Source organism: Centruroides vittatus, unplaced genomic scaffold, assembly GCF_030686945.1.
Source record: "Centruroides vittatus isolate TY-2023 unplaced genomic scaffold, ASM3068694v2 contig_2682, whole genome shotgun sequence".
Taxonomy (NCBI): Eukaryota; Metazoa; Arthropoda; class Arachnida; order Scorpiones; family Buthidae; genus Centruroides; species Centruroides vittatus.
Window position 1 is genome coordinate 160807 of NW_027121707.1, and position 208088 is coordinate 368894.

General features: G+C 36.5%; 7 protein-coding genes across 7 annotated transcripts; 3 read left to right on the top strand and 4 right to left on the bottom strand.

Annotated features, from left to right (window-relative positions):
• Positions 1 to 4923: 4923 nt before the first annotated feature.
• On the top strand, positions 4924 to 10635 carry LOC136971666 (E3 ubiquitin-protein ligase MARCHF8-like). Its single transcript, XM_067266136.1, has 3 exons — positions 4924 to 5104; positions 6532 to 6819; positions 9825 to 10635. The coding sequence occupies exons 1-3, from the start codon at positions 5093 to 5095 to the stop codon at positions 10608 to 10610; spliced, it is 1086 nt and encodes a 361-aa protein (XP_067122237.1). The 5' UTR covers positions 4924 to 5092; the 3' UTR covers positions 10611 to 10635.
• A 5255-nt stretch (positions 10636 to 15890) lies between these two features.
• On the bottom strand, positions 15891 to 24797 carry LOC136971667 (alpha-(1,3)-fucosyltransferase 11-like). Its single transcript, XM_067266137.1, has 2 exons — positions 23368 to 24797; positions 15891 to 16236 (listed from the first exon to the last, which is right to left on the bottom strand). Exons 1-2 carry the CDS (start codon positions 24513 to 24515, stop codon positions 16098 to 16100), a joined length of 1287 nt encoding a protein of 428 aa, XP_067122238.1. The 5' UTR covers positions 24516 to 24797; the 3' UTR covers positions 15891 to 16097.
• Positions 24798 to 29673: 4876 nt separating this feature from the next.
• On the bottom strand, positions 29674 to 32524 carry LOC136971669 (leucine-rich repeat-containing protein 20-like). Its single transcript, XM_067266139.1, has 4 exons — positions 31601 to 32524; positions 30968 to 31111; positions 30724 to 30891; positions 29674 to 30634 (listed from the first exon to the last, which is right to left on the bottom strand). The coding sequence occupies exons 1-4, from the start codon at positions 31665 to 31667 to the stop codon at positions 30405 to 30407; spliced, it is 609 nt and encodes a 202-aa protein (XP_067122240.1). The 5' UTR covers positions 31668 to 32524; the 3' UTR covers positions 29674 to 30404.
• A 1005-nt stretch (positions 32525 to 33529) lies between these two features.
• On the bottom strand, positions 33530 to 158869 carry MCU (mitochondrial calcium uniporter). Its single transcript, XM_067266138.1, has 7 exons — positions 158714 to 158869; positions 88078 to 88180; positions 72026 to 72196; positions 60747 to 60851; positions 50899 to 51059; positions 46434 to 46637; positions 33530 to 37258 (listed from the first exon to the last, which is right to left on the bottom strand). The coding sequence occupies exons 1-7, from the start codon at positions 158810 to 158812 to the stop codon at positions 37040 to 37042; spliced, it is 1062 nt and encodes a 353-aa protein (XP_067122239.1). The 5' UTR covers positions 158813 to 158869; the 3' UTR covers positions 33530 to 37039.
• A 9347-nt stretch (positions 158870 to 168216) lies between these two features.
• LOC136971708 (cytochrome P450 4V2-like) lies at positions 168217 to 175786 on the top strand. Its single transcript, XM_067266185.1, has 11 exons — positions 168217 to 168282; positions 171265 to 171380; positions 171466 to 171551; positions 171632 to 171822; positions 171891 to 171960; positions 173160 to 173286; positions 173568 to 173762; positions 174111 to 174284; positions 174357 to 174423; positions 174731 to 174910; positions 175538 to 175786. The coding sequence occupies exons 2-11, from the start codon at positions 171315 to 171317 to the stop codon at positions 175705 to 175707; spliced, it is 1326 nt and encodes a 441-aa protein (XP_067122286.1). The 5' UTR covers positions 168217 to 168282; positions 171265 to 171314; the 3' UTR covers positions 175708 to 175786.
• A 2104-nt stretch (positions 175787 to 177890) lies between these two features.
• Positions 177891 to 183874, bottom strand: LOC136971672 (cytochrome P450 4C1-like). The gene is made up of 11 exons (XM_067266142.1): positions 183657 to 183874; positions 183473 to 183585; positions 183324 to 183409; positions 181887 to 182077; positions 181231 to 181300; positions 181034 to 181160; positions 180801 to 180968; positions 180554 to 180727; positions 180343 to 180409; positions 179912 to 180091; positions 177891 to 178699 (listed from the first exon to the last, which is right to left on the bottom strand). Exons 1-11 carry the CDS (start codon positions 183871 to 183873, stop codon positions 178512 to 178514), a joined length of 1581 nt encoding a protein of 526 aa, XP_067122243.1. The 5' UTR covers position 183874; the 3' UTR covers positions 177891 to 178511.
• Positions 183875 to 191487: 7613 nt separating this feature from the next.
• LOC136971670 (polycystin-2-like) lies at positions 191488 to 205631 on the top strand. Its single transcript, XM_067266140.1, has 16 exons — positions 191488 to 191970; positions 193989 to 194102; positions 195672 to 195802; positions 197494 to 197744; positions 198114 to 198338; positions 199592 to 199754; positions 199826 to 199891; positions 200361 to 200591; positions 200718 to 200839; positions 200930 to 201050; positions 201818 to 201916; positions 201991 to 202121; positions 202302 to 202529; positions 203333 to 203480; positions 204310 to 204414; positions 204489 to 205631. Exons 1-16 carry the CDS (start codon positions 191778 to 191780, stop codon positions 204504 to 204506), a joined length of 2346 nt encoding a protein of 781 aa, XP_067122241.1. The 5' UTR covers positions 191488 to 191777; the 3' UTR covers positions 204507 to 205631.
• The last annotated feature ends 2457 nt before the right edge of the window (positions 205632 to 208088 follow it).

Below are 208088 nucleotides of genomic sequence, written 5' to 3' on the forward strand. Positions count from 1 at the left end.
AATTAAAGTTTATTCATTTAAAAGAAGTCATTCGGATTAATATTTTAATCATGAAATCCTTCAAAGAATTGAAACCAAGAAGGTTCTAACGGCTTTTTTTTTTATAATAGAAAGTTTATTATTTAATTTAGGACCATGCGACAAAATCCATTTTTAGGAAGCAAAATAAAAAAAGGAAAACGAAACGCAATCGCAGGTAATATGGCCGATCGGTGTTTTCTGCGTAGTTCCTCTGCATACTGACAGATGGCACTCCCAGCTTCCAGAACGGTCGCCAATAGAGAGCAATTGTAGTGCTGCCATTCTTATATGAACTATTTATAAACAATACATTTATGGGACTTCTCCGTACTTGACTTGCGTACACTGAAGGAATCCAAAAATGTAAAAAGCCTCGTACAAAATAATTGTGTGTGTGTGTTTGTGTGTGTGTGTGTGTATTTTTTGCATTATGCAAGAACTGGATGAACTAAAAATTTTGAAACCTGACAGGGTTTCTTAACTCTTCAAGTGTTTTCTGCTGTGTTTTCTTTTCTTTTTAATTAAAAAAAATGATTTTCCGTAATTAGGCTTCTCGTATTGTTACTTAAAGATATTTTAGGTTGACTTTTGCAGTATTTACATCTGCGAGTGGCTACAGGAAAAGATTATAAAAACAACAAAATATAATGTAAAAATATAATTAAACATTTCATTCGAATTTCTAATAGTAGTAAGAATATTTCCATGAGAAACATGAGACCCTGCAGTGTCTTTAACACTTTGCCGTGTTCTTCACACTATAACATAGTATGAAGAACACGCCTTTAGTATAGTGCAACACAAGAATTATTCATCTACGATCATACAAAATACTGCCCCATCATTTTACCCCATCTCTTCTAAAATAAGCAGAGGTAGTATTGACAAGTAGAGTTCAGCTTTATCATAGAATTATATTGAATTTTAAATAATCACATTTTTATAATACCACATTCATTTGTCCATAAGAATTTGAATTTCTTAGCAATCTTCAGAAAGAGGTACCCGTTTAGGTACAATTCTAGGACCGAATGACGCGGTTGGGACTTTAACAGAGCTGTAGAGCATACTAATAGGAACAAAACAGTCAAAGAAACTATGCCTGTACGGGCGACCCTCGCGAGATATAGTCCCCAAAATGATTCAATGTGACATATTTCTAGTACTTAAATTCACCTCTTAGAAAGACACCCAAACGACATTCGAGCGTCTCTATCTTTCACTATTATTTAGTCCTCTGTAGTTTGTTTTTGTCAAGGCAATACACAAAACAATGAAAAACTAGTGAATAACAAACACAGTATTACTGTAATTCCAGTTAAGCATGACGTAACGATCACAGTATTAATTACACTTAACTATGACGTAACGATCACTGAAGAGACGATGACTCACATTCTGACATCACAAATGACATTTCCGATTTCGGACGTCACGCGAATTGCTTTCCTCGCGTATTAATGGCTTAAAGTAGAAGAAAAACGAGCGAAAGTTTCGATACTGGTCGTCGTCCAGCCGTCGGGAAGCGTCGAGAAGACGACGCGACGACGGGCGACTTCTCCTAACGAAACACAATTTCTACTTTCTATCGATTTCTTGGCCGAACTCCCGACCGATTTCAAATTAGCGCCGTCGAAATCCAGAAGAGAAGGCGACGACGCGTCCGATTTTGAAGCGACGTCGTCAATCGTTGCGTTGACGAAGAGTCAAAGGAAGAGACGATCGGACGGGGGGGAAGGAAGACGAGGCGCCGGTCGCCAGGGAACCGAACTATAGATTTTTATCCTGGTGACGACGTGGGTCCTTCGTTTCCGTGGTACCCCGGATGGAGGTTCGTCCGTCCGCAAGAATGACGGTGCGGCAGATCCGTCCTCCTCGCGCGATACGACGAGGCGACTGCGAAAAATTCGCTCTCGTCGCGTCGCTCGTCTAATAAGCTCTCTCGTCTACCGACTTAACTCCCCCTACCGACAAAGTAAGAAAGTATCCGACTTCGCTCATCGCCGCAGAGTTTTACTCGAAGCGATAAAAAAAAAAAAAAAATTCCTTCAGATTTAAAAACAAAAGAAGAGATAAAGCGATACGACTTTTTCTACCGAGCGACGCGACGCTTCCTTCTCGTGACGTCAGCACGCAACTTACGTTCTAACATCTGGTTCTCCTTCTCGTGTCGCGCGATTTTGGCGGAGAGTCGCTAGCGCGAGGCATCGCTCGCATATATCGCGGCGTCGGAAACTGTAGAGAGGTAGCTAGAATGACGCGATTTTTTAACGCGAGTCGCGCTAGGAAAACCCGAAACGTCTCACGCATAATAATTTTTAAATTTTACTTTTAAATCGTCGACCGATAGAAAATTGACCTTTTTTTTTTTCTTTGTTTTTATCTTTTTCCGGCGACTCCAAATATCGGACTTTCCTAGAAATTTCGAAAAATAATTTTTCCTTTCCGAAGAAAAAAAGTCTAAATATAACGTCAATCCATAATCTCGCATTGGTTTTTTACGTATGAAGATTTATGCGAATAATTTCGTTTCATCTTCTGTCGCCATTTATTTCGGTGCTCTACTCGTGTCGTTTTTCTCGCGCGTGCTTATTGTTGGCGCGTGCAGGCCGTTTGCGTCATTAAAACGGATTGCGTTACGGTCGTGCCGTTTTCTTTTTTGTCAAACTGTAGGCGTTAAAAATGAAATAATTTCATAAATTGGTTAAAGAAAATAAAAATAAACGGAAGCGGAAGAATGCAAAGGAACTTCGGGATTCTGATAATACGGGTGCATCACGAACAGGGAAGGGTTAAGTTTGTAGGTGTTGTTAATGAAAAAGTATTAAAAATTTATGATAATAATTCAATTTTTGTGCGCCCTTGACACTTGGGGGCCCGGGGCTTAAGCCCTACGTAGATCCGCCCCTGAGCTCGAGGCACCAAGGCACCCGAATATGCCTCGAGCTCCCCTGTTGAATGTCACTTAAAAGTACCTAATTGAAGTCATACGTTATACGTTATTACATTTATTTTTATTTTAAAATAACAAAAATGGTTGAAATCATTCTGTCTTATAAAAATCGAAAAAACAATGGAAATTATTTTACTAATAAGCGCATTCAAAATTTAAGGACCTTTTTTTTTACCGGATAATATTGATTGGAGTAATTTAGATCAATATTGCGATGCGAATGAGTGGACTGAGATTTTTTATACAGTGTTTTTGGACTTCTTAAACACGTTTCCTCCAATTATACAAAGAAAATGGCCTAAAAAGAACACGAGAAGATAATTTTTAAAGGCGGAAGTTCGTATTTAATTAATCGAACCCTCCTATTGCTAAGCTTCCCACATCTCTTCTCGATTTTCATTTATCCAACTCCGTTTTCGAGATTAACGAAAGACAGACTGACGGACGGACGAACATCGGTGAGAATGTACCCTATAGGAAAATTGCAGCCCAATAACTAACTCACAGTTTAATTATAGGTATGCTTCTACGTAATGAATATTAAATATTGCCGTAGACCTTTTCACTAAATTATTTAAATTCTCGTAATCTGTCTGACAGTTTGAATAAGGATCGTGGTGTTGTTTCTCCATCGCTATAATGGAGAGGAAATAAAATGATGTATTGGCAATCACGAAATGGAAATAAATAACTCATTTATTTATCTTGGTTTATATATAAATAGTTCATTAACCTGCACGGATCATACAACGCATCCATGTTTACAATTAGCAATGGTTTTAAACGTTATTTATCTTTTCGCGTTATAAAAAAGTTGCTGGACTTTCCCGGCATTCTTTATTTGTTTTCATCCCTAATAATTGCTACCATTATTTTCCAAAGGGGGATATCTCCCGGGAGGATATTCTGTAGGAAAATGTCCATTATTTAGGTGTTCCAAATGAGAAGAAAACTCGGAAAACTCCACCTGGCCAGCCCTTTGGAGGTACTCGAACCCACGACAGACTACCAGCGTTCGGTGGTTTCATCCACCCGGTCACGGGTGAGCGACAAAAATAAAAATTCGATTGAAATTTAAAACCGTTTCCACATATTTATTACTTAATTCGCAGATGCGATTAGCGCCCATCAGTGGTCGAGTGGATAAAACCGCCGAACACTAGTAGTGATCGGTCGTAGGTTCGCGCCTCACCAACGAGCTGGCCACGTGGTTTTGGGTGTTCTTACGCATAAGTGTGTATTCATTTTCCAGCTAACATACAGTCAGCTGCTGATTATTATCTTAATATTATTATAAAGAGGATTACATCTAATAGACAACATCAGCAATTTTTAATACCTAAATTTAATTTGAGTGTTGGACAAGTATATTGTATAAAAATTAATAATGAAGACACGTCGTATCAATTTGTTAATGTAGAGGGTTAATTGTCATAGGAGAAAGGGAAGAAAGGTTAATTGTAAGAGGAAAGGACTGGATAAGGTTTCGGCAATGCCCTTTATTGTGATTATGGGACATTTCGTTATCGTGCGTTAAAACGATGAATTGAGGGGTAGACACTGCGCTAGTTTGAATAGTGCGCGCGCCCTGCCTTCCACTTCCACCCCCAAACGAATTTATTTTAGTGAATTTTCCGACACGTGACAAAGAAAAAAATAAATAACTGGCGAGACGACGCAACATCAAAGTCTTGTTCAATCGAAGATCTCGTTAGTTACGGCTCTAGCGAAGTTTCGGGGGTAAAAATTAACGAAGTGTCACGCGATAACGCGTAAATGACGTAACGAATATTTTACCTTGGCGCCGTTTCGGTCGAGAGACTCCGCGCGTAAACCGAGAGTTATTAAACCCGCCGGGGAAATTATTTTTTCCCTCTGGGACGGGGGAATTTCCGTCCTTCGGGGAATTTTCCCCGCACCGGAACATCGTCGGTTTCGATCGGCGACGGTGGCTCCCCTCGATCGATGACGATTCGGATCAAGATGGCGGACGACGATTCGGATCTTCCGCGGAACACCTAAAGAGGACAACCGATAAGGCGTCGTCGGGCCGCCCGAAATGACGAAGACGAGGTTGTCGGACCCACGAAAGCGATTCTAGGACATAAGTGATGCTTAATGAACGCGAAGGTGAGTTGGACGTCGGGCGCCCCTTCTTCTCCGCTTCTCCGCAACACCCCATCGGGCATTCGTCGCGATTTCGCGTCGGCATTTACGCCGTTACGACGCGCCGGTAGGTAACAAGGACCGGGTTTAAAAGATATTCCGGACGCTCTTCACGGCGCATGCTTCGCGATGGTCGGGGGCGATCCGGGAGGACATTGTCGCGTTTAGAAGAAAGAACGAGGAACCCGCGACTCGCGCGTAGAATGAAGGGAAGACATCCTTCCAGGGACGTTTCTCCCTCGCGGGTGTTAGATACGGCGGAAGGGGTGCCGCGTTGGATGCGAGAAGACGGCGGCGGAGTGCGCGGACCCCTTTTGATTGGGGGCGGAGGGTCCGAGCGTCGCGCCGTGGAAGCGCGTCGCTCTCGGAATAGGTATCGATCGATGCCCGTCGGGTTGACCGGCTCCGCTTTCTGCCCTAGTTTTCATCTCCGATCGAAGTTTCGGACGCACGGAACGACGAAGTAAAGAACCCCCCCCCCAATCTCGGATTCTCGCGACACCCGGCGGCCGTCGGCGGAAGCGCAGCGGCAAATTCCGAGCGGCGAAAATAGTCGGAAAATGGAGGATCGACCCGGACGTCGCTTCTGAGTCTCGAAGCGAACGTCGCGACAATCCCGATAATGTTCGAGCGTTATTTATTTATTTATTGATATATATTTTTTTTTCGACCGGAAGTCGAGCGACGGTTTTCCTCCGCCTCGTTCGCATCCGGAAGGTAGGAAAATAAAAATCGGAGTAATTCGGCGGAAGAGGTCGCAAAACCGCCGGAGCGTCGCATCGGCGCGACGCGGCGTCAGGAAAGATGGCCCCTTGCGTTTCTTCTCTACCGTTCGTCCCGGTGGCGATGAGGTGAAGAGTGAATCGGAGGGAAGTCAAGAGCGTTTTTTTAACAAGAAAACCGTCGGGAGTCGGTCCCGCTCCGATGACGTCGGATCCGAACCCGAGTCGAATTTCTAATGGACGGGCTAGTGCTTTGTTTCTTCACTCGCCGCGCGCTTCGTTTCGCGATTACGGATGGCAAAAAATTCTTGGCCTCGGACGAAAGATACGAATTTGATTCGTGGTTCGACTTTTTGTGAAAGAGCGTCAATACCGAGCGCGACGCGCACAACCTCTCCAAATATTCGCTTCTTTGAGAAATACCCAGACGAAGAGCGCGCGCCTCTCGTCGCGCGACCGAACGCGCAGCGGCTAGGCGCGAAATTATAGGGCCCTCGATCCAAATGTCGGATAAATTCGAATTAAACCCTGAAATTAATACGTAGACGTAGACGTAAGAAAGTGTCTCGAGGGCTTACATACTTCCGGAAGAATATGCCTTTCCGGTTACCTAACGATTATAATTACATAATACATAAGTACAGTACATAATGGTGTTTCTATTCGCAGAATCCAACGAGTCCGGATTCCGACGGGTCCAGCATGGACAGGCGGCGATCGTCACCTCCGTCATTGGTGTCCGGGTCGGCGGGCAGCAACGAGAGGGACATCTGTCGGATCTGCCACTGCGAGGGCGACGGCGACACCCCCCTCATCTCACCCTGCTGCTGCACCGGGAGTCTCCGTTACGTGCACCAGGCCTGCCTGCAGCAGTGGATCAACAGCTCCGACACCAAGTGCTGCGAACTCTGTAAATTCGAATTCATCATGCACACCAGAATCAAACCCTTCAGAAAGGTGAGACCACGGCAGTCGCTTCCTCGCGTTTACTTCCACTCGCGACTTTCTAATGGCGGGGCGAGTGACGGAGGCGATTATCGCGAAGCGATCCACTAAAGTCCTCTGTCTAGTGGCTAGTCACACCGAATATTTACTACCAATATACTAGACTTCCGGCTCAAACACGCGCACCACCAGGTGTCGTCGAATCGACGGTTGCCTCGATAAATTGTCGTTAGGTGTGAACGGCACCCGACAATTCTTCGCCGCCGACTACGCGTTATTCTATTTTTCGGCGTCCAACTTGTTCGTCGTGTACTTCCGGATTCCGGGACTTCCGGTTTCTGTTTATGGCGTCACTCGTCGCCGCAAAACCTCGATTCCATTTTTAAGTTTCCTGCGGAATCGGCGAACGTTCGGTGCAAAGATACATTTCATTTAAAGCCACGCTGATTGAGGAGTTAAAAGAACCAATTAGAAACTGTGGTACATCAGCCAATTAGATGAATTGTCACGCAATTCGAGCAAGGGATATTTTTTGGGAATAATGGGTTCGAAGTAACTTGCTGTTTTTACCCTTGATCTGATGATTCTGATGTGAATTCGGCAGCGCATAGTCCCACGAATTGCCAATGCTTTGCCACATAAGATACACATAAATACACTAAATCGGAAAAGTGAATATAAATTGACAAAAACGATGCAACAAAAAAACGCAATTGATACAGAACAGAACCCATTGTGAAAACAGATTAACGGCATTCCGAGTTGTTTTTCCCATCCGGAAACCATGCCAATTCCCGAAATCTCGTAACGCATGGTGCCATACTCTTGCCAGGAAAGTCAGCAATCCTTGTTGTTGTTACTTTTTGTCCGGGCAGCACCGGGCATATCTGTTAGTGTTATGTGTAGTTAAAATACTACAGTTATCGCCGCTACTTTACGAGTACTTTATAACCGGCCATAACGTTCGTTTAACTCCTGACTTTATGAACGTTCCCTTAGCTTTCAATTGCCCGTTCAAGGTTAAGTTTCGAGTTACGTTTATATTCAGTGTTTATGTCACACTACACAACGTAATAGTCGGAAAACTTACAAAAACTTATAAAAGGAAATTATATAAGTATAAGGGAGCGCAGTAAATGTAGACGTGCACTTAGGCAGATGGACGGCAGAACGGGCGAAGTGGGGGAATCGTATTGGTTTATTTGTTTAGGTAACGAAACACGTACCGAGGGGGATACCTTCCGGAGGACTTTCCATGGAAAACTGGCCCGTGTGTAGGTGTTACTAACGAGGAGAAAATCCGAAAAACTCCGCGTGGCAAGGCGCGAACCCGCGACCAATTACCAGTTTTCAGTGGTTTTATCCACTCGGCCATGTTGGGCACGAATCGCATGGGTGTGCACGCACTCGCTGGCATTTCAGTAGCTGATAGAGCAGAAATAAAGCAAAATAAAAGGTAAAAGTATTTAGACGAAGCGGTTTTTTTTTGTTTGAATAACGTCTATAATAAATTAGTGGTACTGGGTTGTCTGTTATTAAAAGAGGCTGCTGTAAATTATATAGTTCGTTTACACTAGAGAAATTAACGTGGAGAACGTGGAGTCTGCCATAATAAGACAAGTGTACACAAATAACAGTGTTTCCCTCAAAAAATAACGAAAAAGTGATTGTTAATGAGAAAAATGCCGGGACGTTTCCACGGCTGGTTTGTGACCTTGATGGCTCCAGGTGACAGGCAGAATGCCAGATTAATTTTGTCCCCGTGACGCTGTCCTCTGCATCTGCCTGTCCGCTTAGTGTGCCCACGTTCATAATTTATATTGCTCTGTGAATTTTTTCTCTGCCCGCCTAAGTGAGCACTTACTCGAAGAGCCTAGAAGAGCCACAGTTGAGCTATTGTGGGTTAGACCCTCGAGAGTAGGAAGCTGGCTTCATTACAGTCCATAAGAGAGCCACCACACACAGCATAACATAGTACAGCTAACACGGTTTTAAAACGTGAAATTCGTCCTCACCGGAATGAATACAGCTTGGTACTTGTTCATCATTAATCAACAAGTTGTGCACAAAAGATGCCCAACAATTTAAAAACATTTTGGAATGTCAGTAGAGGAAGTTGAATTCTTGATGCGTTCAATTAGTCTTCAAATAAAGTAACTTATCAGTAACACTTCCTCACTGTTATTGGTCTCAGCTACATACACAGCGCATTACATTTTGTCGTATTATCTTGCCTCATTTGCGTGACATTGCACGATAGGATGGCAGTTTGCTGATTTACATAAGTTCCAGATGCTCAAGTTTCGTGGTGTTTTTACTGAGGCTTTCTGTTTGTTGTTTTAACTTTTCACACCAGTGGTTGAATTCTCGACAATGCGGGTTGGCATCTGACCAACGAGCTTACCGCACGGTCTTTTTCGAGTTTCCTTCGCGCGCCTAATTAGAAGCCAGTTCACATAGAAAGTTCTCCCGAGTATCATCCAAATTATATCCTTTGGAAGATTGTTCATCTATTGTATTGTTTTATTCCAGCAATCATAGTCCCTGGTACCGTACATGGCATTGGCTTCTTTTATAACACATATTGCACGATCACGCTTTTTCGTTCGAGCCACCCTAAATTCTATTATTCTGACGTCAGATACGTACAGTCGTTTTATTGGCTATTGGAAGCTGCGAGTCTTAGCGACAAAGACAAACGTTCGAGGCGCCAAAAATTCCCTTAGCGGTGTGTCAAGCTGCTAGAGAGATACGGAGTTGTTTCCATAGTAACCCACATTTCCGCTCGATACCGTTGGAAACTTCTAAGTGGAATCGAGAAATTACGCGATCGAGAAAGAATTTCGTACGTCCCGTCGAACGGTGGATCGCTTTCGCGTTTTTCGCACCCGCACCTTACGATTCGTCTCCTTAGGAGGGTAAGTGACGTGTCCAGTGCTTCCGGGTCTACCGGCGGAAACGCTTGCGGGAATAAAGAACGGTGGAATTTCTAATGTGTGACGTTTTGTTTGGCGCAGTGGGAGAAGCTGGAGATGTCGCCGGTGGAGAGGAGGAAGATGGCGTGCTCCATCACCTTCCACGTGGTGGCCATCACCTGCGTGGTATGGTCCCTGTACGTCCTGATCGACAGAACGGCCGAGGAGTTGCGTTCCGGCATATTCGAGTGGCCTTTCTGGACCAAGCTGGTGGTGGTGGCCATCGGCTTCACCGGAGGATTGGTCTTCATGTACGTTCAGTGCAAAATGTACGTTCAGCTCTTTCGCCGGTGGAGGGCCTACAACAGGATCGTCTACGTGCAGAACGTGCCAAAAAAGCCCACGGAGGTCCCCCGCCCCTGTCCGAGCCGGACAGCGGCGACGCCGGTTTCCGAACGCCGAGTGAACCTTGCGGCGACGGGGCGGCGGAGGAACCGCGCCCCACCGCCAGCCACCGGACCGCGTTTACCAGGACCGAACCCGGCCTTTCGGCCGGCGCGCGGTAGAAACGGCGCCCCGGCGGTTCGAACCCGCGCTTTCGTTCTTTCGTTCCCGTCGTCTCCGTCGGCATCGTTTTTTCGCCGCCGGGACGGGCTCGACCGCGCAACCAGCGGCGCGTCGCGAATTATCTTTTTATCGTTAGTTTCGACTCAGGGATACGGAAAAAAATACGATTCGGCTATTTTTTGTTATGCGCCGAGCGGCCGAGTGAGGGCGCTCGTTCCACTTTCCGGTCTGGCCGCCCTTCCATCCCCCTTCGGTTTTGCGTTTCTTCCGTCGTTTGGGTTGCCGTTCTTCACGTTTTTTGTACTCTTCTTTCGGAAATAAAAGAGTTTCCGTTTCCATTTTATAAGTGGAAGGCTTCTTGCTCCTTCGCGGTTGCCCGAAGGACGGTTCTCCGCCCCTACCCCCGGGATGCCGCCGATTTTCGTCGATGGAATAAACACCGAGTTGCACCGTAATGGCGACAATATTTCACCAGACGGCCCTCGTGTCGAAGACACTGTAGGAGTCTCCTCCCCCTTCGACGTCGTCCTACCTCACTGCACGTATTCCGCGTGGGAAGTGAGGACATCGTGGGATCGGAAGGAGGAAAGCCGGGGAGGCAAACTATAAAGATTACAACTTTAAGGATGCTCCCTTTCTGTGTTCTAAAGGTGGATGCACGCATGCGGTGCCTCAACATATACGGCATGTTTGCGGCAATACTCGTGGGACACCAGAGAATGGTTCCTTCCCGTCTATCGCCACTCGGCCACTCCGTCGTGGGCCTGCCCCAAACCCCGATTGGTTCGATTGAAAGGACCTTCTTAGTGCCCAGGGGCATAAGCAATCCGGGAAAGTAACAGTGGTTCCTTTCACGCGATCTGAAGTATGAAATTAACACCACGTGCTCTACAAATGGTTCACAAACGTCTATTAATTGCTCAAATTGTTTTCTATTCTTAATGAAACAAGAAAATAATTTTAAGATACCGCATTTCGTCTTCGTCCATCTTGGCTATCTACACCAAATTCTATTCGTGCGCCATAGAAAATCAATAAGCGGCTTGCTTGAAATTTGAGCACTTCTGCAGGCCCCAGTTTTGCCAAGAGCTTATATGGGGCCCGGGAATAGAGTGGGTCCTTTTTTTGCATCATTCTGAATAAGTGAAATGCGTAGAACGTTCCTTTATCAATAAAAAAAAAGTAGTCTCGGAGATTTTATTTTCTGCGAGTAAAAATGGCGTTAATTTTGCAGGGTTTGAAATCACCACGGGCCCCTGTCGACGGCTCGAATACCGCTTGTATGCATCCGCCTTAGAACATTCGATTACGAACGGAATTTATATCATATCGAACATCATGGCGGCTCGTTGAAAAATTTTACGCGCAGAAATTCGAGTTTTTTTTTTTCGCGATTACGCGTAAGTCTGCAGAAGGCCCGTTTCTTCTCGTGTTTTAAAATAGAACGTCACGATAATGGAGAACCATCGCAAAGCGAGTCGTCCAGTTTCCGTTAAGCGACGTCGCGAATGGAGATTTCGTTCGCGTAAATGGAAGAATTCGAACGAAATTCCTAAATATTGGTAAGCACCGGTATAATTTTCTTTTACAGAAAGTATTGTGTATTTTTCCTCCAATCAACGAAGAGAAAATTGTAGTTTATGGATGTAAGTTTAGTTCACACGGAGCGAATCGCTGGCGAAAAGCGAGAATTGAAGAGCGGAGGGAATATCGTGTCAACAGAAACTTCATTCGCAGCGATCTTTCCTCTTTTGCATCCCACGTTAAATATTTTCTCAAGCAAAAAATACTGGCACCAATCAGAAGTGCGGATTTCTTGACGTAAGAGAGAGTTTCAAGATGGCAGCTACGAAATTTACACGTTCAAGTTGCAACGTAGATATCCGGATGGCCGAGGCGGTTAAGGAATCGGTTTGCCTGTCTGGGGTCCCGGATCGAATGCGGACGAGCAACACAAAGAAAAATTTACGGGTAATAAGGTCCGGATATGTTGGGTTCCGACTCTCACCACTCGGTTGCTCTGGTCCGAATCAATGGCGACTGTTTTTTTTTCTATAACTCTTTCTGTTCTGTGGACACTAAGAGGATCATTTTAGCAAGCCCATTATGAGTTTGATCAAAGTCCACATCCTTCGCTATTCGGCCATTTTGAGGAAACCTAGTGGGCAAACTCGGTGATGTGCACAAAGAAAGGATCCTTAGTGTCGATAGGGCAGGAAAAATCATAGAAAAAATTCACAATGCCTCATTATAAAACATTTTGGGGACATGACGATATGGCATTCTTTACAACCAAAAATTTTACACACACAACGTTTAATGACCACTGTAATAACTAAGATCGTTTCTTTTTAAAATACACTTGAAAGACACATCACAATCCGGATCCACTACAAGAAATTTCCATTTTATGACGTAGAAGAGTGCCCAGTGCAATGTATTCATTGTATTGTTGGGTAAATGATAACAAAAAGAAAACGAGACACCGGAGAATCATTGAAAGACAGAAGACCGTTTGTCCATGACAATAGAGAACAATTAACATTGTAAATAAAAAGCAAAACGACGACGACAAAGATCATCATCGTCGTCGTTTTGCCTTCAGGATTTCGTGCGTGTCCTGCGAAATTTATTATCCTTTGGGGTACTTCTGGATCATACTACACTACGACCATTGTAATCTTGGAGTATCATCGTAAAATGAACGAGTGTATCCACTTCTTCGCATTCTCAATAGATAAAAAGTAGAAGAGCAAAGATAAAAGTGGTAAGCAGGCACGCATATCGCGGCACGTGTACTTACCATCGTTGTAAGTACAAGTACCACGATTTGCGCGCGTGCTTACCACTAAAGACGATGCCGATACGGTGGTCGAATGGGGAGAACTTAGGGCAACGGGTTGCCGGGAGGAGCAAACCGGTAATGACCAGAAGAAAGAAATACAGTAACGGTTAAGATAAGAATTTTCAGTCAAAATTTTCCAATTTCAATACGAGACAACTCATCCGTCATCGAGAATACACATAAGTACACAAGGATAAACTGGTGTACTTACGACGGGCGCAAGTTCCGATAATTCTCGAATTCTAAACAAGTTTTACCCTCCGGAGAAATAGTTACACAAACTTGAATATAATATCAATAAAACAAAGCTTGGAGCCTAAAGTCTAATTTCTGGCGAAAGATACTAACTTGTAAGTAAAACATTAATCCGACTGTCGTCTCCCCTAGGTGAAATCTCGAACGTTCGATATGAAAACCCTACATTTTCGCGCCTCTCCGTTCGGTTTGAATATGGAAATTGTAACCCGGTACGTTAAACGTTCGATACGAATGGATGAAAATGTAAAAATCTATGCGATTAATTAATGTAAATAACAAAAGGACATTGGATCATATGTAACTCCGACGACTTTTGCACCGACCGATGATTCCCCCGATTTAAATAACGATGTATTTTGTACCCAAATTAGATTACGTATTGTAAATATTTTGTACTAATGTAACTGCAATAAATATTAATTTAAAAATATTTTTACTCTATTATAATAAAATTGTTTATTTACAAAAAATAAAATGGTCTCTCTCGGTTTTATTTTCAATGCGATCTTCAAAATGACTTTGGTATGATTCGTTAACTGTGGACTGACTGTTCTGGAAGAAATATCCTCCAGTCTTTTCTTCTAGATCTATAGGGGCACGCTCTAGAACATTTGTCTGGCTAGTATTTAAGGGACTCTCGAATCGTAGGCAGCGAGGAGTAAGGGCTCGGGTTAATGTTACCTATGGTTCCAAAATGGCGGCTCGTCTCTGATTCCTGCAAGTAGAAGAAAAGAAACAGTGAGGACGCACGTTCTAACCTAACCTATTCGCGGCCGGATGGCCGAGCGGTCAAGGTTAGCAGCCTGCCGCCCTGGGGGACCCGGGATCGAATCCGGACGAGTCGAAAAATCCCCAGGAATTTTTCGGGGGGTGGTCCGTCCGAATATGTCGGTCCCCGTCCTTCACCACCCGGCCGCCCCATTGTGGGCCTGGCCGAACCCATAATGGGCTTGCTGTAAGAGGCCCTCTTAGTGCCCACTGGGTGGAAAGAGTTACAAAAAAAAACCTAACCTATTCTAATAAATTATCATAATTATTAGAATAGGTTAGGTTAGAACATGCGTCCTCACTGTTTCCTTTCTTCTATTTGCAGGAATCAGAGACGAGCCGCCATTTTGAAACCATAGGTAACATTAACCAGGGTGTGGTTCGGTTTTATTTAATTCTTATACGGTAACGCGATATATAGGTGATCTGACTTCTAGGAGGATTTTCTATTGGAAACTGGTCTCTACTTAGGTGTTACTAACGTGAAGAAAACCCGGAAAACTAAGTATCACTCGTGGTTTCATCCACTTGGCCAATGTTGGGCACGAAGGATAAGGGATTCCTGATTTTTCTTCCTTCTGACTGTATATTTTAGATGATTGCCAAGAGCGAAATCTTAGTTACACCACTGGATCAATCTGTTAGAATTTTATTGAATTGTATAAAAAATTAATTTATAAAACAATGGGAACCTTGTGACAAACAGGTGTAAATTAATTTTAGAAAATAGAGAAAAAAGTAAGGACTTCGACGATACAATGATAACCTTTGTCCAACGTTTGGTACTACTCCTCGGAGAGTCATTAAATTAGAGGAGTGTAAAACACTTTTCAGTTTGGCTATGGACGCATTTAGTTGTTCCTAATTAAGTGTAAATATTACAAACAAAACGCTACTAAAAAAAATACTCTTGTTACCATTCAAATCTTTTGTATAAATACTGTTAAATGTTAAGTAGCGGTACATAACCTTGAAATTCCGTATTCCACAAGCTAACAAGAGCGGGGTCATTCACACGTTCAGGTATAATGCTCGATAAAATTTTGAAAGGCGTATTGTTTTCTTTCTGCATCCCCTGTGAAAATTTCTGTATCTGCTATTGGATTGCTTCTCTCGTCAAAGGGCTGGCCGTGTGATTTTTCGGGTTTTCTAACAATAGGAAAAAGTATTCCTTGGCTTAACGCCTCTCTCCGGCGCGCACGATAAAGCGATATTGCACGAGTCGCGCGACTGTGTCGTTCTCAAGGGCACTAGGAGGGCCTTTTTTAGCCAGCCCATTATGGGTTCAACCAGGCCCACAGCGGGGCGGCCGCGCGGTAAAAATCCCCAGAATATAATCCTTTTCGCCTCAATTTTTCTCTCGATGAAGGAGAGCGCCATGCTGAGGTTTTTCTGTACTCGTCTTAAACCCTAGTTCTCGTATAGAAACTTCTGACAAGACTGTAATAAGCTAAAATATAAATAGCCAATTTAATTATTCTTTTCATTGATATCAATGTAAACCAATAATTAAATGGTACCGCAGCATATGTTCGTTACCCTCCTATTAATGGAAAACATGTGGCATGTTTCCTCCCGATAGAGACAGGAAGTTCAAATGCTTTGACATAGACTATGAATGGGATAAGTGTGAAAAGCATCTGTACATAACCACACTACTGATGGTGCAAGAGAATTCTGTATTTTTTATTGTAAATTAGTTAAGTGATTTGAATACAAACTACAACAGATTATTTTTAATATATCCTATTACTTTTTTCATGTAGCTTTATTAATAAAAATACTTTGGAATATTTCAGCAGCTTCACACAATGGCAGGAATATCATTTATTACTATAAATACACTTATTTACTTGTTATAACAATAAAACCCTTTGTAAACATCTGTAAAAAATAACATTTATATTTTAACATTAGCACCATTTACATCACAATTTTTAACCGGCATACTTCATGGACATCAGGTATTTATTAATCCGAGAAGATTTCTTCTCTCTAGCTTCGATCATCTTGTGAATCGCTTTTGCCAAATCCAGTCCATACCAGTAGCTGTCGACCCATGATTCTCGAACCCATCTGGAATGGGAAAAGAAAATTAAGAACTTTCTGTGACATGGTGATGTGAAATACTGTGAGTATTAGTGCAAATACGAGTATTAAAGCAATATGCTACAGTCGATCTCGATAGTTACTCGTGTAAAGTGCAATAGATACTTGTAAATGGGTCTTTCCCATAGATATTAAACAGGAAAACCTTTGGTATGGCTCTTACCCCTCGGGCATCATATTCTGCATTATGTAAATTATACAGTAGTTTAATTACTACAAAACTTGACACGTAGCTATGTCCCCAATAGGTATGTAAATGATTACAGTTGTAGACTGATTGCATGCCAGGTAATGCCACCGGAATGCCTTAAAATCACCATCCCAATGTCCAATAAAAAGTCTTGGAAAAGTCTCACTCTGTTCACAATTTTCATTGATCCACTAATGGACTGTTCCACTCAGCCCAATGATGTGGCATGTAAAGAAATACATTAATAACAATCAGGTGCTGAAGTCTCCAGTCAGATCACCAGGAGACATAATCATCTGATTGTGGCAAAAGCTCAAATAGCCACAATGGTGTCTTTCTCTGCCATCTACTATAGTAACCTGTAGCTTTTGTACCAATGGCAAGAGACTAGCAGAGAGAAGTATGGAAGCATATGACCATTGTGTATCCACCCCATTAGCACACTAATGTTGTTAGCTTCCTTTACATTGGTGCCTTGATAAAAGTATATAGTCTGTAGTGATGAATCTTGGTTCTATTTAGGAACAGATGACTACCATGTTATTGTGTGGAGGACTGCTTTAATGCTTCCTTTACTGCCCCGTTGTTGGTGTGCTTGTCTGGGGAATAATCTTGTATGACATTAGACTACCTCTTGTGGTGGTACAAGGGATATTTATGGCACAGAAAAATGTTCAAGAAATTCCGTACCCTCACGTGTTGATATTTCTGGCTGCAAACTGCCTTTTTCAACAAGTTGATGCTTCACCACACACAATAAGTTTTTGAAGGAATGTCTCTGTCACATTGCCTCACTTTCTTGACCTGCCTGGTACCCAAATTTGTTGTCCCTCAAATAAATGAGGCCAGACTGGGCATCAGCTTTGGTCATCTATAAGTGCGATGGCTCCAGAGTAACAGTTGCAACATCCACGGGCAAATCTCTCGTAAGAATATTGAATAGCCAAACAAAACACAATTTTTTAAACTCTTTCTGCCTTACAGAAACTGAGAGACTTTTTTCCCACAACCATCATGGGTTTAAATAGTGAATATGGAGTGCAGTCAAAGTTCTAGGACTGGTGACATGGCACTACAATTGTCTACATGCTGAATTTGCATAAACTAGGATGCATAACAGACATCATTATTTAGCTTCCCACCAAATTTTGTGTAATTATTGTATGTTTTTGTTTCTTGCTTGTGAAAAACTCGAGAATTGGTTATTGCATCGCGACAATGCCCCAACTGCACAGATATCTCTATTCAACAGTTTCTTGCCAAAAATAAAATAGCCATAGTTCTCCACCCTTCTTATTCATCACACTTGGCACCCTGTGACTTTTTTCTATTTTCATGACTGGAAAAAGCTATGATAACAATATGATAACCATTGATGGTAACGAATTAGTAGTGGCTTGCCCCATACATCATCCTTTAACAATAGAGTAGTTCCTGTCATCTATCTGACACCTTTCAAAGTTTGTATATAGTTAATTGGGGCCTCCTGCTCCTATGCTTTCCATTTCTGGCTTCTGCTTTCTTCTATCTAATATTATTCTTGTGATTAAGGAAGGTCAGACACCAGAGGGATGTCAGTGGAAATTTATGTCTACAATTTTAGAGTACAGTTCCTCTAAAACTAATTGAAATTATTCTAAAACCCTGGATATAGACCACTTTCATGCATACGTTACAGCCTACAACCACAGTTTTAGAGTACAATTCCAGAATAAAAACAAATAGAAAAGGCATAACATCAGGAATATCATTATGTATGCAAATCTCACTGTGCTAGGTACTGTAGTTAATTGTCATATCTTTAAATTTACCATATTAAATTTTATGAAAAAGTTCTACTTTTTATGGAAAGTTGAAAATTTGCTTAAGTTTGAACAATGCTTCAATGTAATTTGTCGTACGCCCAAGTTGTTTCTTGCTCTCACATTATGCTCCTATATTTGCAGTGCTCTTTTGGCTTTATATTTGGTGTGTTTGGTTTTATATATTGTATGTTATTCATTGATTTTATTCATTCATTGAACCTTAATGAAAAATCTCAGTGAGCTTTCCAATTAAAAACTGTGGTGTGATAAGTCCTTAAAATTTATAGCAAATTACATGTAGCTATTCAGAAGATTTATTACAATATTGGGCAAAAAGCAAATAATTATAACAAATATAATCTACTTCTGATAAGTAGCACCGAGTTCAGCGTTAACGTAGATTCTTCTTTTTATTGCAAGTACTTTCGACGAAAAATTACGATCGTCGTCTTCAGGCGAATGTGGAAAGAACAAATTTGAAAGAGGCATATTGAAAAAAATCTTTACTTATTAACCATGGCATCTAAGAAGTGTGTAGAAATAACAAAGTGTAAAAGGAAGGTTGTAATGTTGGCAATTAAGATAAAAAAAGAACTTAGCGTGAAGCATGAAAGTGGTACGCTTGGTCGTGTTTAAGATGCCAAAGTTGACAGTGTGCAACCAGTGAATATTAATACAATTTTCGGCTAATGTTACCTATGGTTTCAAGATGGCGGCTCGTCTCTGATTCCAGCAAATAGAAGAAGGGAAACAGTGGGGGCACACGTTCTAACCTAACCTATTCTAATAAATTACTATAATTATTACCAACAAAATTATTAGAATAGGTTAGGTCAGGTTAGAACGTGCATCCCCACTGTTTCCTTGCTGGAATCAGATGAGCTGCCATCTTGGAACCATAGGTAACATTAACCCAATTTTCATTTCATTATATAGTATTTATGTGTTCTTTTGTTTTCATTTTTTAAATTTATTATTAGAGCATTTAATTTTGTTATTTTTACCTTAAATTATGTGTATTTGCTGTTTTAAGTTTATTGGAAAAAGTACTGTTTAGGATCTGAGAATGGATTAATTTATTTTATATTATTTCTAATGAGAAAAAGATGAGGCTGTTGTATAGATTACTCCCGGTGGAATTTTGGGACTTTGAGTATATATCCGAACTGAGGGGACCGAGACGAGTTCAACAGTGTCCTACTTTTGAACCGGAGATGAAAAATAACAAAGTTATCATATTTACAGTTTCTTGCCTTTCACAATGCCTTCTACGCCATTTTAGAGTTTTCCATGGTAATGTATTTAATCCAACTGCGTGTGGACTTGCAGCCTTGAATATCAATTGAGTCAAAATAAAAGGTTATCTATTAGCCTAACTAGGGACGGTCACCTCCCAGAGGGGTAGGTTAGGTTTTTTGGACAAGTCGCGAAAGCGGCACATAGTAGTAGCCGACTGCAAGTGATAGCGAGCGTGTCGGCGGCCGAGGGGCCTTAGGCCCCGAGGTTGAGGAGCACAGGGGCATGCGAAAAAAACTTACTCCAAATGCAGACGATCAGTGTACCCGTGGATCAACATCTGTCTCTGTTGAAGGTGAGTGTAGGCCTACGTTCTGTTTTCTTGGCCTTTTACATAGGCAGTTTTCTTTAGTCTTTGCCGATGTGTCTTTAGAATATATGGCCAGCTTGCTGGACTGCCTGTTAAACGTGCGATAGGCTTAGCAGAGAGAGTGATGCAACTCCAGATCACGATGTAAGTTGTTAAAGTTTAATTATCAATAAACATGATGAACTCGCCTCGGTCCCCTCAGTTCAGATATATACTCAGTCCTGAAATTCCACCAGGAGTAATCTATACAACATCCAAAGCTGATTTTGACTTCAAATGATTCAGAGTTTGAACAGCCTCCTGGAATGAACTAAATTTGAAGTACAAGGCACCACTATATTAGGTAGGTATGAGTAAGGAAAGTTTTAAAATCACAGCTGAACTGTGAAAATGGGATGAAAACAGTAAATACATATAACAGGTAGGCTAGATAATTGATTGCTATTATTTTTCAAGTTCTTTTACGTCCTACATCAATATTGACCGATTTAACACTTAACACCTCACTATAACTGGATATAGTAATAATAAATTATGTACCAAAACTCTTAGCAAATACCTGTTAGTTTGTATGAAGAACATACGTTTTCGGTGATGTAATCCACCATCATTGGGTTATGTTCTCTTTTTAAACTTCAAACAACTTTTCGGGTTAAGACATATAAATTTCAGCACCATAAAAGGACATGTTTGAACTGATAAAAAAAAAAAAAAGAAAAGAGTAGTTCTCATATTTAAACAATAGAAGAATAAATAATGTAAGTCCTAAGATCAACCATCCCTGGTTGAGGTCGAATCGACGGTTGATTTTTGACTCATCCCACGACCTGGGTTCCGATCTCATTACACTTAGTAATGAGTGATGTCCAATTAAAAAGCATGGATGAAGAAAAATAACCAATCGAGGTGATTGATCTGGGACCCGAAAAACTTAAATCTATATTCCTAGGACACAGAAGGCTTTTCTACCCGACTTTCTATCGTGCAACTTCATCCTTGGTGGAAATATTCTCTGCATTCCCGACTCCTAATCAAACTCATTGTCTCTCTTGCTACGGACTACCACCCAACAATGCCCTGGGACAGTCAACTTCCGAAAAGAACTCGGGAGATTCGTTCTCTCAGGACCCCCATCCTTCACAGAAAGGAAAAGATCCAGAAGCCTTGATTCCACTTGCTGCTTGAGAAGTATTGTAGTTGTAAGCTTATTTTTTAAGTTACAATAAATCGGACAATTGCTGTGTAATTGTGGGTTTTGTCTCTGTTCCAATCACACCCACTTATGAAACGGAACTACTCTGTCATTTTGACACTTTTTTACGCGAATCAGCGACCTCACATTACTATCAAAGAATGGCTCCACCATCAACTACAACTAAATCATACACTTCTGTGAAAAAAATACACAAACCAACTAACGTGAATGACATAACTAGAAAATAGTAACAATGATTTACTGAAGCCTTTGCAAAAGGATGGCTTCCAGTGCCACAAGACTTGGTATGATAAAATAGACAGAATCCAGCCATTATTGTCGATGAAAATGTGTAAAGGCGTATCTCAAAATTTGACCAAAATGAGTTAGATATGCCTTTAAATATAAGCCTGGGTCTTCTGTGTTGTGACGGAATGGCATATCTCTATGTAACACCGTTTGCATTCTATGGAATGATAAACATTTGGCATTTCTCAAATATCTGTTGAAAATATTGACTTATGGGCGTTTCTTGAGACATAAATACTATGCAAAAAAGAGGTTTTTAGTTTGTGTTTTCGGTGCTCCAATCATTTCCAACTTTCCCCTCCTCCTCTCCCTTCCAGGTTGTACTAATGAGTGATACCTGGTTTTCATAACATACTATTTGTATGGACTCTGCTTGGGATAGAACAACAATATCCACTTCCTAGATGTACTCTGACTTGGCAAAATGTTCCAAGGTATTCCATAAACCTACATATATGCCCATTTATACTAGCAGAATTAAATGACCCATTCATCAAAATAGCAGTGTTCTGTGCACTAGTTAAAAGGGCCTTCACACATTCTTCCAGCATGGAAAACAGGAGGAAGGAACTAAACTATGTAAGATAAATCATGATTCAACACAGATATCCTACAAAAATCATCAGAAACTTAATCCATTGACATCAATTGCAGACTAAAAGAAGAACCAAAATAAGCCTTTAAAGACAATTAAATATGTCAAATAACTGACCAGCAACCACAACAGAATAATTAAGGCCAATAAATGCAGGACAGTAGACAAAGAAATCCTTCCATGTACTCTTTACTTAAAAAAGCTAAAGACCCAGAAAACCAAAACAACCTACCAGGAGTCTACTCCATTCCATTAACAGATAATCGAGTGAGAAATAAAGTCAGAATACATTGAGACCACAACACACTCCTTAAACAAGCAATTAAAGAAACTTGAAAAGTCAATCAGGAAGGATCTTTCAACAATGGTGTTGGCAGTGTTTTCAACTGACAATCAGATGCAAGTCCACATAGATAAAGCACAACTAATACATCAAACCCGAGAAAAAGCCCATCATTAAATACTTTGCAATTAGACATGGTATTCTATGGTGACATGGCAGATCATTTAGTATACGACAGTCTTAAGGACTACATCTTTATGAATTTTCAGTCATTAATTGATTATTGTATTGTTTTCTGTTCGGTCACTGCCAACATTCTAATGAATAAAGTTATTAAAACCCTTGATAATGTGTATTTACTGTTTAATAAATTAAATAATTTACCTTATACCCACCCATCTGTTGATTGTGTCTTAATTTCCCTTACGTATTTAATACAGTAAAATATTTTGATTATTTAATGTATTTTAATGGTCTTTTACCACCAGATTTTATTGCTGTGTATGTTCTTACTTGTGTAACTCCTAATTTATCTAGTTTATATACTCCTAATTTTATGTTAAATGTTTCTTGTCACTTTTTCTTTTATCATGTGAAGTTGTACAACATATGATTAAATTATGCATATTTATAATAATAAATATGCATAATTTAATCATATGTTGTACAACTTCACATAACTTAGTCATATTAAACACAATGCACAGTTCAAGGCCAAGCACAGTCTATCTACGGAAAGAAACAACTAGAGAGCGACTCGTGTATGACATCGCTTCAGTTAAACCAATCAGCATATTCTCTAAAAATGTCAGCAGTTTTTGCATAATATGTCAGGCAATATGTGAATTTTATTTTATTTTCTGTTAATTCTTTATAGCATTCATTAACTGCAAAGAATTGTGCATTTAGCTACTACTATAACAAACTTCCTCATATTCTGATACCAAAATGTGAAGCTTCCATAACACTGTTTATAATGGGAGTGATATATTGAACAAATGGGGAAGAAACCTGAAGTAACTTCCCACAACTAAGCGATCAATGGCTGATTAATACTCAAGTCGATTCTTTCCATAGACTGACTGTAATTTCAAAATAATAAAATATATTCATACTTATCATTCATTTCTAATTTGATTTCCAAGGAAGGATGAGGCTGTGGACATCCCATATGATTCTTATTTGCTACATATGAAATCTTCTTGCAATCTCCATCGGTAGAACATTTCTGTTGATTAATTACAAAATCAACCATTTTTTGACACACAAAACATTCAAATCCTTGGAAAAGGTCTATTTTATTAATATCGTTAATACCCCATTCACGAGATTCTATTACCCGACGTAACATCTCATTTTTGACCGCTTTGGTCCTTTTGAATTCGAGGAAAGAATTATATTCCTCGTCTGACCGATCTAATTTCACCAAATAATTAGCCAGGTCCACCGGAGAATCGAAATCATCGACGACGACGACAGAGTTTTCGTCTGGCATCCAATCTCTCACGACAGAGGAGCCCTTATATACCGGAACAGAACCTACGTGGAGGGCTCTAAATAACTTTTCCGTCATGTAATCGTCACAGATTGCATTTTCAAATGCTAAGTGAAACTTGTACTTGGATATAAAATTCAGAAATTTCTCGCTCTCGTATTTATCCGTAGTGGCGAGATCCAAAGGAAGGGTGGCATTATTAAGACAACTCCCGTAAGAATCGACGGGAATGTAATTAGACAGTTCTTTCACATATCTGTCCCTGTCGGAGGCAACGGAACAATGGGACTGAACATAAAGAAGAGGCGAAAGACCCTCTCGCCTTAATCTGTTTTTCACTTCCAACGGAACAGGCATCCTCTCGGTCAAATACTCCAGAGAAGGAATAAATTGGGTGGTCAGCGGATAGTCGGATTCTCTCCTGAAAGTCGAAGTCAGGTTGAACAGCTTTATACCGGCCGCGTGGGAAAAGAGATAATTGTTCATGGGAGACTCTTCGTGTATCAGAGCCCAGACGTCGTCGGTGGATCTCGGCAAGGGCAGATCTTCCGCTTCGAGATCCGTTCCATAAAATAAGTAGGCCACGTATTTCCCGTTTCCCGAAATTTCCCTCTTCCTCGTAGAGATGCACGTTACGTTTCGACAATGAATATTTTGAGGATCGGTTAAATGAGGATAAAGGCGTTTCGTATGCCACACAATCGTCGGTTTTAAACACCACACAGTTTGTAGGAAAAGAAAAACAACGCACGCAAATTTCAGTCTCATGTCGTAAGCGAAATAGTCCTTTTCTTCTCGAAATTAAGAAATGGCAGAGCATTAGAGAGTAAAAGCCACGTAAACTGCAATTCTAAGTGCTGCTTTTTCAAACTTGAGCATAGCAGTCGCTCGTTCGATCGGCATTTTACGTCAATTTGACGTTACTTCTTCAATTTTAATATTTACATAAGTACAAACAACATTACAATTTCCGTAAAACGAAGAAATTCTACGTTCTATCACATGGCACAAATCATAAACACTACAACGTGCTTCGTGACGTACAACGCCCCCTGTAGTAATGCATTTATTTTAAATATCAAATTATTATTTTTTTAAATTTATAAGCAGAACTACCAAACGATAAAAATTTTCGATCGCGATTAATAAAAAGATAATTTTATTAATCTCACTTTTAATATTAAATTTCAATTCGTAACAAGAGTTATTAGGTCAATTTTACTGTAGTTCTTACAGTGCTCACTAGGGGCACACCCATCGGTACGAAAGCAGACGACATGTATTAAAAGTAGTGAATTTTAGACCGAAACTAAGCAAAAGACATTCAAAATATCGCAAAATATTATTTAAGTAATAAAGCACGTAAAAGAAAATAAATTAATATATACATAATCACAAGTATACAGGATGAATCAGGTGGTACCACCCGGCCCCCCATTGTGGACTGGCCGAACCCAAAATGAGATTGCCGAAAGAGGTTCTCTTATTGCCCACAGGGCGGAGTTATATATATATAAAATCAGGAGGAGAGGGAAATATCCTGCGGAACGATAAGTCATTGTATGGACACGGATATTATTCTCAGCAGTTTCGGAAATACTGTACGAAAGTTGCTCACATACAAGAACAATAACAAATGGAACGTGTGTTACATTCAAAGCAAAACCTCGAAAATCGAACCCCGAAGCTTCAATACATTTTACAATGGAAGCAATCGAACTTTACATGGCTTTGACGTACAGTACAACCTTATCGTTATTGGCATGTCTAACAGCTGCGCCTGCAAACTGTAAAAAGGGGGACACGAGATATAAAAAGAGACGGCATACATTATGCAAGACGCTTCAAACCACAAATTTCAAACAATAATTCAACGTCGGATCAGCGCTCCCGCAAGGTGGCATTGGTTGCAATGGGGTTAAGATGGCAGAATGTGGGATCCGGAATCGATCTTGACGGGTCGAAAAACCCGGGAATTTTCTAGGAGATGGTCTGTCTAGATGTGTCGGTCCGTGCCTCATCACTTCGCCGCCCCACGGTGGTCCTGGCTGAATCCATAATGGGCTTGCTAACAAGTTTCTTTTCCACTACAGACCCAACTTTAATTTCTCTAGTGCAAAACTACTATAATTTACAGCATCCTCTTCTAATAAAACGCCACTCGGTACCATTCATTCAGGTGTTATTCATACCTGAATCATACATTCCGTTTTTCGATAGGACGGCGCATTCCGGATACACACAAACAATTTTGTGACGTCACATTTGATAAAGCAAATTCTTCAATAGCTACATGGGTGGCCACGATACAGACGTACGGTACGTTGCGTGGTGTGATATTTTTGCAATATGGAAGAATTAATTGACTTTTTATCACTAATTAATTGAAAAATATTGAAAAACCTGCTTGCGCCATGCTGTTTTCTCCAGTGAACCGAGTGGCAGCGGTACCCAGGTTTTTCTAGTCACAGAACTGTGTTGAAGTATATAGATACAATACAGGTTAAAGAAACTAATCAAAAAGTAATGGCTCGCATCGGTAGATGTGTTGCGCGCAATGTTCATAATTAAGGACAATCAAGGCACTAAGAGAGCCTTTTTTAGCAAGCCCATTATGGGTTCGGCCTGGCCCACAATAGGGCGACCGGGTGGCGAGGGACACGACCACATAGCGAAAATCGTGTAGCAGTCAAACCCAAATTATTGCTGCCTAATAAATGGATTCTCTTCGCCCACAGAACAGGTTGTATTTTCCGAAAAACAGGTTCCAGCAAGTGTGAAAGTGCTTGCTATAAAGTGTTTATAAAAAAAAAAAACTGAGAGAAGCCCTGTATTCCTGATCCACTAGCCTTCTAGAGAAACTCGGGCAAGGATATGACGTTGCTCAGTAAATTAGCACCGAAAGACACCACCTTTTCCTGCTTCCAGTGCAGACGTTGAAAGAAGTTTTCCTGCTTTTAACAGAATTTTTGTGCCTCAAAGGTTTAATATGCCAGACGAAAACTTAAATGTGCAGGTTCGGTTAGATTTTAACACCAGCAGAGGTGAAAGACTGACGTAAATAACGTTGCATCAATTCATAGCGGTATGACTATTCATTGTACAATTACTCGGGGTTATATCTAACTTGAATGTGAAATGGTTATTTGACATAATTTAGTCTGCTTTCAATTGTTAATCCAATTCACCACGAACGGCAGCCATCTTGGATACTAGTATCAGGCCCGAAAGTATATAAAAATACTCTGGTCAAAGTCGTTTAGATTATAAATATGCCACCAGAACACCGGAAATTGGCGTATTTTAGGGTACTATTAATGTATAATAATTAGTATAAATATAACATGAATTGAAACAACAGACAATAGTAAATACGTATGTAAAAATGCAATAATGAAAATTTATTACATCATACTACCAAAATATGGTGTCCTGCAGCATCTCGGTCCACAGCGTTTGCAAGCGGTCCTCTAGTTCAGTCAAATGACTGTCCAACTTGCCGTTCCGGGTAATCCCGGACAAGTTCGATCGATGACAAACCGGGGTCCGGACGGGCCGGGAAAGTGTGGTATTACGGCAGAGGCAGTTCCGTGACACCCTTGAAGCGTGTGGTCGAGCATTGTGCCGTTAGAAAATGACTTTTGGGAGCCCTGCCACGAAAAGCAACACGTATGGCTGAAGGATGTGACAAACATACCGCTGGGCCGTCACGTTCCTTTGGATCACTACTAGAGGTGACCCCTGTTGTATGTGGTGCCACTCTTTAGTCTTACATACCGAAACGCTAGAGTTAGCGATGCAATGGAACCCTTTTCTCCCAATGCTTCATTCAAAAATCCATCGCTAGATTTGTAAAAGGTGTCATCCGTCTTGCACGAACTGCTCTTCTGTCATACCGCCTAATCCCGGTAAGAATTGGTCCTACAAAGTATCGGGGTAACTATATCGATTCGTTATAAAAAAAAGTCGAGGCCGATAAGTCCCAGACATTGAACACCATATTGTTAAAAGCTGATGATGTAACGACGCTACTACAAAGTAATTGGAGGGGTTTTCAGACCCCGAAATCTGTAATTTTGTTAGTCAATTCTCCATTTAAAGGTCACGTAACTTTCTAATTTAGTTATTCAGTAGAAGAAATAAATTTTTGAGACGTCTCCAAATCGATGTAATGTGTTTAAATATTTTTAAAGTTTGCGAAATTCTCCAAAACTTCTTTTCTTTCGTCGAATCGCGAATTGCCAAATAATTTATTTAGAATACCCGATAGCGCTTTGCCAATTTGAGTCGAGCACTTCGGCGCGAGGGAACCAAAACTTCCTGTGGTACACGTACCACAGGTGGTATGCAAGAAGGATCCGTTAGTGCTACCAGTGGCTCGGGTGGTTTAAAAGTTTTTGGCTTCTCCTCTCTAATTGTTTTCCACTTTTTCAAAACGGATAAAGTCGGGATCAAAGTACAGGAACGGTCGCCCTTTTTTTCACTCCCAACAGCGACACCCGCCATCTTTATAAAAACAATCCTTAGTGCCACAGGGCAGAGATTTATAAAAAACCACCATCTTTAACGCGAAATTCTCGCACGGTGCGTAATTTCGGATTGTTTGGTTTTATTTGTATGGTTAGGCGACACGTGGAGGATACCTTCCGGGAGGGCTTTTCTACGGGAAACTGACCCCCATTTAGGTGTTAGACACGTGAAGAAAACCTGGTAAACTCCACGTGACCGGGAGCGAACCTTCGACCAACTACCAGTGTTCGGCGTTTTTATCCACTCGGCCAGTTTGTAGTTTGATTTTCGACTACGATGTTGGTCCTCACAAGCTCCACACTATAATTCCTTCTATTTCGTTTGTAACCCGAAAATCTCGAGATTCTTTAGAAACCAGGACAGAGTCCCTCGTGGGTCAAAATTTAGACATAAAAGCGGCGAATAAACTGATGTCCGGTGATAATTTTTGTGCAAGAAGACCCCAGAACTGGACGATGTCAACTTGCATAAAGCCACCGAGCACTTTGCAGTGTTTTATAAGATCGCTGCCCCTGAACAGCGATCTTTGAGACCAGACTTCTGGCCTTCTAACCAGCAGCCAACGTAGGAATTTCTCTTATTTGGAATAACGCCGGTGCCTTAAGAGAACCTTAAAATTTCATTTCTTTCCTGTGTTCCGTTGTGGAGTGTTTTCTTAAATTCCGGAAGTTATTTTCTAAGCTCCAGGTAGAGAGATTCCGCTTAGGATCGGTCCTGTTAATGCTGCCAATTTGGGAGTAGAGAAAGGAGGAAGCAAACAGCTGAACGAATTCTATAGTACGAGAATAACACTTCTAATATTCTCTCGATCGAATGCTCCCTCCCGGTGAAACGTCCCCTTGAATTCCTGGGCGCTTACTTTCTACGAAGGAAGAGGACCCTTCGGAAGAGGAGAAATCAATTGGAAACACTTGGCCAAATTTACGAATTTGCCACATTTTTTAAGGGTCATTTACAAATTTGTTCGTTTTAATTACCCGCTAGTTAAATTGGTAATCGGTTCCCGCCCGTCCCGGCATGCAAACGTGTTGTAGTGTTTCTCACAAAGGTTTTACTTTGGCATAATTCCGATCGCGCAGAACTCCGAAAAAACAAATTACCGCGGAATCCCTAACTAAAGATGACGCGCAGCGTTATCTTTCCCCATCTTGGATCGTCGGCCTGTCAGTCTGATTGTTCCTACGCATACCGGGCCGGGGTCCTCTACACGCCCGTACTTCCGGTTCCACTAAACTCTAAAAATACTTCTAAGATGAGCAAATGGTTATTGCGTAACCAAGGCCGTAACACTCGAATCTCCAACCTGGTATCTTACCAAATCGTCATTACTCGCCCGAGTGTAATACTGATGATTCGTAACTTGAGTCATCACTCAAGAAAGACAAAGACAGACAGACACGAGTCATATCTTTTATTAATTCTTCTCAATCTCGTTAATACAAAAACATTTATATCGAAAACAAAGTGAACGCGCGAAGCAATCCCAACAATTCTAACGGGCGCTCGACCTCCGATCCTCTTCTTTCGCTACGAACCAGTCGTGGTGTGGCGCACACGCTACATAATATCCAACGAAAGATGGCGCTCCGATAGTGCGAGCGCCCCCTTTATATAAAATCCAAAATTTATCAAAACTAACGGCACGCCAACTGCCGAGACGGCCGAAAGACTAAGGCACGTTCGGTATATATATATATAAAACTTATGTACATGGATCGTCGGGTACGAACCCGCGCTTTTCTTCCCTATCTCCAAACTTCCTTCCTTTCTCTTTATTTTTCGGGCGGGAACGGAATGCTTTACTTTAGTAGCTAGTTTAAAAAATTTAAAAGGGGGGGAGGGTTCGTGCCTGGGGGGTGTTCGAAAATCGCTGCGTACTTTCCTGGAGTCACGCTCACGCGCGACTGATTATCGATATAACGGCGAAGAAAGCGGGAATACGGGCGACGATCCGAATGCTCGATAGGGCGTGAAGACGCGCGAGGCATATATATACAGAATGGTACGTAACCGGTAAAAAAAAAAGAAAATTTTAAATAAATAGGACCGGAAGAATACTCGGACAATCGAGCATCCGGTCCGACTTGGCTCGGGGCGAGCTCCAATAAAATACAAAAGTCGGAACTTTTAGTCGCGGTTCCGATCCGAAGGTAGAGGATCCGAAGGTAGAGGATCGTCCTCGAACTCCAAGAGATCCTTCAAGTCCTCGTCCTCCTCCGCCAGAGGACTAACGTGAACGGTCAACCGGGGCGACTTGAATTCCATTAACTGTCCCAAGTTGGATCTGTCCAAGGGATTGTTTCTCAGATCCACCTCTTGAAGCGCGGGGGCGCTCTTAAGTCTGTTCACGTCCACCTCTAGAAAAAAATTAAAAGACAAAGCAACGTCATCGACCCGCCATTTTTTTTTATACGCCGTCTGAAAGACAAAGGGTGGTGTGTCTTACCCGAGATGTAGTTCTTCTGGGCGTTCAGGTGGGTGAGTCTGGGAAGTTTGAAGACCACTTTGGGCAGCGACAGGAAGTCGTTTCTGGAGATGTCCAGTCTCTGAAGCTCCGTCACGTCCAGGAGTTCGTCGGGAAGCGTGCTGAGTCGGTTGTTGGCCAGGTTCAGCTCTGCGTATTAATTGGCCCGGTTAATCGGGAAAGGATGCCGGATAATAGAGAGACGGCGAGGTAAACAAAAACAAACCTGTTATGTAAACGAACTTAATGGCGAACTTGGAAGGCAGCTTGCGGAGGACGTTGGAGGAGAGATCGCATCCCAGCAGCACCGTGTTCCTCATCAGGTGATAAATGGCGTCCGGAAAGGACATCAGCTGGCATTCCGACAGATCTGTAAATTTCCCAATTCGATAAAACACGGGATCCAGGCCGAACGAACAAAGGAAAAAAACAACAACATAAAAAAAGGAACCCAAACTGCGCCAAAATTCCCCAGATGCGACGCAAAAGTTTTTGGCACGCGATTAATGACGTCGTAGATTTCCGCTAGGCAACAAAGAACCAAGCGGACGAAACCCCCGAAAAGAGCGATTTACACCCCGATTCACCAGCGGATATTACCTTAATTAGGGGGTGAGGGAACCTTCGTTTAAATTCGTAGTAAATTTCGTTAGGAGGAGGAGGATGAGGAGGGAATCTTCTAAAAAACCACATCACGAAGCTCGAGCTTCCGGTACAATAAGCAAAAAAGTGACCGAGTTAACAACGCAGATGCTTTCCTTTTTGCTTATTGTTAATTGCCCGGTGTGACGTAGAGAAGAGGGGATCGAACACCGCTCGATAGATAGATGAGAGAGAGAGAGAGAGAGAAGAGACTTACCTAGGTTCTGGTTAACGGTGGCATCGGTGCAACGATGTACCACTTTAATGACGGCCTTACCCGCCATTGCAACTACCACGTTGTACGTCTTGACTGTATAAGTAGGGTCCTACGAAAGAGAATAACGATTTGCCCGGTTTGTTTGCCGTTCGCAGCAGCGCCGCTTGTTTTATTCCCAGATAGATGCGCGCGCATTTAGCATCCCTTCTAAAAATAACCCGGATCAGCTGGAAGGAAGGGAGGAAAGAACGCACCCAGCTGTCTCGTGATCCGAAGGGGGAAGGAAAAACAAAAACAAACACAGGGCCAAACAACTACGTAGTCCTTTCGCAGAATTCTTAGCGACTAGATTCGGTCGCTACGTTCGGGTCGTCCACCCCCAGCCATTTTCTTTTCTTTTTTTCTTTTTAAACGGGGTCCGAACCGCATCCAGAAGTAGCCGGTAAGCCACCGAGGGGTCGAAGACGTCGGGGAAAGAGGGAGGAGGAATTTTTTCCAGGATCAAACAGCGTAACGTTCCTGGTGTCGGTAGCATTTTCCCCAATGCGAGTCGTTACTCTCTCCAGAATTACGTCCAGGGCACCATTCCAACAGTCTGATTCTACCTGTACGTTCATTGTTACCTGTTCGATGCTAATTCTAATAATAGTCGAGTTCGTTGTTTGACGTGTCGTTGCCAGACCTGACTTTTTTTTCTTTTCCATCCTCGGAGGAAAAAGTCCCATTGGGAAATTTCGACTAAGTAACAAAAAAATTATCCAAATTTAGTGCTGTGACGAACTTGAGCCGAGACCAAATTTTATTTTACATATTCCGCATCACACGCGAGAGGTAAAAAAAAACAACCCAATTCGTCACCCGATACTACGCATCCAGTTTGTTTTTACGCCGCCGAAGACCGACAGACAAACAAACAAACCGCGCAAAAAAAAAAACAACGCGATAAATCGTTAAATAGCGATTACGATAGCGATTTCTCGCCACGTACGGAAGCGATTCAGGTTTTCTATATTTAACGCGTAGTAACATCGATTGGATACTACTGTGGGGTAGTTCCGGAAGCGTAACTGACCTTCGTGTGCATTATATATATATATATATATACACACACAAACAGTTTTTTTTAAAATTTATTATTTTTTTTTAGAAGCATCGAAGCGTGCCAGAGAACATCGCTTTTGATAAATCGCTTTCTCTTTACCCGTCCGAAAATAGAAATGGCGAAACTAGTTTATCGAATTGTTTTTATTTACCGAACACCGCATTGGTCACCTCGATCGACCTTTACGCAACGTGACGTTAGAATATCAAAACAAGCCTTTTAGTATTTACGCGAGAGAGAGAGAAACTGGACGTTAGCCAGAGCGACTTATTTTCGTCGCGTTGCTTCTTTCGGGGGGGAGGAAAGGAATAAATTCGACTTCCAAGAGTTTGGCCCACCCCACTTCTCGGTACTGCGTTACGGTGATGCAGGTAAAGCCAGATCTCGGAGCGTCGTCTTCTGTTTAGCGACGTAGCGGCGTAGAATTCCCCTAAAATCTCCGCGAGATCGGGCGGAGAGGGGGGAAAGTAGAGAGTGCAAATCCTTTTCGTCCCGGTGATAAACACGACCGAGGAAAGTGACTTGTTAAGTGAAGAATGTAGCACAATCGGAGACCGCATCGCGGCTGACGTCACTGTAAATGGGACAACGATCTCGCCGGTGACGTCAGCGGGATGGATAAATCGCGATCACCTGTGTATTAAATCAGCATCTAGTTTTCCACCGGAAGCGACGCTACAACGAGGATTTTCGTTCCGTTCGATCGGTGGGACGACGGCCCCGTTTATAACGCGGTTAAGGTGACATCACCCGATAAGCGAGTAGTTATTGCGGTCGATAAAACACGCATACATAACTTATATACAGTATATCTTCAGTGGACAGAGTTTTAGTATCGATCAAAAGTTTAATATTATCAAATAGCATTATATTTTCTACATATGATAATATATTTTGAATATTCTATTTGACAAAACTCTTCGATTTATAAACAGATTTTCTTTTGGGGGGGAATTTTTTCTTTTTTGTATTTACAAACAGGAATTTTCGACGAGAGACTAAGAGAAACCGCCTCCGTTTTGCTGGAAAGCGAAAGTTGGCCAAATCCAAATCACACGTTCAGACGGGCAGACAAACGAAACAAATACCTCTAAGACCGTTCTGTAGTGTTAAAGCGGTGTGAACTTTGAATACAGAAATGTTACAAGGCACGATCTCATCTCGAACAAAATGTAGCTGCATCGACGTACCGTTAGAAAGTAAGGGGGAAAATAAAGGGGGGAAAATCACTTTCCTCTAATTTCAAACAAGAAAAATCCCTATCAAATTCTAAACACTAAAGAAAGGGGGGGAGAGGGCGAAGACTGCTGTTAAAATCATTTGGATCGTCGCCCTGCAGAATAAAGGCGAATACGAAAGCGTACGGCCGAACGGAAAGCCTTCGAGTCGTTTTGGCTAGGAAAGCCCCTTAAATGGCAGTGATGGGACTGTGGTTCGACCCTCGACCAACGTCATCACGTTCGGAAAACGTGCTGTCGTCACAAACGGCTACGTCATTTAAAGGGTTGTTCCGTAATGAATGCCTTTCCGTTATAAGGGCGAACTGTATATGTATATATATATGTATTAAAAAAAGGATACATCGAATGACTCCACCAGTCGACGAAATGGCGCAATACGTAAAGAAAAAAACTATTGTTTTTTAGGCAGTTGCTGGTTTGTGCTCTGTACTAAGCTCTAGTTTGAGCGTAAACGACGTGGCATTATTTCAATTCTTGCTGAGAGCGAGCGCGGCTCGAAGGCTTCCGAATTACAGTATATTTAATATAATCTAGTGTAAAATCCTGTATCTCTACGCATAGATTAAGTGACCACGTTACCTGAGTGACGCTCGCCTCGGTCGGATTGTCCGTTTAACCTATATATATTTTGGGGGTTCTACAGCGAAATCACAGATCGATCGATGTACAATTTCTGTTGGGCTTAATCGTCTTCGCGTGACAATAACAACAACAACAACAACCCTAAGATCGAAATTTAAGCTCTTTCTGTTGTTATTTATGTGTTGTTCGTCGTGTATCGGGTATTAAGTTTTGTATCCGTAACAAAATCTACCTCCCTTTTTTTTAATCGACCGTAGCTTCGATACAGCTAAACGTAAATCGCTAACACATACGAGATAGATAGATAGAGTATAGAAATGTATGGAGAGACAAAGATAAGAGAGAGATAGAGAGAGAGAAAAATAATCAAGCAGCATCGATCCTCTCGCAACCCCTAATCGGAGAAACATCCGCAGTAAAGACACCCTTACTGCTTGATATAATGCATTTGTTTATTTATGTATAAATGCTGTGTATTCGTGTTCGGTGAGGCTGGTTTTTTTTTTTTTGTGTGTGTGTGACGTGTCGAGTATCTGTATAATTTACTATTACGTCAGATATGATTCAACGTAGAAGATATGACGAGCGTTGTTAAGGTAAGCCAATAGGGAAAAAACTTTAGACGAATTTCCGTGCGTAGGTTTACATACATTCCACCTTTAACAGTTAAGGAATATTTGGGGGGAGGGAGGAGAATATTTAACGAAAATACAGTAGAATTCAACGCAACGAATCTCTTAGAATTAGTACCATCGTATCCCTGAGATAATGCTACATTAAAACGGAATACCTAATACATAAACTATACCCAAGTCTCTACTTAAAAAACCACAGATAAATAATGTTAAAAAATTGCCAAAAAAGTGATTAAGTAACGAATCGACACAAGCGTTCGACCAACCAATCAGAGACGGCACGTGAAACTTTCAAACCCCTAAACCGCACCGGTACCGACAACATAAAAGAAAAAAAAAACATCCGTTCTGTACATTTTTAACCGTCCGACAGATATTTTAAGGCAAAAATGTATTACTTTATCACATTTTTAACGTGCGCCTACTTCTAAAAATTAAAAAAAAAAAAAAAAAAAAAATGTCCGATTTAAACTAAGTAATGCATTTCTCAAAGAACAAAACGAAAGCCATTAAACCAATAACTACAGCATCGATATCTCGAGTAGGCATTAAATTATAACGGTGTACGTACAGTTACGTAACTGTAAACGACCGTAACACGTAATCGTGCGTACACTTAAACTCACGTGACAGTATACACACGCACGCGAATACGAAATAACAAAAGGTATATTATATATATATATATATACATATACGGGATATACAACGAAATGCATTACAAAGTAAGAAGAGTAAATTTTTCTTTAATTTGCTATCTATGATCATTTAATTACGTTCGACTGTACTAATTATTATTATTATTATTATTTTTTTTTTAACAATCTGTACAAACTCAACAATAGAAAATATAAGTATCAACAAGTCAATTTGTAATAATTTTTCAATGATATATTATTACAAGAGAGAGAGAGAGAGAGAGAGAAGGAGATTATGTGTTAATTACGGGATTTCGGAGATGCAGAAGGAATTTCGTTTGTGTTTTATTTTCGTTGTAAAATTCTCTCTTTCGAACACATCTAACTTCCTACATGAAAAATAATTTCCATCGTTCGGATACTACTATAAAATAAACTACGTTTTCACTACCGAATTCGATTCATTTTGAGATTCGTGCACGAGTCCGGGTTCGATTTCCGAATGCGAAATACGCTCGGATATGGGCGAAACCCGAGTTTTCTTTTTTAACGGCAAGTTCGTGGATAAAAAGACGAATTCTGAAGTTTATTTACGAAGGACTTTGGCAATTTGCACACTTAATTTTTCGGTTTTTTTTTTTTTAATTATTCAATTCCCCGTTCCTTGTCTTTCGTGTTTTTGAATTAGCGATTTTAGAAGAAGAAAAATTTTCCATGTAGTAAGTGAAAATGTGTTAAGAAATATTTACAACCACTATTAAAACTGCATCCGTATTTAACCTTATTATTAATTATTTTTCGTTTCTTGATACCCTAAATTTTCGAGAGAAGTTTTTTCTAAAGGGGGTGGGATTGCTTCCGAAAGAGCGTAAATTGAGAAATGTAGCTAAACAAACTAATTTTTTTTTTTTTTTAGCTTCTGGAAGTAGTGTTTGATTCTCCCGTCATCTTTGTATCAATATATAATGCATAATTATTGTAGAATGAGCAAGCGTAAAGATGTTACTATAGAAATTCTCAATATAGAAAGATATCTTAAAGTTGTTATTAAACATTTGATGTTTAAGAGGCTATATACAAATTTTGTCATCTACTGGTTGAAGGTATATCTGTCTCGTATCTCTTACTTACTGTACTGTACATAATAGGATGTTTTGACATCTTTCGTGTTATACTGTATTCGTGATATCCGATGGAAGAGAACTTGCACTGCGTGCCGCTGTCCTATTCAGCATAAGGTATTAACTAGAATTTTCGTTATCTTTGAATTTGAACTTTGTAGGCTCTTTGATTGGAAGATGAAGGTGCATTGGATCTCTCAACCTCTTCAGATCGTCTTCTATTAGTGCTATTTCGTTCTTCAATTCGTTATATTTCTGAACGTTTAATTTTGTTTTGCCCGCTGTTTTGTGGAAAAGTTTCAATGACTGGCGATCACAGACGTCAGGCAAATAGTACTCCTGTACAACGAGAAAAGAAACACAAAAAAAGTTATTGTTTTTTTTCCCTAAGTCCTTTATTAAAAACAATAGATAATGTGATAATTACAATAGAGAATTTCGTAATAACGAATTTATAACGGTGGTCAAATAGGGAAGTGTAAAGAGATTGATCGAAAAGGCAAGTCTACGGAATGAAACCATTGTGGTTCGGTTTGGTTTATTTGGTTACGGCAGCGCGATACCCGGGCGATCTGCCGAGGAAGAATGCCTTCCGGGACGACTTTTATGGGAAACTGGCCCCTATTTATGTGTTAAAAACGTGAAGAAATACTGGAAAACGCCACGTGGATTTTCCAGACGCGAATCCACGACCAGTGATTTTATTCACTCGGTCACTGGTGTCCGGGATCCCGTCTGAATGGCACGGAGTCAAAAGATACCAGGCTTTCTTTTAATATACTACTCCATTAGAAATTACACAGATCCTTAAAATTTCTATTGTCTTACTGAAAGTACGGATAAAATATTCCTAAATATTTTCTAGTAAAAAGTTATATAGTCTATTGAGGAAGACAATAGAAAAACTCAAAGAATAAAATTTTTCGAAATCGTAAATTCGAGCGGGAGTGCTCGGAAACGGTCGATGGGAAATGAAGCAGGCTAAAATTCTACAATTATTAATAATAGACGAATTGTCTTTTTACATTTCAGAGTGCCTAGTCTCGAGTAATGTGAATAGCAATCCCAACTGTCCACCAGTGACCGAGTGGATAAAACCACCAGTCGTGGGTTCGTGCCTGGCCAATGGGCTGGCCACGTGAACTTTTCGGGTGTTCTTCACGTGTCTAACACCTAAATAGGGGCCAGTTTCCCGTAGAAAGTCCTCCCGGGAGGCATCCCTTCGGCAGATCGCCCACGTGTTGCGTTGCCGTGAACAAATAAAACAAAGCAACACGAACATTCCGAGAACGTCTTGTAGTGTCAATTCAGTGAGACCATTCACCGAACGAGTTGATACCACGTAATATTCTAAACACGTTCGTGTTGCTACTCACATAATACGAGACTTGAAACGATTCTCGAATCCCATGGATTATCATCATCACAAAGAAAGAACTTGAAGACGGTGGATCACAACAAAAACAAAATGAACGATTTATACAATAAATTACATTACAATTAAATTCATTTTAATAAATTAACTTAGGATTTTCATTACTAAATTCGTCCTGATATCTCCCCATCGTGTCCAATCACAGGGAACAGCCTTCCTTTATAGATACGATTTCAGGATTTTCAGTTAAAAATATTCAGTTAAACAATATAACAATGAGTCGGTTTCCTTACGGTACAGAGTTCGACTTTATTTTCATTCTTGGAATAGAAATATTCGAATGATAAAAGAGATTCTATAAATAAATCAATGGCGTAAAGCCAACAATGATTTTTCCATAAAGTAAAAAGTTTCTTCGTTAACGAATTAAATATTCGTATACGAGTTATTTGACAATATAATTAACAAAAACAACGACCTAATATACATATAAAACACATCTAGAATTTCTAATTAATAATATAAACTTTCGATACTGTCGGCGGCGATTTCTAAAGTGCCAAGATTCTTCGACTTATATACAATGCAAGATCCATATCCCACCATACTCACACTTTACAGATCTAGTATCTTGGCAGTAATGGATATTAGGAGGCAGAAGAACAAATTTCTAAAAACTGTTCTAAAAATATCTGAATTTCCAATGGAAAGCAAGAGCATTGGAAAGGGGTTCGCGTGAAGTAAGATGATTTCACACCAAACTAGTCCATTCCAGTCACTTCAAGTCATGCTACTTTGTTGTTTGTTACCTTATCTGACCCTTTGATTTTTCCCTTCTTCCTATAAAAACACATTCCCGCAACATCCGTGCGCTGCCATGAATGCAAAGCAAGGGCTTTCACACTGTATCAGTCAGTGAAAGAGAAACACTACTGTTTACTTACAACAGATAGTTACTTAGATAAATCTATTATAAGTAAACAGTCTTTAGTTATAAACGACTTAATTTGTAGCTGGCGTTAGTATTTTTTTAAAAGAGTTTTGGAATTAATGACATAAGTAATATAATTTTACAATAATATTACGTCATATAAACGTTATAATAATCGATTATTATTTTTAAGATTATGTCCGGCAACGGCAAAAGACTGGTTTAAACTGATAAACATGTTGAGTCCATTCTATTCTCCACGCCACTGTACTTGCTCACTATGAAATGCATGGAACGTCCTCCACTACTTTTAAATAAAGCACCCGCTTGGCGAATCCACAAGCATCCAACTTGAATGGTTTAGTGTAAAATCAATCCGAGTTCTTCATTTGTGAAAATCTTATTTTGTTTCTGTTATTTTGAAGGTAAGGATAAGTTTTATAAAAAAAAAACTAAATGCTAATAACGAGTAAATCTTTGTTAAGTCCGACACCACACGACCCCCCTCTATCTCCCCATCCCCTGGCCTTTAATCACCAAAATTTAATAGCATCAATCCCCCTCATACACAAAGTTCCCTTTAGAATTTTAGAAATTTTTGACAAAAGGCACAGGAGTTATTAAGCTTTAAAGTGGGCGAACAAAATGGTGTCCCCACACACACATAAAAAAAAAAAACCCAATTTTATTTCTCCACTGTCAGAAAATGTAAAAATCTTGCCAAGAGGGACTTTCTATGGGAAACTGGCCCATTTAGATGTTACAAATGTGAAGAAAACCCAGAAAATTCCATGTGGCCAGGATCAAACCCACCAGCAGTGGTTTTTATCTGCTCGGCCACTGGTGAACCCCTAAAATGTTTTAGTATAAAATATGGTTTTTTTCCACCCACTTCGAAGCTTAATAACTCAGGTGCCTTTCGTCGAAAATTTCTGAAATTTTGTAGGGAGGTTTGTGTATTATGGGGAAATGTTTTCAGAAATTTTCAGGAAAATCGGACTGTTGGTCAGGAAGTTATGGCTCCATTCCCTTAATAACTCCCAAAGACTTACAGTGTAAAGATAATGGTAGCAATTATTAGACATGCAAACAAATAAAAAATGCCAGGAAAGTCCGGTAACAACGTTGCCAGCACCTCTCAATTAGATAACCCATTCTTAATAAATTAAATGTCCATTTTCTAGTAATAATGTGAAAATTTTTTCCTAATTGTTCAAGTGTGTAGCGCAAGGTCTGTAAATGTTATTTTGCTTCAGTTCATGCACATGTAAATCCATCAATGGCTCATTATGGGCAAGAGAAAATTAAGAATTACTCAAACACTTTCAAGCCCCTACCTTGCACTGTAACAAAAGTAGATAAATATTTGTTTAGAACACTTGAAGATGAATGTATGCTAGTGTTATTTGCTTCTCATAAATGACAGAACAGTTATTTGTTTTCTCTTTCTTTCTTTCTTTGGTATTAATATGGAGACTCTAGCCTGTTGGCTTCACCTAATTTCCAAGCACACCGCTTGGAAATTAGGTGAAGTGGTTAGTGCGGTGAACAAATCGTTCCGAGATTTTGATGTGTTGGCGAGGAGGAAGGTCGGCATGTGGCCGGTATATCGGAGTTAAGGAATGCACGATAGTGAGGTCCGAGGTTAAGAGGCGGCCTAGCTCTTGGTGGGCTCATGTGTATTGTGGGCAGACAAGCCAATAATGGACAGATGTTTCTGGCAAGCCACAGAAGGGACATTTGTTTTCTCTGGGAAAGAAGACTGTTTTGTTCCTGATGATTGGAGATTATGAAACTGAAGATGACTTAGCTTCTTCTATACTTTTAAATTGAGTTATTTGTTTTCTTACCGATGTAAAATGTTATTTCTTTAACGTATGCAAATTTTTATAGGTAGTGTTATAATTATCTCCAGCACTGTGCATCATGCTAGAGGTTTGTCTAGTGTTTACTGTCAGCGTTAGAATTTAAACTGGAAAGAGTAATCGCTTTTGATATTGGAAAGGATGCTGTAATACGTTCCTGGGTATAATGTGGACTAAAGAGTTTTATTGCATTCAGATGACGCTGGTCTAAATATTATAATTTTCTTGAAATTGTTTTATATGAAAATTCATATATGTATTAACTACGTACCAGTAGTGATTATATATATTTGTAGTTAAATTTTAATTTTAAAAAATATTGGTATTTAATGTCTTCCTTCGAGTTATTGACATTCCACCCTGGCGTGTTGCAGCGGCACCTCGGAGAAAGGATTATATTTTTTGTTAACGCAGAATTGGTGCTATTATCGAGCGTCGCCAGTGAAAAGTGATAACTTATTTGATCCTAGTGTTAAATTGTAGAGGTAAAAATTCGATTACGTATTAATCGAATATAAGAATTTTTTGTGGGTTGGCTGCACGTACCTTACGGGCTATTAGTTGAATGGCAGTCTAGAAAACTGGTTTTTGGTGTTACCTATGACATTTTATGGATAAAATGTGTATTTTTTGTAAGAGAGAAATATATTCTCTAAAATTATAAATATTTGCTAATAGTATCAAATTCTTTTTTTGTTCTTTCGGAGAATAATTGTTTAATCAGTCCAATATCACAGATATAAGAGGGAATTTTCAAACTTAATTTTTCCTTTTCTTGTGTGATTTGACAAACAATCTGTTTAATTGATCCAAATAAAAAACCCAAGGAATTAGACAAAGCAAAAAGTAATGTTAATCAGGAATGCAGAGCATTTTTGGGACCCAAAATTTCTCCGAAAATTATTGCACAGAATAAACCAACAGTTTACAAACCAACTAATAATTACTACTACATAGTTTGGAAAATTCAAATTTAATCATGCAAATAATTAAATAGTCCTGCCATATAATTTGCCAAACAACACTAAACCCATAAATTAATATAAAAGTTTTTAAATTAAAAATTCGCTTTAATTTAACCATGTGTTGTCATCGTGTGATAACATATACAACTGTACAATCAAATCTTAGCATTTTAAAATGGTTATTTTTTTTAAAAACTTTTATACTTTGAACAGCCCACTGGTAGCCGAGCGGTTTCATCGCTAAACACCGGGAGTTCAATTGCGGGTTCACTCTACGCTCGGACGGGCTGGCCACGTGGAGTTTCCCGGGTTTTCTCCACATTTGTAACATCTGAATAGGGGCCAGTTTCCCTTACAAGACTTCCCGAAAGGCATTTTCCCCTCGCGTAACATCGCGCCCCAGAGAAGGCAATGGGAAACCAATCTGGGTATAACTTTCCCTAGAAAACACCTTGGCGCATTATTAACCACTTTATTAACCTACGCCAGGCAGTGCTGTAACTAGGGTGGTGCCAGAGGTGCCCAGGCACAGGGTGCAGTTCCTGAGGGGCGTATAAATGACCTGGACCAAGTTTTATATCATAGTTTTGGGGCGTAGTTACAGAAGCTCGCACCAGGCGCATAAAAGACTAGTTACGACTCTGACGCCAGGTGTTGTTGATGTCAGGAATCTGATACGGCATGCAGAGAGAGAAATATTTTGAACATTTCAAAATTGTTGACAATTTACCAATCAAATTTATGAGTTCACCTATATGTTACTGTATTTCCTTATTTGGAATTAAACATACCATATAAACTTCACTGTAAAGTTCAAATTGCATGTTGACATTTTATGGCTGATAGTGACCAGTGAATTAGTGTATTAATTACTTTCATTCTGAAGTAGATAGAAATGGCAAACAAGAGAAAGTAAAGATTTTGTTGATGGCAGGAAAGTATTCATCGAAAAGACTGCGGAGGAAAGCAAACAGGAAAAGTCAGGAATTTGTTGATTATTCTTTCTAGATATCTGAAAAACAAGTTTTGGAAAGCTTCAATGAATAACAGAATTAGACAGAAAAGAAAATTAAGTATAAATGTGAGTATCCCGATGCTGAAAAGTGCACGATTTTTAGAATGTAAGGACAAGAGTATTACTGTTGATGGAAACCTTGTTACAGAAAAAACTGAAAAGTATGTTAAGACAACATCAATTTGAAGCAAGAACTGGGTGGCTGGATAAATTTAAGAAGAAAAATGAAATAATTTTTAATAAAATTTGTGGTAGAAGTGCGAAGAACAAATAGAGTATTATGCCAAGTAGTTGAAAAGTTCACCAGGAATTGTACAGAACATATGATGTTTTTGACAAGGCTTATTTTATAAATGCCTGCCAGACAAAACAATGATGTTCAAAGGTGATTTATGTCATGAAGTTAAAAAAAATATGTAACTCTTTGTGAGTGAACACGACACGCAATGAAAAGTTGCCATTGTTATTATTTGGAGAATCTTTAAAGCCTTCATATTTCCACAATGCCAAGATGTTACCTATACAATGTGCAGAAAATAAGAAAACGTGGATGTCATCAGAGATTTTTTCTAACTAGCTGAAAAATTACACCCCTGCATGATTGTTAAAACAAAAATTATTCTTTTTATAAACGGTTACGTATTCGATGATTCCTGCTCCGACGGTGCAATTTTTATGACTTCTAAATTGTAACTGTTAGATCAGGGAATCGTTCAAAACTAAATTATGATATAGAAAGCTAATCATATGAAAAATGTTGCATGTTATAAGATTGATCATGTAAGTATGGAGTGAACCAGGTAGATGCAATGCAAATGATTAACAAAGCTTGGAATGAAGTTCCATACAGCACCATTAAAAACTGCTTTCCAAAAGCAGGTCTCATACAACAATTTGTTGATACTTTTGTGAAATCCGCGAATTTAATGCAGTTGTCAGAAATTTAATCGCAAACAAATCCGATAGGAAAAACGCTCCTTGTGAGAATCAGATTGGAGGTCACCATTTATGATAACAATCAGATGGGAAAGTTGACACATAGGTGTCAAGAATGAATCAATATTGCCAACATTTGATGATCACATAACCCCCTTTCTCACGACAATGAGATATAAGCGAGCTACCGGAAGCTCGGGATGAGTGATTGAACTGGAAGTTATACAGTAGAGCATCGATTATCCAACTCAATTGGCAACTGAGATTGGTCGGATAACTGAAAAAATGGATAACCGAAAAGTATGAAAAAATACATTATTAGTATAGTATATTAGTATATTAATATATCCCTTGTAATAAGCATATTAGTATATCACAATTAACCTACTTCGCGTTGAATTTTCATCCATGTTAAGCCTAACAAATTTTTTTTTAAAATAATAATCATCGTTAAATTATTTCTTTGTTTTGAACAAAATAAATACAGAAATAAAGAAAAAATAGAAAATTAAGCCTGGTTTAAATACTGGCCTCCCTTTCATGGTCGAGCCAGTGTTTCCAGCTAAAACATGCAAAAATTTAACAAAAATAATATTAAAGTAACCAAGACATAGCCAAATATTGCAGTGCCACATCATTAGCAGACATTTGAATTTGCCGACTAGAACGCGGTCGGTTAACCAATCAGACAGTTGATCGGGGATCAGATAATCGATGCTCTACTGTATTTAGTAATTGTGCGCATTTCATCTCCCGGACCCGATCCAACGAAAGGAGAAGACACCGGTTGGAAAAAAATCAGCGACTACGACTCTTCCATACAGACGACATTCACCATATCGACTCTCCACTATGTCTGAGAGGTATTTAGGGACTAGGAAACTTGTAAACTCTCTCTCCGATCTAGAAAGTAGGGACGCGGCATAGATAGTAAATTAGTCACTCTCCTTTGTAAATAGTCAATAGAATAACTGCATTTAGCCATATAACCTGTATATTCCTTTAACTCTGTGTAGCCTCATGTATGTTATAGTTAGCCACTTAATAAGCCTTTATTTTTGTTATATCGTTAAACCTGTCTCCTGTCTATCCAGGGACACCTGTCGACTTGCTCACCTCCTCGCCACCCGAAATTCAGCCATCCACACGACTCCGAGGTCCGGTTTTAACAACCTGTACCGATTAAGTGGTTAATAGGGTACCCCCCTATAGCCCCCGGCTTCTCTCACACTTTGAATAAATCAGAAATTCCTTCAGAATCTGTTGACTATATCAAAGAAGATTGAGTCAATCTCATTATGGCAACAAGTGATGAAAATGTATCATTCAAAGATTTTGTTAACATTGACAACGACCTAGCTGTCTGCAGACATTTGTCAAAAAGAACATTATTGCCGAAATAAAGGACTAAGTGTAAGAAACAAGCAATGAAGATGAAAAAGAAATAAATCCTATCAAGGACAAATACAACAGAGTGCTGTACAATGTGGGGATACATTCTGTGTTGTTATAGGAAATCATGTTATCAAGGCATGCATTATCAGACAATTTTATGCAAATTTATATCTATGCCTAGAAGTTGAAAAACAAAATGTATACCTCTGGATAACAAAATTAAAATTTTGTATGAGTACTAATTACAATTTTTTTCAAAGAAATAACACCTGAACACAATTTCAAGAAAACAAGTAAAAAATTTTACTGGTCAAACATTTTCGGCCACAGTTTATTGGCCCTCGTCGGGAACAGATACGAAAAACAGTTCTACTGATCGAATGGTGCCGCATTCTAATTTAGGTGTTATTTCTTCAAGTATTACAGTTCCAGTTTATACGTGTGCAGTTTTTGTTTTTTGTTTCACAATTTTTTTGTTGCATTATATGAATTTACATTATAGAAGTGTTCACTGTATTCTGCTCTCCTCACATGTAGGGAAGCCAGAGAATCTCAAGCTTTTAAGGAGCTTTCTAGAAGCTACATCATTTATAAAACATGATGATTTCAAAGCAGTTGACCATATCAAAAACATTGTTGAGCAAGAAGCAACAAATCACTAGCATTATCTTAATAAAATAATGGTAGTGTTTGTAACTCAAAATTTAATTTTTCTCTACCCTTTCCACTCCAAGTTATCAAAAATTTTCTCTATTTATATAGAATAATGATGTGAGAAACAAACGAGTCTTTATTAAATATACACGTTAAATTTACAAGAGTTTGCTCTTTGAATTAGGGAGGATTTGCTCCGAATGTATTGTAAAATAATAAGATTTTATTATATGTTTCAATTTGGTGAGAAATTTGTGTGAATTCTATTAAATTTTTCTGATAACGGTATATAAAATTACACGACATCAAAAGTTAATCTATGCGAATGTACTTATAGCATGCAAGAATTTTTATATTGCGTAAAAGAAAAAGTCTTACCTGCCGTGTCAAAACGAAATATGCATACATTGCCATAGTAGTACCATATGTTATAAAATAAGTAACAGGTTCCATTATATCCCAAGAGTATTCCCACCAAGTTAGACGTGCAAGGATTCCAAACTGAACACCCATCAACCCAAGGCCCAACCATGAGAGTATTGTTGTACGTTTTTTAGCTTCAGACATCAAACCTTCTTTTTGCTGAAAATAAAACATAACAAATTATTATTTTCATTTTATACAACAGTATAAAAAAATAATTACTAGTTTTGTCCATATAACACATGGGTTTTCTGTGTTTTAAAGACAATTTGTAAAGAGGTGCAGGGTGTGTAGTGGGTGGTTTATACTGTGGCTAAATGCCATTTGTGTAATATATAGTTATATTTTATTTTAACTTAGAATACATTTTTCCTTCTCTTTCCTATTCATATTATCTTTACTTCCTGGAACCCTTCCCTGACTGGTGCTTAACGGCTTAACAATAGGTGACCCCATTATGGACAATAGGACTGTACACAGCCCTCAGGGGTAGAACTAAGACAAAGGGTCACTTTTGAGTCAGAGCTGAAGGAGGAAAGACGAGAAAGAGAGAGCTCCCGAATACGTCTTCGAGACCACATGGGTGAAGACAAAGAGAACTTTATGTGTAGTGAAAGTGTTGATTGTTTTTTTTCGTCATTAAGAAGAGATTCGTCATATACACCGTTATATGTACCGTTATGTGCACCTCATTGCATTAGCGCCAAAATAGTTGGGTACCCATTCCTTTTTTTTCTTCTCCTATCAGTTATTTTATTGTCCTAAATTTTTCTATCATTCTTCATTAGTTGTAATTAATTATAAGTTTAGAATTAAGGTCTATATATGTTTGTAATCGCCCTTTGTAAAATAATTATCTATGTATCGGAATAGTCGTCACGAGACCTGAAGCTTATGTCATCATATTTTTGTCGGGTTCCGTACTAATATTACCTGTGTTGGAGATAGAGATATTATAGCTGGCATCTCCACAACCCTTCCTGTATCTATATACGCGAATAAAAGATCCTGTTGTAAATATTTATTCCAGTTTCTTTGTGTACCACATTCGCGATCATCACAATACTCTAGTTTTAAATTGCAATTACAATGTTGTATCTATGGATTAATAGCTGTTCCATAGTTACAGAGAATACAGTGGAGTGAGTTGGGTTATGGAAAGGTTTAATTTCCATTCTAGTAATTTTTTGTGGATGTTGTCACAGAATAAAAGCACGTTAGCATGGAACATATTTTAAAAATACAGTTATACTCCATTAAAATAAACATAATATATGATGGCAATGGTTAACAAAAATAACAGAATTAATATATACAGAGATAATTGATGAGAATACAAAGAAAATTCAAACAAAACATAAACACAAGCCCCTTGTCACCAGTATGTTCTTGTCACATAACTGCATGATCTATGATTTTCAGCAAGTTGAAAGTGCAACCCCATAGCTCTGGAATATCAAGTGTGAGAGAGTTGCATGGGAACATTGTTGTAACAAACAAAGACCCCCAAATGAACAAGATTCTCCTATTCCCACAGTGTTTTACTAGTGAAACTTTTGACCGACGAGGATCAAAGTTATATTCCATCACTTTTTTGACTAGTTCTGTTGAACATCTCCCATTTTTAATATCTTCACGACACTCTGCTAGACAGATATGGAGCATTCAGGTAGTGGCACCTATATGTAACAAATTTGACTCAGTTAGTGGACTTTGTATAGTGTAACTTTTCAAAAAGCATAACCCCCATTTCTATCATTGCAAAGTATACTATGCAGTGTGGGCTGGGAAGCTAGCAGTAGTATATACACAAATTTTCTAAAGACTTGGCATATATGTAAAGAAGGGGCCTAGGTACCGAACAAGATGGCTGGTGACACGAAGACCGGTTCCTTCTTATGAAATAAAGTGGATCATGGAAATAATACATTTTTTACCACATTAACTAAATAATTATACTTGGTGGGCAGGGCCGGATTTACATAAGGGCATTTGGGGCCTGTGCCCAGGGCCCCCACAAAACTAAAAAAAAATTATGTTTAAACATAATTTTTTTTTCTTCTATTACCGCGACAGCCTAGTGTGGTCTAATCATGAGGGCAACAGGTAGAGAAAACCAAACCCGGGAAAAAAACCTATGAAACATCGGAAAGTTTCGAGAAAAAATTTCACATAGGTATTTTTCAGTTAAATTAAAATAATTAGTTTTACACAATAAAATATATGTATGTTTACAATAACCTTATTTTTAAATGAAATTTACAACTTCCTCGTTCAAATCTAATTGAAAGTACAGTATTTTGTGTAAATTTTCTAAATCATCAAATTTGCCTACTCTTAAAGGGGGAACCCCCACCGAAATTGTGCCCAGGGCCCCTGGATTGGTAAATCCGGCCCTGTTGGTGGGAGAATCTCCAGCCTGCACACTGCTAATTTAATGTGCACTAGCTCTTTGTCCACAAGTAGTTGGGAGGACAGGTACAAAAAAAGCCCTATGTATAAGTGCTGTAATGGCCAAATTTTTGTACCTGGAGGGCGGGAAAGCAGTAGAAGGGATAATGTAAGTCTATTCAATGAATTTGTGAAAAACGATAAAGGAAAGTCCAATGGGAGATCTGTATACAAGTAAATCCAAGAAAGAAATCTTTTTATCATTTCTTCCTCTTTAGTAAACAAGACAGTTGAAAAAACAACTGACAAGAATTATATAAATTGTAGTAACTCACCCTCCAAGCCATCCCATGTAAGCAGCACATCATCCACATACTGCAGATATAGAAGGGGGTAATGTATACAAAGTGGGGATCAAAACACTTTGAATTCTATGGCTCTCATAACTAATTCAGCTAAAATAGCTGAAAGAGATGAGTCCACAGGCACTCCCTGTTTCTGCAAATAAAAACTACCATTGAAACAAAAACAGTTATTTTCAGTAACTAATAAAAGATCCTCCCTAAAGCCCAGTGTTTGCTGGAGTACCCATTCTCAATCAACAGAGTGATTGTAAGCACGACCGCCTCAAAATCGGGAACAGACAGGTATAATGAGACCAGACATATTTTGTAAAAATGGTACAAATCTGGAAGAGTAACCCCAATAATACTAGTTAAAGAGAATTTGCCTCAAGAGCAGAAGAAACAACAAGATTGGAGCTGGGAACTAGTGCAATGATTTTGTTAGCATAGTGATAACCTTTATTTTTCTGCGGTACTCCAAAGCTCTCTCTCTCAACTTTTAAAATTCACTAATGATAATGCATACATGGTGGCCGTATGTGTGGTCTTGGAAACTGTGCTCCTTTATTTCCATTATTATTTATATTTGACTTATAACAAGGATCCCCGAATATAAAAAATATATAAAAGAACTAAGAAGGATTATTATTTTTTCAATAATATAATACATGATTTGGTATTTTGTTAATCTTTGTAGTTATGAAGTAAAGAGTAACATATTGATTTTGAGTACATTATCATCTCTAAAAGTAATGTAATTTAATTGTAAATCTAATTTGATATTTTTTAAAACCCTTTATTATAGGTTTATCATGATTTCATGAAGAAAGGAGCCTGACATATCTGGATCTGGAGGCATCAGAAATTGGAAATTTCCAAATTTCGGGTAGGACTGGTCCATTTATATTCGCAGTACCGATCCATATATTTTCCGTGCTGCTTGAACAAATCTATCCGCTCATGTCTGGGCCAGACCACCCAGATTCAAACTCGAGTTTTTGAAGTGACAGGTAGAAACCTTTGCTACATTGGGATATAACTTTGACTTAAATCTAATTCAAAACCAAAACGGTGCTTAATTCGACAAATTCGCTTAATTCGAAAAACGTCTTTCACTAACGTTTTCGAACCAACGGTTCTTCTTCAGGTGAAAAAATGGACAAAATAAAACAAAGTTCGACGGAACAATCTTTTTTTGAAAGAATTCCGAAATGGAGTTTCGGAGGAAGCCCGCGCGATCTTTGTCATCGTTTGCGCCTGCGCCATTGAGAGATAACTTTTGCCTTGTCACGTATCGTATATAAGAGTTTGCCACGCTATCGAATTAAGCACCGTTTTGGTTTTGAATTAGAAGTAAGTCGTATATTGTGCGGTAGGTTTTTGGCATGTTTGTTTAACTTTGACTTAAATTTAAAAGTATTCATTTAAGATAAAATATATTTAATTCTATTCATAATACTAGAAATGATGTATACATTTTACTTAACTCAAATGTACAGTACTGTAAAATTTAAATGTTATACAAGTAGAAAAAGTTTATCTGTTCGTATGTTTTCAAATAAACCAGTCGAAATTATTTAAGAGCATATATAAAATTATAACACTCCTTAAGAGTTTTGAAGTAATATGTTTTTACCAATAATTTCATATCCATTTGTAATTAGAAATAATAGATCAATACATACTGCTTCTAAAGGTTCTAATTCTTGTTTTAATAGTTCCAGTTCGCATAAAAGTTTTCTTTCCCTCTCCAACTGAAATTGGTCCACATGAAGTACTTCATATAATCTAGCTACTTGAGATTTAACATCCCATAATGTTTGCATTTCTTCTGAAGTTAACTTCCCTAAAAATAAGAAAAATTAAACTCATAAATTCATTCAAAAATATTAAAATTTATAAAACTTGAACAAATCCTAAAAACCTATGATGCAGTATAATATTCGGTTAATGTAACCCTTGGTGCCAAGATGGCGGCTCGTCTCTGATTCAGCAAGGAAACAGTAGGACGCACGTTCTAACCTAACCTAACCTATTCAATAGGTTAGGTTAGGTTAGAACGTGCGTCCTACTGTTTCCTTGCTGAATCAGAGACGAGCCGCCATCTTGGCACCAAGGGTTACATTAATCTAATATTCAACGTACAGGAAAATCAAAGGAAAATTACTCTTTGAAATCAAATATGATATAATGAAATACTGTATATCATATATGTACGTCACTTACAAAATCATGGCAAGAATTTTTGTGCAGGCAAATACTTGTTATACAAACATTTTAAAATACACGTATGAAAAGACACAGTGTACTCTACCAATAATGTCTATTAGATGGATTATTTGGGAAGTACTGTAGATGAGAGAGGAAAAGCAAAAAACATAAGTGAAACAAGTCATTTCGTTTATTGCATATACCTTATAATATTGACGTACGGTTGCTGGTCGATACCTGTTTGTGTCGCCAATTCCTGCAGAGACCATTGTCTGTTGTCCTCTAGGCATTGCGTGATCACAGCATGAGCAACTTTGATATAAACAGTTCTTAAGAGTCTGGAATGACGCATGTTGGCAATTGCTGTTCTTCCACGTGTGGAAGCTGTTACCGACCTTGCAACAATTCTGTATGGGAGAGCACGCTAACCGACAGCTTCTATGGACTGTGCATAACATTCCGTCGTGTTTTGCTCACAAAGTACTGCAATTTTTATGTACACATGCTGTTTCAGTCAACTCACATTCATACTGAATGACAGTTGAAAGCCAACTGACTTTGTGCTTAAAGCAAAAAGCTCAACTTTGGTTCTTACTAAAGTGTTATGGCCGTCGGCCATATTAATGTATATTTTTTTTGTATATATTTTATATTTTAGGCTTAGTATTTTCTTTGTACTTTGTCTTCACTATTCTAGGATTTTCTTTCTTAATCCTGCTTCCCTTGGGTGGGATTACTGATTCTCAGAACGGACGTTGTAAGACAAAGGAAGTAACAAGACCCAAGGGGTTCAAAAGAGTGGGAAAGCTCAGTTTGGATCGAGATCTCGAAGCGTGTGGAAGCACAGAAGGATCGTGCTCTGGATTATGTGTAGAGAGATCAGAGGTAGAGTTGTGTTATATACCTTACTGGATTATATTTCTTTCATGTATTCCTGTTTGTGGAACCACTTAAACATTGCTTTGAACATCACAGTGTCATAAGAAAGGACTCATCTCCAAGTGCATTCATTACTTTTAAGTATGACTCGTTTCCAGTAGATGTCTGAACCCTGTTGCCACAAATGGAACGAAGTCTCCTAGCAAAATTAATTAAGAGCAAAACAGAAAGCAATTGCAGAAGAAGAAGAAAGGATGTACCTGACCCACCTCTTCTTCATCAAGCTGTGTGATCCAAAAACTATACAAACAACTGGATAAAATACGATATATTGATTTATGTGTTCATGTGTAAGTGAAAGGGGCTGTATTAACCTTGTTCCAGCACTTAATAATCCTCTTGGCAGCCCGTTTATTAGAAACACTAGATTAGTTAATATGTAAAGGCTGGCCATGCATTACAATTTGCTTTTGTAATTTATTAAACATAAAGTCTGAAATTCAAAAATATTGATAACCATTAAGCACATTATTGGTAACTACATTAATTTTAACATTTAAGCATTACGATATCTGTGTGTAAATGAATTTCAATAAGTTTCGAATAAGAATTCCGCAAAACTCATATCATTTTCTTGAACTGATAATGTGATGGAATTTCTTTCAGGATCAAGTCTACTGTATAATGTTTATTCCCCTCTCCCTCGTCTCGGTTTGTCCGAGTTTCCCTCTCTTCAAACGTCCGACAAAATCGACTCCCCTTAAAACATTTATTACTTTATGAATGATAGATACCATAAGTAGAAACAAAACATACAAGAAATTTTAAAATAAATATAATAAAATGCATAAACTGTATTAAATTTAATGAAATAAACAGATGTCCAATGCAACTCATCCCCCTCCCCCTTGTCCGACTTGTCATAACCCTCTCCCTCTCTTCCAGTGTAGATGCAATTTATGGCCAGCCCTTAACTTTATAAAAAGCACTTTACATAAATTAGTTTATGTGCAATATTAGCAATAATATTGTGACGTAAAATAAATATCTTCTTAAAGGAGTAATATTTTATGCCATTAAAATGAAAATTGTTACGATATATATATATATAGAAGTTAGACAGTCATTTGAAATCTTAAATTGGATAGGTGCTATGATTTTGATAAGTTAGACTTATTAATCATTGACGAATGTGTATATAGCGCTCTGTGCATGATAATAAAGCAGTAGCAGAGTAGTAAGGGACAGGGCCCAACATATTAGGGACGGCCCAACATATTAGGGACTGACACCAGCAGCGCCGCTAGCTGTTTGAGTGCCTGTGTGCAATACCGATTATGCTGCCCCTGTTTAACTATGACTACCTAAGCTGAGCTTGCCAGCAATACCGATTTGCCGCCCGCGTGTGGTGCATGCCTTGCACACCCGCTTACAGTGGGCTTGCTGACCACCCTCCAAAAATTTCCTGGGGTTTTTCAACCTGCCAGGATTCAATCTGAATCCTGTACATTGATGCCTTAACCGCTTTAGCCATTCAGCCTGTCCTACCTAATCGAGTTTCAGAAATAACTATGTCAAAGCCTTTTGTTTGTAGTATCCTGATGAGCTGAAAATTTTGACTTGCATTACGCTGACCAGACAATTATCAGAAGTGGAGGATAAAACAGCCAGTTTAAAAACTAATTGATGTCATTGTTACAATTACCACGGAGGCAGATATTGTCCAGTTTAAACCTCAAATTGAAAATGTTGCAGTCTGCCCAGCAAGAAGTTAGCAAATCAGCAATAATCCTTAAAATTACACTTGATGACATGAAGAGGCTTGCAATGTCTTTATATTTGACCTTACTTTGAGTTGAAGTGAATTCAAGGATAAAAAGACACTTCAAAAAACTGGATCAAGATGAAATAATATAACATCTTGCAAAGTACTTCCAAATACAAGGTGTTTAATTTGGATATTATTTTCACCCAGTTAGAAGTCTGGTTTACCGAGTTAAATGAGATTGCAAAAACTTTCAGTCAAATTTTCAGGAAATACAACTGTAAAATAAAAGACATACTACATTCTGCTGCATCAAGACTTTCCAATCCTTATCGCAATGACCTGTCTTCCGAGATAGATAAACAACTGTGAGACATTCGTAGATAAACAGTAAGACTTAAAAGACATCTGTAGCCTAGTTAAGTATTTGATTGTCAAAAATCCTTTATGCGCCTGCGAATATCCTGATGTATGCACATCCTGCATACTTTTTTGACAATTCTCGTCACAGTTGCTAGTTGTAAGTGCCTTTACTCAAAGTCAAAAATTATTAAAATTTATTTGAAAAAATCTATGCCTGAATAAGCTTTTTTTCAACCTGATTCTGATTTCCATTGAGCAAATTATAACTTTGTAAGAAAAAACTAGATATGTTGGATATTATCATGGAACGTCTAAAAAGAAAGCTTGAGATACATGTAGCTAGTCAGTGGAAGAAATTGACACAGAGTAACAAGTGAACGATCCAATTACTCTACTCTCAAGTAAAATAAATAAAAGAAAACAACAACAATAATACAGTAGACCCCCCTATAACACGGGTTCATATAAGACGGATTCGTATAACACGACGGAAAAATTGCGATTGTGTTCGTATAACATGCTAAAAGAGACTCGTATAACACAGTAAAAGAACGAGACAGATTGTCTTGGCCGAATTGTGTCTCGACAGGATTGGTCGAATCTGGACCAACAGCGGACATTGCACAAACCGTCGAGTTTAAACGAGCAGCGGACCTACTAAAAAAAAATTTATTATTCAACGGCCATAAAAATTATATTTCTATTAATGACGTCTGCAAAGTTCACCAAATTTTTCGCAAAAAGAATAACTTATTGGAAAATGTGTCTGCCGTTCGACGAGCCACTCTGTGACGAAAACGAGCTTAAGCAATGGCGTCTTCGAACGGTGCACACTCGATAAGTATTCCTACAAATTTTTTGTTTATAGTATAGTTTATATGGATTATTCCCAAAAAATTATACGTGTTTTGGAAATGTTTGAGTCAAATTAGTCTAGAATCGATTAATTTTATGAAAGAAAACCTTTCAAACAGCCGTACCCCCTAAACTGCATAAATGCCGGGCCGTGAACGGCTCATGTATTTGTAAAATCTAAGTCACTCGTACAACACAAAATTCATATAACAAGGAATGTATCTACCATGTTATAAGGGGGTCTACTGTAAATGGAACTGAATAATTAAAATTAATTAATAAAAATATTTGGAAAATTGTAAAACTTATAAATAAAAACAGGCATTCTGATTTACGCCTAGTCCATGATAATTTTCCGGAAGGTACTAGTGATAGTAATGTGCAAAAATTTATCTGTGCTGAGATTTCTGATCTTGATATGGGGCCCCACGCTCTTAACTGTTCGCTTCTGGGCCCACTAACTTGAAATTATACCACTGAATGCCTGATGCTAAACAATACTATTAACATGTTCACTGCCAGTTAATGTGATTTTATGTCATGTAATCTTTGTTACAATGTGCCAATGATGCACGCTTGCATCATCCACACACTGGAAATTTTTGGTAAATGGCATATACATTGTCATAAGTGTCAAAAATGGTTTCAAACATTTACAAAGCACCTGCTGTTTATCAGATTATGTTAACAGCTACATTAACATATGAAAATTAGCAATCTAAAGTGGTGATTGGTCAGTTACTCACTAATGGATTTTTATTGCAACAGAAAAGTTGAGATGAGGTCACTGAAAGCAACAGCATTCTTTCACCAGAGAATGATTTCAAAACCATTCTGTTCATGTCATTGGCATTGTAATGCAGAGAACACCACAGTGTGACCTCTGACCTATACATTTTCGGACGGAGACAAGGAGAGTCACTTTTTCAGTCCTTTCTTTTGTGAGATAATTGTCTAGAGCAGTGGTGTGCCATGACATTTGATGATAGGGAAGCTGTGTTTCCATAAAAGTTTTAAACAAATACTGGAAATGACAATAATAAACAGTTTATTTATTTTAATTCTAAAATAGATAATTGACACGAAACAAAGATATAAGAACTTGTTTTTATTATTTTTGATAAACTAATTCTATTTGGCAATATTTTCCCACAAAGTCGTTAATAACTTTATCATAAAAGTCGCTTGTCGTTTATTCCGTCAAAGTATTTAAAAGCTCCTTTTCTATTGAAAGCGACACTGATGACGACAATCTTTCCTCCGACTGAGTGTTCCTTGCAAATGTATCAATTCGCTTCGTGGTTGAAAAACTGCACTCAACAGATGCACTCGCATATGATATCGTGAAAATGAATGATATTTATTAAATCATATAATTCTTTTAGTACATCTTTGTTCAGATAGTCATTAATTATGTTATTTTTTTATGTCTAAAAGTAACTTGCCAATATAGTCTAGACATGAATACATGAATATAAATATTGCAATTCACTACATTATTTAGATAAATCAAAAAATTCTCCATAAAATTTACTTAATTTAAAGAATTAAAACTTGCTTCGGAAAATTGCTTTTCATAATAACACCTAAAAGTGATAAAAATTCAAAAGTTTTTATGTCTGAAAATCTGTCAATATAATTATAATGAAAAGAAAATTATAAATAACAACTCACCACACCGAAATTACTTAAAAAACTTTACAGACGAAACCAGTTACAGTGTGATAACAAAACATCGAAAAAAACATCAGAAAAAACAAACGTTTTTGAACCCCTTCTGGGCTCTGCATCAGGTTCTTAACCGTTCCTAGATGGATATTCGATCAACGAATGCCGTATAAATAACAGTTCAATCGTGAGTTCGAAATGATTTACAAAAACTACGTTGTGCATGAACAACACGTCGGCCTGCCCGGATACTACGAGCAGCTATAGCATGCTGTGAATCAACTCTTGCCAGGACGACGACAAAACCATCTCCTCTTTAAAATTTATGCACGTGGTTGTGATGGAGGATTTAAAGATGTGCATAGCCTCTAACAATTTGAGGTGCTTATTGGGAGGCGCAGTGAGAAGGAGATTGGCCTGGGTAAAGTCGGCTACTATGTCTGGATCTGTTATATAAGTAGCGAGGGCCATAGAAGTTCTTCCGTGACGAATATCTGCCTGATGTTCTTGTATTCTGATGCTCATGGATCATTTAGTAGAGCCTATATATATATATCAGGTCCCTGCATCTATTATCCCTTAAAGGGACACTATAGAATCCGGGGAAACTGCTGGGGTTAGGAGGGTCCTTCCCATTACATAAAAGATTAAAAATAGTAGGGCATCTCCTGAAGGCAATTCGTACCTGGCGTTTCCTGATAACCTAGGCATATACAGATCTTAGGTACAGGTTAAAAATGATGGGGATGTGTTCTATGTCTTCAGGTTGGTTATCAATCAGCTGGTTGTTTTCTGAATGTATACATCGATAACATTGTATCAGCCTACGTATACCTTTCTGATAACCGTGTTCTGCGGATATGCGTTCTATAGATGCTACTTCTGTATCGTGAGCCTGGGTGTTAGAAGAATGTGTAAAGGCTCTTCTGATTAAAGCTTTAAAGGCTGCAGTCCTGTATGAAACCAAATCGCAAGACCCTACCAGAATGTATGACGACAAAGATCTTGGCTTATGATACACTGAAGTATGGATGCCCGAGCTTTCCACTCTAATATTTATATCTAGGAAGTGGACTTCAATAGGGTCAGATTGTTCTATTTCCAGTGTCAACCCATATGGATTATTGTTAAAAGAATTTTTAACCACGTGCATAAATTTTAAAGAGGAGATGGGTTTGTCATTGGCCTGGCAAGAGTTGATTCACAGCACGCAATAGCTGCTTGTCGTATCCGGGCATGCTGACTTGTTGCGCATGTGCGATGTAGTTTTTCTAAATCGTTTTCGAACTCATGATCAAACTATTATTTAAACAGCATTCGTTAATCGAATATCCATGTAGGAATGGTTAAGAACCTGATGCAGAGCCCAGAAGGGGGTTTGAAAACATTAGTTTTTTCCGATATTTTATTATCACACCATAACTGGTTCTGTCCGTGCAGTTTTTTAAGAAAATTATAATTAAATATAGCTTTGTAAAGAAACATAATTAAAAATAACAGTGAATATTCTTTACTTTTTAAATCTTAAAACAATGCACTTAGTCAAATAGCTCCCTACGAGAGGTTAATAGAACCATTGGAAGCATTATATGGTATTTTAGTGTGTAGCATTTACGAGCTAAACCACCAGAGGGTGGTGCTCTGTAAAACGCTGCGCAAATGCCTGTAATCTGACTGCTTTACTTGAATCAAATATTTTTTCCGCAGAAGCAATCCCATATTCAACAATACAGAGCTTCCATTGGGAATATGCATATACAAATTTATATTCAAATCTTATCATTGTTTTTCACATGTATATAAATTTGTAATAAAATGCATAATGCGATTATAATAAAATATTAATTTTAAGCAATTCAAAGTACATTACAATATGAAAATAATCGCAAATATGTATTTATATTTTAGAAAATACAAGGGAAGCGATGCTTCCACGGACGACACGCCGCTGGTCTACAGCATCATCATCTTTGTCTCATAACTCGCCAGTTCTTCTGTAGATATTACATAGTTGGTTAAAATAAAAGTCAAATTATTGTCTGGACTGTTGTCTCACTACAACCTTACCATCAGAACAAAGCCACACAGATACATGGTCAGGGTTGCCGCCGAATAGTTCAACAATGTAGGATGAATTTACATTATCCAGTTTCACGTCGACACGTACGACATTACAGGTATCTTGATGCTACAGCATAGTTTTCACCATAATTCCATGTGCATGGAAACTGTCATTTAGATTACAATCAAAATTTTATATCAAAAAGTTATTTTTTCCTCCAAAAAATTTATTTTCACTCACATAATACAGATTGTGTTTTGTCGAGAAATATTACACTAAGCAGTTTCCTATCACAAGCTGCATAAATAACATCTAATTAAAGTAAGTATTCAAATAATATGCCATGCTCTGTTTCCAAGTTTTTAAGCATAGTTATTTAAAATGTATTGCATTTAAACAGTTTATGGTAGGGTTCAACACTTTCATTGGACCCCTCAAATGCATAATCTACCATTATCGAATATCACAAAACACTATATAAACCCCTATGAATGTTAAAGCTTTTTTAATGTCCAGTATAATGTCTTCATCAATTAAAATAGTGACTAATGGTCTTTTGCTCAACTACAAAGTAATAAAAAATTCATCATTCAGTTTCTCATTCACTGTTACGTATGTAAATAATAAATGGTACGGTAAAAAAGTGATAAAATGAAGACGTAAGAAACAGAGACAGATAATCAAAAATCATTGAGTCAAGCTGAACTGATAAAAGCAGAAGAGGAGTAAAAAGAAAAAAGTTTCTTGTTCACTTGCATATTGGCTCACATCTTCATAATTTCAGCCTTAAGATTCACTACAGTAGATAATAATATGACACTTAACATTAATTTATAATTCACTAGATACTGTATTACACCAATACATCGCCAACTGCTGTAAATAATTGGGCTAACTTTTGGACATAAAGGATTGAAGATTAGAAAATAAATTTGGCACTTGAGGTAGGCGTTAGGCGCCATCTCTTATTAAAATTAATAATTATAATAATTTTAAATAATTTAGATTAAACTGGAAGAAAAGAATCAACACGAAGCGGAACTCGAACCCGCAACTCCCGCTTACCGTGCGGTTGCGTTGCCAGTTACGTTACCCGGACCTTCGGTCCGATCTCCTCTTCCAGCATATATAAGCCAAAGACTAACTGGCAACGCAACCGCACGGTAAGCGGGAGTTGCGGGTTCGAGTCCCGCTTCGGGTTGATTCTTTTCTTCCAGTTTAATCTAAATTATTTAAAATTATTATAATTATTAATTTTAATAAGAGATGGCGCCTAACCCCTACCTCGAGTGCCAAATTTATTTTCTAATCTTTAATCGTTTATATCCAAAAGTTAGCCTGATTATTTACGGCAGTTGGCGATGTATTGGCTTAATGTTATCAGGTTCAGTACGATGTTAATTTGTACTGTATTATATTTATTTAGTTTTCATGTTTATGTTAAGTTGTAAATTTTTAAATTTTACCCGTAAATGACAATTTCAACACGTTTAAATTGCCGTATGCACATAAGATCTAATATTTTCTTATTTTATACTGTCAAAAAGACAGTGTTTTATTTTATTTAATGATTCACTACATGTTAAACAGCAAGTTTTTAAATTAAAAATATTAAAAAAGATTTAGTAAAATAATATTATACACATTTTATTACTGTTTTTATTTAAAAACTGAACTAAATATAGAAATAAAAATTGTAAAAATCAAGATTTAATTAAATCATACTTTACCAGCTTCTGGTGGGCTTACATAGTATACTATGTCATTAACAATGAGATGAAAATCATTCTGCATAAGTGACTCAATACTTGTAGATGAGGCTATTCTTATTCCATCTGTCAAATATAAAATTTTATGGTTTTATAAATACATTATCATCATCAAATTTATTTCATAATTTTGCAGATTCTTAAAACATTAAAATTAATTAATTTATTACTGTAATTAAAAAACAATCATTTATGACGACAGATTAGAAGCATGATCTCTTATCAACACCCACTATTGTAAAAACCCTCACTGTAAATATTTTTAATCGTGTGACCGTGATATTTTATGCCAGAGTAAGGCAGAAAACAAAGCATAAAGCGAGTCGAGCAGTGTTTAAATTCTGACACGAATACATCCGTAAAATGGTACTGTCGACCAGTGCCGTAACTAGCCTTTTATGCGCCTGGTGCGAACATCTGTAACTACGCCACAAAACTATGACCCAAAACTTGGTCCAAATCATTTCTGCGCCCCCAGGGTCTACGCCCCGTGCTTGGGCACTGCTGGTACCGCCATCGACCGATCAGAAATCGGCAGACGTCTATGTTGTCGTGACATCGTGCATGTTTGCTCTATTCTATCTCTTGCTCTCGCCGCCTTGATGCTTGCGAAGCATTTTGATTAGTTTTAACATTAAAATGGCTATTGCAAAAAGGCATAGAATAGACGTGGAAAAATTTATTAAAAAAATCAGTGGAGCTAGACTTTCATTGCAAACAGGTTATGTGATTAAACATAATTATGGAGAGAAAGTTTTTATGCTTGTTTTTGTGCTAGTGGAGTCTTAGCCCAACCCACACTATCATATATCCTGCACCACTGAATTTGCAATGAAAATATGAAAATTAATTGTTTTTGGTAAATTAAACATGGTAATATTATTTGTTGAAGAACATCTGTTTTCTTTATCAAATAACATTACCATAATAAAACATAAAATAATAATAATCATAACAATAATTATCTCACTAGCCATACACCTTGTTAAGATGAAAAAACACAGTAATTTCATAGAGGGATAATGTTGGAAGCATAAACTTCCAATAGGATTACCCATGTTAATAAGAAAAATGAAGCTACAAGCAGTGTCTGACTCACAATAAGCAGATACCGCAGTATCTACCGTGACCATTGGCAAGTCTGTTTCAAGTTTTGTGATGGTATAGTAAATACGGCTGATGAATTCATTCATTTCTTATAATGATGATTTCATTCATTTCTTTTCATCAATTGATGTGAATTTCTATCGTTGGTAGTCATTAGATAGGTTAGGGAGTGTTATCCATTGTATGTGAATGGTAATCTAGCTATTGACCATCAAGGCTGGAAATTCATGCCAATGGATGACATTGTTATAAGAAATGAATGAATTCATCATCCATATTTAATATGATAAATTTATACATTAAAACATCTATTTCTCACTGTCATGAAACATAGGGTTATTGATCAAAAAAGAATAATTATACACAATTTTATTCAACAAACATATAAAACAACAAGTTGCAGAAGAAATAAATTAAAGATAGATCAAGTTGAAGTTTGGAACACAGTCACAATAGCGAGGTTGAGGCCGAAGTTTTAGACATGAAAACGTGTACGTCGGACATTCGGCGCCGCTTTCCCGTAAGACTAGAAGTTTGACAATGGCATTTGAAATGCCAAACATGATTCCACTGGCTTTCCAAACACTATTGTCAAACTTCTAGGCTTACGGGAAAGTGGCGCCGAACGTCCGACGTACATGTTTTCATGTTTAAAATTTTGGCCTCAACCTCGCTAATATCACACAACAGTTGATAATTAAAACCTTCTCAGAATACAAACTGCTAATGTACTGTACATATAAATACAATAATTATAGCAACGACACTATAGATCAACAAGAAATTAATACATACTCACATTTATTCTAAAAAACATTCCTTATTTATACAGATTTAGATCTCACACAAAGGCAACAAATAAACACATCAAAGCAATCAGGGAAACCTTACACTATTTACACAAGTGCATACTGTCAGAATACATTCAATTAGATTCAACATTTTCAGACATACATAAATTAGTTTGTTCTGGTGAAGTCATTGCACCAGAATAAACTAATGTATGTTTAAATACTATGGCCTTAAACTACAATCACAAGCAGACAGCATTCAAAACATAAAAATCATAAGCCTGCCTGGCAAAAAAAAGACTAGAAAAACAGATAAGTTGTACAGAAATAAATATAATTAGACAATAATTATGCAGGCTGTCAGTTATAACACACTATAAAGAACATAATACAAAACTTAATGAAAGAGATTAAAAAAAGCATTCAAGAGTATAAGAAAAAAAAAACAAATGACACTATACACATACAGAACAGTACATTGATACCCGCAAACAAAAACTTGACACAAATCACAAAGATTAAAGCAATGCAAAACCTGTATACTATGAAAACAACAAAATAAATTATTAACAAACAACCACAGCACAATGATACACCAATAGAAAAAGAACTCACAGATTACTGATCTGCTATTTGGTCCAATTCAATCACACAAAGATGAAGCTAGCTGGATTAAGGAGAAAGAACAAAACATGAATGAGATACTGATTATGCCCTGTGCTAAAATAAATGCATATTTCATCCAAAATACAATAAAGAAAACACAGTTGGAAGACACCTAGTATAGAAGACATTCACAAATTTTGATTCAAAAAATTTACACCTTAACTAGAAACTGGCTAAATATTTTACACACACAATTAACAATACACAAGACACTGAAACTTCTGCCAATCCCTGTACAATACAGATCAATTACATGCCTTCCAAAACTACAAAATATCCATGCATTACAATATGAGAAAACAATATCAGTACGTTAAACAACACATTTCCACAGAACAACAAAAGGTTGTTGAAGAAACCATATTAGATATAAAGAACAGCTATTCACAAATTCAATTATTTTACTACCAGAAAACAAACAACACAAAAGCCTATACATGGCCTATATACAGATTATAGAAAAGCATTCAACAGCACTAACATCCACATTCAAACCTATTAAATGTAAGGTGAGGTATTTTCCAGGGAGAGTCCTCAAGTCCACTGTTTAGTAGATTATATGATAGAAAATATCCAACATTAGAAAACAGCATATTATCTCATCTCATGTACTGTATGTAGATGACAAAAAACTATATGCATCCATCTGCGTACAACTAAATTCAGTGGCGTAGCGAACATAACTTGCACCCTGGGCACGACACTTTATCGGTGCCCCCTCCCCCCTCCAGTACTCACATTTATACATTGCGCACATGCAGAACTAGAACAACTCCAAAGAAAAGTATGAATAGCATTAACAAATCACAATGAACACCACCCTAAGTCAACCATAGAAAGACTGACTCTTCCTCATAAATAGGGTAGATGAAACTTACAGATATAGTAAACCTTTACTAAACAAATACAAATAGATGTCAGAGTTTTTCTACAGAAAACAAGAAGTATCACAATTATATAAAGCTGTGTCTCTTATGAACGTCTTAAAACCCAATGTTATTAATCAAAACCAAATGACTGCCGTAATGTATCGGGCTATTTTTTGCTATTATTAATAATTAGAGGTAGATATTAGAGATATTAGAAGTTTGGGTGGTGTAACTGGTAATATGTCCACACCAGTGGCGTAGCGTAGTGGGGGCGGCAGGGGTGGCGCGCCCCGGGCGGCACTTTTAGGGGGCGGCAAAATTTCACAATAAATAATAATAACATCTTTATAAAAATTTGAACTATTTTATTTTATATTTTTGTCGCACCTTCAATTCGGACCGATTGAAATGAGCACAAAATTTTTCATTACTTATACCTAAATAAGGAGGCGGCAAAATTTTCCTCCGCCCCGAGCAACTGACACCCACGCTACGCCACTGGTCCACACAGTATGCGGGAATTGCAGGTTTGAATCCCGTTCTGGAACAATTCTTTTCTTCCAGACTATTCTAAATTATTTAATAAATATTTAAATTATTATAATTATTAATTTCAATAAGACTGGTGCCTAACATCTACTTCTAATACCAAATTACTTAAAATCTAATTATTAATAGTAGTGAAAAATAACTCAATACATTATGGCAATCATTTGGCTTTGCTGTATCTCTTGCAGAAAAAAATAGTACGTCATTAAACTTACTAAAACAGTACACAACCCTGACCTAGATCTGACATACTACATAAAATGCATGGATAGGATAGTTATAGGCTCAAAAGAAACTCCATAATACATACACTAATGACCTCAGCCAAGATCATTTTCACAGAATTGTATCATACTGTTGGCTGAGTGCTGGGTGTCCCTTTGGAGAGACAGAAGGGTTCACGACTGCCATACAAGACCACGTTATAAATACAAGAATCTATCAAAAGCACATTTTAAGACACACACACTAACTAATGACACTTATAGAAAATACCAAATTTATACAATATATCACATTATGTTGCAAGTTTTTAGCATATGTAGACTATTGTATTGACATAATCAAATAGCAAACATAATACATGAAAAGCTTGCATGCAAACACCAATAATTATAGACCTAGATACCTTACTACAAATACATACCATATACAGTCTTAGAACTAAAACAACACACACAAAATATTCTCTATAAGTCATCATTGCAGACAAAACAAGCCATCAACCAGATATCGCATTCATTGACAAATAAAATGAAATCACATACATTATAGACATGGCTGTACCAAACGTCTAGAACATACAAAATACATACACTGAAAAAATTAATAAATATTTAGAACTCATCCATAAAATAAATCATCTGTGGAGAATGGATAGAATACCAGTTCCTATAATTCTCTCTTACACAGGCGTCATACTACATACACAATATAAAATACTAGAAACATTAGACCGTAACGACAACATACGTATATATCACATAACAGAAAGAAGCCTTATGAAATACATATTACATATTTTTAAATACAGATACATAGACCAACACTGTGAATAAAATACTGTACTTCTTCTTATAAATTATATTGTATTGTAACTGCATACGGTATGCATCATCCCATTTTATTACCCATTATTTTATTTATATATGTATGTCATGTGGCTAAACGCCATTATTGTAATGTATAGTTTTAATTAGTCTAACGTATTTTATTGTATATTAGAATATATTTTCCTTCCTCCTTCCTAGTACTATTATCTTCCCTTCTTGGTATTTTCTCCTGACCGGTGCGTAACGGCTCAACAGCAGGTGGCCCCTTAGGACAATGAACGGTATGCGGCCCTCAGGCTATAACGGGGACGAAGGAGGTCATTCTTTGGCCAAGACTCGAGAAGGAAAGACGCGAGAGGTAGCTCTCCACTACGTTTTTGGGACCACGTGGAGAGAACAAAGAAGTACGAAGGAACGTAGAAAAATTCGGATCGAAACAAGAGAAGTTCAAGAATATTTTTTTGTCCCCATCGGTCAAGGACTTTACGTTTTAGTGACGAAGTTACATCGTTCGTGATTAAGAAGAGGTCCACCAACCATTGTATATAACGCACCGTGATAACGTTGTAAAAATTTGGGTACCATTTTCTCTTTCAGTCTATTCTTTTACTTTATTCGTCCTCATTGTCCCAATATCCTAATTTAGTTATAATTTAGTTATAATTAGTTATAAGTTTAGTTATAAGGTGTATATATTTATGTGTCGGGAAGAGATATTTTTTTGTATTGCTGGCATCCTATAAGTTCCTGTATATTATCACGCAAATTAAAGGTTCTGTTTTTTTTCAAAATCCAAGATTCTTTGTAATCGGTATTCGCGTAGCTCACAGTCATTTATCTTAGATTTTAGACTTAGATTTCATTAATCCTAATAATCCTATATTAATCCTACAATAAGTAAATTATTGCAATAACTGGATATACAATGTAAGATTAACTCAAAGACACCTAAATTCGGTGAATCACACAAATTTATTAAATGAACTAACGTTTTTGATCTTGTTTACCATAAAAATTATGGTACATAAGACAAAAATAGATGTTAAAATAAACTTAATCAATTTTAAAAATGTCCTCCAGGCATGCAACAAAGGTGCTGGAACTTTACTATTAATTCCAGTCCATTTATTAAGTGCTTTATATATTATTTATATATATATATATTGAGAATTTTCAAATATTTTAGATGGGAAGGTGCCAATGTATGATGTATTTTATTATATGGACTTTGAAGGCAACGGACTTGTATGCAGGTGAAACGTGAGAAGCAGGCAAAATAAAGAGACAACTGTGTGAAGCTTTTCAATATACTAAGGGAGTAACATAATCGATTTGCATTCTTTGATGAATTTAGGTGTATTTTAGTGATAGAATCATAAGCCAATGGGTTGAAATACTTAATATTGAAATTAAAATATGCTCTAATACCAATTTCTTATTGCCTCAAAATGTCCCTGTAAATATAAACGTCCATACTAAACCCGACAAAATAAATAAATCACAAACAACTGCCGTATTACATTGGGCTAAATAACGGCTATAATAATTACGAATTACTAATAAATTTGAGCCAAGAGGGAGGTGTTAGGCATAATCTTGTAATAAATTTATTACGAGATGGCACCTGTGTTTAGAAACAGAACTATCGCTAGCCAGGGGCATGGTTTCAAACTATATTGTGTGAACATGATTGTACAGTGTACACTCATTGCAGTAACCATTCTAACACAAGTCATAAAATAAATATAGTGAAAACTGTTTTACATATGGGATTTATAAGCAAGTTCAATTATCTTTACAAAGTGAAAAATAACATCTTTTATGATTCACCTCTCCTCACTTCATCTCGAAAAGTCAATTTCTCTCCCTATTCTTTACCTTTCTTTGGTAATCGTTCAGGCAAAAATCTAGGCTTAAACATTTCCATACTCTCTTTACCATTGTTACATACACCTTTGCAATACAAAACTATTAATGCCTTTATGAGGTATAAAATCCTTTTAAGTTTTAGAACAAATACAATACAACTTTTTACACTATTGCAACATCTCATACATTATAAAAAAGAATTGAGGGGCTTAATGGAAAAATGGCACATCCTGTAAAATTACAGAAAATATGTAATTAACAATTGGTGTATTATTATTGATCAGTCTTTAAGAAACTTTCATGGTTGCATGTCCCACCAACATTAATAAAACATCACACATTAAAGTGCTGGTAAATTGAAACAGATATTCTCTTTTTTCTCAAAACTTCGTAATTTGAAATATGCTACTTTTCCACCAAGCCCTTCAATGAAAGAACATAAGAGGAAGACGTCTAATAACAAGACAACAACAGAATTAGTTCAGCTAGTAATAACAGAAAGTTAATAACTAAATGCTACAACGTAGGTAGATTAATTATGTACAGTACAGTACATATGTAAATACTGTGCTCACACTTTGAAGACTGGGACTACGGTGACCTTGACAGGAGGTGCGTTGGACGACTGAGCATGATGGATTACAAAACATCGGACTATCAAGGGAAAACTGTAGTAGCAATCAGTTTTGCTTTAGCAAGATATCAACAACTTAAATATTGCCTTTTGTAAACTCGTGCTTCATGTGTTTTACTTGTCAAATTCTTATATCAATAATCAGAACATGGCATTCTCATAATGTGCGAATATGAGAATAATTACTAATAACAAGTTAATGTATAAGTATCATATAAAATAGTAAAGAATTTTTCCGAAAAGAGTTTTTTATAGTGACAGTGCTGGAGTGTCTCTTTTAAATGTCTTATGGGCAATTTTTTCCATCTTTCAATTCATTATTGATTACTGACTTCCAGTTTAGAGCATTACTCTCCTATCATAACTTGGTAGAATAAACAATATATATAAAAAAAATTACTCTGTATTTATTGATTAACAAATCTGATAATCTCTCACCTACTTCAAATGGAAATTTGACACAAGAATATATTAATTTTCTGGATTTAAATTAAGTACAGTAGACCCCCTATAACATGGGTTCGTATAAGACGGATTCGTATAACATGGCAGAAAAATTGCGATCGTGTTCGTATAACACACTAAAAGAATGAGACAGATTGTCATGGCCAACAGGATTGGTCGAATCTGGACCAATAGCAGATGTTGCACAAACCTTTGAGTTTAAACGAGCAGCGGACCTACTAAAAAACATTTATTACTCAATGGCTATAAAAAATATATTTCTATTAATGATGTCGCCAAAGTTCGGTGAATTTTTCTGAGAAAGAATAACTTATTGGGAAACGCGTCTGCCGTTCGATGAACCGCTCCGCGACAAAAACAAGCTTGAGCAATGGCATCTTTGAACAATGCGCACTCGGTAAGTATTCCTACAATTTTTTGTTTATAGCATAGTTTATATGAATTATTACCAAAAAATTATACACGATTTGGAAATGTTTGAGCGAAATTAGTCTAGAATCGATTAATTTTATGGAAGAAAATCTTTCTAACGGCTGTACCCGCTAAACTGCACAAGTGCCGGACCGTGAACGGCTCGTGTATTTGTAAAATCTAAGTGACTCGTACAACACGGAATTCATATAACATGGAACGTGTTATGGGGGTCTACTGTATTGACATATTTTGATTAAACATTGTATTATAACTCTTCCTATTTTGTTAGTTTAAGGATATCATCTAGGTTAAGTAGAAACAAAATATCAACACATTCTGAATTACCAGCTTACTATTTCTCAATAATCACTTTTTTTACAGAATTTTACAATTCATAAAATCTGTGGAATGATTTTTATATTAGTCTTGTACAAGTTTTAAAAATGTTTATAAAAATTTATTGTATTGTCAAGTTTAATATATGTGTTTTATGTTCTGTATTATAGGTTTAAGTGTAGCTTTTATTATAACTGATTTACATTTGCTTTATATATTTGTGTTGTTCTTCTTGTAATGAATATTAACAACGTTTTTAACCACTCTCAACTTTTACCAGCAAAATTATCATTTAATTAATTAACATTTTTGGTTGTCTGTGCAGCCAAGCTATCTTCAGTCTACACTGGATAGAACAAAACGGAATATTAAATTTGAATTTGATAGAATACATAAATTTGAGTTAAAGTGTACTGTACCTAGGTAACCCCTATGGCGGCACTTCCGGAATCTCGATAGCATTTGCGATTAGAAATGCAAATTTTTAATTTTCGTGGGCCCGAGGACGCACGTTCTAACCTAACCTAACCTATTCTAATAAATTACCAAATTATTAGTAATTTATTAGGGAATAGAATAGGTTAGGTTGGTTAGAGTTAGAACGTGCGTCCTCGGGTCCACGAAAATTAAAAATTTGCATTTCTAATCGCAAATGTTATCGAGATTCCGGAAGTGCCGCCATAGGAGTTACCTAGGTACACTTTAACCTAAATTTGTATATATATATATATATACAGTATATATACAATCTCACAAACCTGATTTTAATTAAAGCCAAATGATCTGCCAAATTATCAGGCAATGATGTAGCTAAGTTAATAATTAGATATGAAGTAATTTGTCTATCTCTAGACAATATCTAATTATTAACTTGGTTTACCTAGAGTTATACTGACATCTCATGATAATTTTAATAATTATAATTAATTTTAATTTAGAATTTCTGAAAGAAAAGAATCAGCCCAGTTGTGAGTGACCTGTATGGTTATATCTAAATTAATAGTTGTGAAAGCAAAGATAGAATGGAGTCCATGTAACGTAACTAGCAACATGTCGGCACGTTATGCAGAAGTTGTGGGTTTGAGTCCTGCTCTGGGCTAATTCTTTTCTTACAGAAATTCTAAATAGAAATTAATTTATTATAATTATTAAAATTATCACAAGACGGCAGCTTAATCGCCTAACTCTAGACAAAGTACTTAGTCTTATTATAGATCGATAATTCGGCAAATTGTCCGGCTTTAAATTTTGTATATAGAACAAGGATATATTGGATTATTGGTGACATTCTTATAAAATATAAAATAAAACAGAATAAATAAGATAAAGTAATAATACAAAAAATACATAAATAAAAATAGAAATTTAAATTTTAAATTTCAAATTTGAAATGTGATTATTAAAGACTAACTTTTTTGTAAAAGATCTGGTCCTTCTTTCTGTCGGCATTGGTGTGATAAGCCCTCCAAATTGTTAAATCCTATTTATTAGGTCATCTAACTCTATCTAATTTACAGTCGTGGGCTAAAAGCGTCGTGTATTATTACAAACTAACATTATACATTTAAAAATAACACATTAATGTTAATATTAAAATTCATATCAAGGTTCTAAAATTTGTTTTCGTTTCGCCCGAAGATGTTCTATACGTGTCGAAAATGCTTGCGAAATATTTATTGTGCGTTTTACTCATTAAAACCTTATTAAGGCCGATAGACGGTGCTTTTAAACTTTTATGTGAAAAATAAAAAATAACATAAAATGAACGTAGCAGTTATATAAGAAAATATAAGTACAATAAATCAATAAACAGACAAAGTCGAGTCCCCTTTCGGTGCATGAATATTTACGGTATTTGCAATGTTTGTGATGGGTGCTTGACTTTTCCCGTTTATTGATTTATTGTATTCATATTTTCTTATAGAGCTGCTACGTTCATTTTACGTTATTTTTTATTTTTATTATGTACTTTTTGGATTATTGTTTTTACCTTATTTCTACTTCAATTAATTTCATTTTATTTTATAACAATTTCTCCAATATCTTGATATGTTTTCCTCTATGTACAAATTTACGTATTCTATCAAATTCAAATCGAGATAGTCCATTTTATGTTCTATTTGGCGTATCTTGACGACAGCTTCTCAGACAGCCAAAAACATTAAATAATTAAATAATAATTTTTCTGGTAAAGGTCTGAGGATAGTTAAAGAGTCCCAAACCAGTTTATGCGACACATCGACAAGTTTTTGTTTTATTGGGGAGACTACAATTTATCCATTGCAACACTACCACGAATGTATTATGATAAATAAATTAATTAAAATAAGATAATTTTGGGCACAAAAGAAGGTAAAAACATATCGCAAGAACTATTTAACAAACCATAAAAATTTCATGTATCTGCTATGAAAATATTTAAAATTATTTAAACTCTAAATTGTCTGAAAGTAATAAAAGCATTTAACAAGATATAAATTCTACTTACCTGTGGTATGAATTCCTATCCTGTCAATACCTCTGTCTTCACTTTGAATGTCTCTTAAAAAATCACCCACGGTACTGCTAATAGGTCTCAGCGTGAAACAACATTTTTCTCGTCGTGACGGCAAAGGAACTGTGATTACAGGCAAACCTCTCTGATAAATTACAGTCACTTCTATTTAGAAATAAAATTTTATTAGTAAAAAGAAAATAAATCAAAATTATCTAATATTTTTTATATATTATAGTATTACTTAATACAACAAAAGATTATGTAAATGGAGAATATTTATTAAAATATAAATCAAACAAATTACAGAAAGAATAACAGATTATCAGATATCAAAGTCCAGACAGGAAAGCATAACTTAATGAATTTAAACTGTATAAATTACAAATAGCGAGGTCGAGGCCGAAGTTTTAAACGTGAAAACACGTACGTCGGACGTTCGGCTCCGCTTTCCCGTAAGCCTAGAAGTTCGACAAATGGCATTTGGAAAGTCAGTGGAATCGTACTCGACATTCCAAACGCCATTGTCGAACTTCTAGGCTTACGGGAAAGTGGCACCGAACGTCCGACATACACGTTTTTGCGTTTAAAACTTTGGCCTCAACCTCGCTAATATATTGTGTATAAATTACAATAATAAAGCAGGAAGCATGAAATATATTCCTTCCAAAAAAAGATCTCATTCAACAGATAACTGTTTAATTATTTTAGTGATATGGTATTTAAAATTCCAAAAATATTATATAAAAAATTGGATATAAATTTTAAAATATACATCCATGTTTACTGGACTAGTAAAGTTACATAATGTATATAACTGAATCAATAATATATTGTTGGATGCTATAGTTTACACCGTGATAAGTGTCAAATATTTATGCAACATACAGTCATGATAAACTGATGAAATTGTACTGCTTCTGAAAATATTAACACAGAAATCTTTGAGTTTTCTCTACTTATTAATCATTAGTATCTGAAGAAAATGTCAATGGTTACATTGTTTGCTTGTTGTTCCAAGAAACTTAAATTTGAGTCCAGACAAGGCTGTTGAGAGCTTGTATGGGGCTTGGGGAGAGCAGGTCCTTTTGTTGAGTATTAGACACAAGATCATGTTATTAATCAAACTCGTGGTGTACAAGTGCCATATCCTGGTTGATGTTGACTGATGAGGGGCCACTCTAGCGAGTGTGCTAAAAAGCAGTTTTAAGGATTTTAGTTTTTGTCAGTAAAAATAACATTAATCTGTAGAGATAGGAACCCCATTACAGGCCTAAGAAAAATTCTCAGCTCTTCCCACAATAGTCCTGAATCCAGATTAAATCCTCAGAATTTTTCATGGATACATCAGGCTCCATTCCTCACCATTCAGCTGTTCTACTCAATTGCCTATAATGTGAATGGAACAGCTGGCTCTCTTAATCCACAAAAGTGTTTGTGGCTGTACGCCATTTTTTTTGTGTATAGTTTTAACTTCATATTCTATATCTTTTAATCCTGTTTCTCTATCCAATTTCTTTTTTTCTATTGTTTCCGAACTTGTAAGAAATCCTGACTCAACCCTTTCCCACCAGGGTATGGGGCATGAACAATAGGCTACAACAAGGCTGGAGGGCAAAAATCTCACTTCCAGTGGACATTCTTTGGCCAGACATGGAGAGAGAATTAGGTGTGCCGGCAAGGCTCGGGAGTTTTGAGATTGACAAGTGCTGGCGAGTAGGGCCTTAGAGTGGAAATCCACGAGAAAGTCAAGCAGCCAGAACCGGAGGTAAATCCCTCAGAGAATTATCATTCTGGAGAGAAAAGGGAGGAAAGAATACATGAATAGCCTGGAAGTCAGAACGAAAATTCACATCAAGATATTTGCCAATTGTAGGATAAGTTATATTGTATATTAATCATATCGGGTTGGAATTTGTGACGGAATTAATTACGTGAATTGCTGTTGTATTGTTGACACAGATGGACCTGAAAAATGTACAAAGAGCGAGAACCTGTAAATAATCTGCTCTATCGTGAAATTAAAGTTGTTTTGTTGGATATTATGCTTCAGTGTAATTCCTTTTGCGTTGAACCTCTTACATGTTTTTAGTATTAACAAAAGCAGAAAGTGTTAAAAACAAGTATCTTTGTATATTATGCTATTTTTTCAATTTTTAAAATTATATATTAGTTCCTAAAATTAATCAAAATCAACGTTCATAAGTAATGAAAATATTTATTAGATTTAATTATCTACAAAGTATTAAAATGTCTTACACCCTAATATACCAATACTGAACGAATTTGTAGCAAGGTCCAAATACGGATTGGTAGGATTACTGCAGGTCTGAATAATATACTCTCAACTGTTAAACTGATTGAGAGGGAAAAAAGAGAAGTGTTGTTGTTGTTCTGCTGTCTCTACATAGCTGTACAATGTAACACATGCTGTTCTGTTTGTTTATTGAGTACAGTGGCATAGCGAACATAACTGGCGCCCAGTGCACGACACTTTTTTGGCACCCCCCTCCAGAAACACATATAGTTTGTCTTGGAGACCATTTGGGTACCTCTCTGCGAGTGGTGCCCGGTGCATGATAGACCCCCTTGCTACGCCACTGATTGAGTAAAATTGTTCTTTACAATTAAAGAGAAAAATTGCACTTTCTTTCTCTGACTGTTGCTGTAAATTGGGTATGTATGATTTCATTGTAATTTAGAAGCATTGTACTGAATGACATTGAGTTAAGGAGCTCCTGTACTTGTTTTTGATATAATTCATAAGAAAGAAAGTACTTTCAGACAAATATTTTGAATCAAACATGGTGATATAAATTCCATTCTTCAAAGATTTGGAAACTTGTTCTCATGTCACTTTCTGGAACCACTACTAAAAAGATTCTTCACTACCGCCACACAACTTGTGAATCGCATCAAATTCCCGAAGTCTTTGCTCAAACTCATTTTTCAAATGTTGCAAGGATGCAGTAAATAAAGTGTAATCTACAGCAGCAGTGTGTACTACTGATGCCTGATGCAACGTAGGAAAAATTAAGTTGTTCTTCCAAATATCCTCTTGGAAAATTACTGACTTTATTATAAAATCATAAGCATGTTCAAGAGACTTGGATAATGTCTTATTTTGTCCTTGAAATGTTGTATTTAATTGATTTATATGTTTGAATATATCTTACAAAAATGCTAAACATGTGATTTCAGATTCAATCTACATAAATTATAAAAATTGCTGCTTCTGTGATGTTGACTAAAGTGCTTTCAGGAATTTGTTGACTTCATTCAATAATCCTTGCAAACATTTTAACACCTCACTTTTGCTTAGCCAATGAACATTGTTGCACAACAGCAGTTCAGTATATTCTGCTTCACATTCCTGTATAAAAGAATATACAAGGCAATGCTGTAATGAAGATTTTGCATGAACAAAGTTAACTAAATACTTGATTTTTTTTCTATGGCTACAGAAAATTCTTCCAAAAGTTTGGCACAAAAAACTCTTTGATGGATAATATAGTGATAAAATACAGCATGGATGTTTTTTCCCACATAATCCATGATTGTCACTGGTCATATCAGGAGCACCATCAGTAGCCGCAGATATCAAATTTTCCTATTTAAGGCCAAAAGAACTGTGTATGTTGTCAAGGCTTAAAATATTTCCTGTTCTGTTTGTGTCTTCAGGGCAACCATACTTCGCGGGTTTTCCATGTATACATTGTCAGTAAAGAACCTTACAAATATGAACAACCTTTAACCTGGGCCGTGTTCAGTAATGCAGAACACTAAACGAGAGTTCTGAACGAAGCTAAGAATATTCTGACCATTATTGAATGATTATTCTTTGCCCAGACAACTAGTAATACTAGTGGACAAATTAAAATTAAATAAAAATAAATATAATAAAAAATTAAAATAGTAATTTCATCTTTAAAAATAAAGTTATTCAATCCAGCATGAGCAGCTATTACAGTCGTAAGTAGTGTTGCCACCTGTCCAGTTTTTAATTCATTGTCCGGGATTTCGTAGCAACCTGTTGACCTTTTTTCTTTTTGCTTCTTAGCTCTTTAAAGCTAAGTTATTTCATTTCTTAATTTAAATTGCTCCTACAAAAGTCCATAACTGGTTTAGAACTGGCATGCACATTATTCTTTGCATGGTAAAATAACATTGCGCATGTGTCAGGGACTTCCGTTTCGAACAAACCTGACCTGCCATCCGGGTCAGCAATTTTGAAAAGGTAGCAACACTAGTCGTAAGCATTAAAATTCTTCAAAGCAAAAACAGAGAGAGAGAGAGATGGAGTGATGTCACTAAGCACGGTAAGTCCTCTAAAAGTAGTCTGAGTAAATGAGTAATAATTCTTACAGTGGGCGGAATCAGAATTACTAAGAATATTGTTCAGTATCAAGTCACAGCCTGACTGCGTTACCGAACATGGCTTTAATTTTGAATAAGGCCAAAAGATCTGTCAGATTATATTGGACTATAATAGAACTACTATTTAATAATTAAATATTAAGTAATTTTTCCTAGAAGTAGTCATTAGGTAATTAGAAATAAATTATTATTTAATTTTTTAATTTATAAATTTTGAAGATGTCTGATGCATACGTCTAGGCAAAATTACTTAATATTTAATTATTGAATTGCAGTCATTTTATAGCCCAATATAACTCGAGAAAACTTTACAAAAAGGCCGACTGAGGAATGTCGGTAGAATTGGTTGACGCGTCCAATGCAAGCAAATAACAATAAATGGTGCACACTGTTATTCACTTGCACTGAATGAGTAAGATTAATTAATGCAAAACATCAGTATGCTATGACTTTATGGCCATTACAATTATGTCCATTATGGGCAGGCTTGATTATTGTACAGTTGGCCAGTATGAGTGAGGATTGAAAAAGAATGCCTTAGCCATGCTATTCATTAGTAAATTATGGAATCCACTTTGGGTTCAAGCGGATATCACTTGGATATATTGACCTGGTAAATGTTCATCGATCCAGCAAATTAAAAGATTGCTGCTGCAATACATTTGTTTTATTCTTATTTGTATTTCAAATTTTAAATGTTGCCTTAAGTTCTACTCTATCACTAAAATAAACCGGCATTAAAGATTAACCAGTAATTAGTTGTTGTGTTTATGTTGTCGTACGTCTCCATCTGAGTGAGGTGTACTGGATTTATCATTATTTTTGCAGTTTATGTCTAGATTTTGTTCTAAACTTTTACGTTACTTTCTTTTTTAGCATTGCAAGATATAATAATTCTCTTCTGTGGCTGTATGCCATGTGTTTGTATATAGTTTATATTTTATTATTATTTTTAATTTCACTTCCTCATGCTTTTATCCCCTTTCTTTTCTTTACCTATTGTTTTTCCTCTTTGGAATGTCTCTCCGAAATTCCTTTCCTTATATTGTCATCGTATATCCCCTAAAACAAATAAAGGGTGCGTGACCCCTGAGGGTCGAATACGAAAACCAGAGGGCAGGAGGGTCGTGAATGAGAGAACAAAAAGGATTCGGACTCAAGAAAGTGGGGAGTGAGAGGAGCTTCTGGTGCGTTCTGGCAGCGTGCAGAAGAGAAAGAGTAGCGTTTCATAGACAGACTAAAGAATTTGATGTGATCGATTCATGAGAATTAACTGTGAATTTTGGCATCTGAACGATCGACAAGCGAATGAACTGAAAGGAAGAAGAGAACCCCCTCTACATATTTTGTGTAAGGCCCTCGCCAAAGACGTTATAAAAGAGACCGGATTCTCCGAAGACCTCAAAGACCAATGCTGGGTACTCCCTTTCCTAACTTCTTACATTTTCTTACCTGTCCTTTATTCTCCTCCTTTAGTTTAATATTAGTTTTAATTTTCATTTTTTTATTCGTGTTTGTAATAGTATAACATTAGCATAAGATTAGTTTTAATTATTTTCCCTTTGTCGCAAGCTATATATGAGTCGGGGAATTTTTGTACAATATTGTTCGCTCATATGATTATTTCCATCTGTCGGGACAGAAAATATACTGGCATCCTAAAAGAACCTGTAGCTAATAACTTTTACCTAAATTAAAATTTACCTTTTTCATTTTTATTTTGGTTTCACGTGTATTTCTTTTAACAAAGAAAATAACTCATTTTTACACTTCTATACGTGAGTGTCATTCAATTTGAATTTGATAGATTGCAGTAAGCATATACTTTTTCCATATACAGAGTGAGTAAGGATAAATACTCTTTACATTCTTCCAATGCAAACACAGTGTTACCAAGTAAACAGGCGTCTGATGCATGCTGTCTTGGTTGAATGAAAACATAATATATCAAAGAAACATCACATTCTCATACATTCAGTTTGTAGAAAAAATAAATATTTTCTTGCTTTCGTTTTATATTTTAAATGCATTCGTTGCGAGATCTAATTATAAATATTTAAGCGCATTGAAGCATAATGAAATCAACCAATGTTGTGGAATTTAAAACACAAATATTTTAAAATAAAAAAAAGGGTAATGTATGAGATGAAATAACAGTGTTATTTTACATGATATATTCCATTTAGTCTATTAATATGTTTATTTCTTTTTCAGTGATAACTATGAAGAAAAGAACATTTACAAGTTACAAATGTTTTGATTGCTCTATTGCTGTATAATAAATAAATAGCCAACATTCACAAACTCTAATATTTAAAATGAATACAGCAAGTATAAACAAATCAACCATGCAATAGCAAGTACAGTTTTCATTCACACCTGTTCACCAATATGAGTACATCTAAGTGCCAACAACCGCTAAATTAGATAAAAAAGTGTAAAAATATATTTAATAAAAATACAGTAAGCTCTCGATTCAACGTATAAAACTTTCGGTGCATGTGCCATATATAAAAATGGTTAATATTACCTATGGTTCCAAGATGGCGGCTTGTCTGATTCCAGCAAGGAAACAGTGGGGACGCACGTTCTAACCTAACCTATTCTAATAATTTTGTTGGTAATAATTATGGTAATTTATTAGAATAGGTTAGGTTAGGTTAGAGCGTGCGTCCCCACTGTTTCCCTTCTTCCATTTACTGGAATCAGAGACAAGCCGCCATCTTGTAACCATAGGTAACATTTCATATTTTTTTCAACTCTACGAGTCTTCTCACTTAATTTCACATCGTAACAGGAGTCTCTCAATACATCATCATCCAAAGACAAATAAATATGAAAGCACTAATGCATATAGAAAACTTTACTGTAAAATTAAACTTTTCATATATACTTAATTTTAATTACACGTATGTATCTACGTAATTAAAAACAGATTAACTAATCATTCAATGTTTAACACGTGTACTCGGAAAACCTACTTCATTGCATACGGACTCTTGGCTTTAACGAACACTCCCTCGCCCGAATTAGTCTATTAAATCGAGGTTTTGCCGTAACAGTATTTAATCAATATTTAAATAATTTCCTCTAAAAAATTTACATCTTAATTCTCAGAAGAGTTATATTAAACAGTTAGCTTACAGAATCAGATGAATAACAATTTACTGCCACTAATTCTCTTATTATATAATTAAACAATGATACTACTAAATAAATATTAAAATATTTCCCCAACTATTCTCATTTTAGACATAACTTTAACTTGATCATTTAATAATAAGACATTTTGTATCACTTATATTGTCTCCTAAAATTAAAAAATTGTTTAAATATGATAAGTGAATCTTTCAAGTAGCGCAAATCACTGTGGAAATTGACGTAAACTAATAATTTTAATAAAATAAAGATTTGTATTAAATAGATTGAGATGTATTTAAAAGTAGAAGATATTAGGCTATTTATCGTATTTTATTTTATTTTCATTAATAATAAGCCTGGATTAATTTAAACTAATTCTAAAGATTAATTTACATGTTATTAAAAAATTCGGAGATAATTACGACATTATTCTGTGAAAGTATTATCGAGATCCTATTTCATAAAAATCATTTACATATCTAATGAGGTTCATTTCGTTTCAATACGCTTCAAATACCGGCTTGAGAAATTTCTGCACCTTTCATTAACATTTCGCTATTATCATGCTTATCAGTTTTATTTATTCCTTACAGCCTTTTAAAAACTGTCGGATGCTATTGAGCATTACTACTACAGTTCATGTAATATCAAATTACATTTTTAACACAGTGAAGCCATATTTTCTGCAAGAATAAAGTTTATAATTTTCACGAAATGTACGGTATCTCAAAAATACTGTACATATATTTTGTTAACAAATGTTGCATTTGTGACTTATGACCAATAAAACAGATATTTTAATTTTATTTGTCTTTCTTGAACTTGATGAAATCATTAAATAATTAATTATAACATAGACATCTACGATAAATCTGTTGGATATATACGACATCATTCTGAGTTTTATAACTTAAACTTTTATTTAAATTATAATCTTTTTTTACTAATTATATTAAAAGTATGTATTAGGGACACTTTAAAGTACAGTAGACCCCCCTATAATATGGGTTCATATATGACGGATTCGTACAACATGGCAGTAAAACTGCGATCGTGTTCGTATAGCACGCTAAAAGAGGCTTGTATAACGCGGTAAAAGCTGTCGAGTTTAAATGAGCAGCGAATCTACTAAAAAACATTTATTATTCAATGGCCATAAAAATTATATTTCTATTAATGACGTCTCCAAATTTTGGCAAATTTTTCACAGTAAGAATAACTTATTGGGAAACACACGTCCACCGTTCACGATGAGCCGCTCCGCGACGAGAACAAGCTTAAGCAATGGCGTCTTCGAATGGTGTGCACTCGGTAAGTATTCCTACAATTTTTTGTTTATAGCATAGTTTATATGGATTATTCCCAAAAAATTATTTGTGTTTTGGAAATGTTCGAGTGAAATTAGTCTAGAATCGATTAATTTTATGGAAAAAAAAACCCTTCGAACAGCCGTACCCCCTAAACTGCACAAGTGCCCGGATCACGTATTTGTAAAAATCTAAGTGACTCTTACAATACAGAATTCACATAATATAGAAAAAAACAAAACACCTTGTGTTGCTGAGAAAAATTTACTAATAACTTTGCAAACGTTTTCAGCCAAACCTGTTGGCCATCATCAGGCTAAACATATTCGAATGCAAACAAAATGGAACAAAAATTTAAATACAAATAAAATAACGGATAAAATATAAATATAATAAAAAATAATAATAAATAACAAAGAAATATAAAAATATAAATACAGATGAAATAACGGATGAAAATAATAATAAATAACAAAGAAATATAAAAATATGTATAGGTTAAATAAATAAATATTAAGCCATTACATAATAATAAATTACATGAAATATATGAAATTCTAATAAATGCAAGATATGCAATGATAACAAAATCAAGGCATTAAATTAAGAGCTCTCAAATCTTTTAATTAAATACTTCCAGGCTGAGGGCAACCCTTCAGCATCCCTGGCATTAATGCAGGTATTATGCAATCTGCTCTTAAATATTTCAATTTTCTCGGCACTAAACGCTAAAGTCGGTGAATGTACAGGTTTAATAATGCCTGCTTTGCCCCATTTGACTATCGAGCCTTCAACCTGCGCCATCTGAGATAGAACTGTGGCGTTAGATCTTTTGCTGATGTTGTACTTGTGTTCCCTTAATCTAATCCCTAGGTTTCTATTAGTGACCCCAATGTAGTTTTTATACATGCCTAGTTCTTGGTTTTCATAAGGAATTTTGTAAACTCCAGCCATTCTTTCTTTATCGATGTTGTCTTTGTCGTTTCTTAATAACTTGTACAGGTTGGGAGCCCTCTTGAAAATTAATTTTGAATTTTTGCGGGCTGAGATTTCCTTCATGATAGCTTCTTTCTTTCTGTCATACGTGAACTTTGTGAATTTGCCGAAATCCCCTCTCTGAGCTTTTGTTTTGTTAATCTTGTAGTTTTTGATTAGTGCCGTTACCATATCCGCCCTGTACCCTAGAGTTCTAGCGATATGTGATATTCTGTGGATTTCTTTTTGTCTATCAACCACACTACTGCAATAGAGAAAAGCCCTGTGAATGAGGGCACGGAAAGCAGCCATTTTGTATTGATAAGGATCGTTAGAACGTGACGGAATGTACAGAGGGCTATGCGTCGGTTTTACGTACACCTTGGTGACAAAATGTCCTTCTTTGAATTCAATGTCAATGTCTAAAAAATGTATCCGCGAGGAACACGTCTGTTCAATCTTTAGCTTGAGGCCGTCATCGTTGTTGTTGATCTTATTAATAAATTCCTCGACCTTTTGGTCATTCTTCCATATTACCAGGACATCGTCCACGTACCTTTTAAAATATACAATGTCATTCATGAAGCCACAAAGAACACTTTTTTCCAACCTTCTCAATACAAGTTCACACAACAATCCTGACATAGGACTTCCCATTGGGACTCCTCTTTTTTTGTTTGTATTGACGGCCATTAAAGGCGAAAAAAGATTCATAGCAGACAAGGTTAGCTAGCTCTATCAAATCACTACTGTAATTTGCCAAATCTGGGCTCTTGCTATGCATGAAATCTAAAAGTGCTACTTTGCATGACTCAATTTTTATAGAGGGGTATAAGCTCTCGTAGTCCATTACTGTTCCAACCTCATCCTCCATTAAAATTAGATTCTGTAACTCATTAACCACATCCCTGGGATCCTGTGCCACATATATGTTATTTTCGAGTTGAGAGGTGAGAAACTTGTGTAATCTCTTTTCAAGAAAAAAAGTTGGTCCTCTGCATCTTTCAACTATGGGTCTTACTTCCTTGCCCTCTTTATAGGTTTTGGCAAACGCAAATAACCTCGTTTGCCAAAACCGAGGTTATTTGCCCAAAGTAACGCAGAGGACCATCTGGGTGCCCCTCTGCGAGTGATGCTCAGGACACGATACACCCCCTTGCCCCCTCGCTATGCCACTGGATATAAATGACCATTGAAAGAAAGTCATTTATACAGATCTCGAATCTACTTCTCATACATAGGTTTTTAAGCAGATTTATTGGCATGGGATCTTGTCCTAAAACCAATTTCATTGGTATGTTTCTTATAGTTTGATCCAAGACAGTATTACCTGTCTCATCTTTATACATATTATTTAATTTGGAGACTGAAATTTCGAGGACTTTTTAATTTTTGGAAAAGTTTGCAACACTCAAACTTGACTGTAACTTTTTCATTAATTTCTTAAAAATAATTTTTTTCAGATACTGTATTATAATTATATGTTTAGGCAGACACAAAAAAAGAGACAAATGTCGGGCCTGAGATATCACCAGATGGACGGCTGTATTCAAAAACTAGAGGTCTGTTCCACTATATCTGGCATCATTGACACTCTCAAGTGTGTTATGACACCCCAAGTGTGTATGAGAAATAGATTCGAGATCTGTATAAATGACTTTCTTTCAATGGTCATTTATATCCAGTGGTATAGCAAGGGGGCAAGGGGGTAATTAAGCTTTCAGATGTTTATATATGCAAATTTCAGTTCTTGGTGAACACAGCCATAAAAGGATCTACTTGTATATTAGCAAAAAAATTATTTCCTGTACGGTAATTTTAATTATATAAAAAAAGGATTAATGTTGCCTATGGTTCCAAAATGGCGGCCTGTCTCTGATTCCAGCAAATAGAAGAAAGGAAACAGTGGGGACGCACGTTCTAACCTAACCTAACCTAACCTATTCTAATAAATTACCATAATTATTAGAATAGGTTAGGTTAGGTTAGAATGTGCGTCCCCACTGTTTCCTTTTTAAAATTAACCAAAAAAGTTTTCAGTTTACCAATAGTATATGTCAATAATATAACTATATTAAAATAATGTAATTTAGCGGCCAACTATAAATATAATAGGTGGTATCTGGAGGTTTTTAATGATTGGGGGTCGCTGACTTATTTAAATATGGAAAGACCATTTTCTATGATACAAGCAGTGCTACATGTTTGTTGTAATACATTTAGACGAATGAGTTCTCCGTATATCGAGTATTGTGAGTTCTGTGATTCTTGTGTCAATTTGGATGCTTACCATGTGGTAGCTGAATGTAAAGTTTTAACTGCAGATAGACAAAAGTGCTTTGGAGAAGATTACTTGTCAATTCAATCATATAGGCAACTGTTGCAAGACCATAACAAATATTATTGTATTTATAGGTTTATTACTAAGATAAACGATCAACAGGACTGATTTGATTGGAATAAGCTATTTTTTACTCTTTCCTTTTTCAGAAGTTTGTCCAACAGGTGGTGTGATTACAGTATTTAAGAGGACATCTGGGTGTTGGCTAGTTGGCAGCGTTTATGGTCGGCGCTTTTGGGCGGTTATTAATTAACACTTTACTATTTTTCAGGTATTTGTTTAATTTACTTTGTTTTATTATTACTTTTAGTTTTATATGCGTCGACCAATCGCTGCCACTTTCTTGTTTTGTGTGTTTATTTGTTATTTGTCATTTTGCTTTTTGGGGGAACATTTATTGAATTTAGTAGGGATGTGACGCGAATAATTGTATACCTCTTTATGTTTATAGATTGATTGTCACGTGTCTCGGGTAGAAGATACTGTAATTGTATTCTTATACTATTATGTATGATTGTAATATTTTTTTTTGTTTGTTCACTTATTGCCCGTACATACAGGGCTTTCCTTGTACTATCAAATAAATAAAATAAAAAATATAATGTAATTTACTATAACAAAATTTTAATATGAGACACATTATTAAGGTTTGATTTACTATGGCTCACTTAACGACTGTTTACCAAGACTGAATCAGATGGTAAGAGGGAGTTAGAGAATTCCAATTTACATATAAATCTCAGATTTCTTAACTTTAATGTTGTCCATTAAACTTCTTTCAAATTCTATTTCAATCTTAATAAAAATCTCATTTTATTTCATATAACTTATTCCATATAAACCATTGAATCTATATTATAAATCTTCAAAAAATTGTTTCAATTCTCGTATTTGCAAAACTTCCGTATTAGTGTAAAACAAATAAATAAATACATAAATGTCAACATTGAAATTTGAAAATATACAATAAATATGAAAAGAAACAAATATTTTGTTTTTGTTTTTTAATTTTTAAAAGAAATGGTTTCCTCTCAATTATAAATAAGTTGGAACAAAACCGAAATCGAGAGAATGGAACAGAACAAACATTTGAACATCCAGAAGACCAAATGATCTGACAAATTTATTTTCCAAAGTATCCAATAAAGATAGGAATTAAACTAACTTAATCAGGAAAAATTCTTGAATCTAAGCAGAAATACTAATTGCTACTGTAACCAAAAAATAAAAATCAACTATCTTTGATGACACTTCATTGTATAAAACAAAGACATTTCCAATGACAGAAATGATGTTTTTTTTCATTTTGTCATATTCACTCAAATAGACATACAGCATATATATATATAACTTAATCTACTCAATAATGGAGCTTTACAGTATATTAGAATGTAATAAAAATTTTCTTCATTGCAACTCTAGTAAAGTGATCAAGAAAGCAAAACGGTAAAACAGAAAAGAACTAGAATAGACTGAAAATTCCTGCTAAGAGCATACGGATGTATGGTCAATTGTTGCATGCCAATGACATCATTGTTAATATCGCTAATGATGCTGCTTACCAATTTGTCATTTCAATAATATTCTTAATGAACCGAGGAGACCGTTAAGGATTCCTCTCGATAGTCAAAGTCGGCTAGATCGGGCAATCCAATCTCATCCACGAACAGGATTGTCGTGGCATCGAGTTATATATTCTAGGATTGAAGAAAAAGTCTAAAGGCATACATCACGTATACATCAACTTGTCATAACCGTGATGTATACAAGTATACATCACGGTTATGACAAGTTTTTTTACAGATAACTCTATAACATTAGGTTATAACAACGTCGAGTGTGGAGACAAAGGTCGGAGCACACGAGACGGACGTCCGAAACAACGCATGTCAAACCGAAAAGAGGTTAGCCTCAACCCCGATGTCACGCCGGTTGTGGATGGTGGTCGAGCACGGTGTTGTTGACTGCCGCAGAACAATTAAACTATTTTTCCTTTTTCCATAAATAAAGTAATTCAACAAAACTGTTTTGGTGTTTATGAATTTTTACTACCAGTTAATAGTAGTGCAATCTATTGTTGTAGCCATTAATCCCGTTCCTTATATTATAAAAACTGCATAAATACCATTTCTGGCAACGAAATCTTTTTGTCTATCATTTAAAATATTTTTGTTGATTGTTTCCAAAATTTTACATAAAGTTCCAGCGACAGACGTGCACTAGGCATACACGCCTAGGGCCTTGTCATCTCGAGGACCTCAAAAATTACATAGCAATATATTATGCCTCTAAAAATTTGGTGAATGTTTAAAGAACTTTAAAAAACTTTTTATTATTTAAGGATTTTATTGCCTTTTTAATATAAAAGAAGACTTTTACATAAAGGGGTTTTATGACAAAATTGTGCCTATGGCTTCAAAGGCTTAATTTTGTTAGGAAAGTAATAATAATTTATAAAAAAAAAAAGACTAGATCTGGAAATATTTAGGAACTACACTCTCTGGAATTAAATCTGGAGCATAAGCTTATTGCCCATCACTCACTCATTAATGAAATATAAAAAAGTATACAAGTAAATAAATATGTAACTCCTACTAAATTTTGAGGATAGTATTCACATAACTCAAATTATTATTAACAGTTTGAAAATTTACGACAAATTTGCCAGTTTAATATTGCAGTCGCTTTCGAATAAATCATTAATATTTTTGAAACTTGACGCATCATCATTAGATATTTAGATTCAGAAACCGAATGACCTAAAAAGGATTTCGGTCCTTTGACTCGGAATCATTATTTATTAAGGTTTAAATTAATGACATCCGACTTAATATTATATAATGAATATTAATTTATTTCGGAACATTTAATCCTAACTCTTAACTTGTAACAATAGCAGAAAAATGATGATTCCGCACTATCTCTTGCACGACTTAGATTAATTATTCTTGTAAATTGATCTACGAATTTGTGAAAACAAAATAAAATTGTTTACGTAGTAAAACAAAGTTTTAATTATATAAACATAAACTTTTAAAATGGGAGCGTCGAAACATCTACAATTGAGAACGAGAACATGATTACTGTTTTTATTGTTCAGTAAGCTAGGGTATATTCTTAACAAATCATCTTGGGTACAAGAGTCTTAAATGATTAAACTTCAACAACATTACCAATTTCTTTATTATAATCAATTTTTCCTTATTAAAAATAATAATGATTTAGATATATGATGTCATGGTTTAACAAGAAATTATTGGTTTCACACGGAAATTAAACCCAAAGAATGTCTACTGGATCAATAGATCCTATGGGTCTAGTGACATCTATTGGCGTAATACAGTCTATTTGTTAAATAGTTTCTACTGGATCTAAATTTCCATATAAAGCGACTAGAAAACTTTTTAATAGCATATAAGCTGTATGAGGTTTAATTTAAGCTATAAGTTGTAGCCTCCCACATGAGAAAAAGGATGAATGATGAATCCATTCATCCATTTTCTTATTGGTATATGGTCAATTACTTAATCATTTTAACTAATAAAATTCAAATGGTTTCTCTGTTACATAATGCAAACTTCTTAACCTATTTTAGATGATTATATATGAAGAATGTGACGTTCTTCTAGTAATAATGTCCATAATGTCTGCGAGTGTCTTATAAATGACATCACGGTAAAAACAGGATTCGAGATTACATGGGATTCAATGTATCCAGATTAGTGTATAGTGAAAATTCCCCCGGTAACAATTGACCTGGATACAAAACTGGATCCCTTGGAGTGGCAACCCATGCTTTTGCCATCTATTATCTATTTTAATACGTATAAATGAGCTTATAGTAAAATATATAGAATCTAATTAATTAAATAATGCAGATACTTTTTTCTAAATTTTCTACTTACCACCATGCACAAGATCTACATTATGAGTGTGAGTGAAACTACTGATGATGGTTATTGGAGGCGAACATTTCTGGAACAAAAGAAGAGTAGTGGATTTCCATTTCTGAAATAGACAAATGTACATTTAATTTTAACATATTTTAAAGTTATTTGATATCATATTATTAGAGGTTATTTACCGGTACATTATTACAATTAGCGAGGTTGAGACCAAAGTTTTAAACGCAAAAATGTGTACGTCGGACGTTCGGCGCCGCTTTCCCGTAAGCCTAGAAGTTTGACAATGGCGTTTGGAATGTCGAGCACGATTCCACCGACTTTCCGAACGCCACTGTCGAACTTCTAGGCTTATGAGAAAGCGGCACCGAACGTCCGACGTACACGTTTTTGCATTTAAAACTTCGGCCTCGACCTCGCTATTATTTTAATTATTATTTTACAAATGTGGTATGAAATATTAATTACATTTAGTTTAAAACAAACATATTTCATAATTAAATAAAGTTAATTAAAGTTATGAAGTAGAATGATCAAATTCAGTACAAAATTTTGTATTGTTTACAAAAAATCTCTTAAAAGTTTATAACTTTTTTGTTTCAAAGTTAAGAAACTTTACACGAATACTTTTGTTTGAAATGGGAGTGTTAATAAGGAATAAATGCCAAGAGTTTTGGGAAAGACTAAAATATAAACTGACTGGCATTGTTTAATTGTCACAAGTTATTACATAACTTAGTTTTCTACTCATAACATTTGGTAAAATATTTAAGCATTGTACATATTATTACATTATCTGTTCTCGAAAGTGTCAAGCAGATTAAAATAATGGCATACGACTTTGACTTAGGAAGATTAGATGTAGGAAAATAGTTTTCCTTTTTGCATACGAGGAAGAAAAAATATTACATGGTTAGAGTTATATAAGTTAACAAAGACAACCTCTTCTTTATTAAGGTATCCATTCATATTTTGTTAATTATTTAACGGTCACAAAACTAGAACACTCTCCTCTGTTGGAAAGTTGCAGAAAGTTTAATGAAAACATATATATAGAAATTATGAAGGAGAAAGATGCTATTGGTGAGTTTTTGCTCATCAGAAACTCTAGTCTCTAGCTTTAAAAGATATTTGCTTTTATGGAGAGGAATATTCCTATTCTTCCTTTGTAAAAAAAATTTCCCTTAAAGTTAGAGACCGAGAATAAAATATGTCAAAGTTTCTAATGAAAAAAACTCATCAACAGCATCTTTAACATCAAAAATCAACTCTATCCTGATTTGAGGACTTTAGACGAAGATAAAAATCTTGTTTCTGATGCTGTAAAATAAATTACAACACACAAATCTCAATAAATAATAAGTACAACAAAGCAATCCTAGGTTTACATCGTAAATCTATAACAGGGAATAAGTGATTTAAGATAGAAACAAGCATGCCTCTGCCTTGTCTGGAATTAAACCATCTTCGGTATCGTCGGCATCAATAAATATCCGCACTGAAAATGACGGAACAAGAATTTAATGTATTAAATATGTTAAATCATGATTAATTGTAATGATCATTCCGTACATCCCAACAGGAACATTTTTATATTTATTGAAATAATCCTTCTTCTAAATGGAGTCAGAAAATAAATGGTATGATGATTTTGTTTCCAATTTCTGTATAATGGAAATTAAATAAGGTTTTTGAACAATTTAATTTAACATGAATAGAGTAGGAATCTCTTGTGGTTTCACTCAATGAATTTAAAATTGATAATTCTTTATTCAAGTAATGAAAATTGATTACAACAAAGCTGTTATTTTATCACTTTGCTCAAGTCTCCAAGGTTTATAACTTGGATTTATCAGTTTTCCATCAAGACAGGAGTTATAATGCTGGATTTTGTAGAAATTGAGATAAAAAAAAAAAAGAAAAAACACAAATAAACATTGGAAAGCAATTGCTCTTCTTGGTGTAGTCGCTTTCTTTTTTTATGAAAGAAATAAACTTTGATGAAAAATTGAAATAAAAATTTGATTGTCAACTATAAAAAACAAAAACTTTTTATTTATGATTGACATTATTTAATAACATTTCTGTACACTACTGTTATCGGTAACCATCGCTTACAGTTCTTATTAAAAAAAATCTGTACATGTGTAGAATTTGTACATTATACAGAGGTGTACAGAAATTATTTATTTTTTATAGTATCTGTACATACAAAACCAAAATTTAGGCACATGCTCTCTTTCCTAGTCTATTGAAAATGTATTTGAACAAGTAGATATATAATCTATATTTATAATCAAGACAAGTTGATAATAATAATAATAATCAGCGCAGAGCCCAAACGGTTAGGAGTTGAAAGTTGAAATTTGGTACACAGTTAGGGTACATCACGAGAATGCACGCTAAGAAGGGATTTTTCGAAATTCCTCCCCACAGGCGAGAGAAACAGGAGAGGAACATTGTTGATGGAGAGGAACATTGTTGATGGAGGCTTAACACCTCCATCAACAATGGAAGTGTCAAGTAACAATGGAAGTGTTAAGTAACAATGAAAGTGTTATGTAACAATGGAAATGTTAAGAGAAAGTGACGTGCAAGAGGCAGATGCAGTTTTTTTCATTTTTGCGGGAAATCGAACATATTTTTAGACCCATCTAAAAATTCTGTAATTAGTCTGGAAACAGGGGGTACCCAATTCTTGCATTCTGTGAAAACGAGTAAGGTTGACTGTAATGTAATAATCTTAATTTTCGCTAAAACGGTTAGGAATTGAAAGATGAAATTTGGTACACAGTTAGGGTACCAAATTTAAGTACCAAAGTGTTAAGTAACAATGGAGAACAAGAGAAAGCGACGTGCAAGATTTATGTGCTCTGGAAAAAAAAGAAAAAAGAAAAAGAGTAATATGTTAAAACACATTCGATTTTCAAATTTAAATAGATTAGTTCGGTCTATCTCGACCTTTCTTCTTTAGAACATTCTATGAAAATCGAACGATACAATCAGAATACGTCGTGAAAATCGAACAATATTAGAACATTCGATTTTCAAATTCGACCTTTCTTTAGAAAAACTTAGTTCATTGATGAAATTACTCTTTTTTTTGTTACTATAATGTAATAATCTTAATCTTCGCTATCGTTACTTTTGCCTGAGCAACGCCGGGCCTACCCGCTAGTAGTATTATATTATAGTAGATCCGCTCTTTTATAGAGATCTGTTGTAAAGCAAGTCACATATTTCTCATAAGCTTTGTACGTAAATTTCGGTCACATTTTTGGAGTTATAACTAAATATAGTAATACTACACAAAAACACCTGTAATACACCAGTTGATACAAGCATTACGATGAAGAAAATTAAACAAAGCTGTGCAACTGTCCCTCGGAATGAAAACCAAAATGAAAAACTTCTCTTATGTTCCACCTTGATGCTAGTCTAGTTCATCGGGTGACAATATTTTACAGGGCTTGTCTGTAATACAGTCAATGGAATAAGCTTGTAATATTGAACAAAAATAAGTCTTCTGATAAATCATAATATCAGTGATAAAAGCAAGGGATTTGTTGTATATTTTGTCATAAACAGTTGAATTATTTGAATCAATTCTTTGATGTGGTTATGATAATTGTTTCTTCTTCCAAAGTTTTGTGTCTGTATCCTGTATATAAAGTTATTTTGTAGTAACACCCAGTGGAAAATCAAGAACTCAGAGGGGCCCCAAACACAATCTACTTTTCAGGAGTCCTTGTTCTAAACACAGAACCAAATAATGCTACGAAGCCAGTTTATTATTTAATAAAAAAATACCGATCAGCCAATTGTTTCCTGAGGAGTAAATCTCTTAATGTCTAGTTGAAGTTGGTATCTTTGCAGAATATATGTTTTGAAGCCGATAACTTTCGGAGGCCCAAGTGACAATCCGCCACTGGTAACCTCGTAAAGATTTGTCAATAAAATTTTAGTATCAATTCTGATTCTTATAATTTATCAGTCACAGAAAACGCGACTCGAAATGACGACATACACCACAAAAGTGTAGATTTACTAAACAATATTTATATCATTTAGTAAATCTAGTGAGTATTAAGTGATTACATATTGTATTATATGAAGAGCTAGTTAATAGTTCGTGCATAGTCAGCAGGAAACTAACTTAATCTAGTGACCGACGAGAGGAAATGTAAATCCGTCTCTCCTAACGACGTCGACGAGAGCACAAAGCATCGAACCGCCTATCCTATGGGTTAGCATTTATTAACGAGGGCGTAAGGGCGAGTAGTCACTACTATATCATTCTAATACACGAAAACGTTAACGTTGCCAGTTACGAGGAGGCGAGTCTAAGGCACATACGCCAAATTAACTCGCGAATAATCGACTCTACACCGGAATTATCTAGTAATAATCCCCCCGACCAAAGAATTTATTAATTAGGTATCGTGTCGATCGCTACTTAATTAAGTCCAAATTTATAGAGACAGTAGGAGGACGTGTTAAGTCAATACCTCTAGGATAAATCCGTTAGTTGCTTGTCCAGAATGGCATTATTTTATAAAACTTGACGCGTAAAAATATATTTAAAATCGATTTGCCTAGTTGCAGTTTGATACAAAACAAAACATTTGTATATTATATGATTTCAGCAGTGCTAATTATTTAATTTTTGGATGAAATTTTTCAAAAGTAGATTACATTCATGATCGATCACTTTTACGATTATAATTTGTGGAATATTTCGCTCGATCTCAGGGGAAGCAAGTGTCTCGTTTGCCTCTCTGCGGATCCAGTATTGTTATTGATGAGATCGATCACTTTTTTTGTACGGCCGTGTTACCCTACGACGCGATCGATCAAGATCGATCGCTTAAATTTCACGATCCGGGCTGACGGCCGTACGATTCTCGACTTTTTAAACGTCGTCCCTAATTTATAATTACCGATAAAATACTAATTAAAGAGACCTAATAAATAGCCTGGAAGCAATGTAGATGTTTAACATTGCGTCGTATAAGAAAACATCAGCAATCACAAAAGAAAATCGGTTAACCTCGTGTATTAGCTAATTAAGTTAATTGCATTGATCCAACTTTCATCGGGTAATCGCGTTAGCCATTACACCATTAACTCGTAATTTTAATACGTGAAATCACCATTGGGATGGGATTTAAATTCAATAGTTTTGTAGGAGGAAATAGAATAAAAAATAAATAAATAGACGGCTATCGCGTAAGCAGACTAAATGCGAGGCCCCAAACAAATTAGGTTAATGTTACCTTAGGTAGCCAAGATGGCGGCTCGTCTTTAATTCCAGTAAGGAAACAGTGGGGCGCACGTTCTAACCTAACCTATTCTAATAATTTGGTTGCTAATAATTAATTAATTAAGGTAATTTATTAGAATAGGTTAGGTTAGAACGTGCGCCCCACTGTTTCCTTGCTGGAATTAAAGACGAGCCGCCATCTTGGCTACCTAGGGTAACATTAACCAAATATTTATTTACCGTACGAATTTGATAGGAGAAAAAGTGAAATTAAATCGGCATTTTTAAGAAAATATATTTCTTTTAATTTCATTTCCTTCATTTTTTAAATATAATAAATTATTCATCCTCCAGAATAAAAAGAAGTTAAATCTGCAAAGATATTCCAAATCTTTAATTATTTTCGCCAAAGAATAACCGTACATTTACAATTGAATTAGAAATTTAAATAAAGAATTCTCTGAAAATGACTTGAATATAAAATTAGGAAACTTCTGGTGTTTTTCCCCCCCTGGAATATCGTATTCTTGGGTTACGAAGAGAATTAAAATATTTCATAATTTATTTTTTTGAACACTTCTAACGTTACAAATGGCGTATTATAGCTTCACCAGATCCAAGCAAATTTGAATTAGGAGGCACCCACGTAAGATGGCTTCAGACATTTTTCTCCGAGAGAATTTTTTGGGGAAAATATTCTCTTATAAAACATTAGTTGGGGCCACCCGTTGGGAAGGCCCCAGGCAATTTCTCTTTTTGCCCATAAGATAACGCGCTGGTAATAAAGACCAGCGCGTTATCTTCGATGACCTCTACTGGTAACTTAGCAGTGGCAACAGCATTTTCACTAGACGGATTCGGTACCCATCTCTCGGAGAAATCATTTTTATCTTCCGGGAAATACTCCGTCAACCGAGTTTTTAGCTCACGCAAATGCATCTTCACGCAATCCAAACGGTAGTGAATAATAGTGTCTTGTTCATTCAAATTTTTCTCAATATAATTCGAAGTGAGTGGGAACATATCCAAATTTTTGCTTTGAAGGCGAATAATCCAGATATCAAGCTTCTTAATGTCTGTCGTCGATAAAATGTTTTTATCACGTCCTTGTAAATTCACATTCGAGTCGTTTAAATGCGGAAATACGTCAGCTAAGTAGGCCAACGACAACATACACTCATTATTCTCTAAAAACAATGAGAATGGCGTTTGTTTATCTTGGAAAATTATTATTAATTCATCTGGCAATTTCAATACCCGGGCAACCCATCTGGCAATTTCAATTTCAATCGAATACTAAAAAATTCACTCGAATTCACTTGCCGAATTATCTGATCGCGAACATCGACAGCCGTGTCATCGATTCGCCACCATATTGTGTCGTTAGAAAGCGGAATTTTTTGCTTCTTTCACACCTATTAAAACACTGACCGTATTAATTGCAGCAGGCAATACGAGATTTTCGGCGATTGTATGGGGTTCGGCCATCTTAGCTACTCTTAATGCTACGAGATAAGACGCTTCAAGTGCACTTTTATCAGTATGGCTTAACTTACAAATAGAAGTTTGTTGATTTCTCAAAGTATGTAATTTTCTTTCGAAATTACAAAGAGCACGAGCATCGAGTTGGAACTTGTAAGTTGCTCTTGTATGTACACGTCATACATGTATGTTCATACCCGTCGCTATAAATCGATGTATGTCGAAATCGATTGGATCTCCTCTAGTTTTTATCGTACGAATCGATTCTTTGCACAACAATGGATCGATCAGTTAACGAATCGGAGTCAATATAATGAACAGATTTAGTAAGAATGCTATATAAATTTGACGTCATTTTTTTACTTCCTTGGCTGTTGTATAACAGAGGAAAAGTATGACAAATGATCAAAAAATGACCCCCTCCAATACATTTTTGAACTCAGATCGTCCACAAATGCAACAAAAGTTGGGGGATTTTTTCTTTATGTATGGATGTTGGCGTGTGTGTAGGGGGAGGCACGATTTTGTTCACCCACTTCGAAGCTTTTTTTTTTTTTTTTTTTTTGTTGAAAATTTCTGAAATTTTTCAGAAAAGTCGGACCGTTAATTCGGAAAATATGGCCCCAACCCATTAATAAACCCCGAATCAATCTGAAGGTTTATAAAGGTATGGATAGAAATTGCTAGGGATGAAAACAAATAGAGAATGCCAGGAAAGTCCTGCAGCAACATATCCAAGCTTTTTATTGATTAATATTTATGAGAATAATAAGAATGACGTTAAATTAATATAAAAGTGAACATAATTTCGAAAATTGAACTCTTTCTTTCCCATTGATTCAGTTCCTGGAAATAAATCTCGAACAATATAACACTACACAGAACTAACAAAAATTACGATACATAATATTGCATTTCGTATAAATCATAATGGAAAATTTATACAGGCCCCCCCAAAAAATAGGAGTTGTAAAGCAAAATATATAGTACATGTATTTAAATTACTATTACGATTATAATATACGTGGAATATTTCACTCGATCCCAGAGGAGGGCAAGTGCTCTGTTTGCTCCCCTATGTGGACGCCCAATAAGCGTATGGCATAAGTACAAAATTTAACAGGAAACATTACAGACTAATTTAAAAGTATGAAGGACATATATAACAATATCAAGATCATATCTCAACGAAGATTGGTAACTTATTTAGTAAACTAGGTCTGCTCGTGTTGGCCGGACACCTCTCCTCGCTCGACATTGTGAACTTTGACCTTGTATATCTACGGCCACGGGTTGAATTTTAAAATGCTGTCGGGGTCGTGACCTAGACCGAGATGGATTCTATTTGCATGCAAAAAATAATTTAAATCGGTTAGCCCGGCTTAGTGCATCAATCGGTTCAACAACACTTCTTAAATTCTTTTAACGGCACGATTTTCGAGACACACGATTTTGGGGTGTATCACAGTCATACTTACACAGTATGACTGTGATACGTGCGATAATAACAGTATCAACACGCTATAATAAGACTAACGGGTAGTCCACCAAGGGTATATTGACCTTCCCATAAGAGAGCCCACCGACTAATCATTGGCAGCTCAGAGCCAAAAACAATATAATGCCAGCAAACGGGACAGGGAAATCGATTCGAAAATCTCCAGAGAATCAATCAATTTCGAATTTCATATATTCGAAATTTTAAATTTCGTAATTAGCCCTCTAGTGGCATAGTCAAAAGTTAAAGGTAGTCGGCGCCAAACAGCACGCGGTAAGGGGTTGCTTTTCGAAAACGTTGCCAAGGTCAGCAGCGCGGAATTATCGATCGATTTTAAACTGCGTTTGAAGCTCGATTCTCTCGTATCTTTAAATCTAAAGAATGAGCAAAAAGAAGAAGAAACAAAAATGGCAACCGGAAAAGAAGAGAAATTTGGCTGCATTCGGACGATAAATAAACAAATAAATAAATACAAAAGTAAGAAGCAGAAACAAACTTCTTACTTAAAACTTATCCAACTGGATCCGTTGGACTGCGCGGTGCGTCACTCGCGTCCATTTAAGTGGCACTCCACCTAATGGATAGTTGGATGTTTGCAGCGGCCGTCCCCGTCCCGCCTTCCGGTGGGACACAACTACCACCTTTCTGTGGGCCATTATCGGACGACAATGGCCCGAAAGGAGGATGAAAGTGGGCGGTCCTTTCACTCCTTCTCTTCCATCCATCCACTTGGATTCTATGGTTCCGTCGCTATGACTCTCCCTCTCTTCGCTCCAGACTGAGACGGAAAATTAGTTTCCGTTCCTTTGTTTGACGATCACATCGGAATTTCGAAACGATAAAACACTTATACTAACTCCATAATCAACGTATACATCTTTTGCAATTCTCATTTTAATAACGGAAGCGCATCACGTACGGCTGCAAGTTTTTCCGTACAGATCTATTATCTGCACCGTAATAATAGTATCAATGCCCATAATATATAAATATCCACGCAAAATTTCAGAAAATTTCGACAAAAAGCTCCAGGAATTATTAAACTCCAAAGTGGGTAAACAAAATCGTGCCCCCCATACACTATATAGGAAAAACACCCCAAATTCATTTGCATTTCTCGAGATTTCAAGATCCCTGGGTCGAAAAATGTAAAAATCTTGGGGAGGTCATTTTTTGACCGATCGCCACACTTACCCTCTGTTTTTTAACAGTCGGGAAAGTAAAAATTTCACACCGCTTTACGTCAAAATTGGAAGTTTATCGTTATAATTATCGATCGATCGATCGATCGATCATCGTTATAATTATATAACGATAAATTTCTTATATTAATTATCTATGGAACGACGAGACGTTATTGCCAACAAAAGCTTGATTGCATTTTATAAACAAATTGAAGGTCGTTATTTTTCTTTTCCCCCCTCCATATTTAAAGAAAACAATTACTCGAAACAAATTTATCTTCATTTAAATGAATACAGCATATGAATCTTTGAAGTTCTGTTGTTGAAAAATCATGAACTGTTCAAGAACAGTCTGCAATATACTCTGCTAAATTTGAAGCATTTATCTTATAACCTAATAAAGGGATAATCAAATTTCACTCGAATTACAATATGAATCGTGCATTAGTTTCTAGTACCGTCTGTCGTGTAATTTTATTATCGATAAAAGATATATTCTTCCACTCTACATCTTTGATCGATAACAAAATTAATACGATGGAATGGCGGCGTACAAAATCGTGTTGAAAACCATCCGATTGCAAGTTATTTGATACGAATATAATTGAAAATAAATATCATTTTGCTGTAGCGTGCTGTAAGGCATAAGAATACGCAATACAACATAAACATATGCAAACAAACAAACACAATACAAACACATGAACAAACACGTATTACAGCTTTCAATACTAACAGATACTTACAAATAGAGGAATACAATAAAATTCGATTCTTTCCTACATCTTGTGATGTCCGATGTGCACGTTAAGTTAGAAATTATAAACACGGGTCTTTCGGTCCATAATTGCTTTGGCTCTAACGTTGTCAGAGATAATAACAATAACAGAAGGAGAAAAACATATAATGTACAGTACATCAAAGAGAAACAGTAGAAGAGTCACGCGTGAAAACATTGTAAATGAGCAAAGCACGAGCTAGCAATTAGCAAATGAAAAGTTAATCGCAGTTTCCATTAAACTTGACCTTAATTAAAACTATCGTATCGGCACGTAACTCGGAAATTCTCATCGAGTTTAATATCTTAATTCTTCAACTACATTTTTATACAGATCACGGAAGGGATCGTTACGGATGCAATGGTTATCATTAAGAAGAAATTGCTCTTATATAAAAAATTAAAACCTGCAATTTATCCAGGCACGACTGATCTCTTTCGGTAGTATACTGTACATTACATGGGTTAGTTTACCTCACGAAACCACTTTGGATATTGTCATCACGATGTCTGCATCCTTGCAAGCAATTCACTACAGGTAATGAGCGAATTTTATTCTTTATCTATACATTTATGTATTAGTTTCCATCTATAGATTGAACTTTCCGTGCATTACACTACAGAAATTCATTACGGCAATGTAAACAGACAAAAACGAACTTGCAACACATTTAAGTAGGGAGCAGTGGCGCCTTATTCTGTGGGCAAAAAGAGCAATTGCCTGGTGCTCCACTAAACCAAGCTTTTATAAGAAGATATTTTTCCCAAAAAATTTCCCGAAGAAAAGTGTCCGAAGTCAAAACTGTACGTGGAGTACCCTAAATCAAATTTGCATAGGCGCCCGTGAAGATATAACGCGACACTGCAAGGGAGGTCACGACGTAGTCATCAGTTTTCAATAATATTGTTTGTGAAATCTTGTATGAACCTTCATTGAGCAAAGGGTGAAAGCACTCTTCTCAAAGATTAAAAGAAAATCGAAGTTAAAATATTCTGAGGGATGTGCTTTGCAAGTGAAGATTCATGGCTCGGCTCGGCAGCATCCTGCCACGAATCTTCACTAATTGATAGATCGCTAACTCGAGTCTCTAGGAGTAAACTCTCTCCCCTTCAATCGATGCAATTTTTACATAAAATATTAGTAAATCAGATGCAAAACAGTGGAAAACTAAATTTTGGAATTCGCTCCATATCTAGGGATGGGGCCAAACTTTCCAGCATGGTTTGGATCTATATTTATCGCAGCAATCGGGTATATTATTTGAAGAGATTACAACCAAAAATCGAGGGATTGTTAAATGAACGACGTGGTATTGCTTGAGACCGATATAAATGGTTATTTATTGTGCTTAGTGTTCAATTATCTCTCAGTAGTTAGAACTATTCCATTGTTAACAATAACAGCATATATCTATTACTTTTCTGGTCGTTCCTAGTGTTATATTTCTCCTAGTAAAGTCTTTCAGAAATTTCTGAGAGACGTGCAAAACGAATTTGCAGAAAATCTATCAGTGGATCCACCGTATATCTTCAAATTTTTAAAGAAAATGATGGAACGTGTATAAATTTTCACTTATTAAAAAATATTTTAATATTCTTAATTCGGTTGCAGATAAATTTAACTCTGAACTCGATACCATTCAAGAATGATTTATCTATGGTTATTCGATAAGTTAAGTAATCAGTAAGGATCCAAAATTGCCAGCGAATCGTTTAAGTTAATGTAGCATTCATCGTGTAGAGTTTTACAACAATTTTACTACACTTAAAACTCCAGGGTAAAGTATATCAATCGCTATTATGTTTAATGAATGTCTGGAATTACTTTACTGCAGCAGCCATTCCGTGGGAATACTGATTTAACAGCTGAAGAAAAAGTTGTTTCGTCGCAACAATAATCGATACAAATGTAAACTAGTACGTAAAAATACTACTTAATTGTGTAATTAAGCATTAATATAATGGAAATTTAAAGAAAATAAGACAATATAACACCTTTTTTTTTCGACATTATGCCGGTTTATTCGTTTATGTCAACGAGACACGTGAGGGATTTTCTGTGAGATCTCTCGAGGACTTTCTACGGGAAAATGGTCCCTATTTAGGCGTTACTGAGGTGAAGAAACTCGGAAAACTCCGCGTGAATCCACGACCAGTGTTTACGACACTACGCACCTTTCACGATATCAAGGACTTAATTATATCGGGGCAAGTTATTTTATATACAAAGAATGAAACTCTCTCGCCTAAACTGTTAAAAAAAAAGGATTTAGGATTATAAATTCTCCTTTCTCAACCTTATGTCAAGGCGCCTCGAAGATTTAAACACTCAGTACCTATTCCCCCGGTTTACGACCGCTCGTATTATAATATGTATATTAACGCAACACACAATGCCGTACTCGCCTTCTGTTTTTGTCGATATCATAAAATGCATTTTCAGGGATGCAATATAAATTTGTGACACTGTATTTTACGGAAATAGAGAGACTCGCTTTACGACTGTTTTCTACATATCAATTAACGGGGGAATTTTTTTTGTTTGTAGAAACTCTCCATATTTAAACATAAATGATGTATTTATACATAATAATAAATTTTCTCGCAATTTATCCCCAGATTAATTTTTTGGTCGTCTTAATTAAAATATGGTAGTTTATTTTATGTTATTAATAACACTTTTTTTTGTTCTGTAGGGTGTACAGTACGTGATTACAAATCGCATCTGAAGTCGACCGTGTGAAATGCACGATCTGCAACACTTCCCCGCAACTCACATCGCATCAGTGGAAAACATTCTTCAACATTAATTTCGACAGTCTTTCTAAAATGTGTGCAGTGCAGACGAAGAAAAGTTTCGATGGAAGCCATTAGAGTAACGTTTAATGCTCGTATCAGAAGAATTGTTACGTGAAAAAATCTGTCATTTAATTAATAACTTCTAAAAATTCAGACACAAAACAACACGAGCCATTATTGTGAAGTCGTCACAATTCACAATGCTCTCGATTTTAGTAGTGTCTTGCTCTCCGTACGTCATACTTATCTTATTAACAATGGTTCCAAACAGGAAGCTCGTGTATAGTTAATCGGAGTCTCCTGACCTTAAGCTTTTCATATCTGGTCCCGATTTTCATTTATCTGACTCCGTTATGAATATTAATGAAGGACGACAGTGGAAATTTATGGGTCCGCATTCTGAAAATTTCAACCCCATATCTGCTGGTGTAATATTTATAAATGAGATTTAATTTATAATTATTTTTAATCTCTTAAGCTAGGAGGCGAAAACAAAAACCACGTGGTTCGATGAAGTAGAGACATCAGAAGTGTTCTTGTCAATTCAAAACAACTAAAAATAAGAAGAAAAGTCAAAATGGTCGTCGTGTTGAAATAAAAAAACATTCATTAGAAATACAAAACAATACAAAAATTACCGAGAGTTCTTTCACGGGAAAGTTTACCCTATTATATGTTATTAACGTGAAGAAAACTCGACTCCACGTTAGCCAGGTGCGAACCCACGACCAACTAAATGTTGGGTGGTCTTATCCACTATGCCACTGATGGGCTCTTGAATCAAATAAAAAGCTGGCAGATGCTTAGATGCATTATATTCGTCTATACAGGACAAACAAAATTAGTGAATAGTGACATCTATGGTCATGCAGAGTATATCAAAAACAGAGTATGTTCACAGAAGCTTCAATGACCTCATTTAAACAAGCTGGCCAAATAAAATAAACAAAGAAAATGAAATATCGAATGGTGACTTTTTGTAAGAAAAGTATCGAGTAATGGATTTTTTCATGGGACAACGGACATAATAAACAACGCTAACTAGCTTCCGTCATTGTTGCAACGTGTATTTTTACACTTCACTAACAAAAATAATAATCGCACGTTTTAAAATATAGGATCAATTTTGACGCCAGAGAAAAAATTACGGAGGAACTCGAGCAATCGGACGAACGTTATGAAGAGAACAGGCGCTGAAGACGTGGTGGCGAAGGTCATATATTAACGAGTAGAGCAATTTGTAAACCTAACACACTCCTTCTCATCTATCTTAATGATGATAACGGTTTGGTCGACAACCCCCCGAAGAGTCGAGTGGAGCGTTAGCAGCTGTTACACGCCATTGTTGGCACTTGGCATATATTATCGGCAACCGATCGGAGGCAGGATTTTTAAACGACAAGCTGTCGAGATGGTGGCTCAATTACTTGGCTTTTGGGATGAAATCCAGGTCACGTCGATGCAAGGACGTCTCTAGATACCACTTCGGGTATTCACCACTTAATACCGAACTGTAACAATGCTTATAACAAGTATCATACCGTAAAACGTGCGCTTAAGAGATCGTCAGTAATATTGGATCTTCTATTCTATATAGATAGTGATTGGCATATCCTACCTGCCTATTTAGGGTGAAGGATATGATGGCCATGGGTCGAGACCATCCGAAATGTACACGATCCAGATTTAGTGCGCAAACTGTACTAATCAATTAATGTAAAACAATAAAGAAAGAAACAAGAAGTGGCACTACTTTTGAACAGTTTTGAAGGCTTCCTTGGCACCATAAGAACGTATATTTTCGAAAGGTCTCGATATACAGGGTTCCTGATCAGGTTTTTGTTTTAAATTCCATGATTTTCCCAGACTTCTCCTCACCAACTTTGCACAAATTCCCTGACCTCACGTCCCTTATAGTACGACAAAATAAAACAGCATTTGACTTACTATAAACATATGCTATTGCTTCTTCAGCTTTTTACTTAGTTATTTTTTTCTAATTAAAAGTTATATACTTCTTTATAATTTCCAAATTATTAACACTAAAATTAAAATGTTTTATTAAATTAAAGTAGTTTATTCTGTTATTAATTCACAACCATAAATCTACGTGGCATTAAAAAAAACAAAAAGCAATTATTAATTTATTATTTATTAACAAATCCTGTATAATCTATATACAAAAGTATATGTATATATTAAATTTATTCCTTAAAAAATTTCCCGAATTTTATAAAATATTAATAAACTGGAAAAAATCGGAAATTGTTTTGCTACGCAATCAAAATTATTAAGTGAAAAATGATAAATAACATTTAAATTAAAATTATTTATAATTTTTTGTACTCTATAAATTTTTGGGAAAATTTTGTATATATCTGAAAGAAATTTTGGGTAATGAAAATATTCTGCACACCTTTGCATAAGTTGTATTGAACTACACTGCTTCTTGTCTCATGCAGATGCATACTTAGTCAAACGTATTGTCACTAAACAAATCAACAAGGTAGCCAATGGGGCAAAGTCCCTGACTTTTTGACAATTCTTGACAAAATCCCTAACTTTCCATCACTTTTTTCGAACACCAAGAAAAATCCCTAACTTTCCATGACATTTTTTCGAACAACAAGGAAAATCCCTAACTTTTCATGACATTTTTTCGAACACCACGGAAAATCCCTAACTTTCCATGACATTTTTTCGAACACCAAAGAAAATCCCTAACTTTCCATCACTTTTTTCGAACACCAAGGAAAATCCCTAACTTTCCATCACTTTTTTCGAACACCAAAGAAAATCCCTAACTTTCCATAACTTTTTTCGAACACCAAAGGAAATCCTTAACTTTCCATCACTTTTTTCGAACACCAAAAAAAATCCCTAACTTTCCATAACTTTTTTCGAACACCAAAGGAAATCCTTAACTTTTCATCACTTTTCTCGAACACCAAAGAAAATCCCTAACTTTCCATGACATTTTTTCGAACAACAAGGAAAATCCCTAACTTTTTATGACATTTTTTCGAACACCAAAGAAAATCCCTAACTTTCCATCACTTTTTTCAAACACCAAGAAAAATCCCTAACTATCCATGACCTTTTTCGAACACTAATGATAATCCCTAACTTTCCAGGCGCGTAGCAATTATACGTCACACAGAACTGAGTTTCTGCAGATTCGGCAAGTTACCAATAAGTAAAACAAAAACTATTTAATTTATCTTGGTTTTCACTTGGAGAGAAGCATCACTCACCGAATTAACAACAGTGACGTAAGTCAGAGAAACCACATCGACCTACGCCTCACACGAAAATAGAAGATTTCAGGAAAGCATTTTATATAATCTAAACTTCTGATTTTAGTGTGACTTATACTTAACAAAAACACCGAATGAAGTTACTTACGTGATACATACACGTATATTTTCCATTAATTAAACGAAAATTTCGACATACTTAGTGATAACTCTATTCTTTTAGACCACCGTTATTTTGAATATACATACAATGAACTTAATTAGCAATTATATTACAATTAAAAGGTGTTAAAGTAAAGTTCCTATTTGCAGTGTTTTGCGCTTTATTACCCGATGGCAAAAATTTAAATTAACTCCTAAATTCACCCCGATAATAATCGAAATGAATAATAAAGTTCATAGTTTACAAAAGAATAATGGTTTAAAATAAATAATAGAATCAATCATATCGTTTAGAAACAAAAAAAAATTCGGCGAGGAAAGAAAAGAAATTACTCAATAACTAATTATTCCTGTGCAAAAAAATTGAAAGAACATACTCCTATTCTTTGCCGTCCTTTATCTTTTAATGTTAAAGACATTGATGACACTTAAAGTGGAGCTTTCAATTTCAATTTCATTGGCTTTTGACATCGTTCGTGATCGAAAGTAGTCGTTATTTCATTTGAAAACACTCTCAAAATAACGGTAAATTTGAAAGAACTTCCCAATAATGCCGTCCTTTCGAGAGTTTACCGCATTTGGATCAATGTTAGGGATCCAATACTGAAGAGATCTTTCTCTTCTTTTGTAATTTTTAACAACCAGCCGGTACACAGTTATTTTCGTGAATATTAAACTCTCGACATGTCTATCAAATGCCGAGAATACAAAGTTTTGAACAAATGACGCCATTAAAAAACTATGCAACTTTAAGTTTTCCATTGATTTTCAACACAGATTTCTCTCCAAAGCGATAACTATCGATCATTAGTGCCATGCAACGTGTTTAATGATTTAAACTATAATTTATCTTTGATGATAAACTAAAAATACAAAAAGATTTTTAGATTTTTTTTTCTGTGAAAATATCGATACGTGTTCTATGTACAATTGGTCCACCAGTGGTCGAACGAATAAGACCACCGACAGTGGTAGTCGGTTCGAGATTGGCGACCGACAGACGGGAGTTTTTTTGGTTTTCTTCACGCGTCACACTTCAGTAAGGACTGGTTTCCTGTAGAAAATCCACCCGTGAAACACCTCTTGGCAGATCGCCTTCGTGTTTGATGCCTTATCCCAGTGTTTTTCAACCTTTACCTAAAACCTCCAAGTTGATAATATTTTTTTCCGGTGGCACCCCTATTTCTCTATCAATGTAGCTACCCCACCAGTGGCCGAGCGGATAAAACCACTGAACACTGTTCGTGTATTCGCATCTCGCCAACGGGATGGCACGTGAAGTTTTCTGAGTTTTCTTAACGTCGATAACACCTAAATATGAGTCAATTTCCCATAGAAATTCCTTCCGGAAGGCATTCCTCCTCGGTGGATCACCTAGAAGTCGCATTGCATGCAAACAACGATTATTAATATAGAGTTAGGCTACATACGTTTCGTACTTTCAGTAATACACGTAAAAAGTATTATGCGCTGCTCAACACATTCTGTTAGTAAGAATAACATTAAATTTATAGAGGTAAGAACCACTATGGTCCCCCACTTTTCTCTGGACCAGGAACAAATCCCTCTCGATAGCCCTGTTCTCGGAATCCCTGAAGTGTCATTGAGGCATCCTAGTGTAAGGCCGCACTCCGGAGAAAACCCATAGTCTTGCCCCATCAAATGAAACCAAAATAGAACGATGGCACGTTATCTTATGGGCAAAAAGGGAAATTGCCCGAGGCTCTCACCAATAAGGAGCCTCAAATCACCTTTTATAACAAAATACTTCCCAAAATATTCTCTTGAAGACAAATGTCTGAAGTCAACACTACACAAGGAGCCCCCTAATTTAAATATGCCTGGGTTCATTAAAGCTATAACACATAACTGTTATTATAACAGCGTGAAAGAATTATCGTTTATTATTAACACAGAGAATATCCCTACTTAACTATCGAACGGTGATTGAATAACTGCTATACAAACTAACCAAGATAACCCTCTTAAGGGTACTCGTCCATAAAGAAGAACGTGACCAAACAAAAGAAAGTAGAGCAATATAACTTAACCAAAGATAATGCTGTTGTATCTAATGCAATAACACAGTAAAGACCATTAGAGAACGACACGAAATCTTGTTAAGTCTTATTTTATTTTTGCAAATTTTCTAATTTATGATAAATTTAAAGCGAAAAATCTGGAAATTTTCACACTAATCTGGAAATTTTCCAAATGTAACAAGAATTGTAAATCCTAAACAAGTCTTTCTGGATTATTAGTCAATGTGAAGTTAACCGGTTACGACATTAATTTCTCGGCATTTCGCTTGTACTGAAGTTATTTTTTCGTGGTTTTAAATTACGAACTTCTAATGAGTTTTATGTTAATTTCTGTCTCAATTCATTACCATCAACGATAAATTCACAATATAAAGTATTTAATACGATTCAATAAGATGTAATGTATTTCCTCGATTTCGAGATGAACAAGTTAGAAAAATCCAGTAACTAGTTGCGTAACTTTCCCGGCAACATTTAAAATTTCGGTGGCACCATCTGTTATTTAAAAAAAACCTTATCGTTTTAATTATTATACTCGAGATAAGACACACGACCCCTTTATCTTCCCACCCCCTCGACCTTTAACCGCCAAAATTTAATGATATCCACATCCCTAATACGCAAACCTCCCTGAAAAATTTCACAAAATTTCGACAAAAAGCACAGGAGTTAATTGTATACGACGTGGGCAATCCGTCGAGGGGGACGACTTTCTATGCAAAAATGGCCCCTATTTAGTGTTACAGACTCGAAGAATACCCGGAAAATTTCCACGTGGTAAGCTCGTTGGACAGATCCGAACCCACGACTATTAGTGATCAATGGTTTTATCCACTGGTGAGGACCGCAAAATCTATGGCACCATCAATTCCAACTTGTAAATCACAGTATTTTCTATTCTAAAACACCATTCTGGTATAAATTTCCAATAATGTAACGATTACAGGAAACGCTATGTTTATGTTTCACGTGTTTCTTCGCCATCTCAGGCCCTCATTTCCGGGAACAGAACATCGATTTATTATGGCACAGTTTATGGAAATTAGAATTCGATGTACGAAGGCTCGCTCGCCGATTGTTTTTGTTAAATCGTACAAAAGCGAGTGTTTTCTATACAATTCATTATACGAGCATAAGATAAAGTGTACAAAATTTTAGAATAAGAAATTTGGTATTTTCTAGGCTACTTTCAATGAATTACCTTTCTTTGGTATCTTTTATTGCAGGTGTTGGCACGTTCCGAGCTCAGACAGACGAAAAACTTATCGATTTTTGTAAAATCTGGACGTTACTTTTACCGATTTTTCTACTTTTTATGAAAATATTTTCGCGAATTTCTAATTTTTAATTATCGGGACACGAAATTCTAAACACCAGCTTTAGAAGAGAATCAAAATCCAATTAAAAATTAAAATATTCGTATTTACAATAAAATATGAGAAATCGATTCTTTGTTCTGTCCTCGTCTATTCCATAAATATCTTGAAGTTTTCATTTTTGTTTGTCAAGGGGAGGACACTGTGTGTTGCCTGGTACGAACCTTCATTGATCAAAGGGACAAAGTATTGGTTTGTTGTTGTTTAAGTTATGGCAACTCAACACTTAGACGATCTGCCTAGGGGATGCCTTTCGGGAGGTCTTTTAATGGTAACTGGCCTCTATTCAGGCGTTACAGACGTGGAGAAAACCCGGAAAACTCCACGAACCCACGCCTAAACTCCAAGTGCTCTCTTTTAAAAATAAATTTAATCACAATTACTGAATGATACCTCTTCAAAGCTTTCGGCTGTGTAGAATGTGTGTTGACTGTAAAGTACATGTGGGCTTGGGTTCGAATATCTCCAAACAACACAGTGAGCTGTTTTCATAAAATAGTGGAGGGAGAGATTTTAAGTCACTCGTGCGACATTACCTGACGTGCGATTGATCCATAACCATTGTCATTTACATATCTGTGTGTCGAGTTTTGTAATAATGGTACAATTTTATCTGGATGCCAGCTATTGTGGTTGAGCGTATATAAAGGGCTATTATTACTTACAAAGATTTGTTTTAAATTATAAAAATGCAGAGTGAGTGGCGAAGTATTAAGAAACTGGAAGTTAGAATATCTTAAATACATAAACGTAGAACCCGGAAAACACTAGTCTGGCGAGGTACGAACCCGCGACCGATAATGTTAATCACTGTGATGTAATGGAAAAAGTGAATTAAAACTGCAAAGGGCACATTACGAGTCGAGATCTCAGAAGAAATTCTTCTGAACCTCGCATCACATACGGAAAGATGCTTGGAAATAGTTTCTGCAAGTGAAGATCAGCTGTATTTCTTCTTAACTGCATATTTGTAGGAGACACTAGGGTATATTTTTTGATATACACGTTGTTTATAAAATAGCTTCTGGGAATTACCGAAGTTATACATCTGTAAATAATAACCACATAAAACCGAGAATTTACATTTACGTTCAGATAAAGAATCCGAACGTAAATTTCCTCACGAATAACACGAGAAAGTCCCAGTACATTTTCTCAAATTGCACCCATTGCATGAAAGTACAGACTTTCATTATATCTTTTATTTTATTTTGAGAATATTAATCTAAGTAAAACCTGTCTAAAACGGAACTTTGATAAAACGGAAACCTGCTGAACGGGAAAATATTCGGTAAAGTATGAGCCCGGTTTACACAGGTTTCACTGTACTTACTTTTATCAATTTTAATCAATAAATTAATATTATATAAAGTAGGAATAAAATAATATTAATTTTAAAATACAGTAAAACCTGTGTAAGCAGGAATCGCACCGGAACCCAATATCTTTTTACGGTTTGACAATTTTCCGAAACAAAGTTCGACAAAGTTCGAACTTATTCGAGATACGACACACGACCCTCCCCCCTTTATCTCCTCGCTCCCTCGACCTTTAACCGCCAAAATTTAACAGCATCCATGCCCCTAATACACATACCATCCTACAAAATTTCAGAAATATTCGACGAAAAGAACAGGAGTTATTAAAGCTTCAAAGAGGGTTGGCAACCACACACGCACTCTATTGTTAAAGGAAAAGTATCATGTACTGTACAGCCACAACCAATTTGAAATGGAAAGCATATATTTTAAATTAAATAAATAAAAATATTGTTCGTATATTGTCAGTTTTGCTTTTTTTATTATTATTATTAAATATTAAACTTCTATGTAACGCTTTGTATGTCCTCAAATGACCACCAATGGCCGAATTGATAAGACCACGGACTTGTCGTGGGTTCGTGCCTGGCCAGCGGATTCTCCACGTGGATTTGGGTTTTCTTCACGTTTGTATCACCGAAATAAAGGCCAGTTTCCTGTAAAAGTCCTCCGGGAGGCATCCTCTCCATCCGAAACCGGATAAACATAACTAAATATACAATTTAATCATGATGTGTATGTGTAAAATGCACTGTAAAGATTTATATAGTGAGGTGTGGACATCCCTCACCCAATTTTTCTTTTTAACTTTGTAAAATATATTAAAATTATTTTATTTAAATTCTGAGAATTCAAGCCCGATGCCTTCTACAGAGCTACCTGTGGAAGATTTACTCCAAAAACTTGCCATTCAATCTATTCTCGGAGGAATCAAAGCGGAAATAAACTAATGAATAATAATCATTCCGGTTACATAAATCTGATAGAGGTAATTATTATTTGCATAAATCGAATTTCTCTTAGAAATATATACGGAATAGAAGAACGAAAATTAACATTTTCTTATCTTATACGATTATATATATACGGCAAAAACCTGTCTAAAACGGAAACCTGCCTAAACGGAAACCGGAAAAAATGTTGAGTGCCGTGCGATTCCGGCTTACGCAGGTATGTATATATACAGTAAAACTTATTACATACAGTTTATGGCGCGTTGTAAAGGCATCCCCTTGTGTACCAATCAGAACCGGTAACATAGTGCCGTGTGACTGAAACTCAACAATATGGATAAAACCACTAAACACTGGCCGTGGGTTCGTGCTTGGCCAACGTGGAGTTTTCCAGGTTTTCTTCACGTTAGTAACACCTAAATAGGGGCCAATTTCCAATAAAAGTCCTTCTGGGGAGCATCCCATCTAGCGGATCGCCCACTTATTGCATTGCGGTATACAAATAAACGGTTAATGTTACCTATGGTTCCAAGATGACGGCTCGTCTGATTTCAGCAAGGAAACGTGGGGTCGCACGTTCTAACCTAACCTAACCTAACCTAACCTATTCTAATAATTTTGTTGGTAATAATTATTGTGGGTACCTCTGTCTAATTTCGGCTAACAAGTCGGAGGGACTTGCCCACGCGTCAGAGATGGCTTATTTTTCTGTAGAGTTTCCCGCAGGGACGGGACTACCTCTTCATCCGGTCGAGTGTAGGAGGGAAAGTGGAGTCGTGGTACGGCGATAGGCGAATATTCGAGCAAACAAGACACCATTTAACAGGATAACAACGATTTAATGAAAAAAAAAAGTTACAAAAATCTGACATTAAAAGGGTGACATATAAAAAGCTATATATCCCTACCACGCGAGGAGAGAGAGAGAGCTCACATAGATGGGTTCCATACCCAGAACATCCGTATTTCAAATATATCCGTTGATCACAAGGATCGGTAATTCCTTTAAAGGGTAAGAGTCGGTCTAGAGGCACAAAGTAAAATTTTTCGTTAGGCACAAGGACAGGATGGACTAGATCGTGACTCGATCTAGGTCGATGATTGACTTCCCCGAGGGGGGGAAGGAAGCATCTTATATAGCTTTTTGCTGGGAAAGTTGGTCACGTGAATGTGATTAGGCCATAGGTGTTCCCGGGATTGGAAACAATACGGCGAATTCGGGCGCTAACTATAAACTTAAGTTGCAAGATGATCTGTACTCAGCGTAAGAACAATGGATAGTTGACAGTTATACGGCCGGAGACGCATATTTTCTCGGCCAGGACATTTTCTAGCAAAGATGTTTATAATAGGAAAAATTCGCAATTCAATATAGGGAACAATTATTATAATTTTACGTTTAGGGGAATTTCCAGATCTCACATTATGGTATATGGTAATTTATTAGAATATGCGTCCCCACTGTTTCCCTTCTTCTATTTGCTGGAATCAGAGACGAGCCGCCATCTTGGAACCATAGGTTACATTAACCAAATAAACAAACAATTGTTCCTTAGGATGTATTGACAGTGTATTAAATTTCACTTTTGTTTAGAAACAACACGTGTTACCAACAGATGAAATTATATAAATTACGTTCGAAGAGTTACAATATAAATCCAGCGATTTGTTTAGAATACATAAAGTGAAACCCTTACCAAATTAATAGGGAAAAAAAAAGCCTAATAATTGATAAAACACTGGATCAAATTGATTCCCGGAAAACTGTTGTTAAGCGACTCGTTTGTTTGTTTGTTTGTATACGACAACGCGACACGTGGGCGATCTGCCGAGGGGGATGTTTCCCGGGAACACTTTCTACCCTACTTAGGTGTTGTTACAAATGCGAAGGAAGAAAACCCGGAAAACTCCACCTGGCCAATTTTTGAATTCAAATCGCGTGATTTCCGATTCAGACCGGAAGTTCGTGTATAGTTTTTCTGACTCTCCGACCCCTAAACCATTCGTATCCGGTCTGGATTTTCGCCTATCTAACTCCGTTCTCGAGATTAACGAAGGACAGACAAACAGACCGAATAGGTTACCAATTTGAAAATCTCATCCCAACCGGGAAAAAAGTCGTATTTAAAAGGTGAAGCTCGTTAACTCGTTTTACTTTTTTGCATTTACTTAATCGGCATTTTATACTTCATCACGATTAAAGAAGATAAATGGAAAGAACTGGGGAAAAAAAGAATCGCCGATAAAGAAAATCGAACCGTTTTAACACAAATTCACGAGTCGAAGGGAGAAAAAAATAAATCGATGGTGGATAAATTTTCTTGTATACAATATTTGGCACTGTACAAATTATTAATGATAATATTGTATTAGCGGTAATCAAATTACCTGAGTCGAGTGCTTACCAGCTTATACATGGAACTTTTTAGATTTCCCACGAGAGATTCACGAAAACTAAAAATAGCACTTCTTAATAAGTTGATGATTAAAAATTTCCTTTCTGTTTTTAAATAAAAATAATTATAAATTCGTAGTTTTTCTCTTTACTCTATCGGTGTTAATTTAATGATGATTTACATTTCTGTCGTAAAGCGAGCCGTCGCAACTCGAACCCAGATTATTTTAGGTGCAGATATGAGAGTCTGAAGTTCTGTTAATCTTTTTCTGTCACGCTGTGATGATGATGATGATGATGATAAGTTTAACGTATCTAAAGTTAATGAGGTCTCATTGATACTTCAGATAAAGCTTGAATTCCATTAACCCCGAATCTCATCGAGGTTAAACCTATATACTTTATGTACTAATTTAATAAGAACTATTCAACTTTTGCAACAGCGAGAAGTCTTCGAGGTTATTGCTATTTAAAAAAAGACAGTGACTTTAATTGTCATATACAGTACGTACTATTAACTCTCACCCCGGTTACGCCCAGTATATAATCGATCCATTTCTAAACACGCGATTAAATGAAAATCCTTACTACAGCTTTGATAAAATGTCAAATTTTCTGCTTAAATGTTCGACCCTATGACGTAGAATTTATTTTCTGTTTGATCGCAGTCAAAAAGATTCTAGAATCAACGTTGTACAATAGGGTCCTACTTACAGGAGTCGTATAAAGTCCTCGTGTACTTTTAAAACTACAACACGTTCTTGTTTTAAGCGCCATCCCAAGTATTGAAAACTAGCAGAAAAACGTCATAATGTCTTTAAAACTTAGGTTTTTACTATAACCAGGGCCACCCAGAAGATAATGGGAGCCTGGAGAAAAATACATATTGTGGCCCTAAATTATTATATTAAAGTAAAGCAAGTAAACCAAGCCCCGTTTTCTTGAGGCCCAGGATAATTTTCTCCATTGTCTTTCCTCTGAGCTTCCCTGACTATATTTAATTCCGGTGTTTTTGAATATACAGAGAAAAACTGAGGATAATATACGCAAACCAGGGTATTCACAACACTAGAAGTGGGTTAATTTAATTCGCTATCCGCTAAAACACACTTACACCAATCCCACGTAAAGCAAGACCCTAGTGTATAGTAAGTTACTACAGGTTAAATCAATAAAAATAAATAAATAAAACCAAAATCTTTTGTAAAATTTAAATTTTCTACATCTAAAAGGTTACACGCGTATAAAAAACACGATTAAAAAAGCCTGTATGTCCCACAAGCTCACCTTACACTGTTTGAGTACGTGTTTACATTGACTATTTAAGCAAGGAGAAGGGATACTATGGATATTTTTAGATACTTAGATGATGAAATATCTTTTAATTTTCCGTATTTAATAAATGGAAAAATACACCCAGAAAGTAAGAAGTGAATTCTCATCGAACGGTTGCTTAAAAACCGATCGAATAAAATCAACACCATTCACTTTGCCCTTTATCCTTTCTGTCTTGTCCTTTGTTTTGCCACCTTTCCGCCGACCTTGGACGTACAAATTAAGATTTATAATGAGAAAAACTCGTTCGACACGTCATACAGTGCTTATTTTTCAAGTACAGTACACGTTACACAAAATAACAAAGCCCAGATTGAGGAGAATTGGTTACGCTTATGTTAAAAAGTTCCATAGAGAAGATTAAACCAAAACATTCATAGTTGACATTTCGCGTATGAGACCCCCCTTTTACGATGTAAACTGACTCCAGGAAAATCCGTCGTAAAGCGAGCCATTCTATATACATATTTAAGTCGAAATATATATGTTAAGGGTTCTATACCGTTCAACGTATCGGCACCAAACATGACAAGAATTAGTTTTTGTATGACAAGAATATTCTTCGACACTAGAAAAGACGAAGAGATGCCTTTCTATAGAAAAACTGGCCCCTATTCAGGTGTTAGAAACGTGAAGAAAACCCCCAAAAATATCGGGATCGATGCTATTAAAGGTCGAGGGGGTGGGGAGATAATGGGGTCGTGTTTATCTCCAATAGTGCCGGACTTATTAGCATTAACGTTTTTTTATATATAAAAACTCATCCCTACCCTCACAAAATTATATTTTTAACTATTATAAAACGGCAAAAAGTTTAAGTTTCTTTAATAAAATATGATAACAGATGGCGCCACCGAAATTTTAAACGTTGCCGGGAAAGTTAGGCAACTCGTTGTTGGTTTATTTTAATTTTAAGAATTACAATGTGATTAGAAATGAATAAAAGCATACGAGAAATGAAAGACGAGATTAATTACACATAAATAACCCTCTTTAATGATTTACAAACTGTAGGCTACTAATTTACGATTTATTACAATATAACTTACCCCGTTCTGCAATCATTAGCCTAAACCCCGCTATTACTAGTGTTAATTTTCGATTATGAGCGTATCAAATGACATGTTTTGTTATTCTTTAGTTATGGCGTATAGTGTTATACAGTCCAAACACTCGTCGAGAACGTAACCTCAATTTATCACATTCGGTTTATGGAAAATTAGTGTTCGATTTACGACGGTACGCTTTACGACGAATTAATTAAGTCGTAACAAGTAGTAACTTAATAGTAAATGTGGTGGTTTGCCTGCTATATTTCGCCAGTGTACAGTAGCATCGAATGTTTACTTGCGTTTTTCTTTTTTTTTTACTTTACCGGATGTTACGTATGTATATAATAGAGGGATAGTATGAACCTCCCTCTAAGATTTTTATATTTTTGGAGTCAGGACCTTGAATCGTCGAGAAATGCAAAGAAGTTGGAGGTGTTTTACTGTATGTTTGCAGGGAGATTTGTAGGGGGGGGTGTTTCTAGAAATTTTCAGGAAAATTGCCCCATTGGTTCGGGAGATATTAAGGGAACCACACCTCAAAAACTCCCAAATTATGAAATTTTTTTAAACCGGAAAGTAAATGCATCTGTTTCGAAAATGTTTTCAAAAGATTAATAATATAAAAGTTATTTTTTATTCAATTCTCATAACAGACGGAGAAAAACGCAAGTTTAAACTTTGCTAACGCGTTTCTTACGTGTTGTCTAGTGTATTGTCTCAAACATAAATATATTTCGCCGGGAAAGTCACACAACTCGTTGCTGAATTCTTTTTGTTTTTTAAACAATTACTATGGAAGTAAACGTCAAACACGTCACAAAAAAGTCAGTCAAACTTATTGGAACAACTTCGTATCGTCGATGCATCGTCCGTTAGCGTGTCGGAACTGAAAGAAACATTAATCAAACGTCCAACCAGCCAAACAATAATGAAAGTGCGTCGATCTGTCGCGTTTACCAAGCGTTAATCTATTTTGCCAGTCGTATTTGAATGCGTGAAGCCAATCGGGATAAATCTATTTATGCCAAATTATAAAATGTGTTATTTGGCAACCGGGAAGACCCAAAATTACTCGTTTAACCTTATTTGTATAAATCGATAAGAAGAGAATTGTTAATTATTAATTTTGTAGATGGAAAGAATGGGTTATTCGATGGCTTCCATGTTAATTTGTCTGTCTGAAAATACGTATGAATTGTGTTGCAACAGAACTAAGCTGTTATAGATCATAGTTATTAGACTAATTTGGTGTTAAATCTCAATACAGAGTTAGAAATTAATCATAATTCTCGAGATGTCGTAAGGAGATTAACTGTTATTTTTAGTACCAATTCTAAATCAATGTCAGAAGTTTCAATTTAACGATTACTGAAGTGAAAAGAAGTGGGATGTAAAAGAAAAGAACGTGTACAGAGAAAGTAAAGTTAGGAAGAGAGGAGCGAAGAGCAAAGAAGAGAGAATGCACTCGTTACGGACAAAAGACAGGAACGTTCAAAATAAATCCGGATACACAGAACAAAACTGGGTTTAAGGAAATCGATAGAGGTTCTTCCATTCATTTAACACGGGAAACTTTCGAGTTTTTGGTGTTTTTCGACCAGCTAATTACCGAAATTACAAAATATTTTAAAAATTAAGATATTTCATACAATTGTAAGAGTTACACAAGTCGTAAAAGAGTGCACATTGTCAACTTATTCAGAAAAAGTCAACATAAATAACAATTTTTTAACGCTTTCCGCCCTATGAGCATTAAGTGCGCTTCTTTTAGCGAGCCCATTATGGGTTCGGTTAGGCCCACAATGACGTGGCCGGGTGGTGAGGGACGGGGGCCTGACTTATCCGGAACGGCCATCCCCTGAAAAACTCCTGGGTTTGTAAATGTGTTCGTAAAACGAAATCACGTTCTTTAAAAAACCGGTTTGAATAATATAATACTATAAGGTGGAGGCAAAAATAAAGCATGAGACCGACATAAAATTTCCATTGAAATTTTAATGGAAAATTTATATCGTTTGCTAAGTGGGGTTGTAAAACTAGTGATTGCAAAATAAGAATTTATTATATATTTTATGTTTTTATTCCGTATCAAAATCCCATGTAGAATCTAATACAAACAAGAAAAATATGCATTAATTTCATTCGTATTCATTATTCCTATTAATAAATTACCTCGTGAAAAAATCAGTGGTCGGGTTGACCACCGAACACTGTTAGTCGTGGGTTCCGAGGAGTTTTCAGGTTTGTAACACTTAAATAGGGGCCCAGTTTCTGGCAGATAGTCCACCCCTTCGGCAGATCGCGTTGCCGTATACAAACAAATGAAATACACCGATTTAGCATCACCCACGACCGACAATAGATAAGATAGAGCACCCGTTTTCTGCGCCACAAGATTCTAAATTAAAAGCAGAGTATATAAACATTAAGGGAGAAAAACCGAAGAGGAAAATTGCATTATGGATGTAACAACAACAATTTTTTTTTTATTTTTTTGAGTAAACGATAAATCGACGCCCGACGAAAGAGTTTTTGGGCAAATTTCCAACTCGCATAATAAGGGGTGTATAAAAAATACGTCACGCACTCTTCCAATCTCACTTTTTTCCTTCCTGTGTTTATTTGAAGAATACAAAACAAAGACACCCGTCTCTTCGGTTTGTTTTTTTTTTTTTTTTTGTTAAATTATCGATTACGATAACGTCTTGCTTCGTACTGACGTTTCTAGTTTTCTAGTGGATGCTAACCAGACACAAAATGTTAAGTGGCCCATCGTTGGAATGGAATTAGATACTTTCTAAACGGTAAATCGGGCGATGTTATCCGATTCGATAACTGAATTTTCCGATCGAGTAAGCGTTCAGGATCCATTTTCCGTGCGCGAAACGGAAACCGATCGGTAACTATGGTAACGGAACCACATTCCCTCGTGTGACGTCTCGACTCAGTTTCTCTAGGAATTTCTTTTCACTTCGGTTCTGATAGAACTGTGAGAAAAACGTGACTACTACTACTACTAGTTTGGATAAAACCGTACTAACCCCAATAGGCAAGAATGGAAACAAATTTAAGCTATCATCCTACAGTGGATCCACTGTATGATGAAGGCTTAAATTTGTTTCCATTCTTGTCTAGTGGATGCTCTTCGCCGCCTTGTATTTTCCATTAAATTTAGTTTGGCTTTAGTTTGACACACAAGCGATCTGCCTCCAGATCTTTTACGAGAAACTGACCCCTATTTAGGTGTTACTAACGCAAAGAAAACTGGAACTCCAGGCGTAAAACCATGACCAACTACCAGGGTTCAGTGGTTAATTATAACCACCCGGCCATCGGTGGACTTTTGTGAGAAACTGGACCGTATTTAGGTGTTACTAATGTGAAGAAAACCCGTAAATTCCTAGTGGTGCATTTTCAACTGAACTCCTCACTTCTGTATGCAATCTTTCTCTCAATGTTCCAGGACATCTTCCAATTCTCGAAGCCCAGATTCTTATTGTTTTACCCCATCTATCATAGGAAGTTAGGAAACCATACAAGTAAAGCACAACGTAAATACAAAAAGAAATCTAAAAATCTCTTCTGAAATCAAACAGAAAACAGCAGAACCAGTTTCGGTGTTTTTTTTTCACGCGCTAGCACACTTCTGTTAATGTTTGACCATTAAAAGACGTCGATTTAACCACGTGGTATACTCCCACACGAACAATGGCGAAGTTTCTCGAAGGTTGTATACGTGTAACAATATATTCGACGAAGATTATTCGTTTAAAATAGAATATATGAATAACAATATGATTTGACGCCCGTGTGTTCTCCTAGACAAAAGTAAACTCAAGCACAAACTGAAAAATAACCGAAAGTGCATTTTCTGATTCTAATTCTCACGCTTATGTGCTCCTGGCTTCAGACACGAGACATAATTCATCAACATTTATAACGAAGATGGACTCTTATGTATGAATAATGAAGAAACTTTCATCTTTTATCCAACCAGAAGTCTTTTACTCCCCCCTGTAGCAAGACTCTGTTATAGCTTACCATAAGTGCTTGCTAGAGAGAAAGACCAATCTTCAATATCATAAGAAATAAACAAAACTGGTAGCACGATTCATCATAACAGATGGGACGTCAATAATCAACAAAGAAGACAAAAGAATTGGATAAGTTTGATCTGTTTACACTTCCTCACCTGTTAATTCTTCTTGTTATTGTTTACAGTTCGTTTTTATTGTTTTTATTAAGTTATGGCAACGCAACACAGGCGATCTGCCTAGGGGGGATGCCTTCCGGAAGGTCTTTTTAAGGATAACTGACCCCTCAGGCGTTACAGGTGTGGAGAAAACCCGAAAAAAACCCCTCTTGGCTACCCCGTTGGCCAGCACGGACCCACGACCAATGTTTAGTGGTCTTATCCACTTGGTCACTGGTGTGTTTTTTTGATAATTGCCAACAATGAAGATAGCCGCGTGGCTAGGGAACCGGTGTACCCGGACGATTAAAAATATCTTTTCCTGTAAATTAGCCACGATCTGTGATAATTATTGTAGCAGTAATTTGATCGCCGTGTATCCAGGAATAATCTTTTATCATCATCACCATTGTGTGAGATCTTTACATTTTGGCACCACGTTTCAAGTCCTGAAATCAACAACGCTTCCATAAATATAAAAATAAGACTGCTTTTTGCTTCCTTTATCTAGTGTCATTCATGATAATTTCTAATTGGGTCCGAACTGGAAGTAGAATCCCCAAAATATCAGCCTTTGCGCCTCGTCCATAAAATAAGAATTTAGTTCTTCGTCAAAACAATACAAAGCAGTGTTTGTCCTTTGAAGCAGACAGCTTAAACCATCGAATCCAATAAAATTTATGAAAATATTATTTTAAAATATTTCATCCCTCAAAAATTGTTATATATTTTAAAACATGATTTGTGTTTTTTCTACGTTTGAATTTTTTATATTCGATTTTTATGGCACAGTCGACAAACACTTAACCCCATAAATTATCAATAAACATCTGCAGTTGCTGTTATTTTTCAAGTGCATATCTAACTAGATCTTTCATAAATTTTTGGGCTGAAATTTTCAAACTGCAGACTTATACATTCCCACTTTCGTCCGTCTGTTCGTCTGTCCTTCGTTAATCTCGAAAACTGAGTTAGAGAGACGAAAATCGAGACCAGACATTAAAATTTTACTAGCCGGAGGATCCGCATAATTATACACGAAATTCCGATCTGGACCGGAAGTCACGTGGAGGTTTTTTAAAAATTGAAACGTAATTTTCTATCCCGCAGATCACGTCGAGTAAATCGATAACGTAATAATGGTAGGATACGAGTTCGGTTAATGCGAATTTCCTTAATAGAAAACGTCAAATTTTAAGCCCCTTCGACTTTTGGGTTAATGTTACCTTAGGTAGCCAAGATGGCGGCTCGTCTCTAATTCCAGCATGGAAACAGTGGGACGCACACGTTCTAACCTAACCTAACCTATTCTAATAATTTAGTTGCTAATAATTATGGTAATTTATTAGAATAGGTTAGGTTAGTTTAGAACGTGTGCGTCCCACTGTTTCCATGCTGGAATTAGAGACGAGCCGCCATCTTGGCTACCTAAGGTAACATTAACCCAAAAGTCGAAGGGGCTTTTGTATTAACTGGTGTGACTGTATATATATATATAATATTTTGTACAAATTTTCATTCTGTAAAGGGAATTAGAAATAATTTATTTAAAATTTCGGTTAAAAGAACTAAATTTTTATAAAGGATAACGGTAAGATCCTCCCACGTTTCAATATTTCCACTTTTGCTACAGTACAAATCAGTTTTTCAACGTTAGATTTCCACATCAGTCGTATAAAACTATCAAACAGTAAATATCGATTCTGTCGTGTTTACTCGTTACGTTTGCCAGGCTTTTGCAACTTTGCAACAGCTTGAAAAAGCCCCCTCTCCCCAAAGTACCCCGTACTTCAAATATTATCTTTCTGAGACAAAAGATTGATAAAACACAATAAGATACAGTGTTCCCCCGTTTTACGACCGCTTGCTTCACAACCCTCAATTTTACAGCTTTCTTTACTGTACTTAAAATGAACAAGATTTCCTATTCTGGGGAGTATTATATACACAAAGCCATTATTTTCAGAAATTTACAACACTGGGCTTGTACAAAATAGGGCTGCTCATTTTACGAGTGATTTTCTAAGGAGCAAACTCATCGTAAATACGAGATTCTGTCCATTGCGATTCGTATTCTTTATTTGTTCATGCAGCTTGTGTTTGCATTAGGAAGATGCGTGTCTTCGTATTTTCTAAATAAAACTTTCAACGGATATATTATGAATAGAAATTCCCAATGGTGTGAAATGTGATGAGGATTCTTCTTCATCTAAACACGATATTCTTTCATGTATTTATTTTTGAAAGTATTCTGTAGTACAAAACTGAGGGAAAATGTGACACCAACCGCTCAAAATATGACTCTCCTTCAAGGTTTTTACATTTTTGGACTCGAAAAATGCAAAGAAATTTGGGGATTTTATACTATATGTATGGAAGTTTGTCTGTGTGGGGGGCGCGATTTTGTACACCCACTTTGAAGCTTAATAACTCCCGTGCCTTTTATCGAAAATTTCTGAAATTTTGCACGAAGGTTTGTATATTAGGGTCCTCGATTCTATTAAATTTTGGTAATTAAAGATCGAGAGGTGGGGAGATAGAGGGGTGTAACGTGTCGTATCTTGTGTAGGATCCGAATTAATACAGATTTTACTCGTTACTACCATTTGCAAGTTTTTATAAAACTCATTCCCACCCTCAAAATTAGTCTTTTTATATTAATAATTATTATAAAATGGCAAAAGGTTTCTTAAAATAAAATATCGTAACAGATGGCTCCACACGCAATTTTAACTCTTGCTGGAAAAGTTACGCAACTCGTTGTTCAATTTGTTTTATTGATTTATAATATAAGAATCATTATGATCTATTAAGAGCACTTCTTCAGGGACCTATAATCTCCATAATTTATAGTTAATTACTTTTAACAATAGTAAATTATCAATTTTATAATGGAATCATCATACAAGACCCAGCTGGTTCCTAGAAATCCGTGCGCCGTCGTAAATCGCGCATTAATTTGCCGCAAGTTCGGTGTCATAAATCAAGAATACGTTCCTCGAAATAGCTTGAACTACGTAACACCGTATCCCCTCGAATAATAAGAAAAAGTAACCGTATTTCACGTAGTCATAGTACAGTACTCCTGAAAATTTATACCAGTCGTAAAAGCTAAAGCTGTAAAGCGTGGTTGAATCTGGCCTATTTAAGGGGGTTAGGAACCCAACCCAGAGAATTTAGGAATAAAATTTAAATTAAAGGAAATTCCTCTTAAACAACAAATCTAAAATTACATTTTCTTAATGAATAATTCGATTATCTCTTATATACGACGTGACCGTCAGTGGCTCGTTATCATGTGGGCAAAAAGGGTAATTCTTAATTTAGAGAACGGAGATAGATTGATGAAAATCAAGAACAGATATGGAAACTTTGGGGGGCCGTAGGTACCGAAAATCTATTAAAATAACGCAACTTCCGGTCCAAACCGGAAGTTCCGTTATTTCAATTTTAAAATTTTCTTCCGAACAAAGTTAGATAGGACCCCGTTGTTAACAGGAAAAGTGCGAGGTACAGGGGTAAGACACTATTAAAATCGAGAGCATTGTGAGGAAAAATTGCAGCCGGACATTGTGATGATGTCACAATAAATAACTGCACCTTTCAGCGTAAAAATAAAACATTTTACATTAAATTTTAAATTTAAAACATTAGTAATTTAATGTTTCTTTTATTTAACTTTCGCCTTTATTGAACGAAATGGTTAGCATTTAAAAATGAATGCCTCTAAACCGAATTAAACGTTAGTAAATAATTGGAAATTTCAAAACAAAAATAAAAATATTCCGATAAATAAATATATTTATAAATCTAAACAAGGTGAGAATTGCATTATTTATTATCAATCTAATTTATTTTTTAATATCATTTTAAAAAATCCACCGAGTTGCGTAACTTTCCCGGAAAAAGAATTTAAATTGCTTGCGGCGCCATCTGTTATGATATTTCTTTTTAAAACTTGTAAATGCTAATTATGAATAAATAATTCCACTCGAGATATGACACGTGACTCACTCTATCTCCCTACCCCGTCGACCTTTAAGCACCAAAATTTAACAGCACAAATCCCCGTAATACACAAACCTCCCTGCAAAATTAAGAAAATTTTCGACAAAGAACACAGGAGTTAACCTTCAAAGCAGGTGAACAAAATGGCGCCCCCCACGTACACGCACACCAACATCCATACAAACAGGGAAAAAAACCCGAATTTGTTTCCATTTCTGGACGTTTCAAGAATATAAAAATATAAAAAATCTTTCGGAGGGGGGTCATTTTTAGACCGACTGCCATATTTTCCCTCTGTTATAAACTACAGCCGGAAAATCAAAATGGCGGGTTTTACATTATCTAATGCCATTTCTGTACGCTGAATAAAATTACCAAGACGTTATACATTATTTAAAATAACAACTGATTCACATACGTGTAACTAAAGCAGAACAATAGCGCAAATACATGTTTATTCCAACCAATTGTTACGGGTTTTGTCTGTCACGCTAATTCTGGTTATTGCTGTTGTATTTTAATTTTTTTAGACAATAAACCGGGAGTATTTTTATTTATAGAAATATTCTATTTAGTTACATTAATGGTCTATTTTTACATATTTATCTTTTTAAATACAGCACACGAAAATTATAAACAGTAATCGATCAAAGTAGAAACTAATATTCACGATTTATACATCGCTATGGAAGATTTATTAAAATAAACAAATCAATATTTCGGTTTCTGTATTTATAATACATACAATCAATCATTTAAATATTACTACACACAGAACATGAAGCCATAAATACACACAAATAATAGCATTTCCTCTAAGGCGTGTCGTGACTTCGAATTTAAATTTTAAGAAGTTAATAACGAGTAAAATCTTAATCCGACACAACTCCAGATATGACACTTGACCCCCTTTTATTTCCCCACCGGTTCGATCTAGGACCATCAAAATTTGACACCATCAATGCCCGTTATATACGAGCTACCATGCCAAATTGCGTTTCGTAACCATTATCCCATCCTGAGATATTAAAGGAAACAGAAGACCAATTCCTATTTGAATCGGTGTGACCGTTGAATGGCAAAACAGAAAACGTGTCTTATTGGCGCATAAATCACCACGTGGTCTACTCGTGAGACCACGTGGCATTATGTGCCATTATATAGATCGTGGTTTTGGACCCACCACTATTTTGCAAAAGTAAAAGCCGAGTAAAAATGCTCGTTTTAGGATTGAGGACCCAAGCTTTTACGGTTGCTGCCTTATACGCACACTTGCACTGTTGTAAGTGTCTTATTATGAGTGTATGAGGGGTTATATTTAAGTAATAAATTTTTGTTGGTCATTTCGGGGTGATTTTATACAGTTCAAACTATTTCCGAGAACAGAATCTCCATTTATGACACCGAATCTACTGGAAATTTGAATTCGATTTACGACTGTTTTCTAGGAAACAACTGGGTCGTAAAAATGTTAGGTTATAGACCCGTATACCATAATCCAGTAAAACTAAAAATTAAACGTAAATACTAAAAAAAAAATCCGGGAACGAGTTGCGTAACTTTCCTGGCGAAATAAATTATTTTTGGTAAAAAAATAAATTCATAAATTGAAGCATTTTTGAGATATGGCACCTATCCCGTTAATTAATATCTCTCGAACCAATGGTCCGATTTTCCTGGAAATTTCTAGATACATTTTCCCCTAATACACAAACGCCCATGAAAAATTTCAGAAATTTTCGACAAAAGGCACAGGGGTTATTAACCTTGAATGTGGGTTATCCAAATCGTAAACCCTATACACACAGAAACATACGAGACACGTGGGAAATCTGCCAGATGATGATGCCTCACGGGAAGAATTTATATAAGTAAACTGGCACATTTAGGTGTTACTAACGTGAAGAAAACCCGAGAAACCCCACGTGGCCACCCACGACAAGTTTAGTGGTTCTATCCACATTGCAAATGGTGGGATTTGTTTCTTTATAATTTTTTTGTAGTTTCTGGTGTATGGTGCTGGTTAGCCGTTTGAAACGCAAACATGATGGTAAAATTGTAAATGGTGCGGTAACCGGTGCTGTGTATGAAGTAAAGATCCTATTTTAGGGAGGAACACAACATTCAGGAAAGCACTAAACCAATGAAAAGAAAAATAATTTCATTTCGAAAATTCAATAATAAATTTTAATAATAAATAATAATAATAATAAATTAACGTAAATTAATATTAAAAATGCATAACAACATTTATATAACTTTTAGATTGAGTAAAATTATCGATTGAAAAACTATTTAACCAGCAAATTACACGCAAATTATTCATTAGACGAAGAGACGAAAAGAAATTTATATACGAAAACCCGCAATTATTTATGCAAGTTTTAATTATATTTTAATTTTAAAATAATCTTTTCCGTATCAGGTCTCGATTTTCGTGTATATAACTCCGTTCTGATGATTAAGAAAAGACAGACAGGCAGACAGAGCGAATTTATAGTCCACAGTTTTTTCAAATTACAACCCACGCTATTTACTAGTTTTTATTAAAGTACTGTATTATTTATTGTAAAGATTTCTACAATAATTCTTTACAAATTTTCTTAGGGGATTTACTAACAAGAATTTATGAAAGAAATTTGAATTTTATAACACCTTTTTTCTTATATCTAAGAAGAAAAACAACGAAAATTCTCTGAGATCTCATACATTTTCCGCTACAATCCGAATGCCACCCACTTCCTTCCTTTCAAGAAATATTTGCTTTTAAATTCAAATTTTCAAAACAGTAAATTTATTAATTACATAAAATAGTGTTTAGCAGAAAAATAGCATCGATCAAGGCATAAAGTTTTCGGATTAAATATACCCGCTACAATGAATTACAAGTATTTTTTTTCAATTCTAGGATGCAATTATTCCGCTTCGGTTTGATCGCTTCGTTTTATTTTAATTCATTTATATTCAAGAAACAACGCTCGAAATCTACCATAAAAAAGCTGGCAACATTGTTGCTGGATTTCCCTGCATTCTTTGTTTTCGTCCCTAATAATTACCTTTCTGTCTTCAGATTAGTTCAGGAGATATTGAGTGGAACATATCTCTCGAACAAACAGACCTATTTAACTGAAAATTTCCAGAAACATTTCCCTCTAATACACGAATCGCCATGCAAAATTTCAGAAATTTTCGATAAAAGACAGAGGAGTTATTACGCATAATCTGAAATAATTTATGTTACAGTAAAACCTGTGTAAACCGGAATCGAACAGTACAGAATATTTTTTTTCCGGTCTGGAAGGTTTCGATTTTGAACAGGTTTCATTTTAACAATAAATAAATAAAGAAAATCGCTCTGTCCCGCTTAGGCAGGTTCTGTTTTATACAGATTTTTACCGTATTTAATTCATTTTATTACAATAAAAGTACATCGATCATCATCTAGAAAAACGATTATACTTTTTACTCATTCACAATGCATTGTTCCTAAACTTTTATTGTTAAAATTCAGAAAGTTCGAATTCCGTGCAATGAATTTTATTTCATTTTATATAAGTGAAAATTTGAAGGTAACAGATGTTTGCATTTCACACGGCTCACCTTTACTTACAAATTTAACAGCCAGACAAACAAAACCTAACCTAACCAAGCCGAGCGGTCAAGGTGGTAGCCTACCGCTCTAGGGGACCCGGGATCGAATCCGAACGGGTCGAAAAATCCCCAGGAATTTTTCGGGGGGTGGTCCGTTCAGATATGTCGGGCCCCGTCCCTCACCACCCGGTCAGCCCATTGTGGGCCTAGCCGAACCCATAATGGGCCTTCTAAAAGAGGCCCTCTTAGTGCCCACAGGGCGGAAAGAGTTTAAAAAAATCTAACCTAACCCAATCTAACCTAACCTAACCTACGAGCAGATAAAACAAACCACAAATTCTGAAGAATCTCTTGAGAATCTATGGACAGAAGAGGAGGAGAGACAATGTAACTTACAGCACACTACAACAACGAATTAACTGAAAGTATTAGTAAAAAAAAAATAAAATAAAATAAACTTAAAAAAGCCTTGGTGATCGTAAAAAACAGATTTAGAACAATAGCTTTCAACTGTAAACAATTTTAAGTTATAAATTGCTACTTTGGTGCAAAGACAGACGTATCCAAAAAGCAGTGTTCGACTTATTGTCTAGAGTCTAGACGTTGTATACGAAATTTGTCGAGATCAATCCATCATACATCGAGGATAAACTCTTTATGAAAGAAGTTTTTTAATACAAAAAAAAAGTAAGCAACACAAAAGCTGTCTCCAGTAATAAAAAATCAATTGCTGCAAGAGAATGTCATTCAATGTAAAAAAAAAAAAATGCAATCATCAAGCCAAAAGTTACGCAGCACAACGAAAAAGAAATGAGTGATTTAAAGGATTAAAAAAGTTAATACAGTCAAACCTGTTTTTATGCGGGGGATAGGGACCGCATTAAAAAAAAACGCATTAAAAAAAATCTCACGAAACTTCACGAAATGGCTGTAAATAATAGTTTTCGCAACACAATTAAAAAAATATTTTTTTATGCGGTCAACAGGGACCGCATAAAAAAGTCTCACATAGAAAATAACTCAAAACCGTTACGAAATAGAATTTATTGACAACAGATGTCAGCACTTGACTGCATCGTCTGGTCTATCGTCTGTTTTACATATTTTTGTCCAGGTGGTGTTTGTTGACTTAAAAAGTAAATTATTTCATTTTTTCGCATATTCATGCAATAATATTACTATAATAAGTGCATTTATGCTATAATAAGTTTATTTAGCTATAATAAGTCAACGTGAGACATGACGAATCGCACGAGACTAGTCGCCAACTATACCGCACAAATTAAAAATTTGCATTAAAAAAATCGCACAAATAAAAATCGCACATAAAAAGAGCGCATAAAAACAGGTTTGACTGTATATGTTTTAAAAAGCCACGATACTTCTATCATTAAAATTCACTGTCCATACATCCGCATGGAGGAGAAATTTACACGAACATCATTTCTTTGCTATGTTTGCGAGGATTTTTTTAAAAATACAACAAAAAACAAAGAATAATAAATTTTTAAAAAGTAGTTTTAAATTATTTTACGGTTTTCTTTTTAATTTTTCACGAATTAAGTATGTTGAAGCAAAACCACGCGCTCCGAAACGAGCAATTTCCAAGAAATCTTCATAAAGATTCAAAGAACTGATAAAAGAAATACTTTTTATAAACCGTTCAGAGTGCATTTTACAGTGAAATCACAATATTAAAATAAAAAAAGATCATCTGAAAGTTTTCCTTGACAGAAAAATATGAAAATACCAAGTAAATGGCTTTAAGGAGATAAAATACTTACAAAAGAATATCTTTCAAGAAGAATTCTTCCATTCTTTCGTGAAGAACAAATATACATATATATTCAAAAGAAACGTCGAATCATATTAATAACGATAAAATAATAATTTTATAAAAAAGTTTCCACACTAAAAACATTTTATGCAGATTTGTTCAAATTATTCTCTGTGGATCGCATCGATTAACAATGGAAACTACTTGGAGGATCGGTTATGCTTAATTTTCAGGGTAGGGACGGATTTTATAAAAACACTATAAATGCTAATAACAAGTAAAATCGTCATTAAGTACGACCCTACTCGAGATACGACATACGATCCCCTCTACCGCCCCACCCAGTTGACCTTTAACCACCAAAATTTAACAGCACGAAGGTCCCTAATACACAAACTGCCCTACAAAATTTCAGAAAATTTCGACAAAAAGAAGGGGAGTTATTAAGGTTCAAAGAGCGAGAACGGAATTGTGCTCCCCATACTAACGTCCATACATACAGAAAAAACCCCCAATTTTTTGCATTTCTCGACGTTTCAAGATGCCCGAGTCCAAAATGTAAAAATACGATGGTCATTTTTAGACCGAGCGCCATATTTTCCCTCTGTTATATATAACAGTGCCTGGAAAAGTAAAAAGTGACAGGAGACAGAAAACATTATAGATAAACGTATCTAGAAAAAAACCAGGACAAGAGAAATGTGTAATAGAGGTAAATAAATAAAACTGTCGTATAGAAATTGTAGAAACTTTACAACGGTTTCCCAATTTATAGCATCCTGAAAGAGCAAGATATCTAAAGAAGCACTTGATAAAATCCTGAGGGATTGCGATACATTTATTGAAAAACAATACAAGAGCAAGTTTTAATAGTGCCAACATATCCTCTGACCTAGATTTGTGTTAAGAAGGTCTTGAACGATACAGTAAATGCGAATGTATCTTCTTTGTCTGGAGGAAATTCTGTCATCTTCATTGCAAGAATTCCCAAGAGATTCAACGGCTTTGAAGCAGTTCTGGAGCAGTTCTTTGCCACAAACAAGAAAAGTCATTCTTATGCAGTTTAGAAAATGATTTTATAGATTTTTTTTTTGTTTTTTTAAATAAAATACCGAATTTCTTCGTAGTTTCTTCTTTGGATTGCTTCAAGTTCTGTACTGAGGAGGAATTTTCTGGTTTCTTCATACAAGAGGCGAATTTGGATTCATTTTAATGTGAATCCACATTAAACATTGCAACAGATCAGTAATTCGATGTTAAATGCTCTCAGACTAATGAGTTACTCGTTAATCGAACGTGAATGGGAAATTAATAAATGGATCTACTGTAAAATTAATTCAACGTTTTACATGTTTGATTCGAAGATATCGCGTAAAATAAGTTTTACATTACTTTCTGTGTAATGCATTTGAGTACAGATAAACACGTACTAATATACCTGCCAGGTATACCGGTACGTGTTTACCTGCCTTAAGATCGATATAAGAGGTGTGTTTATGGTCATTCCCATAAGCTATTTAGGAAAGACAAAAGCTTTACTTTCCCGTCTGTTATATATAAAAAAGGGAAATTATGGCGATCGATCAGGAAAATGACTCCAAGATTTCTACATTTTTGGTCCGGAACGTCGAGAAATGCATAAAAAATTTGGGGGGGTTTTCTCCGTATGTACGGATGTTTGTGTGGAGGGTGGTTCGATGTTGTTGAACCTGTTTGAAGCTTAATAACTCCTGTCCTTTTCGTCGAAAACATTTTCTGAAATTTCTTGCCAGGGGAATGATCCGTGTCGTATCGCCAGTGGGATCGGATTTCACGAAGATTTTACTGTAAACTCGTCTGTACCCTGCCAATGGTATAAAAAGTTTTCCAAATAAAATCTCATAACAGATGATTCCACACGCAATTTTAAGTGTTTTATCCGGAAAAGTTACGCAACTCGTTGATGGATTTTTCTGATTCTGTTCTAATAAATTAAGTCGGATCGATCATTATGGTTCTTAAACTTGACAATAACGTCGAAAGTCTTTTCTGCTTCAATCTACATTAGTGTCTCGCTTAACGACAATTGCCAGAAATCAATTACAACGTTAAATACGCGAATTTCCCGTATTTATGTCAATAAGTGATTAACCGGATCGAATGCAATTACGTTAATAAATATAACAACAAAAATGGAATTACTAAGTGCGTTATGAATCATCCTCCTGTCCCATTAGTTATTAATTACATTACATAAATAGGACACAACTAAGTACTGTACTTCAGCACAATAATTACGTCAATAGTTAAATTTTACGAATAACAGAATTTTAAGTAATCCTTTTAATTCCGTGTAGACTTTTTATTACAAGGAATAGTTTATTTCTATATTCAATCATCATAAAACGATAGAAGGTTGACCACCCATTCTTAGAAAGCCATAAAGCTGTAAATTTCTGGATTGGCAAGTGGAAGTGGGCGAGTTATCAAAAAAACAATCATTACTTTCTCGTATAAAAGAATATAGTTTTGCGTAGATAGAAGAAAACTACCTTTTCATGGTATATTTATGATAAGAAGATGTCCGTATTTAAGAAGAAGAAAAATATTTCTGGTACGTACAGAACCCATAAACTATTGTTGCTCGTATTTTCTTTGAAATTCGAGAATATCTTTTCAGAACGTCGTCGCTTACATTATTCGTGCGATTAACGAACTTTAGTGTTACTTTTTTCTTTGTTTTTTACAATTTTTGTACTCAAAATACCGAAAAATGCAAAAATTTCGAGGATTTTTCTGTATTTATACATTGTAAATGCATGCATATATGTGTGGGGGCACGGTTTTGTTCACCCACTTAACTCTTGTTCTTTTTGTCGAAAATTTCTGAAATTTTGCTGGAAGGTTTGTATATTAGGGGCCTCGATGCTATTAAATTTTGGTGGTTAAAGGTCAAAGGGGTGGAGAGATAGAGGAGGTCACGTGTCGTATCTTCAGTGGAACCTTACTTAATAAAGATTTTACCCGTTATTAGCATTTAAATTTTTGTTATAAAACTCACCCCTACCTTCAAAATTAAGCTTTTTGCCATTTTATAATGATTAATAATATAAAAAGTTTTTAAAACAAAATCTCATAACAGATGGCTCCACACGCAATTTTAACTCTTGCTGGAAAAGTTACGCAACTCGTTGCTGGATTTTTAAAAAAATATAATTTGAATGATTTAAAGTAAAAAAAAAGAGGCAATGTTATCCAATTCGGATAATTGTATTAGTAAACAAAAGGGTGGTTTGATCCTAGAGCAAATGGCATTACCACACAAAGTCGATCGAACTGAATACCGATTTAATTGCATGGTTCCTGATAATACGAATTATTTGAACGAATACTACAGGAATTTCGAAATTTAAATAATCGAATCGACACTAAAACTAACCATCATCGTCATCGAGTTTCACACGAATAAGTAGTATGACTTTGAAGATTATAATATATGTCTGGACCAGCTTTCCTCCAGAGTACGGTTAACAATTCGAGAAGAGTTACGACCCTGGAAAATTGATCCGTGGTATTCTTCTCGTAAAACTAGATACACGTCAAATTCTGGAAGACTTTCTCGGCATTTATCTCGTCTGAAAGTCATATAATACGTCACAGCAAGAGAAGATCTCCTCCGGATAAAGTAATGTAAATATATCTTGAATGGCAAACACGGGAAAAGAAAGGATCTCTCATTGTTTCCCGTCCACAGAATAAAGGCGTCGAGTTAATCCTGCAATTAGATCTCGGCCACCTAATCGATGTTATTGCCGAAACGTTTGGGTGTCGACTACAAACGTCACAGTTAAATTTCCCGTTCGGTCACTAAAGAACTTGGCAATCTTAAAAATCCAAAGAAGTTTAATTAAACAGACATATCAATAACGTTTTCGATGGTTCTTTCATTGAAATTACAAGGATTTTTTTTTTTTTCTGTTTGTCAGGAAGAAGGATGAACAGATTGTTACAATGATAATAGAATTTTTTGATTTGGTACGATAAATGCCTCTACAACAACTCGTTGCTCTTCGTTCCACAAATGAATTTTAGTAATCGATACTAATTACACGTCTCGTATATATCTCTTTTTTCTCTAACTTCGAAAATATTGTTTCTACTATGTCTCTTAATTGAAGATATTTGTATTACAATAATTAAAGAGTGCATAATGCCAAGAGCCAGGTTAACAGTCGATACCAAAGCAAAAACATTGCAATATTTAATGATTATTTTATGGTAGACTTTGCTATTTTTTTTTCTAATTTCTTATTTCTTTGTCAAATTCCTCTGGTTATTGGTCGGGCAATCTTTATAATGCGTGAAATGTACGTTTTACGCCACGGAAATTTTTATTCTTCGGACAAATTGCAGCGCACGTCTCGAATACAAATGCAAATAATTCGTTTACATTAAAAACCAAGCGGGTAAAGTATGGAGTATTAGGTCAATGAACTTTTCTAACAAACCACAAAAAATTTCTTTGAAAAAAAATCAGAAAAATCGTTAGTACCACACTTCGTGTTTTCCACTCGTTTTCTTACTTGGAAATATCACCAAAGGCTAAATTCTTAATGTATACTGTATATAAACAATATACGTGTACACATTACAATAGTTAGTTTAGTTTGATTTATTTGTATACAGCAAAACGACACGTGGGCGATCTGCCAAGGGGGGTGCCTCCCGGCAGATCGCCACTGAAAGAGATCTTCCATAAGAAACTGGCCTTATTTAGGTGGAAAAAAAACCTAGAAAACTCTAGTTGGTCGTGGGTTCAGTGGTGTTAAACATATACAATAGACTCCGATTTACGACCGTTCTATTCACCAACCCCGTTTTAACGACTGGCATCATTTTTCTGTTATAACTAAGAAAATGCCACATTTTTATTGTTCATATCGTGTGATATTATATGATTCTAAGGTTAATAATTCAAGGAACGAGAGAATATGGCAATTGTCTGGCTGCCCCACCTACAAGGGTCCCCAAAACATTCCCCGAAGAAAACTGCGTGAAGTCAGCAAGGTACACGGGGCTCCCTTATTCAAATTCGCCCGAGCCAAATGAAGCTGTAACGCGCCAATGCCAAAATTCCGTCTCTTCACTATTGAAAGTGTAGTGATCTAAGTAAATAGTAAGTAAGCATTAAATAAAATATTCAATGTAAATATTCATATTGAAGTGAAGATTTTCGTTTACAGTTAATAAAGAAGGTATTAAGGAAAATAGAATTTTTTATCGATCGAATTATACATGCTTGCATACATGCGAACAATTGCTTCTTATAATCCTTTTGGCAATCAAAAAGAGCTTGTGTAAGTGCTTCGTTCGTCTATTTGACTGTATTTAATCTATAAATAAAATGTAGCGGAAGAAAAAAAAACGAATAGTTTTCAATTACTCGACATAAATTATAACCCCAAATTACATCGAAGTCCAAGAATTCCCACGAAAAACTTTATAATTTTAATTTTTACAATTTACTTAGTTTCATTTTCATTGTTAATCAACAATCTAGATTTATCAATTTTTCTAAAAATATTACCCCCATTAGTGGCACCTTATCCTAGGGGCAAAAAAGGACAATTGTCTAAGGCCACCACCAACACGGGGCCCCAAAGCAATCTTTTATAAACTCATTACTGTTAGTAAGAGTATCGAAATTAAAATTTCGCCCACATCTAGGGACCCTAGGGTGCTGCTGTGGTGCAGGGCGCAACACAGAACCTAACCTGCTACAAGTGGAGGTAAAAACAAGCGAGAATACAGGGGATTTCCCCATAAATTCCCCTGACAAAAAAATGTTTGAATTCAACACTGTACGTGGAACCCCCTAATTTAAATTTGCCTGGCTCCCGTTGGAACTATTCCACATTGAAATTTATCTAAAGAAATTAGAGAAACCTCGATTTACGACCTTCTCTTCCAAGAATACCGTCGTAAAGCGAACCACTAAACCCTGTATTACGCACATTTAATGGGATTTCCATAGTTTACCATATAAAATTCCATTTTATGTGGCATTTTACATAATCCTGATAGAAATTTACTCCTGTCATGGAAGAACAATAGAGGTCGTAAAGCGAGGATCTATTAAATTTACGTTCAATCGAAATTAATTAAAACATTATTACATTTATTCTTTTATAAATTATAAAATTTCTCATCTCCAGATTTAGTTTCTATAAATAATTTGTAAATGCAATCGTTGAAAACTTCCAGAAAGATTTATAAATACACAAGTGACACGTAACGATATTTCATATTTTATGCGATAACGTTTGAAACTGCAGTTTGTCTGACTGTCGAAAGATTTCTCATACATAATAAACAAACAAACAAACAACGAAATGTATATTTATTCTGTTGCTTCTGTTATTTACTTCGTGCAACGTACTAAAAATGTTTGTTGCAAGTTTAAACTTGTAAACGCCAACACAGAAATTTGAGATTTTTTTTTTGTATTATGGATGTTAGTGTGGAAGGGCACCCACTTTGTTCACCCACTTTGAAGCTTAATAACTCCTGTGTTTGTTATCGAAAATTTCTGAAATTTTGTAGGGTAGTTTGCGTATTAGAGGCATTAATGCTGTTAAATTTTGGTGGTTAAAAGTCGACGGAGTGAGGAGATTGAGGGGATCACGTGTGGTATCTCCAGTGGGGTCGGACTTAATGAAGATTTTACTCGTTATTAGAATTTAAAGTATTGTTTTAAAACTCATCTCTACCCCCAAAATTAAGCTTTTTTCCCCACTTTTTACGAAACAATTAAATTACAGAACATTTCTCGTTTGTCAACGATTAAAATAATAATAATACGTGGCAACAATTATCGTAACTTTAATGCCTTCTCGTGAAGGATCTTGAATCTTTGATGCATAGTGTATGAAATTAATAAGGCTTTAACGTCTTTGCTAATTTTCAAAAACTGATATAGAGGAAAAAAGGCACTAATCTTCGGCCAATTTCGGCACTTCTCGGAGATAATGATCCCGATAAGTCAAAGCCCGATTTGCCGAGACGTTATCAAAAGAAAAATAATAATTGCTCCCTTAACAAGGGGAAAAATAACAAAGTAAATCGTTAGAAAACTTCATTTAACACAGCTTAATATAATTGGCGAGTTAATTGAAAGTATAACAAATAACCCTGGAGAATGTTAGAAATTAAATGAGCAGGGATAAATGATGCTGGCCATTTAATGATTTATCCTGGAGATAATATGAATTGTTGAATGATATTATTACTTAATAAACGTGCATCCTGCCGAAAGTACGAAGAACAATAGGAATATTTAGAAACAATTAATTTTTCAATTTACTGTTCGCGTGCCACAGTGGTCGATCGTAAGAATACATTGAAAGTAGAGTTGATAAACTCCGTAAATAACTTCGTAAATAGGAGATTTATTGTAATTATTGTATTTATTGTAAGCATTAGTGCTTACAATAATACAATAAATCTCCTATTTAGCAGTCTGTACAACAGATAAACTGCTTCGTATCTTTAATTCGAAGCCGAAAATATGTTATACCCCGCTTCCTTATAGCTTGATCAACTAATTTCCTGACGTTCCAGTGTCTCGACGCAGTAATGCATTATCCTACGGGCAAAAAGGACCATTGCCTAGGACATTTTCACGAAGAAAAACACCCGAAGTCAACACTGTACACGAGGCCTCGTAATTCAAACTTGCTTGTGCCTGACGAAGCTACTTCGATGACGATTCATCGTCAAAATATCGAGCGAAAGTACTAAGAATTTCATAAAAGAAGAGAAATGTATTTTAAACCCCAATTTGACAATAAACAATGGATTTTTATGGAATAAAAGAAACATAAAAGCAAATAAGTAAATCATAGAATTTATTACAGAATCGTCGATTCTGAAATAGAAATAAAAGTTAAACAAGATCGTTCTTTATGAAATGCTATCGCTGATGAAACTGGAAAGATCCAGACATAAAATGGAAACACGACAAGAAAGACAATGTAGGAAAAAAATGAGATGACAATATTATTTAATGGAAAACTAAAGTAAAAAAGGGTACCTAACGATCTAAAATTTCATAAATCTTCTGAAACTAATACTTTGCGGCAGCAGAATTACTGTAACTACGAAAGTAAACGGTAATAAAAAGTAAAAAACCTTATTTTGGAGGAATAAGAGTTGGAACGATGCCAAGCGGGAAAGAATACACTCGTCCTATTACACCGAAATTGAGTAATCAGAAGTAATAAATAAATTACGAAACAAACACATAATGTGCAAAATGTATGCCAGAGTTGTAAGTAAATGAGGGTATCAAGCGAGTAAACTCAAGCAGGCAGCGAGTGTAATACAACTGTGAGTAAATATGTAGGGTATCACGCAAGCAAGTACGAGCAAACAGCAAGTGTAAACAAGCAAGTTAAGGTGTAATAATGCAAGTAACCAAGAGTAAAGCGAGTAGATAAGATATGCAGTACTAAAAATAAGGTAAGTCTGTCTGTTAAGAAGAAAGTTAAAGAATATAACGCACAGAAGCTTAAACGGGTGACAGAATGATGTAAAATGCCCGTCGTCATTCGTTTTATTGATTATACGAAAGAATTTGAATACGTTCGACTCTGGAAATTATGAAATTACGGATTTCCGAGCCATTATTGAAATTAACGTCAAACTTCTATAAATGTCAGAAAGTTATAATCTCTTGATAAAACGAGTGTATTTAAGATTAATCAAGCCACAAAATGTGGATAAATTCGTGTATTTTCTTCGACTCTACACAACACGCGCCTTGAGAATAAAACATTAGGAAACGTCGAATTAAAAAAGGAGATTTTAAAAGTCTTAAAAATCTAGATAACACCGAAAACAGACGGATAGACAAACGGACGCCAGTGGTAATGTATAGGTCTTCAATTTGAAAGCTGCAGCACAACAAATTACTTTGGTTAAATTAAACAACCAACATAAAACAAAATTTCATATATTTACGAGAATCTTTATATTACTGCATTGAGATAAAACCACAGATAAGATTAATTGTTACATCAAAAAAAAGTGTGTAAGAATCCTCGGTTTACGACTCACTGGTCGTAAACCGAGGATTCTTACACGAAGAATAGTGCCCGCAGACTATACAAAAGGAGACACGAGCTATAAGAAATGGCGCCGTACGTTATGCAAGAAGCTTTATACCACGATTCAACGTTGCATGAGCACTCACTCCTCCAAGGTGGCACCGGTTGCAATTGGAACTAACTTGGCCTTTAAAACGAGGAACATCACGGGCAATGGACGAATATCGTTCGTTAGTTTCTTTCACGAATTTTCTGTTGTTTGTCGACAATGGAATTTGGGACCGTCTTGAGGATTCGTGCTCCAAGTGCCCCAATGTACGGGCGCTCCTGTTTACGACTTTTTAACTTGTCCTCTCCAAACGGATTGAAATAAAATACAACCCGCAAAGGCCCACACCCGTCTGAAGCACGATCGATATTTTCTTTTTTTATCATCGATAAACTTCGTTTAGAACGATTTATTCGCCATCCACATTAGAAATTCATTTGGAAAAATCAATTTTAAAGTTACCAAATTTTTCGTATTAACAATTTTAGGAAAAATATTTTTTCTTATATTAAAATGTCATTTTTACTTTTCGGCAAATACTTTTTTTTTTGGAGGGAGGGACGTTTATAATAGTGGAAATACGTCCGAAAAAAACCCCCCAAAACCTTCGATATAAATCAATTTCTTACAACTCTGATATTTTTCAAAAAAAAAAAAATAATAATAATAAGCTTATTTCGCCCAAAAAATCTTATTTTCTAGGCATTTTTTGATTATAAAAATGGATCGAAACGATTCATTCTGTGTATACATCCCGTATTGAAATTCTGTTTTAATGTTCCTCCAGATAACATTTTCTGAACCGTAATCATCTTTTCTTCTTACGTTTGTTCATCTAGGAATAGGGAAAAATCTCGGAAAAATATCCCTCGGAAGAGAATTTTAAACAATGGCCGTAACGTCAAATAACTTTGCTACTAACAATTCAATTTGTGGCGTGTCTTGGAAAATACGGATAACGTCGCAGTTAAAATGGCGATTTTTCGTTTTGTTTACAAGTGGATTATTCCGGGATTTTTCACCCGGACGACGTATCGATTTCCGAACCACCTCTTTGTCACACGACAAAAATATGACAGTTTGTTAAAGGGAAAATGCAGTTTTCCTATCTGCAACGGTTTTTTTTTTTTTTCTGTATTTGTGCGCGGAGGGAGCACGATTTTGGGGAATGCTTTCTTTTCAGGATAGTGTCTCAGTGGCGTAGCGAACATAACTGGCACCCGACACTTTATTCGCGCCCCTCTCCTCCTCCAGAAACATATATAGTTTGTCTTGGAGACCATTTGGGCGCCCCTCAGTGAGTGGTGCCCTATGCACGATACATTCCGTTGCACCCACCTCGTTACGCTACCGGAGTGTCTCCTTTAATAGAGCAGTTGATATTTTTTCATGATCATTCTGTGGTGGTTTTGGTTATGATTACGGTGTTGGTTTTTCCAACCTAACCTAATCCTATTTGAAACTTAATAACTCCCGTGCTTTTTGTCGAAAATTTCTGTAATTTCGCAGAGAGATTTATGTATTAGGGGGATTTATGATATTAAATTTTGGTGGTTAAAGAGCGAGGGAATGGGGAAATAGAAGGGGGGGGGTCACGTGTCGTATCTCGAGTTGGGTCAGACTTAATGACGATTTTACTCGTTATTAGCATTTAAAATTTTTTTACATAACACATCCCTATTCTCAAAATTAAGCTTTTTGCCATTTTATAATAATTAAAACAATATATATAAGATTTTAAAAAAATAAAATAAAATAGCATAATATATCTGGTCCGATGACGCTACCAAAATTTTAAATGTTGCCGGAAAAGTTAAGCAACTCGTTGCTGCATTTTTGTATTTATTTATAATACTGCCCGTTTTACGACTGGTATCAATTTCTGTTGCGATTTAAAGTGTGATGTAGTAGACAGGCCACCTTAACTGGGCTGCAATTGCACTCTACTTTTCTACTGTCGAATGTAATTTGGGTTATTTTGGGGGTTTTTTTTTTGAACATACAACATATATTGTTGTCTATTTAGATGCTGTATTATATGGTTCAGTCTTCATATCCGAGAACGTATCTTCGATTTATAACACTAGCCCTATGAGAAATTAGGATTCGATTTACGACTGATGATCGTAATAAAAGCGAATCGATTGTATTTACGTAAGAAATGCGTGCACTTTTCATTAAAACTTTTAAACTATTCAAATACCCGATTTAATTACTTATTTTTATATATATACTACACTTAATGTCGAAAGATTATACCAATTAAATTAGCGTTTGGAGATTTGATCTTCCGATTTAAGTTGCTTCGTGTATTAGAATTCTTATCTGTTTAAATAAATCGTTAAAATCTAACATCGGGAATGTTAAACCATTAATTTACAAAGAAAGGATGGACGACACGACGTACGAAATCTTTATACAATTCACGAAGCCAAAGTTCGCCCACTCCTGGCCACTGGATAAAACTGGTCGCGGGTTCGAGCCTGTCCAACGTGGCAGTTTTCTGGGTTTTCTTCACGTTTTTAACATCTAAATAGGGGTCAGTTTCCCATAAAACTCCTTCCTCCTCAGCGCAAGTATGGCGTTGTCGTAACCAAAGCCAAAGATCAATCCTATACGAGAATACAATATTTGCGAATAATTATAAAGAATGCTACGTATCTTTTTAACAAACAGTAATAGAAAAAGAAAGACATTGGCAACTTGCCATTTCTCTCCCTCCTCATCATACAAAGTCATATAAACAAAATCAAAGCAATAATGATACATGCATTTCTTATATATATGTGCTTCAAAATAAGTTTTTGTTCCCTACCTTTCTAACACCTCTTGCCTTCCACACCTCTTTGAGTCTCGAGTGGGCGATAGTGCCTACATTAGGAACCATCGAGTAAAACGATTAACAAGAGAGGGGGTACGGAAATACTTTGGCTGAGATCCCCAACAAGAGCAAGATCACCATAAAACGAATTAAAGGATTCCGTAATGTACTGTATTTAATTCAGGAAAAAAAAACAGTCGAATCATCATAAAGAGAAGTAATCATTATAGGAGAAGAGGTGGAGGACACGCTCAGACGGGCAACCCGTCAAAGCCGATAAGCGACGAATTCGTCCCGAGAGAAGAGAAGCAAATTATCACCCGTTGGCAGATGTGGTCTAACGAAGCGGCTCCGATAATTAGATCCGCTCCGTAGACGACCATCGATCCCCCGGCGATCCTAAAATGCTCCCAGTGATACCGATATGAAGGAAGTGGGCACGCTAAAAACTAAAATATGATTCAAAAGTCAACAGTGTTTCTAGAAATCCGCAAGTTACTGATATACACAGTGAAAACCACAACATCGTACCAAACACTGGGTTCCAGAGACTTCCTACAACTTGAAGAAAACCCGGAACCCACGACCGACTACCAATGTTCAGTGGTTTTATCCATTTTATCCACCCACACACAATCCCTAACACTAGGTTCACGTGATGAGATTATTTCTTTAAAGGAAAAGTATAAGTAATGAAAATAAACTGTCCATTCTTCGAACAGAGCCGAGGGACCGATATTAACTTCGTTGCAACGTAAGACTTCGGTGGAAAAAATTGACTTTAGTGTGGTACGCGCCTCCCCCTGCAAGAAATACCTTTGGCAAAAGTCTGTCTGTAAAGCTTGGAACCGAGCCCAAATTCACTTTAAATTACTCGAGGGGTGCAAAATGTAATGGGAGAAGAACTCGAAATAACTTAATATTCTTGCCGCAGATAAAGTAACGTTGTTACTTATCTACGCCAAGAAATAAAATAAATAATTCGCTCCGTTTATTTACTTATAAAGATAAGGAACGGGGGGAAAGTTCGATCCCGAGAAAATGGCACGTGTGGAGTGAAGAGAACAACAAATCTACTTTGTATATCTTTAATATAAATTATACAAATATCGAACGTGCTTTTCAATTGGATTAGCAATTTAAAAAATCTGGCAACGTACGGTTTGTAGACTTTCCCGGTATTCTTTACTCGTTTCCATCCCTAATAACTGCTAACATTACCTTCGGATTGATTCGGGATATATTAAGGGAGTGGGCCGTATCTCCCTAACCAACTGTCCGATTTTCATGAAAATTTCTGAAAACATTCCCTCGTAATACACGAAACTCCGTGCAAAATTTCAAAAGATTTCGACAAAAGGCACGCGAGTTATTAAGCTTCGAAGTCGGTGAAAAAATTCGTGCCCCCACGCACTAACATCCGTACATACAGAAAAAGAATTCCCCCCCCCAAATTTTTTGTGTGTTTTCTCTGATAATGTTTGACAAGTTTGAAAAGTTCGGTTTTACAAGTTTTCAAATGATAAATCGCTATCTTATCTTGTTTCCTCGCAAGTATATACCGAAGATACTTCAACCGAATCGAGGAGGAAAAAAAAAAAAATATATGGTAAAAACCGAAAAATCTTACTCTTCTCCATCAGTTCGGTGTTTTATTTTTGTACAGATAACAAGAGAATTCGCGAATTTGTACGTAATTTACATCGTATCGCCCTCGCTTCTTATCACTAACGTGAAGTATATTAAACGAAATTTTTCAACAACGATTTAATCGATTAATTAACTAGTCAGTCAGTCTGTCAATCCGTCTAAATGGTCGGAAACTGTACGGGAAGGGCGCTAAAAATAGAATTTCGAAATAATAAACAAGCCGACACGTCACTAAAATATCGATCGATGGAGTAAGAGCGTAAGACAGGTGATGTTTGCTGCGATCGAACGACATTAATAGAGGCCAACGATCGATGACTTCATCCGTCATTTCTAACCAGTTCATCCCCACAAGTGTCTCTAAAATAATAACGAGTCGTAGTAGATTTTTATCGAATTAATCTTTAATCCCTTCGTCTATTGCGAGTTATCAATGGAAGACGTGGGATGAATGACGAAACAAAACGTTTAGGACGTTACTACTAAGGCCATTTGTAAATTACTATTGTGATTTAATACAAAAAGTTAAGTTTAAAATGGAAAAAATTGGAGAAAACGGTAATCTGGAACAGTCGTTATCGATGTAGAACGTTCGATAAGGCGTGTGACAGCATAAAACATGGTAATAATTGCTTGGAAGGATGTCGTAAATAACGTGGAATGAGAAATGGAATGTAAAGTGTCTTCGTAGACAAATGATAGAGAAACAACTCTTTATCTGTCGAGAGTTAGTTACTGCTCTTTGTCATGCAGTGCACGCTCTCTCGATACAGGTAAAAATGCTTCGTAAAGATTTTTAATTTAATTATCTGTATCAAATTTTTAAAAAAAGCTGGCAACTTTTTCGCCGAACATACCCGCCATTCTTTGTTTTCTTCCCTAGTAATTGCCGCCATTACTTTTACGAGTCTTCAGATTGGTTCGGGAGATATCGAGAGTGTGGCCCATATCTCCCGAACCAACTATCCAATTTTCTTGAAAATTTCTAGAGATATTTCCTCCTAAAACACGAACCTCCCATCGAGATTTCAGAAATTTTCGACGAAGGGCATGGGAGTTATTAAGCTTCGAAGCGGGTAAAAATAATCCTGTCCCACACGTACAATCATTCATACAGGTGAAAAAATCTCCAACTTCTGTTGCGTTTCTACACGTTTCAAGGTTCACGAGTCCCAAAACTGTGGAATTCGCCCACTGTTACATAATAAACTTCCTCTTTGGTGTACAAATCTTAGGACTATTATTTTTTTCCAGCCGTTATAAATACCAGATGAAAAGTATGGCGATCGGTCAAAAAATGACCCCCCCCCGAAAGATTTTTACAATTTTGGACTAAGGACACCTTGAAACGTCAAGAAATACAAAAAAATTTCGGGTTTTTCTGTATGTACGACTATTAGTGTGTGTGTGGGGGGCACGATTTTGTTCACCCTCTTTGAAGCTTCATAACGCCTGTGCCTTTTATCGAAAATTTCTGAAATTTTGTAGGTAGGTTTGCATATTAGGGGTATTGATACTACTAAATTTTGGTGGTTATGGGTCGACTGGGTGATAAAGGAGATCGTGTGTACAGTACATCCCTACCTTCAAGATTAAGCATTTTACTATTTTATAATAATTAAAAATATAGAAAAAGTTTTTTAATAAAATATGATAACAGATGGCACCACCAAATGTTGCCGGGAAAGTTAAGCAACTCGTTGCTGGAATTTTTTTTTCTGTATAGCTGTATAGAGATTAAGAGAGTTTGTGAGAGCGTAAATAGAAGTCTACGTTCTTAAACCATAAAATTAGGCCGGATGGCCGAGCGGTCGAGGTGGTCAACCTACCGCTCTGGGGGACCCGGGTTCGAATCCCGACGGGTCGAAAAATCCCCAGGAATTTTTCGGGGGTGGTCCGTCCGGATATGTCGGGCCCCGTCCCTCACCACCCGGTCGCCCCATTGTGGACCTGGCCGAACCCATAATGGCTTGCAAAAAGAGGCCCTCTTAGTGCCGACAGGGCGGAAAGAGATTAAAATAAAAACATAAAATTAAAAGGTCAGCTCCTATCAAGAAAGAATTTCCATTGTAGAAAGTTATGCCATTTAATACGAATTAATCATCTGGTGGAACATCCACTAATATAAATTTAACTTGGTAAACGTCGGCATGTTTCTCGAAACGGCAGCCAAGTTCTTTCATAATTTTGTACTCCATCGTATTGAAAATGATCCTTTTTTGGCATCGAACATGGCAAAAAAGTTTATTTTCTTCCGTTTTAACCCCCCTATTTTAAATGGTTTTATTTTTAAAAAAAGAGATTTTGCAATCTCATTCCTATAATTTCGAATGTTTTCGAGGGCTAAAGCAATTGCACTAATTTATCCTTAAACGTATTATATAAAGGAGTACGTCCGACGGTAACACTAGTAATTATTTTGAGGAAACATCAAGTAAATAGCATTAATGATTGTTTTCTCAGAAATCCGTCTCAAGTACAAAGATTAAAGAATTTGTTAAACAAAACAAACCAAGGAGGAAGATATTTATCTTTCTTCTATTGTGGACTCAATAGACTTAAAATAATAAATATAAAAATCAAACTTAACCTAATTAAACAGCCAACAATTTGTATTAACAGTAACTAGAGTGAAGAAGAAACTAAAATAGAAATTGATTCGATAGATATGAATTGATTGATAGAAATTGAATAGAAAGATTGCTTCGGAGTATTAAAGGAGTGAGACCATAGCGAGGTTAAGGCCGAAGTTTTAAACGCGAAAACGTGTACGTCGGACGTTCGGCGCGGCCTTCCTGTAAGCCTAGAAGTTTGACAACGGCGTTTGGAACGTCGAGCACGATTCCACTGACTTTCCAAACGCCATTGTCAAACTTCTAGGCTTACAGGAAGGCGGCGCTGAACGTCCGACGTACACGTTTTGGCGTTCAAAACTTCGGCCTCAATCTCGCTCATATCACACGAACCAATGAATCGATTTTCGTGAAATTTTCTACAAACGTTTCGTCTTAATACACGAACCTCCCTAAAAAATTTCAGAAATTTTCGACAAAAGGTACAGGAGTTATTAAGCTTCGAATTGGAGTTTAAAAAAAGTGCCCTCCACACACTAACGTCTATACATACATGAAAAAAAACACCAAATTTGTTTGCATTTCTCCACGTTTCAGGGTCCCGAATCCAAAAATATTGGGGGGGAGAGGGTCATTCTATGACCGATGGCACTTTTATATTAATATACAAACAGCCAAGAAAGTAAAACGAATATAAAATTTCCCTTTAGAAAAGGAAACAAAGAAAGACAGAGCAAAAAAATGACCGCATGGTTTTTCTTTTCGCACGTCATATTCTGATTAGATTTACAATTCACATCAAACAGAGGGAATTATTCCCTTGTTTTCTTTAAAACGTAACCTGGGACCGGATGGTTTCAGCTATTTTGGATTCGTTCCAGCTCTAATTCCGTTCTCCAAACAGCCTGATATAAAGGAAAATTATATAGAACGAAGGTTTAAAAAAAGAAAGAAAAGGAAAAAAAACTAGCGAAGAGGACGACGTCGTTCACAATTCAACAGACGGAAAAAATATAACAACCCCCCACCAACCTGTGAGTGAAGACAAAAGTAAATTTTATTTATCGCTTAAACTACATAAAATACACTTTGTATGAACATTCGGCAACAACATAATAGAAGAAATAAAAGGCTGAGAAGTTGGGGGGGGGTACACAGACTGACAAAGAAATGGCCCGAAGACACGAGCGACTCTACACCCGGAGATGAAATTATTCTTATTATTATTAAGGATAATTTCGGGTGTGTTTTTACCAAAATTTAATCAAATTATTGAATGCCCGGCATCAAATTTTATCGTTTCCCCGGGGTTATATTATGGATCTGGGAAGTGCTTGTAAATATATATAGATACGTAAAATATTTACGATGTGGAGTAATGGCATCAGAAGGTCCCGACGCCGGAGGAAGACATAAATTCAACACGAACTGGAAGAATCGACCAATATTTCTGAACTGCTCGACTGGAAGGAAGCGAGGAGAAGCATTCTTCGTCCTGCTGTAACATATAATAAATTTGAAGTCGAAAAAAATTGGCAGAAATTCCATGTTATGGAAGGCGTAGTGTCGGAAGAATTACATCGAGTAGAAGTACGTGATCGTATGAATAAACGAGTATTTATGTCTTTTTTTCCCGTGTTAAGAATGGCGGATTGTATAGTTTGGAAAGGGAGAAGAGGAAGATGAAGAGAAGGATGAAGAGGAGGAGGAAATTATAAAGAAGAAGAAACGTGGAAGAATCTCAAGAAAGAACAGCAAAACCGGAAATTGGCAGGCGCCATTGAGATTGATGAATCCAGACTACAGAAAACGAAAAGAATTTCTTAATTGCATCCTCCATTCTGGATTTTAACAGCGTTAAAAGTTCGGTTTAACGGAATCGAGTCGTCGTTGAGAGATTTCCAACACGTAAACGGTGTCCAGTTTATGGGTGTAGAGGATCCACCCCTATCGATTTATGTTAAAATCTCCGCGATATCGACCGAATTTCGGGAAGGAAAACATAAATAAGTGGCGATTCACATCCGTGACAGACTCTTGGGAGTCTCACCTCGATGGCATCAAATTCTCCGTGAAAAAAAAAAAAAAAAAAATGCATTTCTTACATTCCGGGCCGTGTTTACACTACAGTTACTTTTACGAAACTCCCTCGACGACATCCGGATTCGAGCCGATACCCCAATTTCCTTCTCGAGCCATTTACTACTGGAGGATTGTTTGGAAGGAAGCCAAAGAGTCCGGCCAATACTCACCATATTTCTTGAACCGATTCAACTTTATCAAAAATTTAAATGCAGAAATTATTGTTGCAGACTTCTTATTGAGTCGAATTTTACTGAAGAACTCAATATGCCCTCCTCAACTTTTATGCCATAAAAAAAAACGGTGAGGAGATCGTTGCAAGAATTGGAAATGATGGGTAATGAACGGAGCATTCGTGAAGATAATTACTTAAATTCCGTTTATCGACGAATGGAATTTAAAAAGTAATTCCGATTTTTCATACCCGAAACTAATTCTTTGCTGCAATTAAAGAACGATGATCGAGGGATCGAATTTAGAAAAAGTAGAGACGTTACAACGTGGTTATTAATACGAGATTGCTCGAAACAAATCGATATTTGGCACGAGCAACCTATTGTCTGGCAAAGACAAATCAGTATCTTTTTCTTTATGGAATTTATGTGGAATTCTTTGAATTAAAATAATAGTAATAATAATGTTAAAAAAAACGTTAATGATACGAACGGAATTCATTTCTTGTCGAAAATATCGTTAAGAATCTATTGTGGTATTATGACGAATACGCCCGCTATTGTATTCTGGTGTTATTTTCTTATCACTTCCTCTTATTTGTACGACTTTCTGTAACTACTTTATCTTTTGTGTAGTGTACAAATGAATATTTCTGTGCTATTGTTACTCGAGTTTATAGAATTTTATTAATTACTAATTCGTAAATTGTGTTTATAATTAGAAATATTCATTAAAATATTCGTTTTAAATAACCTATTAATAGGGTGCTGTTGAGAATGAGCTCGATAGATGTTTATAATGGATTATTTAAGTCTTGGACGATAGACCCATTCGAAGTGTGAATCCACTTGTATGATCATTAATGAATCTAAACCCGTGGGTACCACAACCACAGAAGTCTCAAGGGGGCTAGGGGTTTTGGAAGGGGGTCAAAATTCATTTTGAAACAAACCGAGAGGTGATGCCTTCCGGGAGGAGTTTCTATCCCCCTATTTAGGTGTTACAAACGTGAAGAAACTCCACGTAGCCAGCCAGGTGCGAACTGCATTGGTGGGCCAAAATGTTCGGTAAACACCGTAGATGAAGAATTTATTCAATCTTCACGTATTGAATAATATCTTACATTCGACGTATAATCCTATTAACGAATCTACTCGATGCCAAGATGTGTAGACGAGTGGATCTATTCAGCTTATACTTTACGGGTTTATTCTAGTAAAGAATATCTGTTGGTATATCGAAGAGTATACATGGTAAGTGATGTGATTACTGTAGTGCAAAATTAATGATTAAATCTGCAAAAGTGCCGGGCAATTGGTTTTACTTAAATTGCATTAAATTCGCTTCACGAATGCGATTTATAACTCTCTCCTCCTCCTCTCCGGGCGGATATTTATAGCTTTTTCAACTTTTCTTTTTGATGTATGGTCTCTTCCATAAGTCATTTCTTTACAATTCAAATCATTTTTCTCCTTTATATATCGCTGCATGTTCACATTTCTATATTCCACGCGTTGTTTCATCCTGTGGATAACTTATGCAGGCATCTTCACACCCCTAACTTTTATCATCTGAATCATTATACAAACAAAATATTTCTTTAAAAAAACCAGTGGCTCATCAACCTTTTGAGCCAGTGGCACACACAAAGAAGACCATCTCACATCAAAACGTGATGTCAGAGGCCTGATTTTTTTGTATAAAACTACACGGACAATAGGAAAAAGTGGAGAAACAATTAGAATTTGTAAACCGTTTCTTGAAATTCCACATCACTGCCCGGAAATCGATCATTGAAAAAAGCTGTTTCTCTCTCCCCTCTCCTCAGCAATTAGCCCAATTGTCGGATGCTGTCAAGCGAAACATTTACTTGATTAAGCGAATTAAATTCAATAATAAATTACTAATCAAAAATTAATAAAAAAGAAACCAAAAATCTCCCTGAAAAACTTCGTACGATAAACCCTCGCTGTACGACCTAATTGTTTCCTGGAAAAAAACGTCGTAAATCGAACCTAATTCTGAACCGAGATTACGTGGAAGATTGAACTATAAAACACACCACCGAGTGTTCGACAAAAAAAATATGACATTTCGTGCAATTAATAATAGAAGACGTGTCGTAAAACGAGCGGTCGTAAAGCGAATCTCTGAAACTTTTAAGTAAAATTCTCGTTAAGTAATGTAAATAATGAAAATTATGCAGCGTGTAAATGAAATTATGAGAGAGAATAAACAGAGAAGTAACAGAATTCATTCGAAAATACAGAAATATTAACAAACTGGAAGATATCGATCGAAAATAAATAAAAATAAAATACGAATAATAATTATATGATTGCTACGAACATTAAGTTATTTCGGTTATAATTCCTATCGAAATAAAGAACAATTTTAATTAAATGATAATTAAGGAAACAAATATTATTTTTGCTTCCTCCTGTATAACGACAGAAGATAGAAAGGAAACAAAAGCATATAAAATAAAATGACACATCTGTCAGCAATTTTCATGTACTGTACATCATAAAATATTATTATTATTATTATTCAAATTACTCGTTGTTCCGAGATTATAAAATGCATAAACAATAAAATATTTCTTTGTGGTGTGTAAATACTATTGTTAAAATATAAAACAATATATAATAAAAATACAGTAAAACCTGTCAAAACGGAACGTTAATACAACGGAAACAACGCCTAAACGAGAGAAATTCGTAGGAATGTAACGATTTTTTTTGGTTAATGTAACCCTTGGTGCCAAGATGGCGGCTCGTCTCTAACCTAACTTATTCTAATAATTTGGTTGCTAATAATTATGGTAATTTATTAGAATACGTTAGGTTAGGTTAGAACGTGCGTCCCACTGTTTCCTTGCTGGAATCAGAGACGAGCCGCCATCTTGGCACCAAGGGTTACATTAACCGATTTTGTGTGTGTGTGTGTGTGTGTGCGTGTGCGTGTGCGTGTTAGAAAAAAAAAAACCTGTTCGAGACGGAAAAATATTCGGTACGTTACGAGTCCGGTTTTCGCAGGTTTCACTGTATATAGGACCATATCAAACGATAGAATTTCATATTTTATATATTTGTTTCTTCAGTATGGACGTCCGAAAAGGTGAGAGGTCACGAAACCCTTTACACTTGTGTTAAAGCTAATTTCGAAAGATTTTACAATAAGTATTCTTGTGTTAAAACTAGACCTCGCTTTACGACCTCTCGCTTGTACAAATCGTACATTTTTTCGGTAAGGATAAAATAGCTTACTTTTCGTTATTATACAGTTTAACTCGGCTTGTAGGAACCGAACCTCGATCTACGACACTGAAATTATGTAAAACAACGACTCGCTTTACGACGGATTATTTAATACAGGAGTTAATAAAATTTTTAAATAAATACAACTTACCAAATATTTTATTTAAAAATATCTTTATAAAAGGGAATTCTTTATAAGTAACTTCGATCTATAACTCAAATTTGCTACATATAAAAAAATATTTTATGCTTTGCAATTTGAAGTGGATAAGGAGGATAACATTGAAAGATAAAGTGCAGGATAGAGCTGGGCTAATATGTTATAACCGATATAATTGATAAACTGAGAGAAAGTATGTTGTGAAGAAACATCGTGCTGGATTTTACGACGTAAGTCACGCGCCAGTAAAGTGACGCTGACCTTTTATCTTTGTTAAACGTGAGCACCTCTCATTGAGTTCCTCGCAGCTGGCCAGACAATTAATACTGCACGTTGCTGCGATACTCTCTTGGCATTGTGTCGTGCCATAAAAAACAAGTGTCCCGGTCTTCTATCTCCACGAAAATCTCGTGTCGCGATATCCAGCATGGACACACTCAAGAAGTTTAAGAGGGTGGTGTTAGCCATCCGCCAAACGCTCCTGATTAATCATCGGGCGAATTTTCGCCCCCTCCACTCGGGGACATTGGGCATGTTTCCTTGTCAAGCAACTAAGCAAGCAAACCAACGACCTCCGTCGTTGGTTTGCTTGCTTAGCTGCTTGACAAGGAAACGAGCCCATTGTTTCACACCGGAAAGGATGCTGTTCGACATTACCTTACGTCACAACTAATCTTATATGATGCCAGAATCTCCATCCTGGTTAAAATTGGATAAATCTCTTAATAATCTTGGTATGTATCACACAAATATCTGAGCGATAAGCTTTTGATGTGACTCCTACATTTACTGTATCAAAGAGGAGAAGGGTGAGATGCTCTAACAGGACTGATCATCCTCTTTTCTCGTATTAATATTCTAAACACTCTCTAGAAGAAGAAAGTATTAGATTAAACTAATCTTTAAAAACGTGTCAATTGCGTTGTCGATGCTTCCTGAGGAACCATTGAGCGCAGTTCAATAACGTTGTAAACATAGCGGCGCGTTATCGTATGGGTTGCCTGGGGCACCCGTCAACAGGAGACCCAAAACCAATCTTTTATAAGAAAATATTGCCCCAAAAATTCCTCCGATGAAAAATCTCTGAAGTCAACAGTACTGGGATTACCCCTAATTCAAATTTGCCTGAATCCCACGAAGCTATAACGCGCCTCTGTGCAAACATCAACAGTTACGCGAAGAACATCAATAAATATGTACGGGTTGCACAATTACAGTAAAAAGCTCAGAGCAACATACAGGAATCATTATTTAATCATTCTTCCGAAATTACGACTCATAACAACGTCGTTTATTGGACGAAGGAGAGCGCCCGGACACTGAAAGGCCTGCATTAACGGATATCTCTTGGTGTCGGTAAATGGCACTTACAAGGCACCAAAGTGGCAAAATGACGACATTTAAAACAGTCGCTTCGATACGCAATTATTTTACAACCGTACAATGTCGGATATTATAAATCCGGCAGTAAATAAAGAGAAGAGTAACCGCTTAACGGGTTACGGAAACCGTCACTCCACTCGAATAATTACAAGTACCATTAACTTCGCCTAACGGAAGGGTCAACCAGAATTCCATACGTCACGTATATGAGGTCCATCGCGAAATAACGGAAAGAAGCTTCCTTACGGCATAAACAATATCTGAAGGCCCCCTATTGCCTGGAGACTACACACAATTATAACGTCTTATTCCTGGAGAGGGTAAGATCTCGCTACATCACCTTCCAAATATAATCATGGCCAAGTATTACCGTCAATAGGTTACGTACGGGAATCAAATTAAATAAAGTAAATTACAGCGAGTCAATTTGATCTTCCTACCGTGAATTAATACTTCCTAATACTGTGGATCGATCGCTGATAATCCCGTGGTATTAGCGCTTCTTAAATGCCTCCTATCAACGATTTTTATTAATTTCTACACACAAAACACCGACCAACAATGAACACGAATACACACATTTATAAGCCATCTTCTACGACTTATTTTTGAATAAATAAATAAACTAAAGAATTCAAGAAGTACCATCAAGCACCCTAATGGAGATACTTCTTCAGTTTATCCCAATGAGGAAGACTCGTAGTGATAACAGTTATGCACGATGATATGTCGGGAGATTTGCAAGCTGATGCTTACCTATCTGTACACAAATTAAAAGATAATATAGAGGTAAAATGCACGCAATTCACAAATGAAAACCCGTTTTTCTTACGTGTTATTTCCAAATTTCATCAGAAGAATCGGAGAAATGTATAACACATACCGCCTGAGAAAGTGGATATACAAGTAAGACAATGGAGTAATTTGAGGTGGAGAGCAGCCCGGAATTGTGACTGTCTCTCGTTCGTCCATCTGATTATAATGAAATATCGATTGCTTGACCTAACTGGAGTAACGGCGTGGATTTGTCACAAGTTTTTGTCATGTTTATCGGTTCCAAGTCGACCTTTGCTCTTTCGTAACTATTATACTAACGCATTCTAGTAATTCGACTTAAATTTGACCACAAAAATCTATGGAAGTGCAGCCAGAAAAGGAACAAAATAACTCGACAATTGCATCTATTTATTAAAAAACATATATATATTAATGTTTCTATTATTATAACAATAGAATCTTTCACTAAATATATTTTCCTTCTGAAAGACAATACGTACTTTCACTTTCCTGGCTGTTATATAAAGGAGGGAAAGTATGGAAATCGTTGGAAAAATGACCCCCCTCCACACAAGATTTTTCGGACTCGGGTGACTTCGAAACGTCGACAAAGTGAAAAAATTGGGTTTTTTCTGTGTGTGTGTGTGTATGCATGCTTTGAAGTTCAATAACTCCTGTACCTTTTGCCGAAAATTTCTGAAATTTTGCAGAGTGGTTTGCGTAGTAGGGGCCTTGATGCTACTAAATTTTGGTGGTTAAAGGTCGAAGGGGTGGGGAGATAGAGGGAGTCGCGTATCGTATCTGGGTTGGGTAGTACTTAATGAAGATTTTACTCGTTATTACCGTTTACAATTTTTTTATGAAACTCGTCCCTACACTAAAAATTAAGCCTTTTGCCATTTTAATAATAGAAAAAGCATTTTGTAATAAAATCTCATAACAGATGGCGCCACACACAATTTTTAACTCTTTCCGGGAAAGTTACGCAACTCGTTATCGTTACTGGAATTTTATTTTATTTATTTTTTTTATAGATTTGAGTTGTTCGGTGTGACGATACGAAACTTTCACCCCGGAAATTCCTTAAAATAATAATTTTTCGGAAATAAATAATGTCGCAAGTGTCGAGCAGTACAAAAATTAAGAGAATGGAAAGCTTACAAGTTAGTAAAATGGCTTCCCCATTTACTAAACTGCGACTTCTCTTGTGATCGTCTAGGTTTAATTCACAAGCAGGAAATTAATCCCTCTGACCTTATAAATAAACAGTCGCTGTTTGTATCAGTGACGATTCGAATGGAGTTTGGTTTGTTAAGTGCTGTAACAGACACGACTTGGATACAATCGATTCTCGAAAAATGCAAAAGCTATCTTTATAAAGAATAAACAATAAGATAAATGTTATCGAGGAAGTAAATATTAGAATGATTTTCGTTTATTCGGCGATATTTTTATTGTTTACACGAAGCTGAGAAACGCGATATCGAACAGTAACGATCAAAACTTTTTCCCTCTTTCCGGAAGTGTACTTTGGTGTTATGTAAACCACGTCAAAGTACACTTTCGGAGAAGGAAAACAGTTAACACGACGTCAAAGTACACTTCCGAAAAGAGGGAGAACTTTACACAAAGTCAAAGTACACTTCCGGAAAGAGGGAAAACAGTTAACACTACGTCAAAGTACACTTCCCGAAAGAGGGAGAACTTTACACAAAGTCAAAGTACACTTCCGGAAAGAGGGAAAACAGTTAACACTACGTCAAGTACACTTCCGGAGAGGGAAAACAGTTGACACTACGTCAAAGTACACTTCTGGAAAGAGGGAAAACAGTTAACACTACGTCAAAGTACACTTCCGGAAAGAGGGAAAACTTTACACAAAGTCAAAGTACACTTCCGGAAAGAGGGAAAACAGTTAACACTACGTCAAGTACACTTCCGGAGAGGGAAAACAGTTGACACTACGTCAAAGTACACTTCTGGAAAGAGGGAAAACAGTTAACACTACGTCAAAGTACACTTCCGGAAAGAGGGAGAACTTTACACAAAGTCAAAGTACACTTCCGGAAAGAGGGAAAACAGTTAACACTACGTCAAGTACACTTCCGGAGAGGGAAAACAGTTGACACTACGTCAAAGTACACTTCTGGAAAGAGGGAAAACAGTTGACACTACGTCAAAGTACACTTCTGGAAAGAGGGAAAACAGTTAACACTACGTCAAAGTACACTTCCGGAGAGGGAAAACAGTTGACACTACGTCAAAGTACACTTCTGGAAAGAGGGAAAACAGTTAACACTACGTCAAAGTACACTTCCGGAAAGAGGGAAAACTTTACACAAAGTCAAAGTACACTTCCGGAAAGAGGGAAAACAGTTAACACTACGTCAAAGTACACTTCCGGAAAGAGGGAAAACAGTTAACACTACGTCAAGTACACTTCCGGAGAGGGAAAACAGTTGACACTACGTCAAAGTACACTTCTGGAAAGAGGGAAAACAGTTAACACTACGTCAAAGTACACTTCCGGAAAGAGGGAAAACTTTACACAAAGTCAAAGTACACTTCCGGAAAGAGGGAAAACAGTTAACACTACGTCAAGTACACTTCCGGAGAGGGAAAACAGTTGACACTACGTCAAAGTACACTTCTGGAAAGAGGGAAAACAGTTGACACTACGTCAAAGTACACTTCTGGAAAGAGGGAAAACAGTTAACACTACGTCAAAGTACACTTCCGGAAAGAGGGAAAACTTTACACAAAGTCAAAGTACACTTCCGGAAAGAGGGAAAACAGTTACACAACGTCAAAGTACACTTCCGGAAAGAGGGAAAACAGTTAACACTACGTCAAGTACACTTCCGGAGAGGGAAAACAGTTGACACTACGTCAAAGTACACTTCCGGAAAGAGGGAAAACAGTTAACACTACGTCAAAGTACACTTCCGGAAAGAGGGAGAACTTTACACAAAGTCAAAGTACACTTCCGGAAAGAGGGAAAACAGTTAACACTACGTCAAAGTACACTTCCGGAAAGAGGGAGAACAGTTAACGCTACGTCAAAGTACACTTCTGGAAAGAGGGAGGTGTATCATGCACCGGGCGCCACTCGCAGAGGGGCGCCCAAATGGTCTCCAAGACAAACTATATGTGTTTCTGGAGGGGGGAGAGGGGCGCCAATAAAGTGTCGGGCGCCAGTTACGTTCGCTGCGCCACTGACGGAAGGAATACATTTTCAGTTAAGACCATATAAAATATATTTTCTTGGACTTCTCTGCGTACCATTCTATAATTCAGACGGATAAAAACAATATTTCCCAGGAACGGAACCTCGGTTTACGAGAGCGAATCTATCAGAAACTAGAATTCGATTTACGACGGCTCGCTAACGACGATCTTCCAAAAAAACCGATTAATTAAGTGGTTAAAACTGGGTCTGGCTCGTTAGTAGTATAAAACCCTGCGGAATGCACGAGATTTTAAACAACGAATCGAATAGAAAACATTTCCTTAAACATTTATAAATAGCAATGGCAAACCCGGGTTTAATGTACCGTTTATCTTTGTTTCTGTTGGATGTTAACGACGACGGTGTCGATTGTTTTGATGATAAGTCTTTGAGAAGGAGGGCATCTGTTGCCTTCTCTCGCGCCTCCAGTCGTTATGGTGTAATTCGAAACGAAACACAATACTAACCTAAGCACCTCCATTCTACTACACGGCTTATACTCGCTTTATTTATTGGTTGCACCAATTTCATTGAGTTAAAACCAACAGAAAATTCGTCACTTTTCTTCTTCCTGCAAGCGACACACCCAAAAAAAAAAGTTACGATGTTACGACGAACGATTTGGACTTTTTACGATATTTTCGCGAAGAAATTGGCGTAAATAATTCGCGAATTGTCGAAAAAGCTACGAGAACCATCCACGATCGTAACGAAACTTTCGCCTTTCGTAACGAGCTTCCCGATTCTGTAATTAGTTAAATCGTTCTGGTTACGTGCTTCCTACGTTTCCCAAGTGACTCAAATTTTAATCAATGTGTAGTTATTCGAAAAGTAAACCTACCCTTCTCTGTCTACCGGTTACAACTTCGTAACCTGTTAAACGTGAAACCCGATAAAAACCTATAATTTAATGAAAACCTACGAACAGCTTGTATACACGTATCTTAAAATTACACTAGAAAACAATACTGTAGATCCGATTTACTCCCTAAACTGGCTCTTAAGCATGGTACGGGTATGCTCCTGTTCGGGCATACCTGTCAAGTATAGTACAATGTACAGATATAGGAATCAGGGTGACAATTGTAGTACAGTTCTTCCGCACAGACGAAGAGACGAACCGCGGTTGGTGACGTCGAGTAAGAAAAATGACCGGAAGTCGTCTTTCGTCTCCTGACGATCAGGAACAGGATGGTAATTTCCGTTCGGCCAATCGCACTTTCCGGTTTTTTCAGACAAACAACTCGATTTTCGAGGCGAAACGACGAGAAAAAGTCATTTAACTTTCAATTATTCTCGCATAAATAAGTCGAGTTAAATGAGAGAGAAAAAGCCCGTTAATCAATTAGCAACACGTCGGGCGGTGATGACATCTGGAAGGTATTGAAAACACTACGGGGGATCGACAAACACACACAGGGAAGATAACCTTGAATGCAAACCGGAAAAAAATCGTATTTTAAGCCTGGAGGCGCCGTTCTAAACGTAGATTTTAATTATAAAACAAATAAACCGATGCATAAAAACACACGACCAACGTGTAACAGGTGCTGTAGACGTAAAAACGGCACTTCCGGTATTAAAGGCGAAGCTCGGCTCCTCCCATTTCGACGTCACCAGCAACTTCCGGATTAGTTCTCACGCTCAAGAAACCAGAGAATGGCGTCTTGACGCCGGATCCGACGTCGCGGGGAGGGGGAAGGAAAAGAATCGCGATGACGAACCTTTCAGCCTTTACCACGTAAACTCGTCTGCGAGTCTCGTAGGCGTCGCGTGGAAAGCGTCACGATCGACATCCCGGCTTGAGTCACGCCGACGGAATGTTGTCGCGCCCACGCTTCGCTTCGCTTTCGAGTGCGCGACCAAACCGAGTCGCTCGCGCGCGTACTCTACTTTAACGAGTTTCCGAGGAGAGAAATTCGAAACCCTCTCCAAAGTACACTCGCTCTCGTTAGAAACTGGGACGGCGGCGCGTGTCACCTGGGCGTTAAATTCTGCACGTGAAGTTTTTCTTTCCCCCTCGCGGGCCGGAACCGGTTGGGTCGGGCGAGAAAATCGCGCCTCTGTTTATCGTATCGATTCTCCGATCGGAAACGAGAAACGGAGGCGCGCCGGCGACGTAGGGAAATTTCCCTATCGAGTTTGAAAATCCACCCGTCGGCCGTCGACAGATAAATCTTCACGATACGTCACTTTAATGCGTATTATAATGAAGGGGAAAGGAACACCATCGGTTCGGCGCCATCTTTACGTATTCCGCCCGGCGTCGCTTCCGACGCCGCGCGCATCCAGAAGCGCCGGTTTATAATTAAGTTTGAGCTTTAATGTAAGGTCGCTCCGGGCGCGCGCGCTCTCTCTCTCCCTTAACACAGATCCTGCACACGATCGAAGCTTCCGGATCCGGAAGAGGAAACGGAAGTTCGTCTTCTCCGTTAGGAACAGAAACAATCCGACAGGACGCACGAGGCAGCCGTTCGGCGCGCCCATCCGTCACCACTATATAAAGAGGAACGTTAGCGCCGAACGGCGGCCATCCTCCGCGTAAATCTTAGGGAAAAAATCGGAAATTTCTCAACGTGTGGATCGGGAACGATTCCGGATGTTGCACGCGACGTTAACGCGAGCGGAGGAAGCGGAATCGGTGGCGCGCGACCCAGTTTTTCCGGTTTTTAGCGCGAGGATAAAGAAAATCGCATCCGGCATCACCGGAGCGGGAAGAACTGGGAAGGGATGGCCCATTTGCCTGTGTTTAGCGGAGATGCCGTATCGAACGGAAGAATGCGACGGAGATCGTCTCGTCGTCTGCTACTCCGATCCTTCGGCTCCGTTCGATGCCCCTTCTCGGCTTTCTTCTCTTTCTTCCCTTTATAAAACTCCTCCTTCTCCCCTCTGCCGCATAAAAAGACGGATTGATAAGAGGAACGGGGCTTACCTGATATCCGTCGGGCGGTCCGAGCGTCCGTCGTTGGGCCGCGCAAAAAGAACAACACTTTAATTCCCAGCCTACTCTCCACGACCTCCTCAGCGCCATGATACCGCCACTCTCGCCGCCCCGCGCCCCCTGCCGGAGCGAGTCGTAACTAACGCGCCCGCCTTGTTCGTATTCCCGAACCGCCGGCCCGTCTTTTCTTCCCTCGTAATTTGTCACTTTTTCCGCTTTTCGCGGAAGAAAAACGCCGGAAAATCGGTAAAAGTAGAAAATTTATTATTTTTCCACTTTTAATTACCAATATCGAGTTTCCAACTGCCAACGGTGATTTAGTTCGCGCGATCGACGGAAGATGGCGGTAGCCGTCTGTCGGTCGGGACGGAATCGATTTCTCTGCCATTTTTTTTTTTTTTTTTTTTAAGTTATAACCAAATAATAGTTCATTATCTTGATGAATGTCGGTTTCCGGTTCCGGGTCGGAAGGGCTAATCGCCGAAGGAGAAACTTTATCCACGGATAGAGTAACTTTTGCAGAGAGGCACGCTCGACGTACCGGAACCGGAAATGTGTCGCCTCCGGTTTGGCATATTAATTGCTTTCTTTACTCGGTTACCGTAATATACGTAAAGTTGCGAATGGGTAAAAATTACCCTTTTCTCCCGATTTTCCATTGTAGGAAAGAATAGAAAGCAAGCCAACTGCCTATTTAGGAACCGTGATGCGAATGATAATTGTTGGCATTATGTAAATTTCCATGGCCCGGAATGGGAAAGTCACGTTGGTGGATGCCAAACGTGACAGTTCCCCTGCGGGTTACGCGACACGAGGCCATTCCCCCCCCCCATATGTACGACGATGGCGAATTGTATCATTCCACCTTCTACCTCATTGTAATTCAACCCTGTTTTTAATTTGGCACCCCCAAATCGGTAATTTTTCTTCGAGGCAACACTACTACTTCATTTATGTAGAGTTATTGCACTTTGTAAACTGTTATGACGTTGCTCGGCAGTATTTCGTGACACCCCGCGTTACTTTCGGGGTGCCACGTAATCAGGGGTGCAGAGACACTTCTACGTAATCACCCGTAAACTTCGCTAATTGCACGGGAAGTTCCTAGCCCTCATCCACTCTGTCGAGTCTCTCTTGGGCACAGTTTGGTTTCTCGATTATGGTGTCGTTTTGGAAATGTAAATGTCCTTTCTGGTATTATGTAGCTAGGAAATTGTTTACGACTCTTCCATCACTTCATACAGGTGTATAGAAATAGCCTTGTTATAAGCCTTGCACGATTTGTCAGCGACGTTAACAAAAGGGGTCGAATTTCCTATTCTTCCAAATCTGTAATCTAGAAGGGAATATTACGAAAAATCGATGAATTTATGCCATATTTTATAAAGAGAATTAAATGGGAAATGGCCGAATCCTTCGACGTATATCGATCGAAAGTCTAAAAGTTCGAGCTTGACGACCGTTGAACATCAATGTTTTTGTGAGGAAACGTCCTTTAACAAAGTTATTCTTCGCGCTTTTATGAGCATCTTCGTTTCTACGTGTCTTAATACACGTCCACGTTCTAATCTTATTTAAGGGCGGGGAGGGTAGATAATAAGAGCACACTTCTTAAACAGTATTAAAAAGAACTTCACTTAACACTACTTTTCTAATATGTAAAAGTCTAAACAGTAGCCTAATTGTTTACAGACTCGATGTTCCTACAATAAAAAAAAGATGACGTTATTGCTGGCCATTCTTTACCTGTTTTTGTTCCAAATAATTGCTGGCATTATCTTCATGTCTTCAGATTGGTTCTGGAAATATGAAAGGAGTGGGGCCGTATCTCTCGAACCAACGGTCCGATTTTCCTGAAAACTTCTGAAAACATTCTCTCCTAATACTCGAAATTCCATGCAAAATTTCAGAAATTTTCGACAAAGGGCACGGGAGTTATTAAGCTTCAAAGTGGGTGAACACATCGTGTCCCCCCACAATTTTAACCATAAATTAGGACACTAATTTATGCTTAAAATATATAATGAGTGCATTAATCGATTATTTGCTATTTTTTAAAAAAAATTTCAAGTTAAATAAATTGTTATTGTAAATATAAACAATCTTTTAATGTCTTATATTTGAAATTAAAAATCTCTGACGTAATTATGCAATTCTGATGATGATTGGTTTGAAATTAGTTTATCCGAACGGTGATTGGTTAATTTAAAAAAGTAAATTCAAATTAACTTTCTTAATAATTTATAATAAATTCAGAATTAATTAATTGTATTTTGTACAGAATATTATTTTGCGTTCAGATGATAAATAAATATATTATTTTATTACAAAATTATTTATTTTTTGGAGCTTTTAACGTGTTATTATAATGGCACATAAAATTTATTTATAGTGTATTGAGGATGTTTTTATTGGATGTTTGATTTAGGATTTAGTCAACTTAGCGAACAACCCTGTTGTAGCGGAGAGCTTATTTGAGTCGAGATAAAATACGATAAAGATAAAAATTACTTGTAAAATAGCCAAAATGATAAATGATGTATGGACACATCTGGGTAAAAGGAGACAAGTTTAGCCAATCACCGGACACAGAGGGAGCCCAGAATTTAATATTTTCGCATAAAAAAACTCTAGAAAAAGTATTGTCATTGGAAATCGATGTTGTCAATCTTGTGCCTTGAAAACCCCCTGAACAGACCCCTGAAAGTTTCCCTAAATTAAAAGGGTTCCCCCTAAAAACTGAAACATGTTGTATGTCTTTAATCTTCTCCCCATCCTGCTGATTTCCCTTAAGTTGAAAGCCCCAATTTGGCATCACTGTCGGGAATACACGCGTAGGAATCGGAAATCGAGAAGTGGACGAACATTGTGTTACAATATTTTATCCAGACAGAATAAAACCAGTATAACTTAATAAAAAGTTGTATGATAACAGAAAGAAATCCATCTTTTCCAAACTTTTCACTAACTCTTCTACTGTAAACCAATGTGCCATTGTATTAGTTGAATGAAAAAGTAAACTTGAGCCACATTGTCTCATTAGAGAATCTTTATCGTGATCTGTTTTATCTGACACATCAAATTACCTTTTCTCTCTGTGCTAAATTAGTTATCTATCGATCTGATTTTCTTTTGGCTATAAAAATAGAATCCTAACTGGCACTTTTAATGCCTGTCTCCTTCATTAGATAGGATAACTTCGCTTTACGACCGATCGTTTCATAATCCCCTCTTTTACGACCGGTATAAATATTCTATTATGACTTTATCGAATGTGAAAGTCTATTGTATTTCCTACAATCGTAAATTAGAAATCTGTACTTATCGAAAGCGAGAAGTCGTAAAGCGAGCGGTCGTAATGCGAAGTCTAGTGTGTGCCACAGCGGAAACTAAAATTCGTTTAATTAACAAATAAAGGTTTTAAAATATAGTAAATTAATAAATTATAATTATTAAGATAAAAGTATCTCTGCATAATTTAGAATTACGTAACTTTCCGGAATATGGGCATGCAGAGCGGATTGGTTTTATTCATTTTACGGCAACCCTACTCACGGGTGATCTGCCAAAGGGGGAGTGTTTCCCGGGAGACCTCTTATGGGAAATTTGCCCCTATATAGATGTTACTAATATGAAGAAAACCCGGAAAACTGTACTCGGCCAGGCGCAAATCCGCGACAAAATTTAGTAGTTTTATCCATTCGGTCACTGGTATGAAAAGTGCAAAGTACCTCTTTTGATTATGCAAATGTCAACACAAAGATGAAAAATCTGTGAATTTTAGTGTACTTTTCATAAATTCTTATGATACATAAGTTTTTTTTTTGAAAAGTACAGTAAAATTTTCGGTTAAATTTACCTATGGTAGTCAAAATGGCGGCTCGTCTCTGATTCCATCAAACAGAAGAAAGGAAACAGTGGGGACGCACGCTCTAACCTAACCTATTCTAATAATTTGGTTAGTAATAATTATAGTAATTTATTAGAATAGGTTAGGTTAGGTTAGAACGTGCGTCCCCACTGTTTCCTTTCTTCTGTTTGCTGGAATCAGAGACGAGCCGCCATTTTGGTAAATTTTCACATCTGGAAAGGAAAAAAACAAGAGAATTTCGAAGTTACTTTCGATTCTTTTCCGCACGAATTCTATTTAAACTTTAAAAGTTCGTGAGTATAAGACGTATAGATAGCGTGGGAAATAACATTCCTTAACAGGATACGGGCCACAGTTTTGCTGAAATATATATTTAACGCCTCCAATTTCAGAAATCATCTGTAAGTTATCGATTAAAAAACAATGGATACCATTGTAATTTAAAACCCATCCTATCGTCTTATACATCGAAATGTTATCATCGTTACCGATAACCATACTTTATGGCATCATTATCATATCTCGTTATATATATAGGCCTATATATATAGCCTATATAGTGTATCATTACCGGAGGTTAGTAGATAGGATCATTATCGTCACTCGAATCCGTGGAGTATCATTATAGAAATCGGCCCATCGACGATTGCTAAATCTCGTACTAAATCGAACATTAAATTCATTATAAACTGGGCAATATTTAGTTTTTTGGTTCACCACTTACCTGGGGATTGCTATTGTAATTCGTCTTAACACGGTTTAAACACTTGTGTAATGCCGCATACAACGTTATGGGTAATGAAAATGAATGAATGAAACGTAATGGGTAATTGAATACGTTATTAAGGCACTAATGCCATGTTTAAAAGCCATGATTGACGGCTCTTGAATAAGGCTCACAATTCCTCTCTTTTATCCAGGGGCGTAGTTACTGTAATACAATGTTTCTTCTTATCCGTTTTAACAGAGGAAAGGGAAAGGTTGTCAGTGATTTTGACCTTCGCCTATGGTCACCGTTCGGTACCCTGCTCCAGCCCACGTGTTTCTTTTTGCCCCCGTAAATTTACCCATCGTCCACATTAGGAACTACCGATCTAAAATAATTATTAATGTAATTCAGAGCTACGCAACAGGTGTGCCGCGGCAGAATGCCTCCAGCGCAGAGTTAACAGTGAGCAGGCGAATATGATAGATACATGTTGAATCAAAAAGAACAATGATTTGCCTAATACACGTTCGTGGCGTAATGAATTCTAACAGGCTTTATACCTTTGCAGTCATATTTTTGCGAAGCGACAAGAAGGTGACGTCTCTGTTGACTTACGATCATAAACACCCAATCGTGGTACCTAGTCCAGGGGGTTTCCGGGTGGTTAAGGGATAAAACCTTTTATCCATATTTTTTGTATACTTTTACTTGTAGTGCGCCACGGAATTCTGGGAAGTATCTAGGTCTGGCGTGCGTGAGAAAAGGTTGCAGAGCAATGGTCTAATTGAGCGAGTTAATAACGATCACGCAATAAGTAAAGAGATAAAAGAGGAAGGAAGATGATATCACGGCAGCAGAAGAAATTATGTTGACAGAAAATATTCCGCAGAAAACATAAATCCTGCTGTCAGTTAGCCGAAAATCAAATTTGTTTGTTTTTATTTGTATACTGTTCTACGAGTCTAACGAATCCTGGACGAAAAACCATAGGAATTATTAGAGTTTATTAGGTAGTCAGCCGGTTGGATAAGGTGCGAACCCACGACCAAGTGATACGTTGGTTTCATTTTCCGTTGCCTTCTCAATGAAGATTTTATTTCCCGCTCAGGTGTTTAATATTGGTAAGTTTTACTGCATATCGATGTGTTAATGTCTATCTAATCCCACTCAATAATTGCTCCTGTAGGCAATCATAAATCTCTTATGTATCCTAGCTGAAACCATTGTTAGAAAGGCGTGGAAAAAATAGAAGATAACGATAGTCCTTGTACATTTCTAATTATTTAAATTTTGAGTCTTGAAGATTCTTTGTTAATTAATTCTTCCAGTCATACAATATTATGTAATGATTCATCCTCTTAAATAACTTCTAGGGTTGTATTAAGAGAATGGAAGAAGAGGAATTACGTATAAATTGTATGGTCACTAAAGTGGATTCATGCATTTATATTTGATACCCATCCGCGATAACAAAATCTTGTGGACACAGTGAACGAAATAAGAATGGTCATATACGTCATAAAGAATGCTTTATGTTATTACGAGACACTTATTTACCTTCCATTAACGAACAGACAGAATTAAGTACATTCACATCGATCTATTGTACCGCTTCTTATACAATATTAAATAGGATCTATCAGTCTAATCCGACATTGAACCACAGTTTGAAGCTTCTTGTATAATGTACGATGCCCCTTTTTATTTAAGCTTGTGACTCCTTTTGTATAGTATTCTGGCGCCGCTGAACAACGATTACCCCCAATTTGCAAGCGAGTTTTCGGCCACTGTATTTGAAATTCTTACAAATTTACAATTAGATGAATCTACAATAAAGGTTCTAGTGAAAGGTCGAATTAATAATTCCGAGATCATTGCACCGAAACCATTAATCATTAAATTATTGCCACTGAACCGCTTACTGTGATGAATTAGTAGGGGACAATTCAGAGGAGAATAAGGCCCACCCCAATTGGTAGAAATTCCTTCTCATTCACGCCCTAATTAGAGATTATGGCCTTCTAGAAGCTGTGGATTCTCTACACCTGTTTACTTTTAGAATAAATCGATGTTTTATTTGGAGATAAAATTGAATTTAGCTGCTCTAGAACTATATTTAAGATTTATTTATCGTTTTAGCAAGCCAAAATTGAATTTCCCCTCCCCTTTATTTAATATACAACCACACACAAACACTTCCTTATGAGGAACCACGAACGATATAGCATCTCTCTTCTTCGGTTTTCTTGGTTTAATAAATCTTCTGATCTAGGTAAAATGGTTCGGGCGGATAATTTATTTATTAATTATGATAGATCGAGGCCCTATACTCCATTGTAATCGATACCTCGACCAGATTATCGTCGGAAATCACGTGATTAATGCTGCTCTGTTACGAAATATATCCAATTATACTTCCGAGTTTACGTCTATCGATTATATACAACCGGAAACCACGTCATTCTCGTCACTTAATTACGTTTTATAAATCCCTTTTACGCCGAAACGAGCTTAAATATCCTCTATAATTTTGGTCGGATTATAAATTGATAACATTTGTACTTCCTTCGATGGGGAAAATGCTGGGAAATTCGACAGGAGAAGACATCGAACATCCGATTTAATCGCGGTTTTTTTTTTAAATCACAAGTTAATTTAAAATCTAAGACGGAAATTGTCTTCTGATCAACCGGATTTACGTCACCAATAAGAATTCAATAGTGAAGTGTCGCGTGAGTTTAGATTCACACACGCCTTTGAAGTTTACATTCCGCAACGGGGAATATAAAACTGTAAATTAATACTTTACTAATGGATTTATTTCGTACGTATCGTATTACGCACCAGTCGATCGTCTTCCGGTTTATTAAAATATCATAATTAATCTCAAAGGCTCATCAAGTTGAAAGCGGAGAAGACGATTTTATTCACCCAATTTTAAAGCTTAATAACTCCTGTTCCTTTTGTCGAAAATTTATGAAATTTCGTAGAGATATTTGCGTATTAGAATGAAATGGTTCTAGAAATTTTCGAGAAAATCGGACAGTTGGATCGGGAGATATGGCCCTCCTCCCGAACCAATCTGAAGACTTATAAAGGTAGCGGTAGCGAGTATTAAAGACGGAAACAAATAAAAAAATTGCCGGCAAAGAGTACAACAATGTTGCCAGCTCCTGTTAATATAACGAGTTGAACAACTGATATTGTTAACGTAGAAGTAATTGGCTATATATTTTTATTGTCACCAGTCAAATGATGCAACGAAAATGGGAATGAGGACACAGCATCAATTGTAGTAACATAAAACTGTTTAGAGGCCGATGCCATCCTTTTTTTGTGTGTGTGCGTGTCTGTACGTGTGTCTGAGCCAAACTTATTTTTTCTCTACTCGACTTTCTTACATTAAAACACGTTTATACGTCGCTCGTAGTAAACACACGCGTATTTCCAACTGGTAGATCGCGGTATCTCGGGGATCGTCAAGCGCATTCTATGTCTGCGAAGCGTGTTTCGTAATAGGAAAAGGTTGAGACCGCGACGGAATTACACAGAGACGTTGTTTATATTACTAGATCCGTGTGTTTAAGTATCGCTTATTGTTGTTTCGTAAGGCTTCTGCTATATTTAGAAGCGTGGTAGACGTCTCCCCGTTTCCATCGATCGTTTTAGCTCTAAAAATAAATAAAAATAAACGATTCGTATAAAAATTCTGACTAGAATTTATATCTATAATGTTTATTTGTAATTAACGAAGAAAAATTGATTTTTATTCTTTAAAATAGAGTCGCGGTTTCGATTTAAAGAAAGAGCGAAGCGCCGCGCCACGCGACGCGCCTAATTTACTGATATTTATCTCGATATTGTGAGTTTTATTAATTAACATCAGTAGTATACACGAATAATTCACTTTTATGTAGAAGATAGATTCGTAATTAAGACAAAAAAAAAAATTAAACAACCGGATCTAAGTTCGTCGCTTCGTTTCGATGCGATGCGAAGCGACGCGTAAAAATGACGACGTTACCGCTAGTGTTTAGAGATATTTACGTCATTCTAGCGTTAAAATACAATCAGTACTATATATTTTAAGGTATTTTAAGGCTGTGATATCATTTAATTGGCAAATAATAGAAGAACCGAAACAGAATTTAATTAACGATAGCATTTACGGCGCGGGGAAGTCGCGACGCGTTTTAAAGCGACGTCAGATTTTCCTGTGTTTCCTTTACAATTTCTTCTGTTTTTCATTGCTCTCCCCGATTTTATAGTTATATTACAGAGCGTTTTAGTATAGAACAAAGGTGGAAACCCAATTCTCGTAGTAAATGGGATAGGAATTTCATACAACTCCCTTCCAGGCGGAAGGGTGGAAGAGATTGGTGAAGTTTTTAAAAGGAAGGACGAACTATCTACAAAATAAAATTGAGAACACGCGCGCGCCTTTGAAAAATCTATAAATAATAGAGGAGGAACGTGTTTCTCTAGCCACGCAGTTTTTAAAACAGAATAAATATAGCCCGGTGTTACTTTTTACGACTTGTCATTAACGCAGAAAGATTGCCGAAGTTCCCTTCGAATCCTTAAAAAGGTTCACCTTTGTAAGAAAAATGACTTCCTCTTAATGGCCGTTCCGTTGCAATGGCACACAGAATTCTTTATGGATGAACAATGAGTTAAAACACGTCTTAAAAAATAGGAATTTATCAGGAAGACACCGAGCGTACCGCTGACTGACCATCACGGTGGCACAGATTCTTTGTTCATAAAGGGAAGAGAGATTTCTGTCCTCGATAGTCATGCACGTGGCTTGGCTCTGGACGTTCGGCTGTCTGGCCGTTTGGTTTCTTTTGGGGAGGATTTTCGGAAGAAGGCACCCTTCCGCTTCTTACAGAAAGCTTCCGGCACCCGAAGACAATCACTTCTTTCTTTACTTCAAGTGGTTAATTTCAGTCTGGCACTCTTCTACCAACTACAAAATTGGTGAGTCTTATTTCCACCTTTGTCCTTCCTTGTGAAAAAGTTAGAGAATTTCGAAGAATTTAGTGTCTTTTCCACCGCATTGTAACTCCACATAATAAAACTTTTTAAAGTTTTGTACGTGAATGCAGCCGAGTTGCGGGAAAACTCTCGATTATCCGGTGTCTACGGTACAATTTTGGGGATTAGGTTGGTTGTATACCACACGTGGGTGATCTTCAGAGAGGGGGAAGTCTTCAATGGAAACTGGTCTCTATGTAGGTGTTACAAACGTGGAAAACTCCACATGATTAGCCCGTTGGATAAGTGCGAATCCACCACCAACTACCGACATTTTTATTCACTCGTCCACTCGTGAGCAGCAATTTCGGATGTGTATCGTTAACGATCGACAAGAAATCGATCATTCGGTGTTGATTTATGTTCTATTTATCACTCTTCTTCGTTTAAAATAATACAGGGTGGGAAAGAAAGTCACTTAAAACCCCCTGCTACAGAATATAAAATGCACCCAAAGTTAATTCGCTGGTGTCAGAACACATTACACCAAGGGAGAAATAGATTGATGTGTGTCACACGCGCGGTCGCCATCTTGAGAGCGGCCATATTGAATGCAACTCCGAAATTGTAAACGGGAAGGGGTTCGCGTAACACGTCATTTAGGGTGGGAATTTCATTTCCGACTTTCTTTCCCATCCTGTACAGTACGTACTTTTATAAGTAACTTTAAATTCGAACTGGACGAGAGAAACATAAAAGATGGATCGATACGTTCTATTATTTTACAATAATATAATTATCGAGTAAAGAATCCGCCATTAAAGAAAAGTATCAAAAGTATCGGATTTTTTCATCAGAAAATTACATTTAAAAGCCATTCTTCTCGAAGGAATACGTTGACCTAAAACATTTCACGCGTCATAAAATTGACAGTTTTGAAGGTTTTACTTCGCTTTAAGTTCAATGTCTTTCCTTCTCTTCTCCCTCGAAACCAATTTAAACACAAGGAAAATAGTTTATCATCTTGTCTTACGAGTTCCATTTGTCTTTGCGGGAAATTCCTTTCGAATGCCCCCAAAATAATGTTAAACTAATGGGCATCGTTCGCATATAAAATGAAAGAAAGTTTTCGAATCTGGCAACGAGTTGCGTGACTTTCCCGGCGAAACACATTTAAAATCGCGTGTGGCGCCATCTGTTATGATAATTAATATTGTTAATCAGCGATATTTGTTACCGTCTTAATTTTGATCGTATTTTAAACAAAGTATTCCTTATTAAAGTGTTTTGTTTGTCGAACATCCTGTGTGTCTGTCGTCATCCGCTGCATCTGATAATGGCATTTTTCTTCGTAGAAAAATACAGAACGTCAGTTTTCTTAGCAGACATTCTCCTTTCCCTGACTCTTTATTTTCTTTTTCTTTTTAAATAGTTTTCCAGTCGAACGTATTCTATTCTTCCCCCTTTTCCTTCTATTTTTCAGTAGATGGTCTAACTGTGCGGTAAAGCTACAGATTTATATAAGAGAAATGGGAGCTTATTTCTCAATTTTCTACGTGGATCTCACACGAGGTTCATCGATCACCCTTCTTTATTACGCCATTCGATTTCCCTCCCGGCACTTTTTGCTTAGTTTTATATTCTGTCTTCTTTTAGACGTGATTTTAAATTGGACCCAATAAAAAGAAAATCTATTGTATTATCGAACTCAGAAAGGTATAAATTGTATCGATTAAATCAACGGAATTAGTCAAAATTGATCTTTGAAACAATAGAAAAACAATGATATTTAGCTGTTGACACAAGCCACTGTTAAAAACTAAATACCTGCTTTCTATATTTACTTGTTAGAAACATACCTTTATATTTCTTTAGGCAAATCGGGCAATTTTTCACGTCTTGACAGCTAAAATATCCGGTTGCGTAACTTTCCCGGCAAGAGATTAAAAATTGTATGTTGCGCCATCTGTTACGAGATTTTATTTTAAAATCTTTTTATACTATTAATTATTACAAAATGGCAAAAGGCATAATCTTTAGGGTAGAAATGAGTTTTAAAAAATATACAGTATTTTAAATGCTAATAACGAGTTCCGACCCCACTCGAGATACAACACTCGGCCTCCTCTAACTCCTAACTTCTTCGATATTTAACCACCAAAATTTAGTAGCACCAATGCCCCTAACACACATAACACTCGGCAAAATTTCAGAGATTTTCGGCAAAAGGAACGGGAATTATTAAGGTTAAAAGTGGGTGAAGAAAAGCGTGCCATCCCCACTCACACGCAAACATTCATACATGCAGGAAAATCCCCCCGAATTTTTCTGCATTTATCGACGTTTCGAGGTCCTCCGAGTCCAAAAATGTTAAAAAAAAACTTGGGAGAGTTCCGTTCCCTGTACACTGACAGTTCGGTAGTGGGTTCGCACCTCTCCAGGAAGGGAGTTTTCCAGGTTTTCTCCACGTCTGTAACACCTAAATAGGGACCAATTTCCCGTAGAAAGTCCTCACGTAAGGCATTCCCCTCGTATCGTATCCCTTTTAAAATTAACCAAATACTTAAACAATTTCATTTAAAGGGCCTTAAAAGAACTTTACCAGGCTTTAATTAAAGCTGTTAATGTGAAGGGCCGAACAGTTAGATAGCAACCAACCGGTGTAAGAGGTCCCTCAGAGCGAAATCTCGAATTTTTTAGAAGCTCTGACCTTCGTTACCTAGTCAAACCCATAAAGGGCTTGCTTTAAAAAAGAAAGACCCCCTTATGCGTGTACAAAGTTACACTGTACAGTACGTCGAGTCGTGTGAATAGCCTTGGGAGTACCACCTCGTTCCTCGAGACCATTCACTGAACGGGTTGATTCCACGCGAGACGTGGGCAATCTGCCGAATCTTGGGCGTTTTTATCACCTGTATCTATTTAAATTCTTCAAATAAATCCTTAATTTGTTTTATAATATATTTTTCTTTCGGAATTTGTCAGCCACCTTTCGTATAATAGAAGAATTAGTATCCCTGTTTAAGGATCACGGAATGATTCAATACAGATTTGGAAAACTGGCCAGTTACGTCATGCTCTTTCATCACAAAACCGTACAAGTGAGTAAATTTGGTACAGGACGACCCTTCCCTTCAATACATTTCTCAATTATTAATTTAATTCGCGGGCTTATTTTCCACACAGCCAATTCTAGAAAATGGCAACAACATCAATAAAGCCGGTTTCTACAATTTTTTCAAGCCATGGTTAGGGAGTGGACTTTTACTCAAGTAATTTATTTATCTCTAGGGAAAATACCGTAATTCTTTTGACATTATTGTTATTAACTTTACAAATTGGTATTTATCAGTTCGGGAGAAAAATGGAGAAAGAGAAGAAAGCTCCTGACTCCGGCTTTCCACTTTTGCATCTTGGAGAACTTTCTACCCATCATGGACGAGCAATCTCGCCTTCTGGTCCAACGCCTCGAGCAATGTCGAGAAGAAGAATGGATCGATATCGTGCCATACATCGCTCAATGTGCCCTGAACACCATTTGCGGTACGTTCAGCTTTTCTCGCCCCCTGTTTATACTTTAAATATTCCATTCAACGGATGGAATCTTTCAGAAACGGCAATGGGAATTCCAGCCAAAACTCATATTTCCAGAGGTTCCGGTTATTTTGAATCGATGAAGATGTAAGTTGTTGTTTTCGTATTGTACTTTCACTCGTTACAAAGCGATATAATAACAAAGAATTTTACATTTTTGGACTTAAACACCGAGAAATTGAAAGAAATTTCGGTTTTGTTCTGTATGTTAGCGTAAGGGGGCGCGATTACGTTCATCCGTTTTGCAGCGTTATAACTCCCGTGTTTATTGTCGAATTTCCTCGAATTTTGTAGGGTGGTACGTGTATTAGGGGCATTGGTACTATTAAATTTTGATGGTTAAAGGTGGGCGCGGTGGGGAGTTGAGTTAATAAAAGCCTATAAAATAGCAAATTTTCAAATCTCTAACAATGCATCCTGTATATTTAAAGAATACAATTTATTTATACTATTTCTTCAAGACTAATCGATCCGTATTATGTGTGTCTCTCTTGTATACTTTTAGAACTTACTAAATGTAATTTTAATCCGACAAACCAATTTGAAAATGTCGTTAAACAGGCGGCTTCTCGTATCAGCAGTTGATGTCGGGTGTTCTTTTTCGGTCGGTGTTATTCCCGACACGTCTGTTCGAGTAAACATTGTCTGCGCTGTATTTTCTAGTTAACTCGGTATACATTGCTGTTACGTTGCAGCGGGAGACATTTCTCACTATTTTTCTTTCACTCGACGGATTACTTTTCCAATTCGTTCTTCCCACTGATCTAATTTACAACTTTTATTGTTTGATAAACTTCGTAGCCTGTAGGATATCCTATTAATAATACTAACGTTGTTACATTAACTTAATTTATTATACACTACAATAAAAACAATAAGATGTGGAAGCACCCGTGCTTTGATTAGCAGTTTTATATTGTTAAATTAAACAGTAGAATATTACAATTTAATTTATTCGTTTACGATAACGTGGGCGATCTGCCAAGGGAGGACGGCCATATTTAGGTGTTACGAATGTGAAGAAAATCCGGTGGCGAGGTACGAACCCGCGACTAACTACTACCTTGTGTTCTGTGGTGTGAAAATTAGCGTAATTGTCCGACATTTCAGTCGTCTGTTCTAGTTCTCTTGTAATTCTTTAGCGTGTCGCGGTTGAACTGTGTGCTTTATAATGTGTAAAGTACGAATTTTTTTTTAATTTTTCGCGGTTTTATTACTTATATTTTAAACAAAATAAGTTCGAGAGAAGTGTATACAACTACTATAAATAGTAATTTATCGAACAGGGTGTGCGAGACTATACTACAACGAGTTTTTCACATCTGGACCTGGTGCGACTTCGTCTTCTACCTGACTCCTAAAGGTTTAGAATTTAAAAGAAATTTAAAAGTAATGAACGACTTTATAAAGCAGGTAATTTTATGAGATTAATGTTACCTATGGTTCCAAAATGGCGGCCCGTCTCCGATTCGAGGAAACAGAAGAAAGAAAACAGTAGGGACACACGTTCTAACCTAACCTATTCTAATAATTTGGTCGCTAATAATTATGGTAATCCCTGTCTTCTGATTGCTAGAATCGGAGACGAGCCGCCATTTTGTATACCTAGGGTAACATTAATCGTTTATGAATTAGCTCGTAAGTGGATGAAGGTGTTTTTTTCACGAAGATAATCGAAATTTTTCTTTTCTAAGGTCATAGAAGAACGTAAAACTACTTTAGAGAAGAACAGAGAGAAATCTGTCGAGGTGCGTGACGAAGATAACGATATTTTCTTCAGAAAGAAGAGCAGGAAACCTTTTCTAGATATTATACTCGACTGTTATTTTAACGATCCGGAATTCACGTTAGAAGACGTGAGGCAAGAAGTTCATGTTTTCATGTTTGGGGTAATTTGTTTCTCTTAAATTTATAACGAACATAAAAGTGAATAATAAAAACTCTGCAGGGATTCAGATAAACGTTAAACTTTCGTTATAGTTACAACAAACTTTCTCTTCATTCAAAGGCCTTGCACGCAGGGGTGTTTTTATGTTAAAACGTAAATTATCTTATATTAATCTTATAAAGGATTAATTCTGTTGGTTAGAATGATAAAATACACTTTAAATTTTATCTATTTCGTCCTCAATTGGATTAATTATAGAGGAAATGATGTTAAAACTCTCTCTTCTGTGCTCGCATCCTTGCAAAAATTCCGAATTTTGTTGAAGTAGAAATCAATTTTCTATGTTTAGGGGAACGAAACCACGACGTATTCCGGTTCCTGGACCCTTTATCTTTTGGGTAAACACCCCGAAATACAAAAGAAAGTACAGCAAGAGATGGATGAGATATTTGGAGACGACGTCACACGCCCCATCACCGGTGACGATCTGAGACGTATGAAGTACACCGAATGCGTCATTAAAGTAAGTTCTGTCGATAAGGAGACGAAAGAATAAACTTATTTGCTTCCTTCATCTTTATTTTTATAATTAAAGGAGAGTTTAAGATTATATCCTCCGGCACCCACCACAGGAAGGACTCTGAGTGAAGACGTGGAATGCGGTAAGATGCGCTTTTATCTTCGTAGAAATCGTCGAATTTCTCGCTATAATTAGTAATTCTTCTCCTCCTAATATTTAAATTTAATCAACGAAGTAAACTTCGAACGAAGCGCATTATTCTATAAGATATATCGATTCAGAAAATGCCGAATTTAGAGTTATTTACGTGCCGACTTCCGCTTCCGGCAGAGAGTTAATTCGATTGTCAGCGATTTCTGGAATTTTTAATTTACGAGTTTATCAGAAACCCATAAAGAATTCCGAATGAGGGAAAAAAAAGGGGGAAGTAATGCTTTCGTTTTCTGTAGATGGATATCGAATTCCTAAAGGGACGAACTGCGTGGTGCTTATCTACTTCCTGCATCGTAACCCGGAAGTGTTTCCCAATCCGGAAGTCTTCGATCCAGACAGGTTCCTACCCGAAAATTGTGCCGGAAGACATCCTTACGCCTTTATCCCCTTCTCTGCGGGTCCTAGAAATTGTATAGGTGAGTCGAGTGGTGCCGGAGGACGTGCTTTTGAGTTAGGAGGATCGATATCTTAACCTCCTCGAAAAGTAAATTTTTCTTATATTTAACTAACTCGAGACAATTGTAAATATTTAAAATTCATCCCACCATCTTAATTTTCTCTTTATTGAATTTTTCTTACTTATTTGCTGTGTAATTATTGATTACAGCAGTATCAAAGTGGCGAGAGTTTCCATTGTAATCGGACACCGGATGGGATTATTCGCGTAGAGAGATAAATCTTTCAATATGGCTAACAAAGAAATTAATTCGGAATATTTAAAACAATTATAAGGTGACAGCTCCAAATTTATCGCTGTATTTATGATACAATATTTACGACCGCGTGATTATGGCACTATATGCCACTACCATGGCACCAGAGTGCCATTTTTTTCATATCTATCGTGGGTTCGGTCGGAGGTATTGTTGAGGGAAACAACTACAATTCCGAATATGCTAAGTCTATGAGGAATTCGGTTTACCACGGCTCGCTTGGAGACTTTTTTCGGCTGTAAGAACGGAAATATAGTTTAATTTCTTGATAATTTCGGTTGAAGATTCTTAAAAGTCAAACGAATATTTACAGATTTTTATTCGTTTCAGGACAGAAATTCGCCATTATGGAAGAGAAGACAGTTTTGGCTAATGTCATGAGAAATTTCCATGTCGAATCTTTAGACGAGACGGTGCAACCCGTTTTGAGTGTCATTCTTAGACCTTATGGTCCCATTAGGATCCGAGTCAAACCACGGAAAATGACAGAAGAACACTAATGTTCTACATAGAGGAATTCTGTAACGAAAATCTGAATTAATAATGAAAGAATTACACGCATATTACCCTTTATAAACACTTCAATATCAGTTCTTTTCCTTCAAATTCTTCAGATTATCGCTTAAGGTGGCTACACGCGTAATGATATACCTGAACACTCGGTGTTTTTTTCATCCCCACGTTCAAATATACCGATTTTATTGTGGGTTCTCTTATATCTTTAATTTTCTATATCCTGCATAAATAATCACCCAGATTTTTCTGTATTACAACAAGCTCAGTCAGTTATTTGTCGTTCGAAAATTGATTCTACAGGATATCGATCTCAGTGTAATTCTTCCAGCTCATTGAACCTATACAGAATCAATAATGTAGTTTCTACAACAAATCAATCTGTCGTCCTGATTAAAAAGACTCGTAGTAGAAACACTACAAATCCCATTGCCATACTCCAATATAACACGTAATTAATTCAGAGTGAGAAGGGTCTTAAAAGAAGAACTTTTTAAGCAAACCCATTATGGATTCAGTCATACCCACAGTTAAAGACATCAACCCGAAAACTTCCTCGGGTTTTCTACTCGTACGCATTCGAATCCGGATCCCCAGAACGGTAGGCTGTTACTCTAACCACTCGGCCATTCGGCTGTCTACAAGAGGATTTCTACTATTTTATTTCGAATTTCCGGTTTCCTTTGTTGATTTATTAATATTGTTGGTTAATGTTACCTATGGTTCCAAAATGGCGGCTCGTCTCTGATTCAAGGAAACAGAAGAAAGAAAACAGTGCGGACACACGTTCTAACCTAAGCTATTCTAATAATTTGGTTGGTAATAATCATGATAATTTATTAGAATAGGTTAGGACGTGTGTCCCCACTGTTTCCTTTCTTCTGTTTGCTGGAATCAGAGACGAGCCGCCATTTTGGAACCAAAGGTAACATTAACCGTATTGTTTGATATTTGATATTATTGCTTCTTCTAAAAGTCATATTCAATGGCGAGAATTGTATAATTATTTCGAATTTCTTACTTATCTCATTCGTCGTTACAGAAATCGAATCCGGACTCTTCATCTATTCAATACTTAAGGATGCAAAAAAAGCGATAATAAGTTATCGTAATTAATCAAATTGTATATACTTTTAAACTAATTACAGAATAAGTTACGAAATTTTCATCTGGCGCGTAACAAAACACGGAATGTTACGTGATATTCTTAATTGTATATCGATTGCCAGTTATAGAACGAGTTCTGTACAGCTTTATATTAATTTTTAATTAAAAAAAAATTAAATTTTAACGTTGTATTTCTCTACACAAGATATAAGAGTTAGTATTTAATTTTTATATACTTTCTTACTATGCTATAAACAAGGGGGTGGTCAAACTTTGCCACGATAAGAGCCATCAGAAATACGAGAAAGCAGCATCCTGCATTAGAACTATATTTTATATATAACCTAGAAACTATGGGTGTGTGGTGTGTGTATATATGTATATATTGGAGGTAAGAGTCCGATATACGGAACTCGCAATATAGGATGTAGAGGGGGTTCACGAGCCGCAGTTTGGATGCAGACAATTGCATCGTTAATGAACAAATTAATTGAATATCGAAAAGATAATGAATTTGTGGAAACCACAAGGTATTCAACTCTTCGCATAATTAGACAGCGAGATAATAAATCAACACTTATCACACAGTGATGTTTCTATTCCTACTGCACATTTCGTTAGCTTCGCTGCCCAACTTCGACTACAATCCCTATTATGGGCTATTTTAAATCATAGGGGCTGAACGTAATAAGATTGTTTAGTATAGTATACCTAGCTGTCACTCTCTAGATCTGGCCATTGTATTGCATGTCTAGCCAAGCTATTGCTGGCTATACATGCAATACCGTGTCCATGTCCTCAGTATAATACATTAAAAGTATTTTATTTCCTCTTATTAATTTTAAAAATACTAACTTTTGTGTGGCGTCATTTGTTATGAAATGTTATTAAAAATAACTTTTATATTATTACTTATTATAAAATAAGCAAAATGGCTTAATTTTGAAGGTAGAGACGAGCTTTATAAAAAAATTGTAGAGGCTAACAACGAGAAAATTTTCATCTAGTCTAATCCCACTGGAGACGTGACACAACACCCCTTCTATATCGCAACTCCCTTGAATTCAGTACACCGAACTTTAATAGTATCGATGCACCTTATTTACAATACAAATTTCATTACTTAATTTTCTCCCAATCCTGAAATATTAAATGAACTAGATGCCAACACAAACATAAGCTACACGTATATAAACATATCCAGGGAATTCCCCTCCTTTCTCGACGTTCTTCATAACACCCGGAAGTTCCTGTGTTTTATAATAACACCCGGAAAGTAAAGAACTGATTGAAAAAAGGATGACGACGTATTGAACGGATCAAGTATCTCTTTCAAGGATCTACACAGTTCCCTTAACCGCTCACAAACATTTTTCAATCTAGAATTAGGGTTGCCAGATATTTGAAGGATAAAATCCAGGACGATATGAGTTCTTTCCGAAAGATATTTAAACTCTTCAATTCTAGAACACGAGTAATTTCACTCCGGCAGTGACAGAAATACATTTAAACCGCGAATAAAGAAGATACGAGATTTTGGGAACAGTTTTTAAAATAAATTCATCCTGTGGCAACACTGTCTAGAATACATTACAAAAGTATTACGTTAATTGGGGAAACACAATAGAAACGTTTAATTTTAATTGTATTAAAGGACTTCTCGTGTTTTTATCGTTAATAAAGTTCAATTTCTGTCCTGTCGGTCGCTAAACACGCCGCCACGTCTGGTCGTCAGTTTAATTCTGATCTTTCTCTCGGGATGGCTGACGACTTCGATGGAAACCGGAACCGATTCGTCCAATGAACGTAAATTAAAGCACCTAACGATGTTGGAAAGGACAATTTTCATTTCCATCATGGCGAATTTCTGTCCTGAAAGAAAAATAAATGCAGCCATTAATTTTAAATACCCGATTTTTCCAAATTTATTCGTGTTTTTACATTCGAAATTTCGACAGAAAACACCAAGGGAGAGGAGGGAAAAAAAGAAATATGTACTAACGTCGGCACATTAAACACGATATCTCTTTAATGAGAAACATTATCTCGCTTTGAAAGTAATTTATCGCCAAAAATATTTTTACGGTCTCTCGTCATCTAACTACAAAGGTTAGCATCGGTGTAGTTCATAAAAAGCATTTGAAATACATATAATTTCAAATATATCTCGAGAGTTTTTATTTAGAATTGATAACGTCTTCAAAAGAATCTTAAGAAGAAGACGTTGATTAAATTGAAACGGCTTCTTTGAATTTTCTAAATAATATTAATTAATGCACTTATGTACTTAATTAATCGCTAACAACCCCGTGACAGGCGAGAGGTATTTATTTAAATATAAACAAACTGTATCTATGTACCGTATTTAAACGAAATACGATGGATAAGACGTGTACACGTACTAATTTTCAATTAATTTACCGGTTTTTATATAATAGAGAGAAAGTATAACCATAGATTTTTACACTGTTTCAGTGGGGAACCTTAAAGTGTCGAGAAATACAGTTGGGGAATTTATTCCCCTGTGTGTGTGTGTGTGTGGATACGTGTGTTTTGGGGGCACGATTTCTTTTTCACTTACTTTGAAGATTAATAAATCCTGTGCCCTTTGCCAAAAATTTCCGAAATTTTGCAGGGAGGTTCGTGCATTAGTGGCACGGATGCTATTAAATTTTAGTGGTTAAAGGTCAAGGGGTTGAAGAGATAGAGGTGTCATATATATATGTCATATTTCGAGAAGTATCGGATTTAATGAAGATATTACTCCTTATTAGCATTTACAACTTTTTATAAGACTTACCTCTAGCTTAAAAATTAACCATTTAGACATTTTATAATAGTTAATAATAGAAAAAGTTTTGAAATAAAATATCACAACAGATGGCGCCACAGCGCAATTTTTATTGTTTTGCCGGAAAAGTTAAGCAACTCGCTACCGGATATATATATATATATATATATATATATTTTTAATATTATTTAAATACATTTCCAAATGAAAATTATTCGCGAACGAACGAAGACAATTCGATAAATATTCTTATAATATTTTTAGAAAATTCAAATGACAATAGCAATGCTTACCTATGCAATTTCTAGGTCCTGCAGAAAATGGAATGTAAGAATAGGGAATGATTTTCGAAATGTTTTCTGGAAGAAATCGATCTGGATCGAAAACTTTCGGATTCGGAAAAAATTTCGGGTTTTTGTGCATGAAGTATATCGGAATTATGCACATGGATCCTCTGGGTATTTTATAATTATCTAAAAATAAAATAAAATATAAATAAATTTAAAAAAAAAATGAGAATAATCCAGCAGGAAAGCATCACTACACTTTAACAGTAGAAAACTTGGTTTTGTCAATAATTAACGTAAAGAAGAATGAAGTTTCTATGTGCAGATTCGAGAAATGCAAGAGAAAAAAAGAAAACAGAAACCAAGCCAAACAAGGCAACATTCCTACGGGAGCACCCGTAATATTGGCTAAAAGGAATTAAGATACGGATGCTCACCTACAACAGTGTCTTTCGTGAGGTTTCTGGTCAGTAAAGGAACCGTTGGATACAATCGAAGAGTTTCCTGAAATAAAAAGAAATTATATTATCTAACGAATACAGTAGACCCCCCTATAACACGGTAGATACGTTCCGTGTTATACGAACCCGTTTTATAGGGGGTCTACTGTATTCATTCCTTTATGGAAGAGTTGGGAACGTATCTCACTTTAATCACAGCCTCTAAATATTTCATCCTTTGCATATCTTCTTTAGTGATGTGTCGAGACCGATCATTCCCAATTACGTCCTCCACTTCCTTTCGAACTCTGTCTTGAACGTTCAAATGCTTACCCAGCAAGTATAATGTCCACGATATAGTAACCGATGTAGTGTCGTGCCCCTTTAGCAGCAATTCTTTTATTCATTTATTGCCAATTATTCGGGACAGAATATAAAATTGCGAGTCTACGTACCCCGAATAAAAATAATTGAACTTCTTTACACGCATCCTCTATGGTAAAATTGGAATCTCTCTTCAAGTAATCTAAAAGAAGATCCAAAAATGCTAATTTCTTCACTCTTTTCTCTTCTATATTTTCTGTATTGTCCTCTCTACTTTGTTTTAACTTGTTTTCGATGATCTAAAAATATTTAAAGTCTTATTTACAGTAAATTCGATTTGATATTTACAAAAATTGATACGAACCCTGTCGGTTATGTCTTTCAAAATCTTTATGTTTTTCGATAATTCTCTTCTGTTCTGAGTAAAATGGAATATGTACCTCGGCCATAAATATGGCTGCCAAGCTCGCATTTGAATAATATTACAAATTCTAGATGAATTTTTCCATATTTTAATCCTTTGAAGATGTATGATTCTATAAAAGACGTGTTAAAACTTACCTCGATAATGATTTTTGGTACTGAGAATAATCGTAATCGTAAGCATTTCCTTCGACACCCATTGCAGTTTCTTAAGTTTAAAATAAAAATAAATCATTTTAAAATGATTAATAAATATTTTAATAAACATTTACGAGAAAATCATTTTTGCATAATAAGAATAGTAAAATTGTCCCTTATTATTTGTAAAATTTACGTTTAGTTGTAAGTAATTATCATGGGCGTAGCCAGGAAGGGGCATGGGTGGGCACCCCCCCCAGTTAACCTGGTGCCCCTCCCCAGAAAATTACAGCCTCTACTAGGCCCTCCCCATAACAAAACCCTGGCTACGCCAATGGTAATTATGTGTAAAATGTACACAGAAAATCTCAAATAAGGAAATAAACGAGTTAAGAAAAAAAAAATATTTCTAGAAACATAAGTGGTTCTCTGCAATATATGAAAGATGTTTATTAAAACAGAAATTGACTATGATTGGTTGGAAGCAGAAAAATAAACCAATAATCGTTTACTTTGACTTTTTGAATTGTTGTAGCAATCCTTTGTCTGGCGTATTTATTTAACAGAGGATAGATAACGCCCAGAGAAATATTTTTTCAGCATCATTGTACTGTACTTACTTATGATTTGTTTTTGATCATCATTAAAATATTTACCGCATATAATATCCATAACGGAACGAGTAACGAAGGGTACAACATCCACCCATTCTTCTTTTTGGTAATTCTTCAATGTCTTTATTAACATTTCGGAATGTTTTTCCATAATTGGAAGAAAATTTTCCAAGATTTGAAAATGAAATGTGGGTGTTAATAATTTCCTTCGTTGCTTCCATTCTTCTCCGTCCCTTAAATAAAAACAAATCCATTAAACTCTATGCTATAATAATTAATTTAACGACTTAATTACTTGTCTACCGATTGTTGTTAAGTGAGCCGTCGTAAATCAAATACCGAAATCTAACAGGTTCAGTGTCATTAACTGATCTTAAGGCATATTGGGACTAAGAAGGTCCGAGGAGTTGGTGGTATTTTAAATGGATATTTTAAGGTTCTTCTTACAGATGTGATAACATTTTATAACAAATATATGGCCCGATAGAATTCTAACGTCTTCAAAGACACCTAAAATTTGAAATCGTATTGTCTTAAAACCGATATGTTATATTAAAAAATATACAAATCTGTATTGTCACATTTTTTAATATAGTAGACTGATGACTGTAGACTGATGTTATGGTGCAAAAAATCTGCCTAGGATGCCAAATACTCATGGGTTGACCCGTAATGCGATGACAATTATATAAATTCCTCTAGCGAATACAGGGAATTCCCCCAAAAATCCTCCGTAGAAAAATGTTTGAAGTCTACACCGAACCCCTCATTCAAATTTACCTGGGCCTCCATAAGGTATTGCCATTGATTACATATATAACACGAGAAAGTATTTGAATAGTGTATGTATATGTATGTGTTCTATTTTGTTCAACACCTCAGGATTAAGTAATTATTGCCAGTTGCTTACAATCTGTAATGCAACAGGGAACTGTGTTAGCCTTTTTGGCTAAGATCGAGACTGCTTCTTGGTCCCCACCCATCTGTTGTGGGGCATAACAGGGGCAATCCCTCAGTCGCGGCCAAAGGGTCGGCGAACAGCTATCATTTTCGCCAATTTTCGGAACTGTGGGCATCCCCTTAGGTGGGGGCTCTCATCTTGGCGCTTAGCGGGATCTTTACCGATCCCATCAAACTTTAAAAAAAAGGATTAAGTAAAGATTAAGGAACAAAATTCGGCATGGTAACTTGCGTATAAAAGACATCGATGCTGTTAAATTTCGGTGGTTAAGTTCTGCACTGCACCAGTGCACCCTGAGCCACACCGGCAATTTAGGGTCCCCAGATTAGACTAACTTTAAATTTCGATGTTTTTATGTCATATCTCGAGTGGGGTCGGATTTAATAACGAATTTATAACTTATTTCTTGTGTCTTCTGTGAACAAATTGTCAATTCATTACTAAAAATTTTAAACGAAACAATCTACTTCTTCAATTGTTCTTGGTGTATTTTAATTTCCATATTTAAGTTAACTTACCTCAACAGTAGCGATGAACTCAGCCACTCTTCCATAAAACTGTAAATCACCGATCTGCAGTTATTTTCCGTATTTCCCAACAGAACCTAAAGATATAGTTTATTAAAAAAATGGAACCACTCCACGAAATTATTACGAATTCGTCTTACCTTGACGAGATCCGGACGATAGAGGAAAACAACTCTCGAGAAAGGCATATCGAGGAGACAGATGCCACTCTTCCGATGGATTTTTAAGAGTAAATTCAGGTAATTTAGCACACCTAAATGATTAATAAACAGTATAAATGACCCTACTCTGGTATAAACACGAAGATTTTATGAAAATTCTTACTCTCGGTAGAAAGTTGTCCGGTAACAATCAGGGAATAAAGCAATTTTAAATAGTATAAGAAGTGATTTTCTCCCCTTCCCGGTATCTTATCGTACGTTGAATTTTTTCCATAGAATGTATTTATAAAGATAATCACAATTGAAACTAGTAAAATTAAAGAGATCACAACAAAAAATGGCGTAGAAGTCCACGAAATCTGTCCTTCTGGGATGGACATGTCTTATACTTTTGAATGGAAAACTCTCTTTAATTTTAAGTTTATAAAGGAAATAAACTTTTAGTATTATTGTTTTATTACTTATAACATTGCGAAATATAAATAAAACTGTGTCGATCTTATACAATGCGGCGGAGAGGTGTGACATCCTTACACGGGAACTTGCGTCACGATTTAAAGTTTTTAATACTATAATTCTATGAAAAATAAACGAAATTAAATTCTTTTCTTACTGATTTCATTTTCTTAGTACCTAAGTGAAATCTAAGGAATACATATGGGCATGGGCGTAGCCAGGAAGGGGCATGGGTGAGCACGGCCCCCACGCAGTTAACCTGGTGCCCCTCCCCAGAAAATTACAGCCTCTACTAGGCCCCCCATAACAAAACCCTGGCTACGCCAATGCTTATGGGGGTAATTTGGGTGTTGGATCCCCACCAGAGTCTTTAGGAATAACACTTAAACTCAAAAAATGCATAGATGAACTGTACTTTATGACACACTTAATTTTCTTTTATATATCAGCCTAGCAGGTCACCCAAGTGCGGTTCCTAATCCTCTGATTATGGGCACTAACAGGGACTTCAATCTTATCATGGATTAGGCCAGGCCCACTGTGAGACTGCCAGATAGTGAGAGATACGGGACACGACTTATTCAAACCACTCTTGAAAGTTCGACCCTTCCGGATTTGGCACTAGGTCCCCAAGGGAGGTAGGCCCAAGAGAGATAAGTTATCCACCTCTCGTGGGGACCCAGAACTCCTGTACCTTTTACCGAAAATTTCCGAAATTATGTAGGGTGGTTTGCGTATTAGGGGCATTGATGCTATTAAATTTTGGTGGTTAAAAGTCAAAGGGACGGAGAAATAAAGGTGTCCTGTGTCATATCTCGAGAAGGGTCGAATTTAATGAAGATTTTACTAGTTATTGGACTGCAATTTGAAAAATTGTAGACCAATAAATTCCCGTAACGTGGGCCCCGTTTGCCCCCTCTGAGGGCTCCCTCGGGCCTAAATATACCACAATCAGCTCTTTTTAAATCCGAAGTTGTTTTATAAAATAAATTAGACTTGTGGTATTTTCTACGCCATGTTGTCACGTTGCAATGATCGCCATGTTTACAAACATAAAAGGTATTTTCACAGAGGAAAAAAAAAAATTATTTCGAAATTTTAATATTTTATTCTATTGTTCATTTATTGTCGAGGAAATATATCAGAAAAAACTCCCAGGTGGTATATTGGTATATTTATTTATTGTCTAGGAAATGTCTTTCACAGACAAGAAGAAAATGTATTTTAAGTGTCTTAATTGTTATAATTGTAAGAGCTTGTCAGTGTATCAAATTAGACGTGAAAAATTTCTCATAATATCTAATTAATTAATATTTAATTAAGGGCAATTTAATCTGAATGTAATTAAATGCTTCTTTAATCAAAAATATAATATTCGTAAGTTTTACGTACGTTCTCTCCCTTTCAGTCCATGGCTTGCTTGTTATTCTCCTAACATTTTCCTTTTTTATAGCCATTGGCGCGTTATAACTTCATGTGGTCCAGGAGAATTTGAATTAGGATGCCCTAGGTACTGTACAATGTTGCCTTCACACATCTTTTTTCTTTTTTCAGGGAATTTTTGGGGAGAACTATTTTCATATAAAATACTGGTTTGGGTCCTCTTGCTGGTTAGAACCCAGACAGTTACCCTTTTTGCCCATAGTCTAACGCGCTACTATCTATAGCCAGCTGTTGGATCGTATCAGAGGATCGTAGTTCAAAATCCTAATATGGGGACTTCTCCTACCCACAAAAAACCTTAACTGAAGGGAAGAATTCAGTGTATTTGGACATTCTGGTCCCTTTTGGCCGAAGTGTGGTGCACCAAATGACTGTCTTACAAGTTATTCAACAGCATAAAGCGCTTCAATTTCCATTTTGTCTGTTTCTCGTTTCGAGTTTTCCGGTTTTTCACGCTCTTCTAATGATTTATTGTTCCCTATTCCAATTGTTTTCCAGGAGTTTCGCTGACCTACGAGCGTGAAGGGTCCACAATACTCTTCTCTCGAGGGCCGTATGGCCGAGCGGTTAAGGTATCAGTCTTCCGCTTTGGGGACCCAGAAACGAATCCGGACGGGTCAAAAACCTCAGAAATTTTCCAGAGAGGGTCCTTCCGATTGAATTGTTTGTATACGACACTTGAGAGATCTGCCAAAGAAATGATGTCACATGGAAGGACTTTTACATGAAACTGGCCCCTATTTAGGTGTTTCTAACGTGAAAAAAAAACCCGAAAAATTCAACATGGTTAGGCACGAACCCACGATCAGTGTTCTATGATATTATCCACTCAGTCATTGGTGGACTATTAAATAATATTTTGAAATATTTAATATTTGATCAGAAACAATTATATTTCGATTAGTTATAATTTTTCTCCACAGAGGGCAGCACGACACTGGCCTCCTGTGTCGATCCGCCATGATAAAAAACGATTTTTTTTTTATGAATAAATAGTTTTAGTGTTTCTTCCCACGTTGAATTAAACCAAATATATTTCCACTTTCGGGACTTTTATAGTGTGTAGATCTACACAAATAAACAGATTTAGACTTTAAAAATGAAACTTAAATCTTTAATTTATAAATAAAAATTATTCTTCTTCGAGATCAAATTTAAAAAAGTTGTATTTAAAATTAAACTTGCCAGTTTTTTTTGGTTTTTCGTGAAAATCGTTTCCGCGTGACGTCATACGTTTCTAATCGATCCCGTATTGTAATTACGTCACGTTTCGTCAACCCGTCTCTTAGCCTTTTAAATAGTAGACTAGGGCTGGAATCGTGTAAACACCTGATGAAACAATACTTTGGTGTCCTTTAAACTATAGAACTGTTTAGATAATACCCTCCTTTTGGCGCAACATTGTAACGAAACACTATTAAGATGGGTCTAATATAGGGAGCCCCTCTTGCTAGGCGACATCGTTACAATGGAAAGGGGCCATTCGCTAGGGTTTCGCCATTTTGCTAGTGTTTTGTAATTAACTCGAAAATAGAGCAATTAGGCCCGCGTAGTGGGCCTAATTGCTCTATTTTCGGGTTAATTACGCAAATACTTCAGTAGTAATTCCTTCTTACAACACATTGATTTTCGTGCCCAATAACTCCACTTTTGCACGCACCAACTTCTGGGATTAGTTCGTTTACTTTTCTGCCCATTATATATAACAGAGAGGCAATGGGTCAAAAAAATAAACCCCTCTCCCCTCCTTGATTTTTACATTTTTGGACTCGAGGACCTTCAAACGTCGAGAAGTTCAAAAAAATTCTGGGGGGGGGTTCTATACGTATGGATGTTTGTGTTTGTTTAGTTGGAAAGGGCACGATTATGTTCACCCGCTTTAAAACTTCAATAACTCCTGTTCTTTTTGCCGAAAATTTCTGAAATTTTGTAGGGTGGTTTGCGTGTCAGGGGCATTGATGCCATTAAATTTTGGCGGTTAAAGGTCGAAATGGTGGGAAGATAATGGGGTCATATAACCAGAACTACAAGAATACACAAGAGGGAAAGTATGGCGTTCTGGTTCTCTTCATCGATAACTTTTATATGGAATTTGAGATCGAACGTGTGAACTATATATCGATCAACCAATTATTCTTTTATAAGAATGTTGATTTGGGGGGTTTCTTTTTAATTCTTCCTTCTCTTGTTAATTGGAAGAAATTAAGAGAATATCGAATGATTTGTGTGTCTCCTCCTCTCGGAATGTGTCGACGTACTTGTCGAAGTTTCGAAGAATTTAAATATAATTAAATGGCCATTATTAACGATATGTCGTACAGAAGCGAATGTTTGGTCGAGATTCGGAACCATTTCCATGGAAACTAATGCATAAATGCGACCAAGCGTCCACCGGTGGCGGAACCTACGCACCGTTACGCGTCGTTGGTGTTACCACGTCTTTTTGAAGGTCGAACCATCGATTCTGTTAAAAATATCCCCCCCTTTTTGCATCATTTATGGCCCGAATTTATAACCGTAGTCCTCCCGAAACCTTATTTTGTCACCTAGAAGTTACGTCATCAACTATGCCCAAGAATTTCTATAATACATCTCTCGTGTGCACATTTCTGTTAATTTACGTCGGCTCGTTGTGTTTTATATATATAAAACACGCTTAAAATAGCTTCAAAATTAACTTATTCGTGACGAATCTCATTTCGGTAAAGATCCCGACTTTATCCTAGACGGGGTCCTCTACTGACGCTTCAATCCTTGGAATTCTTTCTTCTACACGTTTGTTAGACCACCCTTGTAATCTTTATAAAGGGAGATCTTAACAAAAAGGAAGATTTCTCCTTTATCTTAAGATTAAAAGGTAATGAGGATTGACCAATCTGTGGTAAAGAGGCCAATTTTATAAATAATGCTAATAACGAGTAAAATCGTCCATACGAGATACCACACACGATCCTCCCTCTATCTCCCTATCCCTTCGACCTTTAACCACCAAAATTTAATAGCATCAATGACCCTAAAACACAAATCTCCCCGCTAAATTTCAGTAATTTTCGACAAAAGGAACGGAGGTTATTGAGCTTCAAAGTGGGTGAAAATCGTGCCCCCCACACACACTAACATCCATACACACAGAAACCCAATGGATGCCGCACGAGGTAAATTCGAGGCTGGACCAGGGCAAAATTCCCTGTAATTTCTCGGAGAATGTTGCGAATTTACCATAGAATTACATTTAAAAATAATAGAACTGATTACTTTGGTATCAAGGGGGGTGGTGCTGCAGCACATCCCCCGATACTTCCCTGTAATTTCAGATGTATTTACAGAACTATTACGACTATTGTGGGGTAAAATTCTGTAATTATTTACTGGAGTTTTAGGGGAATTAGATTAGAAACACCCGTTAAAGTAAGACAAAGGAAAGGGATTTCTTTCGTCTTGTCTACGTGAAGACTAGGGGGACGGAATTAATAAGCCGACGTAAAAGCTCGTACATATTCCAAATAACAGGATTACGTACGAGCTTTAGAGGGAGGAAACAATTTTACAAGATATTTTTTCTTATTCTCGGAGGTAAAAAATTAGTTAAAACACCAACTTTTGTGTTAATTTAAAGTATTTCCTGTCTAATTTCCACAATACAGCAACGATTCGGAGATCCTCCTCCCTCGTAGAGGTCAAAGTATCCAGTGACATTCGACAGAGTTGTAACTGTTCTCGTTCGCCATCCCCATACTTAGTAGGATGTATCGACGTGTTGTTGCCACAATCTTGGCCCCTTTCCAGGATTTACCAAGTTTATATTCACCGTTACCTACTCAAATTTTAATTAGATCACCTTATTTTTAGCGGGGGGGGAAGGCGAGAGGTAAAAAATAGAGCTCGAGAAGGGCCATTTTTTAAGATCCGTTTCCATGAAGATGTGGGTGATTAGAAAGGATACACGAGAACTTTCTAGTTTGTTTCTACCGATATTTCTTTTCTCGGCAGTTGTTTAACGTGTGAATCCATCGAAATTAAAATAATGTCACTGTAACACTGTTAGGAAATCATAAATTCCGACCTCTTCTATATGGATAGGAGCGAAACAATTAAACGCTTAAATTGGAATTTTAAACAATAGGGTGGAGTTTTGTTACGTTTTCGGCAGGATATTTTAAATGTTTCTAATGTTCTTTTCGACACAACACAATAAAACACGCCAACGAATACTCACAATACACAGAAAAAGCACACGACAAACACTACACAATACCTTTTATAATTTCTGAACGAGATTACGGTTAGACCCCCGCTTTACAACTGCCATATTTAACCCCTACTTTTACGACTGTTATAAAATTTTCTATTACGATGGCACGAAAAGTCTCCACTAAGTGTCCATTATTATGAGTTTCCTCTATTTCGTATTGTATAATTAAAACAATAGAGTTACGACTACTGTCGTAAAGCGAGTAGATGTGTTGTCTATAAGTACTAGGAGCTGTACGTAACTGAAAGTTGGCGTAACTTGTAAAAAATTGCACGGAATTATGGTATTAAATAATTCAATTGTTAGTCGACACTTCCTTTTACGAATCGACGGACTCATAAAGCTAATAAGAACTGTTAAAGGATAATACGTCTCTCGTCTCCAATAGGAGATTAACGTATACACTTTTAAGAGAAGACCCTTAAAACTGCCCATAAATGACGTCCACGTTGGAGGTGACACGGAGAAGGGGTGTACTCATTACCTAAACAATAACGAATTCCTGTATTATCGAACGTATACTAACACCAGGGTGCTTGCAACGAGGTAACAGAAGTAAAATTGTTGGCGTTATCCGGATTTTCAACGAGAAAAGTGCCACATTTCTCTAGTTTTTTCACTCGAATAAACTATTGATTAGGAGAAAAGATCACACATGTCGATGCTGTGACCTTTTCTCCCAAAGCTGCTAAGGGTTTAAGGTCAAATAGTCTCGTTCGAGGCGAGATACCAGTGTTTATCTTTGATTGATGACGTATCTGTTAATTCTTTAAGAAATTCGGAAGAGCGGAAGTGACGTCGGTATTGTTATAAATAACTGCGAACGAATTAACCTGTATGGATGGGTTGCTAGCCTGGCCCCCCGAGTTATCCGGGTATATCGATGCAGCCTCGGAGGCCCTTCCGGAACAGTGGAGAGGCGCAAATTTGAGTTAGGGGGCCCTTGTACGTTGTTGACTTCAGATATTTGTTTCCTTAAAAGATTGGTTTGGGGCCTCCTGTCGTAGGGGCCAGGGAATTGCTCTTTATGCCCGTATGATAAAGCGCCAGCGATTAGAAAAAAAGGGGGGGAATATCGAATAGATAAACGGGAGATTCTAATCAACGCTGTACCTTAATTCAAATTCGCCTGGGCCCCACGAAACCATTGTTTCTAATCCCACGAGTCGCTTCTCGCTTCTCGCTTCTCGCAGGTCGCGGCGAAGCGAGTAACGTTTCAAGTTTCGTTTCGTCGTAAAGATCGTCCGATTTGGGGCCTTTTTTTAAAAAAAAAAAAATCTCTTCCGGTCGATTCTTCTGACGAAACGAAGATAAAATTATTAAATTCTCGAGAGTCGTCGTCGTCGTTGTCACTCGCGACAGTCGCGAAGTTACGCGAGAAATCGTCATCACCGGCGAGTTTACTTCTTCATCGTCCGCAATTTCGATTGTGAATTAAGCGAGTGGCCTTTTCGGGTTATTTTCTGCCGTACAAATCGGGATTTCACTTCGGAATTAATTTCTGCGTGGTATTAAAGTATTACGAAGTTTAGCGGAGCGGATATTTATAAAATCGCGAAGAAAATCGCTCTTGAACATTAAAAAAATATCTCGAAAACTAGCCACTTCCGGTTATTTAAAATAAACTATTTCGAGTTTTTTTTTTTAAAAAAAAAAGAAGAGATACGAAAAGTAAGAAAATGATTTGACCTTCGCCCCCTTCCGACTACACGAGGAGAGAAAGACCTTGGAGAGACTTTGTCGCGTCGTCGCGTCGCTACAAAATCTTGCGATACGCGACAAAGAAACGAACTCGCTCTCCATAATTCCGAAGCGTTGAACGGTTACGAATTAAAGAAAAGCGACGATATTTAAAACGTAGATAAGAAACCGACCAATGGAACGTCGCGTAACTTAAAAAAAAAAAAAAAAAACGTTTCGAAATTCGAGAACGGGAGCGAAGACGGTGACGTTCCACCCACGTGTCATAAAGTTTGACATTCGGGCCAATGAGGTGAGCCGCTGGACGTCACGTGAGGTAAAAAGCGTGCAGCGTGTCGGACCGGGGTGAAAGTGGATGGAGTCGTCGTCGATCGGTGGAAATTAAAGCGTAACTGTCGTACGTCACAGTTTGAATCCGGTCGCCGTTCCGACATGACTAATCCGTCCAGCAACCTGAACGACTCCTTCCGTCCTTCCAGCGGAAGAGATGCTTGGGCCCTCGCTAGTCCAGCTTTCGAGCGTCGAGACGTGGAGGCCTTCGAAGACGACGAGGAAGCCGTTCAAGACGTCATTCCGGAACAGCAGAGAAGCGGATGTTGGTACGGATTCACGCGAGGTGTCAGAGGTAAACCCAAACTTTGACGTCACTCCCGCCTTTCGCGGACTTTATTTTTCGCGTACATTAAACGTCTAGAAATGCGCCCCTTTATTCCGGCTTCGTCTTCGAACACGTGCGTTGTTTACGTCCCTGTTTTAGTGTTAAAAAAAGAAGAAATTCATACAACGAGTTGCTTAACTTTCCCGGCAATGTTTAAAACCGCGCGTGAATGTTAATAACGAATAAAATCGTCGTTAAGTCCGACCCTACTGGAGATACGACGCGCGATCCCTCTTTATCTCCCCACCCTCGGTGGCGTAGCGAGGGGGTGCGAGGGGGTGTATCGTGCACCGGGCGCCACTCGCAGAGGGGCGCGCCCAAATGGTCTCCGAGACAACCTATTTGTGTTTCTGGAGGGGGAGGGGGGTGCCAATAAAGTGTCGTGCTCGGGTGCCGGTTATGTTCGCTACGCCACCGCTACCCCCTCGACTTTTAACCGCCGAAATTTAATGGCATCGATGCCCGTAATACGCGAACCACCCTACAAAATTTCGGAAATTTTCGACAGAAAACACGAGAGTTATTAAGCTTCGAACGGCCACACTGGCACCGACATCCGTACGCAAAGAAAAAACCCCCCGACTTTTGTCGCATTTGTGGACTTTCGTAGGTCCCGAGTCCAAAATTGTAAAGATCTTGGGGTTCGTTTGTCCACCGATTGCCATACTTTTCCTCCATTATATATAATGGAGCCGGAGAATACAAGTAATACAAGTAATAGAACCCGTTTTGACGAATCCGTCCTTTCTTTCTCCGCAGATCGCCCTCGAGTGAGGATCTCGAAAAGAGGATTTGCAAATTAATTCTACGTAAAGCGGTCTTAAAAGTTAAATCGTGTACGAAATTCGTCTTACTACAAATTTAAAAAACTTCAAACCGGCGAAAGACGTAATGGAAATCGACTGTAGGTCGAGTTGAAAAGAATGTCGTTTCTGAGATTCTTTGTAGAAAACGGGCGGAGAGCGGTGACACGTTATAACTTCGCCAGGCTTGGGCAGATTTGAATCGGGCAACCTTGCGTACGGTTTCGACTTCGGATGTGTTTCTTCGGGGAATGTTTCGTGGGAAATATTATCTTCTAAAAGATTAGTTTGGGGACCCCTGCTGTAATTGCCCATGTGATAACTTGCCACCGATGCGGAGGATCCGGCTTCTGTTTCTCTTTTACGTATGGCAGAGGTTCCCAGTTTATAGCGTGTCTGCTAGTATACGGGAGAGGCAAGTTTACAATACGAGATCTGCCGACGACAAAATTGCCATTTGTGGTCCTCCGTCAGTGTGGTTGGAATTTTGTTTAAAAGGCACGAAAATACGAGAAATACTTAATTCTAAGAGTAATTGCTTGAAAGAATACGGGAGCCGAAAGTACGTACGAATAAAACCTTTTTCGAGACCTTCTGTCTCGATTTCGAGTCTCCGAGAGCACCCGATTTTGGGTTTTATATTCTATTTAATATTGAAGTTGTTTATATCAAAACAGTTCACCGCACGCTTTATTGAAGAAATTGTTAATATTGTACAACATATTCCATTTTACCCCAAAAATATTTACCTATTTGTACACCACATTAAATATTGTAATAGAAGTAGTTTTTTAGAATTTTTAAATACATAAATAATACAATTTGTAGAGTACAAAAATTAATTAGAGAAAAAAATCAATCAAAGCGGTGGCTCCCGATTCTTGTATTGTTGCAAAGGTCATCCTTAAATTTTTAATAGAAGGGCCAGTGATGCGGAAAGGAACGGGCGACAAACGTATCTAACGGGGTATCGATCCGTATCGCGCGCCGTTCTATTTATACATATCGGGTACATAATTAATAAAACAGATTGATAACATAACATCGTTTGTACTTAATGAATATCATTTGATATTGAAATTTATAAAATTATCATTTTTATACTGTTTGAAAGAAAATTTTTATTAAATTTTGGGGATGTTTATAAGTTAAAAACGTAATTTTTTTAAATATTAATAACAGGATTATGGTCAACGCGCCAAATGGAAAAACTTGCAGGTGACAGAGAATGGTACATTCGGACAACGCTTCGAGAATTAATAATATATCTTGTGTTTCTCATAATCCTATGTGTCTGTGAGTATGTCGTCAGATAAATATTTATTTATATCTTTAAAAATTTAATTTGTTTTGTAATTTATAAGTCGACCATTTTGTTAAAAGGACGAGAATTTAAAGCTTTAAAATTCTTTGCAAAGTCTGTTCGACAAAAGTCGGTAGAGTCCCGCAAACTCTGCTTAATACGGACCGAGGTGGTGACGACTTATTGAAAATGATTTTTGCAGCATGGCAACGATGGTAGTTTAAGTAGCAGAATTTTCCTAGGTATTTTATGTGCAAATTCACGTACGTATTAACTACGTACCAATAGTAACTTGTAAGTAACACGACTTCCGATTTGCGTCGGACGTTTGTGTATAGTTAATTGGGGCCTCCTGACCCTTTCCGTATCTAATCTCGGCTTTCGTCTACGTAACTCTCGAGATTAGGGAAAAACAATCAAATGGATGACGGCGAGAATTTATAGGTCTAAAATTTTTTCCAAATTGCAGCCCAATTAGCTCTAATGTGGCCCAAAAATAATCGGGAAATTTACTTAGATTTGGTAACTCATTTGGGCTTTGACGTAAATTTTCATGCGAGTTAGATTACAAGGAGGATGTCAATTTTATTGCTAGACACTAAATGCCATTGACAGTTAATAAAATTTGGTTTAATTTATAATGCCGACTAACCAATTAAATTTGAGCCATTAAGCAACTGGGTCAAACTGATAGATTTCTTGCAATTTAACATGCAAAACTATAGTAATTTTCATCAGCAATATTATTTATAAGGGATTTTGTACAACGAAAATTCCCGAAGATTTAAAAGACCTCCTTTTATCGACGATATTTGAAAAGTTTCGGTAAATTGCAAATAAGAATCCATTCGGAACAGCTTAAACGGAGCACAGAATTGTCGCACCAAAATACGTTTGGTAACCGTTATCGTGTTCTCTAAAATTTAACCTTTCGTCTGTTCTATATTCCAAAGAACACGTGGAAAATTCCGTCGTCATAATACTCTGTATATACATTTGCCTATTTGTATACACGGTATATATACATGCAAGATGTTATAAATTGCAAAATGATTCTGAAGTGTTACCAGAAGTGTGTATGGGCATGGAGAAAAGCAAGGTAGAAGAATATTTAATGAGATTATAGGAGTTTGAGTCAAAAATAAGTGTTGATGGTAAAGCATTCATTGCAATTCTTTCTAATATATAACTATGGAAGATCATTTTTGAAGTATGGGCACCAGTGGTGTAGCGAGGGGGTGTATCGTGCCCTGGGCGGCGCCCAAATGGTCTCCAAGACAAACTATATGCGTTTCTGGAGAAGGGAGAGGGGTACCAATAAAGTGTCGCGTCCCGGGCGCCAGTTATGTTCGCTACGCCACCGTATGGCACCGAATTGTTTTTAAAGCGATCACCGAGGACGGGACAATCAGTTTTGAAATTGCTTTTGAATAAACAGTTTTGGGCTTATTGAAGATTTCGGGTTGTTCTGAAATTTTCTTATTTGTTGCAAACTTTCTTCGATTAAGATTATTATAAAAATTAAACTTTACTGAAAATTTTATGTATTTTTTTTTTTATAGTAACATTTGGAATGATGAGTCCTGCAATGTTTTATCAGACCAAAGTTATTAGCGAACTTTTCCTGGATTCGACATTTGAAGATTCAACAAGTTCAATGAAAACATCTTCGCAGATTAATGACTTTTGGAGGGTGAGAATTTTAAAATATCTCCTTATTAATTATAAGAGTTATAAATAAGTCAGTAGAGCCTATTAATTCTACAAGTTTATATAACTTGTGATTCAATATGATCTGCTCCAAATACCAAGCTGTTAAATATTGGATAGTCGAGGATATTTGAAAATAAAACTGGTACTAACAGATCAAATTTCTGTTTGTTCTTTTTTTTTAAATACAATTTATTGATGTTTCATAGCCGAATCACATCATCTGTAGGCAATTTTTGGACAAAAGTCAACTTGTACTCTGTTACGTGTTACAGATTCATTCCCTTGTCTCTGCTGTTATCCCAGAACAGTTAGTCAACTAAATTCTTATGCAAGGAATGATAAACATAGTAAACCATGTGAAATAGAACAAATGTGCAAATTCACAATTAATAATTGTTAGTGATCATTTCTTTTACTTACGCACGAGTAATATTAAATTATTTGTAAATGAACACCCAAAAATTGCCCATCGGTAGCCGAGTAGATAACGCTGCAAACACTAGTAGTTGGTCACGGGTTCACACCTCACCAGTGGACTGTCCACGTGGAGTTTTCTTCACATTTGTAACACCTGAATAGGGGCCAGTTTCCTATAAATGCACTCCCGAGAGACAATCTCCCTTGGAAGATCACCCACTCCAGAGAGGCAATCCAAACTAATTGAGACAAGTGGTAGTTTGGATTAATAGGGTTATGGTAGTAAGGATGCCCACCAGTGGCCGAACGGTTCTGTCGCTAAACGCCGGGAGATCGGTTGCGGGTTTGCGCCACGCTCGGACGGCTTGCCACGTGGAGTTTTCTGGGTTTTCTCCACGTTCATAACACCCAAATAGGGGCCAGTTTCCCTTAAAAGACTTCCCGGAAGGCACTTCCCCACGCGTAACATAGCACCCCAGAGAAGGCAACGGGAAACCACTCTGGCTGTAACTTTCCCTAGAAACACCTCGGCGTATATACTAACTACTTTACTAATCTACTCCAGGAATCTGATATGGCGTACACAGAAGAAGTAAGGATATGATGGTTACACGTCGAGGTATTTACACACAGAGTTATTATTAAGTCAAACAGGGTAATGGCAAAAATGAGCAGCAATGCTCAAAATGTGTGACTGATGTTTACTTTACGTGTTAGCTGCAGGTGTACAGTTGACAAGTCCATTATGGGAATGGTAAAAGCTTTTCAGGTTAACACGACCATACCGTAAACAGCTTTAATACAACTGTTCAAGTGATTTATAGTATAAACATTTTCCACAAATGCAAAATGATTATAAGGTGCTTACACATACAAGTCTTATCTCTATGTGTTCTCATTCTTCATGCAAATTTTTCCTTGCTCTTCCGGATGTCGGCTTTCGTGTTAACTGTCGTCGGTAATTAAACTAGTCCCCAATAGCTGTTTTTGGACGTTTTACTGTTGTAAGACAGCATTGGAAAATCTTTTCTTTTACAATGGCATCAGAGGAACCGTCACGTGTTAAGTCTCGACTTCGAGAATATTGAATACGTCGAATCACCATTACCAATACGTACGTTTTACCAGTAGTAGTTTTTCACATTGCGCGACATGAAAAACTCTATACATTGCTCAGATTTAATGTAAATAATTATTCAAATAAAATAATTTTGTTTGTTTCTTAATAAATTTATTTCAATGAATTATTTTCAGTTTGTAGATAACGTAATGCTAGATAACTTATATTGGGAAAATTGGTATAATAAGAAAGAAGCAATCAAAGACGACAGAAATATTTTGTACGAAAATCGCTTGCTCGGTTCTCCGAGACTGAGACAGTTGAGAGTGAGGAACGATTCTTGTAACGTTCACGACAATTTTAAAGCAGTTATCAGTCAGTGCTACGACGTATACTCGCCTCACATAGAAGATAACAGACCGTTTGGACTCATGAACGGAACAGCGTGAGTACACTTACCCTATTATTTTTAGTGTGATATATCTATAATAATTGAAACTAACAGTATTTGTAAAATTTTTGCACGTTAAAGTATGCGCATACGAAATGTTCCATTTTTAAACATTTCGTCTTTAACGACGAGGAATGTAATGTAATTATTGACGATAACGATTAGTAAATTGTCACAATACAGTCAGAATCTGGATGGACCAGAAAAATCTTACTCTAATAGGAATGAAACAGATTATAGATACTCGAGGCTCGTTAGTGGCTACGTAATAATAAACAATTGAAATTGTTTTATACATTATACTATTTATTTGCGATTACTTTTGTGAAACATAAATGCGTCTGAATTCTTTTTTTTTTTCAGTTGGGTGTACCATTCAGAGAAAGAGATGAACGGTTCTAGTCACTGGGGATTAATAGCTACTTATAGCGGAGCCGGATCCTACATGGATATCGGAATAACAAAAAAGACGGCTAAAGAAAAGATGGACTTGTTACGACAGCATCTGTGGGTCTCTCGGGCAACTCGTGCCATATTTTTAGATTTTACGGTTTACAATGCCAATCTCAATCTCTTTTGCGTTGTGAAGTAAGTATTAAAATTTGGAATAAAGTAGAATTTATATTACATTAAGAATAACGAGACATTTTCTTTGCAGGTTTAGTTTTTAAAACATTCCAAGACATTTTGCATTAACACTTATTTTGATTTAAACTTTTCACAATTAACACAACGTGAAGATACTCTGAACTTGTTAAAACCAAACACTAAAACCTGGTTTATAGGGCCATGATGTTAAGGGGAAGAACACCATTACATTGTGCTCTATCAGTTGGATATCTGCACTAAGGGCAATGTCAATATAATAATCAAAAGGGAATGCAAGATCATCCCCAAGGAAAAGTGAACCGTCTACATACAATCAAAATTAGTTATATTACGTACACTTACATGGGGTGGGCCATAATTATGTCTCCTATTTTAAAGAAATTGTGTCGAAATTTCTGCACACTAAATTACATGCTATTATAAAACATATCTCGGGGAAGGATTTCGAATATCACACCTTATGTTTTTAGAACAGTTTTGATACATTTTTTGCTTGGTAATGAAGTTTTTCTTCTGTTGTATGGAGCTTCGCTTTGAATAATTCCTTTCCTGGACATAATTGGGTGCAATAACGATATATCGTAGCCTTCGAGATTGCCTGGCATTGCCTCCCGTATTTCTTTCTTTATGGTTTTGTTGCGGTGAAGGAACACACTTATATAGCTAAGCTGCTCTCTACTCGCAGCTTAAGAAGATAAGTGTGGCAGTTGTGAATCTCGCGACACGAGAAACGTCGAAAGTCATCGAGGAAACAAACCATCACACGAACTTATCTGTCGACATTGCCGGTGGCTGTACCGAAATAAAGTAAAATCCGAAATCCTTCACCGGGATAGGTTTGGTAATATTTAATTGAATGTGTATGAATTTCAATATGATCGATTTAAAATAAAATATCAGATGTAATTATGGTCCACACTGTTTATTACACATTTTATATTATGATGATAACTATAAAAAATATTTTAAACTTAGCACTTAATATTCTGAAATGTATGCGCAAACAACATTCAAGAACGGGAAGTTTTGTTTGACATAGGGGAAATAAATAGCAAACGTATTGTTACTTGTTTAATTGTTTACCCGAATACATTTTACCACAACACACTTTAATCCAGTCTACAAATGTATCAATTTCAAAGATTTCCGTAAAAGTTCCTATTAGAATATTGGAATTTAAATAGATTTTAGAGAAAATGTTTCCGAAGTTTAGCCTTTTCTTATTCTTTCAGACTAGTATTCGAATTTCCCGCTACGGGCGGAATGATTCCTTCGTGGAGTTTCCGAACGGTAAAGTTGCTTCGTTACGTCTCGACTTCTGATTATTTTATTTTGGGTTGCGAAGTACTCTTCTGTTTCTTCATTATATACTACATTGTCGAGGAATTGTTAGAGGTGAGCAAAATATTTAATTTTTTTGGAACTTTGTAATAAATCTTTAATTATTGTAAATATTTTTATTTCAGATAAAAAAGAATAAATTAAGCTATTTTAAAGAAGTTTGGAATATATTGGATGTTGTAGTTATTCTTGTAAGTAGTTTAAAAATTAAATTTTCTGATTATTAAAAGTTATCGACGTAATAGTTCTATAGTTCTTTAACACGTAGCACGTTCTTGCATTGAATATCTAGACTTTGGATAGGTTCTAGATTTGTAAAAATTATAAACAACGTAGTAGAAGTATTGTATTACATTTGTGTAGTCATTAACTCTAAAATAGTCATTACGTAATTATATAATCAAATGTAAATCTATCGTGAATCCCGTTTGATTAAGAGAAGACACGACGAAATATCTTCGGCTCGTCGGTAAGCGAGCGGCGTAGAAATATCAAAGTCTACGAACGGTGCCGTAGTCGACAGACACACACAAACTTTATTTCTAATGTATTTTGATAGGATATATATATTTTTAATCATTATAAAATTATGTAAGAAATTAGAAACCATATGAAAGACTTTGCAAAAAGTTTGTTTAAAGTATGCCATTTCTTTTACAGATGTCCATAATATGCATCGCATTCAGCGTTTACAGAACCGTTATGGTCGAAAACTTACTTTCGGGATTACTAGTGGATCCCGAACTATATCCGGATTTCGAATCTCTGGGATTTTGGCAGACGCAGTTTAATAATGCCGTCGCCTTAGCTGTTTTCTTTGCTTGGATCAAATTTTTTAAATATATAAGTTTTAACAAAACGATGACTCAGTTGTCGTCTACATTATCAAGAGTATGTTAACTTATATAACTCAATGCTATATTCTCCATAGAATCTACTATACATATATATAATCTGTTGGTATTGTTAAACCAAGAATTAACATATTACGAATAAAACTTTAATGTTTAATTTCAGTGTTCCAAAGACGTTGGAGGCTTTGCCATTATGTTCTTCATTGTGTTCTTTGCTTTTGCACAACTTGGCTATCTGTTGTTTGGAAGTCAGGTTCAAGCTTTCAGTTCGTTTGGGACTGCAGTGTAAGTTTTTGAATATTACTTAAAATTTATTAAAAAAGAAATATATAAATTATTTGAAAAACCTTTAATACATTCTCTTCTATTTGAAAGATTTTCCCTGTTGCGTTTAATTTTGGGCGATTTCGATTTCGAAGAACTCGAAGCCGCCAACAGAGTTTTGGGTCCGATTTATTTCCTCAGCTACGTCTTCTTTGTCTTCTTTGTTTTAATGGTAAGTATCCAATTAAACTTTACCATTGTGACCATTCTATTAATTGAGGAAATCAAACACACTTGTTACAAGTTAGTGACAATTATTGATTTGTTACTACCTTTCTACGTATCTATATTTTTATCTTCTACTAGTTCTGTTACGAGAAGATAAGGACGATTAGAGAGAGAACGGATCGGAGGAATTGTAGTTCCTCGATCCATTCTCCTCTGTCTATTTGTTCTCTTTTTGATTTCTATCATCTCCTCGGTCTTCGGTCGTTCCCCTTGTTACAAATATCGGTATCCAAAGTATCGAATTGTAATTTTTGCCATTAGCGTAACATTCTCTTGCAGAATATTTTGTGCACCGAGAGAATGGATTTACACTTCTCGTCTAAATTTGTTATGATAATAGATATACGCACAAGATATATAGTTTTTTGCTTTTTATTACAGCTATAAAATGACTAAAATTGAAAATTGGCGACAGTGTTTACATTAAAAATATATATATATACACAAACTTGTCTTTGTCTTCCATCATTTACAATCGTCGGCAACAATCCTAAAACAATTTTCACTTAGAGATGGCCTTTTATTTGAGACTGCGCCTCAACAAAAAAAATGTAAAATGGATAAAATTACCACCGGCGACAAAAGGCGGAAACAAACATAGAATGTAAACGACGGAAGATGAATACAATTTTATACCTTCGATATACATATTTTTTTATATTTTAATGTAAAATGATTTTTATCATTAAAGCATTATTGATTTTTTTACAGAACATGTTCCTTGCCATCATTAATGATACTTACGCCGAAGTCAAATCGGAGATTTCACAAGACAGTAATGAATTTGAACTGGTGGATTACTTCAAAAAGGTAGAATTTAATTCTTCTAGTTTCTTTTATATTGGATTTTAAATATTAATAGTAATAATCGCAAACACTTTCAGGGTTATAATAATTTTCTTAGTAAACTCGGGAAGAGAGATCAAATTGCAGATCTACACAACGCCATGAAATTGGCAGACTCGGACGGCGACAACAAACTATCGTTCGAGGAAGTGCGAAGAAAACTAAAACAGTAAGCACTAAACGCTACGATATTTTACTCGATTAATTACAAATCTCTGTTAAAAGAGTCTGAAAAGTTTAGGGTCAGAAACATAAGGCAAAGAGTAGAATTTCTTAGGAAAATTGCACTTTTTGAAATACATTTAATATCATATATTTCATAAATTTATTTTTATATTTTCTTACGAAGACAAAATTTCTCTGAAGCCGAAATCGAAATGTGGTTTGCAAAATACGACATCGACGGCAACAGACAGTTGGACGAACACGAGACGAGGCAGATGTTGGCCGACCTGGAGGGCCAGAAACTTCAATTGGATCGCGAGATCGAAAAGGAACAGCAGATGCCTTCGGACGCCAGCCGTCCGGCCTCCGCCGTCGGTGGCCGCTCGGGAGTGTCTCTGGACGATTTTCACGTGTGAGTATTTGTATTTTGTATAGCCAATTTGGTGTGTTATAGCTTTGCAGGACCTGGGTGAATTTGAATTCGGGGACCCCACATACAGTGTTAACTTCAAAAATTGTGATAATTTTTTAGTTGGTGCAATTTTTTAAAATCTCAGATGTTTTTATTTGGATATCAATTGTTTTCTGGTTAATAATTGTCTTATTATGTCAAGAGCTAAGACGATGACATCGGTTTGATTGGCACTTTGCAAAGTCCACCGACTGAACGTTTCCAATAGCTTGTTATTCTGGATAGCATGTTGAATAAAAATCATTTGTTTCGATGCACGTTTATACTTATAAGTGAATAAAAGCAATAAAAGTAAAATAGTTTTACAGAGAAGCACTGCAAACTTTGACCTATTGACCCAGAAATTTTACAAACATCTTGCCGATAACATGGGAGGCTTAAATTTACTTAAATTTTAAGCTTTCTTGACCCACTATTTTTTTCCTAGAAGCATCTGCAGTGCCAGACGAAGAAAAAGAAGAAAATAAAAGTTTTTTTGGTGATTTTTGCACATAATAGCTTTTCTCTAGAGATGTATTCGATCCCATTTAAGTTATTTTATATCAAGTAAAAAAAACAATTGTATGCCTCAAAATTATTGAGATAAATAGAATATTATGTTCTGTTCAATTTGGATCGGAACACGTGAGTGACATTAAAGCCCCAAAAATAATCAGATTCCCGAAAGTTGTTAATCATTTTTTTGTTTTTTACTTTACTTTTGTTTTTCTTTTCATTGAAAATTAAATATTTCCTCGTTTCAGTCTGTCGCGTCGTGTCGATCGAATGGAACATTCCATCGGAAGCATCGTTTCGAAAATAGACGCAGTACTCGTAAAAATGGAATCTATGGAAAGCGCAAAGACGAAACGTAGAGATAATATGAATAAAATCTTAGACACAATTTCTGAAGTAAGTATCACTGCACTTCAATTTATCAGAAACCTCTAACAACAATTTCCGAAACTAGATGCCGTCTACAAATCGGGCTTCCAAAGCAATTGCATTAGATTCAAAAACAATTGTTTTGTGTCGACAGCACGATACCGGCACCGGGTTAACGAGGTCTGTGTTTACGTGTTAGGCATAAGTTTGTGTTTGAAAAATCTTTCACGATCTCCCTTGGACCAGTAGCGACTGCAGCACTGGCTCAAGTAATTCTACTGCAACAGAAATATATTCACCACCTCACTCGTACACAAGAGACGACAACACACCCAGCTCTAGAGATGGGCGGTAGTTAACTATTATTGTAATTTAAACTATGTAGTTAAGTACTCTCGGCATAGTACATAATAAAACTAATCTTATAATCGAGATGGGATATATAACGATGATAATAAGCACAGAGCCCAAACAGTTAGGAGTTGAAAGATGAAATTTGGTACAGTTAGGGTATATCACGAGAATGTGCGCTAAGAAGGGATTTTTGGAAATTATCCCCGAAGAGGAAAGGGAGAGGGTTAAGAACTATTTTATAGAAATCCGCTTTACTGTACTATTTTACACATGCGGTTTTTTTGCGTTTTGCAGCTGCTGAAAACAGGTAAGATCGACTATAATCTAATGATTATGAAAACGGGAACAAATTCATCATCCGTACCACATCCGTATTCTATTACACGAGATAGCCAACAATATATAAGTAATAGAATACAGAAAATAATTTACTAATGAATTAATATTAAAAGCATTTAAAAATGTAAAAATCTGTCACTTACTTTAAAAATATCCAAAACAGCACGACGGACTAGACGAGAAAGCCAAGCGCCAACAAATGGAGCAGTTGGTCCGAGAGGAGCTGCAGCGATGGGATTCCGACATTTCTATGAATTCGCCTCGTTTTGTAAGTTTAATCTGCCATTCAATAAGTTTTCGCTCTCTCGTATCTTTCGCTGACTTTTCGTTAAAATTTTACAGAACGAAAATAATACATAAAACAACGCAGAGTGCCCCATTTAAAATCCGGCACGGAGAAAGACCGCTATAACTGGAAAAATTGCACACAGAGTTACAATTACAAAGCTAGCACAGTCTTCACCAATCCATCGTTTGGCAAAATGATTAAATTTCGTCAAAGTTCGGTTTTATTCACCGTCGGCCACAAGTTATTCTATCGCTAGCAGTGTGCACTCGTATTAAAAACGATCTGTATGATTTAGATGCATTAACTATGTACCAAAATTCTAGTCGTCCTTATTCTTTTAGTTGTAAAAACACGAATTTCATATATATACATATACATACACAATATTTTAGTTAAAATTTATGTACTGCAAATGTTTTAGCTGTAAAATATCAATCAAAGGATGTTAATAATTACAAAAACTTACCGATACTTACAGATTGGCGACGACGCGCGGAAGTCTCGTAGGTCGCTCGTAACGAATTTATCGAGAACTCTCTTGACCGGAATCGAGGACGAAGCAGGTTTAGAGACCGCCGGTTAAGTTTCTGCCCCACGTATCTCTGCGAAGATCTGCGAGGAGAGCGGCGGACGATAAATCTTCTTTGCCCTCGGTTCTAGTCGAAAGAATCGTCGATAAATTCGTTACGAGCTACTTACAGATTAATTCATACCACAAATTTTAGCTTGTTTTACTTAAAAAATTACGTAAAATTGACGGAAAAGTAAATTATGCTCGAATTCGTTTCGTACGCAGCTTAGACATAGTCGTGTCCGTCAGCTTCAGACGATAATAAAACTATTTAGGTTACATTTTTTAATAATTATTGCATTAGCCACCCTTAGAAAATGTACAATACCAATATGCAGCAAGCATGCAGTTTAATTATATAAACTTAATTTGTGTTTAATGCATCGAAATAAACTGAAAATTATTATTTATTGCAAGAACATTTCTGAATTCTAGCAACTCTTAAAATTATAAGAAAGAACTTATAATTTTATAACAGTACGTACGGAATATTGAAAAAACAGTTTCAATAATTTCTTGATCTAGTCATTTCTGTGGAAAACTGTAACCAGAAAATTTTAATGTAAACCAAAGAGGTCATGTAATTTATGATTATCCATTGAAATAAAAATGCATAGTATGGCAATTTAACGGTGTTACGGATGAATTATTTAACAACGACGACGACGTAGAGAGATCTCGTAGGATGTTTGGGAGTCGTATATTAGAAGAGGATGACAAAAGATATTTGATAAGAAAACTATTTTATCTTAACTGGTGATGTATTTAATGATTAAGGCTAGGACATCTAGGCACTAATAATTATAAAAATGATAACTATTAATATGATTTTTATTGCCTAGTTGACTTAGCCACACTAAGGCAAACCAAACTTTATGTTTTATATGGCTATGTGTGTTGCCATAAATAATCTGCCTGGCGGTGCCTCCCGGGAGGACTTTTATGGGAACTGGCCCCTATTTGGTATTATAATCGCAAAGAAAACCCAGAAAACTCTAGGTGGCCAGCCCTGTCGGTGAGGTGCAAACCCACGACCATCTATCTGTGCTCGGTGGATTTTTATCCACTTGGACACTGGTGGGCAATAAAATAGTTTTGGTCTACCCAATAAATGTTACAAGAAAAATATATGTCTGATAGAAGCATGCATTTACTGAAATTGTTACGTTGAAGTTATTTTGCCATTGTCCTTATAATTCTCATCAAATATATTACAGGGTGGGGCAAGTAAGTGGCCCAGACGAGTGGATACAATTGGACGTCGCGTGTACGCCCACCACGTGATCCACACCCGTTCAGAGCGTAATTCATTCACGAAACCATAACACATTCGTAACTGTATTTCCTTTCCTCTGCTGTGTTTCTTTGTACCCTGGAACTCTGTTCTCCGGGCCACTTTTATTTGCCCCAACCTGTATTTAAAACATGACTAAAAGTATATAGAACTGTTTTATTTTCAAGACATTTTACTACGTAAATTTTTAAATGTCATTGGAATTACACTGGGGTTGGACAAAACATTTCAAACACCAACAAAAGATCATTTTTAGTTTAATAAGAGGTAGGACCTCTTTTTCAGATATGGCCAAAATATGTAAAGAAACAGACAAATATAAATTACAAACAATGTTAATGTCAATTTTGTACCATTCTTCGACTGATACTGATGCTAATTCCTTGAAAGTGGACAGTGGAATCTGCTCCTAATCTTTTTCTCAAGAATGCCCCAGACAGGCCAATTAATGAAGTCTGGTGATCGAGTTGACCGGGATAAACATTTAACTTCAGTTTCATGCTCCTCAAACCAAGATCGAACAGAACCGACAGTGTGGATAGCAGTATTGTTCTGAAAGATTGCATCGCTTTCTGGAAACAAAGTTTGGATCACAAGAGGAGTCGGTCGCTCAGAATATGCGGATGCCTCTGGACTGTTACTTTACTTTTGAGGATAACTGTTGGACTCAAGTTAAATGATATCACACCCTAATCATACAGAACCTCTGCCATGCTTGATGGTACGTTTAAGACTGCCAGGTAAAGTTTACAATGTTGACTATCTCCAGACATAAACCCAGTGAAAGTTGACTCATCCGACCGTATCTTGAGTGTATGTGTTTTGTACCATTCTTTACCGCACTGGACATACTGTTTGATATTTCAGTGTCAACAAAGGTTTGACTATTGCAGCCTTGCCAGCAATATTATCTTTATGCAGTACATGTCGGACAGTTTTTAACCATACCGGACCCTTGCACTTGCAGCCAATTCTGCAGTAATTTGCATTGCTGTAGTTTTACGTTCTCTCATTACAGTTCAAGAAAGCACTCTTCTGTTGCTCACGTCTAGCTTTGACTTTCGACCACAGTCGCTTCTATTGGCAGATGTTTTGCCTATCTTTGCACATCGAGATGTGATCGAGGAAACAGTAGATCTCACTACACCATCAACTCAGGTCACAAAGGATCCTGCTATGCATGCATCAACAATCATTCCCCTTTAGGAGTCTGTTAGGTCTGACATAATCGTGCTACAAAAACAGGAAATAGTTTTTTCAACAGCAAAAGTAATGCAGTTCATCGACAGTGATATAAACTGTGCAAATGAGTAGTATATGTGATGGCGTGTGTTTCGGGAAGAGTTCAATTTGACTGCGTAAGACAGAGATGTTTGAATTACTTTGTCCAACTCCCGTATGTTGATACATCATGATAGTTCAAACTGTAATTAATGTATAACAGAAAATTCATACATCTCACACTTTCCAGCATTAACTGTATAACAAACTAACATTTTTGGCCGCATTCACAGGCTCGTGTTAGGTTAAGCTTATACAAAACCGAATGTCTATAGTAAATTTGAAGTTTGGAAAACTGCATATTTTCTTTGACATCATTATTTATGTAAATATTAAACAAATAAATATGAACAAATATATTAAAAAAGCCTGTAATAAATAACATAAGCAAAAAAATATCCTGTGAAATGTGAATTTGTATTATTATATGTATTATTATTGGTTGCCACTCTTTAAAGGGGTTATATCTATTACCGATTGACATGCCATGGATACGGATGATGATAA

Coding starts and splice junctions, on each gene's coding strand:
- LOC136971666 (XM_067266136.1), top strand. Junction 6,820..9,824: donor GAATCAAACCCTTCAGAAAG/GTGAGACCACGG, acceptor TGTTTGGCGCAG/TGGGAGAAGCTGGAGATGTC.
- LOC136971667 (XM_067266137.1), bottom strand. CDS start 24,515: ATGAGACTGAAATTTGCGTGCGTTGTTTTTCTTTTCCTACAAACTGTG. Junction 16,237..23,367: donor AAATTAGAAATGAATGATAA/GTATGAATATAT, acceptor TTCCCATTCCAG/ATGGGTTCGAGAATCATGGG.
- LOC136971669 (XM_067266139.1), bottom strand. CDS start 31,667: ATGGCGGGTAAGGCCGTCATTAAAGTGGTACATCGTTGCACCGATGCC. Junction 31,112..31,600: donor CACCGTTAACCAGAACCTAG/GTAAGTCTCTTC, acceptor GGAAATTTACAG/ATCTGTCGGAATGCCAGCTG. Junction 30,892..30,967: donor TAAGTTCGTTTACATAACAG/GTTTGTTTTTGT, acceptor ATTAATACGCAG/AGCTGAACCTGGCCAACAAC.
- MCU (XM_067266138.1), bottom strand. CDS start 158,812: ATGGCGCTGAGGAGGTCGTGGAGAGTAGGCTGGGAATTAAAGTGTTGT. Junction 88,181..158,713: donor GACCGCCCGACGGATATCAG/GTAAGCCCCGTT, acceptor TGTCTATTTCAG/AAATGGAAATCCACTACTCT. Junction 72,197..88,077: donor TGTAGATCTTGTGCATGGTG/GTAAGTAGAAAA, acceptor ATTTCTAAATAG/AAGTGACTGTAATTTATCAG.
- LOC136971708 (XM_067266185.1), top strand. CDS start 171,315: ATGATTCAATACAGATTTGGAAAACTGGCCAGTTACGTCATGCTCTTT. Junction 173,763..174,110: donor TTCATGTTTTCATGTTTGGG/GTAATTTGTTTC, acceptor TTCTATGTTTAG/GGGAACGAAACCACGACGTA. Junction 174,285..174,356: donor ACACCGAATGCGTCATTAAA/GTAAGTTCTGTC, acceptor TTATAATTAAAG/GAGAGTTTAAGATTATATCC.
- LOC136971672 (XM_067266142.1), bottom strand. CDS start 183,873: ATGTCCATCCCAGAAGGACAGATTTCGTGGACTTCTACGCCATTTTTT. Junction 180,092..180,342: donor CACGAAAGACACTGTTGTAG/GTGAGCATCCGT, acceptor TTTTATTTTTAG/ATAATTATAAAATACCCAGA. Junction 178,700..179,911: donor AGGACCTAGAAATTGCATAG/GTAAGCATTGCT, acceptor TTTTTCTTTCAG/GACAGAAATTCGCCATGATG.
- LOC136971670 (XM_067266140.1), top strand. CDS start 191,778: ATGACTAATCCGTCCAGCAACCTGAACGACTCCTTCCGTCCTTCCAGC. Junction 197,745..198,113: donor GGACTCATGAACGGAACAGC/GTGAGTACACTT, acceptor TTTTTTTTTCAG/TTGGGTGTACCATTCAGAGA. Junction 200,840..200,929: donor AGTTCGTTTGGGACTGCAGT/GTAAGTTTTTGA, acceptor TCTATTTGAAAG/ATTTTCCCTGTTGCGTTTAA.